Source organism: Equus asinus, chromosome 10 (assembly GCF_041296235.1).
Source record: "Equus asinus isolate D_3611 breed Donkey chromosome 10, EquAss-T2T_v2, whole genome shotgun sequence".
Taxonomy (NCBI): domain Eukaryota; kingdom Metazoa; phylum Chordata; class Mammalia; order Perissodactyla; family Equidae; genus Equus; species Equus asinus.
Genome location: NC_091799.1, coordinates 75,878,596 through 76,142,267, shown reverse-complemented (window position 1 = coordinate 76,142,267; position 263,672 = coordinate 75,878,596). Strand labels below are relative to the sequence as shown.

The following is a 263,672-nucleotide window of genomic DNA, read 5'->3' as shown; positions in this document are numbered from 1 at the left end:
ACTTTTTCTAAAGATTTCAATGCACAGAATTGATCACATTCCATAGTTTACGGAACTATATCATCATTGGTCTGTGTAAGGTCTTCTTTTACCCTTTCTTCACTATTTCACCCCAAGATCTGGTTTCATTTCTTTTCCCAGATTAGTTACAAGTGTTAATGTATTTGATGATTGTCCTTACATAGGCTTACTTAGATATATGTGTATCCTTCAAAAATACAAAGTCTAATTTTCCACGTGTATTTTGGTAACTTACATAAGTGGTATTTTGCTAAAAGTTTTATTTGATTTCTTGCTTTCTTCATTTAACATTATGCTTCTGAGCCTTACTCAGTGTAAATCTACTGCAGCATGCACATTCGGTGTTATCAATGGTATTTTACTTATCCACTCTTATTGTCCACTTTTATTGCCTTCAACTCCCTGCAACTCTAAACACAATATACTCTTTCCTTGTGAACCTGTGAGAAAATTCCTAAAGACTTCCAGGTTGCTTTTAGAAAAATTATACACGTCTATACTCTTACCAGCAGCCTGCAAGGGCTTCTCATTAGTGAGTTCTTACTAGCATTTGTTGTTAGCCAACCTACTGATGTTATATCTGATGTATGTAAAGTGGTATCTCCTGGTCATTTAATCAGCAGGTCTCTGATCAATAGTGCACTTCAGCATCTCTGTATTCTTGCCAGACATTCTGTTTTCCTATCTGTGAATTAACAATTCACATTTTCTGTCTATTTTTCTATTGTGCTTCTTTACTGACTTTTGTTAACTGATTTTCAGGTGTGCCCTATACATTCCAGGTGTTGATGCCTTGTAAGTGTTGGATTTTGCAGATTTCTTCTCTCAGTCTGACACCTATGTATTATTTTTACCTATGGTGTCTTTGATCGAAGAGAAAAATCTTAATTTTAATGTAATCAAATTTGTCTATTTTCCCTTGATAGTTTTTGCTTTGGATAGTTTTTTCTTTTGCTTAAGAAATTACTTTGTTTAAAAAATCTGAAGTCACAGATACGTTCCTAAGTTTTCTTCAGTTAGTATTATAGTTTTATATTTCAAAAGTAGTTCTTTAATCCTCTGCATTTATACTGTATTTTTATAAATGATGTGAGGTAGAATAAAGTAAATGAAACTAAAACCAAAAAACTTATTCAATAGATGCATAAAAACATTTAGTAAAACTCAACACTTACTCAAGATAAAAAATTTCTTCAAATTAGGAACAGAAAATAATTTTCTTAATCTGACAGAGTATCTCCAAAAAACTTGTAGCTTACATCAGAGTTAACAGGAAAATATTGAATCTTTTCTTCATTAGATCAGAAAAGAGATAAGGATGCCTATTATCACCACTTTTATTCAATACTGTGCTGGAGTTCCTATCCAGTGACACAAGGAAAGAAAAGAGATAAAAGGCATGACATTGAAAAGAAAGTAAAGAAAATGATATTACTTGTAGACAACATGATTGTGTATGTGGAAAATTCAGAATAATCTATAGACACGTATTAAAAGTAATAATTTAGTAAAATTACTTGATACAAGTTTATTACAGAAAAAAATGTTTTCATATACCAGCAAAACCAAATAGAACATTTAATCTGGAACATTTCATATAGCAATGGTCAATCATCTTCTTTATATCTAATGATAATTATGCTTCTATGAAGGGTTCGCAATACAGTTTGAGATTGGCTAATATAGATTTTATGCTAAGGTGAAACAGAACAAAATAGTGCAACAGAAAAAAGACAACTATAGGGATCAGGAATGTGGACACCTACATTTTACCCTTGATTCTGTAATAACCAGCTACATAATCGTCAGCAAGTCGCTTTACTTTGTGGAAACTCTTTCCTCTGGTAAAATAACTATGTTTCACAATTTTTTTCAAAACAGTAGAAAACTTCTTTTAAAAATATCAATTATATTCTCAGTTTGGAAAACAGCTAAAAAAATATTTCTTAGCTGAAATTTTCACCATGCAGTGGAGAATGATTATCTCAGCGAGTCTAAATATTCTTCGAAGCACAGCTGGGAAACCACTATTCTAAGGTAACACATTTTAACATGCATGGTAGCTACTTATCCACAACCTGAGTAAGTCAGGAGTCTCACTTACAGTTTCTTTTCTTTCTCCTGTACTATATGAAGAATTTAGAGACTAGAATTTCAGGCTAAGAAGGAAAGTCGAGTGGTGTGCCACAGACCAGCGCTGAAGACCCTTTGGGGTTGGGTCAGCAGTTTTACGCTTGAGTATCTGAGAAAATAAGTAGAAAAAATATTTGGTGACTGGGCAAGAAAAAACATTCCATTTAAGCATGTTCACTTCTTTTTTCTAGTTGGTTATCTGAGGTCCTAAAATTAAATACATTTTTCCTAAAGTCATTGTGTTTGCAGCTAAGGGCAAATGCTAGAAGACAACCTAGAGAGATGAAAGTCAGGAGCCAATAGGATGAGCCTACACAGGGTTTTTTGTTTGTTTTTAGTGAGGAAGGTTGGCTCTGAGCTAACATCTGTTGCCAATCTTCCCCTATTTTTTTTCTCCCCAAAGCCTATGCACATTATGTACATTCTGGTTGTATGTCATTCTAGTCCTGCCATGTGGGACGGTGCCACAGCATGGCCTGATGAGCAGGGCTAAGTCCACACCCAGGATCCAAACTGGCGAACCCCAGGCCACCATCGCAGAGCCTGCAAACTTAACCACTCGGCCGTGGGGCTGACCCCTTACCCAGGGTTGTTAAGCAATGTGGACTATGAGGAGCACAGAGGGTGAGAAAGTTGTGTGCCATGGCACGGCAAAAACAGGTAGAGAGAATTGAATGTGGCATGGAGGAATTCTGAGACGGAGAGCAACCGCCTATGACCCAAGTACTGGAACTGACCTAGAATCTTCTGAGAATCTAGCGTCTTTTCTGTGACGTATTTGGGTCCCCCATCTTGGGTCCTCATTAATGGTTAAATGACATATCCCACTCACGGTCATTTTCTGGAGCAGCCATTGAGGAAAATGTAGCCTGATGCTGTTACAGGCTCTTAACATCAGCCCTGATCTCAGTTCCCCACATTGAACCCAGCGTATATGGGGTTAAAACTAAAACCCACCACCCCCTTTCCTGCTTCTCTAGCTCCACTCACATGTAAATACCTGTTTCTTTAAACTTGGACTCCTTGAGCTTTACAACCAAATGGGAGTTACAAATTGTTAAAAGCCCAGGTGGCCTGGAGTTGGAGGCAGACTAAAATTTAGCTAATCATGTGTCCTTGAAGTTTGCCAGGAAAACCACTGTCTCAAGAAGATCAAGGAGTGGGGGCTTCCCAGACCTCAACTCCTGGACTCCAGGCGCTTGAACCCGCCTCAAACAGGAAGACAAGACAATGGCGAAGGACGCCCACCTGCCATCCTCCTATCTCACCATCCCCGCCGCCTGGCTGCAAGCAGCCTCTCAAGGCCAAACGCAGGCTGGTGGGAAGGCACCGAGCTGCACAAGCTACATGTTCCCCCTCCGCTACCCAAAACCCCAAATAAAAATCCCTACCCATTCCTCATCAGGGAGCTAGAAATTTCTGAGGCATGAGCCCTTGCTTTGCTCCCTGTGCCTGGCATAGTAAAACCTTTCCTCTTCCACTCAAGACTCTGTTCTCGTTATTTGGATTGGCATCGTGTTCAGAGACCAAACTTTCGGTTACAATGCCTGTTTTGTAAATAAAGTTTTATTAGAATAAAATCACACAATGAATCATTGTCTGTGGCTACTTTTACAGCCGTCGAGTTGAGTAGTTGCAACAGAGACTGCATAGCCTGCAAAGCCTAAAATGTTTACTGTCTGGCCCTTTACAGAAAACATTTTCTGAACCCTGCAACCCCGAGGGAGAGATTTCTGGTCTGATCGTTACAACCACAGTGTCCAGTTGGTTTTGGGAAGTAGAAGTAGTCTTACATGGGACTGATGAATGGGTGATTGTTCCAGAGCTAGGAATCGAATGCTTGTGTGCAATTATGTTTAGGTCGGCCTCTGTGCAAGAATATGAGCGCTCTCTAAACAATATTTGGATGTGGGCTGCTGAGAAACAAAGTGTACTTCGAAGTTCACCAGCTGAACCGTTTAAGCAACCGAAGCCTTTTGAAGGTGTTGGCTGGTGACATGAAATACTGTTTCATGCAAAATGCTCCATATTTTCATAATGTAGAAAGTTGCTAGTGAGCTTAAGTGCAGACTGACCTGTAGAAAAGGCCTTTAATTATAAAGGAACAGAAGAGTGTAGGAGGAAATTAGAGCCAGGACATGAAAAGCTAAGATGGAGCAAGTATCATTTTTCCAGAAGGAGAAGATGTATTTTGTTAAAAATCTTTATTCCTCTCTTAATGATGATAGATTCACAGCCAAGTGGTATTTTTTGCCAAGAAAATGACTCCAAACATAAGATAATGAACAGTGGAGGCTGCTGACTATCTGAAGGATTTTTCATATGCTAAGTATTCACATGCCAACTTACCATTACAGCAAAAATACTCTAATACCTCATTAGAACCAAGGCTAATGACCCCGGTCTGTTTCACAAACCTTTTAGAGTGTACTTTGTCAGTCAGTGTATGAGCAGATAAAGTGAAATTGCAAATTGAATTATTTCACTTGGAGAATTATAGATTAAAACTCTCAAGAGGACGAAACAGAGGTTTGGACCTCAGGCTACCATGTTCTTTTTCTCTTTTCCTTTGCTACTAAAATTAGTAGAAAGGCTAAATTGACTACATTTAATTTCTTACCATCTACTCATTAACTTCACTCTTTTTCAGTCTGGGTTATAAATACAACCAGGCTACAAGAACTATTCTTTCAATGACCACTAGTACTCTCCTAATTGCCAAAATGAATGACCACTTCTCAATCCACATTTGGCTTCTTGGACACAGTACAAAACATGTTTTTCCTCTCTTTCCTCCTTCTGTGATTCTCTTCCTACTCCCATCTGGAATTCTATGCTCAGCCTCTTACCTTTCATCAGATGTTATATCTGCTTCCATGGCTTTATCCATCACCTTTGTGTTGATTGCTTCCTAGTCCACAAATCTGCATCCTAATGTTCACTAATAGTATCCAAATAGAAGACCATATCACAGTGATGGCATCCTCTCTCCCCCACTTCCTCTATTTTACTAGATGCTAAATCCTGTAGCTGTTGTCTCTGAAGAGCCTCTTGTCTGTGCACTTCCCATCTTTTCTGTCTCTTCACCATGCCTACAGCTGCAACTTCACTTCCAGACCCAACGAACTCACACCTTGAAGACTGCATCAGTGGCTCAACTGGTCTCTGAGCCTTAGGACTCCTTCTGTAATTCCTCCTAAACTACTCTGCCAGATTAGTCATTCCAGAGCTCACCTCCCAGCCCCACAACTCTACTCAAAATCTCAATGTTGTTCTTTTCAGAAGACCACTGAACTAGGAAAGAGCCCTAATATCTAATATCTGAAACCCAAGCCATTTGATCCTACATAACATCTGTAGATATTTTTTTCTCTCCTTCCTTTTGTATACTCCATCATCTAGCCAAATTGGATAACTTGTTATTCTTCAAAATGGCTACAATTTCTCCTGCCATTGTATTTCTTGAAACTTTTTCTTCTTCAATTTCAAATTCTGAAATAGTAGTGTATTGTATATCTGTTCTTCAAGGACCATTCCAATAAACACTTTCACCTTAAGATCAGGTAGTGTATGATTCCTCCATCCTTTAAGCTTACATAGTTCTTTTTACCTCTTATGTAGAACCTGATATTGCCAGATATGATGATTACTTGTATGTTGTATTATCACCTACTCTCTATTATTCCATTTAATATATTCAAAGTTCCTTAATGACAGGTCCTGAATAATATTCATATTTATAATTGATTAACTTAGAAGTAAAATAAATGTTGATTGAATTGGGTTGTCTATACACAATGAATTTGCAAGAAAATGGCTGAATTTTACTTTATGCCTTTACATACATGCCCTCAGGTAAAATTCCACTATGTAAGTTCTCACTCATTTGGCATAAGAGGCAATGATCTTTCCTGTAGCAATGTGCTCCAAGAACTGTTTTTATTTACGTATTTGCTGAATTGTTGAGTGATCCATAATGATGATAATAAATTGAATAAGCCCTTGGACGATTCTTTGGAATGAAAAGAAAATGAACCGCTATTTAGGCTCCTAGTCTAAAACTAGTGTAACATAGACATCTATGTAATAGAAATGTAATTTGAGATCTAAAAAAGCAAACCTCTGCAAATTCTTGCCTCTTCTAGGATTATAGAGAAACTTGGATTAGATTTTAATTCAGGGCCTTCTGGGAAAAGGCAACAAAGCTCATTGAAGTCAAATAGATCTTGCCAAACCTCTTGGGTCATCTTCCTAGTTTGCTTCTTGATCTCCAGTTGTCCCGTGCATCTTGACCACTGTTAACAAGGAAATTTTCTGTCTTATTCCATTTGGACTGCTGAAACAAAAATACCATAGGCTGAGTGGCTTATCAAAACAGAAATTTATTCCTTAAAGCTCTGAAGGCCGGAAAGTTCAAGATCAGGGTGCCGGCAGATTCAGTGTCTGATGAGAGCCCCCTTCCTGGTTCATAGGCGGCTATCTATTCTCTATAATCTCACACAGTGGAAGGGGCAAGAGTGTTCTCTGAGGTCTCTTTTACAAAGGCACTAATCCCATTCATGAGGGCTCCATTCTCATAACCTAATCACCTCCCAAAGGGACCAGCTCCAAATACCATCACCCTGGGGATTAGCTTACAACAAAAGAATTTTACGAGGACACAAACATTCAATCTACAGCATTTTCCTAAAGCTCCAATATGATGAAAATAACAATCTAACACTTGGGTAGCATTTTATGGCTTGCAAAGTCCTTTCTAAGTGCCATAGGAGCAATAGTCTCTATTCACCTATACTGATCAATCCATAAATATTCACTGAGCACCCATTACACACCAGACATTATGTTGAGACTTAAAGATAAAAAAAAAAATAAGTTTGGTTAGTTCTTTTAGGAACTTTAGTTAAAAGATAATGGTAGTTGGATAGAAAAAATGAATGTGAGAAGTACTGAAAATTATAAGAAATCTATCACAGGAATTATAACCTCCCTCGTGCATGCAGTTGCTTATTCTTTTGTCTATTAGGTCATATTCACTATAATTACTGCCATTAACGTTATCCAAAGGCTTTACTCATTCATTCAGCAAAAATTTACTGCAAGGCACTATTGTAGACACTGAAACAGTGAACAAAACCAAAAAACAATATTCTACCTTCACGGGATTTACAGTCTATTGAGCAGAGGAGAGAGAAAACAAGCAAAATAAATATGCGAATTATATAGGTTTTTAGAAGTATCTATTTAATATTTATTAAAATATTGTATCTTCTAAAAATGCAGGTCATTCTCTCTGCCTCTATTTTCTCCTGCCCCTGTGCTCTTTTGGAGAAAATCTATCCAGTCTTGTCTCAGAAAAGCTAATCCTATAGGACCTGTTGAGTTGGCTGCAGGTCTCATGATTCTGCGTCTTGGACAAGACAGATGCACCAGGATTGCATATGAGTCAGTTGAATTTCACGTGTTAAGGTTGGAGATTGGGACTCGGTGACGCTAGTTAGGCATAACAGGAAGTGTACTTAAGTCATATGCAAGGAGAAGCAGAGAAAGCCTTTCTGCAGAGAGAAAGAAGAACGAAGTGGGAACTTGAAGAAATGTGCCGAGAGAGTGTAAAGTAGTCCCTCATGAGGCCCAGCAACACTTTCTTCCCTTGAATCCTTAAGGTACACGATCGTCTTTTAATAAATTATATTTTCTTGCTTCTGATACTTTGAATATATTTTTGTTTCTTACAAACAAGTGATTTTTAACTAAGATATATTTTGTAATTTTCAAACAACTGCAATTTCAAATAGTTTCAAAAGAGATGTTCAGAGACTTTCCCAACTGTATGATATGGCACTGCTCAGTCAGAGTGAATTCAAGCCATGTATCCCGGCTGATGTCAGCCCTGAGCCCTGTCCACAGTTAAGTCAATGGTGCATATTGCCTGCTTTCCATGAGTTTCATACAACCACAGCAATTGTAGAAATTAACAAATTAGTTAAATATTTACTAAAAATGATTTACTCTACCTCCTAGGGTAGTGTGGAAAGAAGCAGCTAGAAATTGTGCTTCAAATCAGGACTGCTTCCTTGAGGTAGGGTCATCTAGGATCCATCTATAATATGGAAGGGAAGAGGCTGAGAAAGAAAGGCCAGCCAAAGTTCAGGTATGGCTGTTGAGAGAGCTTGGAGTGGGCTCTTTTGAACACTGTTTATCCTCTGGGTTGTGAGTAGCTAATAAATGAGGCACTGAAAGCAATGAAGGGATGTCCTTGAATATGAGGTCCTTGACATAGTTCTGACAAAGAGCTTTGAGGGGAAATTTTTATTCTGAATTCTGAGGCTGTGGAAAACTACTGAGAAGCAAATGATAGCAGCGATGTGGTCCTCTGGGCATAGAGAGATACCTGAAGCATGGAACAAAGGAAGAAACAAGTCCAGGTAAGAGATCACTGGGGTCTTGGTTAAGTTTGTGGCTGTGAGGCAAAGGAAAAAATGCTACGTCTGGAACTGTAAACAACTGCAAGTTTTAACAACAGTCTAAGAATAAAAGGCAGAGATAGAGCACGTCCTCTCTTGGAGACTTGGCTCACACAAATAAATACCAATTTTTTTCAAGTTCTTCAAGGCGGGAGTTGTTTCATGAGAGACTACAGGGCCTACCAAGCCCATTAACAGCGCATGTACAGCGTGTTTAGCCCAGCAGTGGAAGACAGCAGTTTCCAGTCACCCTGCTGCAAATTACTAGGTCTGTGGCCAAAGCAGAGAGGAAAATGAAAGAAATGGAACAAATTCAAGTGTTTAGGGAGGTCACTTTTTAAAATAACAAACTCTGATGAATAGTTGTATTTTTTATAAATGATGACAAGAGACAGCCTTACAGTGATGAAAACCTCACCTTCTGTTGACATGGGATAGGGTGTAATACAAGGACAATGAGTTTCCTGATTTCTTGACGTTTTCCAAACACTTGCAGACATGAGACTAATCATTTAGCTGTGTTTATTCTTTCTATGACCTGATAAAAATGTCACTTTTTCTTACCAAGGTATCAAAGCTCAGTCTTAAGAGAGTTGATAATGAACTCAAACTATTTCCCAGCCCACTCTCAATTTGAAAGTATTTTAAAGATTGGCACCTGAGCTAACAACTGTTGACAATCTTCTTTTTTTTTTTTCCGTCTTTTTCTCCCCAAGTCCCCCGAGTACATAGTTGTCTATTTTAGTTGTGGGTCCTTCTAGTTGTAGCATGTGGGGTGCTGCCTCAGCATGGCCTGATGAGCGATGCCGTGTCAGCACCCAGGATCCAAACCAGCAAAACCCTAGGCTGCCAAAGCGGCTTGTGCAAACTTAACCACTCAGCCATGGGGCCGGCCCCTGGAAGTATTTTAAAAAACCTGTTTTCCAGGCTCATTTTGGAAATATTCTTAGAGTGCTTCCCATAATTAGGGAATGGATTAAACTCTAAATATAATTGTGAATAAAACAAATATAATCCTTGTTCTCATCAGCTTACTTACAGTCTACTAGGTAAAACTGATGTTAAACAAACACACACAAAATGTATATAGTAAAGTAAGTCATATTTTTTAAATAGTAACTTTAAAATATATAATAAAATATGACAAGTTCCATAAAATAATAGAGTGCTATGAAAAAGTATAAAGGACATGGAAATTTACATTTGGAGGTCAGTAAAGGCGGGAGGACAAACATTTGAGCTAAGATTTATTAGATTAAAAAGGGTTTAGTAAGAAGAGTGGAGGGAGACAGATAAAGAATGAGTTATAGAATTATTTTCTTCAAGCTAGAAAGGACCTTGAAAGCTTATTGTGACTCCCCTCATTTTTTGGCTTTACTGTGGTATAATTGACAAATAAAATTTTAAGATATTTAAAGTGTACATCATGGTGATTTGATGGTACTATTGCAAAAGAATTCCCACCATCTAGATAATTAACACATCTATCACCTCATATATTTCTTTATTCTTTGGTGAGAACATTCCAGTTCTACTCTCCCAGTAAATTTCAAGTATGTAATACAGTGTTATCAACTATAGTCACCATATGTTACCTTAGATCCTCAGATCTCAGTCATCTTACAGCTGAAAGTTAGTACCCTTTTATCAAACTCTCTCTATTTCTCCCACCCCCCCACAGCCCTGGTAACCACTTTCTACTCTTTGTTTCTAAGAGTTTGCCTTTTTGTTTTGTTTTGTTTTTTTTTTTTACTATTCCACATATAAGTGACATTATGCAATATTTGTCTTTCTCTGTCTGGCTTCTTTCACTTGCATAATGCCTTCAGAGTTCATCTATGTTGTCACAAATGGCAAGATTTCCTTCTTTCTCATGACTGAGTAATGTTCCATTGTGTGTATATATATGTGCCACATCATCTTTATCCATTCATCTGTTGATGGACAGGTTGTTTCCATATGTTGGAATATCATGAATGATGTTGCAATGCAAATGGGAGTGCAGATATCTCCTGGATATCCTGTTTTCATTTCCCTTTTATATACATACCCAGAAGTGAGATTGCTGGATAGTATGGTAGTTCTATTTTTAATTTTTTGAGGAAGCTCCACACTGTGTTCCATAGTGGCTGCACCAGTTTGCAGTCCCACCAACAGTGCACAAGGGTTCCCTTTCTCCACATGCTCCCCACATTTATCTCTTTTTGGCAGTAGCTGTTCTAACCAGTGTGAGGTGATGTCTCATTGTGGTTTTGCTTGCGTTTCCCTGATGATTAATGATGTTGAGCACCTTTTCATGTACCTGTTGGCCATTTGTACAGCCATTTTTATGCAGGCAAGGTGTTACTAATAAAGGAGAATCTAAGGCCCTGGGTAACTTTAGTGATTAGCCAAGTTAATGCAACAAATAAATGGTAAAAAGAGAATTAGAGGTCTTTTGCTCTCTAGTGGAACTTGTTTTACTTTGTTCTTTATTATCTTTCAGTATCCCCATGGCCACCCCAAATCATTCTGTTACATCTGTTTCCCTTTAATAAACTTACTAATGTTTTATGTGTAATCAGAAAAAAAGTTCTTTGTATAAATTAGACTAAACAAAGACCAAGGATCTGATAAGCATTCTTGGCAGTTTAATTTTAATATTTTGTTAAAACATTTTCTTTATTTTATTAAAGTAACCTATTTATATACCTAAAAAAACAGAAACAAAAGTCTTCAGGCAGCAAACCAAACTTCATCCTTTCCCACTTCTTCAGCCTTCTGTCCAGTACCAGTCATGTTCACATTAGAGCTGCTTTTCTTCTCTTTTAATCTCTGTATTTCTCAGTACTAGTATACTGTATAAGAGTTTATTGAAAAAGTCAAACTCCAAATAACTGCATTTATCCTGATCCCAGGCCTTTATGCTGTAGTTTTCATGTAAACGCCACAATACACTGTTATAATTTTTGCTTTAAACTATACATGCACAACAGGGATGGCATTGCCCTCAAGAAGATGAAAATTGGTTGTGGTTAGGGGCGGTGAAAAATTCCTAGGTATTACAGTAGTCTGTGACACTGTAAAGCTTAACCCTATCCAACAGAATCTTATTCCTTAGAATTTAATTTCTCTTTTTGGGTTTTCCTGGGTGTCACAAGAGCAGCACTGACATTGAATTCATGGAAGATACACAAAATGTATACAAGATCAATGTGAAAAAACTGTGGTGAGTAGATGGCTTCTTTTCTTTGATTGTTTGTTCTATCTTGAGCATATGGCAAGAAGCGGCCCACTCGCGTCTATTGATTACCATTGGCTGCCTTGTAGATGTTGTTTATGCTTGATCCTCAGTGTTTTTGTGTGTGACTTGGGTTTTCAGAATTAAATAAAAATTGTTTATATCTTATTATTCAATTCTATAAAGGCTATTCAACCCATCACATCAAGTGCTGAAAAGAAAAAAAATGATGATATCCAAATGAACATCTAGCAGTTATTTAAAAATTATACGTTCTTATGTCTGGCCCCATGGCCTAGTGGTTAAGTTGGGCATGCTCTGTTTTGGCAGCCTGAATTTTGTTCCCAGGTGCAGACCTATACCACTTGTTGTCAGCCATGCTGTGGCTGTGACCCACATACAAAATAGACGAAGATTGGCACAGATGTTAGATCAGGGCGAATCTTCCTCAAGCAAAAAGAGGAAGATTGGCAACAGATGTTAGCTCAGGGCAAAATTTCCTCAGGAAAAAAAAAATTATTTTCCCATATCAAGGAAAAATGAAAGGAGCCAAGAACATACAATGGAGAAAGGAAAGTCTCTTCAATAAATAGTGTTGGGAAAACTGGACAGCCTCATGCAAAAGATTGAAAGTAGACCATTATCTTACACCATACACAAAAATTAACTTAAAATGGAATTAAAGACTTGACTGTAAGATCCAAAATCATGAAACCCCTTGATGAAAACAAGGCAGTACACTCTTTGACATGGGTCTTAGGAGTAAATTTTCAAATACCATGTCTATTCAGGCAAGGGAAACAGAAGAAAAAATAAACAAATGGGACTACATCAGACTAAAAAACTTCTACATGGCAAAGGAAACCATCAACAAAACAAAAAGACAATTCATCAAATGGGAGAGAATATTTGCAAATCATATATCTGACAAGGGGTTAATTTCCAAAATATATAAAGAACTTACATATCTCAACAACAAAAAAATGAGCAACCTCATCAAAAAATGGGCAGAAGATCTGAATAGACATTTCTCCAAAAAAGATACACGGATTGCCAACAGGCACATGAAAAGATGTTCAACATCACTAATTATTGGGGAAACGCAAATCAAAACTGCAGTGAGATATTACCTCACATTTGTCAGAATGGCTATAATTAACAAGATAAGAAATAACAAATGTTGGATAGGATGTGGAGAAAAGGGAACTCTGATACAGGGCTAGCAAGAATGCAAACTAGTGCAGACACTATGGAAAACAGTATGGAGATTCCTCAAAAAATTAAAAATAGAAATACCATATGATCTAGCTATTCTACTACTAGATATTTATCCAAAGAACATGAAGTCAGTAACTCTAAAAGATTTGTGCACCCGTATGTTCATTGTAGCATTATTCACAGTAGCCAAGTAACCCAAGTGCCCATCAATGGATGAATGGATAAAGAAGATGTGGTATATATATATATATATATATATATATATACAACGGAATACTACTCAGCCATAAAAAAGGACAAAATTGTGCCATTTGTGATGACATCGATGGACCTTGAGGGTATCATGCTAAGTCAAATAATTTGAGAGAGAAAGACAAATACCATATGATTTCACTCATATGTGGAAGATAAATAAACACCTAGATAAGGAGAACAGATTGGTGGTTACCAGAGGGGAAAAGGGTGGAGGTAGGGTGAAACAGGTAAAGGGGCCCAGATGTATGGTGATGAATAGAAACTACACTATTGGTGGTGTTGGGGAAGTGGGAGAATCCCACCCCCTCTTTTCCTTAAGGTTCTTATGGCTGGTCAAATAATTAAAAAGGCAGATTAGCAGGAGAAAATAAAACAAAGTTTAATAGCATGTATACATGGAAGAAACTCAGGAGAAACTGAGTAACTCAGCCAACTGGCCGAGGCTGCCTGTTTAAGCATCTTCAGCTACAGACAAGGAGGATGTTTGGGGTAGTGATTTGGAGCTTTAAAGGGGAGGAAGGCAATTCACATGGAAATGGAAAAGCCAATGTTTGGTAAATACAACTTTGATAAGAGCGGGCTTAGCAAGGATCCTCCCAGTCTCCCGGATACCGACAGTTATCTATGGTGATGGCCTGTCCTGGGGACAGGTCTTTATTTTAAATTTCTTCTAGGAAGTTAGGGGGGAAAGGTCAAATGTTCTTCCTGAGTCTGAGCCTTTATGGTCTTCATCTCAAAATAATCCGCTTACCAGAGTGGTGCATCTTGGGGCAGCCTGCCCTGAATCCCATCAGTGGTAAATATGATGCAGTCTATACAGAAACCAAAATATAATAATGTATACCTGAAATTTACACAATGCTTTAAGCCAACATGACTGCAATAAAATAATTTTAAAAAATTTAGTCATTCTGAACACTGCATTAAACAAAACGAATAAACTTTATATTTTTTATTTTTATATATAAAACAGAAATACAACATATAAACAAGTATACAATATATCTTAGGTATTAAAATTTTATTGGGGGGGTAGTGAGTAATTAGGAAAAAAATCTAAAAAGGCTCCTAGGGGATGATAATGAAAAAAAGTTGGGAAACTGATTTAAACTGTTAGATGTATTTTAAAGAAATTAAGTGGAAAAATTAGTTTATTTTTATGTATATCCACATATTTATCATTTCTGCTGTTCTTCATTCCATCTGTATGATCTGCTTTCCCAAGCCTGGGATCTCCTGCTCAAGGAAGATGGGGAGGGGGTTGTTTATCTTGGTGCCTCCAAGTCCTTTATCTCCACAGGGATCTGCGGGTGAAAAGTGACTTCTCTCTGATATTCACCTCTGTGTGCCCTTTAGTATTGCTTCCTCTGCCCCAAGTCATGTACCATTCTTCCATCTGCTTTCTAGTTTCCAAAAGGTGTTGAAATATTATGTCTACTGAGATCTCCTCTATTCTCCTTGTCCTTCTGGTTTTACAACATTTTATTTCTTTCATGTTCTAATGAGAGATTGATGAAATAAGTCTATATGGCCAATTGTATGTTCAATAGAAATTCATGTAGCCTTTTAAATGGGAATAAATTTAACCTCTTAACAACATTCATTGAACCAGACAGTTTCTCTATTCTCCTCCCCCATCTTAAGAAACTTTAACATGCATAAGTTCTTTTGAATTTCTATTGTCAATTAAACTTTCCAATCTGTTTTGATCACAGATATAAAGAATACAATTTACAAGAATGTGAAGGAAAGATTTGCATTCAGCCTAAAACTGAACCTGCCTCAGGTACGATTGTAATAAACAACGCTTTGGTTTTTATGGTTTCTCCTATAGGTGACATTTAGGGATGAACAGGCCTTGTTACCTCGCTGGGTACTGGAGGGCTATATGTCAGAGGAGGCAGGAAAACAAAGAGAGCAGGAGAATCAGTCAGAAAACTGTGATGATTTCATTATTCTACAAGGACTAGATGATTGAATGAAACTCTGCCTGAGACAGCAGAAAGCTCTGATCTGCTGCTTTTTGTTAGGACTCTGGCCCACTTCCGTCATATTTCAGAAAATTCCTTAAAAGGAAAAGTGGCAGAGAATTTATCTTACCATCATGAATTTTCCTCTTGGATTTCTTGGTTTGCTACAGTAGTTCTCGCCTTGGTTATTCTCTTTTTAATTTTAGCCTTTAGAATTGCTTTTCTAGGGGGTTTGGTCTGATAGGAAGCATCTGTTAGAGAAAGAATCAAAAGTCAAACACACATAGTTTCTGACTGGTAAAGTAGAGACTGTGTTTTGTGGAATTTTGGAAAGTGAGAAAAGTAAAAAGAAAAATTAAAACATCACCCAACATCTTCACCTGATTATTTCCTAATGATCTTTCTCTTTTCAGCCTCAATTAACTTCTTCAGAGTCTAATAAGCCCTCATTTATATTAAATTAGATGCTATTGCTGGCATTTTGGTTTTTTGTTTACAGTTTTCACAATGTGTTATTATATATTTCTTAGATTATTATTTGTCTCCTTCATTAGATTGTTAGTTCCAGTGTGGCAAAGATTATGTCTGTTCCTCTCTGTAAACACAGAGTCTATCACGGCCTAGAATATAGAAGGTATTTGATATTTATAAAATGTACTTTTCTACCAGTATTTCTTCTTTATTCAATTAATATTCTAGTATGTGTATAATATTTATCTGCATTTTAATCCTCATTTTTTAAATTCATTTGACAACATATTATAAAAACTTATCCATATGAAGATTTTCTTCTACTACTAGCTTAGTCACCAATTATTTGACCTTGGGAATATCAAATAACATGTTTAGGGCTCAGTTTCCTCCTCTGTAAAATAGGGTAATGGTCATTGCTGTAATAACTCATTCTGGTAGGTATCAAAACTAAATGAGACCACTGATCTGCAAGGATATTGTGGCATAAAAGATATTGGACATGAAATTGTTAAACAGTGATGCCTTAAACTGTCATTACCATTGTTGCTTGATGGATGGTCTATAAAAAGTGTAGTTGGGCTATACGATGTGAGAGATCCATGTTTAATTCAGATCTCTAAGGAAGGTGTAACTTTTTATTGACATCACAGATGAGGAAGCTCTTCACACATAGAATATTTACATCATGGCAGAGGGAGGAGTGTCACAGAGCAATTGGGTAAGAAAACAACATAAAGCTAAAACAAGATGCAGCTATTCTTATTACAGAAAAGTAGGCAATTAGCTTTTTGTAGAGCACTTTAGAGGGAGGCAAACACATCTGCAAATGTAATAAACGCTCAGTTGCTTCTAAGTAAGTGCATGAGCAAAAAGAAATAATTGCAGTTATTAATAAGGGATGAGAAGGAAAAAGAGCTCTCCTGTCCTCAAAGATTTGAAAGAAGAGGACTGTGAGACAAACAGCAAAACCCACGTGAGAGCAGGTCATTTTTTCTAGCTATGCTGGATTATCATCAGGCGATATGAGCACCTCATCTGTGTATACATTTACAGTTTAGCTAATTCTTTTATTAAATTGAGTTCTTATTCTCTTTTGGTTTAATACGCATATGGCGGTATTATCACTATCGAATATTGCTTCAATAATTTCTGCAAATATTTATGTTTCCTTAATAAATCTCTGAGATTAAATTAAGACCTTCAAGTATTGCTATATATGATATCTGGATGGATAGACTTTGTTTAACCATAGAGTCAAGACTTGGTAGCCAGAGCTTGCAAAACTGGGTGAATAGTGTCACTTATGGAATGCTTTCCCACAAGGATCATTCTTCCCAGAAGAACTTCACATTATCTCTTTTGAAGCATAAAAGTAGAACACTATAACCGCAAGCTACCAATATTGACACCCTCCATAGTAACTAGATTTTTGTCTCCATAGTAGAAATTCTACTTACCCATAATGTTCAGGGAAAAATTCTAGCATTTCCCATGAGTGAAACTTTGTTATTCTAAGTTTCTTTTGCTTGGAAAATGTTGCATATTTTGGGGAACTAGAATCCTTTCCTCAGAGAATTTGCCAATAAATGTATTTCCCAAATGCTCGTTCTCTTAAATTCTATCTGGCGAAGTGGCCATTTAATCAACAGATGAGAAAATGGAGATCCAGTCTAGAGTTTAATTGGAGTAGGACTGAGTATAGGAGCTGGAAAAAACTGAAATATTCATTAGTCTGTGGTTTCTCCAATTTTATAAGTGATTATCAGTGACTAATGAAGCAATCTCCTACCTCCTCCGTATCATTTGTGGAAACAGAAGTGCAGAGACTGTTCTGCTCTGAGATTGCTGGATTAAGGTGATTCCATTTGTTGAAGATGCCAAGGGAACACAATTACTCATGTTCATTAATTACTAGGTTCAATCAAATCAGCTTTATATTGAAAACTAAGAAAGTTATGAAGAACAAGGAATGCCAAGGTGGTAAAATATGGAAGCACATTTGCATTTGTGAATTATTCAGAACTTAAGATTGACAATTTATTGCTACTCGTGGCTATAATAACTCCTCACTAATGGAACCCTATTAATTGGAGTTTGAGATGATTTGGAGTCTTGGCTGAGATTTGTCCTTTTATTCATTATGAAGATGGGGTTTGAAAAGCAAGTTAGTAGTCAAGCAATGAGTATACTTTTGTAAAGCCAGGTTCTCTGCTGCCCTTCTTTATTAGATGCTGCGACAAGCAGCATGTGTTTCCTAATGGGTATTATCGTAAAGCCTTAAAAGACCAGATGGAAAGACTGGTTCAAGATGAATACCAGCTGTGGATGCTTAGTAACTAGGTAAGACAAAGCACATCACAATGACAAGCAGCATGGTGCGAAATGACAATCTGTGGATCAGTGGCCCCATCCCACCACCTCTATGAGTATTTGCATGGATGTTGAAATGGAGAAGGTAGAATAGAAACCCTACAACAGGGCAAAAACAATTTTGATAGAAAGTTTAAGTTTTGAGATGACTGAATATTTACCTTGAACAATAATATAATTGGAAAGATTTAGATGTTTTTCTTCAATCATGGAATTAAGGTCAGGAAGGCAAGAAGAACTCAGAAAATAAAATTACATTTTGAGGTACATCTGAGTTCTGGAAAGTGAATTTTTTCAATTCCTCTATAGCCAGCACACACTTGTAAGGAGAATGTTTCCTTATTTAAGAGAAGAAGCTTTTCAAAATTCTCTCTATAAGTTATTACTTATTTAAAACAATAATTTATAAATTATGTTTCATCCCAAAATAGATTTTTAGCCAAGATTTTCCTTTAAATTTCTGTCTCATGTTTGCAAAAGCCTTGAGAAATCCCATGTTTAAGCTTTCAGTTACCCCCAGAGGAGCGTGTCTAAATCTGAACTTGCTATTCTGCTTCTTTATCCCACCAACAGATCCCACAACTAATTGTTCCATATCTAATAGTGGTGTCACAATCGTTCCAGTTCTTCTGACTTATGACTTTGCTGTAACCATTTGTTTCTTCCTCTCCTTAAATCTGTGTGCCCAGTCAGTCAACAGGCCCTTTCAATTCTGTCTTCATGGTGTCTCTTACATCTCCTTATTCCTTCTAATTCCTTCTGTCTTAATAAGCCAGGTCCCTTTCGCCTCATGTTTAAATACCTATGGTAGCCTCCTAGCTGATCTCTCTACCTTCTGCCTCTGCTCTTCATCTTTCTAAAAATAATGTTGGTGTTATCTTCTTAGTAGCCTTCGTTCATAATATCTTAATCCACAATGGCTCTCTGTTAGCTCTATCACTGAGTCTAAATGCTCAGCTTGGCAGTCACCATCAACCAGTTGGTGGTTTTTAAGAGAGTATCATAAGTTTTTCATACTACAAACTGTATGTATTGGCAAGCAACTTGCCTTTCTGTTCTATTCACCAACTACCTACTTGTTGGCTCATTTCTCTATTCTTCTCTGCCCTTCTCCTAAAATTTCCTCATCTCCACTCATGAGAAAAGCCTGTATTCTCTCAGCTAATATCTATCTCTTCCCCTAACTTTCCTGACCTCTTCAACCCACAGGAAGAAGTTGTAGCTCAGAATATCTATAACATTACAATCTGCAGCATACAAAATGTCATATGATTAGACATTTTTTTGCTCTGTCCATTATTTATCTCATATTTAAAAGCAGATTTTAAAGAACTTGAGAACAAAGTTTAGATTTCCTTCTTTTATATTCTCCATAACACTTAGCATAATCTTGGGCATATATGGTGATATTTTAAAAAATGTATTTGAAAAGCTAATTACAATAATTAATTAATTAACATTAAACAAATCTTATCGCCCTGTTTATTGCTCAATACATTTGAGGACTAAAATTTTATTCCTTTAAGGATATGTCATTTAGTGAAGCCAGTCTAAATTGAGACGTTTACATGAAAATGGAATTTTTCAGAAGAAAAATCTTAAAACATAATGTGCTACGGATTAGCACTAAGTTTATTTTTGTGATTCTGTTTTAGTCAATATGCTTGATTTTATCATAGGAAAATAAAACTACTGACCCATCACCAACCCATTGACCATCCATTCAGTTATTTTGCCATGCAGGATTGAGTATTGACTGGTTTAGTCATTCACTTATTCAGGCAATGTAAATCAGACACTTGTTTTGTGTCAAGCATGGGTCTAGGACCTAGGTATGCGGCAATGTAGATACAATCCTTTCTTTCACAAAGTTTAGAATCTCTCAAAAAGATAAACAGTAATGAAAAAAATTACAATACTATGGAGGCAGCGGAGCAGTGTGGGTAGGAGAGCTAGTTGTGGAGTTAGGCTCCTTGAGTTTGATAGTGGACTGGCTCAAGGGATTCTAAATGTGTGATACCGACAAGTTTCTTCCCCTTACCAAACCTCATTTTCTTCTTTAAACTTGGAATTAATTTTGTCCTCATGAGAATCAAATAAAACAAATATAAATTGCTAGAACATACAAGCCATCTAAAGTACTGACAGTTAATATGTATAGATAAGTTTGGAATTTTATTATAATAACAATGATTAACAGTGTAATGAAGGAGAAATTCAGGACGGCAGTGCAAGGGCAGAGAGTCTAGGATCAGGAAGGTTTCCCCTAGGAAGTGAGAAAAGGAGTGGCCTAGAAACTAAATGTTGGGATAGGAGGTTGAGTTAATCCACAGAGGAAGTAGAATTTTACAAGATGGGCAAGAGTTATGATCTGGAAGAAGGTAGGAGGCGAGGAGTGCAGACAAAGGAGAACACCAAGCTTTATTTCCCACCTTCTGGTAAATTTGGCGAGTACCAGCTACTACTGGGGAAAGGTCAGGAGAGAGCCTAGTTTTATTAAGGACAGCAGATCAAGAAAGCATCAAGGCCAGAAGAGGGCTTGCTTAAAGAGGAACATATTTTACCTACAACATACGAAGGACTAATCTTGAGTGTGATGTCAATGAGTGATGGAGCAGGAAGTGGCTCAGGCTTCAGGCAAACAACTAGACTAAGTGTCACTAAAAAAAATATATGGATTGGATGGTTTTTGTGTTGACACATCTTATGATTTATGAGTACATTGTTTTTCTCTTATTTTGTAGCATTACAAATAACTGTTCACTTAGCAATCCATTATGCTAAAAAGTTCTTGTCCTTGGCCTTTTTAAGCTTGTATAGTGCTTGATAATGATGCATCATGTTTTTTAAGTAGAATTTTTTGAATTTAGTTGCTTTATATATATATTTTAAAGTTCTTTTTGATTTATAAAGCTCTTTCAGGAACAATGGGACTAGTTACTGAATTAGACTGTTATTATTTAGTCTATCTCCTCTCTAGAATGTGGGTGTAGCAATAGCTATGAGTGGCCTACCATATCCTCTTAGCTCACCTCTCATACACCAAAGCCTGCTTCATGAAGTCTCTGCTACTCTCTCCCTGAGGGCTATTTAATGACCCTGAGAAGGCTCTTAGCCCATACAAACGACTAGCCAGAAATGCAAAGAGTTAATGCTGCTGGAGTAGCCCTCAACTTTGGACAGTTAGGGAGTTGGTGGAAAGATACTCTCACTTTTTCTCACCATAGGTGAAATAACTCAGAGATGTACCACATTCTCTTCTACAGATCCGCAGTGGAATCAAGCCCCATTTCCCCACCCTGCTAACTAAGGTGACAATCATGTAGTTACCAAGGGCAGAGAACCTTGATTACTCCATTCACAGCGCCTCCAGAATTATTTTAATCATTATCTGATGGATCAGAGATTATCACCGTGTATTTTAGCTCAGTGTGAAGGTTAAGATCTTCCCTTTAGTAAGGAAATCATAACATAGTGTTGGGATAGACTTTAATCAACTTGATAATATCAAATCTTCAAGAATTTTGGACTGAATAGTAGCGCAATCCAGAAAGAAAGATACATAAGAAGCAAACAGTGACTAGTCCTGTCATGGGTTTATGTGATTTCTGCTACTGTGGGTCTCAGTGAGAGCATCTTAGTCTCCTAGATAATTTTACAAATGAGTAGATAGGTATAGAAAGATTACATCTCTTCAGTTTTTACAGGAAATTGGGGAAGACCTAGAGTTTCGGTACACAAATGTTCACGTTTGTCCCCTGGTTATCCCTATGCTTTGAAAGGCCAACCAGAAATTATCTTTAACAAAGGATCAATATCTTCAGATGGCACCAAAGGGTCCACTTTTATCATTTCATACCCTTGGTAGAAGAGAAGTTGCACTCTTTTGGCTGCAAGGAACTGAAATAATGGCTTCCTTAAAGGAAATTGTATATAGTGGGACAAGAGTGTCTCATGGAATCAATGGCAGCCATGAAACCAGTGTACGTCTCCACTTCTCCTTGCTATCACGGGCATTCTTATACCTCCACTGACTGGCTTTCTCTGTGTGTAGACTATGAAGGGGAAGATAGCATTCCACAACTGAATATACATGCTACAAGTCTATCAAAGGTAAAGACAAATTGGCAGTCCCAGTTTTCCAGAGGAGAGACTCTGATTGGCCAGCTTGGTCAGGAGTTCATTCATGGTCCAATGGGGGATTGCATTACTGTAAAAAGCCCATCATTACAGATTAGTATCTGCAGAGAAAACAGTTCCCAAAGAAGGGAAAAATCATTGTGAAAAGGTATCTAAGCATCTACAAGTTGAGATGTGTTAACAGAAAGGGAGGGGAGGTGTTACATTAACAATTTGAAAAGTTACTATCATGATGTTGCTGTGCAGTAAAAACAAATAATCTGTTAAATGTGATTTAGGCTTAAGAATCTTAGATATCTGCAGGCCTCAGATTGGGCTACATTATACAGACTGCTAAGCTTCTCTCAACTCTCACCCCTTCAGTAACTGAAATCGGAGGGCCCCACTGCTGATAAAATTTTGTGGTTTGGCACCAGCTAATCTGTGTATCATACACTTGGTTTTTTTCAATCTTGGATTGAAATCCAAGATTTTTCAATCTTGGACATAAATTCTCTGGCATAAAGCTTGTCTGGTTTTATGCTAAGATGTCATACCTCTAGAGACATCAATAGTCTCACCAACTGCAGCATATTCCATACCAATCTTCCTTTTTCTTGAGGTTCTATATCTATGAGCTGTTATAAGAGAGGCTGAAGGCCAACCAATTCCTTGATAAAATGGAGCAGGTTTTACAAATAGGTAAAGGAACAATTGCCTCATGATATAATATCAGTGGGAGGTACCAACTCTCACTGCCCAGCAAGTTCACCTTGGCTTTTTTTGTTGTCTCTCTGAGCTAGGCTTTCTGCCATTTAAATCAAGGCTTTAACATTTGCTATACTATAAATATTACACAGGGTAATGCTTCAAACTTTTAGTGGTTATTATACTTTCATATGAATGAAGTATCTGAGAGAAGTCTTCTTTAAGTGTAAGGCAGAGTTATCAGCAAGAAAATAAAAGCCACTAGTATAGAATGTCCACAAACAGTTACCACCACCTCTACTCACCCATCTGCAACTGCTCAGCCTCCCATGCTATTGACAGTTTTAACCGTCTATTCTCCCATCTAAGGCCAACATGTCTACTGGATCCCATCCGTTCTTGCTGGTTCAGGAAGATTTCACTGACGTATCTCCCGTCTCTTTTGTTAATGATCAAATTCTCTCTCTCTGTCTGATGATTTTCTTCAACATGCATGCATGCTGTCATTTCCCCCATCTTAAACCCAAACATGAAACAAAAATAAAACAAATTGGTAACCCTATTTCAGCCTCCAGCTACTCTCCCATTTCTCTGCTTATATCTTCAGCAAAACTTGGTCATCTTTTTTATGCCACTCTTTCTTTTTTTATTATTTAATCTCCTCTTTTTCTTTGACAGATATGATTTTTTAAAAAGAAACAAGCTAATACTATCAGCATAAAAACTTTTTAATCAAATTTAAAACTTCATATGAGAAAACATTTTTACATAAGTGTTAATATTTTTTCTATAAAACATTATGTTTCTACCAAATCATAAAGCTTGATATGACTTTCAGGGAAAAAACACCGAAGAAAAACACCAAGGGATGTTCCTCACAAGTGAAAAATTAAATTGCTTTAATTCCCCTGATCACTCTATAATAACATATTTGTGATTATTATATCTTGATTATATCAAGATTATATTAAATCTTGATTTAAAGTTCTTATTAATGTATTATGAAAAAAGAAAGATAAAGCAAATTTGAAAAAATATTATTTTTGTCTTGCCTTATGAGTTTAAAAATCCAGAAAAGACCTAAAAAGTCAAATTTTGTAAATTTCTTTGTTCTACATGCAATTGAGAAGAAGGATTTTGACCCTTATGCAATTGTCTTTAGATTCGGGTCTTTGCATTGTAGTAGTTTTATTTTATTTAATACTGTTATTAACTAAAATATGAGGCAATCACATTTAAATGAAAACGGGGAGGTTAGTTAATATTATAGGAAAAGCTTCAGACTGAAAGGTGGATCAGCCCCTTTCTAAATGTTAGACCTGGGGCCCCAGCTGTAGGGGATGAAGGGTGATTCCCCTACCCTCTAGGTTCTTCTGGCTGGAGTTAAAGAATTAAATTGACATGAGACCGTATGACAGGAGAAAACCAAACAAACTTAACAGCATGCATACATGGGAGAAACCCAGGAAAACTGAGTAACTCACCAACATGGCCAAAGTCACCACCTTAAGAACTGTCTTCAGCTAAAGACAAAGGAGGATGTTGGGGATAGTGGTTTGGGACTTCAAAGAGGAGGAAAGCAATTCACATGGAGATGGAAAAGCAAATATCTGGTAAATAAATGTTTGCCATGCCTTGCAGAGACAAGGGGACATGGAGAGGACTTTGATCAAAGGGGCCCTGCTAGGTTTCTCTCTGCCTACCACTCCTCGTTTATATCATACTCTGGTTATCTATGTTCATAGCTCCTTCCTGGAACAGGCCTTTTATCTTAAGTTCTTTTAGGCAGTTAGGGGGAAGTTCAAAGTTTCTTTCTGAGTCTTTTGTTCTTAAAAATAATCAAGCCAAAGAGAGACATTTTAGGGTGGCAAATTCTTATCCCTCACACGGTCACTTACATGCTTCAATGCTCTAGTTTGGGGATAATACCACCAAACCTAGATGGTTGTTGTGAGGATTATTTAAGATAATGTCAAAGAGGTTTTTTTAACATAAAACTGAAGTGTAATTCAACGAACTGTAATGTAATAGCCTAAACTCAGTCCAGAGTCAAATAACGTTTTTTATTGAATTGTCTACTTCACTCTCCAGCAATAACTCAAAAAGTTGAGAACAGAGAAACACACAACTAAAACTCAACCTCACCATAGAAGATTACAAAAACGTGTCACAAGAAAGATTACAAAAATTACAAAGATTACAAAGATTACAAAAAAGCTTGCAAGAGGGCCCGGCCCCCTGGCCCAATTTGTGCACACCGCTTCAGCGGCCCAAGGTTTTGCCAGTTTGGATCCTGGGCGTGGACCTAGCACCACTCATCAAGATGCTGAGGCGGCATCCCACATGGCACAACCCGAAGGACCTACAACTAGAATATACAACTATGTACTGGGAGGCTTTGGGGAGAAGAAGAAGAAGAAGAAAAAAGATTGGCATTAGCTCAGGTGCCAAAAAAAAGCAAGCTTGCAAGGGATCCATTTTATTTGACAGGTCTTAAAGCTAGAGACTTGTTGAATGAAAGTAACCATGTCTATACATATGCAATGAGATTAACCAAGATGTTCATGGGTTTTAGTTCAGCAATAAAGAACTGGACTCTGGGTCACTATCACAGATGAGAAATTACATCTTGAAAGCTTTAAAAAAAAGAATGTCATAAATTGGTGTTGCCTTTAGGGGATATTTCTCTAATGGACTGGAAAAAATTACTTACTCAACTTAAAAATCACTAAATCAAACATTTAATGAAATTTTAAAAAAGATATGAATCCAGCCTTTGTTCTTTTTAATGGAGAAAACAAAAGATAAAAATGTTTACTTGGCCAAGGTTGAACTAAATGCATGGCTTATTTTACCCTCCGTTCTTTGGTCCATGTATGGGTTTTCTAGAGTCTCTTATGTTTATTCCATCATCAATGTAAATGATGTCTGTCTGGGTTCTTAAGAGGGATAACTTTAATTTTAAATCCTATTTTTCAGGTCTAATGCTATTAAACCTCCACAGTTGTCCCAATTTTGAGCACTTGAGATTACAAGAAATTTTTTTCTGAGATTATAGCACTATTTTCCTATGATAAGATTTAAATAGTTTCTGGCACTTTACCACCTCAAATAAAACCAGAAAACCCCTTGGCACAACCATTGAGAATTTAAATTACCAATTGCTTACAGTGGGCATTAGCTACAATTTTAGGAAGAAGAGATTTCTGTTTCCTAATTAGTTCATTTTATTGGCTTAAAGTTGCACTGCAAAAAAAAAAAAAAAAAAAAAAAAAGAAGAGCAAAGAAAAAGACTATCCATTCTAATGGATAGTTTGCTAACATATCCCATATGTCATACCCACTAAGAATAGGGACGCCATCAGTTCACAACAGGGGTGCTGCTGGCGTTATAATGTGAGTGACAGTTCTTCATTAAGCCAGACCTTCTTGTACATACTGAGGGTTATTCAGCATCTCTGGCCTATACTCACTCAATGCCTGGGGCAGTCCCCAGTCATTATGACAACCAAAAACCTCCTCCACACATTTTCAAATATCCTCCAGGCAGCAAAGCATCCCCAGCTGGAAACCTAAACCTCAAAGGAGGAAGAACTAACTTTTCTTTAATGTATCTGTTTATTAGCCACTTACAGATAATGATTTCTAGGTTATTCACAAGTTCTAGCCAAACTTTCCTATAGTTTAATTTCTTTTCAAAAATAATTGAGGCTAACATTTTGTTTTCCTTCCACTATAAGCTTAATACAAGCTCTAATACTCAAATGTCTCAAATTCTCAGTTTGGGCAAATGGAGTGGTTTCCAAGTTGAAAACTGAGCTGGCATACACACAAAACAGCTTTGTGACTGTTACGTAACTTGCTGCAGGAAAAGATAAGTTGCAAATACTTAGGAAACCGAGTTTCAAAAACATAACATCAAACTTCTTAATTAGTACTTTCAGATTCTCCTTTTCAGTAAATTCAGAATTGTTCAGTAAAACAAAACAAACAAAACCCCCACAACATCTCTCATCTTAAACACCAGTCTTAAAGATGAACAATATGAATAAGGAGAAACAGAATGAATAAATGAAAATAACGAGTTAGATTTGACAAGATTGCACTTCAATTAGTGACGACAAGACACTCCACAAAGGTTTGCCTTCCAAATGTGTAAATCAAATCGCCATTCACCTCACATAGACTTTGTCCCCTAGTACTCATATTATAAAAGACACTGTGTATTAATGCACTATAAAACATAGTCTATAAAACTTAATTACTGCCTTAGCCAACTTTCATCTAAAAATCTTTTTTTTCAAACCAGCCATTCGAAGAAACACAAACCTCACATGCATGCCCATCAACAAAAGAAAGAGAGTAATAAAAAAAGTGGAAAACTTACCATTTACCTATGACTTGGAATACCAGCAGATAATTCAGCACAACAGCCAAACCCAGAGTAACTAATTTCATATTTCATGTAATGGGCTCTCAGCAGGAATCTCAGTAGATACTCTACCAGATTGTTTAGGTCAGAAACATTTCTCTTCAAAAGCATTCTAGTTTTTAAGACGAGTTTCAGAATAAAGTTTAATAAGTATTAAGTTGAAAATAAAATTAAGAGAGACTCGAATATATTTTAGGGAAAAATTTCTATATACTCTAAATCTGATTTAAAATGTCTATATTTTTGTTTTCTTTTTAAAAGAAATAGAAGCACAAATATGTTGTTCTGTGTTTTGCTCCCACCATTTTTTTAAACAATTACAAATTTTTTTAAAGGATTGGACAAGATGCTTTCCTCTTTTTTTTTTTTTTTGGTGAGGAAGATTGGCCCTGAGCTAACATCTGTTGTCAATCTTCCTGTTTTTTTTTTCTCTCCAAAGCCCCAGTACATAGTTGTATATTGTTGTTGTAAGTCCTTCTAATTCTTCTATGTGGGACGTTGGCTCAGAATGGCTTAATGAGCAGAGCGTAGGTCTGCACCCAGGATCTGAACAGGCCAACCCTGGGCAGCCAAAGCAAAGCTCTCGAACTTAACTACTGGGCCACTGGGCTGGCCTCCAAACAATTACAAATTAAACATGAAATAACTTTCTACTTCAGTTTTTAAAATTCATGAATTCAGGAAAAGAACATTGGAGGTGTATCTAAACATTTAAAATCTATCTCACAATTAAACTTTTTAAGTGGTGAAACTTTTAAAATTGTTTAATGGTCACTTATCAATACAAAAGATTTTAACATTTTTTATTGAATTTTTAAGGAGATTTTTTAATAACGATATCACTACAGCAGAGGTGGTGGTTTTTCCTGCCTTCAAATTCTCTTTCTGACAGGCTTTGGGAATGTATAAAAATTGAACAAAAAACATTCCGTTGAGTTAAATATACTAAATGCTGTAATAAGCAAGACACATTCTTTCTGGGCGAGAAAAACTGCTGACAAAAAAAAAAAAAATCCTGTCAATATATGATAAGTGAGCAAGCAAATTCTTTCTCTTCGTTTTCTTTCTTTCTCTTTTTTCTCTCTGTCTTTTCCTCCCTCCTTTTCCTTCCTTCCTTCTTTTGTCCTTGCTTCCTTTCAAAATCCACTTTTCCTAAAGTATGTTTCACAAAACTGGAATTGAAGAAATAAGGTGGGCAGGGAGGAGGGGAAAGTTACAAACCAAAAACAAAGAAGGATAAAATTGTAGCATGCCGACAATTTACAAAGTTCATGGTCATACTCCAAGATGGTAGAAGCTGCTGGAAGTTCTGTAACTTAAAATGGAGCAGGAGGGGCAGGCCCGGTTGCGCAGTAGTTAAGTGTGTACGTTCCGCTTTGGCAGCCTGGGGTTTGCTGGTTCAGGTCCCGGGTGTGGACACGGCACAGCCATGCTGTGGTAGGCATCTCATATATAAAGTAAAGGAAGATGGGCATGAATGTTAGCTGAGGGCCAGGCTTCCTCAGCAAAGAGGAGGATTGGCAGCAGATGTTAGCTGAGGGCTAATCTTCCTCAAAAAAAAAAAAAAAAAAGAACAAGAGACCGTGTGCTGGTAATTTATACATCAATAGTCCCACTGTTTCGTTTGAAAAGGATGAATCCAAACTTCAGATAGGTTGGCTGCAAGATGTTTGCTGTTTAAAGATCATTTGACTTTTTAAAAAGTCAAAATACAAATTTCAAATGATATCTCTGAACAATATTTACTCCTTTCAAGGTCGCTTGATTTCCTCAAAATTCACATTCATCAAAGGTGAGCTTCACTTGAGTTTTGCCTTTGGCGCTATTTTACCTTCTCTCCTCTCACCCTCATCCTGCCCAGCTTTCCTACAGGTCCCAGCCTCCTGGACTTCTCAGTTATTTCTCTCTGAACACTGCCTAGGCACTCAGACTTTGTGGGATAACCCCTGAAGGTATAGTGTCCTTACTTTTACAACTTACAAAGATCTAAATTTCCAAGAAATCTTTCTTAATATCCTACTCTATCAAAAAATCTTGCCTCTCTTTATGGTTTTGGATTCAAGCTACCTAATCTATTTTTTTTTTTTTAGGAAGATTATCCCTGAGCTAACATCTCTGGCATCTTCCTCTATTTCGTATGTGGGTTGCCACCACAGCAATGGCTGACAAGTGGTGTTGGTCCATGCCCAGGATCCAAACGCGTGAACCCGGGCCACTGAAGCAGAGTGTGCAGGAACTTAATGGCTATGCCATGAGGCTGGCCCCAAGCTACCTAATTTTAAACAAACTTGCTAAAGAGCTCTTTGGGGATCAGCGTGTCCCCCTTTCAGGTAATAGTCCTGTGTTTTAACAGAGGTCACTTGGAGCCATAACACAAATACAACCAGGAATCCCCTCTCCTAATATCATGGCACAAATACATGCCTTTGGTCTCAACAAGGACCAACAGAGACAATATACATGGTTTTATTATCCATCCCCATCACTGGAAACAGCATGAAACACCTGCGTTTTCTGATGTATGCTTGGGAACTTGTGGTGTAGGGGCTTAGCAAAAGCATTCATAGCAACAAAAGGCAGACTATTAATTTTCCTTTCATAACATGAACCAGAATCGAGTCATGGGAAGCCAATTTTGAATCTGAGGCAGATAGTGTTTTCTATATTCTGCTATTATTTTTCTCTCCAGCATGTGCTCAATGAAGATAAGTCCTGTGAATAATTATCTGACTTCATAAAACCATTAGGCCAGGTTCCAAAGAGGTACCACAGCTGTGCTAGGGACCAGATAATAGAGACAGAACAATGCTTAGGGCTTTTCACATCATCCATCTCTGCCATGAATAGTGCAGTGGAGAGAAGTTAGGATCCAAAGGGGAGGGGTCCCAACTTCCCAGGGTAGGCTATGAGACGCCAGGGGAATGGGAGCCAGTAAGTAAAGTCATCTAGGAAAAGAGTCAAGAGAACTGTTCTATCTCCTAAAACCTGGAGATTAGGATGGTTCTTTCAGTTTCTCCCTAAGTGGAAGGAATGCAACTAAGATGTTCCAGTTGACTTTAGCTTCTAAGGTAAATTCAAAGTGCAGGATGAGCTCAATGATCCAGGAGCACATACTCTGAATTCTCTCTCCGGAAGTAATCATGGTAGGTTAAACCAAACCAATCCTTACAACCTGTGTAATTCTCTCCTAGAAAGGGCTAGGAGTTGGCTAATGTGCTGCTGCCTATATTGCCTCCTCTGATCAAACTGCAGTGTTTTGTTTATTTAATTAATGGCTTTCTTCCCATTAGACTTGCTGCCACCACCAAATGGAGATTTCTCAGCCTGCCAGAGGGATGAATCTGGCCTCTGTTTGTCTCAAGGACTGGTCTTTTGCTTTTTCTCTCTAATTTTTTAAAAGCTGTCTTAAAGACACGACTTCAGGCTACATTAGAAGCAGAGGAAAATATCAGCAAATCCCATTGAGAAGAGTAAATGAACGGCATCAGGGGTTTGTGCCCAAAGCTCAGTTTTAATCCAACTGCATTTCCGTTTGGGAGTTAGAATCAGGCTATTTTTTGAAAGATCTAGGTCTTTTCTTCATTTTTAGGTCAAAAGAGATAAGCTTACTCACTGGGAGTCTATTTTTGAAATGAACTAAAGACTTCCTATCCAACTCAAAATACAGGTAGAGTTAGGCTACATCTATATAACATCAATACATATAGAGAATAAGAGTGAAATATTCACTCTTTCTCTCAGATGATTGGTTTGTATGATATTAAACACATGTGGTGCCTAAATATTGTCCTGCCTTAGAATAGATTTGTAGTAGTACTTGGGAAAAAAAAACATGAGACAGGCCACAGTAAGATAAGAGTTATATATTTAGAGAGAAGAGTGAACGAGTGATGAAGAAGACTTAGACAGGGAGATTTGATGGGTCTTTTGTGGCTAAATGATAAGAAATAGCAAAAAGACCAATGCATCACTACTGAGCATAATTATGTTCACCACTGCTGTGAGGAGTGGCTGTCTCCCACTGGTTTCTGCTCTGGTTTATAGTGTATTCACACAAGTCTTGACTGAAGTTAAAGGAAGATCTAGTTTGCACAAATATTCATCCTTAAAATATAATGTCAACAATTCCTTAATTTGGGAAATTTTGAGGAAACCATCTGCGGGCAGAAAACAACGGCTCAAAGAATTTCCATAGTGAACCATTTTGATATCAACAAAAAAAATCATTGAGGCAAAAAGGGAAGCCTCGTCCCTGTTGTCTTACTTTCATTAAGGCAGATGGAATATTTACCTATCATCCAGGGCAGATCTGGAAAGACCATTGAACCACTTGAAAAGAAATGTCTTTGTGAACGAGAGGGCAGGAGAGATTTCAAAAGCTTTTCTCTGATGTATAGCAAAATCTAGCATTTCTTTTGGGAGGAGAAGAGCTTTAATTGCATTTTGCATTCATCCAAAATGAGAATATAATGTTGTGAGGATGCTCCAGCAAGGCTCTTTCATTTAGACACGGGCACTGCCTGGCAATCAGAAAGCTGGACTCTGGTTTCAGCTCTGGTGACTGTCTATGGGACCTTAGACCTTAGAAAAGGCCACTAACCCCCTGGCTTCAGCATTCACATCTATAAAATGTAGAGATTGGCTCTAAGATCCTTTAGACTGCCAAAATTCTGGAGATTTATGTTTCTCTCTGACAGCTAAGAGAAAGAAAAGATGCTCATAGAAACCATGTCTCTAGTACATTTCTTGTTGGGTATGAGTAATAAAAATTTAGGATAATACTGTGGTTTCAGTAATGAAGAATTTTTGTATTTGTGAACAACTGTGTTTTCTGAGCTCACTCCAATTAGGAATTATAGCGCAGATGGAAATAGGATGTGTAACTGTATGTCTTAGTGTGTATATAGTTATGGTCTTCCTCCATGGCTGAAGAAGTATGTATCAACTGATCACTATACAATTTCCACAGGTTGTGAAGCAAAGAGATGAAAACTTTCTTCACCAAAACATCACAAGAATTCTGGAGATGGTAAACAAAATGCAATAAAACTGACAGGGCTCTGCCATTTAACACTTCAGTGGGCAAAGAGATGCTAGAACAAAATGTCTTTCTAGGCAAGCATGTCTGTGAAGTATGGAACTTGTTGGCCTGGCCCGCCTCTGCCAGGAATAAGCTGAGTGAGGTGAGATAAGTCCCTGAGTCTCTCTGTGTCCCAGTTTCCTCGTCTGTAGAAGAACGGACTGGAGTGGATGCATTCCTAATCACTTTCAGGCCTAGAGTCTTAGCACTGTAAGAAGAGATTAAAATGAAGTCAACTACAAATTAAGAATGTAAACAAATCGTACAGATGCATATTTCAAATTCTTAAGAGAATAAGTTCTTCAAAGACATTCATTTACATATAAATTATTTATAAGTTAATTAAAACTCATATAGAGTCACAAAACTTTAGACATAAAAGAGAACTTGGCGATCAGTACTAACTGTTGTAAAACTGTATCACACTTCTTTACCAGTGTGCCCCTTGCCTTGTGTGTTCTTTGAGGACATAAATAGTCTTGTGTTTCTTTGTATCATCAGTAAAGATATAGAGTAGAGACTAAGTAAAGATTAATTAAGTAAATTTTGCAGAGAAAGAAACAGAAACCCTGAAAAGGTCTGCTAAGCTGCCCGAAGTCACACAGGTGGCCAGAGTGGAGCTCCTGCCTCTTCTGAGACTGAACCCAGGGAGGGCTAGTTCTTCTTTAAGGCCAAATTGAGAGAGCTTTTCCAAAAAAGCATTACCAGCAATGGCATCTATTTCCCCAAAACAGGCCTTCCAGGGAGTTTAAGGCAGGCCAAATAAAACTGAGCAGAGAGTAAGGTACAAAATAAATATTCAATAACTATGCATTGATTGATTTAAAGCTGAGTCAAATTACATTGTCTTCTTAAAAGTAATAAAGTTGTATTTCTGTGGTAGCTTTCCCCAAGATGGCTGCCTTTATTTCTTCTCTGCCTGTATCACCTGCCATTTCCCTGTGAAAGGATGAAGTCTGTTCCTCCACCCCTTTGAATCTAGCCCAGTCTGTCACTGCTTTGGCCAACAGAGTACAGCAAGAGTAACACCACATCAGTTCTGGTCCTCATCTTTAGGAGGATAGCAGCTTTTGCCCTGGTTTCTTGGAGGCTGGAGCCATCATATATAAAGTCCAGCTTCACAGCTGACAAGGCCCTGAGACTACATGGAGAGGGAGAGGAGCCCAGCTGAGCCCCATCTTCCTGTCATCCCAGGCACCAGGCATATAAGAAAACCTTCTTGAACTGTCCAGAACAGCTCAGCTTCTTGCTAAATATCACAAAGTAACCACAGTCAATGACACATGGAGCAAAAGAACCACACAGTTAAATCTTACTTGAATTTGTGGCAGGTAAAATCTTGCGATATAATAAAAAATTGTTGTTTCAGGCCACTTAATCTTGGAGTAGTTTATTTTCAGCAATAAATAACTGAAATAATTCCTTGTTTAAAAAGTACATAACTCTACGTTTATAATCCTACATTTTCCATAAATGAAACTCTTTTCTTATGTCCTACTCTTATCCCAGATTAATACAAGTTAGAGAGATTTAATAGCGCTGACCAATTTCAAGCTTAGCTATGTTAAGAATTTGCCCAGGATGGCAACATTAGGAAAAGCTACAGCTAAATTTACTTTGTAGAAAATAAGTTCATTTTAATGAGATTCATGGTATATAAGCTACAGTATCAATTTCTTTCCCCATAAATGTAGCTCTACCTTTTTTATAGAGAAGTCAATTGAAGCAGTAAAAATTTGCCCAGTACAGGTGTATGTGTTTGGGAAAAAGCATCCAGAGAGAATGACTGTCATTTGTAGGCTGAGTACTATCATTTCCTTTCTTCATCTTTTATTAATTCTTTATTTACCACTCCCATTTTTCACTTCAAACATCTCATTCATTTATGTATGGATTCTTTCAGAAAATTTTTATTGAATCCTTACTGCATTCCTAACATAGTCCTAAGCATTGGTGAAGAAATTATGTTGGCTAAGAGGTAGACATGTCCTTCAAGGGGCATGCATTCTATTAGGGAAGACAAGTGTATTAATAAATAGGGCCCTTAGGGTATAGTAATTACTAAAATGGAAGTACAAAGGAGAACGGGAACTTGGAGATGAGCAACAGTGCCTACAGAAGTAGGGAAAGTTATTCCAGAGAAGGTGAAGTTGGATCTTAAAATGATAAATTTTGCAGACAAAGAAATGGTAAAGGACATTTCAGGCAGAGGGAATGACTTCTGCAAAGGCATGAAAAAGTAAGACAAAAATGGCAAAACTTCCATTGTGAGTGTAGCAAAGGATTGATGGGAGAAGGCAGGGGACTAACAGAGTGAAAACTCTTATGCCATGAACTTACAATCAATTGCTCTTTGCCCACTGCTCCCTGAGGGGCCTACTGAGGGAGTAGCATCCCACCAACATCCACAACCGATTAGACGGGAAGTGGCTACCTGGCCCAAAGTCAGTCCATCTTTTGGCTTGACTGTGACCAAGCAGATTCTCTATCTCAGATACTTGCCTTAAGAGATAGGGTGAGTGACTATAGCTGATGATATGGTATTGCACACTGGATCAAATAGTCACGTAGACATGGGGTCAGCTCTGACCTCATGGCAAGCCAGAGCCACTAGCAAGTTAATGCTAGCAGCAACAGAAATACTGTAGGCCTTGCAGAGTCTGTGGATAAGAAAATGGAGCTGTCATGCTGAGAGAGGCAGAAATGAAGCAGCGTGCAATCAGAGTGAAAGTGAGAGTGAGAGAGATGTAGACGGAGACTCAGGAAAAGAACCACTGGGAGAAGATTATTTCTGAGAGAACGGTGTGGGATCAGACAATTAGGCCAAATGTAGAGACATCAGCCAGATGAGGATTTTGTTTTGTCCATTGGGTTTGACAATTATTACAGACCTCAGAAAGAATGTAGTCTCAGGGAACACGTGGCCAGACTCTAGACACTATTATTAGGAGTTCTGAGTCTACAGGAGTGTCTGTGAAATAAGGCAAATGAAATACTATGGGTACTGATGATGTATTCTGTCAACTGGGGAGGCCATGGGAAATGGCTGCAAGGATAAAGGGATTCAAAACATGTTCAAAGGGCCACCCATCTCAAAGTCTGTTACAGTGGCATGATCTTCCCTTTTCTCCACTCAATTTCTCCTAATTCGAGAAGGAATTGAGCTCTGCATTCTTCTGATCTGTTGTCTTCTCTTTTCTTAATGATCACAACTAACCTGGTAATATTCCATTGACTTTGCCTACGTATAACTCAGCTAGTTCCCACGTTAGTATGACTACTGCTCATATATTGAAAGATTGGATGCAGTACCTCAGAAAACTTTACCTTTCAAAGAAACTTGTGTAGCCGGGGGCCATGGAGAGATGGAGTGGAGCAAGCTAGGTTTTGCGTTGTAGTTTTTCTACCGCTGGGATCCTCAGTGTGGCTATGCTCCATGTAGGCTGTAGCCACAAATCTAGTAGAACAAATGCCCAAAACATAAGGCTTATTTTCTTGTACTAGCACAGCAGTTGATGCTTTATCCACAGCAGTCCTTGGTTTCTCTTTTATCCTGTGATATTGTTTCCCAAGAAAGAGCAAGAAGAGTGGGTGTGACAAGTAGTTTATAGGAGCATCAGTTACCTGTAAGAAGCTCCATAAGCCATTTGAGAACTGCTGCTTGTTGTAATATCACATTCCCATTGGTTCTCCTCAAAGGATCTAAGACCTAAAATCTTTCAGGAAGACAGCTCTTGCTTTTAGAACGACAGTAGAAATCTTTACTTATTTTCCGCTCCAATTTTGAAGGAAAAATGAGATAAAAATGAATGATGACCAAAGGAAGCAAGAAACCCAACAACAAAAGAAGAGTCCTCTGAGAAAGCTCAGCAGTAAGTTCTATTGGTTTGTTTATTACTGACTGAGATGTAAAGGGAGTTAAAACAATGGAGCTGCCTTCTCTGGTTAACCTATTAGCCAAATACGTCAAGTCTGACTGTCTTTTGCTAACCACCAGGGTGCACCACACACACACACACTGTTCCAAACTTCTAACAAGATCAGCGTTTGCTAGACCTTACTTATTGGGCTCAAGTCACCTTTGAAAAGAATACTGGGGGAGTTGGACCTCTGAGTCACTGTTTATCATAGCACAATTCTCAAATCCTCTGGAATTTTTTGCTACATCCATAGCCTTGTCTGCTACAACATGTACTTTCAATGCAAATCAACTCATATGCAACTGGTAATTAGAGGAATGAGGTCAACATAACACAGAAGGCAAGTTGGAGCAAATGCAATTTTTCCCAGTGTGTTCACTGTTTGAAGCGATCAAAAGTAAACTTTTTCACAGTTAAATACAACAAAACTTTAATATCTGAAAAGCTTTGAAAAAAAAGAAGCTTAAAAGTCTCTAAATGTCTTCCTTTCGAGCAAGCAAGTGGCTAGTTTAGTGGCCTTCAGACACGCTCTACTACCCATTATGCTAAACTCCCCAGGGAAACTGTAAATGCAGATTAAGAACCTGGACAGACATTTTCACGTGTGAATACAAGATGATAGCAATAAAAACAGAACAAACTTCAGAATCATATTTTTATTTTGGATGTAAATGTCCTTTATTAAAGTGACTCTTCTTGAAAATCTACATCTCCCCGGGGGAAACTTGAGTTCTAGCATTTGAGACATCAAAGGGTGGACTGATTCACATTTTCAGGACAAAGGCCAGTGGAGATTTAACTCTGCTAGTATCTTTAGGATTCTTAGTGTTTTTCTTAGTGCCCTCAAACTATAAACCTTCTGCACAGCAAAGGAAACCATCAACAAAATGAAAAGACAACCTAACAAGTGGGTGAAGATATTTGCAAACCATAAATCTGACAAGGGGTTAATGTCCAAAATATATAAAGAACTCCTACATCTCAACAACAAAAAAAGTAACAACCCAATTGAAAAATGGGCAAAAGAGCTAAATGGACATTTTTCCAAAGAAGATATATATGGATGGTCAACAGGCACATGAAAAGATGTTCATCACTAATTATTAGGGAAATGCAAATCAAAACTACAATGAGATATCACCTCATGCCTGTCAGAATGGCTATAATTAACAGGACAAGAAATAACAAATGTTGGAAAGGATGTGGAAAGAAGGGAACCCTACACTGCTGGTGGGAATGCAAACTGGTGCAGCCACTATGGAAAACAGTATAGAGATTCCTCAAAAACTTAAGAATAGAACTACCATATGATCCAGTTAGTCCACTGTTGGGTATTTATCCAAAGAACATGAAAACACAAATGCATAAAGATACATGCACCCCTCTGTTCATTGCAGCATTATTTACAATAGCCAAGACTTGGAAACAACCTAAGCGCTCATCAAGAGAAGAATGGGTAAAGAAGATGTGGTATATATACACAATGAAATACTACTCAGCTGTCAAAAAAGATCAATCTTGCCATTTGCGACAACATGGATGGACCTTGAGGGTATTATGGTAAGTGAAACAAGTCAGATGGAAAAAGTCCAATACTGCATGATCTCACTCATAAGTAGAAGATAAAAACAACAACAAGAACAAACAAATGCATAGATACAGAGATTAGATGGGTGGTTACCAGAGGGGAAGTGGGGAGGCAGGAGAGTGAAAGAGGGATAGGGCACACATATATGCTGATGGATGGTAATTAGTCTTTGGGTGGTGAACATGATGTATTCTACACAGAAATTGAAATATAATGATGTACACGTGAAATTTATGTAATGCTATAAACCAATAAATCTCAGTAATTAAATTAATTAAGTAATTAAGTAAAAGTGCCATAGGTTTTGAGGGATCTGCTCCCAGCTCTATTTTTTCCCATGCACACTCTTATGTTTAGTGTGTGATTTTGCAAAAAGTGAAGAATGAGTACATATAGTGGTATGGCAGAAACACCTGTAACTAGTATTTTTCTTGGACAACATTTGAATAGGACTTACGAAATGCCAGATATTTTTCTAGAGATTTTATATACATCATCTCATTTAATTCTCACAACTTTCTGAGATTGGTTGTATTACTATCCCATCTTTACAAACGAGGAAACTGAGATCTAGAGAGAATAAATGGAGAGCAGGAGAAAAAGCGCTTTGAGCGGATACACACCTGGATGGGGGGCAGGGGAGGATCCTATTCTTTAAGTTATACCAGTGGCAGGGCCATCCTCAAAGGTGAGTTTGCTGGGAAATACGGTTCTGTTAGAATGAGGCTCTCATGTAGAAGATAGCGTGTAACTTCACTTGATGAAAACTGGCTTTCGAGATTTGCCACATGTGTTTATATGCATAACCAATTTTGCTTTTAACTCAGTGAGGCACATATTGTTCATTTCAAGCTTTTAATCAAGCTGTCAATAGATATTCCATATAAAGCAATGCTGTGTGCAATGGACTATAGCTATTGCACAGGTTCATATCACTAAAACTGGTTATTCTGGTCACTTGGAGTTGATTAACTGCAACTTCCCATTTGTTTCCTCCCTTCCTCCCTCCCTCCTTCCCTCTATTCCTCCCTCCCTCACTCCCTTCCTTCCTTCCTTCTTTCCTTCTTCCCTCCCTCCCTTCCTTCCTCTCCTTTTCCAGATTGGATTAGCTACTGAGATTAGTTCAGCACAATATCAAGCCAGGCGTGGCAAATGGAGCCCCCATCAACCTCTCGTATACCAGCTTCTAAAAGGCTCAGTTGCTTACTTCTCTACACATGAAATTGCTGCCAATAGAGGAATTCTTTCAGAAATTGATTTAATGGGAGTACATGAAATTTTAACGGTAAATAGGCATTGTGTGCGCTGCCTAAGGCACGGGCTTCAGGTGCTAGCAGAATGCAGTGGGCGATAATATCCTCAGCTGCCTTTCTGTGCATCTGAAGATTAGTAAACACCATTCTTGTTTTCATAATGAGTTCATAATGCAACCAAGTACTACAGGAGCCTGCTGCATCACCTGCTAATTGTATTCTGGGGCTCTGGAAGGAGAACATTTCATCATTGAATTAGCATTTTATTTGAAATTTCACAATGAGGAGAGAATGTCTAAAAATGGAGAAAATAGTGCCTGTAAATTTAAAGGAAAGAAGAATGTGACATTGCCTTTATAGTCCTCCTTTCCATTCTCTTGTAACAGAAATACTCTTCTGGTTTTTTTTCAAATTTTCTTTTCAGTGCCAAGTTCTTGAGGCTTAGTTATAGTTCCTCTTTTGAGAACAAATTGGGATTTTAAAGCATTCCAGTAGGCGCAGATCAGTGCTTAGCAAAGTGTGGGCTAAGGACAACGCCTATCAGGATCACCTGAAGTGCCTGTTAAAAAAATGTGAATTCTTGGACATAAAACCTATTTACTGAATTAGAATATTTGGACACAAGGTTCTAGGTCTCTACATTTTTAACAAGGTCCCTAGGGCTTTTACACATGCTGAAGTTCAAGGCGTGTAAAATTTATATCACTGATTTAGAAAATTCAGAGAATTCACAGTACGTGTAGGTCTTCTAGCCAGGCCAAACAGCCCTTGATCGATTGATTACTATAGATCCCAAAGTTTTCTCTGACACTTTGGACGGGTTTTGTTTCTTCATCCAAATTGAGTCAAGAGAATCAAATAATCTACTTGGTCAGTTGAAAACTGAGGACCAAGTCAATAAATCAAAATCCAATTGTATAACTAATCTCAGAAGTCTTATTTGACTGAAAAGTGACATTGAAAACACCTCATACACAAAGTTTGCCAAGATAGTCAAATTGATTTAAGAGCGCGGAAACAGCCTTAAAACAACCACCGCCGTCAAGATCTTAGATATGTTTAGGTTTAGCCTAGAAGTCTTCAGTTGCAGAGATTGATACACGCAGGTGCCTCAGGACCTCTGTGTTGCTAAATCTGGGAGACTCTTTTCAGTACCTAACTTGCTTGACTTCTCAGCGCTCATTTGACATTGTTGAATACTCCCTCCTTTTTGCAATAGTCTCTTCCCTTAGCTTCTGTGATTCCACACTGTATAAGTGAAGATAATGCTTCTGCTTCAGTAAACTCCCAAATTTTGGTGGCTTAACACAAAAGAAGTTTATTTCTCACTCATGTAAAGTCCAATAGTGTTTTCCCTCAGGAGATGAGAAAGGTTTCTGTCTTCCTCTGGGGGTTAACACTGAGCCACTAGATGAAGAAGAGAGAGATCATTAGGGAAGATCTTTCCGCATCAGCTTTGAAAGTGGCCTTCATCACTTTTCCTCCCATTCTACTAGTTAGAGCTCAATCACACAGCAACACGGAACTTCCTGGGAGGCTGGGAAAAACAGTCTAAAAAGAAAAGGAAGCAGATTGGTGCTCAGACAACAATCTCTGCCAAACAAACTCTCCTCGCTTTCTTCCTACCTCTGTTCGTGCTCTTTCTCAGATGCATTGGTGACTGTATTTGCTACCCAAGCCTAGAACATTGATTTTCCTCATGGCTCTGTTCCACGTCTGCTACTCTTTTTGGTCTCCAAACTTTCCCTGGTCAATATCATTCTTTCGCATGATATAATGTACATTTCTAGCCAAGAAGCCCCTGAAGAAAAGTCAGATTGCTGCTGAAACTCTACCCCTCAACGTCTCAAAGGAACCTTAACCTCAAATGTGCAAAAGTGAACTCGTCAGCCCCACCCTGACTCTTCTCTCCTTCCAGCCTTCCCTGACAGTAAATGGCACTAATCTCCACCAAACTGTCCAAGTCAGACTTGGGAGTGCTCCCTGACTCCCCAACCCTTCCCCTCATCATCTAATCAATCATTGGGTACTCATGTTTCTCATTGCCAAAAACCTCTTAAATTTTATCATTTCTCTCCATCTCCATCTCTAATATCTGAGTAAAGTCCATCCTCATCTCTTTCCTCCCTCCTTTCTGGTTTCTACCCACAGTCTTGCTGCCCCCAATTTACTCTCTGCATTGCCACCAAAGTCATTTTTATAAAATTAAACTATAGTCATATCTTCTCTGCTTTAAAACTTTCAGTGGCTTCCCGATGACATCACAATAAACTCCAAGCCCTTTAACAGTTTGCAGTGTCCTGCATGATTTAGCCCTTTTCTCCCCCCTGACTTCTAACTTCTTCCCACTCACTATTTCTCTTGAACTATTTTCTCTAGGTTATTTTCTAAAGTATAGCATTCTTTCTTTTTTATCTGGACCTTTGCATATGCTGTTCTCTTTACTTAGGACACTTTTCCCTGACCTCTTTGAAAGCCTAAATTCAACTCATTTTTCAGCTCTCAGCTTAAATATCACTTCCTTTTGGAGATCTATAGAAACTCCCTTAGTTTCGATTAGAAGCCCTGCTTATGCTCCTGTGAAATGTTGGACTTCATTGTATTTTCTTGGTTGAAATGTTTATCTACTCAACTATTCTACAGTTTCTGTGAAAGCAATAGCTGTATCTGTTGTACCTTCTACTGTATCTCCAAGGTGTTTAGTGGGCCCACAGAAATTTGTTGGTGAATGAATAAAGTTATTAATGAGAAACTCAACCCGATACTATGATATTTTTGCATGTTCCAGGATACAAATGACTACTTATATGTCACAGTTAAATTCTCTGTGAAACAATTTTCCAGAAGTCTAACTTCCGATGGCTTCTTGACATAGTACCTCCGGGTGCCTTCTCTGATGGGAAGAACAGGACTGCTCTTTGTTCACACGCACTTGTTCATTTCCATTATGATCAAACTCCTCAACGAACTCTGGCAAAGCCAAGGAATGATTTCCCTAACACCTCCCAGAGGAACACGATAAAGGCAATCAGAGAGACATCTGTGCATTGTTTATACCTCCATTAGCCTTTTCTGAGTTGTAAATTACTTGGCAACAGCTGGGCAAGAGAGAAGGGAGAGCTAGTCTATTTGAACAAGGAGACACGAACTTAACGACCAATTCAGTGCTTTCAAGTTTTATCACCTACAAAGTTATAGAATTTTTTATTACTTAGAGTTGGTAATTATAATACAAATCAGGAGACATCAATATTTTGAGCACATGCATAAAGCTACTAAAGACAGTTCTAAAAATATGGATCAACTTTGGAAAACTTAAATGGAAAAACAGTGCAACCTGTGTGGATGCTGATCCATGACACTCTGATCCTCCTCTAGCACTGAAAGACTTATCCCCCTACCTTTGTCTGCCCTCTTTCAGGATTGCCTTGACTGAAGAGAGCCAACCTCGCCCAATGTCACAACCCTTTCCCAGGGCTGATTTCTCCACTGACTGGCTGATTTGCGGAAGTGGTGGCCTGGGCCTATTGACCCAACTTGAAACAACTCTTAAGGACTTCCTGCTAAATGTGGAGTTTCCAGTGTCTGGCTGAGGCCTTGATTTGAAAGCATCATAGCCCCAATTCTCCCTCTATCCAATACTGATTCTTTCTCTGTCCCCACTGTTGATCCCAGGAACACTCCTCAATAAACTTCCTACATGTAAATCTCCATCTCAGATTCCGTGACATGAGCCCTCTATAATAGACTGGAAATTTAGTCTCAGATACAAAATTGCTTACTCTGTTGTCCACTGACTTCTGGATGGTATATTTGGGAGATTAAATATGATTTGTTCAATGAGAGTGGCAAGGGAGTAAGACTGAATTTGGGGGTGGAGGTGGGAACTGGAACATGAAACAGAGGACAGACTGACTCCTAGAAGCTTTAACTTGAGGTTGGCAGAATTATTGAAACTTCCTAGGTGGCCTGTGAGTTTTGCTCTGAGAAGAAACCTCTGACCTCTAAAGAGTTTTTTGCTGTTCCTATAATTTTTCTTTTCCTTTTTTTTCTGCTTTTTCTCCCCAAATCCCCCCAGTACATAGTTGCATATTTTTAGTTGTGGGTCCTTCGAGTTGTGGCATGTGGGATGCCGCCTCGGCGTGGCCTGATGAGTGGTGTCATGTCCACGCCCAGATTCAAACTGGCGAAACCCTGGGCTGCTGAAGCGGAGTGTGCAAACTTAACCACTCGGCCACGGGGCTGGCCTCTATAATTTTGTTTTTATGCTTTGCCTTATACTGCAAGTTTATGGTTCTTATTTAAGTTTACTGTTTACTGTTATGCAGTTTACTGTTATCTATCATTCAAGATTTTTTTAGAGTAGAATCTGGATATTATATCGTGTTATTCTTGTAGAGACTCTAGCTTGGTATCTTAGATGTCCTAATAGCTTAATATTAATTGTTATTGGATGAAGCTCCTTAAAAATAGATATCTACCTAGTCATGCTTTAGTTATTTTTCCTCAGCCTGGCCCTTCCATATATAACCTTTTTTTTGGCACCCAATCTGATTTTAAGATGTCATCAAAACTACTTTTCAAGGCAGGTTAAATATAATGACTTCTCTTTTATCTATACTTCTTAATATACTGGCGTATCCGAACATAACAATTCCCATTATAACATAAAATTGATTCCAGTTGAAGTTGAGAACTTCGTATGTTCCAGTAGCTGGGTAAGATGCTCTACAGGCAGTCTTGAAATACTTTCTGGATTTTGAAAAAATATCTGCATAATGTATTTTTTGTTATTTATTGTATTTTATTGTGTTTAAATTCCTTGGAAGTTGGCAGTCCAATTGAGGACTCATTAGACTAATTTTTCTTAATTAGAAAAATTGATTAATAACAAAAAATCATGCCAGAGAGGCGCCATGTGACAAGATGGCAGGTGCATTGTGGAGTCAGTTTTTAGGGCCTGGGTGCTCAGTGACGAGACCAGGTCTTATGGGAGATAACCACTCACCCCAGCCTCCTGAATCTTCTTTGACATCTTAATTAGCATGCTGTGTTTTCACTGCTGTCAGAACTACTTTTAATCTATCAGTGAAGGAGGGAGTTAGTTCCCCACTCATTCAAAGAGAGGGGAGCAGTCAAAAACCAAGAACCACATCAAACTAAGAAAGAAGAATATAATTAAACAAACACAAGTGGCCTGGAGAGGAGAATGTAGAGGGGGATTGTAAATCTTCGAGTGAAAGAATAGATGAAGTGTGAGTAGGAGGAGATCTCTTTTTCTGTGAAGAAGAGGAAACTGGCAAGAGGGTCTGAAACTAGAAACTTGTTTCATTTGGACATTTATTGAGTCCCCATTATATGAATTTATGTTACTGTCCTATTGCGCCTTCCCTATAAGAGTGAACAGTGAGGACCAACAGATACCAACATGACATCACTACCCCAAGGCAAGTATTGACCAAAGGAGTGGAGAGAGGGGGCCAATACAATTCTGGAAACTCTGTCCAGGAGAAGTTAAGCCATTTCTCTCTCTGAGGTTTTAAAAGGTTATTTCAGGATATTTCTTAGGGAAAAAAAAAGTACCCTCCCATTCCTCTATGGTTACGTTTTGCAAATAATCTGCTTAAGAAAATCTTTGTGTTTAAGTAGGAGATTGCCTGAAGGAAATATAACTTCCTTCTCCTATTGACAGCAGGTTGACCAGAATCATGTACTGTGAGCACAGCTTTATCTGCTCACCAAAGAGATGGAGGTCAGAACTGTGTTCTACTGAGAATAAGGCTTCTATTTTCTGCATTTATTGATATAATGTGGGGAAAATCACTCCACACTTCTCTCCAATGTATTTATACCTATAGCAAGTCCCTAAGGGTCTGAGAAGTTTCCACAGTCTCAGACGAAGCAAGAGAACAGGTAGGGGAGGGGCAGGAGGCGTGTCTACATGAGGTCACTGATTTCATGACACTGGCACCTCAGACCAGAGGCAGAGGTGCAACTGTGGAGTTTTTATAGGTCTGTTTTCCATCTGTTCTTTCTAATTAAGAAAAGTATTTTATTAATTAAAAAAGTATTTTGTTAATTAGAAAAGAGGGAAAATTTTCTTAATTAGAAAGGAAGGGAGACAGTGGCTGTTAGCAGATTAGTTTTTTCTTTTTGAGACTGTGCCTTATAAATAATTGTTTTCCATATGTAGGAGTCAGTACTGACAGAGGACAGAGGATTTGTGTGCACACAGACCTGGATTTGGATCCTGGCTCTGCCACTTACTAGCTGTTATCAAAAAAAATTCATTATCCGACATCAATTAATTCAGTACCTGTAAATTGCCATGTCTTGGGTTTCTGAGTTCTGTGTATACAAAGGAAGCAACAGCATAAGAACTGTATTTACCATCTGAATTGATTTTGTAAATATATATAGGTCTTGTTTGGTTTTTATTTGTTGGTGAGCAGAGAGAGAATGGCCTTCAGCTAAGGGAGACGGAGTAGTTTTAGGATTCAAATCTCAGTGATTTAAGTGACAGTTCCCTTTTCCTGTTTTATTCCTTGCTAAAATGCAATGTCATCTAATCAGCAGATCATACTAAATCCTGAGATTATATATTTTTAAAAATACTTTTCAGGAAGTTTATAAAGATATGCAACAGGACTATTGAAATGGAGGTAAACTACCAGAAGATGCAAGAATAGGTCAGGCTGAGGAAGGTGGGGAGGAATGGAAGTTGTTATACCAGCAGCCTTGGGCAAGAGTCATTATTGTCAACAACCACTAAATTTAAATCTGTTCTTCATGGTAGACAAGGTCAAAAAAGCAAAGGCAGTGAGATATGAAGTAAACGTATGAGGGAAGAACTAGTCTTTCCTGGCACTGAACTCCACAAGAAACTTAAACATAATACATGTCCTTATATAGGAGACAGGTGGTTAGATTTGCTGCATAAAACAGGAAAACCCCAAATACAAATGGTTTAAACAAATTAGCAGCTCTTTCTGTCTCACATAAAAGAAGGTCAGACATAGGGAATCCCAAGCTTGTTCAGAGAATCTGCATAGTGTCCCCCAGGACCCAGGACCTGTTTTCCACTCCATCATCCTCAAGATTTGTGGTTTCCATCCTCAAAATATCTTTTGGTCCAAGGTGGCGCCTGGAGCTTTAGCCACCACCTCTGAGTTTCAGGCTGTCAGCAAGAAGGAGTGAGCCCCAAAGTTATTTGTCTCTGCTCATTTAAGAAAACTTTCCAGAAGTCTCACACAACATTTCTGCATCTGTTTTATTGGCTAGAATTTAGTCACATGCCACATCATGTAAGGATGTAGAGTTGGCTGGGAAAAGTAGTCTTTTTCTGGGTGGTAATGTACACCATTAAAAATATTTGCTGGGCAACTGGTAGGCTCTGTCACAGATAGGGAATAACAAAACGGACAATGTCTTCAATGACCATTTTACAGAAAATTCAAATATGGATTTTATAGAAATGTGTCATCAGAGACAAGGGAACAAAATCCTACTACCACAAAATATTGGTACACGTCCATCACCTTAGCCTGGGTCTCCAGGCTTTCTCCAAGAGAAGTAAATGCTGAAGCTCCAGAGAAATAGCTACATGTTTACAGGGCTGGTCCCATGGCTGAGTGGTTAAGTTCGAGCACTCTGCTTTGGTTGTCCAGGGTTTCGCCGGTTCGGATCCCTGGTGCAGACATGGCGCCACACATCAAGCCATGTTGAGGTGGCATCCCACATAGTGCTTAGTTGATGAATCATACCCCTGAGTTAGAACTCTTTACGCCACACCCCACTGTTCTACACTGTGCTTACTAACCTCTTCAGACCAGGGATTGGCAAAAAGTTGTAGTAAGATAGTTTGAAGGTCCTATGATTTGAAGAAAGATGTGAGATGCTTGGGTATCTGGTGGGAGCCTAGGGAGGAGGGATGCCTTACTCCTATATCTTCCGTGCCTTGTAATCTAACAATAAGCAATATCTCTTGATGGGGCAACTGGCAAGCAGATGAGATTATGGTAGGAGGAGAATGCTGGCTTCAGGACACATTCTTCTGGGAAGACGAGGGTCTCTGAGGAGGTCACTGCCCAGTGAGTGTATTTCCCCTGCCTTTAGACAGAAAGCTGGAGGCAAAGGAACATCCTAAGGAAGGCATTGAAGGAATTCTCACTCCTCTTGGTGCTCAGAGCTTCCTTGTACTGAGCTTCCTTCTCAGTACAAAGAGGAAAATGACGACCAATACTCCACAATTTCTGGGTTTCTTGGGTGTGGCAAGAGGATAAGGAACTCAGCTGAGAAGGAGCTACTCACAGGCCATTTGTGACACTTTCTTCAGATTTCGCATCTCCGGAAAGGAGATAATACTGATGGTATATTGACCTCAGAGGTGCTATTGGAAACCACTGTTTAATGATGGATGTCACTGTTATCATTATTACGACTGTGAGCTCCCTCTAGAAATTGCCTTGCAAGAGGTAGAAAGAGCATGATTTGAGGAACCTGACTAGATGTGAATCCAGCCCTAATATTTTTTCTTGACAACCTTAGACAAGTTATTCAAACTATCTGAGCCTGTCTTCTCTGTGTATCTCTTTTTGTATGTGACCTGCTGCCACAGCATGATCACTGACAGACGAGCAGTGTAGGTCTGTGCCTGGGAAATGAACCCAGGCCACCAAAGTGGAACACGCCGGACTTAACCTCTAGGCCACCAGGGCTGACTTGACTCCCTGTCTTGTTCTTGTCATTCCTCAAACATACTGTGTTGACCCTGTGGTTGGACTTAGACTTTTCCCTTACTTTCCACATACAGGCAAACTAATGCAACTCTCCCCCCAAATTAATCAACAAAAATAAACATACTTCCATACAAGGTAATTTTGTGTGAGTAGAAGTCTTTCTCGAAATATATGAGTACAGATGTACATCACATACATTTGAACAAATTCAAACTAAACTGTAGAGATCATTGGGATGAAAAGTCCTTTAGCCACCATACCACTGGGGCCATTTTCTTGGCAGCTTCATTCTCATTTCTACTCCCTCTAATCCCTTCTCAGTCCCATACAACTTTGCTGGTTTCTCTGTTCTCAAAATATAGAGTAATGTGGGGCTGGCCCTGTGGCATAGTGGTTAAGTTCAGCATGCTCTGCTTCAGTGGCCCAGGTTCATGGGTTCGGATCCTGGGCATGGACCTGCACCACTTGCCAGCCATGCTGTGGCAGTGACCCACATACAAGAGGAGGAGGATTGGCACAGATGTTGGCTCAGGGCTAATCTTCTTCAAGCAAAAAAAGAGGAAGACTGACAATGATGTTAGCTCAGGGCTAATCTTACTCAGCAAAAAAAATATATATACATAAAGTAGTGAAACCTTCTTTGGCCCTTATTCCCAAAGTTATCTTTGCATATTCAAGTTCCACTGGACTGCACAGGTGGATGGCAGATACGACTGCATGTAGCAGGTTTTGTAGATATCATACGAACAGCAGACTACCTTTGGCCCATGACTTGTTTTTAGGATTGTAGCAGTGAAAGTGAGAGCCCTTGTGAGGATAAAATGAGATGATGAATGAATGTAAAAGGCAACTCACAGAATCTGGAAGTAAGTACATGGTAGTGCTAGCAGTCATTTAGTAAGTGTTAAGTATTAGAGTAACAATCTTCATTGATACTCCTTTTCTCATTGAGAAAAATGTGGAACATTTCTATTCTTCTGGTGCAGGAAAGCTTTAACTTGAATATAGAGGCCTCTAGAATCTGAATTTGGGGAATAAGCCTAAGTCAGGGGTGATGGCCAGCTAGATCTCAAGATACATTTGTACTTGGGGTGATTTCATGGAAATTCTGGGCTGCCATTTCTGTTACCATAATTCACTAGTGGAATGTAGCAGGTAACCATTCAAGAGTCAAGCAGGTGAGCCCTGAACACTAATTCATAATTCATACCAATTAACTAATTCATCAACAAGGAAAAGCAACAACTATCTTTTAAAATATCAAACGTCTGGCTAAGCTGATTAATGATCATTTACTCTGAGCTACACAACCCAAATAAACAATAAAAATGTACAACCAACCAATGTCTTGGAAATCTCTACTCCTTTTGTATCTTCATTTCTGCCCCGCACACTCCTTCCTTTTACTCCCTTTGTTAATTTCCTCCCTTAACCTGCCCTACTTTTTCCCCCTATCTTCCACCGTTTTATTTTTCTGCCTCTTTAGATCCCTTGCTTTAATTGATCACGATTTGAGATCCACACTAGTTCACTTTTCCTTCAAACTTATTACACATATTTAATAAAGAACTATTTTCACTTTCTAAAGTAGATAGAATATTTTCCTCTGTGGAAAAAGCAAACCCTCTTAAGTTATTTTTTACGGTCAGTTGATTGTTCTTTTAAGGATGCTACCAGTCCTTAAGGAAATGGCTTATTCGTACCGGCATCAATGTTTCTCCTCCAGGCTGTATGTTACCACCTCCCTGTAGTTTCTCAACTCTAGTTTCTCTAATTATTTAACAACCATTTCTTAAAGACTTACTATCTGTCAAACATTGAGGCAGATGCTGTGGATTAAATAAGATTTAGTTCCTATTCCTGAGGAGCACAAACTATATTTGGAGAGACAAGACATAAAAATACACAATACGTAATTTAAGTAAGAGTCCAAGACATTCTATATAAACTTCTTATTGAAGGTCTTTTAAGAGATTTAAAAATCAAATATACCAGACCTGGTTTAGTGATATAATTATATTGTCCTTACTTTCCTGGCAGCAGACTAAATTCTAATAAAAGAATGCCCTTTTAAAGGAAAGCAACAAGTATATTCATTTTCTTTTAGAATGAGATCTGAAAAGGTGATACATTCATGAATTCTATTAAGCAGCAATATTTTCTTTTTTTTTGAGGATTATTACAATAAATTTTACTCCATTTTCTAGATTCACTATCTCTGGCACTCACTCAAAATAGGGTATTATTTAAAAGAAAGTCACTTCTTTCCTGAAATAAATGACTAATATTTCATTTAAAATGTCATTTTAGATGTAATAGTTAAGTCCCTGGACTCAGTTAGCAAAGGCAGCAGTATTCTCTATAAAAGGAACTTCAGGTAGAAAAAAGAAGCTACTTTTCTTTTTTTAATGGGGGAAAGAAAAAAATACTTTCTTAGGTTACCCACTGGTTGTCTGGGATGGAGAATAAATTATGTGGCCTCCGGAAGTCCTTAACCAGGAAGAGAGAGCATCCTTCCTTGCTGACATCTTGGAGACAGGTGAGAGAGGCTGATCTCCTTCACCCTCAAGACAATGTGTGTTTTTATGTCATCTTTGCACCTGAGAGGCTCATGGAACTGTGGCTTCACCTGAGAGAACCAGGTAAGGATAGATAACATTTTATATGTTCTTCATATATGCACTTGGATTTTAACTTACTTCTTAAGAACAATTGTTTCTATATGGTGGGCAGGGGCCACCATATAGGTTAGGAGGAATCAGTGTTCATATGCCACGTCCAGGTTCTTAAAAATATTGTTCCCCTGCTTAGTTAACAAAGACAGCTTCTCAGAGTCTTGGACTACCTTGGGCAAGAGGAGAGAAGGGCTGGGGGTAGGGATGTGGGAAATGGGAAGCTGGAGATTGTAGGCATGTAAGATGTTGAGAACGATGGTACAGAAAAAGGAAATGGAATGAGGAAGAGAATGCTGGCCTGGCCAGGAAGAGGAAACGCAATTTGAGGACCTCTGGTTTAGAGGAGAGCTAGATCAGTGAAGGGGCTTGGAACCAAGTGTGAACATTCTGCCTAGTGGGGCCGAGAAGTTTCTAATCTCAAGCATACCTGGATACATAACTGTGTGTATGTGTGTTTAAATAGGTAATATATACACATTTCAGATGTTTAAAAGGATCACAAAGACATAGAGTGAAAATGTTCCTACAATCACGACCTCTAAGCTACCCAGTTTCTAATTCTGGAGGCAACTGATGTTACCATTCCTTGTGTATCCTTCCAGAGATATTTGATGCATTTATAATGTGATTATATTTATTCTCTTCCATTGTCAATATGGAGGAAGGGTTTTTGAGTCTTCTGTGTTGACGGTTTTGCTTATCAATTAAGCCATCTGAAATTTACTGTCTCCTCTGTAATAAAAGACAAGCTTGGAGCCACTACAATTGGCTAGAATGTCAAAAAGAAAATGGAGAAATAATTTACTGAAGATAAAGCAATACATGCAATTATTTTGCTGAGAGCCACTGCTAGAAATCTGTATTTGTTTGTAGTGTGGAATGTATAAGGGCACTGAGCCCTGCCTCATGTTATCAAAGAGGCATAACTGAATCCGAGGACAGACGCTGAATGGCCTTGTGACCTAAGCAAAGGAGGAGTATCCTTTGGAGCTATGTTGATTATATTTAGGTACGTTTTTCAAAAATTATTGTATAATATTCATTTTTAAAACTTCAGGAACTTAATTTCAAAGTCGTATCCAGAAAGAAAAAATGAATAGTCTTTGCCCTGTTGAGTTCTTGTTATCTATGGCTATGGTTTAATCTCTTCCCACCTAAATTCCAACTTCTCTAAGCCAGAACTGTGCTTTATTTTTCCTTGCATTTCTTACCTAGCCTAGTGTTTAGAATCCGGTAGATGCTCTATAAATACATGCTGAAAGGATTCCTCTAAAAATAAATCAACCAACCCATCAAACAATATGTAGTTTAATTTCTGTAGTTTCCAATGATGAGTATTTCCATTTGAGCTTTAATGAAAGCAGAAAAAAAGGCATAACAGTCTAGCTTTTAATACTACTTTGTAACAACATTTCATGAAATACAAGGTGCAATTCTCATGCCAGTTTTGCCAGATTAAGATGTTAAGGAAGAAAAATTCATGAGCCTTGAAATTCTTTTTTGAGTTGCTCTACCCTCACTTTCCAAAAGGGCACAATGAACATCTGTGTGTGTCTGGAAGAAAATTACAAAATAAGAGATTAATTAAGCATTCAATTGACATTTTTAAATACAAATTTTAGTGCTATAGATGTGGTGAAAACAGTCATTTCACATGTGTTAGATTGGGGGGGGTTAGATTTTATTGATTAGTTTACTGAAAAGCTGGCTCAGTCTGAACAATTAGAATATCAAGCGAAGAACACAGGCTTTTACATATGAAACAAGATTTGGAAGAATTGTCCATTAAGTATTATGATTGCCTCAAAAAAATTAATAATAACATGCTTTGCACAGCTTTGTTATCAGGAGCCTTTACATTTGACATTCCAGAAGCAAAGAAAGCAAATGGCTTGAAAAGTTGAAAAGCCAATTCATCATGATGTCTGACATTTGGAAGCTGATATTATCGTCTGCAATTTAAAATTCAGAATTTATAAAGTGCAGTTATGTAATACAGCCCAGCAAATGAAGGGGCTCCTGAAATGTCTGGACTTCTCTGGGAAAACAGCATAGAGTCAAAAAAAAGCTGATGGTTTTGAAGTTGAATGTTTACTCCTCCCCATCTCACCCCCAAAATTCATAAAATAATGAGTTTCTACATTCTGCTACAAACAAATCGGTATGTACAAGAAACTGATTTTATGTAGGGGGATTTAAAAATCTACTATATGACCCTTGCCATCATGGTTAAGAGACTTTTCTTGAATGTATATCATGTGATGTTTGTTGATCATTTGTTTGTTTTATTTCTAGTCAAAATATGAAAGCTCATGAAAATATATTCAAAGCTACTCTGGGGATTCTGTTGGGAATACCAGTAATGGTTGTGCTGCGGCTGTGTGCTTGTGCATATGGTTTTCTAATCCAGAGAGTCCTACCTGGCAACATCAGGGGGTATTGTCAGTAACATCTGCATCAGGATATATCCACTTGGAGACACTGGAAGCCATAGCCTCAAAAGTCACTGAAGGTGAGTCCTGGGGCTCAGATAACCTCCTGGGCCCTGAATCTGATCATCCACTTTCCTTTTCAACAAGGGAATCAGCATGAAGATGGAGAAAAGGACATCAACTGTTTTACGCTCACTCCTTTCCTTGTCTGGCATTGGCAATCTTGCTGCTGTCCTAAGGACTGTTTTGCTCTGTGTACTGTGCTCAGCTTTCTTGCAGTTACTCTCAGATCAGCAAAGCAAAATATTCCCTTTCTTCCTTCCTTACAAATACTTCCAGAAAAAGCACCCAGTGATTTGTACAATTGACGACTGCAACCATTGCTCCAGGGCAGTTGGAGAAAAACTCACATTCTCTCTAACATAACCCAGAAGAGCCTGTTCGTCTACCTTACGGCAGAGGAACGCGTTTCATTGCTGCTCTGTGATCTAATTCAGAGGAGAGATAGCTGCTGCATTTTCAATTGATATATAAAAATAGCTGGTTGCACTAGACACCATCTGACGTCAATGGAATCATTGAAAAGCAGCGACCGGTCTTCAGAAAGTCTCCGTGGAAGCTAGTGCAGCTCAACGTGCAGATACTTAAGCCGTATCATTTTTTCTTTTGACAGACAGCCATTTTTCCTGTTGTAAGGTAATTTTCATCAATCATTTAGCCAATATGTGGTCAAAGCTCAAATTCTTCCCACTGCACCATGGGGCATAGTCCTGTGTAAAAGGTCAGTCACATTGGAGAATGGTTCATATCCGGTGGAGATGGTGGGAATGGACAGTTGAGGACCTTTTTAGACTCCTAAATAAACTTGAGCCCACAGATTAGCTCTTATTGTGTTGGTTTCCAACCACAGGCATTCGTGCTGAAACTTCTAGAGGTGATTGATGCAGGAAGCCACTAGACAGTAACCGATATGGTGCCAAGGCCCACTTACAAATTCCTTCCAAGAGATGGAGCTCATATTAGGAACTATATATGAATATCAAAATGCCAGAAGGGGTCAGGCTCAGGAGTTTCCCACATCTGCTCTCCTGTAAAAAGTTCTGCTGCCCTTCCCTCCAATATGGAGTCCTTGCCCCATTCCTCCACTATCAAGCTGAATTCTACCCATCCTGCAAATGACCCTGAAGTCTTGCTCAACTACTGTGGCTTCATGTTATCTTTCCCCTTCCTAATCAAACTGCTCCAGCCCATGGACATTGCCCTAGTGCAGATCTTCATCAAATTCTTTCTCTCTCTTTCACAAAAGAATTCTCTCTTGACCCCCATTTACCATATCTCCACCCATCTTTCACCTTACCCTGGTGTAATCCTTTCTAAAATACCAATCTGATATGTTAGCCCCTTGCTTGACAACCATCCATGTCTCCCTCTGTGAGAGCTCCCCAACCTGCATGCCTTTTAACCAGGCCAGCTCATCCATGTCCTAGCCAGGGGCCAATTAAACAAATATTTCTTTATCCAGGCCTTGGGACCCTTGATTTTACTCATCCTTGTTTTTTGTTATCCACTCATTCCTGCAACTTTCCTTGTGAAACTCTTGACTTCATCTTTAGTACTTACCCCTTACACTTAACAGACTTGGCTTTCTTAATGTTGAGCTGTTGTGTTCTTTTTTTGAACATGATTTGTAATAGTCCTATGAGTACTCAGAGAACCATTCTGTTGAGGCAGTATCCAGACCTAAGTCTCATGCTGAAATATGGCTCACTTCCCTCTTGGGAATAGATCAGATACTCTCTCATTACCTGCAGGCACAGTACACAAAACCCTAATCCACCATTCCAAACTTTTCTACCAATTCCCACCATATGCCTGTGTATCAGCCACTGAGCCCAGCATGATCTTTCATTCTTTTGTCGTGCTATGTCTTATATTTGTAAAATCCTTCCACTATTTTTCATTTGGCACATTCATCCTTTGATATCAAACTCAAACATCATTACCCTCAACAAATTTAATTGATCCTGTCTACATATTCCCATGGAAAATGCATATTTATTTCTAGTACTTTGTGTTTGATGTTCATCTGTTTCTTTTCCCTAAAACTTGACTTTCCATAATGAAACTAATATTTTATTCATTTCTGTACCTTAATATATAGATACAACACAGAGTCTGTCAAATGATGGTTCCTCAACAAATGTTTGTTAATTGAAAAAATAGCCTACACCATATGTTTGAGCACATCTTGATTTTTTTATTGGTACTGTTTGATAATTAAATAGTTTTCATTTATGCATCATTGCCTTTGGTTAATCATAAACATGATGTATAACAAGTATTTAAAAAATACTCTATATACCACCTAGGTTGGTGTTGAGAATTTATACTTGATGAACTATGTTCTCTTTCTTTCTACTAGCCTCGGGTTTCTGTTTAATCTATATTGTGAAATTTTCATCTATGAATATGTCCTTTCATACTTAAAAGTTTAGCTTTTACCATCTCTTAGAGCAGTGTTGTGTTCACATCTTTATTCCCATTTATTGATGGCTCAAATCCCATCCCAGTAGAACTGAAACATAAGGAAGCCACTTAGATGATGGAGGATTAAGTTTGGTTAGGTCAGTTAATTTGAGGGCCTACATGAGTGGAGAATACTTGTCACAATGGATATCCATTAATGGTATCTCCTTTGGCCACGTCTGTGTCCTGCTGTCATCATTTACTACAACCTTAATAATTGAGAGGGAGCCTTGTTTAAATCCAGGTTCTGTTCCTATATAGATCTTGAGATGTTCACCTTGCTCTTCAGTTTGTATCTTCAGCCAGTTTACCCAGCTGCCTGCTCAAGAGCTCCCCCCATCACACACTATCTAAAATTTATTATGCCCAAAGTTTGAAGCGCTACTCCATCTCTCCAAATGTGTGCATCTTGGAATCTCTTCCATTTCTATAGTTCGTACAATAATTTCTTGATTCTTCTCAAGTTAGAAACATGGGAGTAATCTTGGATTCCATTCCTTCCTGACCCCCATATTGAGTCAAACACTAAATCTTGTGTTTTCAAACCCACCCACTTTTCTCCACCTTCACTACCTTTATTCTAGTCCAAACTATCATCATCTCTTTCCTGAATTCTTGCAAAATATTTCTATTTGTTGCTTCCAATGTATTCTCCATATCACATTTAAGGAAATCTTTTAACAAACAAATATGATTACTTTCCTCTCTTGCTTAAATCCTTTAATGGCATCAGATTGACTTTAAAATACAGTCCAGAATGCTTCTCACAGTGCACAAGACTTTGTAAAACTGCTTTAACTCCATCACAAGCTCTTCCCTCCCCAAGCTTCATGAGCCTCACTAGAATTCTTTCTGATAACTGAGCATTCCATGCTTCCACTTAATGCTGTTCCCTATGCTCTCTCAGAATCTTCTTTCCTCTTTACCCAGCCAACACCTACTTATCCTTTAGAACCCAATGAAGCACCACTTCTTCTAGGAACCTGTTTTGACCCCGAGATTAAGTCAGGCAGTTCTTTTGTATGTATGCTCACTCACAACTCCTTACTTTCACTTCATATATAACACATTTGTGATCATGTAATTATTTGTGTGATAATTGGTTTTAGCTTTCCCTGCTATAATGTAAGTTTTTCCAGGAAGATAAGTGTATTTATATCTGGTTCACTTTTGTATCTATAGGATATAGGAAAGTACCTAGAAAATAAGGGTGTTCAATCAAAATATTAATTCAATTAATGAATGAATGTCTCTTCTTTATTTATTCAATAAATAGTTCAGCTATTTATTGAGATTCTGAATTTTTAATTTTGGCTTGGGTGTACGATTGACATCTCTATGGCTAAACTGATGAAAACAGGTGAAACATTAGACTACACATTATTCTTTTTGGCAAAATTGCCTTCCTTGTAACTGCTTTGGTAAGAAACTCTTCACACTTGAAAACAGCATGTACAAGAAGACAGTAAGCTCAATCGAGGGCTCTTCAAGGTAAGAAGAGGTCTTACGGTTCTGAACTTGTATTAGTTAATTGCCTAGGTCGGCACATCATGGGCGAGTCAGACCTTGTCCTTTTGTTTAAGCCCTTCAATAAATATGTGTTTATATCTTGTTGGGCAGACACAGGTTGTAGCTGGTCACTGAGAGCCACCACTAAGAAGCTGTCAATGGAAAATGCAGAGCAATAAAATCAGATCAATAAGGATGACTAAGAGTAATTGCAGAAAGAGGTGACATAGTTAAACTTCATATTGTCTGGCCTGTTTCAGGCCACTTGGAGTGTGTTTTTGGCTCAAATATATTTCTTGTAACCATGTTGTTATTGGTAACTATTTCAGGGCTCTTGGGAGTAGAATAGACTTTCCTCTTCCTTTCTTATACCTTCTATTTTAGTGCAAAGAACATGAACTATGTAGACAGGCAGTCTTGGGCTGAAATCCTCCTTACAAATTTTGCAATGCTTTGAACACATCCTTTGAGAGGGCCTGCTTCTCTCCTTCATGGCTGTCAAGGTTAAAATAAATAACATGTACGAAATACTTGACAGATAATAGAAGCTGGATAATTGTTAGTTTTCTCTTCCCACACACCATCCCTTGATTTTCCCTTTCTTTCTTCTTTCTTACTCTGACTTTTTTTCTTTGTCTTCCTGGCCAGCTCTTCCGGGGTATTGGCTGGCTAGAATATTGACTTGCAGATTCTCCAGAATTCTATAACTTAGGGAAATGTAAGCCTTCCTTAAGTACAATAGTAACTAGTGAAAAATTCTACTTCTCTAGTTTTACCAATGAAGTGTCTATTTCCATTGATTGAGGAGTTTAGAATCTTTCTTCAGTATGCTATATGTCCACAGTTAAGCAATTTCTAGTTGGATATTGTGAGCTTAGATTAGTTGAGTTCATCTAGAATCTTATTAGGTTAGTATAATGGTATAATTGTTGTAGAGAGGGAGGTAAATGGCAGAGAGAAAGATGGGCAATTATAATGTAGCCTAGTAAAAACTCATGAGACCTATAGTAAAAGGACACAGGTAAAAATCGTCCTTTGCTCATTAGCCATGTAAACTCGAATAGGCCTTTTAATATCTTTAAAACTCAGTTCCTTTATTTATAAAATTGGATGCTTTTTTGATAAGCTTTCTGTGAGTATTAAATGAAATAATGCATGCATAAAGTTTATTTTAAGACAGCACTTTAAATGTTGTAATTTGTTTTTTCATAAGAGAAGGCAAAGAGTAGTTTGCAATTCAGAAGGCCTTTTTTTGCACATACGAAAGAGGGACTGGAACTATGTATCTGGGAAAGAATATAATAAAGGATAGCCACACGGAAGTAGAGAGAGAGGAAGGAGGTCAACATTTGTTCAATTCTTAGAATTTCCAGGGGCACAGAAATTCTAACTCATACTTCTCCGGTAGATGCCCCAGAGGCAAGGAAGAAAACTTTGGATTCATCTTGCAACATTGAAATATCCAGAATCCCCTGGATGCCTACCAGGGCAAATTGGTTCAGCTTTTTCTCAGGCAGGCATTGCAAGCAAGAAAAGCTCTGCCTACCCCTCATCCACAGAACTAATCTGATGTCTATTGGACCACAGATTGGACATGAAGATGGATGAGTTGTTGCTCAAAAAATTTTAAGTGATAGAAACGGAACCCACTCTTAGCCCATCCCAAGTGGCCCATGGAAAATAGAGGAATTGACTGGGCAGAGTTGTTTACCTCACCAGGTTCTGCTCACTCTGATACCTCTCTTTGAATTCTTCTATTCTGGTTGCCATTCAGCACTGGTGGTTAGGGTAGGTGAGACCAGAGTAGAAGTCTTAGAATGAAAGAAACATAGAATTCTTAAACAGAAAAGATGATAGATGACTATTTTGTGCCCTCTCCTCTTTCTTCTTACCTTCAGTATCTACTCTCTCATCCTTACTCTCAGCTGATGAATTTGCTTTCAGTTTCACTGAGTACACTGGAGCAATCACAGGAGAAGGCCCACAAGTTCCCACACCATGTCTACCCACTGACCAGCACCTGCACCCTTATGTTCTGCCTTCCCTCTTGCTACTGAAGATGAAGTGTCTATGTTCCTAGTAAGGACAGCCTCTTCAATTGTCCATCAGAGTCCATTCTCCTCACACTCTCATGGATGTTGCCCCAGTAATTCTCCTCTCCTGCAGCATCAATTTCCCCTCCTACTGGATTATTCTCATTATCTATTTATAAGCTATTATGTTACCAATCTCAATAAGATTTCTACCTCAAGGCTTGTACATTTTCTTTTCCTTTTGTGTCTTGGCTTGAGCTATCCAGAAACAGAGGCATAGAGCTTGTGTGATAATCAGGGAGTCGAATCCCAGGGCCAAGAAGAGAGATGCAGGAAGGAGAGAGTATCAATGCAAAGACACGTTGAGCTGGCTGCCATTTAGTGCAATTAGTTGTTCAATTCATAGGACTGCACTTTGAGCAGCAGTGTTCCTGGGGAATATAAAGGGAGAAGAATTTATCCACAGGATCCTCTCTTGCGTTAGCTGAAGTTTCCCTCCATGGGCATTAATTCCCCTGCACTTCCAATTGTCTCATGTATGGGTCTAGGGGCCCAAGAGTCTACTGCACTATCAACAGGAAGCCGCGGGGCAGAAGAAAGGAGTTAAATCAGTCCGAGTCCACACAGAACTGGAACAAGACACAGACGAGGCCAAGAGGCTCTCAGAGATGTGTGAGATGTCTGATAAACTCTGTCTGGAGTGTTCTCCTCCAGATGTTGGTATGGTTCACTTTGCTACCTTCTCAGTGAGCCTTTTCCTCAACTTCCCATTTAAACTTGTAGTCACCGACTACATTATTTCCCTGCTTTATTTTTCCCATACCACATTCTAACATACCATAAAATTCCTTATTTGTTTTTGTTTATTGTCAGTCTTCTTCACAAGACTTTAACCTCTAGGACAGCTGTGATTTTTGTCTGCTTAGTAGACTTTCAATAACTATTTGGTGAATGGTCAATAAAAATTCTTGAAACTGGTGCTGTGAGTTTTCACAATATGCTTGAATTTAGTATATGGGACATTCAAACAAATGTGTTTATTAGAATGTGTTTATTCGGTCATGTGTTTCGTCTGTTTATCTTGTCAAACAATCAAGTATTTTAAGCATTAAAAGACAGGGTAGAGTATTTCCTAGGTGGGTCCTAAAGCAAATTAAAGAATGAGAAGATTCATAAATGTCCACTGACCAACAGGATATATGTTTGCATGCTTCTTTATTCTTCCAAGATGCCTTTTAATAATTTCCTTCATTGATCCGTTCCATTAAATCTCTGTGGACATAATCGTGAGGATTGGTGACAAGCTCATTTTTCGTTCCTCCCTCCCCAAGACATTAACAGTAAGTCTCTGTGAGTCAGGCAGTGATAGCAGAAGGCTTGTGAACACGAGGTTCTGAGGAAAATAGAATATGGAAACAAGAAGATGAAGCGGGAAAAGTGATTAAGGTTAGTTCCTATAAGCATACATGATAAGCATCCTAAGTTATGATGTATGTTATTTAAAAATAATCATAATTGATCTGCTTTATCTAGTCTAACTCTGCAAGAAGCAGTAGCGTTCTTTGCCATTATAGTGGAAGGGAGGGGGAACTGAGTAGTCGGTAGCAATGGTACAACCATTTTTTCACTTTTTTCTTATCATTAGTATTTTTTTCTTCAGGGGGCTTTATAGGGGTCTGATGAGTCATTGATCCACACACGCTGCATCTACATCCCAGTTTAGCCATTTATTAGTTTGCATGTACTTGGAAAAATTACTAAACGTAAAGTCTTGGTTTCTTTAAATAAAGAAAATAGGGGGCCGGCCCCGTGGCGCAACGGTGAAGTTTGCATGTTCCGCTTCTCGGTGGCTGCAGGTTCGCTGGTTTGGATCCCGGGTGCAGACATGGCACCTCTTGGCAAGCCATGCTGTGGTAGGCATCCCACATATAAAGTAGAGGAAGATGGGCACGGATGTTAGCTCAGGGCCGACTTCCTCAGCAAAAAGAGGAGGACTGGCAGTAGTTAGCTCAGGGTTAATCTTCCTCAAAAAAAGAAAGAAAGAAAGAAAGAAAATGAAGATGATAATACTTCAACTCCAAAGTAAATATTTCACAATTAAATAAAACAATATAAAGAAAGTACTAGTACATAAAAGATTTTTGATACAGGCTAGATCCTCCTAATGTTAATGTTTATCAAGAAATAACAAAGTAGTGAGAGTAAAAAAAGCATGAGGTGAGAAATAATAATTTAAAGAAGATATAATACTAATTAGAGCTTTAAATAAAAATAATTCTGTGTAATGATGATTTCAATTTTATTCATATTAAAGATAAAAAGCACTGTAATAGGCCAACCATTGAAGGACTCTACCATGAAGTGTTACTCAGATAGAACACATCAGATATGGATGTATTTGGCCTCCAGTTTTATAGCGATACTTTAGCACTTGTATAGTTTAGAGGAACTCTCTTTTCTCCATTGAAGTTAGTTAACAGTGTATAATATCTCGTTAAGCAATGAGAGTCCACTAAAAGTTAGCAGTCTAGAATATTTCATTAAGAAATCGAGAGATAATTAAATTCAGTTCTCAAGCTAAGGAAATTGATATCTGGATATGCCACTCATCAATTTACAGCTTCAAATCTGCACTCCATTGCCTGCCTTGTGAAAATATAGATAGGCCCTTTAAAGAGATTTCCTTTGTTAGCTGGCGCATGCTAAGCTTTAGGAGTGGAGGAAGTTGGAGGGGAACTGGAGGAAGAAAGTGTTATTTTCTTCTCAGCCCCTGTTTGTACCTCTTGCCAGGCTTCTGCAACATGATTCTTCTAGTGCTGGCTCCTGCAGTGCTTGGCTTCTCCAGTGCCCAGCTCTTACAGTGCATGGAGCCCAGAAGCCAGCAGTTTCCCCCAGGAACCCTTGGGAAGGCTCTGCAATGGAGACTCTCTGGTGGGGCACATGCTGTTCCACGGTTTCCCCTGCATCCACTTGTGCCACATGCAAGGAGTTCTGAGGCATGACAGCTCCCTCTGGATGGCTATCTCCAGAGGGCAGATTGCCATCAAGGCCCAACGGCACAGCATCTCAGCAACTCCCCAGTGAGATATGGATCTCAGCCTTGGGAACAGCTCTCTTTTGGATGCTCTATCTCAGCCCTAGGGGGTAGATCCTGCTCCTTGTTTCTGCGATTCCGATATTCTTTAGAGTTCTAGTTCTCCACACTTTATGCTACTCAAGACTCGATTACTTCAATCTCCTGTTACAGTTAATAATTACTTATAGTAAATTTTCCCTGTTCAAATTAGTGCTGGTTTCTATCTCCTCGTTTGATCCTGATGGATACACTAAAATTTATTATTATTTATATGAGAGTGTGAGACAACAAACCTATTCTATCAGGGTGTCATTCTGTAAACATGTTAACACAGGGCTCATTCTATTGTATCTCTTGAAGTGCAACATTTCAAAAATAGTAAATAAAAAAGTTTAAAAGGATATTGATCGTGTAGTCATTCTATTGAGAAGAAATCTACAGAGACAAGTAATGGGGGAGATATTGTAGGAAAAAGACACACCGTTTGAGCAGAGTACGCCAGAATATTATTTTTTAAATTTACGCAACAGTGTGAGAATGTTGCGTCTGGTGTCCAGGTCTTGTATTTCTTTGTTTATATTGTCAGTATATAAGAAAAAAAATGTTCCAGATGGATTTTTACAAACTCGGAATTTGAATTTTATTTTACACTCTTTTGATTTAAACTAAATTCACTGAACAACTAACCTACTAAGGGGGAATCTATCAAAAGAAGGAAGGATAATATGTTGATATTATTTTTTAACATGCTGTGGCTATTCCAGCATTTCTTTGAGATGTGTGCCAGTTGGTAGTGGGTTGAATAGTGTCCACCAGAATCTGAGAATATGACCTAGTTTGGAAACAAGGTCTTTGCAGAAGTAATTAGTTAATATGAAGTCATATTGGATTAAGGTAGGCCCTAAAGCCAATGAGTAGTTTCCTTGTATGAAAAGGAGAGGACACAGAGATAAAATTGAGGAGAAAGCAACATGAAGATGGAGGCAGAGATCGGAGTGTTTCATCCAAAAGTCAAAGAATGCAAGAATTTCCTTCAACCACCAGAAGCTAGGAGCCTCCAAAAATCACCAATGAACCCTGCCAACACATTGGTTTCAGACTTCCAGCGTCCAGAACTGTGAGAGAATAAATTTGTGTTGTTTTAAGCCACCCAGTTTGTGATAGCAGCTCTAGGAAACTAACACAGAGCTAGTGCACTAGGTACTGGGAATTCACTGGTAAATAAGACAAAAGTCATTCATGTCCCCATGGGCTGCTAATCATCTTTGGATATTTCCAGAGTTGATTTAAAAAAATATTTTTATGCAATATTTTTTATTTGGAAGGCCTTTTTCCTTTTGCAGTATCCTAAGAAATTGCAGCTGCTGAAATGGCAGCCAAAATTTGGAAATGTGGCCTTGTGGGGAGCTCATTCGATGAGGCACCTAATAAGTTTGCAATTCAATTATTAATAAGTAGTTTTTAAGAGAAAATCCTGTTGAGTCCCTAAACAGTAACACACACACACACACACACACACACACCCCTATGTGTACACACACTCCACTCTACTTCATCCATTTCCTTAATTCAGAAATGCTTTATCTCAGGAATCAGCTAGATTTTTTTCAGTCAATGATTTCAACAGTGACCCCAAGAATTGAGCTGATGACTTCTGGATCCCTTGTGATTAGCATTGATTAGGGAAAAATGATTTGGCGCTACCAAGGCTATAATTTTCTCTCATTATGGAACCGTTAATTTGACTACATTACCATCTTCCTCTGGAAATGGTCTCTCAGAATTGCCTGTCTCTTCTCCCACAGTAAGAATCCTAGCCCACATCTTATTCAGACTAAACAGAGTACCTAACATCCTCCCATATATTATACATCTTAGGGATTTTCCTTTCTCCCCTTTATCTACAAACAGTTGGCTTTATTTTTATATTCTTTGAGGTGTTTTAGAATATTGTGCCTTTTGAATGAAGACTTACTTTATTATGTGAATGGCTTCAGGGATACAGATTTTTAAAGTTTTCAATTCTGACATCTTAATTACTTCTGGAATGTGAGTAATACTTTAAAACACATTGTTTCCCAGATGATAAGAACCTAACATTGAAAAAAATATTAATTGAAAACATGACTCCAGGGGGCCAGCCCTTTGACCTAGCAGTTAAGTTAGGTGTGCTCCACTTTGGCAGCCTGGGTTTGTGGGTTTGGATCCCAGGCTTGGACCTACACCACTCATCAGCCATGCTGTGGCAGTGACCCACATATAAAGTATGGGAAGACTGGCACAGACGTTAGCTCAGGGCTGATCTTCCTCAGCAAAAATAAAAAAGGACTCCAGGCAAAGTTTACATGGAAATTTTCTCCAATATTTTTGCAAATTTTCTGTAAGTTTGAAATTATTTAAAAGTAAAAAAAAAAGACTTCAAAACATATCTGTTTAATGTTTATTTTTCCTTTCTAATTTCCCTTGGGGTTCAGAATTGAAGTCAAAGTAATCAAGGTCAACCTGATGACTAAATAAAGGCAGTGCCCCCTCCACGACATGATTTCAGAGGCGCTGGGAGAGCCTTTGGAGAGGACATCTGTATTTGTGCCTAACTAGAGTAGCTTCTAACATATTCTAGTAGCAGAGCTTTGATTTTCCTTGTAAATCACCGCTTCTCCGTTCTCAGCCCATCCTCATGTGCGCAGTGCTTGACTGGAAAAGTGACTTCAGGCCCAACTCAGACCAGTGAGACACAATTCTGTTTCTTGATTGAAACTATTGGGAAAAATACATATTCTTTGGTCATCTTGACTCAGTGTGGAAAAACCATACTTAAATAGAGTTAATGCAGAGGGAAGTAAAACTGAGAGATGGAGAAAAATCAAGCCCTGCTGATATTGTGTGAGATCCTAGTTATCCCCAAAGCTGCTGCTTTTTCAGTTTCAATTAGCCTGAAAAGTCTCTCCTCTTTTTTTCTTTCTTTTTTTTTTTTTTTTTGGCTTAGATTAATTTGAATTGGATTTCTCTCAGTTATAAATAGAGAAAGTAAAAATTAGCTTGGACTGAGAAAGGAAAATCTGCCTGGCCATTCATCAGGCTGGAACAACAGACTCAGATCCAGCCAGCTCTGCAAACTTAACAGGAAACACTCTTTCTCCCAAGGACACACTTCAGCTCTAAAGTGTCATGATAACCCCCTCCTTGAGTGACCATGGCTATTTGAAATTCTATCAGTAAGAATGAACAGCCCACTCTTGCACGCAGGATCTAAGTCACTTTGACACAGGAAAGCAGCTTCAATTCACAACCTGGGAGCAGAGCTTCAAATAAAGGGGTTTCTGCACACAACATTCCACAGCTGTCTTAACTTGCTAGGGCCACAGGAAATGGGACCCTGGGTCTTCTTTGCAGTCCACACTCTTGGTGCTGAGAGGGGACCAGTGACTATGTGAACAGCGTGGTGGCTGTCACTGAAATTAATTTCTGTCCTGAGCCCAAAGATGAGAGAGAGAGAGGGACAGAAAGAGAGAGCTGTATCTAAGTGTTGAATGAGATTTTCACTCCTAATCTCGGGTAGTTATCGGGACACAAGAGCCCCTCTATTAAAATGCAACATAAAGGGAGGAGAAACATTTCCTTACCTAGCTTCGCTTGGCCACAGACCATTCACCTCTTTGACATTTGAAGATTTGCCTTTGCAGTGATGCTCAACAGAGGATAGCAGTGCTCCTGGGCAGACTGCTGCGTCTGGTGGAGAAGGAGCAAAGACTGGACCAAAGTGAGCAGCAAGATGGGAAAGCAGCATCAGGCAGCAGCCAGAGGCCATGTAATTTTTTATTAAGCACACAGGAAACATCTTCTGGGGACTCACGAAAGTGTAAGGGAGGGGACAGTCTTCCCAAAGGGTGTGTGAGCAGAGGCCTTGTGTGGAAGCGAGAGTCTGTGGAATTCTAACGTCTTCATGCCACCCCACTTGTATCTACGAGCAGATGAGGAATGGAAAATCTAACAAAAGATTTTGTTGAAGCTCAAAATGTAATTCTTCCTGCACCCTTTCTCAGCTCCTTTTAAATAAATGCCTCATAAGCCAAGTTCCCCTGGGTAAATATTCTTCGCAAAGATTTACTGTTGACATTACAGCTAAGAGACAGCGTCTTTCTGCACTTGGAGAGAATGCCATGCAGTGTATTTCCCCCTAAATCTCCCATTATCTGTATTTCTCCAAGGAATTCAGGAGATGGAGGATACTGCCTCGTACTTTTTGAACCCTTGTTGCACCTGAAAGTGCTCAGCATGTGCATGACATTTATCAAACACTTGTCCACCATTCAGTTGGGTCACAACTAGTCACAATTCCATTTCATTGTTTCCAAACATGTTTTAATAACTGCCATTTCCTGGGGATATAGAAATAGCTAAGATGTACCTCTTACCTTCAAAGCTTAAATCAAAGATGAATAATCTTATAGTCCAATGAGGAAAGGATTATTGGTTCTAAATTAATATTTTCTGCCTTTTCCCCATGCCAAAACTGAAACCAGTCTGCAGGCACATTTTTTTCCCCCCAAAATAAAAGAGCACAATTTAATAATAGCTGAGCAGTTGTGTTGAGGCAAAAGATTTTTTCTTAATTATTTCTCGGTAAAACCCCAGGAGGTCAAGCTTACATGTTCCTATGAGGAAAAAAGTGGGAGGGGAGGATAAGCATTCTGCCGAAGAGTGCTTCAGGAACAGCATTGGCATTCTCCACCATCCTCCCCTCCCTGGTGCCTGGGGCACTACCTCCCACTTTCTGGAATTTATTGTGTTTTAATGTGGTTGACCTTTGCCTAATAGCTCCAGCCGTTTCCAGGAATATTTCTATCCACAGGACTAAAGGACAAATATGGTAGAAGGTGCCTAGTTGCACTTAGGTTCACTTCTTGCCACTTAATTCCAGCGTGGCCATCATTATGGCTCATTACTAAAGATGTGTATTGAACTACATGTTGAGAGCCAATATTGAAACCTTCCATCATGCCACAGTATTACTTTCCACTTAAAAAGAAATATTTCCTCCAATTCCAGATGACGCTTTTGCTCCTTTGATCTAAGAAGAGTCCCCATTTTTGCACTACATAAAGGTGGCACTTCTTTACTTTACGGAGTCTGCTTCACTTTATGAGGTCAGCCTCTCCTGTCAAGAAAAAGCAGTTTCATCTGAAGCCCTGGAGGTGAGGGGAGGAAGGCAAGGGAAGGAGCCTCTGCTTTTACTGGTTTAGAGTCAGGTAGAATGTGGCTGCCAAGCTTGTACACAGCGTCCTGCACACGGTGACAGGGAACGTGGCAGGGAGAGGGAGGGAATCCACTCTTGGTTATATGGGGCTGTGACCAACCTACCGCCCGTTATACTTGCTGTAGAAATTGTCCTTTTCTTCTTAGGCTTTCAGCAATAACTGTGTTCAAACAGTTTTACTATCTGGGAATATTACTTTGAAAAGGTCATTGAGAATAAATTGATGTTTGTTTGTTTGGAGGACAAACTGGTGCCACCTGTTAGCTCTAGTGAGAAACTACCAAAGTTGTACTCATCCATTTTCCTAAGGAACATCTTAGAAATGTTTTGTCGTGCTTAGCAGGGAGCCTGCTATATAAAAGGCTTTTGGCAAATGTTTGCTGAATAACTGAATAAACGAGTAATGGCTCTGATGAAACTACAGCAGTGTTATGTCAAGGACAGAGATATGACGATGTAGAGTATTATTTGCAGATATGCAATTTTTCATAAGTGTAGAAATCCTCACAGCTTTATAAAGAGAAATCTAATGTCATAAACTTCCTAGTTTATGTAACAAGCAGAGCTTTTTGGGACACTTAGGTCCAAGTTCAACCCCAAAGATGATCTTGGACTACATTCTTTTGTTGGATTGTCTTTATAATACTATTACAATGCTTAAATTTTGTCTTAAGGCTGATTTGAACCCCATCATGTAGGATTTATTTGGTGAAATACAGAGGCAATTTCATTTCTGAAACAGTGTTTCATGCATTGGGCATAGTAGAGATTCAGCAAAAGTAGATTTTCTTCATCCTAAGCTTTTGACCTCAAGATGGTATTTTACAATATTAATATACTCTATTAACATAATAGCACTATATTGAAATTGGCCTTCTTTGTGGTATATAAGAAGCTAAAATATCAGACTTTGGAGATACCTAATTTTGATGTAATGGTAGCACTCATGGCATTATCTTTATTGGTGGAGAATATCTTCTTTCACAGAGGAGATCCTAATATGATGATTCATATTTTTAAAAAAGAATTATATTTTCTGATGCCCTGAGTCATGTCCTATTTAAGAGATCCACTTTTGGGCTTCTAATGAAGCACTGATGAATTTGAAATAAAAGAATAAAGATAACTGGTACCAGGACTTTATTAGGCATTTCACTGGATACAAAGAAACTTTTTTTACGTTAAGAACACAATCTTATCAAAAAAATTCACATTTGCTAAACAGAACTGTAGGCATGTATTTTATTTACACCACATTTATTAAAGTATCAATGACCAGATCCTAAAAAGAGAAGGCACAGGTCTGTCTCCCTCTGGTGAATTTCCGGTGTCTTAATGAAGGAAATGTCACCAGCTCTGCAAATTCCCATCCTTTAGAAATGAAGCAAATCAACACAAATGTGTGCAATCAGGGACCATGAGATGGAAGTGTTACATTAAGGGATGTGGATTTTCTTATCACTTATAGGAATTTCGAGAGAGGAGGTAGGCACCAAAAGTGTTCCATAACTCAGTCCACATTCAGACTACGTCAAGGATTCACTGTTGAAAACGACAGTATTTGAAAACTCTATTTAGGAATTCTGACACGGTTCTGCTCTCCAAAAACTGTTCTAGAAACTGGTCTCAGATCTCACTGTTACTCTGGGGTGTCCTGGGTTTCCAATTCCTCAGAAAAAGTGCTGGTTTTTATAATTTGCTTTGGCAAGTCTGTCTGTCAGGTGCTAGCTTCATTGTCAGGGTCCATATGCTGTCCCCTGTCTGCTGCCCAACTGCCACCCAACCCCTTGAGGAGGTACTGACAGGGCTGTGTCGACACCTCAGACTCTTCTCTCTTCTGGTGGTCAAGAAAGTTCCTTTTTATGTAAATTTTCTGCAATTCCATAGATGGCCAGTTCTAATTGGATAAAAATAATTTGTGGTAAGGTGTTAATGAGGGGAGTAATGGATTCTTTTGTTACTTCTCTGAAAGAAAAAGAAATTGAATTTTAAAGGAGGTCCTGGTACTGAGTTCGAAGGTGCTTCCACTTTCTAGGGGCGTTTTTAACATGTAGGTGTGTTTTTGGTCGTCTCAATTCCTAGGAAATGTTATTTAAGGGATTAACGGGCGAGACTCTTGACTTCGCAACAGGCCGGTGAAGGGAAATTTTGAAGGTGGTGGTGTTAATCTTATAGAGGTACTTGCTTGACTGTTCCATCTACACTTCAGTTGGCCCTTCATAAAGCATCTGTGGGACTTAGCGTGGACCAACATTTTCCTTCAAGAAGGGTATTAGGACTATAGATTTCTATGAGGTATCTTAACATAGATTATGGAAAGAGGTAAGATCTCACCCCTTATAGGTAGCCCAGCTGAAAAGAGAGAGGCAGGATGGGTAGGGTTGACAGATTAGAAAAAAATACAGGACACACCCAGTTAAATTCGAATTTCAGATAAACAGTAAATAATTTTTTGGTATAAGTCTGTCTCATGAAATATTTGGGAAGTACTTATACTAAAAGATATTCATTGATTACCTGAAATTCCAATTTCATGGAGCATCCTGTGTTTCACCTGGCAACCTTAAGTATAGAAAAAAAATAATTGAGGATAGAGAAAGAGGGGAAATAAGAAGATTGATTAATATTCCATAACCAGATGCCAGGCCCAAGGAAGATTCCAGAGTTTTGCTTCGAGCATGACAACCTGTGCACACTCTCAAATTAGTCATGAGTTTTCTATAGCTGGATTCCATGGAAGCAGATAACAAAAGTTTGAAAGAGTGTTGCACGCTTAGTTTTTGAGAAGGGAACCAGATTGGGACCACCTAATCTTGATGGGTCTTTAGTGACTCTTACAGAGCCAAGGCAGTTCATGTTGCTTGAGAAGATGCAACTTTCAAAGAGTAATGGTTTGGAGAAACAATCTTTCATGGAAAACTTATCCTTACAAGCAAAATAGGTTCCATGTTTGGAAGAACAGCTTTAGAAATACGCTGCTTCTGTTGCTGATGGAAATGAATGTGAATTTAGTCTCTGGATGATAATGAAGTTAATGAATTAACTGACATTTGGAACTTTTGAGAAGCATCAGATGCTCCACAGCTGGACTATTTGTTCATAGGAACTCAGATAAATCCTTAAGCACATTCCTCATATGACTTTTTTAAAGCTCATCATTAACGAAAACATAATTTCTCTTTAAATTTTAATCCCAAATTGCAGCAACAACAAAAAATGGCAATGAATTAAGGCTGGTCATAATGTGCCCTTTTTCTTTAGGATAAGTTTGATTTTTGATAGCATACAGTATGCTAACCGACACACACGCCACACGGAAGCACATAGTTTTGACTCATACAAGTACACATGCAGAACTGATGCCTGCAAAATAGTGTCATGAATGAGATAAAAATGACACAATTTTCAACAGATTCAATCAACACGTTTTACAAATTCTACCGAATATTTTATCGTTGTCATAGGGAAAACAAACAATTTAGAGCATCATTTAAAACTGAATGTAACACAGGAGCCACCAATAAGTTATGGCGAATATAGCATTTACACCATTGTGTCACAGAAATCTAGTTGAAAAGACTAAAGTGCTGTAAAATAAAACACTTTTAAAACCTTGTATAGCATATCCTGAGGGACACTGTGCATTATTTTCTGCTAGCAATTCAAAATGCGAGCACTCTACCTATGGAGCTCTCATTTGGATGAGCAACCAAAGGTTAGAAAATTGTGTCATCGAAACTGTAAAACTGTAGAACTGAAAAACTCAGGAAACATTTCCTGAGACTTTCAATTTCCAGTCTGGAATCCTAACAGGGGAGAACCTGAACAGGGAAACTTGGCTAAAATATGTCAGAACCTCAATGAAATAAAAACAACTTTAAGTGAAGATGCGTATTTGCTTGTAATTTATGTTCAAATCCATCTTCAATTCTCCAGCTTGAAGTGTAATTGACAATGTAGTTAGACCATTACTGCTAGGTGTTTCTTACTTATGATGGTTTCATTTTTCATTGGTTTTCTGGGGGGTTTTCTTCTCTTAAATATTTAAATATTTGAATTACGTTTATGTGTACTAATGTAGGAGATATTGATTGTAAGAGTTAAAATGACAATAGAATCAGATTGATTGCTTAGAGTGCAGTTTCAACTTGAATAATGTGTATGTGTGTGAGATGTGCATGCTGCGTGTGTGTGTATATGTGTGTGTGTTTGCATGTGTGTACATACGCAGGCACATGCATGCAAACACTTCATGCTCTAATACATTCATAGTAGGTGGCCCTCCATGAAAAGTGACTTATCCCAGTATGGCTGAAAGTGAATGTTGAGGTCATCATATAGAATATCCTAAGGCTTTTAAAAGATGCCTCCTCATTCTCTGCATTCACATGATTGTGTTGTAATAAGGGAGACATAAATGATAATGGCAGGAGTCTTCACCATATTAGTCCTTCAAAATTGCAGACAGGAAAGGAAACCAAGAAATGATACTCTTTGCATATTTTCCCTCCTTCAACCCACTTCTTTGATTTCCTGCTGTAGATTGGGTAAAAGTTAGATTTTGTTTCTGTTTTTTGCCTTACAAGACTTGTTGTGTAAAGTCTTGAGAAACAAGCAAAAGAAAAAGTGCACCAAGATGTGTCTCCTACCATCTTGGGGCCTATGTGTAGCCCTTGTGCTCCTGGCTTTCTGGAAAGACAATGCCCAGCTAAGACAAAGGAGCATAGGCTCAGGGTAAGCTCTGATTGCATATCACAGTCCTCACCCCCATCGCTTTATGTAAAGTCCACAGCCTGCTCCCTAAGTGTGCTTCAGGGCAGGGCCAATGGACAGGAGACAGCCGATGGCACCTTCTCTTCATTCGTCTTTCAAAGGAATCCCTCTTAGTGAACTCTCCCTCCAGCTGGAGGACCCATGGTTCACTTCCGCCTGATCCCTCCTCTAGAAATTAAGGCAAATCCATTTACTCTCAGTGCCTGCTACATAGGTACTGCATGTCCACATGAAAACCACAACATTGGCTCAAAAGTATCTTCTGTCAGCAAGGTTTCTATGTGCATATAATTAACAGCAATTAAAAGCTTTCTCCAGTTAAGAAACTGCACAATTAGTCTAATGCTTCAGCGTGTTTGTTTTTTCCAGCACCCAAATGACAAGGCTAATTCTAAGCAAATATTATAAGAAAGCATCTAAGTTCAAGAAAATACAACATAGTTACCTCTATATTTAATTCACTTTTCATTAATATGTTCAACGATCTGTTGTCTGTCATATTTATAAGTTAAATCCTTGTATCACTGCAAGTGTGCTTGGCTAAAGATCCTCCTGAAGGATGAATAATGAATAGTCAGAGAGATAATCTGCCCAAAAAGCAAATTTACAGGACATAAATTTCAATAATCCATAGTCTTTTAAAAAGGATTCATATTCAATGGCACATAAAGAGCACAGGAAAGAGATAGAAAGACAAGAAAATTGCAAGAGGAGAGAAAGCAGAAAGAAACCTATACTTGTAAATAATTAATTCCAAAGCTACAGTATTTTTACAAAAATATTTTGGTCAGCTACTCTACTTTCAAAGGTCTTATAACTCTTTTTTATACATTGTTAAGAGTTTCAGTCTTAAAATTAAATTGTTTAATATTATCAATGTTTTTACTTGAAAAGAAGAATTGTGACTGTGTTTGTCCAGGTCTGTATGTGGTTGTGTGTATTTGTGTCTGTCTGCCTGCAGGAGTGGGCATACATTGGTATATTGTGTGTGGCGAGACATCTACACACAACTGGAATGTAGAACATATCTTTTGCATGTGTGTGCAAGATACTTGATCTACCAAGCATACCTATACAAGTTCCATAAACATTCTCTTCAGTATAAACAATTTCTATCCTCTCCCTGCAGTTGCTAATAAACACTATTTTCTGATAATGAGTATTATAATCCTGTAATCAACTCTGATTATTTATAATCTTGACATACATAATCTTGGAATCAACTCCGTTACCGAGGTCTAAGAAATCAAATCACATGTCTTACATTTAAATTAATTAAAAGCTGAGGCCATGCTTTTATTTCTCTATGGCCCCACTTTACACGGACTGTATTTTCTCAGGAAACTATTAAGGTGTGATTATTTCTAAACATGAAGATAAAATAATTCATAATTGTAGGAATTTCAGCAAATTTTGTAGATTTTTTTAAGTGCCTCAGAATATTCCTGTGAGGCATGTAGATAAGGGTTATTGTGCTCTTTTAAGATTATTTCAGAGTTGTTTAATATCACAAAGGTGACAAGGAGGAAGCAATGCTCAAAGTTGTGTTATCATTTTTCTTCCCTGTAGACCTGGGCTGTCAAATCTTGGCCAAAAAACTTCCTGTGACACTTTTGCCCTGCCTAAATCTCGACCCTAGTGTAGGATGGAACCCAGAAGTGATGAGTCAGTGCTGATTTTCAGTAAATCTGCCCAAATCACATGTATTTAAGAATCTCCTAAAGATTCACGGATCCTTGAGATTTTATGGACATAATTTCAAAAAGATTGCTCTAACTCTTTCTGCCACCCTTCCTCCTTCCTCAACTTCAAGTAAAAAACTAGAATCAAAGCTTCTTGAAATATGTTCCTCAAAATCTGAGATTTTGAATTACATATTAGGAAATTCCACTTTGGTAGGAAAGCTTGCACAATCTTTCATTGCTTTCTCTTCTGCTTTTCTTTTAATCAGGAAAATTGTTAGGAGAGCTTTTCTAAGAGTTCTTTTCAGATTTTTCTGATTTTAACACATGTGATAATTACTCATTTACTGAGCATTTTCAGGGTAACATTATTTCAGAGATTCCTGAATTAAAATGGCATCTATCCCCCCCGCCCCCGCCATTTTTCACTATGGAGTTGGCACTAATAGTTCTTCAAAAGAAATTTTTACTCTATATTTATAGCTGCCTTAAATAGAAATACCACGAAATACTATTATTTTCATATAACACAAAAATCACTGATTATAGCCTCCAATATTACTGATGCAGGGAAACTGATTTGATGCGTATTTTCTATGACCAAAAGTTAGCAATGATTACCCAATTGCGGATGACTACAGACTATTATACCAAGTCCCACAAAACAGATAAATTTCAGTACAACAATGAAATACATGTTATGTTGGGCATTCAATTGTTTTGAGTCCCATACAGCATCTGATTAAAAAGAGCGAGCGAGAGAGGGAACGGAAAGTTCAGGTTAGAGGGTAAAGACAGTAGAGGAGTCCTAGGTTGAAATCAGAAACGCAATCAACAAAACACTCATCAGTTATATGTTACAAAGACTAATTTTGGAAAACAAAATTCACCAGTCTTTTTTTATACCTAACACTAGAAGTAGAGTTTACTCATCAAATGGGAAATGAAGTATTTATACTAATGCAGACTATGATAACAATCACTGAAGAAATGGTTTCCCCTTTTTCCCACCCACTACAAGCCCTAATACCCTCAGAGACTCAGTGGAATAGGAAAATCAGAGTGTTTATAGATAATATGCCTAATACGATGAGTCTTCTTTGTCTTATTCATGAACACTCCAAATGGTGCTATCAAGTGTTGGCTTCTCCTTCATCAAAGACATAGTTGAGCTTTATGACGGTGCTGATGAAATCACCAAGTTCTACAAAATCAGCAGTGACAATATTGATGCCACTCTCTCCTGGCTTCTGTGTGCGGACCCACTGCATCATGGCAGGAAGAGCCCTGAGAAAGGAAAGAAAAAGAGAAGTCACAGAAGGTAAGATATTATTTTTCAAGCTCAGGCTTCCCATTAGTTTTCCACCTTACTAAAATAAATGTCCCAATTATAGGTACAGAATGGAGAAAAAAACGCTAAACGGACAATGGTAAATTCTTAACCTCTGAAGAGATGTTGCAGGAGAAATATTCACTATATTGGTCTATAACGGACTCTGCAGCTTTGGAGATCTCAGATGCTATGAGAGTTCATAGTGAAGCTTCTCCACTAAGAAAACAACATCCTTGCACTTATATTCTGGTTTAGCACGATACAATTGCAAAACTTGCAAAGCTATGGGGCGGTAAGATCATAGATGAATACAGGCACTTAGCCAACATTTATTATGAACCCACTATTTTCAGGAAATGTACTAGATATTGTAAATAGACATAACAGCAAAAATCCCTGTATTCAAAGAGTTCACCATTTGGTGGCGGGCAGGTGGACAAGAAGAAAATTTTAATATAGTACAACCATGGCTCATCCCTTTAAACACGTTTACTTAGCACCTTTTATATCCCAGTCACCATTAAATGCACTTGGAAAACTTGAGAGAGCAAAACAGATAAAAATATCCACCCTTGTGGAGCTTACACTCAAGGAAGGAGAGACAGACATTAAATAATAATCATAAGTAAATGATATCATTTGAAAAGAGGGAATAAGTGCTATAAAAATGGAGCAAAATAAGGAGGATAAGGAGGGTACGGGTGGAGAGGAGTGGTGCAAATTGCAACTTATAGGGTGGTTTCATTGATAAGGGTACATTTGTGCAAAGGTTTGAGGGAGACAAGGAAGTGAGTCATGTGGATATCTGGGGAAAGCATTTCAGCTACTGCCAGGACCCTAAAGGGGTAGCATGCCTAAGCTTGGAAAAAGAAAGGGGAGGGTAGTAAGAGATGAAGTGAGAGGGATAATGAGGAAAGAGGGGAAGATCCTATAGAGCATTATAAGGGCTTTGAGCTTTAGTCCGAGTGAAATGGGGAGTATTTGGAAGATCTTGAGAAGAAGTGTGGTGTGATCCAACTTTCATTACAACAGATGATTCATTACCATGAGAGCACAGAGGAGAGTCACTTAGCCTAGCCTGTGAAGTCAAGAAAAAGTTATCAGAAGAATGCTCCCTGAATGTTGAGGGATTAGGAAGGTTTAGCTGAGTAAAGGTGGGACTGGAGGATGGAGGATGTGTAATGCATTTTCAGGCAGAGGAAATAGCATTTCTTCATTCATTGACAGAAGTATGGTGTGTGTTTGTGAGTAGGGGATGCAAACAGACAGATACAGGTGACGTTAATAATGATGCAGTATCCTGTGACAGCACATTGGAGTGAAATCAACTATGACTCAAGAGGGCAGGAAAGGAGGTTTCCACGAGAAAGAGATAAACAAACTGAGGCCTGAGAGATGATATTGTAATAACAAAGAAAGTGTGAGGGAACACATGTGGACATTCAATTCCTGGATGAAATGGAGAAGGAAGGAAAAGAGAGACAGAAGGGGAGAGAGGAAAGAGAATGATGCAGTTAAGAATCTCAAAGAAGTTATATCAAAAAATTTAAGGAAATCTTAAAAATGTTGGAGAGATAAGAAGGAAACAGGTGATAGAAGGCCTTCAGAAATGTAGAACAACTGAGAGCTGTTGACAAGGAAAGAATATAATTGGATCTGTGATTTGGAGAGATTAATTTGCCTTCAGGGCAGACAAGTGAATGGGAGAGAGCTAGACTCGAGGCAGGAATAGTAACTGGGGAGCTGTGGAAATAATCCAGGCCAGAGATGGTGGTAGCTTACATGGCAGTAGCAGCAACAGATGTATTTAAGGAAGTGAGTTGATAAAATGTCATCTGATTAGTATGGGATTGGGACAATGCCCCGTACTTCATAGGGTTTCCATGGCCAATATTTTTGGAAGTGGGTGGTCAGGTCCTTCTTCCTAGTTTATCTTAGTCTGGAAGCTCTGACGAAACCTGTCCACCATGGGTGACCCTGCTGGTATTTAAAATACCAGTGACATAGCTTTCAACAACACAGCAACATGTAGCCACCACAGTATGACAACTGGCAGTTGGGTGGTGTGGTTCCCTGACCCGGAAGTGAACCAAGGCTGCAGCAGTAAGAACACCCAATCTTAACCACTAGACCACCAGGGCTGGCTTGGTAGTTAAGTACAAGTCTGACATTCAAGACACAGAGCTGGTCAAGAGCCATCACAGAGAGAAAATAGTAAGAGCTACGAGGGAAGATAAGATTACCTGGGGAGATTTGGTAGAGGAGGAGAGAGGAGAAGATTTAAAGATCAGCAGCATTTAACGGATAGGCAGAAAAGTTGATTCAATAAAAGAGAAAGAGAAGTAGGCATAGAAGTAGGAGGAAAATAGGGAGCATATAGCATCATAAAAATCAAGGAAAAAAGGGAGCCATGCTCTTTTGTGTCCATGAGGTTAAAGCACGGAATGTAGTACCTGTTCATGTCTCCAGATCTCAGAAAGTACAGTCTAAGCAAACCCAATCCATCCAGGAAAAACTGGGTCAACTGCCTTGGATGACATTAATCCTGTAGGTAATCCCTTAAAAATTCTGATGCATGCCTTTCAGCATATCCATTTTTCTGTTAGACATAGATAGAAGAGGATCCAATTGCTTCCAAAAGAGCGTAACATGGATCTAAAAGACCCAACGCCTTCTGAAAATAGACTGGCAGGTGGAGAAATTTGGCCCTCACAGCAACAGTTTCAGAAGAGAATTTTATCTTAAAATGAAAAATCTGGATCCTTAGAGCACAGACACAAGTGTGCTCAAGTTCATTAGAAAGACAGACGGGGCTGCAATGTGTGTGCAGCCACTCAGGTTTGAATTCCATTACTTTCTCTTCCGTACTTGCTAGAGCAGATGATATATCTCTGTTGTGAAGGCAGCATCACCTTGGCCTTCTAGAAAAGGCGGACACACTTTGGAAAGGGAATTACAACTAGTGCATTTCCTGGGAAGGATGGCTGTTCAACAGATATCTTCACCTTGAGAGGTGAGAGATTGGGTGCGTGAGAGGGATACTGATTCTGTATGAACCTGCTTCACTAGAAGCCAGGGGTACTAGGTCATGTGAGGATCCTGTGCAACCAAATTCCCATCTTAGAACCACGCGCATCACAGAAACAGCTCCTCAGCTGCCCTCTACGACTCTAAGATCAAAATTCCTGGGCCTGAATTTAGAACAATTAATTGTTATCCCCTTGGAAAGATGTTATCAAAACACAAGAGTGGTCTTCCTCTGTTTCTCTATAAAATCAATTGTTTTGAGGATTGATGAGACATTCTTTGGAATAACGTAATCTTCAGATGAAATAGGAGTGTTACATTTAAAATACCATTTCTCTGAGTCACGGGAACACTTTTATTTTTCTGTTCAGATATACATTCCTAAAGTCAATATGACAAAACAAGCAATAACGCCAAGTCAAATCTCAAATCATCCAACAGTCTTAAATAGAATTAGGTTAAACAAAAAGATTCAGTATATTGGATTAAAACTAGCAAATGCTACTGAAGTTAAAATAATTATTTACAGCAGCACTAGCATCCTTATTTCACTACCGCTTCCCTATGAAGCCTTTTAAAATATTTTTTTCCTACTCGCCCTTCTCCTCTATGGAATTTTAATACTACAGATCAGCTGTGTATCTGCTTATGTACTGTTTGTATATCTGTGCTGTATACATAAAAAGAGCCAATTTTTTATTTGCCCTCTCAAGAACCAATTTTTGCCCCCTTGGGGGCAACATGGACCTAAGAATGCATGATTTGCAGCTAATTGACAAGTTCCGATTATACTTAGTATTGGACGGATAATTACAGCTAATTGAAAAGCCTACTCTGGTGGTAATAATTGGCTCAACATAACAGTTTTCTTGGTATAAGATAAAGTGGTTAAAATCTGATTTTTCTGAAATCACCCATTCATTCATTCAACAAAGATGCATTGTGCACCTGTGGAGGACAGTGTTCTGGTTGTAGCTCCCCAGAGCCCTCCTGGGGTTCAGACCTTCCTCAGCAACTTGGAGATGTTGCCACAGTCTTGCCCCTACACTCCCTTTTGTGCCTTTTCTACACTACAGTCAGACAATCTTTCTCCCATCCGAGCGCATTATTCCACTGCATGAGCAATCGCACAGTCTTCTTTCACCTGCGAAACACACCCAGCTCCTTAGCAGTGTGGATGCATCCCTCGCACCATTTGCCACACACATCCCGCTTCACGCTTTTTTGTTGTTACTTCTTACTTGCTAATTTTTTCTCCAGTAATACTGAAATGCTTGTATTTTTCCCCAAACACACCCTGTGGTTTCATGCCTCGGCATTCTTTCAGGCCTTTCCTCTATGTAAAATATCATTCCTTCTTCCAGTACCCTTCTTGGTCTGACTAATTTTTGCTCACCCCTCAAGATTTGGCCCAGGCATTATCTCAATCTCTCCCACGCAAATCTGGGTAAAGATTTTTACTCCTTAGGCTTTATATTTACTCCTTTTATTTACTCCTTAGGCTTTATACTCCTTAAGCGTAGTTCTGTGGTTATACATTGCACATAGAATTGAAATTATTCATTTCCACGCCTATTTCTATCAGTGCCTGTGCTTTTTTTTTTTTTTTTTTTGGTGAGGAAGATTGGCCCTAAGCTAACATCTGTTGCCAATCTTCCTCTTTTTGCTTGAGGAAGATTGTTGCTGAGCTAACATCTGTGCCAATCTTCCTCCATTTTCCATGTGGGATGCCACCACAGCATGGCTTGATGAACAATGCATAGCTCTGCACCCAGGATCTGAACCCTTGGACCCCAGGCCACCAAAGCAGAGTGTGCAAACTTAACCGCTACACCACTGGGCTGGCCCTCCACACATTTTTTAGTAAACAAAAATCGTATCATAGTCAACAATATACCCCCTGTACCTATCACAATCCCTGGAACTCAAAAGGAAAACAACACATTTGTTGAACTCAAATGTTGAACTGGAAATCCTGGTCTCAGATTTCTCAAAGTCTAACAACCAAAATGGATGCGAACTAATCATGACAATATAACATGGTACAACAGTTGTGAGCATAGGATTTCATGGGAGCATAGCAGATGAAATAATTTATTTCATTTAGGAGAAATTAAGGAGAAATTTAAGGAACACATCACAAAACAGGTGACATTTGAGCTTGTCATGACTCTTTAGATAAAGAGGAAGGAAGACATTCCAAGAAAAGAGAACAGCACATGCAAAAGCATATGGACTGTATTGTAGATCTCCAGAACTTACTTATCTTGCATAACTGAAACTTTGTACCTTTTAACCATTACCTCTCCATTTCTCCCTCCCCCTCAGCCCTTGGAAACCACCATTCTATCCTCTGCTTCTCTGAGTGTGACTATTTTCAATTCCACATATAAGTGAGGTCATACAGTATTTGTCTTTCAGTGTCTGGCTTATTTCACTTAGCATAATGCCCTCCTAACAATACTGTACCATATGCCAAAATTTGCTAAGAGGGCGGATCTCATGTTAAGTGTTTTTATCACATACACATAAAAAATAATAAAGGAGGTGGAGGAAACTTTGGGAGGTGATGGATATGGTGGTGATGATGGTTTCACAGGTATATACTTATCCCCAAACTCATCCAGTTGTATATATTAAATATGTACAGCTTTTTACATGTCAATCATACCTCAATAAAGTGGTTAAAAAAAAAAGCATATGTGCCTGAAAGAGATGATGTGATTAGGAAGGACAAGGTGACCAGAGAGTAGGAGCCATGGAGGTGTGGGGACAGTAGGAGGACGGAGTGGAGGAGGGGAGGAACAGGAAGGTACTCTGAGGAAGATTGATGGGGCCTCCTTTGACAGCTTGTGGAGTCTGAGCATCACTCTAAATGCATTCCATAAAAGTCTACCATCTAGTGACACTGAAACTTGTATTCTCTTCACATATAAGTAAAGGGCTCATTGTCTCCTTTGGCAGCTCTGAGATTGCTATGAGGTCCAATAAAGTCTTCATTCATTCATTCATATTACTTCCACATTTATAGCTAAAAAGTTTCTAGTGGAAACCTGAATAATGTTCATTAATATTACGAAGGAAAATATTTCTTAGTGATCTTATATAATCTGAAGAGATTACTAAATCCCTTTTGAATTTGTATATTAATATTTTAGTATCTATTTATGGAATGGTCTTCTTTGTTCTAGAAAGATGTATTAAATACGGCAATGTTGTCTGATAAATGCTCCCCTTTTTCTTAATCGCTCTTTTTCATTAGATGTTAGATTTATAGTGTGTTTTTAGACTGTTTACTTGCAAGACCTCACTGACTACCAGGAGAATCATTTCGAGATAAATAAAAATTTAAATAAAAGCTTATCACTAGTGTCAAGTCTGGAGCCAAACTCTTTCTACCCAAGTCTCAGCATCAGCATTTCTTTAGAGCAAGTTAGTTAACAACACTCTAAAGTTCAGTTTCACCATCTATAATTTGGGCATGATAATGAGACTTAAAGTAGTTAGTGCATGTAAAGTGCTTAGAGGAGTGCCTAGCTCTAAGTGGTATTGTGTTGACTATCCACTGAGTGACAGCTGGCAATGCCCTGCTCCAAAGCCTACAGTCTCAAAGAAGGAAGGCAGCGGGGAATTCTGAGAGCAATACCCAGCCAGAATAGAGCTGTGATGTAAAAATGAGCCTGAGGGATTTCTTCCCAACTTCCACAGTTCCAGTCAAAGAGGAAAAGGAGGGGAGAATGTCCTGGTGCTGCAGGGCAAGACTGATATGAGGCTTTTTGTAAAGTATCCTTGGAAGGGCTTTGCTTCCTGGGCACATAGTTGTGGCAAACATCTGAGCATGCTTTTCCCATCATAGATTCTATATTAGGTTGGCAAAAGAGCAGGTCCAGAACCAACACTGGTCCATGAAGCCTCAAAGGCCTTCTCTGGATGTGGAACTCTCCTGAGGAAAGGCATCTTCAAACAGATGGCAGGCTTCTCAAAAGAGAAACAGGCAAGTCTACAGGAATCAGAAAACCCCCCACAAGGAAGCACCAGGAGGGGAGAGATGTGGAAGCCAGAGTCTTCTGATTTTGCTGGCTTTGAAGATTTAAAGGAAAAGATTTAGGAGTTAGAAGTGCTGAGTGCAGTAATCCTCAATGTGCTGACTTTGACTGATTAATTCATGTCAATCATCTGCTCAGAATGCTTTAATCACCTCTGAGTGCTTTGAGGTTACAGCTCAAATCCTTAACTGACCTATAGGGTCCTGAACAATGGCCATTAGCAGCTCCTCCTGTTTCATCTCCAGTCACTCTCCCCCTCACTGAATTCGAGGCACATCCTCAGTTGCTCATCTTGACCAGCCTAATTATCCTCAGGGAACTGTGTAAATGCTGTTTTGTTCTTGTTGTTGGCTTGCTTTTTGATTTTTCTTTACCAAGAATGGCTTATCTTCCCTGCCCCTTCACTTGGCCAACTTACTCATCTTTCAGGTGATACTCTAAATGTCGCTTTTTCAAAACACTAGTGAGAATGGTAATTGTATTGCGTTTGATCACTGTCTGTCTCCCCAACTAGCTTGCAATGTCTTTGAGGTCAAGGATCATTTTCCAACTATTGTATCCCCAGGGCTTAGCACTGTCTGGCATAGACTAAGTGCCCAATAAATATCTGTTGAACAAATGAACAGCTTCACTTTTAGAAACAAAAGATTTACTTTTAGAATAGAAGTATATACAATAACATAATTCATGAAAAGCCTGCTCTGTTTTCCTCACTGTGGCTACTGCCACAGATTTTATTTGTTGAATTCAATGCTATTTTTCTGAACAAAAGTGTTTTCTTTTTAAACTAATTAGAAGGATTTTTGTGTGTGTATGAGGAAGATTGTCCTTGAGCTAACAACTGTTGCCAATTCTCCTCTTTTTGCTTGAGAAAGATTGTCACTGAGCTACCATCTGTGCCAATCTTCCTCTATTTTATGTGGGAGGCTGCCACAACATGGCTTGATGAGAGATGCTAGGTCCGTGCCCAGGATCGGAAACTGCGAACCCTGGGCCATCAAAGTGGAGTGCACAAACTTAACCACAATGCACCCGGCTGGCCCCTAACTTGAAGGATTTTAATTTTTCTGTACTTGGCAAGTTTTACTTGCAAATGTTCAAATTGACCAGTCAATTTGTGAAATGCCTTTCCTTGCATTATGCATATTATACATGAGATTCTGTGTTAATGATAATGATCGCAGTGATCATCTTCATATTTATAAGAATAAGTTTATTGGTGGTTACCATAGGGGAAGTAGGGGGAGGGCTAAAGGGTGATTAGGCACATGTGTGGTGATGGACCATAATTAGTTTTTGGGTGGTGAACATGATGTAATCTACACAGAATTAGAAATATATTACGATGTACATCTGAAAGCTATATAATGTTATAATACAATGTTACTGCAATTAAAAAGAGGAATAAGTTTATTAAAATTAAACTTAATTCATAAGATTTCTTTAATTTATTTATTGTCAGTTTACTATTAATTTTAATTACTTATAATTTAATTAGATTTAAATTTATTAGGAATTCATGTCAAATTTATATTCAAGTGTGTGTGTATATGTAATAGTGCTACAACAAATGCATTTTATATATACTACTTCTCCAACTTCTCTGAACTGTTGTACTTTGTAGTTATGAGTGAACGATGTCGATAATAAGACACGCCTTTTAGTGAATTTCATCTGAATGCATTTAATTTCCAATGAAATGTTTCCTTTATTGAATGAAATAGAATCCCCAAAATCAATTCATTAATTTTTACAGAACTCTTTGATGCCCTTGGGGAGAAAGATTACTACGAAAATGTCAGAGCCTCCTTACTGCCTGTCCCAAACCCAACCTGTCCTGAGAGATAGAAGCTTAGTTGATCTGCAAAGTTTAAAATAATGATCACAGGTCTTTTATCCCATGAGCAACTGAGTCAGCCTGGAGCAAGTAATTAAAATCAAATCTGCCATCTTTTAAAATGCTATTTCTTGGGGTTGGCCTGGTTAAGTTCATACACTCCACTTCGGAAGCCCAGGGTTCGCAGGTTCGGATCCCGGGTGCAGACACAGTACCACTCATCAAGCCGTGCTGTGGCAGCATGCCACATAAAGGGGAGCAAGATTGGTACAGACGTTAGCTCAGCAACAGTCTTCCTCAAGCAAAAAGAGGAAGATTGACAAGAGATGTTAGCTCAGGGCCAATCTTCCTCACACACACACACAAAAATGTGATTTCCTGTAAATCTGGCTATTTCTGAAAACTTGGAAATTTCACTTGAAAATGTAAAGAAGAGAAAACCAAATGAAAAGAACTTCTTGCCCAAAAGATTGGCTTTTTATCAGTGATAAAAAGCAGGGCCTTTGCACCTGCAGGTTTAAACTCTGGAAAGGGCTTCAAAATAACCTCAGGTAGACAGACGGGTGTATCTCATAAATAGTAACTTCCATTAACACAGGGCTTATCATTTTTTCCAAACTTGTTTCTGTGCAGGAAACGGCATATCCCATTTATGTATGACAAAAATAGCTCATTTAAAAAAAATCCTTTTTCCCCTAAAATTGCACTCAGAGAAGGAATGAAGTCATATGAATTATGTGTAAAACAATGTCCTAACAAGCAACTCTGGAGATTGTGGAAGATCTGGGCTTTCCTGAATAGGAGACTAAAGTCTTCCCAAGTCTTCTTGTGACCTGCACTGTGTACATTCAGAACAAAATTACTGCAACCATTTAGGTGAAAAACAGAAAATAATGAAGGCACGAAGAAACGTATAGTCAATCTGCATTTTCCCATCGGTGGCTGTGGAAGGGAAAAATCCCTCTTTCCTTGACTTTCCCAGATTCTCTGCTTAAATTAAGTTCAAACTCCGTTTGTAGCTTGATAAAGACATCTATTCAATAAATAGTTATAAAGCACCTCCTATGTGCTACATATGCTGTGTGCTGAGGACATTATGGCGCTCAGAAACACACAGCCCTTCCTCTCTTGGTACATATGGTCCAGTAGGGGAGAGAGATTTATTAAAAACAAACAAACAAAAACTATCACATCAACCAGATTGGTGTTAAAAGAGAAATTTCAGTTCTGGTCCTGACTATAGTAATGTGTTTTATTTATAATCTTGCATAATTTATGTAAGTACAATGAGCCCCAATTTTCCCTAACTGTAAAATTAGGAATAATAACACTTGGAGGTAGACACAGCCACATACAACGTGATGATATTTATGAGAGTGTTATTCAAATGTAAGGTCTAGCTTGTTCATAATGACTTGGCCACAGTCATGAATGCAGACGTGTCCTGGGAGCCACAAGATAAAGACACAAGAGCTGCTGTCACACCAGGAATATTGGACACTGGGCCTGACCAACCTTCACCATCACCCTAACTATACTAGCTGCTCTAAATTTTCAAAGGGACACATTCCAAGTCCTTAGGGACTCCCAGGAGTTATCTCATCTCCGTCCCATGCCAGGGGGGTTGTTGGCTTAGTTTATTTTTGAGTTTGTTTAACAAAAAGCAATGCAGTCAAGTCAAAGCAAAAGATGCCATCCATTTCCTTTGATGATGGCAACAGCAGCCCTTTTTATTGTGGCATGGAAGAAAACCGTTAAAAATCCATTTTCATTTAAAATAAGATCATATAAACTACAAGAAGAATGGTGTTTAGAGTTCATAAAATGTACTGTGTCCTCAGGCTCATCCTGCGCTCCCAGCCAGTGTTTCAGGATAAGCCATAAACCCTGCCGGGAGACAGAATGAGAGCACGGTCAGCTCTCCGATGCGGGCCTCCTGCTGTTCAGGGATTATTCTGTCTGCTAATTTTCTGAGGGAGCAAAGGAAGGAAGAAAGCTTTGCAAATTCTAAACAAAAAGACTCTTCAGTATTTTAAGATTTAGATTGTCAGGAGGCAGACAATGGGTTTTCTTTCAAGGGCAGAGTCTCAGTATAATGAACCCGTCTATGTGGGATCAAGTGTTCTCACCCGTCTCCCCCTCAGTACGAACTGCCCCTCACTCGGTGCAAATACTCGGGGAATTTGGGTGCTCAAAGTTCAGAAGCAATCCACTTTATTCAGAGCATACAGTTTCTATTGCTGCCACTTGCCCTTCCTTTCTGTTCTCTGGAAAGATTTTTATTTGCTAAGAAAGAGCTGCTGCTGAACTTGTGCTGAAAGGAAATTTTACATTTCTGTTTTTGCTTGGAACAGACATCTCCAGGACTATCTAGGTTTATCTCTTGGCTCTCAATGTTTCCAACTTGGGAGTCCTGGACCTAGGAATATCAGAGGTGGCAACCTTGAAAGCAATGACAGAAATCAGTCCCCCATGAACTGCAGTCACACAAGTTAACTGAAATGTCATTTTATTTTTGGCAGAGCCATTTTATCAATTCAGTTTTTATTTCTTTTTGAAGATTGGCACCTGAGCTAACAACTGTTTCCAATCTTCTTTTTTTTTTCCTGCTTTTTCTCCCCAAAAGCCCCCAGTACATAGTTGTATATTTTAGTTGTGGCATGTGGGATGCCACCTCAACGTGGCCTGATGAGCAGTGCCATGTCCGCGCCCAGGATCCGAACTGGGGAAACCCTGGGTCGCCGAAGCAGAGCGAGCAAACTTAACCGCTCGGCCATGGGCTGGCTCGCAATTCAATTTTAACATTGCCTACCTATTGCTTATTGGAAGTTCTAGCTGAATTCTGTATGCCTTTAATTTTAACGAACGGGAAGTAAGTTATTACTTATATACATTTATTAAGAGGAGAAGGGCTCTGAGAGGGAAAGTGGTGTAAAAGGTCCTTGATGGTGAAATCCTGAGAACTGCCAGTCTCCATCACGGTCATATATTCCCTCAGACAGTCAACAAATGTTTACTGAGTACCTTTCATGTGGCAATTGTTGGGGAAGATACAGGAATGGATCAGACATGGTCCTTGCCTTAATTCTGGGACTAATTCCAGAATTACCTGAACTGCTACAAATAGAAATTGTTTAATTGCTTTGAATCACCTTGCATGGAAACATTGGAAGACGGAGATGTCCATGAAGCCTCTTTTGGCCTCATGAACTAACTCTTTCTTGGCATATTCTCCAATTTCAATGGAAATATTCCATGGACTCTTATAAATTCATGAGGCTAAATAAAAACTACGCTCCAAGGACTCATAAGTTAAGTGAGTATTTATCAAGTTTTAATGGACTGCCTATAATCGATACAGGGGCAGTTGAAAGAGCAAGAGTTTTAGAATCAGACAGAGCTTGATTTGAGTTACTAATAATATGTGACTTCAGGAAGGTTACTTAACCTCTCAGATGCTCATTTTCCTCATTGTAAAATGGGGATAATAACGGTGCCTAGTTCATAGGGTTTTTGCAAAATACAACAAAGCAATATAATATAGATGGGTGTTACAACATAGAGGTTAAGAGTGAGGACTTCAGAGCAGACTCTGGATTGAAATCCTGACACTCTCCTTCCTACTTGTGTTACTTTAGGCAAGTCACTTAACCTTTTCTAGCTTCAATTTCCCCACTCGTGAAAGAGAATAAAAAGCGATTAATGAGAAGATTAAATGGAATAACATGCATATAAAATTTAACACAATACCTGAGAGATGAGAACTCAAAATAAATGCTAGCAGCTACTCCATTTTTAGTGTTAAGGCTTAAAGTGCCTAGCACACAGTAGACTGTAAATAAATGTTACCTTCATTTTTCCTAGTTTTAGTTTACTTTAAGGCAAGCGATGGAAAAAGTTGCTCTATATATAAATGTGTAGTGACTGCTCAGATCCTCCCTTCCAGATTGAGGCACTCATTCTCCCAGCTATTAGAACTGTTGGTGGCTATCAGCTCTCGGCTGAGTTTCTGTCCAAGAATTGCCTTCAGCCAAAGACAGCCACCTCATTCAAGGTTACATACTCTCTCTGGGGACAACCTGCATCCAATGACTGATCTCTGGGGAGGAGTGTATAACGGCATTGGCTTCAAGGTAGGACAACTCTGAAAGTCCACCCCAGCTCCAGAGCTTCCTGTAGGCTTGGCTGAGGCCTTTCTTGTGACTGCATCACAGCTCAGCTTCTCCCTCCACCCAGTCCTCTTTCCTTCACCCTCCCATAGGCATTGATCCCAAGGAAATTCAGAATGAAACTTCCGCACACAAATCTGTGTCTTATGGTCTGCTTCTCGGGAAACCCAACCTACAACTCTCCAATCTGATGGCAGGAAATTGTATCATCAGTAGGTTCTTCTTCACCTCCAATAGGAACCTTTGGCAACCTTAATGAGATAGAGAAATTAAAACCACATTTTCATTTCCAAAATGCAAACAGGGTATGTGTAGGCTGATTTGAGAGTTGTTTTTTTTTTTTGGTGGGGGAGAGAGGATCACCTGAAAAAAACCGCATTTATGCTCAGTGCCATGCACTGTGTAGACTCATGTGGGTACCTTTACCTCCTCTGGGAAAGCAGAAAGGCCACATAAACTAGACTACTTAGAGACAGTGACCACATAGTCTTACCTCAGTCATCTGTTAGAATTTCCCTCTGGGTACCATTAAGCTATGAATAATGTATCAGGGGCTCAGAAAATCTAAACCTACTTCTAAAGAAAACATTTGTCGTGGTCACTCTAATGGGAGACTTTTCCAGTGCAAACTGCCAAGCAGAAGCTGTGGGGTATTTCTTACATCATCACAACCTTTTGTGTACAGTACTTTGTGCAACTCCAAGTCCCTGACACATTCTTTCAAAGATGAGTGTGGTTATAGCAGCCGAATCAGATGTTCAGTTATTAAAAAGCCAAATTCAGAAATTTCACATTCCTTAGAGAAAACGCTAACATGCAGAATGAAGCAAACAGAATTTAATTTGATCATAATATCCCAGGTGCTAATGTATTCACGTATCTGTGGGCCCATGTAATTATGCATAATTATCAGGGGTGATTTCTTTGGCCTTTTCCCCTTTAATCAGTGACAACTGCAGGTGCAAAGGGTAGATGAATATGTCATCTGTTCTGCAAGAGAATAATATTCATTATGCTGTTAATTCTATAATTTTCTCTCAACAGCGGTCTTACAAAGTCAGTCTTTTAATAGTACCAAAAGAGTTCAAACTTTTAAGTCAATTAGTCTGAAAAGACTGTTTTCCATTGTGTTATCTGTTGATTACATCTTTAGGAAATCATGTTCCCTGACACTTTTTAAATTGTCCACTTGAGCATTCTTTGACAACATGGAAAATTCCTAGGAACTTAATAACATGCAGTAAATATTGTCAAACAACATAGGTACCACATAGGTGTCTTATTTGTTATACATCCTCTCTCCTCCTTGCCACATTTAGGAAAGCGTGAGAGGATATCAGGTTTTTAAATGTCCTTAAGATGTTCATAAACAGTAAACATGTTCTCTATGAAAACGTTTCCTAAAGTGAGTTCCACAGAACAACGCTTCATGAGATATTGGAGATATTCCTAAGACAAATCAATATTCCTTTGGTCAAATACATTTAGGTAATGCTGAAGCCTCTTTGATGTCCATAATACACATTAAGCATATTATCATATTAAGGACATTGAGATGTTATTGAAGTAAGTACTGACTTCCCTGTTTTCAAACTGGTGTTTCCTAAACTTATTTGACCCAAGAACTGTCCCACAGCTATCAACATGCACACACACATACCCTTTTTATTCCTTCCTACAACGACTAAGGGACTCCTAGTGGATCTAATGTTCTACTGTTCTGGAATTATTGCACTACAGCATCCTCTTTAAGGGATCAACTCTGCCATATGTTTCAGGGACTTGAAATTCTCACAGTCTCCTGAGTGAGACCCTCCCATCTTTGGACTGCTCCCACTATTAGAAGGTTCTTTCTGACCACCTACTAGTCCTCCTTAGGTTTATCCAAAAAAAGTCTATTACTCTTCAACATGATATTCCGTTAAATACTTGAAAATAATTGGGACCCTCCTACTTCACCATCTGTATCACTCCTTCTCCATCTTAAAGATCCCCATTCCTTTCCTTAAAGAATTCAGTTTGGAACCTTCTCAGTGTCCTTGTCACTCTCTTCTGAACATTCCACTTTGCCTATATTTCCTCCAAAAGAAGAACCTGGAAAATAATGCAATTTTCTAACTTGGGTGTAGAGTTTAACAGAATATCTCCACCCTCATTCTGGGTACTATTGTTCTCGTACTACAATCAAAGATTATTTTGAGTATTTCTCTATTAATGCTTCCAAAGTCATTCCATCATCACATTTTTCCTGGAATTCTTTCACAGCTGCTTCTGAAGGAAGCAGGAAGGTATTAGGCAGTCCTGGTGGAAAGGAAGCCGCTCTACTTTTAGAAGAGTCAACACAAGCTTGCTACCTTACACACTCTTTTCCCTCTTCAGCTCGGGGAATCTGCTCTCTGCTGCCAAAGAAAATAGAAAGCATGCAGGAGCTAAGATTCCACCAGAACTGCAGAAAAGCCCTCAAGAGTGGTCTGAGGCTGGATAGTGGCTGGAAACTAAAGAATGGGAGCAGATGAGAAATATGGAAGTTTTGATCCTCCAAAAGATAGCTCCAGCTGGCCAGTAGCAATGGTATTGTCAGGGGATGTTAGCCATCCAGGTAAGTCTCCTCTGGGCTGTTTTAGAATTCAGAGGTCAACATCAGAAAAATTTGTACAGGTACAGAGAAATCTGTAAGTAATATAATTTTTTCAAAATTTGGAATCACACATGCATGTGAATAGTGGGCCATGTAAATTACCTGCCTGCCTGATTGAGTCTGCACTTAACGAATACAGAAGCAGAGTTTGGCAAGGTGACATGATGACAATAATGCTGCCCTTCCTCAGGGCTGGTACTCACTCTAGCTTTAATTAAGTCATTAATTAAATAGCTATTGATTCTAGGAGTCACTGAACATACCATGGGCTATATGAAAGAGGAGCATTTTTAGCAACTTGGTCTGATTGCATTTTAGGGAAGCATTTGAAAATGTGACCATTTGCTATACTTTTTCTTAATTAAAATCTGTCTTTACTTTAATCTATAATGCTATTGAAATGCCCCCCCAAAAGGTGAGATAAAACGCTTCCTCATGACAGACGAGTCCTGGGATATCTCAGGGGAGGTCTGCAGGATAAGTCTTTACAAGTTGTTCGAGGATTGATTCAGGCTGGAATAGGAGGTCAGACACTGGCATAGAGAAAGAAAGTCAGAGGAGCCTGCTGGTGGTGACATAAAGAGTTGTTCACAATTCTGAAAAGAGGCTCAGGGGTGTGTGTGTGCATGTGCCTGTGTGTTTTCTGGAATCTCAATGAACTTCCAAAGTTCTCTAGAGTCACACCTACAATTGTATTAACTGCATGTTTTTATACAGCGGCTGCTCTCCTCAATCTTTCCATCAGCAGCACCCCCCTGAGATAATGAACAAGCAGCTGTATTCAGGGAGTGAAGTGACCAGCGTGCGCCACAATCTACCTTCTACCAGTGCATTTGTCTACAACTGAATTTTGAGCTTGACTGAAGAGTGCCCCTGAAAACAGATAACATCAACAAAATTAAATAACTAATATCCTGAAATATCAAAACTATCCTAGAGGCAACAAAATATATTTTATATATAATTGATACAGCTCATCAATTAATCAAAAGTTGTAAAATAAAGTGAACGCCCAGGGTTCTCAGTTTCTCTGCTCTAGACCAGAAGTACAGTTATAGAAATCCCATGTTTCCTTCACCATGGTAGACTGGAAACTTTTCTTTCAAGGAACCTGAGTTCAACTTTGAAAAGGAATCCACAAGGGAAAGTCAGTGGTGAATTAGCAGCACCAGTGACAGGCCTTGGCGCTGACAAATGGAGTGGGCAGGCTGCTCATCAGCTTTACCAGGCCTGCCCCCTGGAGTGGCGAGGCCAAGAAAGAATCTTCTCCTAAGTTGTTATAATCTCTCCGACAGGGAACTGTTTCAGACGGACAGTGCTATTTTTCAAGTGAAAGAATTAATGAATACTTTTCAAATAAAAGTTGAAATCAGCAGGAAAGAGCCCAAAGAAGATGGCTGCTAATTTTGTTAGGAACTCATGTCCCACTGGAAGTCATTAAGTAGAATTCGTTTGAAAATATCTTCAAATGTATGGCTTTTTTAGCTACTAATAATAGAATGTATTTTATAACAGGTCTTATCCCTGGTATTTAGTTTCATTTTAGGAGATATAAAGGATTTGATATGAAGACAAATAAACAGCAACGTTCATTCATATCCTACTGAAGTAAAGATTTTAAATTAACGTTAAAGATGTTGCTGTTAAAATACTTGCCATTTTTGAATGCTGCTCATTACTATTTCTGATGCCAAATAAAGCAGGGTTCATAATGTTGATTTGCTTTCCCTAGCTACATTAGACTACTATCTCTAGTGGAATTGAGTGAAAAACAAAATCAGTAAGATTGACCTGAGAATTGCAAATCTAAACTTGCCTCTACTACTAACAGGCTACCCACGGAAGACGACACCATCGATATCACATTTCTACACTGCTACATTAATGTCCAGAATGGACAGCTTCCTTTCTGACTATGAGAAAGTAATTCTTGAAACCAAGACTGCAACCCTACTTGAACAATGTCTGCAAGTCACTGATTGTCTCTGTGCAATGTGCAGGATGGAAATATACCACTCTACCTCGTGGTTATTGGGACACTCAGATATTATCATCACTGTGAACATCCTTGAAAATTGCAAAGTGCCCTACAAATTTGTCGTTCCAATTAAATGAATTATTTGGAAGTATGTAAACTGGGAATCTTCCTGGCCCTCAGTTGAACTTTTCACTTGTAAATGGGTTGGATTGCCATTGGATTTTCAATATTTGCTCACCCAACCTCCCTTGGCTGTGTGTCATTCCTCTCACCTTATTAGAAGTCATAAAGGATGGTGGGGAAATAGTCAGGGTCATGGCAGAAAAGAGAGTTTCTATCACTCTTCCTTTCTACATTTCTTGGAATCTCTCCTATGTTGCTAGTCTCAAATAACTTGAATCTAAAATGAAGCTGGAGTCATGTAGTTACGATGTACCTAAAGGTTATAAACCGAGATTCCAGCATGCTGCTTCGAGACCAAATGATTCCACTAGGTTGCAAAGGAGCCCATTTTTAACCATGTTTTATTGCTAAAAATACAAGTCTACAGCTGTCTCTCAGTTGGACTTGCCACCATCCACAAGAAGGCTTTGTTCCAATCATTGTAATAAACGAAACTTGGTTATGGGGCTGAGGTGTAGTGTCTCCTGTCTTCTCATCTGTGTATTTAAGAATAAATCTGGGCAGCCAGGAAGGGATCTGCCCCTTTTGGAAATGAGCACAGCAGCAAGCAGATGTGATTTTAAAGTCACTGTCCCTCACAAAGTAATCTATATATCCTCTAATTGATCAAGCCATGGTAACATCAGCTCAAGCAGAGTATCCCACCTTGGGTTCCTTCTGGCTAGTGACACCATAGCTTTTGTTCAATCCTGTTAAAACAAATGCTACTGCATATCAGGCACTGTGCTAAGCAATGGAGGCATTGTTCTAGGTTTTGAAGAGTGAGATCAGAAGAGTATTTAAGATGAGACCTTAAGGTTTCTGGTTTAAACTAGAAAACCTGAACATATACTCAGGAAATGGCCTTAGTTTCACCATCTGTGCAGTAGTTAGATGTCATTGACTCTGTCCCCCAAACTCCTTAACAATGGTACGGAAAGTTTGGGCCCCAAAAAGCTTGAGCCAAAAGGCAGTTTGATGATTGAAATGAAGCCTCACAAACTATGTCTTATTGAACATAAAAAATAAGATGTTCAGAATGCTTTGTAAATTTAACAATGATGCTCTATTATCAGCTTCAGCATCTCATTCTCTAACTCTGTTTAATATATCAATAATCAGCAGCAACTGTTCTAAGAAAAATTTCAAAACAGAAGAAAAACTCCCAAGTGCAGCATAAAAATCAATGTAAATCAATAAAAAAGAAGGAGCTGATTCATTCCAAAGTTCAAACATAGAAGATTTTGTAATATATTTCGTTATTTCAATAATCGGATACCCTTGCTTTACATATAGAAAGACATGATCAATGATGCCCCCTTTTTTTTCATTTTACAAGAAGGATAATATCTGGACAAAAGTAAGAATAATGGTGGATGGCTGGATGGGTCCTAGAAGTCCTCACATTCTCCAAACTGGAAAATCGGCAGCTTCAAAAATCTATGCTTCCCGGATTGTGAATATAGACGGAGTATAGATTTTCTTTTCATCAGAAGCATGTGAAAGTTTACTACTAATTAACTCATTACCATCAACACACCTGTGACGTCAAAGCTGCTCCAACTTCACACAAGCTGTAGGATCTCAGAGTTAAACCCTGGCAGCTTATCTTTCCCGCCTTGGGTCCTTAGCCACTTACCTAGCTTTTATGAGTATGGGTACATGGAGACCGCTGCATATACCACAGTCATACAGGGAAATTGGACTAAAGATATTAAAAGCATTTTTTTCCCTTCAAATGGAGGGACTGTCCTTTATTACACTATCTGAAGGTTTTGCTTACTTGAAATCTAGTTGTTTTGCTTCAAGAATCTTTTACATAAACAGAAAAAAAAGACCCAAACCAAAGCCAAAACAGAATATCTCCAAGTAGCCAGTGAATATTTTGAAAATGAGTTACTGTCAGGCAAAAGGAAAATTAACTTTGTTTATGTGGAAAGGAAGTGCCTTGCTTTTGGCTAAAATAAATGGTCAATTCAGTTCTAAAGTCAAAATGTCTAACTCCCATAGGTGGTTCTATGTTGGACTACCAAAAAAATCACTAAACTCAGTGTGTAACTACATCCTGAGCAATGGATTGAAACAATTTAAAACCGTAACACATGTCTAGACAGAATATTTTTAGAAATAATGAAAATGCAATGTGCTTAAACTGGAGAAAATAAAGAATGACATCAGCTAATAGTGAATTCTGACATTTTTCTGATCTTAATGAAAATGTTTTCCAATGTCAAGTCACAGTCACATTAAAACATTTTTCCCTAAAGCCTAAGAATGTATTTGCTATACACAAGGCAAACATTTCCATGAATTGTGTTATTTACTTGCTTAAGCTGAATTGGATGATTCGTTTGTTTGAAAAGAAAAATTTTTCTTTACACCTCGGGCAGCTATTTCAATTTCAGATAAGTAATAAAAAACTGTATTGCTTTTTTACCATTTTGTACTTGCTCTAAGTTTTAAATGGCGTCTATGGTTCCCCATTTGCCATAACACATTACTTGGACTGAAGAAATAATCTTTCTAAATTGATGTTCTGAATTAACAGGCATGTTTAAAAGGAATGATTTCAGATGGACTTCTAAAACATGAATAATAAATTGATCATAAAGGGCAAGCATTAAGCTGGCATTTAGAATCATCTCCATGAAAACAGGATAGAAGAAGGCAAAAGATAGTCTGTCCAATATTCTATTGACATATTTGACCAAAAAATAAATGCAAAGTCAACCATCCAGAAATGCAACTCATTTTTAGAAAAAGTGGACTCAATAATTAACGTTTCAGATTTCTTCAGCTCTTACTCAAATAAAAAGTAGGACTTTTTATATTTTTCAGTTTCTTTTTCCACAGCAAAATGAAAATACGAACTCCAAATAATCAAATGATCAACTGCAGAAATATTTAAATCTAAAATGAAAAGCTATTCCCATTTTGTCACTTAAGGAAATCATTATTTTTGTTACAAGTTTTATACTCAGTATAACTCCTGTTAATTTTCTCTTATAACTTTATTTTGATCCATTTGTTTGCCTAGAAATTATTTTAGATGAGAAATATATAAATGCAACTGATGCCTGTGGCTCACATCAATTAACAGCAGATCATTTACATAAAGGAACTTGTTATTCATTACTAAAAATTAAAATTCCTAAGTTCCTATCAGCAAACTTTCTGCTCACACCTACAGCCTCTGTTGGATATCAGTCAGGAAATTCATGCAGAGTAAGCTACATTTTAAAAATCATAGGTCTCTTTTACTTCATATAACTAAAAATTATACTTGTGTTGCATTAAACTAATACATTCGTTCATTCATTCAATATATATGCATTGCCCACCTACTCTGGGCTCTAGACACTGGAGAGTTAATGGTGAATAAAATAAATTCATTCCCTTCTCTCACATAGCTCACAAATTTAGTGGTGGGGGTGTTTATGCAGGAATTAACAAGGTAATCATAAAAAGAAGAAGTTTGTATAATTACAAACTGTGGTGGAAGATATATATAGAAGTTAAATGGCTCTGTAAGAGTATTTAATAGGGCAAATTTGACCCAGTCAGAGTACTCAGGATACCAACGTGGGTATTTTCTTTTTCAGAGTCCAACTTGTATCTGATGAAGTAAGTCAAAATTAGATTTATCTTAAAGTAAAATTATCTCTGCAGATATGGATTTTCTTTGAGATTTCCCAAATTGTGTCTTTGGCTAGATTGAACTAGACAGGACAAAAGAATTTGAGAGCAAGAATGGGGCTCAGAGACCAGGTGGTCCCACCCTGTTATTGGATAGATATGGAAACTGAACTGGAGGAAGGGTGAGTAGCCTGCCCTGATGTTGTTTCCACTCAGTGGCAGAGATGAAATTGTAACCCCATTATGCTAAAATCCCATCCAGAGTGCATTCCTCTCATCCATACCACTCTGGGTCTGGTTTATCCATCATTATCTACTCTGAGGCACTAAGGCAATAACTGGAATACCAATGTGATAACAGAGCCTAGAGAACGAGAATATTCATGAAGTAACAATTGTTTTCTGAACACAATCTCTCATTCAGCTCAAGCCACTGGTGAAAGAAAAAAATAGCTACCCATACAACCAACTATCTTGGCAACTTTCCAATTACTTATTATGTTTCATCCTTTTCCCTAAATTGTGTGTGTATGTATATTCTCAGGTTTAAAGCCACTAACTTTTATAGATTTTTATTCGTTTCTCAAATCAAAACTGACATTAACTCACAGCCAATTCCATGTTTAGTTTTTGCCCTATACCTATTTGACTTTATCCCAATGGATATGTTTTTAATAGACTAACTTTTTAGAGAATTTTTAAGTTTATGGGAAAATTACACAGGAAGTACAGAGAGTTCCCATAGGTACTCTCTCTGCCATCTCCCCACATACACAGTTTCTCCTGTAGAGAAACCACTTGCGTGAGTGAGATTCATTTGTTACAATCAATGAACCAATATTGATCCATTGTTAACTGAAGTCCATAGTTTGCATTAGGATTCATTCTTTGCATGGTACAGTTCTATGGGTTTTGACAAATGCATAATGTCCTGAGTCCACCATTACAGTGTCATAGTTTCACTGCCCTAAAAATGCTCTGCGCTCCACCTATTCAATCCACCCTCCCTATCCCTAAACCCTTGGCAACCGTTCATCTTTTGCTGTCCCTATAGTTTTGTGTGTGTGTGTGTTAAAATATAAATTACATAACATTTACAATTTTAATCATTTTTAAGTGTACAATTCAGTGGGCATTAAGTGCATTCACATTGCTGTGCCACCATCACCACTATCCAACTGTCTCTATAGTTTTTCCTTTCCCAGAATGTTGTATTGCTGGAACTATACAATATGTAGCCTTTCCAGACTGGCTTCTTTCACTTATCAATATGCATTTAAGTTTCCTCCATGCTGTTTCATGGCTCATTTCTTTTTATCACTGAATAATATTTCCTTGTGTGGTTGTATGACGGTTTGTATGACAGTCTATTCATTCACCTATTGAAGGACATCTTGGTTGCTGCCAAGTTTTGGCAATTATGAACAAAGCTGCTATAAACATCCATGTGCAGGTTTTTGTGTGAACATAAGTTTTCAACTCACTTTGATAAATACCTGGGAGTGAGACTGCTGAATCATATGGTGAGATTAGATTTAGCTTTGTAAGAAACTGCTGGACCATCTTCCAAAATAGCTGTTCCATTTTGCATTCCCACCGGGAAAGGATGAGAGCTCCTATTGCTCCACATTTGGTGTCGTCAGTGTTTTGGATTTTAGCCATTCTAATATGTGTGTAGTGGTATCTCATTGTTTTAATAAGTGGATGCTTTAGAACTTTCCAAATTAAAATGTTGAAGAGAGGTCTCAGCACTGGAAAAAAATGCTTCACTTATTTAAATGATCCCTGGTCCATTATTGGCAAAGCTTGCCAACCAGTAGAGTTGGTCTGCTCTGGATATTTACTAGATCAGTTTCGTAGGTCTTTAGCAATCTTTCATTCCAAAGCAAAATGATTGATCTCTTCTTTGAACTCTTACAGCACCTTGTTCATATTTATCTTACTTGCTTATCACACTACACTATAACAATTTATTGTTAGGCCAGCCTTTCTCACTGGACTTTGAGGTCCTAAAGGCAGGAAGATTGATGTACTTGGGTCTGCATCCCTGTGCTGAGCACAGAGTCTATGTGTGGTGGTTATCAGCTTAGAATTGTTCCTGATAATGACAGATAGCACTGGAGGAAATGTGAGACAACTCACACTCGTCCTGGACTGCAGCTTCGCTAGCTTCTCTCTAACAGTTTTGCCCTGAGTTGCAGTTGTCCCAGGCTTTCCCTGTTCTAACACTAGACCAAGTGGCGGCACTATTACTCCAAGAACCACCAAGTAGGGGCAAGAAAGGAAAAACAAATAGTCCCCCAAAGGGGTAAGGAGTCCATTAAAAAGTGGAAGTTCCTGGCTTATCGCTCTTTCCCTTTTCTTCCCCACCTCTCCTGGTAGTGATGACACCAGAATCTCTCTTCCAGCCTTCACTCTTTCAGGTCTAGTGGGTAATCCTGCCAACACCACTCAGTGCTCCTCCAAAGCACTAAGCAAAAATGGTTCAGAGGAGATTTTTCAGAGAAGTTCTCTGGAAGCTCTAGTGGGTATTTGGTGAAACAAATATTTTTTCCAAATGATTATTTTTAACACTTCATGGGATTCTCTATTGTAAAGCGTTTCTCACTTGGTAAGGTAAGTTAATAGTATTAGCTTCATGTCCTAAATGGGTTAAGGGAGCAGCTGTTTGGGTGCTGCTTTCAAACCAAAGGCATGACTACTTGTGTGATATTATGATCTAATAGAGGATCCAACTGGACCCCAATGTACCATTATCTTAAAATACAGGCAGGAGGATGAAAAGAAGTAATCACAGTATAGCTGAGAAATCCTGTCAGGAATCGTTTTTTTGTATCTTTGTATCTGATGTCACAAGAATGAGAATGAGGATTTTGAGTTGATAAGGGAAACTGGAAAAAAATCCAGCCATTCCTGGTGGTCTTTTGCAATGTCAACATCTACTACTCTGGGTTAGCTAGTTAATTAACAGGACAACGTGGCTTTTGTGAGTATAATCACAAAGGGTCTTCCACCTTTGAAACAAGTTTATTTTTCCGAAAAATGCCATAACCCTTATATAAAATGCTGACTTAAAAATAGAGCAAATTACTGGCGGTTTTGGTTTGGTTTTTTTTTTTTTAGGTGCCGAGAGCATTGGGCCAGAGGTGATGTTGAATACATTAGGTGCTTGGCAGTCTCTCAAATGCAGGCTCATAAGTAAAAAGGCACTGGGAGAGATCAGGACCTGCAGTGGATCCACGAATGCTTGGCAAAGAAGAAGAGAGACTTTTAAACTGCCTCAGAGTGAGAGCAAGCCATTGCTTTCAGAGAAAGTCTAGAAATACTGAGCTCTGGAAAGTCTGCCAAGGGTAGTGAAAAGTAGGGATTACCACAGTCAAGTAATAATCAGACGTCCAAGTACTTGCTCCAATTATCCAGTAACTGGATCTGAAACATATAATTCAAAATCCCTGGATGATTGTAATGTGGTTTACTAATCGTTCCTACGATTTATAGACAATATCCATCAACAGATAATGACAGTTAGCGCAAAAGTATTAGAAAGATTCTACATACCAATATGTTACCAGTTCTGCATATGCAAGAAGACCCCTAATTCTATCCCATAGTCGTTTAAGCGGCCAGAAAATTGTTCCCATGTTTTTTCTTCTGTTTAAAAAGCAAAATTTATTTTTTAAAAAGATGGCTGGGCTTCTTAGAGGCTGTTAGGACACTCAACCTAACTTTAGGAACAAAGGAGCAATCAGAAGTTCAAAGTGTTATGTCTAGATGAAAAATGCCCTTTTGATAATCAAACAGCTCCAAAGGAGGGTTCATTCTCAGGGGAATAACTTCTCCCAAATTCAGAGATGTCCAGTCCTCTTGTTGGGAAAAGTGTATGGAGTGCTTTAACCTTTTGTTACACTCAATTCTGCACAGAGTGTGATAAAAGAACATTATCCCTGAGAAATCAACATTCCGTTAAACTGCAGCAACCAGGGCCCGGCCCACTTCACAGGGGTGTGGAGTTGGAGGTGAGAGGCTGTCAAAAGCATCCCACATTTTCCCTACATGAAGTGGTCCCAGGGTTTAAAGCTGTGGTTCTTGTACTTTGAAGATTTAAATGACACTTTAAAATGCTAGAATTTTTGGCTGCACACTTAAGACTCAAAAAAGCACAAACCAAGTGAGTAATTATTACCCCACAATCACATGCATCACAGGGTGTATAAATCACTTTACGATGACGGAAACTTGTCCCTTAGCACTGTGCTTATTTTAGTTCCTGCCCTGACTCTACCTATAAACTCCTAAGGCAAACTTCTGGAATGACCCAGTGAACAGGCAGGTTTTATTTTTTTCCTAGTGTTCTGCACCATTTTGTTGCAGAGAATTGTATGCAGCTCTACCCTCTGTTGCCCAGCCTGCTCAGTTGAGCTAATATCTGTCTGTAGATGACTCCACGATGGTTGAGGTTGATGAAGGCCCGACTCACCTCCCATGCCAGAAGTTTCCACCATCCCCTGTGTCACAAGATACCATAATCCTTACATAGCTCCCGCTTACTCAAGTTTTGAAGTAGTTCCGCATAGAACTAAGGTTCAAGACCCAGTAAAATGATATTACTAGGGCTCATTACACATTATGAGCACAAAATTACACATAATTTTCAAGATACTAAGGAGCTTGAAAAGTCAAATCATTCTCCTCTGGGCTGAGTCTCTGCTAAGTCTTTTCTTCTTCATGTAGGAAACATGAGGGGCAGTCTGTTCTCTGCTTGCTTTATTTTCACAACAAAGACTAAATAAATTCTACACATTGATCAAAATTTGACAGCTCAGTGTGCAGTTTTGCTACATGCTGGTTGAATACCCTTTCTTTAAAATACTCAAGGTCATTTCCACAGTGAGAATCCTGGAAACGACAGCGCTTGAAGCACACTATGCCTGGCTGAGGCTCTCCTCCACTCCCCTCTCTTTAAGAGCCCAATGCTCTCATTCTTTTAGTTTCTCCTCTCTGGTTAGTCGCTGAAAATGAATGAGGCATGTTGATTTCAGCCAGTTCTTCAGCAGATCCCATAAGAGAGGTACTGGGAGAGCTCTGTCTCCTACAGTTCCCACCACCCGATGACCCCACATCCACTGCACTCCCCATCTCTCTATGAGACTCTTCACTTCCCCTTTTTGCCTCGAATTTTTCATTTTCTCTACCTGAAGCTGTAAGAGCTGGGGAAAGAATCTTAGGACATTAGGTCCCATCTCCATTATGGAAAGGATACTATGAACTTTCATGGAATTCTATCTTTATTCTTAGGGTTTAGATACACTCCATTGGAAAGCCTGTCAAGGTGATGGAAAACTGGGTAACTAAAGGTAAATTTCATCTTTCTTAAGCCACGCTTAAAAGAACCCAGTAAGGGTGATCTGAGCCTATAACATGAATCAGAAAAATTAGGTGCAATTCTGTCCAAAGACAAGGTAGAGAAAATTTTCCTGAGCATCCATTCTAGAAGATTAGTATGAGAAGAGTCCCACAGAGATCTATGAACGAGCAATTATAGACGACACTATTTTCCCAAGAAAATTGCCTCTTCAGGTCTGATAAATATATTGCACAAACAAATCAAAATCTCTGGTTATTTAAATTCCTTTTTAAATCTTGTGTTTTTAACGTTGTAATTTGGGACTGGTAACTACTTTGACAACTTTATGCCTTTATGACCACCTTGAAATGAAAAGCTCTAGAAAAAATTGATTCTTGCTCTTACAGTGGCAAAATTCACCAAACCGTACGTTATAGTATTGCTTTTTGGCAAGGATTAGAAAAACTAAGTTAGGTGACAATGTGCTTCATAAGCTATCAAGGAACTCCCAATTCCCCAGAGCACGTACTTTTTTTGAGGCAAACTTGTTCTAACCTTTGGTTTTCTTGTATTTTTAAGAAAATAAAAAAATCAGGGCAGATATCCTGACTCACTAGCTTCCTCTGATATGTGCTTTCATTGGACCATACCCTTTCCCACTTAGCATTCCTATAGCTTGCCATTTCACATCAGCGTGACTTTATTAGTATCACACTAATATCTGCTCTCAGTGCAGCAGGAGCTTCAGGCTAGCAGGGGCTCTCTTTCCTTTCATCCATCATTGTGTTCCCAGAACATGGCAAAGGTCTGAGCACATGGTAGACTTCAGTATGTACAAGTGAAGTGAGGCTCCCACTCTGCTGCCTACTTGGGCTCCTTGCAGAACAGAGGGAGATCAGACATCATCTCAGTGATGAGACGAGACATAGAACAGAAAGGAGCCACTGGACTGGGGGCCCAGAGGCCTGGATTTTAGGACCAGCTCTGCTAAATAGCTCTTTGACTTGTGGCCCTCAGTTTTCATATATTTAAAATGAAGTTGCTATAAGGAGAGCAGTTAAGATCCCTTCCAGTTTTCAAATTCTAGAGTTCTCGTTGTTGCCAGTGTAGTAAACTGTTTATTTAGTTTTTCAATGAATAAGCAATGTAAATGATATTACTACTGCTCGTTACACATTAAGGACCAAATAGATCTTGGTCTTGAGATGTTAAGACCAGGCTGAATTAGTTTTCAATTAAATCATATCGCCCAACTTCCGTGCTTTACTTTGCTTCTTTGAAACATGAGAAATATGCTGTTTATTTTTTGAGAGAACATTTGAAAAAAGGAGGAAAATAATTGCAATGTTCTGACACAGTGAATATTAAATTTCATAGTGACTATTACATTTCAGAACTAGGTCACTTTTTCCCAATGTATCTATTGCAACATTAAGTTATATGGGCTTAATGAGGCCAGAAATGCCTGGTTCCAAGAATGGCCATATCCTGAGAATTTTAATCAGTGAACTTGGCTGGTGATAAGACCAGTGACAGTATGTACTATAGCCACAGACACACTCTTCTTATGCATATATGTATTTAAAATTATAAAATAAAGAACGGGTCTCCTTATCAATTGAAAGACTCAGCACACAAGGGACCCACCCATTGTCTGACCTCTGTTAAACTTCTGGTTAGTTACTTCATCTGGCCCTCTCCCACATGAACTAAGGTTCAAGACCCATGAAACACTTCGTACATCTCGAATAGGAACATTCTTGCCTATTAACTCCTACAACTTGCATGCAGTATTCCTTCTGCCTCAAGGGTTCTTTTTCCCCAGATTCATCTGGCAAATTCCTATTCATTATAATTCTCAGACCGAAAATCACTTTCTCTGTGAAGTTTTCCTGGAAATCTCTGGGTTTATGAGGGCAGAGACAGTATCTCATTTAAATTTAAAAGGACAACATCTAGCAAATGCTGGCACAAGTAGGTGCTCAAGATATTAATGAACAATAATTAGCCAAGTCTTAAATCTCTGCCTGTTTTGCTTAGTGTACTCGGCAAGAATAATGGTAGCAATCCATTGTACAAACTACCTTTCTCTATTTAGAATGCTGCACTAGTAAGTCTGAAATTTTTAAGACCCGGCTATCTTTGAGTTATTCAAGCTAAAATCAAACATACATATGAAGGATTCCTGACAGCTGAAGAATGCTTTGCTTAGAGAGTTTAAATGACAAACAGTTTTTTAACAGGTCATTCTTTTTTTAATTTTTTTTTTTGAGGAAGATTAGCCCTGAGCTAACATTTGCTATCAATCCTCCTCTTTTTTGCTGAGGAAGACTGGCCCTGAGCTAACATCCATGCCCATCTTCCTCTACTTTATATGTGGGACGCCTACCACAGCATGGCATGCCAAACGGTGTCATGTCTGCACCTGGGATCCGAACTGGCGAACCCCAGGCTGCCAAAGCAAAACATGTGAATTTAACCGCTGAGCCACCGGGCCGACCCCTGCAGGTCGTTCTTTTGGAGCTATGGATTCTTTTTTTTTCAGTTTCAGGGAATTTTCTAGGAGAATCCTAAATGAGCAAAGTTAATTTGAAAAAAGTTCCCTTGTGTCATCACCGGCTGTAGAATACTTCCTAGAATTGGACCTATTTGAAGAATTCTAAAAAGCAAGAAAATACGAAGATTTTCTCATATGATTTAAAGACAGTGCACATTATGGCTAAGAAGGCTTACTAGAGGCATTGAATAAGCCTCATGACACAGTGAACACTTGGGTAACTAAAACACAGCATGCTGGAAACTTCAGTCGAAACCAATATTTTGAGCACTCAGCTTTTAAGAGAAAGAGCCAAACACAAGAAAATGAACTCATCAGTAGTTTTATATAAGTAGGCTTTCCTAGATAGGGTCTGAGGTCAGTACACATCTGGTCCAGATGTATGACTGCCATTTCATTCATTCAATAAATATTTATTGAGCATCTGCTCTATGCCAGGCATTGTTCTAGGCACTGGGGACACAGAAGTGAGCAAAAGAGACAGAAAACCATACCTTTGTGAAGTTTCAATTTTATTGAAGGGATACATAATGAACAAATTATCGGGAAAATATAGAGTTCTGCTATGTGATGAAATCACTCACTAGGGAAGCAATTGTTCAGGATTCTTCTACTTCTGAGTTTGTTTTGACTGCAGACCTAGTCGTAGAGAGATTGGTGGAGGCACTTTTCCTCTGGGTCCAGCAGTACTGTATTTCTCTACTGTGAGCATTAATGGCTCTGAATTATCTACGTCATTGTCTCCTTCTTCACCAGAATTTGAACTTCTCCAGAGAAGATTTTTCTTTTATCTTTATATCTTCAGTGCTAGAAGATGCTCCCCTTCTTGAAATCTGCTTTGGTTTCTGGGAAGCCATACCCCTTGAGGTATTTTCTTCTGATCTTTTGTCCCTCCCCAGTTTTTTTGCAACCACTTTTCTCCTGCCCAAACCTAAAATGTTGGTGATTATCAGAGTTCTGTCCACTTCTTTTCGAATTTCCATCCCCTGTCTCAATGATCTCATTATTCCCACAGCTTTAATGCCCAGCTGTACGATGGTAACCTCCTCAAACACTTTTGCCACTCAGATCTCTCTCCAGAGCTCCAGACCCTTTAATCCAGGCTACGTTATAGTCATTAGGAGTTGGATGTCCTACCAACCTCTCAAAGTCCACATATTTGAAGCAAACTATCATCTTCCCTCCCTCCACCTGCTCTACGTCCAATGTTTCGAACCTCAGTGAATGGCGTCATGAGTGACTCAAGCCTGTTTTTATTTTGACTCCGCCAAACTCCTTTCTTCTCCTCTCCCTATAACAAGTCAGTTGCCCAACTTTTGTAGATTCTAGCTCACTAACATTTTTAGAATCTCTGTCCCCCTCTTTTAATTCCTCCTGCCACCATATTAGTTAGTCCGTCATCATGTGGTATCTAAATTATTACCACAGCCTCATTTAACAGCAAACATTTATGGACTACCTATTACATACCTAGACCTCAAGAAGCAAAAATAGACAAAGTCTCTGCTCCAGTGGGGACTTTGGTTTGGTCACTCCTATCTGGTCTCCCTGCCTATAGTATTGTCCCACTTGAACCCATTCCCACTACTCTAGAGAAAGTGATTTGTCTAAATCCAAATCTGACCATATTACTTCCCTGTATAAAACCCTTCAATTAGTTCCCAAGAAAACTCTCAAATTCCTTAGCATGAAACACAAGGAAGGTCCTTCCTAATGTGCACTGTTTTTCTTTCTCTAGACTTATCTCTTGCTTTAATCCCAAATGCTATGCTATAGCATAGAACCCCTTGCAATTTCCCTAATACACTCTCTGCTTTTTCTCACCTCTAGATAATAATTCCCAACAGAATACAGATAGACACACACCAAGCTTCTGACACACTAGCTGTGTCCATGTTTACTCCAAGACAAACCTCACTGTACTACCGTCTCTTCCCTCCCCTAACCCTGGCCTGACACCAGTTATGAGGCTACTAACAGTGTAGAAGCAGGCAGCCTCTTAGACCGATGACAGACAGAAAATACCCTCGGAGTTGTAGGCATGATATTTTAAAGCACACAGAGCTACAAAGAGCCATACAGCACCTGGAGCAATGCCTTTCCAACCAGAACAGGGATGATGCACTCTAGGACAATTTGTAGCTTGCACAATTATCTTTCTAGGCAATAAGGCACTTGTCTGAAATCCTAACAGCACAGTCTGCATCTGCTCCAACCTCCGTGCTCCTGCTTCAGCCTGAAGTCCCACCTTTTTTTGAACTCTTAACAGAGTCATGCCATGGACCGTCAGTGTCCATTTATACTCCATCCAAACTCTTCCCTTGCCACTCCTGGGCAGGGCCTCCATATCAGCTAGGAGAGCTGGATGACTGTGCCTAGGAATTTTTCTTTAATTGGTTTGACACACATTATACACATTTAAAGGAAAGGAGCATCTTTGCACTGTTTTCATTCACTAAATCATGACTTCCTCCGCATCCACACTGCCCTGGTCACAAGAATGGGTTACATGTAAGATCTGGAGAGTGGGCGTGGGGCAGTGTTGATCAGGCTGAAGTTTGGACTCAGACCGGTGAGGCTAATATTAGGAGAAGAAGAAAAGAACTTCTGCTGACTGTACCTCAGGGCTTATTTATTTTCCCACTAGTGTATCGTTTTCCTTTGGATATCAAATGGTTTCTTTTGGCTTAAAATTTTTAAATTATATGACATGATTGTCTGCAAATGCAGGCCACTTACCCTTACTACCTGATCACTTCTCCTCCAGAAAAACTGAGCATCTTGACGTCCCTGAGAAATTTACTACATTTATGGGCTTTACTACCAAGAGATGGCCTTGTGTTAGTGGAAAGAAGATTGGCCGTGATTACAGGAGATTTTGATCCAAGTGAAAATTAGCAAGTGCCTTTGGGAAAGTCATTTCAGGCGTGTGGATCTAAGAGCAAAGGCATCAGCCATTGCTGAGATGCTATTATTATTAACTGACTTTTGCGTCACATCTTTTAATTGTTCCTACATTAACATAAATGTTAAGCTTCTTATTATTGGGCATATCAACAATTCCCAAATTATGTGCATCCCTATTTGTTTTTTGTTTTTTTTTTTTTTAAAGATTTTATTGTTTCCTTTTTCTCCCCAAAGCCCCCCTGTACATAGTTGTATATTCTTTGTTGTGGGTCCTTCTAGTTGTGGCATGTGGGACGCTGCCTCAGCGGGGTTTGATGAGCAGTGCCACGTCCACGCCCAGGATTCGAACCAACAAAACACTGGGCCGCCTGCAGTGGAGGGCGCAAACTTAACCAGTTGGCCACGGGGCCAGCCCCTGTTTTTGTTTTTTTAAAATGTAAGCCACATATGTAATTTTTTTCTTTTCCTCCCTGAAGCCCCCGTACATAGTTGTATATCCTAGTTGTAGGTCCTTCTAGTTCTTCTATGTGGAGCACCACCTCAGCACGGCTTGATGAGCAGCGTGTAGGTCCACACCCAGGATCCGAATTGGCAAACCCCAGGCCACCAGAGCAGAGTGTGCAAACTTTACCACTATGCAACTGGGCTGGCCCCCATGGATCCTTGCTTTTGAAAATGAAAATCACTTTTTATTTTAATCTAGTTTACATATAACTCAGTTTACAGAGTATCATGTCTGAACAAACCTTTCTGCCATTAATGTATTCTGAAACATATGCTCTGAATCCTTACCAAACCTCCTGGGGATGTAACTCCAGAGATAAGAGGACTATTTCTCCCATCCCATCTCTCTGCTAATGAGGTTGAAGGGGGAAAGGCTCAGCAGGCCACGCCATCTGGAAGGTCATGTGGTGTTATTGCAAACTACATGGCAGACAGGGAGGGCCATATGGGGGTGTGGAAAACTCATACATCCCAGCGGCCCACCATTAACTCCTGGAATTAGTGGCACAATTACCCCAGTCACACCAAGTTGTCACCAAGGGTGATGGAGATCACAGAAGCAACTTAATGAGCCATTTTCAGTTTTACTATAACAACCATGTGTGTGCAGACACGCTTGACCTCACCCTGAGATGGGCATATGGTTACTCGCAACAGAATCTGCTGGGTTGGTTGCTGTATTTAAACAATGGAAACGAGATTAATGAGAACAACTTGTCTTCCTCAGGACAGTGCCTTGTCAACATCACTCAGTTAGCCCAACCTGTCAATAGATCCCCGAAAGGCAGAGATTTAAACTGTTCGTTGATTGTAGACAGTCTTTACTCCTTGGTATAAACCAACACAGATAGCAGAAAAATACTAGAGATCAAATTTTAGAAAGCAATATAATCAGTTCTTAAAACATGCAAGACTTGGTTTCTGTTTGGAAAACGTAACTCAAGTTCTTTTTTATTATCATCTATGGTATCTGACTTCCAAAACTACTTAGAAAATATTTAATAGCTATTATAAGCCATTTTAGGGGATATAAAACTGAAGAGGTGGTGGTCCTTGTCTTCAAAGAGCTCATGGTAGAGTCAATCAGTGGTTCTCAGACCTGGCCTGACACCAAATGAGAGCCAGGCCCACTGCCAAGTCTCTAGAGAGGGGGCTTGAACACGTGTAGGTTGTCAAGTCCCATTGGTAATTCTGACACACAGAATCACTGTAAGAGATTCAAACTTAGTTTTAAAAGGATTACAAGAAAATAAAAATAATGACAAACACAACAGAAATCTGTAATATTAGTGTTACAGAAAAGTAAAATCCCAAGATACCTGTTGCAAGACGGCCAAATAACACCCGACAATTAGTGTATGGAATTGTTATGTGTGCCCATATCTATTGAAAAATCCAAATCATAATAATAGGCTCTATTACAATAAGGTTCTATTTAGAGTAAACTTAATTAGTCTCAATAATGAAATCTCTTCCTAGGAAATTAGGTTCTTGAAGAGGATTATTTACTCTTTTAATTTAGCAGAGTACCAGTGAGTGCCCTTGCAAAACTGCTCTTAATAATGTAACGAAAGTCAACATTTACTGACCACTCACTATGGGCCAGGCACTCAGCTAAACATCCTGTGTGAGTATAACATTTATGCTTCACAGTAGCCTTATGAGACAGGTGTATTTTTATTTCCATTTTACAGAGGAGGAACTGAGGCTCAGAGTGTTTAAGGAACTTGCCTAAGATCACACAATGGCAAGTGGCAGAGTCAGGACAAGCCCAGCTCTGTGTCCAGAATGAATGCTCTGGGCTACTTAAACTATACTGGAAACATGAATGAGATGCTTAATGGAACGAACAAAAGAATCTATCTCACTCACTCTCAGGATGAAGAATAAATAAAGGGATGAAGAAATGAATGGATAGCTGCTTTGCCACTCTCTGCTGGAAGCTACATCTCAGGGCTTTCGGTTAATCTCTAGTTCTACACTTCACTACAGCTTTTTTTTTTTAATCCACATGATGCAAAAATAGTACAGTTAAAACGGATATTTCACTTGACTATTTTAATCTTGAACTAATTATCACAGTTGTGATCTACAAAGTCATGAATCACAAAGGCTCTCGCAGATGAAAGTTAAAAACTAGAGTGGAGGTGGCTGCTCTTTGAGTAAGCCACCAAACAGAATAGCACGCTTATTTTTATGTTAACGTATCAGTTAGTACACTGAAAGGAGATAACCTGAAAATTGGATTGCCTTTTCCTCTATCCCTGAAGCACTGAGAATTTAAAATATTATAGCTAGGAATCAACAACACTTCTCAGAAGCCGTTTTCACATGTTAGGGAAAGCTACTCTTCTGATAGGATTTTTAAGTTGTCATTTAAAATCCCTGAATTTGGAAGTAGATATAAATATTTTCTTCTCTTTCATTTTTCAGTTGTTAGCAAATATCTGATACTTTCATATTACTGCTTTGGGTTACATGTGAAAATAATCATATAATTTTGGAACTTAATCAAAGAAAACCCAAAAGTTGGAGTGATGTGTAGGGGGTAAAAAAAGAAACACAGACTCTGAAGTCAGACAGACATATGTTTGAATCTCAGCTCTGCCATACAGGCTGGGTGAGTCGGTTTACTTTGCTGAGCCTCATTTTTTCCACATATAAAATGGAAGTGAAAAGATCTACATCATTCAGTTGTTAGGAGGTCTAAAATGAGAACATATTTTATGTATCTATTGTAGTCATTCAAAACATATTTTTTCTCATTCCAATCCCTTCCTCTTACAATTGAGAATATTCAGGTCAGAAACTGACATCCTAAAAGTCATACAAACTTGAATCTAGGTTTATGGACGTCATTCATATTTTTTCCAATAATGCATTAATTTAAATAACAAAGGATTTATGAGTTAAGTTTTAAATATAGACATTTTCCTTCCCTTTTCACTGATTGCCATTTTCCTGGGATACAGCAATTTCTAGTCAACCAAGGCTACATGTAGCTCATTGTAACCCTGCATAGTCCAAGAAGAAGAAAGTCAGAATAATTCATTTAGTTTATGATTATTTAAAAAAGTTGTGTTTTTGCCGAGGAAGATTAGCCCTGAGCTAACACCTGTGCCAACCTTCCTCCATTTTACATATGGGTCACTGCCACAGCATAGCAGACGAGTGTTGTGGGTGCATACCTGGGATCCAAACCCACGAACCCGAGCTGCCAAAGCAGAGCATGCTGAGCTCAACCACCAAGCCATAAGGCCAGCCTCTGTGATCATTTTTTAATAATGAACTACCAGTACCAGGTCAGGTCTCTCAACAGTTAATGTTCATGAACATCTAGCTAGGCATTTCTTCCTATTTTGATAATGATTTAAATGAAATTAATGGTTAGTATTTAGATACTATGTGATTAGATTTCCCTTCGGAAACATTGTCAACCAATGTCAACATTGCCTTTAGTTGGGGCCAGCCCGCTGGGAGAGTGGTTAAGTTCATGCACTCCACTTTGACATCCTGGGGTTTGCTTGTTTGCATCCTGGGCGCGGACCTACACACCGCTCATCAAGCCATGCTGTGGTGGCATCCCACATAGAAGAAACTCAAATGACCTGCAACTAGGACATACAACTATGTATGAGGGCTTTGGGGAGAAAAAAAAAAAGAGGAAGATTGGCAACAGATGCTAGCTCAGGGCCAATCCTCTTCACCCAAAAGCATACCTTAAAAAATAAAAATAAAAAAAGGTTTAACTCTTTCCTTCAAAAAACAAAAAAGAGGGGCTGGCCCCATGGCAGAGCAGTTAAGTTCGCTCACTCTGCTTCGGTGGCCCAGGGTTTCACCTGTTTGGATCCTGGGTGTGGACATGGCACCGCTCATCAACCCATGCTGAGGTGGCATCCCACATGCCACAACTAGAAGGACCCACAATTAAAAATATACAACTATGTACCTGGGGCTTTTGGGAGAAAAAGGAAAAATAAACTCTTTAAAAAAGAAAACAAAAAAGAAATTGTCACTGTTACCATAGAATCAGAGTATTGATGCTGAAAGAGGGAACAAAGGCTGGTCAATGCCTTCACTTGACAAGATCAGGAAACAAAGGGCAGGCAAAATTAAGTGACTTCCTCCATCTTACACAGTTAGTTATCAAATGGCAGTGCTGGGTTGAGAAACCAGTAAATATTTGCTTCTAATTTATCTTAGCATTAACTACACTATGTTGAAATAAACTGTTCATGTATATGTCTCCCCATTAGAAAGTCACCCCCTTGAGGACCAGGGCCTGTGTCTTAGTCATTTTGAAGTGCAGGCACTTAGCACAGACTCGGTAAAAGTTCTGCAAATATCTATTGTTTGAGCCAAGTTACGTTAACAATAATCAACATATTTAAAGAAAGACATTTTTTTCAAGAATCAAGAATATTTTCTCTTACATTATCCTATTCTATGAGATATGACTCTAAAGTAGTGGGATTTTCTTTTTATAACAAACACCCCAGAATTTACAAGCTGAAAGTGAGCTGTCATTCAGACTTGTGACCTGTGGAGACAATTTCTCACTTACCCCATCAATGGTAGGATGACTCAAAACCTTTTTCTGACTCCTCTTTTGAAATTGCCTTCAGGGTATGTTCACGAGGCACAGAAGGAAAATCGATCTTATTATTGTTCCCCCTGGATTTCGACTTCCAGCAGCATTCGTCAGCTTTGCTCACCCACTGTATTTACTAAACTTGGCTCTGAGTGAATTCAAAAACCAATTCACCTTAAAAGGATAAAGATTTGCTGTCTACAAAAATTACTCTTAAAATTGCTTCAGCCTCACTTGGATGGAGGAGTAAATTCCCAAGGTGACTAATCCGAAGGCAGCAGACGCTGGAAATGTATAAATTTGGGCATATTCATTTGAACAAAATACAAGCCATATAACTAAAGATTTTATGTTTCCCGTATCCCTGGGCAGTTGGTATCATCTGTTTAACAAGGAAAGAAATTAAGTTCTAGGAAAAGTGACTGTCACAAGATCTTCTGTGCAGTGGCTGCTCTAGGCCAGTGGTTTTCAACTGGGGGAGTTTTCTTTCACATACACCCCTCCCCAGGTGGGGATAGTGGCAATGTCTGGAGACATTTTTGATTGTTGTAACTGCAGGAGAAGGTGCTACTGGAATCGTGTGGTAGAGGCCAGGGATGCTGCTGAACATTCTGCAATGCACAGGACAGTCCCCCACAACAAAGAATTAGCCTGTCCAAAATATCAATTATGCTGAGACTGAGAAACCCTGTTCTAGGCTGAGAATCCTAACTCCCAGTCTCTTTAGTAGCCTTCGTTGGTGTCAGTGTTAATATCCCTGTGTCCTCGTGTTTCCATAAGCAAAACTATGTGTTTTTTTCTTTGGTAATGAAAGAGTAATTTTTTCCCATGCTATCTTGCCACTTGAAAATCTCCCTTTGCTTTTGGCTCCTTTACCAAAGGGTCCTAAATGGTCGCGGAGGTTGCCTGGAGATACATTTGGCATCTTAAAAGTCTAATTGGCAGGAAAATTAAAGCAACTTAAAATGTGTATGCTCTTTAGGGAGATGCGCTATTCCCACTCTGTATTATTAGATCTCAGAGACAGCTGGGGCAAGAACAGCTGGGACTTCCTGTGCTATCGTTTTGCCAAGTTGCTATAAAATTGTCCCTTCTCTCTGCAAAACTGAGAAGGAAGAGAGGAAGAAACAGGGCAAAGGCCAACCACACTTGTCAAAAGGTTGCTTCTCAGTTGTCATTGAGAAGTACCAAAAGCGGCGCCCTGGTTGTCAAGTTAATTCAATAAGTGAAGGAATGTACTTCATTTGATATGTACTTGTGATAATAAAGGAATATATCTTGGCACATACACTGTGCAGGACAGGAAGTCAAGCCTAAAAAGCATATTTTTCCACCTCAAATTTTTAAAATAAAATATATAACATGTAGTTATCAAATTTTCTCAGGGGACTTGCTGAATTTTGTGGTCAAAAGGGAACCCTTTCACATAATGGTTTTATTTTCCCCTTTCTCATAAACAGCTGTCACTAGCACCAATAAGCACACAAAATGTTGGTGTCTAAGGCTGGGTCTTTCAAACCTCCACAGAACTCTCACTTGTTGGCCTGGTCTGAATCTTATGGTCTGGAAATGTTCCCAAAAGTAAGCATAATTTCCTACCTTAGAAAAGATGCTTTTTACCATTGTCAGTGGTTAATGATTAGGCAACCACATAAGCGGATCACATTTGCGCAGAGAAAATTGAGGCGCTCCTGATATTTGAGTGCAACGTTACAATGTTTTGAGGGAAGGCAAAGGGGAGGAAAGGTCAGTGTATTATTGTCCTGAGACATTGGAGAAGTCACTTGTGTCATCTTTCTTTCTTTGGAGCCCCTCTGGCATATAAAATCTATAAGTCAAAATGTTAGTACTTAGTGGCAAACTCTGTCTTATATCTGTAGGGGAGCAGAATTTGCCACCCCAAAATATGTCCCTTTGGCTTGAGGATTATTTTGGGCTGATTATTTTTGAAAACAAAAGACTGAGAGAAATTTTGACCTTCCCCCAAATGCCTAAAAGAATTTAAGATAGAAGGCCCCTTCCAGGAAGGCGCTATCACCATAGAGAACTATAGTATAAAATGAACTAGGTGTGGTAGACAGGGAGGAAACTAGCAAGGCGCCTTTGATCAAAGTCCTTCCCATGTCCCATTGTCTTTGCAAGGCATGGCAAACATTTGTTTACCAAGCATTTGCTTTTACATCTCCATGTGAATTGCCTTCCTCTCCTCTGAAGTTCCAAAATGCCACCTCCAACATCCTCTTTTGACTTTAGCTGAAGATGGTATTTAAGGTGGTGGCTTTGGCCATGTTGATGAGTTACTTAGTTTTCCTGGGTTTCTCCCATGTATATATGTTATTAAATTTGTTTGCTTTTCTCCTATTATTCTGTCTCATGTCAATTTAATTCTTACACCAGCCAGAAGAACCTAGAAGAGTAGAGGAAAATTTCTTCCCCTCCTGTAGCATTATACCATACCTCTCCTGTCCCCAGTCGATGCCCACTGCACAGTCTTATGTTCTTGTTGGTTGAGTGACTGGCTGACTGAAAAATTGAAGGATTCTTGTGCTGGGACTCTGGGAAAAACTACTTTGGTCCACTTTGAAAAAGAGAAATTAGAATTCTCTAAAGTGATAGCATAAATCACATCCTAGTCACCAAGTGGGTCATATTATTTTCTTCTCCTCTCCATCCTACCATATCTAAGTTCTGTCTGAAGTTTTTAGCAAGAGTTATAGAAAGACAAAAGCCCCAAAATATCACAAATATAAGCAATGTTGACAAAGAAAAAAAAAAACGAGTAAAATGCCAAAGAAATTCCTCAAGAAAAACACTACAGAAAATAAGAGGTCTAGAGCAAGTTAAAAGAATATAAGTGCACGTTCTACTACAATCATGAAACTAGGTGAGAAAGCACAACGTTGGCTATTTGAGCACTTTTTTCCCACTCTCAGTTGGAAGATAAGGACACATTGCACATGAAACTCTCCTGTCCTTCCTGAGTAGGAGTAAAGCAATATATTCTCACAGATCCTGAGGGAAGACCAGATTTTACTTATTTTCATTACTTCTCTCTCACTCCTTTCAAAACACACCCATACACATACGCACAAAAAACGTATATACATTTTCACTCTAAGGCTGGTTATGTAGTGCTAGTTGTAACAGAAAATTGTGGATCACTAAAACATCCTTTATTTGCACAGCCCATGTCATGAAGACATCAAAATGTCTGTGTTCATGGCATTAGGGAGCCTCTCAGTTTTGATCAGATATAAGAGTCCTTGGCTGTATCCTGTTTGGGGGCTACTTGGACATGTGGGTGAAGTCTAAGCACACAGTGGCAATGAATTGTGTGTGTATGCAAAGGTGTAAAATTCTCCTTCTGTCACATAAAACCATGTAGAAACGCGCATGGCAGCCTGCTCTATTTGTGAATGGCAATGAATCAAATTCATTAAATAACCTTTAACTCCTAACCAATGAATGTAAAACCAAGACAGGCTACTTTTTTAGCAATAGTTTCATCACATCTCCCACAAAACCATAATCAGTCTCTCTAACAGACTGAATTTAGACTGAACTATGCACTCATTCAAGTTTCCCTACAATCTATTCATTACAAGCTACTTATTACAAGTATTTTATTTGGAGAAGCAGGCAATCTAAATTAAACTCTTCAAAAATGAACAAAAACATCTGAAAAATGTACATTCCTGAATAACTTACATTATTTGTTTTCTTGACCGGTTCATTTTTGAACCTGAGCTAAGTCATATTGGCAGCAGCTTTTCTGTCAGCCTTTTCGTATTCAGATAAGCAGCAGCTACATGGTGAATTTACTCAGTTTTACATTGGCCAAATCTCACATACATTTCCAAAGGGCAGCCTGTGCTTTTAGCATCACTAATGAAATCACACATTACAGTCTCAATGACACATAGGGTTCCTTCAAGATAGGATGTCACAGCTCCAGAAACAACTTGTAAGCTTCTTTTCTTCTAACAGCTGAGGCCACAGGGAAATAAGTGATGAGGGGGTGGGAGGAGGAAATATTTTAAAGCAAAAAATTTAAGCTATACTTGTGATTTCTGCAAAAAAAAAAAAAAATCAATTATGACAAGCAAGTCTCTAGCTATTCTTGTCTAACTACTTTAGTACTTCAGAATAAGTTAATTAGCAATAGGCTATAATCCCAGACACACAGAGCAAGAGCCAGGAGGTTTGCGCTGTATACAATGAAGCCAAATATTAGTGTCTGTGGTCAATGCATATAGTATTTTCTTCTGGAATCCTCCACGGCCAGATATTCTGAGAAAATTTCATACTTCCAGCTTTTTTATTATTGTTATATCGAAAATATTATGAAAGAAAACATTTTATCAACTGAATGTGATAACTGAAAAGCTGACAAGTCATTGCCTAGGGTGGTGTCAGGAAGTTATTGTAGATTTATGTAATAATTTTGTTAGCGGGGTGCATACTTAAAGCAACTCCTCTCCTTTTTGTCCTTTGACAAAGAAGATTTGGTTTATATCACTTGACAAGAGATTTTCACATATTGAAGTATATGTGGTAACTATTCGAGGGCAAAACTGATTGTTTTGAACTGAAAAGCCTGATTTATGGCCTATCAAACTTACATTGTAAGTCTGCTTACCCATTAAAGTAAGAATGCATTCACTTAAGATAAGAATGCAGACTTCCCCTCCTACACCTTATTGGTAATGCTCATATTAGCCCCATTCAGGACATCAGGGTCATGTTGACCGGCTAATTTGCAACTGAGTACCTCTTTGAAACTTTTATGAAAGTGTATCCTGGGTGTGTTTAATGTATGCTCTTTGTTCTAAAAAGGTCCAACACTGTGCTGAAAACCATGCTTCTCTGGAACACTTTCTAAGCCCTTCCCGGGTTGTAACCCTTACTCGGGCTCCAGTGAAACTCCCTTTATTTCTCTTATCTATGGAATGGTTATTGGTTATTTTGTGTCAACACACCCTGAAATAAACATTCATACCTGCTGGAGTCACCCTTGATAATCAGTAGATCAGTCACCCAAGCTGTGTCTACTAAGGATGCCCAGCACAAACAAGCCTTCAGAGGCACCATTCAAACAAGGCCAAGAAAAGCATGCCTCCTGGCTGCCAAAAAGATGTTGAAAAAAAAGAAATAACAGGCCCCAAATGCAGTCATTTTGCCCCCACAACAGCAAAACCAAGATTTAATTACATTTCAGCCCCTCCCAGGAATGTGACTGCTGAAATTTCCCTCTTAGCACAGTAGTAATCTGCATGATAAAGCAGGACCATTCTGTTTCTTCCCCCAAAAGAAGATGCCCTGGCTTGAAACAATCCTTTCTTTTCTTTTGCTAATAGCTTCTGCCCCCCTCCCCCCCCCCCCCCCGCCCCCCTTCTCCCTATAAAATCCTTCCAGTTGTACAACTCCTTGGAGTATCTCTCTGGTTGCTAGAAGAGATGCTGCCCAATTTGTGAATCCCATAAAGCCAAGTAGATCTTCAAATTTACTCAGTGGAATTTTATTTTTTAACAAAGGGCAAGAAAACAATTTGGTTGAAAATATGGCAGTTGGCCATCTCACCTTCTGCTTCTTTGTGCCCTGAAAGAGTTGTGAAACCTTGAGAAGGAAGTTGGAATGTCCACAAATATTAAAGAATCAGCGATTCCCTTTATAAAATGCTGTGTTCTCACATTTCTTTCCCATCCCCAACCCCTTCAAGTCTCCACCACTTGGGATTCCTTATACTTGTCAATCAATTCCAACCCTTGCCCAATGAGATAGGCAGAAACTTAAGACCACAAAAGAACAGCGTCAAGTTGATTGTCAATATGGCTCAGTTTGAAGAGTTTGCATTTTTAGTAAAGTCCAGGGCTAGGGTATCACTAACTCTGATTTGCCTCATCAATATGGTGTGGGCTTCTACCTAGATACACCCTCAGTTGCTTCAATGAGAAAAAGAATCAGAAAGAAAAAGTACATGGAAAGCCTAATTTACACCAGAGGCTTTCAAACCAAATGGAAATAAGTGATATTTCTTCCTTCACATTGCACTGAAAAAGAGAAAAGAAATTAAAAACCAACCCCTGACATCTGGAAGCTGGCCTTACACTCACAACTAGGTCATGTTATTCTTCTCTTGGACATCAACAATCTCCCAGAATACCAACCTCAGACAAGGTTACTTGAGATCAGGAGAAAGTGAGATAAAAGAGGATACTTTGTAATTTTGTCTAACCACAAAAACAAGATCACCCACAAAATAACCAAATATCTATCTTTCTAGATTACAATGAATCACTATGACTTCTTTACCAATTATAGTTTAGCCTCACTCTAGCCCTATAACTGACTTATTGAGATACCCACTTGCAGAATTGTCCTTGCCTTCTGACAACATCCAATCTAGAAAGAACTTCTACTTCCTTGAATCTCCCTCCAAGTCATCCAAGCTGAGCCCCAAATCAATAAGAAAATCCTCTCCAACACCTTCTCACTGGGATATCCCACTGGTCCCCATCGTGTGTATTCTCTCTGGCTGCAATAAGTAATAAACTCAGTGTGTTCAACTGTATGTTTGTGTCTGGTGATTTGGCAATCACAGAACGCTTATGCCCTCTCTCCTCTCAGTTTGACATAAGTAGGTCTCTCCAGAGTGGGGCTTTTCCTCCTTGGATAAGTTTTCAGTGGAATGGACTTGTGCTCCAAGCCAGGAGCCCTGCCTGCAGAGGGCAGAAAGGGAAAGCTGTCCCCAAAGCCTCCTCTTCGGAGGGAGCTAAATATGGCCCGAGCTGTCCAGATCTGGTCCCTTTTACTTCTTGAATCAGATACCTCTTAGTTGCTCAATTACTGACAATTCACGTTACAGTTCATTTCAAATCCCAAACAAGCGTCCTTGTTCCCTCAGTTCCTGGCTGAAGTCCCCAAACTATTATGCCACAACCTGATTGACTAAACATCCCTGCTGCCTGGACACTCCATCTTTATTCCCTCCGCCCCGCATCAATTCACCTGCCCTCAGCTTTTCGTGAGTGCCAGCTAAATACTAGGCTAGTTCCTTTTCAAACATTAAACTCAATCTGCTCAGCAACTCCACGTAAGAAAACTGAGATCCAGAGAGATTCACTAAAGTGGGTGAACCTCTATCCTATGCCACACTTTTTAGAAAAGTATATGCATCCTCTCTCTCTCTCTCTCTCTCACACACACACACACACACACACACACACACAGAGACACACACAGACATACTCACCATGCACTGAATGGGTATCTGACTTCTCAGCAGCTTGGAATTCTCTCTAGTCTTTGACTTTCCTGACACGGTAATGAAAGGCACTTGCCTGTATTTGCCTGTACTTTAATCTTACAACATCAGCAGAACGAAGGAGAGAGAGAGCTTTTATGTGCACTCCTGTTTCAAAAATTCTTGGGTCAAAAGTTGTTAAAACAGAGAGAGCTACAGATAGCCCTCCCTCCTGCCATACCTCGGCAGGACTCAGGCCGAAATCACTCTTCTGTCACACAGCCTCATGGTTGAAGTTGTTATGGAATCTTCTTTTTTACTGTTCGACATCAGGGCTGGGGAAGCCATTGCATTGCAAAAGGCTGTAACATTAATAGGTTTTGGGGGAAAACACTGAGTCTGGAAGTTACCAAGGTCTCTTCCATGGGAATGTACTTTAGAGTCCAGAGGAACAAAGAGTCCCTCCCCACAATGATCTTAAGATTGAGCTGCATGACATGAGTGAGAGGATGCATGGAAGAGAATAGCAAAGGACCACTTTTTGGAAATCAGTGATGGGCAGATCTACCTTAGTGATAGAACAAGCAAATTTGGACTTAAGTCTGTCAGGGGCTGTGGGTAGAGAAGTTGTAACTTATATTTAAGGAAAAAACACCTCACCCTGGGGTAGAGAGAAGACTGATAAATCTTGGGATTGATGGTCTCTCTCCAGATTCCCTAAAACCAAGTTCAGGTATAGGTGGGGGTGGTTGAGGTACAGCTTGTCTGCAGAGAGCAGCAGAGCCAGTCAAAGTGAGGCTTTCCTGGAGCCTGTTAGAAATGAAAAACCTTGAGCTGCAGACTCATGAATCAGAAGCTCTGGGGATGGCGCCGCGGAATTAGCATTTTAACAAACTCTCTATAAGCACAGTCCAGTTTGCCAAGCCTTGGTCTGGGAAAAGAGTTGCTTTCTGGATCTTCCTTCTGATTTACAAGCCAGACTCCTCTTTCTAGTGGTTCTGAAGACTACTAGATTCTGAATTGATTTAGATTCTGAATTGAAAAGATCTGGATTCTGAATTGATCCAAGCACTGGCTCACAGTACCACCTGAACAAATTATTTATCCTTCTGACCTCAGTTTCTCAAATTGCAAATTGGGAATAACACCTGTTGAACAAATGAGGACTCCAATAAATATACGTTGAAGAAATGGATCTTATAATGAAAGTGTCTTATAAACAATGATTATGCTAATGCTGGTGTTGTGAGCTGGAGTGTGTCCCCATTGGATGGAAAAAATCATCTTTTGTGTTCATGAGGCAGAAAGAGACAGAGCCCAGGGAAGGTCACCTCTTCACAAAGTCTGTGGCTCATCCCCAGGCCCAACCTCTGACCCCTCCAGTCAAGGTTCCAGGCTGCCATGTTATGTTGTGCACTGTACAAACCGAGAGCCAGCTCGCCCTTCTATCGTGGTCCCTGCAGCTCGATATTCTCTGCCGCTCCCTCTTCTTCCTGTCCATCCTCTGTCTTCATCCCTCCCTGAGGTGTGGAGGACAGAATTCTGTCCAGAAGCCGGGAGACCAGAAGACCAGAATTTTAATCCCATCTTTGCTGCCAGTTAGCTCTGTGACCTTGGGTGATTGTTTAGCATTCCTCTGGCCTCAGTTTCCTTACTAAATGGAAAAGTTAAATGGGCACTAGGCACAAGGCAAGGAGGATTGAGCAAGGTCACCTCCAAGTTCCCTTCCTTTCTATCATTCAATAGCAATGCTTCCCTGGGGCCCCCATGCCAGCATTCTACTTGGGTTTGCTTTCTTGAGGCAGAGGCACACACTTCAGACCTGCTCTTCTTATAGTCTCGCCCACCTCACCTCCGCATACTTTACCTTCCCAAACCCCTAGACCCGACTGTGCCCTCCAAGATGATAGATAATCTATTACATGCACCCACTGCTAAGAAATGTGAATTTTACAGAATTTGTAGGAGTAAACATGGGACTTGGAGTCAAACAGACACAAATAATAATGCAGGCTTTGCTAAATTAATATGGGATTTTTGAGCAAGGTATTAGACATTTCCGAGGCTCAGTTTTCCTTCCTATTGGATCTGAAAACACCTACATTGCAAGGCTGAAGGGAGGATTAAACGGATGCAATTCGTATAAAGCACTTAACACAGTGCCTGGCACATAATGTGGGCTCACCAAAGGCAGTTGCCTTCTTTTTGCCACCTGGATAATATTGGCACTTATTAACAACCAGCCACATGCTGAAAATCCTGCCTTACCTTCAAGGCGATGACTATGATCAGGACAGTAACGGGCAGGGCAGCATTGAACTTACAGAGAGCACTTATAATACATCATTATTATCATCATCATTATTGTCATCTACATCGTTGGTCTGTGTAAACATTATCTCAATTAATTCAGCATCAATTTACTTGCAAAGATGCATTGCTCCTTAAACATTCTGACAGGTGGTCTAACTGAATTTTTTTTTTAACTAAAAAGACCTATAATTTAATAAACTTCCACAAATTAAGGAAAGACTTGACTCAAGTCACACACCTTCTTTTTAAGAATGTGCGAATTCCGTGGGGGTGAGGTGCAAAAGCTGGTGTTTGAAAAATAAATTAAAAATAGGTCTTTAAGAAAGAAAATCTGTGTCTTTTGGCAATGCTAAAATATAGCAAATGCATCTGCAGTATTTGGAACCAGTGGCCAGATTGAAAACTGTGGTACCTAAATCCAGGCTGGATTTAGTTTCCCTGAAAGCCACCCACACTTTCAAACACTGTTTTCTAAATGCATGTGCTCAGAGTTTTTTTGACCCAAATATTAGACATGATAAAAAAAAATAGAGAAACTAGTCAAAATCGGGATCTTAGAATTGTAGGATTTAAGAAATGGAAAGGATCTTGGAGATAATCTAATTCAAACTCCAAATTTTACTGCTGAAAATACTTAAGGCCCAGACAGGTGTTAATATGGCCCAGTGACTTCTCCTTTGGTGGCCAATGAGAGTCTCATTACATCTTTTGTAACCATGGGCCCATTTAGAGCCAATTCGAACAGACCTCATCTCTTATCAACAAAGAGATTAAGAATCGCCTTTCAGAAAATTCACAAAGTCAAGTAGCCAGAGCATGCACAAAAGAAGAAATTTTGACCTGAAATGACTGAGGAACCAAAGAGCCTCCTTCCCACGGAACCCAAGGACAGGAACTTGAAAGTCAGACTCTCATCAAAAGCAAGGCATCCTGCTTTCAGGAAGATCTGCTGTTAAAATTCCTTCCCTACCCCCTCAAAAATGCTTAGGACCCTATCATAAAAGTTTAGAACCTCATCACAAATGTTTAGAACCCTGTTGTAAATGTCTAAAACCTTACCATAAATGCTAGAAGCCCACCAATCACAACCTGTATCCCACCAGCATTTCTACTTGTCAGCCTGTTCTCCCTAACCTTTTAAACGTCACCCCAAATCCTGAATCGGGGCAACAGATCTCAGGGCACACGCCCTGTCTCCCTGCAGATTGATCTCGCGGAATAAAGCCGATTTCTCTCTCAAAAGCTGATGCTGTAATTAATTCGTTTTTTATTGATGTGCATCAGGCAAGAGAACCCCAATTTTGTGCAGTAACACTTTTGGTGTCAATATAGGACTTTCTGAATGAGTGACTTTGGCACAATAGCAAGAAGAAAATAAAAAAAGTCTTTTTCATGGCTTTTGTCACTTGGTGAGGAGAGAGAGGCAGTATGTTTGTGGGGAGTCAGTGTTCTTTGACTGACTTTTTCAAAGGTAAGCGAATGACCTTTGCCAGGCACTATCCAAGGGCTGAGAATGAACTTTTTTCCTATATGCCTCCTCCAGAAAGCTGGAATGTGTCAAAACAAAACAAAACCAACCTTCTGAGTTTCACATTAACATCATACTCAAATGCCAGCTTTGCAGGTGGTTTAAAAAGAGGTACTTCTGAGGTGGCCGCCCCCATGGCCGAGCGGTTAAGTTCACGTGCTCTGCTTCTGCGGCCCAGGGTTTCGCTGGTTCAGATCCTGGGCGCTAACATGGTACCGCTCATCAGGCCATGCTGAGGTGGTGTCCTACATGACACAACTAGAAAGACTCACAACTAAAAAATATATAACTGTGTACTGGGGGGATTTGGAGAGAAAAAACAGAAAAAAAAAAGAAGATTGGCAACAGTGGTTATCTCAGGTGCCAATCTTTTTTTTTTTCTTAAAAAAAAGATTTTATTTTTCCTCTTTCTCCCAAAGCCCCCTGGTACATAGTTGTATATTTTTAGTTGCGGGTCCTTCCAGTTGTGGCATGTGGGGTGCTGACTCAGCATAACTTGATGAGCGGTGCCATGTCCACACCCAGGATTTGAACGGCAAAACCCTGGGCCTCCGAAGCAGGGCGTGTGAACTTAACCACTTGGCCACCAGGCCAGCCCCATCAGGTGCCAATCTTTAAAAAAAAAAAAAGAAAGGAGGTACTTCTGAAACTAAACTCCATTCAAGGATGCTTAGAGCACAAGTATCCTGGCAAAATTCAGATATATTTGCAAATCATTTGCAAGTAATTTGCATAATTTGAGAGAAAAGAGGTTGATTCTACCTATAGGATCTTCATTTCTACTTTTTAAATTCTTTTTCCCCACTTTCCCCTTTCAATGATACAGGTCCTACTATTCCAGATAGATAAGCCAGAGGCAAGTAAGAAGTTCTGAATTAGAGTAGATGGCTGAGGAGAATTTTTCAAAATTAATCCCATGGGTTGTTAATAAGTGGAAAGAGAAAAAAAAACTAAGCACTTGAAAAACATTGGATTAGTTACATTTAAACAGGATTCTTCACTAAAATACTTGTCAGTGCCTTTTATATGCTAATATGCATTGCGAATCTTTTGAGAGGTGGTATTGAATTGTACGGATATACAATTCTCAGCATTTTTCTAACTTGTTTGATCTTCCATCCACAAATCTGACTTTAGTAACACTGTACTAGAACATAAGTAACCAAGAAGCAGTTCAACTTATAACTTCCAAACTGCGTGAAATTCCACGTGAGAGAAAAATGAAAGTCATTTATGCCTTGAGTAGAGTTTTCTTCTTGACTTCCCAAAGGCTATTCCCTACACGGGTAAAATCATGGTATGGTTCTTGGCCAAATGCAAAGCAGGCCTGTTATATGGAAATGCAGAGTCTTCCTAAGCACAGAACTACACAGCAAAAGCTAAAGCTGGAGGGGAAGACTCCTTTTGTGCCCAATATATAAATGTTAGAAATAAGGCTTCCTTCATTAAAGGTGTAGCAAGAATGAAGAGAATTGGAATTGGCTGGTTCCAGGGCCCCCCTTGCCCCTTCCTCACCTCTAGTGGGCCCTCAGGGATTCCTCAAAATCTGGGTGCTCTCTGGGGTAAATGTGAAAACAACACATCCTTATGTGTATATAACTCCCTCATTTTCACATATGTGAGAGGGGTGGTAAATTGTTATTTACTGGAACAATTAAATTTCATTAAATAAAGAGTCTTCTTGTTCTGACGAATACTTTGATGGGACTAGCCTAATGTAGGTTGGGGCAGGGAGAGAGATGAATAGTTTGGCATAATAATCTAGAGGAGAGTATAGAGTCTCCAAGGCAATATGGGGCCAGGGAAGACAAGAGATGAGAAAAGGACAAGGAGAAGGAGGTGGAGAGGATTCTCTCTGAGCATCTATGGCTGGAGTGAAAACTGGTATAGAAGATTTATAATTACAGACAAGTCGAAAATTCCATTTTAAATTATCTGAATTATTATCATCATAAAACCTCCCCTGTCTCTTCAGATCTTCAGTAAAGTCTAAAAACCATTGTGGAAATTGAATATGAAGTAGGTTTCATGTCTCAGGTTATAAAGATTGGGAATATGGACAGGCCACATGGGACAATCAAATCATAAAATGATGCAATCTAGAAGCAGCAAGGGCTCATACCATAAGAACGTAAGAAATCTAGACATTAGCAGAAATCTTAGGGAAGTCCTTGTACTTAGGGTGTAAAATGAAGGGTTTGGTATGCTGTTTTAATCTTAAAGAAAAGGGAAATCCCAGTTAATATCTGAATAACAGAAGGAAGTAATGATTTTGCATGGAGGAGCCAATGGCTTGTGGCTTCCATTGCCAAAAAATGCCAATAATCCCCAAATGAGTTGGCCTATATTCCTAATGATCAATTGGCCATATCTACTTAGATGCCTTACTAAGACTTTAAATTTAACATGGCCCTGATTGTATTTTCCCCACTTCTTCCCCAAGTCCCTGTGTCTTTGTTTTCTGCCTCTATATATGCCTCCATCACTCATTCTACTTCTCAAGAAGAATCTTTTTCCTCAACTCTTTTTTTCTATTCCCATCACGTAACTAAATAGTCACCGGATCATCCTAATTTTCGCTGTGGCATATGTCCCCTTCTAGGTTTTCTCACTTCCTCAGTTTAGCTGCATTACTTTGCCAAAACAGTTCTAAGCACCTCTTAACTGCTCACTCTCTCTGTTCCATCTATCCTCCATACTGTGCCAATTATCTATCTACAATGAGCATCTAGTCAAGTCATTCTACTGCAAAGATCATTTCCTGCCTCGCCATTGCTCACAGGATGAAGTTCCCTGTAGCCTGCCTAAAAGCCTTCTTGCAAGTGTGTTCCTGCCCCACCACAAGCCTCACCCCCAGCCAATCCCCACTCTATATGCTATGCTATAAGGACACCCATACTATTTTCACCTCCAGATCTTTCTTTTTCATTCTCTTGTCTTTCCCTACAAAAACCTTGAATCCAAGCAAATCATTCATGCTGTCTCCTTACTGTAATTCAAAATATCAATTAAGGGTAAAGGTAAAAGGGGGGCAGTCCAGTGGCGTAGTGGTTAAGTTTGCATGCTCTACTTCGACGGCCCAGGGTTTGCGGGTTCAGATCCCGGGTACAGACTGACACACTGCTTATCAAGCCATGCTGTGGCAGCATCCCACATACAAAATGGAGGAAGATTGGCACAGATGTTAGCTCAGGGCCAATCTTCCTCACCAAAAAAAAAAAAAGTTAAAGGTAAAAGGTCTGACAGGAATCGTGTTTTTTTCTTCAGACAATGTTTGCATTATTTAATACTTTAACTCAAAAGAACAAATAATATGTACAATTCTACCCATTGTATCACAATCGTGGGAAAGAGCTACAGAGATCCTTGGTGATTGCCCAAACTATACCTCACAAGGTAAGCACCACTCTACATGTATGACTGGGCTTCACCAATGGACTGCTCACTCTCTGGAGGGTGATCTTTGCTTATGGTATAGTGTAAAGGCATAGAATATGGCTTGAAAAGAACAGGGTTTGAGTCTTTGTTTCATCATTCATTATTCAAGTGGCCTTAGGCAAAACATTTCACTTCTCTCAACCGCAATTTTTATCTGTAAGACAATATCTACTTCCCTGGGTTGTCATGCAGATCAAATGGAATTGGGTATTTAAAAGACTCCACAGACAGTAGGGAATGTGCTTTGCAATCTATAAAGTGCTACACAAATGTGAAAAGCAGTGCTAAGAAAAGATAACTGGACACGGAGTCAAAATACACGGTACCATGGGTTGATCTGTGTCCTACAAAAGCTATGTTGAAGTCCTAATCCCCTGTACCTATAAGTGTGACCTTATTTGGAAATAGGGTGTTTACAGACATAGTTAAGTTAAGATAATATCTTTAGAGTGGTCCCTAATCCAGTATGGCTGGATTCTCTAAGAAGAGAAGACAGAGACGCATGGGGAGAAGGTCATGTGAAGATAGAGGCAGAGATTGGAGTGACACTTCTACAGGCCAAGGAACATCAAGGATTGCCAACCATCACCGGAAGCTAGGGATTCTAGAACCTGAAAGATTCTCCCTCAAAGCCCTCAGAAGGAATCAACCTTGCTAACAGTTTGATTTTAGACTTCTAGCCTCTGGAACCAATAGACAATAAATTTCTTTGATTTTAGGCTACCCAGATTGTGGCATTTTGTTATGGCAGCCTTGGGAAACTAATGCACGTGGGTACGAATTTTAGTTCCATCACTTACTAGCTCCATGAATTTGGGATACGTTACTTAAACTTTTCCCCTGATACCTTAAGGCCACTTACCTTTCTGTGATGGTTTCTCTGAGGCCACTGGCCACCCCTTTGACCACAGTGCTAGCTTTGGGGGTCAGCACCACCTGAGATATAAAAAACGAGCCCTTCTTTCTTCTCTCAGTGATAGATGCCTGAAGAAACTGGATCAGTTTTTCCGGGTCTGTGGTGTTGGCCCAGGGTGCTGGCATCATCTGCCCAGGCCAGAGAAAGGGCACTTCCAGAGCCACTGGACTGTGGTAGAAAACCAGCACTTGATAGTCCTTTTCCCACAGGTACTTTAGACTAACTTCCTGGGCAAAAATCGCTGGGCACATTTTATTTCCATAGATGTCTTTCAGCATTTGGACGAGTTTTTCATGATGATATTTCTGCATCCCATAAAAATGGTTGAAGTCCAAGAACACTACCTCCTTATGGTGATCTGTGAGGAAAGCATTGATCTCCTCAAGGCCTTCATTCACTTTGGCACTGAACAAACCATGAGCAAAGTAGAGTTCATTGTCGGGGTCTCTGGGCTTGGTGGAAATTCGAAGATCAAAATAACGTATCCCAGCTCCTAGCTGACCAGTAAAGTTCATTGTTTGAGTGGCTAGCCATTTCCGCATCAGCTTTTTGGCCACAGTTCCAAACACAGAGACAAAATTCTGGACTGTCTCTGGCTGCTCAGGCCCTACTGGCGAGGCTTCGTCAATGTAGAAGCTGAAGGAATCGTGAGATCCTAGAAGAATAACAAGGCATAATGTGGTTATATTTCAGTCCTTTGTCCTTCCCAACTTCTTTCCCTCTTGCAACATTCATATCTCTCCCTCAACCAAACCAAAGGAAATACTAAGCAATATTTACCTAGTTCATTCTCATGTCTAAGGAGAGTCCCTTTTTTTTTTTTTGAGGAAGATTAGCCCTGAGTTAACTACTGCCAGTCCTCCTCCTTTTTTGCTGAGGAAGCCTGGCCCTGAGCTAACATCCGTGCCCGTCTTCCTCTACTTTATACGTGGGACGCCTACCACAGCATGGTGTGCCAAGCAGTGCCATGTCCGCACCCGGGATCCGAACTGGAGAACCCTGGGCCGCCGAGAAGCAGCACATGCACACTTAACTACTCTGCCACTGGGCCGGCCCCAGGAGAGTCCTTTTTAAAACCCAGTACAGTACACAAAGCACTTCAACAGCTCAAATTAATTGTAAAATGATAAGAAAAATCCCTTCTGATGAATATTCTAAAATTCAAATGATCATCTACTTCTACAAACTAAGAATTTAATGCATTTATTAGGATTGGCTTTTCATGCCAGTGTCATAAGTGTTCATTCATTAAGTAGGATTTATGGGGACTCAGCAGTTCCCAAATACTTTGTCTACAATCTTGCCCTTTCCCTTTATTTTGGGTTGATTTTAAGCCTGAAGGCTTGTTTCATTGACTAAAGAAACCCTTTTCACAGGCAGATGACCAGTGAGTTGTTACCTCATACACTTGGGAAAGCGCAAGAGGTTACAAGAATAGAGAAAGGGAGAAATAAGGCAAGAGGCCAGGACAGTGCTGATATAGTTAACATCCTTCCTGACCCTGCATTTGGGCAACTGTCAGCTTAGATGAGGCCAAGCACTTTTTACCTCTTGAATAAAGAATTATTTGTTTTCTTGCAAGTTAACACAACTAACGGCATTTCAAAATTAACTCATAGACTATTTTCTTCACAGATGTTTCCTCTCAGCACTGAAAGCTCTCTTTGGAGTTGCCTTCCAAATTTAGAAGAATTTCTTCCTAGGAACAACAAGGACTACCTGTTTATTTGTTTATTTTTTGCAGTTACAAATATCAAAACTCCAGAAATAGAGTGATGAACTTGTGTATGATTTGCCTGTAAGTATGGAGTGCCATTTAAAAGATTATCAGACCCAATAAAAAAATTAATTCAACTTTTAATTCCTTTTTTGAAGTCTCCTTTAATTCTTGAGCACGACCTACCGAATAGGTAAAATTAGATAACGTATCATGGATTTTTCACCCATTAGAAAGGGCAGATGTCATCATTCCCCATCTGTTACTCAGGCTTCCTCGTTAGCCCCACTCCTGATCCGGTCCCTTGAGGCACATGTTTTTCTGGTTCTTTCACTCGACCAACCCAAAACACACATACATACGCATACCCCCTCTCTAAGTTTCTCACCCATCACCTCAGGGCTATATTTTAATTTATAAAAAGAAATATATATTTGGTCTTTGTCCCCATTTCTAGCACAGAGCTCCTAAAACCCTTGGAATTTCCTAGGTGATGAGAGTGAAAAAGGTGTCTTTTGTGCTGTTAATGAAGAGACTTTTGGACCCACCTAAGAATGGGGGCTGTTGCCAGCGGAGCTAATCATGTCATTAGAAGGTTGGGACTTTCAGTTCCATCCCCCTGACTCTGGGGAGGGGACAGGGGCTGGCGATTGAGTTCCACCACCAATGGCCAATGATTTAATCAGTCATGACTACGTAATGAAGCCTCTATAAAACCCAAAAGGACTTCAGAACTTCCGGGTTGGTGAACACATGGAGATTTGGGGAAGAGTGGTGCATTCAGAGAGCATGGAAGCTCCGGCCCTTTCCCCATTCCTTGCCCTGGGCATCTCCTCCATCTGGCTGTTCCTGAGTTACATCCTTTTATAATAAACCAGTAACCTAGTAACTGAAACGTTTCTCTGAGTTCTGTAAGCCTCTCTAGCAAATTAATTGAACCTCAAGAAGGGGTCGTGGGAACCTCTGATTTATAGCTGGTTGGTCAGAAGCACACATGATGACCTGGACTTGAGATTCGCATCTGAAGTGGTGGGGGAGGGGTTAGTCTTTAAGACTGAACCCTTAACCTGTGGGATCTGACGTTATCTCCAGGGAGATAGTGTCAGAATTGAGTTAAATTGTAGGACACACAGCTGGTCCAGAGACTTGTTTGGCTGTGTGGGGACATATCCACCTCCTATACACACAGACATCGGAATTGTAACCAGACCCATAGAGGAGCTATTTGAAGCAATTTTTTTTCAGTGATGCAATGTTTATCTTCGTCTATATTCCATATCTATGTCATAGATAATATATGTATCTATTTCTACATCTATTTATCTATGACTAGCATTAAACAGGCCATAGGAATCACAGGGTATGGATTTCAGACACCATAGTAGGCTGTTGAGAGAAAATATTTTGAAAACACTTTGATATCTTGCAAATCATAATCTTTAAGATTTGGAAGAGATAACTCCTCATAATTATTAGATTTTTTAAAACCGTGAAAGGTAACCCCAAAATACAGGAATGCCATGTTTAATCTAATCTGGAACTATCTGATCTATTTCTCTTTGGTAGATGGTATGGGAAGAAAATGTCAGCATTTTCCGAAGAAGCAAAACTGGCAGTTTGCATTTGGCATTGGCAAATGGTAATAGGGACTTAATTTGCTTAATATTGATTTATTAGTTGCTGTTCAGGTGACTGCTATATAAATGAAAAACCTAAACCAACTGTGCCGTGGCTCAAAATACAAGAGTGTTTTTAAAGAAAGAAATAAAAAGATGAGTTTAAGAAGAGTTATAATTGAATGATCTAGGATTAAGATAGGTAAAAATAAATGAATAAACCCTCAAAATAAGAGTCAACAAATTAATTTCCAGGCATGTGAAAGAAAGGCAGATGAAAGTAATTGGTTATTTCTGTAATCCAGTGGAAGATATGATTGGAAGCAAGCAGAGAGGGAATTCGATGTGACTAGATTTCTATTTCCAGAAATGAGTGGTTCTTCGTTTTCAACTTAATTTTAGTTTCATCATCCTATCAGGTGGTTATGTGGAAAATTTTACAAAAAGCCTAGGAAATTCATCACTTTTGAAAATTCTGTAAAAGGACATTGTAATTTCTGGATAAATTACTTGTTGACATTTAAGGAAAATCTAATATTAAGGTCAAAATAAGGTAAAGTTAAAAATAAAAACAAAAAACAGCTAACAGAAGGAGAAACCCTTAGTGTCCCCACCAATATTCGTTCTAAGCTGCATGACTCTGAGGAGCACGCGTAGCGCCTGGTGCAGAATGCCGCCCTGCGGGTGCTTCATACCGTAAATATTATTGAGAGAGGAGAATTATGCCATCACGTGACGCAAAACACTATCCATGCATTTTAAGAGAAAATATACAATCTAACGTTGGCCAAAAAAGGAATATTTCCATGACGTTTAATTTCATTTGGAATACTAGTTCCTCCCCAATTTCAACATATTCACTAATCCATTGTTTTCCATTTTTTTAACTTAAGAGAAAAATACAGTAGTATTTTAGACCTTTCAATAATTGAGAGGAAAAGTCTGTTCCAGCCCCGTGTCTTTGAAATCAGGGAGCCCAGCCCACGAGCAAGATAGTGCTAAGCATTATCTTGCTCTTGGCTACATCCAAACCTTTCTGCCAAATCTGGTCTGATATTTTGTGTCTACATTGACTCAGTATTTCTGGGCTCCTGACCTTGTATCCTTCCCTTGTCTACAGCCCCAAACTCATACGTTGGACCTGATACTTAATGTTCCTCCTCAGATTCTGAATTTAGCTTCTCAAGTTTGGGTTTCATTTGTCCTCTCAACTCAGACAAGAGCTGGTCACCCCCATTATGAACCTAGCCCAATCAAGCTCCTTTGCTCCGGCTCTGAGTAAGTGAGTGGAGGAGGCTACTTTCTCTCATTTCTTGGAAACAGTCGCTTTTATTAGTTTCTCTTCAGTCTGTTAAATCATTCGCTCATTGAGGCAGTAGGCCTACTTCTAAGATGGCCCCTAACAATCCCTGCCCTCTTGGCATTCACATTCCTCCCCTGAGTGAGGGCTCAATCTAGTGACTTGCTTCTATTGAATTAAATAACACAAACATGATGGGATACCACTTCTGAGGTTAGATTAAAAAAGATTGTGACTTCCATCTTGCTACTCCTCCCCTTGCTGGGTTTGATGAAGAGAACCACCATGTTGGAGAGGCCCATGTGGCAAAGAGTAGGGAGTGACCGTCAGCCAACAGCCAGCTAGGAACTGAGGCTTTCAGTCCAGTAGCCTTCAAGGAAGTGAATCTTGTCAACAACCCTGAGTAAGCTTGGAAGCAGTCCTGCCCCCATGGGATCTTTATTCCAGCCTTGTGAGAAACCCTGAAGCAGAGGACCTGGGTAAGCCTTGCCTAGATTCCTGACCCATAGAAACGGTGTGTTGTTTTAAGTGACTAAGTTTGGGGTAATTTACTACACAGCAATATTTAACTAATACAGACTATCAACTCTTTGAGGGTAATGAGGGGATTTGTTGTCTACATATTAGGTCCAACTGCCTAATACGAGAACTTGGAGTTTTAATGAAGAGAAATTAATTTAATTCAAAATTTTCATACGCATCTTTCTAGTCTTGAAAACTATGTATTAGGTAAGAGAAAAAAAATAAAAGAAGAAGAGTTGTTTAAAAAATCTTCTTGAATACACAAATGGAGTTACTCCATTCTGCCTACTGTTATGAATCAACTTAGATGTCATCTAATCAACTAGCATGAAACATCCATTTTATTAACTCAATAGTGTTACATGTGTGATCATCTTTTTTATGGTCTCTGGTAGTAGTGGACTTAGCTTCTCATCCTATTATTTGGTGTGATAGGAAGAATTCTAGGACGGCCCTCCAACTTTCACCCCCTGGTATAGATGCCCTGTATAATCCCCTCCCCTTGATTGTGGCGAATATAATGGGATGTCATTCTCATGATTATGTTGTATTATATGGAAAAGTTCATTTTTCCCAGATGTAATTGAGGTCCCTAGTCAATTGGCTTTGAGTTCACCAAAGAGAGATTCTCCTTAGTGGGTCTGACCTAAGCTGGAAGTCTCATAAAATAGAGACAATAAATAGCAACACATGTTCTGTTCATCCTGAGGAAGCAAAATGCAACATTATAGAGAGAGCCATGTGGTAGTTGAAGGGATTAATATCCCACCAAAGCAGGACAAAAACTACCTTAAGCTGAAAACATGTGAGCAATCAGCAGCCACAGAAAGAAACATTATCTAAATTTAAGCAGAGCCTCTGAAAATACAGCAGCCACTGACCTGTCTACTAGGGATTTTCTTGATTGGGAAGAAAACTGACCCTTAGCACCAGGATTCACACCAAGTGTGAATTCAGCTTCTCGTTAGAATCAAAAAACCCAAAAGAACCTTGCATACTCTCCCAGTGAAGACCCTGCCTTTGTTAAGTTTAGTATATAAGCCTTTCTTTCTGGTTATTCAGTGAGTTACTCCTCACAGAGCACTCCTGCCTGCACACAGTGCATGCATAAATAAACTGTCTTTTCTCCAGTTAATCTGTCTATTGTCAATTAATTTACAGTCTGCCAGTCACTCGATCCAGTTGGAAGAGGAAAAGTTTTCATCCCAACATAGTGAATAACAGGCAGCCTCTAGGAGCTGAGGGCCACAGTCCTACACCCCAAGGAACTAGATTCTGCCAACAATCCTCAAGCTTGCAAGAAGATCCTCAGCCTCAAATGAGATTACAGCCTTGGCCAACGCTTCGATTTCAGTCTGGCACAGTCTGCCCTTTAGAATAAAGAAAATTAGGCAATGCAGTGCACTGAAAACAGCATTGAAGGGAGTGTTAGGGGACTAGGCTCAAATTCAAGCTCTATTGCTAACTCACAGTTTAACACTGGAAGGTCATTGGATTGTTAGCCATTCTGGCTTTGAGTTTTCTAATTGATTTAAATTAAAATACTTTCCACACCTACTTCATAGGATTCCTAAAAAAAACAAACAAAACCATGTTCATGAAAGTTCCACAAAAGAACTATAAAACTTAAATTACTGTTATTTTCTTAGGGTGATATAGCTAGTCACAAAACATCTATTCACTTGAGGCTAAGAAAACATTACCAAGATAAATACACATCAGGAGAGCAGTGAAAGGTCATATGGAGGGAGGGTAGGAAGAGAAATGATTTAAGTTGCAGGATTTAGGTTTATAAATTGTTTTTTTCTTTTTCTCCCCAAAGCCCCCTGGTACATAGCTGTGTATTTTTAGTTGTGGGTCCTTCTAGTTGTGGCATGTGGGATGTCGCCTCAGCATGGCCTGATGAGCAGTGCCATGTCTGCACCCAGGATTCGAACTGGTGAAACCCTGGGCCACTGCAGTGGAGTGTGTGAACTTAACCACTCGGCCACGGGGCCAGCCCCTATAAATATTTTTTGAAAATGAGATTCTTATCCGTCATTTCTAAAAGATTTAGCAAATGTGTGACAATCAAAATTACCCCATTTCTTGTTGCTTTGAACAGCAAACTAAATATTTCCATTCTGCCATGTTAAGAAAATTGATCTGTGATGTATTCTAAGTACTAACTTTCTCCCATTCAGTATCTCTCCAGTATTATCTATAAAAGCTGTTTGGGATGAACTTCTGGTTGGTCTCTTGGTTTGGTCATAGATCCATTTCAAGTTCTACAAGATTATAGGCTTAATAAACATCAAAGAAAATCTATCAAGTCAATTTCACCTGTGAACCTTCAGAATGAAAAGACCCAGTGGACCAAGGGTTCACATGCCCACGTGTGCAATTTCAATATCCACATCCTGACCTTGGAATTCAGGCTCTGACTCTGTGCTCCACTCCTTGCCTCTGCAGAGCCCTGAGCTTGCTTGCAACAGCTTATGTAAGGCACATCGTGTTTCCCTCTCCTTGTTTGGTCTGTTGTTATTTGGCACAGTGCTGAGGTTTTGAAGATTATTGCTTTCTGATAACAGATTTCCTGCATATTTGATGCCTTGGTACCTTTTGTAATAATAGAGCCAACACCACAGGAGTGGAAAAGTACATGTACCTTCCATCTGAGAACCAAAAGAAGACTGCTGGGGGAGGAACTGAAAGAGTAGGTTTAGTTTTTGCGGCCCTTCTCTAGGTGGAGGGTAGGCAGTTGACACTATCTCCACTTTCCATGGGAGGACATGCAGTCCCAGAGGGAAGCTTACTCTCTTGTCCTCTCTTTGTGAAAGTCTGAATCCCAGTCTTCATTTATGACCCACGTGTATTCCTTCCTTTGTGGCAAAGCCTTTTTTCACTCCTCGTGGTCTTCCCTTTCCCTGAATCCACAGTTCTTCTGGTCTGCAAGCTCCCCTCATCAACCAGTAATTGTTATTAGATGTTGTTACTAACACTTGTCACGTTCATTGACTTTTTTTCTGTCTTTGTATCTTGCTCTCCTCCTGTAACTGTGCTCCCCTCCATTTATACATGCTTGATTTTGAGCCAGATTGTAAACTTCCTAAAAGGCAAATAATTTCCTATGCCTCCTACTGCACCCGGCTTTGTTAATATAAAAACATTTGATTCAAGTCCATGGATCAAAATTGTTCACATGGGATGTGCTACAAAAGTGAAATAACTATTTCTACTACTAATCATTTTTACAGCTTAGGCTATTATTCACCCTCTTCTTGTTTACCACTTCTTTTCAAATTTCTCAGAAAATTAGTCTTCACAGCTTGGCTTTCTCTCCCTAGCTGGTTCCATCTTTAACCACTGTAGTCAGACTATCACTATTACAACTCATATAAATCCTCTGTGAAATATCATTGATGATTACTAAAGAAGACCCAGCAGCCACTTCCATGCCCTCATTCCTAAGTTGTAGCACAGAGCTTGGTAGGCATTTTGTTAATGTTGTTGAATAAACAAATGAGTGAATCCTGCTCACCCTTTCTGGAACATTTGATACTGCTCTACTTCCTTCTGGAAATATTTTCCTCCTTGGCTTTTGATACATGACTCTTTCCTAGGTTTTCTGCTCTCTCTGTAATTGTCCCTTCTTGGTCTCCTTCGCTGTCTTTTGTTGCTCTTCCAGCTCCTAAATGAGGGTGTTAGCCAAAGCGCTAGTCAAGAATTCAACTTTCTCCCTGCTTTTTTTCTTGGGTGATCTCATCCATTTCTTTGGCCTCATGCCTTTGAAGCCTCATGCATCATAAATTGATACCATCTAAGTTGACCTGCATTCCAGACCCCCTGTCTGCCTACCAGGCAACTAAATTTCATTACTCCATGGAAACTTTAAACTTAAAATGTCCCAGATGGACCTTAGCATCTTCTCCTTCAAACCAGCTCCTTTTAATGTGCCCCCATCACACCTAATTGGCTCATAATTCTTCTTTCTCATCCTTGGGTTCAACTTCAATTCTTCTGCCCCTCAAATCACACATTTAATCAGACTTAAAGTCCCATGTGTTGACTTCCAAAACCTCTTGCAGATATGCCTTTTCTTTCCTGTTCCATTGTCAGTGGCCTGCTTTCCTGTTGGGACCATTGAAATAGCTTTCAGGTACTGTTCCCTTATCCCAGCTGCCACCATTCAACCCTCTACAGGGAATACCCTGCCTGGGCCTCTAGAATGGATTTAATCTTAGGGAAAGGATTTAATTGATTCTCACCCAATACACTGGCAGTCATCAACAAGTTCCTCTTGCTTTCTGGCCCATTTTCATTAACAGAAATTTTGACTTGGTAACTTATCTAGTATTCAACTCTTCTAAGACGATTATTTGCTCCTATTACCCCTTCCCATGCAGGAGACTGAAATCTCACCTCTAAATGCTAGACTGATCACTGGAACCTGGTTTTCTGCTGAGTCTGCCTGTCTGTTGGTATTCCTTCAATACTACTGACTCCAGAGTACAGTTCCACCCCCTGTTACCTTGTGCTAAATTCCTAAACACAATCTTTTGCGTGGTTCCTGGCCTTGAGAGGCTATCATCCTGATTGATGGCGTATGGGACTCTAACCTAAGCTCATGATCCTCTCTGCAGATGGATCTGTACTGCCCCATTCCTGGTAGTATTTCAAAGAAATAAAATCCACTTGATTTCTAACTGTGAGGGAGGAGAGAAAATACACAGATTATGAAAACAATGTTAATTCTCAAATCAATTTTACTTAGGTTGGAAGTCAACCAGTCAATCAGTTCTCACCAATTATAAATACTTTGCCCAATCTGACGGAAAATAAATCTAAAATTAATTACTTAGTTCTTAGCTGACAACCTACAGTTAATCTCACTCATTTTTGTTTACTCCATTGATTAAACAGATCAGTTATTTGGATTTTTTTGGAGACAAAGGCCAAACCTTGGAGAAAAAGGATCAGCCCTTGTTCCTGGCACATAAACTTGTCTCTATCCCCCAGCACATCATCAGGTCTTTGTGGATAATACAAGGCATTTCGTATCATCAGAGATGACACATAATATGTATCACAGACCAAAACACTTCTAGAAGCGAACAGATAATTAAAAACCACACACTTGTAATTTAATATGTATACTTCACTTGACATAATAAATGTATAGGAAATACATTTTCAAATATTAAATTAAACCCGACATATCTCGCAGAACACTGAGATTAATCCTTTTGTAAAGGAAAAATCAAAATACTCATGCTGTGATCTCTCTTTGGGTAAATCTGTCTCTTTCACATTGTGTAAAACCTTCTCCCTCAGCACATCTCAGAGACAGTAAGCTGAAGCCAAGGAGGCGGGTTTCCTTACTTAAGTCTTTTGATCCAGGATCCCAGATGCTAAATTTGAAAAGCCCTATTACATTGATGGCTCCCAGGAGTAGAGAAGCTCAATATTCATCACAATTTCTTTAAACTTGCTGGGTTCTTTCTTCAAACCAATAGATGAGCTGACAGTGAATAGTTTAGAGCAGCAGTGTTTCAGTCAAGGGGCAGAAAAAAGAGCCTGTGCCAACTGCCACCCTTGGAGAAACTCTTAAACCTCCTTTTCATGGGAATTTCTTTTTAAGTTCTATCCATAGGGATGCCAGAAAAATAATTAAAAGAGACACTAAGAAATAGAGAAGTCCTAAATTACTGTCAACTTCCCATAAACCAGCTCAGCCATTCATTCTCCCTTTCTACTGTGGCATCTGTCTGGACCTTTCTTCTCAGCAGAGTTAAACGGAATCACTCTCTGAGTTTCTGCTGTGCACAGTGCGCTGCAAAGCCAACAATAACAGCATCACAACCTTCTAAGCTAGGCAACACAGCCTTGGTGAGGACAGCTTCCAAAAAGGGAAGAATCTATATTCGAAATATAAAGATTTAAGAGGAAAATCAGTAGAGCAGCAGTATTTGTCAGGTAATTAGAAAGAGCAATGGGCCTATCTGCTTCCTTAGAGCAGTGGTGCTTACCCAGCGGTGATTTTGATCCAGGGGATATTTGACAACACGTGGAGACATTTTGTATTGTTACAACTGAAGGGGGCTGCCACTGGCATCTAGTAGGTAGAGAGCCAGGGATGCTGCTGAACATCCTACAATGCACCAGACTGTTCCCACAACGAAGAATCAACAGGCCCAAGATGTCAGTAGTAACAAGGTTGAGAAAGCCTACTCCAGTGGAAACCATACAAACAGATAAAGTAATTTCCAGAGGGAGAAACCAAACACTCTGAATTGCCCCCTTCCTCCTATTACATAATACACACATCTTCCCACATGTCTAACTCAACTCTCACATGCGTCTCATTGTGCCATTCTACTTTGAAGCTGTTCTGAATACTTACAGCAACTGAAAACTACCACACATGAGGAATTGCTTTTGAGTTTGTTTGAAACCCAACAGAATATGTGGTTTTGGCACTGACTTCTACTAATCTCTTGATTTTTACTTCAAAGTTTCTGTCAACTGTTCTGACAAGTTCTCAAGATCATCAGTAAATCAGGATAAAACTAAACCATGCACATAGGTACTTTGTATTCATTGATCTCTGTCTCTACTCCAGAAGCTTCTGCGTGGTATGAGTTTTGTGGGGACAAGATTTATGTTGCTCTTATTTAATTTATTAAATAAATTGAGCACCTATTGCATGCAAGACACTGTGACAAGAGTTCTGCGTGTGGTTGAGAAGAAGTAGGGGGTTGGGCAGATAAAAATAACAGCACTTATAAAGTAAGGAAAGGGAAGGTGGGTTCTTTCCATCAAGTATTTCTGATGCCTCATCTCCTGCTCTGTGTTATTAAGCATTCAGTAGACATTTATTGAGTATCTGCTATATGCCATGCATTGAGTGAGGGATATGAAAATAAAACAGTATACAAGACTCATCTGGGCTCTGTCCTTGTGGAGTTGATATTGTAATGAGGAGAAATAGGCAAGGAAAAACCACCATTATCATAAAGCATGATAAATGCTATAATAAACTATGTCATACCTTTTGATCAAACAGTGGTTCAGTCCTGAGCTCAACATGATCTTCTAGAGGTAATGAATCACCAAAACTAAAGGGTGAGAACAAAAGCCCAAACACACGCCATCCTTAAGGCTATCCTTTTCCAATGTTAATGGGCATATGGACCACTTGAGGATCTTGTTAAAATCTAATTAAGTTGGTCTGGGATTCGGCATGAGATCCTGCATTTCTAACAAGCTCCCAGGCTCAAGGCTGTTGTTTCAAGGGTCACACTTTGAATAGCAAGGTATTAAGGTAATATTGGCATCTTCTTGCTCATTGACTACCTGTTACAACTGCCTTCTCTTCTCAGTTTCCTGTTCTTCCCCACTCCCAGTCACTTTATCTTCACACACACACACACATTGATACACACACTTCTGTTTGTATAATTTCCAAGTTTGGGGAGATGTCATAATGCCTGTGTTGTGGGTTATTGATTGAATATTTTGCTGTGTCACAAAGAAGAAAGTCTGAACTGATCTTTCTTTTTATTTATTAATAAAATATTTATGAATCATTTTTATAATAAAACATTTATTTTGATAAATTTTCTGAGGTCACTTACTTATATACTCTGGAAGTCAATCTTCACATCTTAATTAACAAGCCAAACACAAGTCTCTGGCCATAAGAACAAGGCAGTAGTAAGCTTCATTTCTCTTAACCTTGAGGCCACCAAGCTGCTCTGTCTTTCAAATGTCTGTACTTCCAGATTCATCAGGACCATTCTACCAAATCCAGTGAGTCAGGGAGAAGAATGAATCAAGGATGACTAAATAAGAAAGATGGGAGGTGGTATCCATGAAAGAAATGTGGCAAGATTAGGGAGAAAAATGGCATATTTTGTCAACAATGTTGGCTTTGGCTATTTTAGCAAAGCCTAGAGAGGAACTCAAATGGGACATGTCTGTTGGCAAATAATCTGGGAAAGAACCAGAAGAAAACCATGTTCCAGTGCTGGCCCCGGGGCTGAGTGGCTAATTTTGTGCGCCCCACTTGGGAGACCTGGGGTTTTGCCAGCTCGGATCCCAGGTGTGGACATGGCACCGCTCATCAGGCCATGTTGAGGCGGTGTCCCACATAGCACAACCAGCAGGACTACAACTACAATATACAACTATGCACCGGAGGGCATTGCGGAGAAAAAGAAGAAGGGAAAAAAAAAGATTGGCAACAGATGATAGCTCAGGTGCCAATCTTTTTTTTTTTTTTAAAGATTTTATTTTTTCCTTTTTCTCCCCAAAGCCGCCCGGTACATAGTTGTGTATTCTTCGTTGTGGGTTCTTCTAGTTGTGGCATGTGGGACGCTGCCTCAGCGTGGTCTGATGAGCAGTGCCATGTCTGCGCCCAGGATTCGAAATGACGAAACACTGGGCCGCCTGCAGCGGAGCGCGCGAACTTAACCACTCGGCCACGGGGCCAGCCCCTCTCAGGTGCCAATCTTAAAAAAACAAAAACAAAAACACCATGTTCCTCCTGGCATTCTGCTCTGCCTCAACTACCAAAGGGCCTGCACAGCTCGAGAAGGACAAGACAGTCTGGACCTAAGAGAGAGATGTGCTTTATCTAAGAGGAAACATAAGAAAATCTGCACAGCAGACTCTCTGTTTCTTCCCCTATTCGCTGCCTCTAAAGATGCTCCATAAAATTGAAGGAAATTGGACTCCAGGAGCCTTTAGTAGTGTGTAGCCCAGGGTCCTATGGCCACTGAAGATGGGTCACTCTTCCTTTGCTGGCTGGACCTCAGCTATACCAGGTTTCTTTCTGCTTATTGAATACACTAAACTCATTCCAACTTAGCCCTTGTGCTGGCTATTCCCACTGCCTGCCATGCTCTGCCCCTGGTTGTTTGCGTGGCCAGCCCCTTTTCCTTCAGGTCGCAGCTTAAGTGTCATCCTCTTTAATAAATCTTCCTGTATCTTAAGTATCTAACTCACCCCAGCTTCCCCTGCTGCCTGTCAGTCTCTATCACGTGATCGAGTTTCATTTTTTTCATAGTATTTATCACTAGCTTTGAGTTTCATGTTCTATGATTGCTTATTTGCTTATTGTCTGACTCCCCTCACTGGCATTTAAATTCCACGAGAATGAGAATCTAATCTGTCTTGTTCACTACTGTGTCCCCAGCAAAAGGCACAGAAATTGGCACATAAAAGATGCTCAATAAATATTTGTTGTATGAAATAATACCTTTCCTTGTTTCTAAACTTCAAGATCCTAATCTGTAAATGGGACTGACAATGCTCTCTACATATAAAAATGATAAAATAAAATAAGTGATAAGCACTAAACATGGATCACAGAAAATGCTCATGAATATTAGCTTTTAGTATGACTATTAATTATTATTTCTTCGTTATTAACTCTGAACACTAAGTGCCTGGCGCATATGAGGTTCTCACGAAATATTGTCTGAATGAATGAATGAAAATTGCTCCAAAAGGATTCAAACACCTATGGTTGCCATAAGTTCTTAGAACTACTAAGTAAAAATATTGCTACAGCATCCAGGGGTGCTTTAGATAGATAAATGCATTTTAAAGACTTCCCCCTTTGTCTGTGGACCATGAGTTCCCTCTCCTGTACCAGGTGCAGCAATGCTAAGCCCCACCAGGTCTGGAGGGCTCTGCTCCTTAGGCCCAGGCCATTCCAGATTCTTACAAGTGGAGGTTCTCCTCCTGATAGCCAGAGCCAGAACCACAGCTTTCCCTCAACCCAGGCCACCTGTAGGCGGTCCAAGTGTAGGGCAGCTTACTCTAGGACCACCTCTTCCCCAGTAGTCCTATCCTTGTGACAGGTACCTAAAACTGAGCATCAACAGCAGACATTGAAGGAACAGCAAAAAAAGATTCCATGTCATATCAGGTAACATACATCAAAAGGGAAAGGAAAAGAAGCTGGGAAGAGATACTGGTGCCAAACAGTCAGTCCAGTCTTGCCCTTTCCTCTTTAGGAGCTAATTGTTCAAGAGGTTGGTGTCTTTTTAATGCCACTGCCTTCCCTGGTTTCTCCACTAGAACCCCCCTGTAGCTGCAGACTCCAGACCTTGGGGCAGCCTTGAATACCTGTATGTACAGGAGCAGCTCGGGTTAGCTGGGCAGACAGCATGAATGGCCTGGGGAAAGCGAGGTGAAAGCTTAGATAAAACTGAATCCACATCACTAAAATCAACTCTTCTGAAAGAAAAAAAAAATCTCTGTTGTGTTTTCCCTCTAAGAAAACAAATATGAAACATGGCAAACAAACAGTCCAATTATTATATTCTCTTAGGTTTGAGAGCCAGAAGGCCTCTGAAGCCTGTTTAGCTTTGTTCTTGCATGTCTGGCACTATTGGTTTTCCTTTTATGAATAATGAAAATCTGAAATAACACAACATTACCCTTAATCATGTTTGCGCTACAGAAAGAATATCTCCTTGAAATATAAGCCTTTGATTCTAGGATGCCCTCACAAGACACCACTTCTTGCCAAGAGCTGGATCTTTTTTTATGAAAGAAATGTTTGAGGCATGGGGATAGTTTATTCCTTTGGTCTTCCTTCCAATCTCCCTTTTTCTTCCTCCAGCCTTGGGATTTGAGATCTAGATATGGAGAGAACAGCATACCTCTCTTGTTTTCCAAACTCACAGCAGAACTAGGATAACAAACGATACCTAATGGTCCACACATACAGACTGGTTTCTAAAAACTAGAACATAAGTACCACTATTGGACCTGAGAAGATTCTGAATAGCAATACCTTAATGCTACATGACATTTTGCCCTATAAATCCAAGAAAACACACATATTACATGCCATATAAACATTCCCAAAACACTCACCCCAAAGCACATATTTGTTATAAAGCATTATTTCTTATAATGGCATTGGTCACACTTTATATATAGTCATACAATGCATAACAACGTTTCAGCTAACAACAAACTGTATATATGATGGTGGTCTCATAAAATTAGTATCATAAAGCCTAGAAGTATAGTAGGCTATACCATCTAGGTTTGTGTAAGTACTGTAGGAGAGGAAGATATTTTCCTCTGTCCTCCTAGGTCCTTCTGGCTGGTCTAAGAATTAAATTGACATGAGACAGACTAACAGGAGAAAAACAAACAAAAGTTTAATAGCAAGTATACAGGGAAAAAACCCTGAATAACTGAGTAACTCGACAAAATGGCCAAAGCTTTCACCTTAAATACCATCCTCAGCTAAAGACAAAAGAAGACATTGCTAGTAAGGAAGTCAGGGGCTTCAAAGGGAAGGAAGGCAATTCACAGGTAGGCACAAAGGAGCAAACCTTTGAAAAACAAGTGTTTAGCCACACAGAAACAGAACACAGAGGGGAGCCCAACACACAAGCTTTTCTAAGTTCCTCCCTGTCTACCACCTAGTTCATGTTATGCTGAGGTGATAGCTTGCTTCCTGAGACAGTTTTAATCTGAATTCTTTTAGGTGGTTAAGAGGGAGGTAACAAGAAAAACTTTCTGAGTCTTTGTTTCTTAAAAATAATCAGCCTAAAATAATCCTCATGTTAAAGAGACACATTTTGGGGTGGCAATTTTGTTCTCCTTTGATATAGTCTATGATGTTCACATGAAAAAATCACCTAACGATGCATTTCTCAAAACCTATCCTTGTCATTAAGCGATGCGTGACTGTATAGTATTTATCTTAGTTTCAAATGGAAAACCCATGACTCTACATTGTACCTAAAATGATAATGGGCGTAGCTGTTTGGGAAATGAAAAAATTATGCAATGACACTCAAATGTATTAATTGAACACTAATTTAGTGTTCAACACTATTTAATGAGCACCTAGTATGTGTCCTATACCAGGCTAGTCGTGGATATAAAGGAAGATTGCAAAGAAAATTTTGGGAACAATGATACGAACAGTCTCATTCAGGGACTGGTGGTCTTATAACAACTTCACCCCACCGTCTCTTCCACACCCAAGCATATATATGTTGTTTTTATTGGCTACAAAGCAAACGTGATAACATTAAGTGAAAGTTGAAAAATAAACAAGTTATGCAATTTTCCTACCCTAAGAGAGCTATCCTAGAGAAAACTACGCATTTACCCAAATATCCTTTTAGTATGTGTCCATATGCATTCATATTTTACATAGTTTGATCAGTGTGTACTAAACACATTGGACTATATCATCAATGTTTTTCCATAGTATTACATAGTCTTCAGACGTTGTTTAAATGATTGCAATATATTGTGTATGCTAATACATACTTTAACAATTCCCCTATTGGTATGTATTTCTGAGTTTCCTCTCATAAATTATACTAAGGGGAACCTCTTCCATTTTTTTTTTTTTTACAGTAAATTCTCAGAAACTCAGTAGTCCCACTTTTTGGGACAGACCGTCCTCCTCCTCTTCTTTACCACTACTCCTTGTATCCTCACAGAGCTGTGTAACTACTTTAAGAGGAGTAAAGGACACTACAATCTGGCTGTGGAAGTCATGGGTGTTGTGAGCAGGAAAATTATGGTGGCAACATGCTCTTTTTCCGTGCAATGCTTATAATGACCCTGTTCCAATCACACACCTTCTTCAATCTGCCCACCCCAGGACAGAGGCATTTCTTGATTCAGCCTTGATGCCTTACTTCTCTCTTTCCTCATTTATCTTCTTTTTGCTGATCTTTACTTCTTGTGTCTAGTCACTCAAGAGCATACCTCAAAGATTCCCCCAATACCAAAAGGCTTTGATATAAATTTAGACTTGGAGGCACACTATCTAGAGCCCACACAGAAACAAACACATCTCAAATAATTATTTTACTTCTTAAGGAAATTCCTTTTTTTTTGAAAAGTCTTTTTATTGTACCAGACTGTGTGAATTGTCTTCCAGTAGGAATTGCTCAGATTTGGTTTAAATTGTAGTCAAATATGCACTCCATGTTCTTACTCACTTTTTATCTCTTTGGGAAAAAGGAAGTAATGAGAGGTGGGATGATCTCCCATGACAATCAGTGATTTTCTAGTGATCCCAGGTTGAGATGAAAACAAAACAAAACACAAAGCAATCATAATAAACCGTGCCATTTATGGTATTACACTTATTCAAGTTTATGTTTGATCTGGGAATTAACGCCACACTACACAAGATTCAAATAATTAAAAAACAACTCCCTAGTTAAAAGTTATTTATTTTATACAAGCCAAGCAAATACTTTGCAAGTGAATGAGCCCAAGATTAGATTATGAAAGTCACAAATTCTGTGCAGCATAAGGAAGGGATTGCTGTGAACTGGCTCAATTTCAGTGTCAGGACAGGCAAAACAAGAGGAAATATTGAACTTGGACGGGGCAATTCAAATCAAATCAGCAAATACATATTGAACACCTGCAATGTGAAAGGAAACGTGCTACACACCAGGAGAGAAGTAAAACTAAAGAGAATCTCCAGTTCCAATAAACTCAAATGCATGTTTTTAAAAGAATGTTCCCTGCCTTCAAGGAACTTTAAATGAAAGGTTCTAGAGAAGACTGCCAAAGAGACGATCACTTCCCTTTTCATTATTTATTTGTAACTGTCAGTGTACTTGCATTGCAGCAGATTTGGGTTAGCTGAATTAGCTCCTTGGCTGTAAAAGTTTTTCTATTTTTATAATTAGTTTAGGCAACAGTCATCTTGCCTGCGAGGGAGGAGAAGGGTTTTCAAACTTTCACTATGAGTAGTCTTTGAGTCTGAGTTTCTTGTTTCTGCACTTTACAATATGATAAACTAGATTTTTTAAAAGTCTTTTACTACAAGAGAAATACATGAAAATATAGTTTTTAAATGTTTTATTTAAAAAATGCACAATTGAGCTAGTAATAATATGAAGAAAATCTCCAATGGTTAAAACCAAACCAAAGAGCAGATGAAGTCCAGGAAACTAAGCCAGCCCTGAAGCCTTGGATGCCATGAGGACATTTACTGATATAAAAACCTAGGGCTCTGGGCTTTACAGAAACACAGGAGAAAGGTGTGGGCCTGAGCAAGCAGTGTTCACATAAAGCTAAGACCCTCAGAGGGCAATACTGTGCCCTGTACTCTCACTGAAAGTGGGGCTTCCCCACTCAAGGGGAGTTGGCAAAGCAATTCGTCCATCTTGGCCTTGGCTCTAGATTGGGGTGGGTAGGGGGAGAGAGGGATTACCTTTGGTGGAAAAAAAGAAGTATCCAATTGGGGAAGGATAGACTATGGACTTCAGTTATATTGAGAATATTTGATTTCTTAACCTGTTTGGTGGATAGGAGGGTGATTATTATATTATGCTTATATTAGTGTATACATCTTTAATATCTCTGAATCAAAGGAAAAACACAAAAGTAGCCTACAGCAAATAAAAGATAGAATTATTTTCAGATTAAAAAGCACTTAAGGTAAGTTAATTAATGCCAATTAAGATTAGAACTCCAGCCTCTCAACTCCAAATCTTTTGCTTTTTCTACACTTTTTTAAAAAAGAATATTTCGATTCAAGAAATCCTAGAAGTTTTATATTTTCTTGTGGGATGTGGCTGAGTCCAGTCTCTAGTAAATCATTTCCAGGAGGGCTTGTCTAAGATTAACCAATGTTGTTTGGGCTCTCTGGAAGAGCTCCAAGACAGGTTTTCTGCTTGGTACAGCCTTGAATACAACATTCATCCTGGATCTAGATTAGAAAATCCACTAACAAATGGTTCTTTGGTGTTGGGATAGAATTTATTGGCAGATCCATACGTTTCCTTTGACCATTCATTTCACACTGACTTGCCCCATTTCTGAACTCTTAGAGCCCTTATTATACATCCTAATCGCTTAGATACTTAGTTCTATTCTGCATTTCACAGGTGTATAGATTATCTCTTCAAAGAGACCTGAAGCTCCCAAAGAAGATCCAAAATCTCTCAAAGAAAAGATTTATTTTGCAGACCCTATATTGCCAACCAAATTTAGAGCTAGGACAGATGTTATCTGCTTTAAATCTCTCATACTACATATGAGGTAACTAGTCCTACGAAGTGACTTGCCCAAAATCACACAATGTATCTGAGTATCAACAGAAAACAGAAGGCACAATGCAATTAGGATAATTCAAGGAGAGTTTATTTATAATGAGACCATGTGGATGGGATGTAGAGAAAGCACAAATTACAGTGTAGTGTCTAAAGGTTAATCACAGTTGAAGAATTGTTACCCCTCCTAGGCAGCAATGGACAAGGATAAGGAGTGTTTTCAGAAATAGTAGGAGTTGGGTATAATGATAGTTGCCTTGAGAGGAATAAGGACCTTCAGTGAAGGGGCTCAGCCATCCCAAATCTAGCTCAGAGAGGGGTCTGGAGCAATAAATAACCTGACATTACTTTCCTACATCCTCTTGAGGTACCTCTGTTGTACTGAGGTCAAAACTACTTGTAAGCTTAAGAACACAGGAGCCCATTAATGAGTTCTATTAGTCAGCCTCTGGAGCCAAGGGCAAGGTGACAGAGGTGGAAAGATCTGGAGGGAAAAAAGCAATATCTAGGACTTATAGCTTTGTTTGTAATAGAGCTCTCCTAACTCTAAGTCCGCTATCAATCATGACATGATTCTTCTTGTCTTGCTGAAAATGCCTAATGCACTGAGTTGGGTTCAACCAAATTGAATGAAAACTCCCCAACAAGAAGGAGCCTCTGGACATGTAATGCTGAGTCAGGGCTCAGTGAGGGCAGGTCTCAGACCATCTCTGACTTTCAGAACTAGAGTCAGATCCAAGAGCTGTACTCAGAAGCAGATGGGAAGCCAGTGTAGTGCCCAGGGCCAAGTAAGTGGAATGTTCCAAACCAGATCCATTCAGCATCCTCTTTTGCTAAACAGTGACACAACCCAGCATACGGCAGGCCGGACACTGTGTGAAGGGTGGGACCATAGCCAAAGACAGATCTGGTCTGGTTTGAAAGAGACATGCTAGTTTTCAGAATTTGAGAGTTAACTCTGTGAAGTATCTTTCCATGTGAGAAGAGGCCTGGCAGAGTGAAAAAGTTCAGGAACCACTGGTGTCCTTTTGCCCACACCTAAGACCCCTGCCTCAGTCAGACGTGGAACTGAACTCCAGAAGGCAGGAGTAGATGCACATATCTTGTGGACTTGAAGGCAGCTGTCCTAAACCTCCACCACAGCGGAGTCCTAGAGATAACAATTCATCCAATATAAACAAAAGACGCTTCCCAGGACCAGTCATGAGACTGGGAACCCTGAATGCACGGACAAGAGCAATAATGGCAACATTTCAGGATGAAATAGTAGATGTCTACTAGACCTCTCTTTACTTCTCAAATATGCAGTTAACACTAATGGTGCCCATTATTCCTTTGTAGACATACCTCGCTGGTCTATTACAGTAATCAAGTGAAAAAGTAAAATAGCACTCTGTAAGTTGTAGAGCTCTCTATACCTGACAATTGTTCTTTTACCTATTGTGGGCTGCCTAAGGGTCCCAAGAGGGAATGCCCATTTCTATCCCTTAGGATGGCCACTATCCTGGAAGATGGTTCTATTGCTGATGCCTGCATTACAAAGAGAATTTTCCCACCGCAGTTGGGTAGATAAGGTGAGGGAGCACTTCTTCAGCCCCCGCTGAATTCCTGGGTCAGGTTCTTCCTTCCCACCCCAGGAACTAAGAGCTGAAAGCAGATGATGACACTTGGCTCAATACCAAGAGAGGGGCTCTGAGCGCTGTTTTGTCACACTGTGAAAAAGTACTCCCATGCCTCTTGTTCTACCTAGCAAGGCAAGAAGACAGAGCTGGTGACCAAAGAATCAACAGAAGGAGGGCCATCAGGCCTTGGAGAAATCCTTGGAGAAATCCTAAAAATCCTGGAACAGAAAAACACATTAATATTAACGACTGTCTGATTAGCAGCTAATTGTTGCAAATGAGTTTACCGGCCTTTTCCCTGACAGTTAGGAGACTGCTGCCGTCACAAAGCTGTCAAGCCATGGCACAGATCTGTACTGTGCGAATTTGTGATGACTGGACTTCTCCAAGGAGCCCTCGGATACCTGGGTAAGGTGACCATGGATCTCCGGGGAGGGTGGCCAGAGAAACTTGCCTACAGTGGAGCCTGATCTGGTGCACATGTCAGAGTGGCTGAACTGGCAGAGCTTGTTTTTGGAGTTTAGGATGTATGGGATAAAGAAGAAAAATACCACGTTTCATCTCACGGCTTACTAACACTTCGGAATTATCTACGTATTGGTTTTCAGAAATCAAATGGCATATTAAGGTGTCTGAACTTAAGACTATCAAACAAACGGACAACAAATGTAATTGCCTCTTCATTATTGGAGAGAAAAATTTGTCTGGGATGGCTCAGGATAGTCTTTTCAAACGGCAATATTGGCACATGACAGTGTAGTATTCTAGAAGTCAATGCATAAGCATGGCATATATTTCTGGAACATCAATTTAACTTGATTTTTTTTAGGAGGAAGAGATTGCTTTCATATCACACACACGCACACTAAGGAGAAGAGCACAAAATTCGCTTTTGTTTTTAAGATAAAACATACGGCCTCAAAGACTTTTTCCCTTGTAGTAAACTACTTTGAACATGACACAGGCTCGCATGCCCCCTGTTTGGGGGCTGCTGTTCATATACAGCCATTACAAGTACTTGGGTGGAAAATTCCAAACAATTCTGGTGATGTACAGCCCTATGAAAAGCAGAGGGACAGGCAGTGGGAGGAGCCCCTAGGGTCTTTTACAAACCTGGAAGCTGAAGACACAGACTATATAAGGTTAAATTAATTTTTTTGGTAATCTTTACTTAATATTTAACATGTGGTTGGCAATATCCTAGACACCGAACCAAACGTAAAGCTGAACACTACATCACCTCACTCATAAGTCCTCCAGTTTATGAATTAAACCAGATTGAGGGGTTCCTAAAGGGGAAATGATATCTTCTTGTTTCCCTCTCTTCTTCCTGCACACCTCCCCACCCCCGCCCCACATCTGCCACCCTGGCTTCCAACTGAAAACACATTCACTCATTGACTATCTGAACCATTTGTTATTCCAACAGTGACATGGAATTGGTCATCACTTTTTGAAAGAATTTGACCCCCAAATATTTTATCATTTCCTATGATTCACAATGAAATAATGAACCATTACACCCCATAGGGTCACATTGTTCGTCATAAAAGTCACCTTGTAAGTGGAGAGCAGTAGAGACAGAGAGAGGCCAAGGCTGAGCTGCAAGCAACAGAAAGTTCTAGGTTCTGCCATCTTGGAGGAGTGACTGAGCGGTAGCCCTTGACTGACAGACAGTGGGTCTTATATTATGTTATTATTAGTTCCTTCTTCTCTCTGTGTGTAGATTTGAAACGTAAAAGTTGGAATCTTGGGGCTGGCCCCGTGGCCGAGTGGTTAAGTTCGCGCGCTCCGCTGCAGGCGGCCCAATGTTTCATTGGTTCGAATCCTGGGCGCGGACATGGCACTGCTCATCAAACCACGCTGAGGCAGCGTCCCACATGCCACAACTAGAAGGACCCACAACGAAGAATATACAACGAAGAATATACAACGATGTACCGGGGGGCTTTGGGGAGAAAAAGGGAAAAAATAAAAAATCTTTAAAAAAAAAAAAAAGTTGGAATCTTGGGAGGAGTGGGGTTGAAAAGTAATTGCTTGAGGGAAAACGCCCTCCGCTGGGGTTTCAAGAGAAGAGAAAATAGGAAAATGCAGCCAGCAGCAAGAGTCCATCTCTTCCCAATTCTGCTCAAGATCTGACAGCCACATGTGTCCCTCAAATCAGATAAACTTCCCTCCCGTCAGGTTTCATCATAATAAAAAGGACCTCACAAAAAAATGAGGACCAGTGTCCTATACAATGCACTCATTATTTATAGTAATTTCCTGGAATATTAGAATCAAAGAGGTAGGGGGAGATTTAAGAGGTTTCGTAGGACATGCTATTTTCTTTCCAATAGAAGGCAACATATATGGCAAGTCAGACAAATCTCGATGACGCCAAGACACAGTTGGAGTCATGGAAAAATGGTAGCTAACATTTCACTCTCTGTTTACCATAAGGCAACTTAAAAATTTCTGAGACTGAACCCCCAGAAATCTAGGGCAAAATCCTCTTATTTCTAGAATAATATAATCCTATTGTCCACTAAATCATTCCACATCAATGGTCATGCTGGAAAGAGTAACATCAGTTCTAGAATTAGATTGCCCAGTTCCACTATTTCTTAGCTACGTGACAACAAGTGAAATGACGTAATCTCTTTGTGCCTCAGTTCCCTTAGCTGTGAAATGGGGAACAGCATAGACTAACCCCACTCAATGGGCTGTTGTGAGAATTAAATGAGGTAATGCATGTACAGCACTTAGTACAATGCTTAAGCGCCAAAGAATTAACTATTATGATTATGATTATGATTATTGTCAGAAAATTAGTTCCCTGAGCTTCCTTAGCAAGCTCCTTTAGTAGCTAAATAATTCCATGTTAGAGGTAAATGGTACTTCCTTTTCTCTCTTTCCCTTAATTACGAATCTCCTTTTTTTATTTTAATTATTCTGTGTCAAATGTGTTGTTGCTACCATACGCTCAAATCTTTTAAAAAAGCATGTGGGGTATAAGCTATAAATCAAAACAAAGACCATAATTGTACCATACTGAATATTTCATGTATGAGTTTTTTTTTGTTTTTTTTCTGAGGAAGATTCGCCCTGAGCTAACATCTGTGCCAATCTTCCTCCATTTTGTATGGGAGATGCCACCACAGTGTGGCTTGGTGAGCAGTGTGTAGGTCTGTGCCCCAGATCCAAACCCATGAGCCCCGAGCTACCCATGTGTATGCATGAACTTAACTACTACGCCAATGGACCAGTCCCTCGAATTTTCAAATTTTCTAATATATTCATACAATGCTCTGAATTTCACCTAAGGACCATTTTAGCTTCATTATACAAATTTTAATATCTACTTTTAATATCCATTACTTTTTCTTCAATCTAGGAAATATTTTAATTTTTTAATTCCCTAATTTTTAAAAATTTTTTTTTCTGTATTTTTGTTATTTATTTATTTTTTTGCACTGTAAATAAGAACTTGGTATGTATCGTCTTGGTATTTGTTGAGACATGCTATGTGACCTAACATGGTTAATATTTAAACATATTCCAAAAGTGCTTGAAACAAATGAGGAATTTTTAATTTTGGGGAGCACAATTCTATATACCCATTATACTGTTTTTTTGTTGTCTTATCAAATCATACATACCTTTAGTAATTTTTTAACTGCGTGATCTAGCATGCAATATGAGAATTATGCTAAAAATATTCCTCAACTAAAATTGTAGATTTAGTTATTGAAGTACAATAACCTTATACTGTACATATTCTGAGGCTATTTTGTTAGGTGTAGGCAGATTTAGGGCTGTTTGAGCTTCTTGGTGAGTTGTTCTTTTAATCATTGTACAGTACCTATCATTCTCTCATAATAATGCTTTTTGCCTTACAGTCTAATTTGTGTGATATTAACATAGCTACATCAACTTTCTTTTATTAATATTTACTTAGTATATCTTTTCCTTCCCTTTACTTTCAACTTTTCTGTGTTCTTATGTCCCAGGTCTGTCTCTTGTGAAGACCATAAAAGCAGAATTCTTTGAAACTGTCTCCTAAGAGTCTTTTTTTTTTAATACACTTTATTTTTTAGAGAAGTTTTAGAGTCATGGAAAAATTGAGCGTAAGGTACAGAGATTTCCCATTATCCCTACTCTCACACATGCAGAGCCTCCCCCATTATCAACGTCCCCTACCAGAGGGGTGCATTTGTTACAACTGATGCACTTAGATTGGCGCATCCTTATCACTCCAAGTCCGTAGTTTACATTAAGGTTCGCTCTTGGTGTATACATTCTACAGATTTGGACAAACGTATAAAAATGTGTGTTCATCACTATGGTATCATACAGAATGGTTCCACTGCCCTACACTCCTCTGTGCTCTGCCTACTCATCTCTTCCTCCATCCTAACCCCTTTGGGCAACCACTGCTCATCTTATTGTCACCATAGTTTTGACTTTTCCAGAATGCCATACAGTTGGAATCATGTATGTAGCCTTTTCACATCGGATTCTTTCAGTTAGTAATATGCATCTAAGCTTCCTCCATGTCTTTTTATGGCTTGATAGCTCATTTCTTTACAGGGCTGAATAATATTCCACTGTCTGGATGTACCACAGCTTATTCATCCATTCACCTGAGGGACATCTTGTTTGCTTCCAAGTTTGGGCAATTATGAACAAAGCTGCTACAAACATTCACGTGCAGGTTTTTGTGTGAACATAAGTTTTCACTTTCTTTGTGTAAATACCAAAGAGGACAATTGCTAGATCATACGAGGAGTATTTTTAGTTTTGTAAGAAACTGCCAGACTGTCTTCCAAAGTGGCTGTACCATTTTGCATTCCCACAACCCGTGAATGAGAGCTCCTCTTGCTCTGCATCTTCACCAGCAATTAGTGTTGTCCATGGTCTGAATTTTGGCCATTCTAATAGATGTGCAGTGTATCTCATTGTTGTTTTAATTTGCATTTCCCTGATGATATATGATGTGGAGCATCTTTTCACATGCTTACTTGCCATTTGTATATCTCTTTGGTGAGGTGTCTGTTAAGGTCTTTGACCCATTTTTTTGATCAGTTGTTTCTTAATTGTCTTTTAATTTGTTTATATTCATTGTATCAATAAATTGGGACTTATTCTTACCATGTTATTTGTGTCTTCTATTTGCCATACTTTTTCTATCATTTTTGCCACTTTTTGCAGTTCTACTTTTCTGTCTTGTTATTTTCTGCCTTCTTTTGTATTGATCAAGTTTATTTCATTTCTCTTTTCCTTCTACTGGTTTGGAAGGTATACATTCTATTTCATTTATCCTTCAAAATTTAACAAACACACTATTTGACAAGCTAACATTAATGTTTCTATCCTTCTCTTGAAAAATATAATATTAGAAAACTGATTATCCCTTCCCTTGCAATGTTACTATTTTCTAGAATTTTAGTTCTACCTTGCTTTTAATCCTCTGCCCATATTAATTAGAATTGTTATTAAGTTTTGCATTTAATGTTAATTTAGATTTACATATGTATTTGTTAATTTCTTTGCACACCATTACTTCTTGCATCCCATTCCTTCTTAAAGTTTCCTTCTTTTTAAGGTAATTCATTTGATGAGGGTCATTGAGTAATCTTTTCTCTCAGTTTTTGTTTTTCTGGTCTTTATTTTGTTCTCATTTAAATAATAATTTATTTGAATAGAGAATTCTAGAATGACTAGTACTGGTTATCAGTATTTTCCCTCTTTTCTGATTACTAATGATTTTATTGTAATTCTGCTAATTGATTTTATTCTTTGTAACATATCAATCTTTCCTCTCTTGTTGCTATTAGGACCTTTGTCTTTGTTTTGCAATTTCACTACAATATGTTCATATGTAGATTTATTTTTTGTTTTCCTGCTCAAGACCCATAGGGTTTTTCAAAAGGAGCATTCATCTTGATAATCAAATCTGGAAAATTCTCAGCCATGATTTCTTTGAATATTGCCCATCCTATTCTATTTCTCTCAGAAATCCTCTTAGCTTTACTTTGGATTTTCCTATTCTGTCCTCCATGACTCTTACCCTATCATTCATATTTTCATTTCTTTCTCTCAGTGTTTTACTCTTGTTAATTTTCTCAGCTCTGTTTTCTAGTAAATTAAATTTCTTCAGCTGTGTATAATCTGATATTTACCCAGCATATTTTGTTTTAAATTCAGTGAAGAATCTTCTATATATAGAAGTCTTATTTGTTATATTTTTCATATTTCTCTTATTCTTTTAAATGACACCTTAGTCTGTCCTTTTGGCTTCTAAATCTTAGTTTAATCCCTTCAATAATTTTAGCTATACTTATGAGAATGTCTCTTTCAGACAATTTGTCTCAAGTTTTGTGGTTGCTAATCCTTCAGCCAGCCTTACAAATTAATTATCTGCTGCCTCATGTTTATACTAGATAATTTCCAGGTGTGCTTTGGGGCTTTTTATTGGGAGGTCATTTTAAGCAAGTATTGTTTTTCCTAAGGGAATCTTAACTCCTTCTCCTAGGAGAGTCTGAGTAGTTGAAGTGCTGCACCCAAACAGTTTGGCATTTTCTTCCTCCATTCACCCCACGAGTATCATCCACATGGGAACAACTTTTTTGGTACTTTCTCAGCCTAGGCTTTGAAGTACTACTTAGGTAGGATAAATTCGGGCTCCAACCCCACTAAAGACAACTGAAAACTTTTCTTTTTTTTTTTTTTAGATTGGCCCTGAGCTAACATCTGTTGTCAATCTTCCTCTTTTTTTTTTCTCTCCAAAGCCCCAGTACGTAGTTGTATATCCTAGTTGTTAAGTCCTTCTAGTTCTTCTATGTGGGACACCCCCTCAGCATGGCTTGATGAGCTGTGTGTAGGTCCACACCCAGGATCCGAACCCACAAACCCTGGTCCACTGAAGTGGAGTGTTGAACTTAACCACTTGGCCATGGGGCCAGCCCTCAGAAACTCTTTTTTTTAATCTACTCAAAACCAGAAAAGACAGAGGGGAAGGTGGGCATCTGCAGGCCAAGGAGAGAGGCCTCAGAAGAACCAAATCTGCTGACACTTTAACTTTGGACTTGCAGTCTCAAGAACAGTAAAAAAAATATATTTTTGTTGTTTAAGCCATTCATTAAGACAGCCCTAGTAAAATAACACAGTGTTTTAGCTCAAAAGCCTCCATCCTAGTCTACTCTGGTATTTTTTCAGAAATTGTTTAACTTTTAAAATCAATCCCCTCATTCTCCCTACTTTCAACCCATAACATTTAGTGCATTTTTCTACACAAGGAAAATTTTCTTAGAAAGCTTCCCATGCTATTAAAAGACAGTTGGTGAGGAAAAGTAGTTTTAAAAAATCGGTATCACAGTAAGATAAATGGGATGGGGTAAAACAATTGAAAATTGCAATTTCAAAGGCTCCCTGAGTTCAGATTATTTCCAGAGAGTGGAATAGGCAGACTATGGACTGACTTGGGACAGCTGGAGGAGAGCATTTCTTCCTTGGGGAAGTACTGAATTATTCCAGCTTCCTAGAAAGTCTCCCTATATCTATATTACTCAGATTGTACCCAAGCAACCCAAACTTTGGAAGCACTCAACCTTCAAAGGGGAAATTACTCATTCTGTCTATCACATTAGGCACGCTGTCAATCACCAAAACAAAAATACAATATTACCTAGCTAAATACAATATTAACAATGAAAACTTATACCATTCAAAGAAGCCATTGGATCTGTGGTCTGTCTTCTGCTAGAAATTGCTTAGGAAAGACCAAGCAATCTTTTAATGAAGTTAAAAGTGGATTAGACTGGAAACTAAGTGGAATAGGACAAAGAAGACACTGCTAGTGGAGTGGGGAGAATGGACACATTTAGTATCTGGAGATAATCTGTAGGGGGGCGCATAGAGGAACAGAGGAGGAAAAGAGAGGAGGAGAGAGAGAGAGCTAAGGATGTCACCCTGTGTTACCTTAGCAACAACCTGGTCAAACTGAATTGCAAAGATTGGCTAAAGAAGAGTGTGTGTCAAATGATTTAGGAAAAATTTTGTGGATTGTATCTTATGGGACTGGGATTTCTATGTCGCTGAATTTGGGTTCCAAATCATCTTGAACATCAATGTATTAACATGATTTCAAATAATAAAAGGAGGAGCTGTTGGGTTTATTGGGAGTAAATGTTGTGAAGGTGGGGGTGCTTTGGGAAATAAATGCCCCTGAAAAAGAGAAAGAAGGAAATATGATAAGGAAGGAGGATGAAAAAAAGAAAAAGAAATGAGCAAGAAGAGAGTTCAGATCTGAGACTTTTCTGCCAGAGATAATATCTCTTCACATCCAAATTGATCCAAAAACCCATAAAAGTCATTTGAGGAGTCAGATAAGTTACAATTTTAACTTATGTTTAATGTTCTTATTCGGCACAAATTAATTACAAGTATCACAATGTTGGAAAAATATTCAACTTTTCATGAACATTGATGCCTCCAGAAACACTGTTTTGCATATCAGAAGAAAGCAATGCCAAAGATGGGCCTAATGCCAGGTTGGCAAGGAATCTCCCAGTGATCCTGCTAAAGTAAGAGAGCAAACACTAGGACCAGGCTGCCTGAGTTTAAATCCTAGCTTTGCCACTTGCTAGCTGTGCAACCTTGAGCAAGTTACATAACCTCTCTGTGCCTTAGCTGTCTCAGGAAAAATAATAGTACTTACATCATAAAATTGTTGTGAATTAAATGAGTTAATATTTCTAAAGCAATTTTAACCATTCTTTGCATATAGCAGATGCTATATAAATGTTTGCCAATGAAGTAAATACATACATTTAATGAATTTGCTTTCCATGAGAGAGGAATGAACCCAAGAAAGGTTTGCTGAATTGAAGCAAATCAAACAGTTACTTGGAACTCTGGCAGGATTAGATTATAAAACCAAAATAGTGAAATTGTAAAGAATTGGCCTGTCTGTAGTTTTCAAGGTTAAATATGGAAACAGCACTAATTCAATTTACTGAAAATAGCTGCAGCTTGAAGCAGCAAAAATTTCCACATCTTGCTCTGATAACGGGGCTTAATGAGGCAGGAATATTTAGGAAGGACACAAAATTCTTCACGAGCCTTGTTGGACTTTCGCTGCCTCGCTGCTCAAGACTTCCCTATCCAAAATTAACTTGACCAGCCTGCAAGAGAATTCTCAGACCTGGGTGTGCGGCGTACCAAAGGAAAGGCTCATTTGTTTAGTGTCCTTTCCTCCTTTTCCCCAGGACACCTTCCAGAGGACCAGAGTGGTATAATCTGGAGCTCGCATAATTTGAAGATATAAATTTCCCAAAAGCTTTGGGAGAGGGAATGAAATATTTAAATTATAAAATCATCCTTAAAAGCATATCGTTAAGTATAAAGAAAATAGAAACGTTACAATGAAAGATGGAGGAAATTTTGGCACCTCAGAGCTCTGTCCCTCCAGCCCATCATCTTCCCATCTGCAGCTTATCCAAGCTGGCTCTGGGAACGATTTCCCCCAGCTTTGGCTGGCCAATTGCTTGTCCTCGAATGAGTATTTGACCAAATTGTCTGCACTTGGAAATATGTGAGAAAGGAGCTCTCTACTGAGGAGCTTGTTACCCGACGGGCAAGAGTCACTTCACAGATGCACAAAACAGCAGAATTAGAGAAGATCTGTGCCAATTCTCGGGGCTGGAAATCATTAATCTGTATCCATGTAGGGATTTTTCTCTCTCACTGATGATGTTTTGAATTCCAAGCACCAGATTTTGGGTTATTACTCAAAATTTTATTTAATTGAAGAACGGTCATAGATCGAACCACTGTCCTCTTCTCTGGTTTGAACAAGAATGAGAAAAATAGTTATTTCTGCATACTCCTCTGTAAATACGAGAGACTGTGGTAAGAGTTTGCAAAGGTAAAAACTACACTGAGTATACAAAATTCTTGACATTTATTTTCATTTTTTAAACTGCTTTATTAAGGTATGAGTGACATACAAAAAGCTATATATATTTACTGTACACAACTTGATGAGTTTGGAAATTAGTATATTTTCATGAAACCATCACCACAATCTATGCAATAAACATATCTCTAAAATCTTTGATATTTAGACTTACAAATTCTTATGCATCACTTGGTGGTGCCTTTTGTATTAGGTTACAGATTTATTCTTGCAACAATCACTTTTTAAAATTTTTTTATCTAATTACTGTCATTGAGGTCATATTGGTTTATAACATTGTGTAAATTTCAGATATACATTATAGATCAGTTTCTGTATAGACTGCATCATGCTCACTACCTATAGTCTAGTTTTTATCCATCACCATCCATATGTGCCCCTTTACCCCTTTAGCCCTCTCCCTATTCCCTTCTTTTCTGGTAACCATGACTATGTTCTCCTTATCGATGCAACACAATCACTTTTGTAATAAATTTATCCTAAATTTTCTTGTCAAGGTAGATAATTTTATAAAGAGGTTCTAGAAATTACACAACATGAATTGGGAGGGAAATATTCATAAGATATTACATTAAACGCCCGGGTGCCTGTCTGCATAGTTCACCTTTCTATTCTTCACTCAAAAAGAAAACTAGCAGAACAAAATCCAATCATCATTTTTGTTTGATTGTTTTCAGACTAAATGTGGAGTATATCGCATTAAAACCCACAGAGGGAGGTCTCATTGACCTGGCTGTCTTGCTGAGCCATTACTTACAAATCTCTAACACAGACAAGGTTTTTGATGGTGAGAAGCAGATTTCAGAGTTCAGATGACACTGATTTTAGAAATTTAGGAGGGGGATGGTAATGTGATTCCCTCCAATTTCCAGCCACCCTCCTACAATTGGTCCATGATGGATGCTAGGCCCATGAGATTTGTTGTATATGGAAGAGCCCAAGGCAGCCACATGGGATCTTGAGCAAGACGAGCAAGAGGGAGAAGCCAGTTAGGGGTGAGAAGAGAATGGAGGAGACAGAAAGATGAAGCAGAGGTGAGAGGTCCCTGTGTCTGGGAGACAAGAGGGACTGCTCCCATCTGCCCAGTGTCCACCCACAAGGACGCAACTTTCCCTGGTTTCCTGCCTTTGGATGCTGTGAAATTGTTTAAATTGCCTTTACAATCCAGAGCAGATTAAGGCTTTTAGAGGCCCCCAGCCTGAATAATATTACAAGGCCTCTCCCTACTATGTAATTAAAAGTAAAATTTGTAATGCAAAAATTGCAATTCTCATATTGGTGCTAAAAGTAGAGGAGTTTCTTTCTAAATGTTCCCCTTGTGAAATTTGGGTAAGTTTGTCATAGCTGAAAAACTCTTTTTTGGGGGGTCTACGATTGCTTTTCTGGTGTCCAGCATGGGTTTATTCAAAAGATAAAGGAAAGTAAGAAGGGAAGAGAAGATGAGGGGAGAGGAGAGAAGGGAATGAGAGGAGACTAGGGGAGGGGAAAGGAGGGGGGGAGGGGAGGGGAAGGGAAGGCAGGGGAAGATATCCTGAATCGAGGTTTATTCCCTATTTATGTGATAAGGTTTTAAAAATTTCAGTGATAAATTGCATGCCATTTTTTCAATGTCTACTCCTTCAGAAATTACTTTCAAATTGTCCCTTCCAAACACAACCTGCCGGAGGAAAGCAAGTAAGACAGCCAGGTTCCATGAGCGAAGGGACGTGTTTGTGACCCCTGAGCACTGAGCAGAATTTGCCCCAGTCAGTTCGTAATAGCAATTTTCTGAGTGAATAAATAGGAGCAAGAAGATTCTGTTTATCGTAAATTAATAATGTAACTAGCAGATGAAAACAAAAAAAATGTAGTCAACCAGTTGTTCTGCCTTTTTGTTTTGACCTTTTTACAGGTTGAATTGACTGAGGCAGCCTTTCTTTTCCCACGAAAGAACATAAGAGGCTGCCTACTCTGTCCACATCTTACTTTGTCTTGCCCATAATTTTCTTTTAACCCAGAACCATTTTCTTACATCTCAAGGAACTTGGCTTTATTTTCCAGGTCCCAAAGCAGCGAGCTGGTGCTGATGATGAGCACACCTGAAGCTCCGTTCAATTAGCCTTGCAGAACACAGCCCACTCCGTTCATCAGCCTCACGGCCCATCTCTCTCCACCACATGAAGGAGGAGCTCAGAGGTAACATCCATGGCACCAGCCTGCCTTCCTTGCCTTTGTGGCTACTCCTCTCCTGGTCTGACCAGGATGAGAATTTGGACTCTCCTACTTACTAACCAGGTAACCTTGGGCAAATATTTGGTTCTCTGAGCCTCAGAGTCCATACTCTAAATGAAAGTAATCACACGAAACTCATCGTCCTGTTTGAGGATTATGTGATAATAAATCCTAATGCTCATAACCTGGAATATGGCTAGTGTTTGTGAAGTGGTACTTATCTCTTTCCCTTCCGCCTCTTTTTCCACCTATTAAGTAGCTAGGTAGTGCTAAAGAGGAAGCAAGAAACACGGACCAACATTGGCTCCTCAAAACCTTCCTATTATCAAGTGTCCCACTCAGTCATTGCCGGAACACCCCTTTCCTCCACCTCAAGATAGAGGGAGCTAGACCAGTTTCTCAGTGACGTCTGAGAGCAATTTTATAGATTTTTCCATGTTTGCTCGGGCACGGGAGAAATGAGACCTGAGCTCCTGGTGCTGAAGTGTTTCTTCTATTACTGATTCACCAAGATGACTGCAGAAATCAGCAAATAAAATGCTCATCCGGAGAACGATTAAAGTGGTGTGAATGCAGCCTTTCTCAGTTGATCTAATCAGCACTCTCAGAGTAGGGAGAGAAAATTGCTGTAATATCAAGCAATATGTTAAAATCTCGTGAAGCAATTCTTTAATAAACAGAAACAAAAACATAAAATGACACTTCTCCCTTCAGGTGATCAGACTTTTCCCCCCTCCTCTAATCTCCTTCTGTTAAAAGCCTCGGGATGGGAAGGGAAAAAGAATGGGTCACTCCTGTAGCTGTGATGTGATTTGATCTGACTGGAGCCCACGGAATGGAGTGTTTCAGCTCGAGTGGTGCAGACATTGCAAACACATTCAGCAGCAGTACCAGAGCCCTTCACTCCTCTCCCTCTGCACAGGCAAACAACAGGAGATGCTCACACAGCCACTGAAGAAACAGGTGAAGAGGAGAAGAGGTGCAAACTTCCGGTCATAAAATAAATAAGAAGTCACGGGGATGTACTGTTTAGCATAGGAAATATAGTCAGCAATATTGTAATAACTCTGTATGATGATAGATGGCTACTAGTCTTATCAGGGTGACCACTTTGTAATGTAAATAACGTCCAATCACTATGTTGTACACCTGAAACTAACACAATACTGTATGTTAATATTCTTCAATAAAAAATTATAATAATATAAAACTAAATAAGAAAAATCTTGGGGACTACTTGCCCAAAGCTGTGAATTCTCGTGGATCTTTTTTTTGTTGTTGCTGGGAGAGTTTCACCCTGAACTAACATCTGTTGCCACCACAGTGTGGCTACTGACAGATGGGTGGTGTGGTTCCATGCCCAGGAACCAAACCCTGGCCACTGAAGCGGAGCAGACAAAACTTTAACCACCAGGCCACCAGGGTTGGCCCTTCTTGCGGTTCTTCTACATGTCTTTGCTTATCTTTATTTGCCCTTGTAATGCTACCCAAGTTGCTATATCACAAAGCACCCCAGGTTTGATGTCTCTGTGTGATTTTGGGCAAGTCACTTGACCTCTCACTCATTTATTAATTAATTCAATGGATATTTATTGAGTATTTTCTATGTGCCAGACACTGTACTCGGTGCTGGGAATATGATGATGAGTAAAAGAAGACCCAGACCTCCTCCTCACTGAGTAATGAAGAGATGGGTGTTGACAATCTATAGTTGCAATTGGGACAATGGCTAATAATAGAAGGGTCTGGCCTAGTGAAGGAGATGAGGGAGCCCAGCTTGGTGACCAGATTGCAGCCTGGGTTTTATTCTCCACTCACTTCCTCAGTCCCATGCCTTATGCAGGGTACAAGGAGCAGAGAGGCCGTGTATCCAATCCTGTGATATGAAATCTTGTAAAAGCAGAATAAGAACACAAGCGATGGTGTGATTTCCAAGGCACCAAGAGTCTGAGTTTTCCAGGGGTGAATCTTGGAATGGGCCTTGAAACATAGAATTTTGGTGGGTGGAGATAATATGATAAAAGGGGAAGAAGCAGGTATTATATAGAAAAGTAGGAAAGCTATTATCAAGCACCTGGGTGAAAGTGAGCCTGGAGAGAGTAGGGGCAGGAGGAATTGTCTCTAGAAGATTCCTGGGGTTGTGCCTGGAGCTGGTGTTAGTAGGTATGCAGAAGACTAGGAGAAGGTAGGTAGGATTAGAATTGGTAAACAGGGAAGGAAAGAGGTCTAATGTTTTGTTTTTCTAAATGAAAATAGCTTCATAGCTTTTTCCTCTTAATTTTAATGGTAGTACACATTCATTATAAAACATTTCCAGCAATAGAAAAAGTATATGAAGAAACCAAAATTCATATAATGCCGCTCTTGAAAGAATTGTCTATTGGCATTTTGGCAAATAGGATTTCAGATATTTTTCTTTGCATACAGACGTGCATCCACATGTATAAACAAAGACACATATGATTTTAAATGCTATCATACTGAGAATATTATTGCAGAAACTGCCTTTATCATTTTTTTTGATATGCCCTGGGTATTTCTCCAATTCAGCAAGTATACAACTTTGTCATCATTTTCATGAAGGTGGTGGATGCCACCGTAAGGTTGCACTGTAATTTATAGGACTAGTGCCATGTTACTGGACATTATTTTCCAAGATTTGACTATTATAAGTAACCTTCTGTTAAACATCCTTAGACAAGCCAGAGTATGCAAACAAATGTCAACCAGCCTTTGAAACCCAAGATTAGTGTCTGGTTGTACCATCTGATAGTTGAGGTTTACTGGATACCACTCAAATGGACACTGGTCAGCTGTGGTGTGCAAGCAGAGGAATGTAGTGGAAAGAGCGCTGGGCTGGATGGCAAAGATCTTGAAAACTCAAAATCTCAGCTCTTGCCTGAGAAACTTAGAAAAGTCACCTGGCCTCTCTGAATTGAATTTTCTCAATGCAAATGAGGCGGGGGGCGGGGTGGGTAGAGGATGAGCATGTGCTGGAGGGGAAGACACTTTAGATTAGATAGCACTTCCCAAAACACTAATTCTGAGCACAGTTAATAGGTATTCCTTGGTATACATAATGGATCTGTTGCAAAATAAGTTTCAAAACACTGGATAAAGTTTGGAAAATAAGATTTATGGAGACTAGTTAAAGGAGCAGAGTTTCTTACTCAGAATTTAGCAGAGAAAGGAGACTCTCTTTCTCCCATGAAGAAACAGGAATGACCATTCAGCATCACACTACACAGAGCCCTTTGTGGCCTCATGGTCTTTGAAGTCACTCTACGCTACCTGCTGGATGGTGTCTCTGCGTCTGACAGCCTGACCTACCCTGTGGATACCAATTAATAATAACACATTTGTTGGGGGTGAGAGGTTCTTGATGTACTCTCTGAGGAAGGGGCAGATATTGAAAGAGAAGTTGGAATGATGTTCAGGAAGTATACTCCAGGTAAGATGTGCTGGCATGTACTTGGATTAATTAGGTATCCATTCTTACTGAATGCCTGATAGATATTTTGAATATTACAACAGGTTAGACTCATAAATGTCAATCCTAAAAGCTACCTTAGCAATTATCTAGGACAGCATTTCCTAAGACATGTATCACTGAGCATCATCCCTGTCAAATGCCCTCTAATATGAGGCAATGTAGCATTGTTTAAGAGAACAGGATCTATTATAAAACTGAATTGGGTTTCAAATCCTGGCTTCATCTCTTACCAGCTGTGTGATCATTTGCAAGTTACGTAATATCTGTAAGCGTTGGTTGACTCATCTCCAACCTGAGACTTGGTTAAATAGTTCAATTACACAGACAAGTTCAGAGTTTGCTTCTTAATTTGTTCAATAAACATCAGCTATTACTACTGCTGAATTATTTGAGAGGATCTTATCAGGCATCTCTTTGTAGCAGTCTTAGCAGGCATTCTACTAAGAAATTCCAGCAGCAGAAGTTTGTGACTCTCACCACTACCTACCATGACAAGCAGCCATGAAATCGCTCAGTTGAATACTACCCCCACTTGCTAAGCACTTACTGAGCAGGTGCGCAGCCAGAGGGCTTAAAGGGCCAAATTCAGGGCTTGCAGAAAGGACAAAACAACTTCACATTTCTGTGAACCATACTGGATAAAAGACATAAATCTACTTCAGGATAGATTTTTCAAAGCCAAACAAAGTATTGAAAACCAAAATAATTTATCTGCAGAATTCAACTGAAGTTCAATGAATTTATTTCATGGATTCTGTACTTTGGGATATGTAGTAAAGTCAAAGAAAAAGTACGAACTTAAAAGAAAGTGTCCCCTTAATTCTTTCTGAAAACTCTTTTATTTAAGCATCATATGGGCAAGCTTTGTTATAGAATTTCATGAGGTTAGGAGGGGGGGTGATAGAAAATCTGACCTTCTGACTGAAAATGACCCATTTTCTCTTTAAAAACCTTCTGTAGTTTTCTCTTTTAGCTTTGATTTAATAAACTCACCCTAGCAGGAGTTTAAATATACAATTAAATCAGAAGACATCACCCCTGTCTTTGTGGAGCTTATAACCTAAATACAGTGACAAGACAACATACATGAAACTAACAGAAATATGAAATACTGAGACATCAGGCCCACTGGAAAGGGCTGTGAGCCAGTCAGATAGAGACTTGCTATAATAACTTTCATTCTATTAAGTGTTGTTAAACACTTAGCAAATAAAACAAACACTATAAATAAATAAATGCATAAAAGAAGGCAATTTCAGAAAATAAGTATTAAAGAAGACAGTCTAGTAATAGCAACTGGGGACAGTGGGAAGTGGTTGGGGAAAGCCTTCTGGCAGAGGTGACATTTGAGGAGACGGTGGAATGATGAAAAGGAAGCAGCAATGTGAGCCGCTCAGGGGGCTCCATTCCAGACCCACGACACAGCACATTCACCAACTTTAAAGTTGCAAAGAGCTTGGTGAATTCTAAAAATAGAAAGAAGCCAATGTGGCAGAATTCAACTGATGCAAGAATGGAGGGGGTGGGGTGAAGAAGGGTCACAGGTCACATGATGTCATGTCTGGTAGATACTGGCAAAAAGTTTGGATTTCATTCAAGTGTTAGGGCCACTGTTGGAGAGATTGGATCAGAAAAGTTGAGTGATCGAATTTTTCAAAAGACTTCTTTGGTATTGGGGGAGATGATTATGAGGAGCAGGGAGCGGAAGAAGGGAGATTAACTGTTGTCCATCAATGCATGATAAATACTGCTAGCCATTCACCCAAACCCAGTTTTTCCTTCTTCCTGGACACAAAGCCATCGGACATTTCCCAATTCTCTTGTTGGCATGTGTAATGTTTATCATTGGAACGTGCAGAAGGTAATTTGTTTGTTTGGGAAGAAATCCCCAGCCCCGGGCTTTGGTTTGTTCTGCCTTAAGTTGGCTGGAAAGGTTATCACTAGGTGAATCATTACTGAGTCCCTGAATGACTGTGTGGAACAAAGTTGCTGGAACACTCGCATTAGATTTTTAAGTGAGAAGGAAATAAAATTCCTCATTTTTAAGTCAAAGTATTGTTGGGATGCTTATTTCAACAGCTAACCATTTTACCTTAATTAATGCACAGGCAATGAAAGCAGCTTACTAACATATGTGAAAGGCTCTCCATTAGGAATACCCAAGGTTGTTGACTTGGGCAGAGTCCTTTGGACATTATTATTTAGTACTGAACCTCTGATTAGAAAAGCAACTTTACAAGCTATTTATATCACCTGAAATCAGAGCGTAAAAAATGTAAGTGATCAGCTAAATGTTTTTCTCCTTGGAAAAGTACCAAAGAAAGCAAAGCTTTGTATGTGTTCCTATAACTATAAAAGCACATTTATCAAGGTAAATTTCTAAGCAAACGAAAACAGCATCATTGGTGATTTATAGTGCTGCTCAGGGATATTTCCTGTTACACTATTTCCATAGAAAGGAGACAAGGCTGCTCTCTGGGTGTCCTGTATCTCCTGGGAGACATCCAGAGTGCATTTAAATTTCTTGCATGGGTCATGAATGGAAAATTTGTCCATAAAAAATAAAAGGTAGCTGAGAAGAAACTGACAGAAGGTTATTTTCATTCCTCTTGTAGCAAAACTTGAGAGTTGCCTATTTATATCCATTCTTCCAGTCCAACTTAGTACAAGAACCTTGATTTTTAGGTGAATACATGAATGGGCCAAATAAAAACCTACATTTCCCAGACACCCCAGCTAGGAGAAGCCATATGAAAAGTTCCATTCAATGAGATATAAGCTAAAGCATTTGAGACCTTCAGGAAGTCTCCTGAAAAGAAGTTTGCCCATTGAAGAGTTCCCTTCTTCTTCTCTGCTGTCTGAAATGCAGGTGTAATACCGGACCAGTAACTGATCTTAAGGATAGATGCTGAGTAGGGATGCCAAGGCACGAAGACAGGTTCCTGGGTCCCCAAAAGCATCACCAAGCTACCATTTCAGCCCTGTACTAACTTTCTCCAAATTTCCTTCAAGTGAGAAGGGAAAAAAAATTCATCTTGTTTAAGCTACTATTGTTTGGACTTTTTTTCTGTTATATGCAGTGAAACTCATATTCCTAAATTGACAGTCTTCCATATATTTAAACCTAATTTCTAAAACCTTCAATGTCTCAAGTTTCCACTGACTTGTATGATGGTCCCTCGTCAAGTACTAGATTCTCCAGAGATACAAGAGAACCGTATAACATGGTCTCTCTTTATATATTCACTGAGGCTACTTGGGCAGACAGAGTTTAGAGAACAAAGAGTGAAAAATAACAATAACTAGTGTTAAATTCAGTAGAAGTGACCGTGACTTTGAAGTGGAGAGGAGAAGTCAGCTGGGGCAGGTATAGAAGGGGAAGGATTCATAGACAGGTAGGACATGGGCTTGGCTTGTGATGGTCATTTATAAAGAGCCGTAGAGGACAGTGATTACGTCTATGGATTCAGGAGCCAGACCACCTGGGTTCAGGCCCTAACTCCACTACTTACTAGCTATGTGACCTTGAGCATATTACATAATCTCTCAAGCTGCAGTTTTCTAACCCATAAAATAGAGGAAATAATATCTACCTTATAGAGTTATTGTAACAATTTTATTAGTCAATATATATAAATACATAGAGGAATGTGCGGCATACAGTACGTGCTCTATAGGTGTTAACTGTTCTGATTCTGATTCTGATTTGGACCCTTTTTCTCGGAACATCACTCTCTTCATTTTGGGAACGTGTTCATCCTTCATAGTAATCATGATACTCCTCTCCCCCACCACCTCACAGGCGAATAAGAGGGCCCAAGTTAGGCCAAAGAATATCTCACCCCCTGGCCACTTTGATTATTTCAAGAAGTAGACATGAGACCTAACCTAAGACAGGCAGGATGTTCTCTAGAATTTTTAGAACAGGCTGGGAAGGAGGGATTCTTCTCTTTTAGGGAGACTGGAAAGAGATGGACCTAGAAACGATGGGTCTAAATTCAGAGAGGAAACTGGCTTAAGAGGAAAAAGGCAATAGTCCTGAGCAAGTAGGGCCCTATACTTTGGAATGCCTTCTTTAACATGTTTAAGTCCTCTCTGGTATCTGGGACCAGCTGGGTCTGGGACTGTCACCTGGGTGAGCCCTGAGCCCAGATGAGGACCCCCTCGTTTCTTCCCTTTGGGGTGCTCTCAGGCCCACTATCCCTGCACATAGGGTTGACCAGATGCTCTGAAGAAGTCCAGGATTTGTGCCTATATGGTCACCCCAAGGGTCAATGCCCAAGCCCTGGTTTCATGCTCCTTCTGTGCAGTGTGGTATTTCTTTCACAGGATAGCACAAGATTGGGCTGTCGGAATGGGATGTCTAGTGGTGACCCTGGCAGCCAATACATAGGGAGATGCAGAGGGAAAAAACAGAAGCAGTTCTAGTGGTATTCCAGGCCCATGGAAGCAGAGCTGCCTGGTTATTGCAGCCCTTCCTTTATTTTTGTGAACCACCCAGACATCTTGCCAGTAAATCTTGTCCACTTGTCTATTCATTCATTCATTTTTGCGGGATTTTGCTTAAAATAGTTCAAGCCAAGCTTTTGGTACCTGAAAAGATGACAGACCCAAAAAATAATAGTCTTGAAAAAAGTTACAGTGAAAGGGAGTAGGTACCTGGCAAGAAGGAACAGCATTAGCCAAGACACAGAAGAGAATTAGCTTAGAAAACTCGCTTATGCAATGTCAATGTCATCACTCACCAAACGAGATGCAACTCTAGCAGAAACAAGGCATTCTTTCTGCCACTATTTGTAAGATCATTATTTCTCACAGAGAAAAATACAAATGCATCAGAAGCCATCAGTTCTGCTCTGATTTTAACTCTTCTCTTCATTCTCATGGGAAGTCCGTTTCTCTTTTCATGGCCAAGAGAAGTTTCTTACCTGAGATAGCTTCTCGAAGCATTCTCATGGGGAAATCTCTCTCCAGGGAGGAGTACTATGTGGATCCAAGAGACTTTTTCACAGCATCCCCATTTGCCCACATGTGCCACCACCTCACTATGTAGAGTTACATATTCTGGACCTCAGCATGCACTGTTAAGGTCGTTTCTTGATTCCTTTGTCTCTCTGCATGTCTTACGTATCACCTGGAGGAGAAGTTCAGGCCAAGTTTTGGAGATAATCTCAATTTTGCCAAATGAACATGAGGGATCATCTCACCTCCATATATTTCAGGTTCCCTGCCCATAAATGAAAATAGTAATACAGTCTATGCTATAAATGCAGAGATATGGAGTGTCACCACACATAGGATACAGACACTTGATTTGATCACCCTGACCAAGCAGAAAAAGTGTTTAAATTTACGTGAGGTCTAATTTTTGTGGAAGTATCAGTGTCTGGTTGAAATTACTCTTTTTAAAAACTCCTATTGTGTTTGTAAAAGCAAAATTTAGATTTTCAGTTACAGATCATTTTAGATTCTCCCTAAATCAATTCAATTATTGATGTCCATTAAAGAACATTATGCAGATCAGCAAAGGACTCCAGAGTCTTATTTAGATGATCATATTGAAATTTTAATCATCCATGATGATTTTTCTTTTCTATGGAAAGAAAATAATTACTCTGAAAAAGAGCAAAGCTTTCATGTGCCAGGATAACAGTGAATTTGACTGTTCATATGTACTGGCACGCTGTATGACTCAGCAGACAATCTCCCACAAAGAGTTCTTCCAGTGCCAAAGAAGTTCTTTAGGATGTTCTGGTTTGTTGGTGCATCTCATCCCTTTATGTATCACTATAATTTATTATTATTAAAATAATAATAAACATGCATGAGGACTAGGCTACTGTCTACCTGCGAAATCATCATGTTTCTAAGTCAGTTTTCTCGTCTGTAAGTGGAAGAAAAATAAAAGTCAATATTGTGAGGATTAAATGAGATAATGAATGTGTAAACCATACATAATACATCATTGAGGTTTTATAGTATGCCTGAGCACAGAGTAACACTGAGAAGTAACACTTTTCTAACAACCAAAGATAATTAAACTAAGGAAACAAACAAATTGTGTTGCAGGGGCAAAACAATGCCTAAGGGGGTTTCCACCCACCACAAAGGAGAAAACTTTAGTCTTCTTTCCCCATCTCATTAGTGGCCCCTGAATCCCCTTTCCTCACACAAACATCTCAAATCCAAATTTATTACTCTTGTCTTTCTTGTCCCTCCTTCTCCCACCTTCTCTATCTATACTTTCCAATGTGACTCAACCAATTTGTCATGGTTTGCTTTAGTCTTTCCCTTCCCCCTTTACTCCAACCTACACAAGTCCCAAAAATGAAGACAGCAAAGACAGAATTCTCCTTAACATGAGGAGAAATAGACGTAAAAGAGATCCAGGGAGCCCTCCTACATCAATATTTGTTTGGTAATTTAGATAGGTGATGATAGATAGATAGATAGACAGATAGATAGATAGATAGATAAATAGATAAAATCAGTCATTATAGGACCTGAGACTTGGTAAGCATTAAAAATATTGTTGTTGTGGTTCTTTCAGAGAGGCACAGCACGGAGGGTGGAAACACTGGGCCAATCTTTTGCAAGAATACTGAGAAGTTCAGCAGTCTGAGTGAAGAAATCTGAACTGAGTCTTCCCTTTAAGGAAACTTGGAATGTGTTCATAAAACAAAATAATTGCCTTTTTTGACAAGCATTTCAGGGCAGTCTGGGTGAAGTACAGACAGACCAGACTTAGGTATAAATACTAGAACAGCCTGTGATTGTGCTAAAAAATAACAAATTCATCTGAGAATCCATGTACACTATTCTACACCATTCAGCTTTTTTTTCTTTTAACCCTATTCTGTCTTGGTACTTTCCCCGAGCTATTTTGTTGGTAAAAGTTTGGAATCTCCTGTTTTTCTACTTCAATTACTGTAGGCATTCTTTTAAATGGGAAAATTAGTGAAGTGCAAATCAGTCTGTGGATACATTTCCTTCTCAGGTTTTATTACTCATCTCGAGGCCAGTATCTTTAAATTTCACTCTATAATTGGTGATCTTAATTAGAAGTGAACATGGTGACAACCATATTTCTCACATAACAGTCATTTGGTTATTTGTTAGGTGTATACAAAATTATGTCCCCTAGTCTCACCATGGGTATCTCCCTCAGGTGAGAGTTTTTTCATACATGTTCCCAACAGCCCTCCAGCCTTCTTGGGAGTACCAATATTGTAACTGTTCTGTCTGAGGATAACAAAATTAGGAATGCCAGCACTTCAGGTGCCAGGAGAAACAGATGGAGCCACATTTTGGGTTGGGGTTAGAGGGACTCCTTCAGCGCTTCTCAGATAGCATTAGCCAATCTCTCCCACCTGGGCAGTCATATCAAACTTGTCTGCCAAGAACAGCCTGTTTCCCTGTAATTGAACTAAATTCCACCTGCTGAAATATAAGCCCAATTCTTCTTATTTTGTCCTCATTACTTAAACAAACGGTTCAGGTCCTATAATACCGGTTAAGCTGCAATACATGCCGGAAGGTTAACAATACATGAATTAATAAAAGAGGACACATTTTAAGCAGCAATTTCATAGCCACAGATAATGATATTAATAAAAATGAATAATCACATGACCAATTCCATTTTAAATAGGTACCCTAGGCTGAAGCCCATTAACTGTTTGTGCATCGAACCCAACAGACACAAACAAATTACTCACAGCAAAGCGATGCCAAAGTTACTTTATTAGCACCTGGTAGGTTTTTGATTATGGAAGCATATAGTAAATTCTATATAAGGGTTTGCTATTAGTATGGGTATTAATTTTGACACTAGAATTAGTAAAGTACTTTTGGGTATTACATTTTAAAAAAGAAAAAGGGAGAGAGGGAAGTAATAATTGGTTCATATCCTCAAAGTGAAAGGAAGAGAAAGAGCTTATCTAATAAGCTTTTGTCACATAGAGAGCTAGTAACAAAGTGTAATTATGTGACATGCTGTCCCTGGACATAGCTCTAGAAAAAATTCTCCGTTGATGAGAATCTAGGTCCATGCCCTGAAGAGAAACCTGCGTCTTTATATTAATGTGTGAGTCAACAAGGGGCAAGGTCAGTTTTGATTTGTGACTTTGAAAATCCTGCCAACTGAACTCACAACAAGGCTGGTTTATTGCATTGTGGGGAGTAATTCCTGGTGACAGACTATTTTCAAGTACGACTTTATTTATGTCCAATGTTCAGTGTCTCTCATTAAGGAAGGGCACATAAATCAGATTGTCCTGACTCCCAACGCGGAAGTTATACTGATTGGACATCCTTATCGTGCACCTTTCAACCAGTAAGTCAAAGGAAAGCTAGTACCACACCTCACACGCATGACAGAATTTCAACAAGTGAGTTGTTCAGCAGGTAAAGAATTATTAAATTCTTCAAGACTCTTTCTATGTGAATATGGCAATGATGCCACCAATTCTCACCAGGAAGCGAGGCTGGAATTCAATGAGGAGAGACTTCCTTGAGTCCTTCTCCGAAACTGTGGCAGAGTCTTCTTTAAGGAAAGGATCAATGAAATAATGTCTCCAAAAACAAAATACAAGACAAAGTATATTTTGGGGGAGACTGAGGAAGGTGAAACTATTATTCAGAATAATCCGAGAATAGTGTATGGGTGCGTGCGGTGGGGGGACAGAGGGCGAGTTCCATGGGTTAGTTCCTTCCCACCAATGAATTACCACATACAAACTATTTTAAGGTCTCCTTGGCTTTGGAGGATGGATTAGCCAATCACATTCATACCAAAGCAATTAACCAGTAATGCAAAGTATGGCTTCTATCCAGCTGGCTGTTCGTTCTGAAATTGATTAGACTGTGATCTGACTCAACTAGTCAATTCCAAAAAATAGCTTCATAGTGTTTCATACTGGCAAACAGTCTGTGTAAAAATCCCCATGGAATGAATAAGTGCTAGTTTCAACTGAACAAGCTTTCTAATTTTGAAGCCTGTCTTCCAGATAAATGCTAGATTAACAATATAATAGCTTTATTCTGAACCTAGCTGAGGCTACACCTAGGGGCACTCTAATAATTGTTCAATACTTGCAAAAGCTATTAATGTTCATAAATAACTTCCACCTACATTCCCCCCATGCCAAAAGCTCTTATGTGATGGCTGTATGTCTGGGGGTGGAGGTCAGAAAAACTCATGAAGGTTGGTTTGGAAAATGGGCAGGAGAATGGTTCTATTAACCTTCACTGCTTGTAAAACTCTTAACCAGTTCCTGGTTCATGTCTGATTATGAATCAGTTTGGTTGTGTTAATAGTGCTGTTGCCCTTCTCACTGCTAAGCATTAATAAGTTACCAGAAAGGTAGACTGGGGAAGATGTGGTCATTAGCCAGGGTTAAAGACTCAGTGGTAATTGAAGTGAACAGAGAAAAAAGAATTTGAAAGAAAAAAGACAAGGCCAAAATATTTAAAAAGCTAAGGCCAAGCATCTTGTCAATTTCTCTTTCCTTGGGAGGTGTTAGATTTTCATGTCATATTATTTCCAGGATCCTAAATCCTGCTGGATTAAGAGAGGGAAGGAGGGAGTAAAGAGGAAGGCAGGGAGAGTGACAGAGCCAGTACACTTCTAGACCTTATTTGATAACAACATATTGGAATGAAGATGCAACTCCATGGAATATGCAACTGAATTGCCTCTTCATCTAAGCCACATGGGTGAGCCCCAGGGGTTGTTGCATTTAACTGCCAAGAAGAGAACGGGAAAAACAACTTGAAATGGCCCAAAGAACAGACCAGCAGGAGGAGACCATAAAATCTGTCTCTCTTTGCAAATGGACCTGATAATAAGTCAGCATAAAGCTACAATTTCTTGTATCTACTTAGGTAAGGCTGACAAATAAAACTAGCATAAACCTGCAACCTGGGAGGCAAACTGTTATCTCATTAAGGCAAAGCCCATTAACTTGCCATCATCATGTGGCTGCACACTGTGCTGTGAATAAATTAAAGGTGGATTCAAAAGCATTCTGGCTTTTGCTGGTTGACATGCAATATAATGGTACAAACACCACTAATCATTCACACACCAAAACTGGGGGGATAAAGAAGAAGGAAAGAAGGAAGCCTACCCTCAGACCCTGGTGCAATGACAGCCTCATAACAGCTTTGAAAATACCATAAAGAGTTGGAACATCAACTCTACAGATCATATTTCCCTGGATCTCCAGAACAAAAACAGACATCAAAGGCTGCGTGAAATCAATGCATCTGACGAGGTGCTCTTGACTGGCACCTGGAGCCCATTTGTCCCATCACTCTTGGAGCCTGCAGAGCTGATCCAAGCTAGGAACCCTGTTGACCTCAATGAACTGAGAAGGATGAAAAAGCCACCCGCCCTTGTGGAGGAGAGGTCTGGGGCCGAGCTTAGGGCAGATTTACTTTGTCTAGAGTCTTCTAACTTCCCACATCCCAAACTGGCCACTAGCCAATACTTTAGTCCTTCGAAAAATGCCTTGAGAGTTGGTGCCAATTAGGTTTTCCAAAACTAAGAAAATGGATAGAATCAGAGAGTGAGATAAATTTGTAAGACCTCTCACGTTGTGAAACCACACAGGACTGGTATATGGGTTCAGTGTAGCCTGCCTTAAATCTTTCTGGAAAAGTTAGTGAATAACTAGATAAACACATAATTTGGCTAAAACCAAACTCAAGTTTTCCTTAATTTTCCTAATTTCTCAATCATCCAAGTTCTGAGTCATCCTTGTCTCCTTTCTCTTCATCTTCTTTTCCCCAGGTAACAAAACCCAGTGTATGCCTTTTCCAGGACTCTTTCCATATACATGTCTTCCCCTCTGAACTCTCACGGTATATATTGTCTCTATTTTTGTGTTTAGAATCCTTGCATTTAGAAGCCATTGGTGAGCACAGGAATGGGTGCCAAGAGGATACAGGCAGAACACCAATAATGTCTGCTACACCATGTATCTTAAAGCATAATTATAACCCTCACCAGAGAAATGGTATTAACACCAAATATTTAATAATTTTAACTCTAGAGAGGATGTCAATGGCATTGTTTGGAGGAGTATGCAAGAGAGTAGCAATATAGTAAATATGTCTACATACAGAAATAGTAGCCTGAAAACAAACTAAGACAAAAGAAAGTGACTCTGTTCTATGGAAGTCCATTCTTTCTTCCATCTTCAAAGTTGCCCTTGATTTTAGCTTGATTTCCCCAGGATCAAGATGTTGAGGAGCTTGGTGAAGGTAGGAATAAAGGACAGGCTTGAGAAGATGCCGTATAAAAGACTGATGCAAGGAAAGAAAAAACCTGCTGATTTTCTTACAAGTTGCAATTGATAGGAAATTAACATTTATAGAATCTTAGGTATAAAAGCTTCAAACCAAGTGGTAGTTATGTTATCTCTAGACAATCTTCTATACTTCATTTTTCAAAAGTCTCTAAGATAAAAGAACACAGAATTTTGATTAATAAGTTTCAATTGACAGAGAATTAAAATTTAACCTTCAATTCATTAATAGTTTAAAGATGAAGTTCCCTGGGCACTGCCTGACAAAGGTGGCTGTCAGGAGAGCTGCTGGCAGTTTACACATACTTTACAAGACTAACACTGATAGAAGCAGGTTGAACATTTCCTGCAAAGACACACCTGACTTCAGGTCTCTCCAGAAGCAAATCATCTAATTTACTGTTTTTCCATTTAATTCTCATCTTTCCAAGAACGCTTTACCCATTAAGACTTTCTATAGAAGTTCCTTACCAGTGGCACATTTTCTAAATGCAGGACTTCTGAATCCTTGGGCTGACTCTGATTCCATGAGGAATGTAGAGAGGGGCAGCATCAACTCATTCTCTCCTCTCTGTTCAAGGGATTCCCCAGATGAATAGAGAGAAGAGGGCCAATAGGAAGAGGAAAAAGAAGGAGAGGCATTGCAGCATAGATGGTGGGGAGGATGGAAGCAGAAAAATGGAGGGAGAGGATAGGAGGTCGACTAACAACGCTGGAGGTGGAGCCTCTGCTGCCTCTATGCCAAATTCACAAGATCCTGGAGTGCACCTCTGTGTCCTCCTCATCAACTCTGGTCTGGAGGAGGCCTCCAAGGCTGGAGCAGGTTCTCCTTGTGGACACTTCAAATGCAATAAATGGAATCTGGGAAAACAATGTTTTTTTGGTACCTGTTGAACAAAGAGTTTTACACTAGAGGAGACTTCATAAGATATTGAAGACTCAAGGGTTCCAAACACTCAAGGCATCCTGAGACATCTCAGTTAAAAGCAGAAATATACATCTGAATTTGTTTTATTATTTATCGGCTCCTGAGATGCACATGTAGAATATTTTGTCAGCCCGCGATTTCCTTAATAGAGGAAATGTATAGAATATTTGCCATATGATGATCTCTGGGGAATGTTATAGAAGATCTCTGCTTGAAGAGGGAAATGGTGGGATTGTATTTACAATTCAATTTGATAGACATTCATGTGCCTCTTATTGCAAAAGTAAGAACAAAATTGTCACTAATGTCAACAAGGTCACAGTCTAGCAGAAAAGATGGGTATACACCACTGTGATAATAAAGGTAGTATGCCCCGAACACTTATGTAGGGAGCAAAAAGCACTGCCTTGCCAAGAACATTTGAGAGAAACACCTCAGAAGAGGAATAGAGTGATTATTTTGCTGGGTAGATCTGGGCTCTGTTTATTTTCCATTGGGTGTCAACCCCTAATCTTTGTTATCTGTACGGGACCAGACAAACTCACCTAATGAAAGACATCAGAGGGAGACTGTCCTGAGAACTGGCTCTGCATAGGGTTTTTCCTTTTTTCACATTTGTCACTTTATCCTAGAGCTTTCAGATAGCAATTTTCTTTAAACAATATAATCAACTGATTCACTGAACAGTAAGATAAAATATTTTTTGTTGGTTTGGAGGTTTCCCAAGTCCTGCCTGACACTTGGAGTATAATATTTACCCAGTTCTCAGATGAAGACAATTTTGTGGCTATGCTGAGAAACAGTGATATTTTGATTGCCACACTGTCAGCCAAGTCTTGCTTTCCTCTCACAAGGATTACGTTCCTTATTGAAATAGAACAAATACCCCAAGGTACTGGTACTGGAACGAGGAGTCGGATGGGGAAAGCAGACTGAGCTGCCCTCATTTTGGCTCTCCAGTGTGTCCTTCCCTTGGGGTTCTCTTCTTCCCAGTTTTGCCGATGTTGTCTCCTGTCAAATCGCTTGTCAGAGTTTGGACTAGATCACCTTCCTTTGGTTCTAGTTAGTACTGTACCATCAGGATTTCGAAAATGCAGAACCTTACTAAATACTAAGGAAAAGTAAAAGGGAAATTATTTAAGAAAAATCCATTTACCTAAAATGAAGCTGTTACATTTTCACCAAATTTAGAAGGCATGTTTGAAGTGGTCTAAACTTTATAAATAGAGGCTATAAGGCTTTCATCCAGGGCAGCACCTAAAATGAGTAGGCGATAACCTCCCAGAGCAGGTGAAACCTAGTCCAAGAGACCTGTGGAACTGCTGACAAGGAGACAGGCCGCAGATTACAGAGCAAACAGAACAAACATCAACAAAAATAGTGCCAAACATGACCTCCAAGGGAAAAATCTCAAACAGACACACAAGGCTGTGAGACACACCCGAGCTGCTCCCCACGCGGAGCATCTCTGTATAGTCTACTTCAAGGTCACTGTGGGCAGAGACATATTTATTCAAACAATGGCTAATGATTTTCTTGAGCAATCCTGGCCAACTCAGCTAGTACCAGAAATTTAAAAGCATTTGCACTTAAAGAAACACACTTCTGAGGCTCCCACAGCTAACTCCAGTCTCAAAAGCCTGTGCCATTCCATTTTCTGCCAGAGAGTCTATCAATATTCTTCTGCCAAAGAACTGATACAAGTGTCAGACTCTTGGCTGGATGTTTTGCTACTATGCTCACTATTTTCTATTCCCTACCACACGGGAACTGGTTTCCTAGACATCTTTCTTCTTTCATAGGCCTGTCCCCTCATTCAGCCACTCACTGGGAATTTGTCCACTTCATTTTGTGCCTGTTGTATGGTATAAGCATAGACAGATATGGGTTCAAATCCTGGTTCAACGACTCGTTAGGACTACTTATCTTGAATGGATTTTTAAAACTTTCTTAATACTTTTGCCTCATCTGTAAAATGGGGCTAAAAAGTATTTTGCAGGGTTGTCTTGAGAAATAAATGAGTTACTTATGTTTTATAGAGAAGCTACCATAGCACCCAGCATGTGATAGGTGCTAAATATATTTCCTCAACAGAACACAGAAACTTTCTCGGCACAGAGTTATATAACCCCAGACTCTAATCCTTGGACAGGAGAATAAGTATAGAAAATTTTCATCTCAGGTACTTTTCCCCAGAGAGGTCCAGCCACTGCATTGACCAGAGTCACTCAGCTAGTCCCTGGTATTCTGGAGACCAACATCCCATTTTCCTGACTTTGCTCTATGTGCTGATGCTGGCAATGAGAAAACTCAGTTATGCAGGGCTATGGTTCACTTATGTGTCCTTTTTAGATTTTATCCAAAACAACGATCATGACGTTTAGGCTTCTATGTTTCCATATTCCCAACACCTACCTCTGCACAAGTTATTTCCACTGACAAGAAAAAAATGTCTTCATTGGCATGGGTTTGGACCTCCCAGACATCTGCTAAATAACACAGAAGAACACGTCATAATACCAGCATTCCTTTGAAAGCTAGAAACAGAGCACAAATTACTGGGTTAAATAATATCCTTCCCAAAATTCATATATACCCAGAACCTCAGAATGTGACCTTATTTGAAAATAGGGTGCTTGCAGATGTAAACTGTTAAGTTAAGATGACATCACACTGGATTAGGGTGGACCTAAATCCAATGACTGGTGTCCTTATAAGAAGACCATGTGAAGACACAGACACACACGAAGGGAAGAGGTTCATGTGATGATGGAGGCAGAGATTGGAGTGATGTGTCTACAAGCCAAGGAACACCAAGGATTGCCAACAACCACGAGAGCCTAGGAAAGAGATATGGAACATATTGTCCCTCAGAGTGTCCAGAAGGAATCAAACTTGCCAACACCTTTATTTCTGACTTCCAGCCTCCAGAACTGAGGGAGAATAAATTTCTGTTGTTTTAAGCCACCCAGTTTATGGTAATTTTTGTTACAGCAGCCCTAGTAAATTAATACACAAAATCCTTTAGTTCTTTATTTTTCCATTGACTTGACTTTCTCTTTTCCCAATCTCAACAGCCTAAACCATTGATTTGCATTTTGAATATGACTGACAAGTGTAAGCGACATCAGAGAAAGATGCCCAGTCCAGCTCTCCCAGAAGGACAATGAGATCAGGTGTCAGGTAGAGAAAAGGGACACACCTTAACCACAGAGACAATGGCTGAACAGTATTGGAGAATCCGAAAGCTGAAGAGAAAGGAAATACAAATCCGATGGGAAGAGGACATGAGAAGGAGAAAAGTTAGGTGTAAAGCCATGTGGAGTGAAGTGCAGGAACATAGACTCCAGAAAAATAAAACTAAGTACAAAAAGACATAATCCTGCAATGTGAGGGTTCAACGCATGAATTCTGAAAATAGACAATGCCTCTTTTTAAATATCTGCTCATATTTTTAGAATATTTGTTTCTACCAGATTCTCAAAAGCCTTTTGGACCTTATCAACTCTGTTATAAGCCTAAGAGGAGATTTCAGGAACCTATATTGCTCCTATCACATTTTCAAGTATGACAATGCAGGTCCTGGGAGAAAGAGAAACTCATAAGGTTATTGTCCCATATCATCATTTTATTAAAAATAATGCATGTGAAAATTTGTTGCAAAATGTAAAAAATATAAGATATTACTACTGCTACTGCCCAGTCCATTATTCCTAGATAACAAGGCAGTATGGCACGTGGAGTCTAAAGCCAGGGAAATAGAGAATCAAATCCTCCTGTATACTTACTAAGCTATGTAGAATGGGATGAATGGGACTGGTAAATGCTGAGGGACAGTGCCTCAATTTTATATGGGATAGACAGGGTAGGCTCATAATGAAAGTGATATTTGAGCAGAGATCTGAAGGAAGTGTGGATTTATCCATGTAGATAGATAATAAGCAGTTTATTACTCTCAATAATTCTGGAATTCTCCTGGCATCCTAGATTCTGTCTAGTTCTGTGAAAGCTGCCTGAATCCTGTTTATGATCTTTGTACAACCACATAGCAAACAAAAATTGAGCTATCCACCATACTTCATTAAAACCTATTGTTCCAAAAAATTCTCTGTGTTTCTAAGTATGAAATAGGTATATGCAGTGGCTGATTCTTTTTGTAAAGCAGGTACGTTCAGGATGGAAATATCTTTACAAGGATGAACAAAAAATAAAATGGCCATTCATGTTGAAAAAAAGGAATTCAAGTTCTCAAACGCTGGAGTTACTCCTTTTATTAAGGAAGATCACTTTGCTATTGTCTTCTTGCTCTTGTTAGAGTGGATGGTGCATTATGAGAACGCATTAGCACTAATAGGCAAATGCGCCTACCCAGCACACATGAACCAATGGGACATAAGAGCTTTCTGCAAAAATATATTTGGGGAATGCTTTTGCCATCTCAGAAACACGAACAAAAGTCAAGCCAATGTAAACACTTGAAATATGTAATTCACTTTCACTGGTTAACTAACCTAAGGGCCTATTGACATTCACATGACCTGGTATCCACCTTTGTCCTCCCACAAGACAGCCACTGGAAAGTGAATGGCATGAAGTTCTGTCTGAGAACATGATGCTTTCTTTTTTAAATGATAAGAAAATTAAGTACAGCTATGACAATAGCCTACTAAAAATAGAGGGAGATATTTATATATTTAAATGACTGTGGTAGACATAGTCAGCTATCTACATGAAGCTCATGTACCTTGGAGGTGACAAGTCACTAAGAGAAACAGATACCAGGGTTTAGTCTTGGTCAGGGGTTGCTCATTCTCCTCTCAGATGACTGGAACCCAGGAGCGCATTCTCCAGCATGACCTGCTCCTGAGGAACCTGTACTTACGACCACTGCCTCAGATATAACACTTGCAGGACATTCATACTCAGGCTGGCTGTGTTCAAGTGACCTTTACTGTCAGAAAAGTATGACTATATTCAAAATGGTGCGCTTTCAAGTGTTTCACATAAACTCCTTTTGCTTATTTTCATTTAATAAAACTCCCATGGGGGAGGCGAGAATTCTAAATATCTAAAACTAATAGCAACAAATGTTGGAGAGGTTGCGGAGAAAAAGGAACCCTCATACACTGCTGGTGGGAATGCAAACTGGTGCAGCCACTATGGAAAACAGTATGGAGATTCCTCAAAAAATTAAAAATAGAACTACCATACGATCCAGCCATCCCACTACTGGGTATTTATCCAAAGAGCTTGAAGTCAGCAATCCCAAAAGTCCTATGCACCCCAATGTTTATTGCAGCACTGTTTACAATAGCCAAGAAGTGGAAGCAACCTAAGTGTCCAGCAACAGACGAATGGATAAAGAAGATGTGGTACATATATACAATGGAATACTACTCAGCTGCAAAACAGAACAAAATCATTCCATTTGCAATAACATGGATGGACCTTGAGAGAATTATGTTAAGTGAAATAAGCCAGTGAGAGAAAGATAATCTGTGTATGACTCCACTCATATGAGGAATTTAAAATTATAGACTAAGAACAGTTTAGTGGATACCAGGGGAAAGGTGGGGTGAGGGGTGGGCACAAAGGGTGAAGTGGTGCACCTACAACATGACTGACAAACATTAATGTACAATTGAAATTTCACAAGATTGTAACCTATCAATAACTCAATAAAAAAATTAAAAAAAAATTTAAAAAAAAACTCCCATGGGACTAGGTCTCCTGGGAGGTGCATGAAAGCTCATAATATATCAGGTCACCCATTGGGACAGGACAATGAAGGAGAAGAGCCCCAAGGAAATGCAAGAAGCCTGGCTCTTCCCCATCCTCTGTAGACAATTGTGTCTCAGCTCACTCTTCCCCCTAAAAAATGACGTTCTGCAGTTCTAAGAAAGAAAACAGTTCAAAAGCCACAGAAATATAGTACTGTTTGTGGATGGATGCAAAGAAAAACTGTGTAGATATGAATGGAAAGAACCAATAGGAGCAGTGAGTTTAACTTAGGGAAGTATCAACCATCATTATACACAATGTGTCTGAGACAATAATGACTTTAAACAGGAGAGAAGAAATCTGAATTGTCACTGGAATGATGTTTCACCAGCATGCATAAATTGCTTTTCCTTCTCCCTCTCCCCATTCTAGATAATGTCCATGGTGGTAAAAAGTAGCTAGGTCAGAGGTGAGAGGGTAGCAGGTAGTCAGTGCAATATTTTAGAAAACATATTAAGATAAGACCCAAATAGATGAAGCTTTAGGGATTTCGTATTTAGAGAACTGAATATAGAAGGAATAAAGGACACAGTGAATAGCCAGAAAATCCCCAGTGGAAATGAAAGGTTAGAAACTGAAACTGAAAAGTTGAAAACAGAACCAGAAGTCATGAAAATATAATTGTGAGGAGTAACAGAGAAGGAGAAATGTGACCAGGATGAATAAGAAATATAAACATTCATTTACCTTGAAGAGTGAAAGTTTATCAATGACAAGGAAAGTTGGGGTAAATATAGGATGTTGAATAATTGTCATTCAATAAACATTAGTTAAATGTCAATCCTGTGCCAGGCACTGGGGTAAGCGTTGGGAACAAGTGGTGGACAAAACAAACGGTGGATTTAAAGCAAATGGCCCAGGAAGAGGGTCGAGTCATTTCACAGTAATGCTGAATTCCCTGGAAATCTGAATGCTTTTGTTTGAACAGGGAGGCCAGAGAAAGCTAAAGCAGGAAGAATGGGCTGAAATGAAAAACAAGGGTTCCAAGGAAAAACGTTCAAAGACATCTATGTAAATTGCATTCATTTCTGAAGCTATGTACACATTTAACAGGGAACGTTCCCTATCAGATCCTGTAAAATAATTTACACAAACATTGGTTAGTGTTATGCAAACATATGCAACATATGCTACATTTTAGCTGTACATTGTCAAATAAAAAGGACATATTTTTTTAGTTTCTGTTGCTACAACTTATTTCCTTATCAAAAGCATCTTTTGTTTAGACAGTTCTATAGAGCATTGCTTGATCTTTTTTCTTCCTTTCTTATCTATTTTTTATAAAAAACATAATTCCCTTAAATGCCAAGTACTTTTTCAAATGACTAAATAGAAAAATAGTAAAGTTATTGATTAAACATTCTCTTCTCTTTCTGAGTCTCTTCACTTGGGTTCAAGGCTGTAAAGACAAATATAGCTTTAAAGGACAAATGGCAAAAATATGTTTTCAGCCACTTTTGTGTTTGAACAGGTTAGGAGGATTTCATGTCTTGATTCTTCCAAATATAAATGGCATTCAGACTAGACGAAAGGAAAAAAATAGTCTCTAAGATTTCAGAAATGCTATGAAAAATCACCCACATCAATGTGGCAGAGCAGTTTGCTTGAAAGCCCTTCAACTAGATTTCATTGCTATAAATGGAGGTTAGAAATCAATCAATACAACAAGGCACCAAAAAATAAGGCCAAGATGAATAAATCCTGTTAGTCCAGCTTAATCTCGATAATTTTAAATGAATGGTAAACTCATTTGAATGAATGGGATATGTCTAAATAGCATCACACTACTCAAGTCCCTTTAGCACGCCAATGCCAAGTTAATATTCCTAAAATACCACATTTGTAAGGTCAATAAGAAAATTTCACAGTCCTGGCTTCAAGATTGCCAACTGGTTAGCTGGATTTATCTCTTATTGCTTCCTAACACATTCCACGCCATTCCATCAGCAACACCTCTTTACAATTTCTCAGTCTACCATTATGTTCTTTTTCTGCCAACGTCTTCAGTCAGCATTCTCAATCTACAGGTCAGGTTCTGACCTCTTCTTACCAACTTCTTTTGTGCTGAATTTAAGGCCTACCTCCATCAAGCATACAAACAAGTGACAAAGATTGTCTGAGCATCTATTCTGTGCCTATGATTGGGCTAAGGTGTCATGGAGAAGAAGGGAAGAAGAAATGATTAGATACATAAACACAAACCTTGCAAGGAGCTAATGCTGAAGGTCAAGAAATAGCTTCAAGAAACAATCGTAGGTCAAGGTTGTATGTAACAAAGAGCTTAACTATGCAATGCAGAGAGAAAAGAAACTACAGTTAGAAGGCTGAATTAAGCGAGATTTTCCAACAAAGATATGTGTGTGTAAAATATAACATAATGGTCCCCAGTCTTCTCTAAAAGGTGATTTGATGGATGCTTTCTCTTCTCATTTGTGTCGTAAACCTTTCAGAGATGGGAAAATTTCATTTTTGGTGCTCCAGTGCCTGACACTGTGGTGACCACACTGTTAGTTCTCAATAACGTTGGCTAATTTTAATACACCTCACCTTTGCTCCTGCGGAATTGTACTTAAACTTTTCAAAATGTGGGTAAATAGAAGTACTCAGGTGCACAGGTAATACAAATGTGGTCCTCATCTTCTGCTAGCATATATGTTGCTACAGACTGAAGGTGTCCCCCCAAATTCCTATGTTGAAAACTAACCCCCAGTGTGATGGCATTTGGAGGTGGGGCTCTAGGGAAGTGACTAGATCACAAGGGTAGAGCCCTCCTGAATGAGAAATAGTGCCCTTGAAAAAGAGGCCCCACAGAGCTCCCTTGCCCTCTGCCATGTGAGGACACAGTGAACAAATGGCTGTCTATGGACCAGGGAGCAGGTTCTCACCAGACACCAAATCTGCCAATACCTTGACCTTGGGCTTAGCCTCCAGGACTGTGAGAAATAAATTTCTGTTGTTTACAAGCCACCCAGTCTATGATATTTTGTTATAACAGCCCTAATCGACTAAGACAAGTGCATCATCAGATTTACTTTTTTTTCTTTAAGTTGAAGAACCTTTGGGGTGAAAGCTGTCGAATCCTAGCATGGAAATTCCAGGGTTTATTGCAGCTCATCAGCATTTAGAACAGAGTGCCTGGCACATTGACAAAAACCAAGCAGCCTATTTCACTGCCATGTAGTCTGAGTAACCAAAAAATTAAATGTTTTCATACAAATAATTTTACCTAGTGAATACTCATTATCCTGTAAGAATTAAAAGATTCATTGCTCTATTTATGACAAATTTATGTATTTATAAAATGAAATTTCATTTGGAATCTTTGATAATTACATTTCATGTTTTATCATTAACAAATGGCTTGCGGTCTACAGTCTGTAAGTAATTTACAATTCTTGTTTATGAATGTGTAAAGTCATTGGAACTGTTCTGTGATTGTTTAGGAACTGTCAGTGTTTTTCTTCTTGCTATTGTTGTCATTGCCTAAATATTTTGTCTTTGATAAAGGGATGATAACAAGTTCTGGCTTCAAAATTTGGTATGAGGTTAATTTTTTATATTTTATCAGTCAATGCATTCAGAATATTCTCAGTAGTGTCAAATCTTTGTAATCTAACAATTGGCTTGTTATTATCTGGAAGGACCAAAATTTATCTGGGCTATATCTAGAGAATGAAATGGGTAATCAAATTGTATAACACATTTTGGTATTATATTGGCTTATTGGTAAATAAACTAAAGCACAATATTCCTTCTAGATATTGGAACAGACTCTTCTGTATAATCCATATGTTGACTCAACAGACAAAACCAAAAGGGGTGCGTTAACATGTTACACATCGAGAACGAAGGGGACAGGATTCTAAGTTAGAGAAGGCTACACAGACAGTGTAACAGATGACTCAAATAATTTCCTTTTTTTTTTTTTGGTATCTTAGAAAAGATCAGGAAATTATCTCTCCTCCCTCAAAAATCTGTAAAAGGGGAGAAGGAATAACGTGAGTTTTTGAAGTAATAACTCCTCACTAAGTTACTGCAATCTGTTTCACGTACGCTTGAGCATTTAGTTTTCTCTCCTCCATAAAGTGTGTTGCAGAACTGTGGTGGTTTCTTCCTTTCTAAGACACTGGGGTATAGAAACATTTTTCATCACTGCCTCACTTGTTAACCAACACTGATATTTCTACTTTTAGCATTATTTTTACAATAGTTCAGAGGTGTTGATCATCTTTCAAGTGATTAAGTGATCAGACAATCGAGGGAGAGAAAAGGATGGCATACCAGTCACAGTGGTTGCCTGGATGTTGGAGAAGGAAGCAGCTTATTCTGCTCCCAAATCACAGCAGCAGACCAATTCAGTGTCCTTGTCGGAACCCACTTGGGTTCCACACCAACAGATCAGCCTATCACAGGGACAACTCTTCAGAAACTGAGTTGCGATAATTTAGTACCATATTTCTGTTGCCTATTAACAGATCCAATTTTATTTCAGGTATCATATCCACTGAAGAAGTTTGTTGTTAGTGCTCTCAAGTCAATTCTGATTCTTAGTGCCAGTGTGCAGCAGAACAGAACGCTGCCTGGTCTCTTTGCGCCATCCTCTCACCTTCTGACACTGTAACAGACAATGCTACGCCACTATTCATAGGGTTTTCATGGCCAATTTTTTCCAAAGTGGGTGGCCATGTCCTTCTTCCTAGTCTGTCTAGGCTAGAAGCTCTGCTGAAACCTGTCCACCATAGGTGACTCTGCTGGTATTGAAATACTGGTGGCATAGCTTTCAGCATCACAGCAACACACAGCCACCACAGTATGAGAACCGACAGATGGGAGACGTGGTTCCCTGATAGGAAACGAACCTGGGCCACAGTGTTGAGAGCGCTGAACCTTAACTGCTAGATCACCAACTGAAAAAGTAGGTGCCTCCTCTGCAATAACTCTGTACTATCCACAAACCTGAGAAACTAACTGTACTAAAACCACACCCAGTAGCCTGAGAGAGTTTCAGGGTCCCATGTGTACTCAGCTCTTTGGCAGGACATTTAGCCCAGGCAGTAGCTGTCACACCCCTACAAAAGACATGCCCAGTAACAAGAGTCACCATGTTCAGAAAAGTCCAAAGCTATGATGTCTACATCGGGTATATAGAGTTACTCCTAATCAAGATCCAGTTTTGAAATCCAAGGTCATTTTAACATAAGCAATTTTGCCTAAAAATATGGGTGACATTTTGCTCTGGGGGGACAGCAGGGGAAATGGGGTAGGAGCAGAAGGGCAGTTTTGAACCTACCTGTAATGTCAATGGAGATGGCATGTTGGCAGTTGGGTAGTCTTGGAACTCAGATGAAAGATCTGGACTAGAAATACAAATTTGGGAGTTATTTGCATATAGGTGGTGTTCAATGATCTCATCTAGAGTGAGAAAATGGAATGAGAAAAGAAGAGGATCAAGGAAACAGCATAAATCTAATATTTAGAAATCTGATAGTGGAGAAGGGCTGAGGAGGAGTGGCCAAGAGGTAGGAGAGAAATCCAGGAGAGTGCCATGTGTCACAAGCCTGTAGAATAAAGTGTCTTCTTAAAGAAAGAGGATGTGCTCAACTTTGTGAAATGATGCTGAGATGATGACTATGGAGTATCCATTGGCTTTGCCAGCTTAAAGCTATTGGTGAATTAGAATGAGAATTTTTAATAGAATGTTGAGGGTAGCAGCCTGATTGATTTCAGTAGGAAAATAAATGGAAAGTAAGAAACTGGAAACAGCATGTGTAGAACTTTGAGCAAGCTTGTCTTGAGGAACATTTATATACTGTGTACTTTATAACCAATTGTATAAAACAACAGTGGTCTCACCTAAAAACCAGCCCCACCTCAAAAAGAATTTGTCATATTGTACTTCCTTCTGCTGGCAAAAGATTCACATTTCTGGTCTTTGTCTTAGTGTTTGCTTTCCATCTCTAATCCAAGTTTGCAACTTCTTAGGGATCTTCCCAGACTTTGCTATCTGGGTGCAAAGGCTCCATGTTCTCCCCAGAGTGAAATTACCACAACACAAGGCTTGTATTCCTGACCATGACAGGTGTCCCTATACTGATGCTGAGCTATTATCTTCAAGCCTCTGTATTGTGCCTTGGCATGAACCACTATTAGGCTTGGTTTTCCTTCTTTTCTACCAATCAAAGCATTCACTTTCAGGGCTACCCTTCCTCTTTGAATATTTGTCCCCTCAAAGACAATTAGGCTTCCTAAATTCTTAGGAATTCAACAAAATCAGTGACAACACTTTTTAATGTAAATATTTTATTGGGAATTATGCCACAGGCATCGCTCTAGACACTTTCGGTCAGGTTCTTGCTGACCACCTTGACTACCATAAGTGTGCTGTCCAATGGCACTCACAGACCAGTCCAACATCATGCCCAGGACTGACTGCAAAATGATCATTATTCCATCTTTCTAGTCTGACTGAATCCCTCACTCTGCACTGACTGTGTTTACTTATTGGTCAGCTTCAATCTGAAGAGCTCTGTGGTCTATAGTTTTAGGAGTTTTGAGGTCCAGTTATTGAGTTCCCACAGTTTTGGTTGAGCTCAATTACCTATTGGTTAAAGATATTCTAAGATTATACTCTCATGAAATAAATATCGAGTTAGTTGCAAATTTTTTTGACTGTGCACCTATATCAGTCAAAAAAAATTTCCTTATGTGTACTGCTTTGTATATTGTGAACAGTACAATGCATATGATAAACAAGGAGATGAGATGAGATAAAATAAATATGGGTAAAAATTATATTTACTTCCAGTCTCCTCTTTCAAAAGTTACTCCTTTCGCTTCCCCTGGTCATTGTTTATCTTCCTCACTACTCAAAAGGTGTTTCTAATGTGAAGAGCTATGTCTTATGTTCTGGGGAATTCTTAGTCATTATCTCTTTAAACATTGTCTGACTACCCTTCTCTGTACTTTTTCCTTTCCGAATCTGCAGCACATATATGTTGGACTTTTGGAATCTTCTATATCTCCTAACTCTTTCATATTTTCCATTTCTTTTTTTTTTTTTTTTTTTTTAAAGATTTTATTTTTTCCTTTTTCTCCCCAAAGCCCCCGGTACATAGTTGTATATTCTTCGTTGTGGGTCCTTCTAGTTGTGGCATGTGGGACGCTGCCTCAGCGTGGTCTGATGAGCAGTGCCATGTCCGCGCCCAGGATTCGAACCAACGAAACACTGGGCCGCCTGCAGCGGAGCGCGCGAACTTAACCACTCGGCCACGGGGCCAGCCCCCATATTTTCCATTTCTATATCTTTGTGCTGTATTCTTCTGGCTCATTATTCTCTCCTCAGCTGTTTCTAGGCTTCTATTCAATGTATGTAATTGCATTTTCTTTTTATTTCAAAAATTATTTTACTAAGTTCTAAGAATTCTAATGGTAATTTTCAATAAATCTTCTTTTTTCATTATCACTTGTTCTTGTTTTATATCCACTATACTTTCTTTGGTGTTCCCATTTTGTTCTTTATCTTTTAAAGGACATGAAACTATTTTAAAATATCTTCAGATTATTCAATGATTCTTATTTTGGGGAATGTAGATTCCTAAACTTGCTAAATTCTTTGCATGTTTTTTATTGTATTGACGTCTTCAGGTACTCAGGGATATCATCTTCTGTGTAAATCCGTAGTAGTTTCATGGAGGTCCCAGCATTGATAGTGTAGTGCTCACCACTCGGGCTCTGTTAAGGAAATTCAACTTAAGAACACCATTTTATGTTCCTATACTGTAGTTCCTACTTACCCGATGGGTTCTTGTCTTTTTTTTCTTTTTCAAGCATTTCTATTTGTGGTCTCCAAAGACTTCCCTTTCTTACTATTTGGAATATTTATGTGTTTTCTTAATTTTTGTAAATATTTACCCAGTATTTTTTTATGAGTTTGGAGCAGATGGGAGAGAATTCAGCCTGTACTCAATTCTCAATTCACTCTCTTGAATTAGAAGCCTTGTCCTTGGTCTTTGTCTCAGGCTTCCTTTCAACCCAATAATCAACTAACTGGAGGATTAAAAGAAAAAATTGAGGTCGAGTAGGGAAGTGACTCAGAGTCTCTTTAGAGATATCCAACCACTGCATATTCTAAAATGATGCTCTAAGCAGGCATGGGGACCAGAGAGCATGTGTCTGTGGTCTGAAAACCAGACTGACCGCTATGAACATCTATTCTTAGCTTTGCTCTTGACTTTTGAAATAGCCTGGGGTAAAAGCTGCTGTCTCAGCTCCCTTATTGATGCTCCTTACTAACCTCAAAAGACCTTTCCCCTCAATTCAATTTGAAAATATACCTCTGCTATGAAATTAGCTGAGTTTTTAAGCCCCAAATTTCCCTAAACCATGGAAACGATATCTTGAATAAGAAAAAAAACCTACCCAGTTAAGTCTTTTCTTCCTTTTCTCCCCTTATCCTTCTGTAGACACAAAAGGAACCCTGTTTCTTTCATCTTTCTCCTTAGATCTCATTAACTAATACTTTAAAAAGTATTGCTCTCTTTCATGTCCTCTTTTTCTAATCTCCTAAAGTGTTGTAGTCTCCAAATAGAATTAAAATTCTAATAAGAATCTGACCTTAAAATACTATACAAATGTTTAATAAAAACAGATTTAAGAATCATAAAATTGTTTTTAAAGATTTCATTGAAGAATTTTTTCAAATAGGTAAGAAAATTGAGCACCAGACAGAAAAAGCACAAGTAAAAATGCTTATAAAGTTAATAATTGAGTCTAATAATGTGGGAAGAAATATCACAGGACTACAAAAAATGCATCATAGCTACATTTTTATAAAGCAGCAATAATTATTTTTTTAAACTTAATGAAATAATGAGCGAGAAAAAAATTAGAGTGTATTTTCATCTGCGCCATACTTACATATCATTTTGCTAGGAAAATGTTCTTTCTGTGTGATAACATATGCTGTTTTCATTACTTTTCTTAGTGGTGTGAGTCATACATTCATCTACTGTATTCTTTCACCCTAATGAAAGGTCTTAGCCACCAACAGAACTTATCCACATGCTATCTTCTCAAACACCTTGCTTCTCTTTGGTGAGATGGAGAATGAGAATGGTGGGACCAAAAGTGATAATGGGCTGATAAGAGCTAGTTGAGAAAGAACTCAACAAAGCCTTCTTTGCCATGATCCAAACCAGCATCTCTGTCCGATGACTTTGTTAGCCAAGGCATCATTTAAAAATACATGATGTAGAATGAATTTGGGAAAGACAGCAGATTAAATATGTGTGTTTATCTCTTCATTCCCTTCCTAAACTAAAAAAAAGAGAGAGAGAGATTTAAAAATTACAAGAATAATGAGAATGTAAAAGGAAACAAAGAGACATCAACAAATATCTGGAAGATAAAAAGTGGATGAACAAATAAATTCTAAATGACTTAGAAGAGCAGGGGAAGCTGAAACCTAAGGGCACGATGAGGAGGATACTGATGAAAAGAAAGATAATCATTCCACAGAATCCTGAAAAAGTGTAGGATTTAGAAGCACCAGAAGATGCAATAAGGAGATACGCTGAAAATGAGGGAAGCAATAGTCAAAAGTCTGTGAATCAGAGCAGCTAGACTCACAGGTCTCTTCCTCCATCCTGTACAACTGGGCAAGGATTCTTCCCCCAAACTGGAAGGAGAACAAAGGTTTTTTCTGGAGAAATTGATCCAGGAGGAGCATGTGTATGGTGGAAATTGAAAGTGGGCAAATGCCACTCAACAGTAGAAATCCCAGCTCTCTTATTGGCCTGGTTCCACTAATGCTAGGAGCCTAAACAGGCAAAAGACTAGAATATTCTTTTCTGGATAACCTGAAGAGCTTCTGAGGAGAAAAACAAAAATACTTCTACCAAACAACCTGGGGAGGTGTCTACCTCAGTGAACAGACACAGTTACCATCTGCTTACCTCAGAGTGAATCCTAAGAGTTGATAAACTGCATCCCCAAGCCCCCTCCAACACACACACACATCATCATCATCATCATCACCACCATCTTCATTATTATCATTGAATTTTCCATAAACTTTTATCTGGTCTCACTCTTAAATATGAGTGGACAACCCAGGATAACCAGGTATTTGAATGAAGCCTCCAGCATGAAAGAGAGAGACAAAAAACAAAGGAGAAAAGGGATCTCTAAGGAAACAGACTAATAGGATTTTTATAAATAAATAAATAAACAAAAAGAATGGAAGGAACTCAGCAAAGAAGCAATAAAGAAATATTTCTGAGAGCTAAAAACGTAAGTTTATAGATTGAAAGGACCACCAATTACCCAGCAAAATAAATGAATGAAAGGAAATAATTATCAGAGTTCAAAACAATAGAGAGAAACAGGAGTGCCTAAGAGTTTGCAGAGGTTATTTACAAACAGGTCATACACATAAAAGATGATGCCTCCTAAATTCTCAGGTAAAATGATTTTCAAGAGAAAATTCTATATCTAGCCAATATATCAATCAACCATGAGCATAAAACAATATTTTCTGTCACATAAGATCTCAAAATTTTACCTCCTATATATCCTTTCACATGTAATGAAGACATATCTTCAGAACACGAGGCAGTATATTAAAATGAATAAGTCACAGATCCTGGAATCAGAATCCTGGGTTTGAATATTGACTCTTTCACATTCTAGTGTGTGCCATTAAGAAAACTATTGAACTACTATGTGCCTCAATTTCCTCATCGGTAAAATGGAGATAATAATGGTACCCATCTCATAGGCATATTAGGATTCAGTAAACAGTGCCTGGCACATAATAAAAGCTAATTAGTATCATCATTGTCTTTATTAGATTATGGAAGATACAGACTTAGTATACAGCATATAGGAAATTCTACACAGGATTAGAAAAGGTAAGTCCAGATGACAGCGGCACATCAGATTACAGAGCAATCCATACTGGAACAGGAGCTTGGAGGCCTCAGGAGTCAGGTGTCCAGGGAAAAATGGATCTGAGGCTCTATTTGGAACTGCAAGCATTTGGAAAAATTATAATAAGCAAGTTACAAATCTTTCTGAGCATTCAGAACATAATAGCCATAAGCATAAAGAAAATTTTGGGGGCTGGCCCGGTGGCGTAGCGGTTGAGTTCGCACATTCCGCTGCAGTGGCCTGGGGTTTGCAGCTTCAGATCCCGGGTGCAGACATGGCATTGCTTGGCAAGCCATGCTGTGGTAGGTGTCCCACATATAAAGTAGAGGAAGATAGGCACGGATGTTAGCTCAGGGCCAGACTTCCTCAGCAAAAAGAGGAGGGTTTGCAGCAGTTAGCTCAGGGCTAATCTTCCTCAAAAAAATGAAAACAATTTTTAAAAATGAGATCTTTAAGGGGCCAGTCCTGTGGCCAAGTGATTAAGTTGGTCTGCTCTGCTTTGGCGGCCCAGGGTTTCACCGGTTAGAATCCTAGGCACAGACATGGCACTGCTCATCAGGCTATGTTGAGGCGGCGTCCCACATCCCACAACCAGAGGCACTCACAACTAGAATATACAACTGTGTACTGGGGCGGGGGGAGGGGGGGGCGGGGGGGGGGCACTTTGTGGAGAAAAAGAAGAAAAGAAAAAAAAAGATTGGCAACAGTTGTTAGCTCAGGTGCAAATCTTAAAAAAAAAATGAGATCTTTGACTTTAGAAAAAAAACTGTATGAAATATAATCATAATGCATTACTTGGCTTAGTAGTGAAGAATAGTTACCTAGCTATAGAAATATGAACACCAACTAAATAATTTAACCAAAAATGGTAATATAATTATAAGAAAAGGATGATAAAGGGTGGAGGTAGGACACAATAGGAGTCAGTAAGAGAGCTAAATCCTCAGGCACTATACCAAGAAGTCAATAGATGGTGCCTAAAATTGACAAATCAATAAGTATCAGTATAAGACTACTATTTAGAGATATGGAGGTAAATATCAAAAGACACAGCTAAAAGGAAGATAAGAGCGGTTTTCTCTGTAGGAAGGGACTAGATGAAGGCAGGAGACTTCTGCTTTCAATATAAGCCTTTTTGTACTAATTATTTTTTAACTACCACTTTGTTTACAAATTGTTTATAATAAAACAATAAAGTAAAAATTAAAAACAGTAACTAAAGGGAATCATGGCATATAAAAATGTGTTCACCCATTCAGACATTATCGATCCCCTACCATATGCCAGACAAGCTACATCCTGTGTTAAAATGCATAAATGGTTCTAAGCTTAAGAAGCTCACAAACTAGCAAGGGAATTCAACAGCAAATTCTTAACAGGAGAAAGTTTGATAAATGTGACAATAGGAATATGGACAAAGTAATGTGGAGAACAGGTTACGAATCTGTTTGCTCTTCCCAGGCAGGTGAATTTTTGAAAACAACATTTTAAATAGATAATACACAAACATTATAAAAGTCAAAAGTTGTAAAATAGTATATATGGTGAAATTTAAATCTCCCTCTCATCTCCTGTCTCCAACAAATTTTCACCTCTGAAGAGACTGTGATCGTTACCAATTACTATGTATCCTTCCAAAGATGTTCTATGCATTTTGAGCATGAATATAAATATATATTCATATATAAGCATTAGAAGTATACTTGCATACGAATGATTGCATATAATACAGATTTCTGTATGATAGTTTTTCACTTAAAATACTGTGAAGACCATTCCATATTGGACATATAGAGCTGTCTTCATATTTTTTTAAGTACTGCCATAGTATTATATTGTACCATAAATAAAACAGATCCCAACTGACCAACTGATAGATATTTAGGTTGTTTCCAATGTTTTACTACTGCAAACAATGCTGAAACATCTTAATACACATATCACGTTGCAAATGTCAAGTACATCAGTAGGATACATTCCTAGAAGTGGACTTTCTACGTAAAAGCAAGTTTCATAGTGTGTTCATACTGAGAGTGACAGTTAACCTAATGTCAGATTTTAATTGGATAGCTTAAGTGGACACCTGCAACAAACCCATATAGATTTTAATAAAATGAGCAATCCAGTCTTGAGTCTAGTTGAATCAACAAAAGTAGGAACATTTTGTTAAGCCCATCTTTGAAGGTATCTGAAAACCCCTCTGACTTCACTAATCAAAGTTACGATGTTGAGATTGAGCGTCAACTTTCCCACTGGATTTGATCTCTCATTTATAACCCAGGTTAAATACCAATATGATTGTTTATCGGATCTAAAGATGATCTTTCCTATTACTACATGCAGAAATACTTGTTAGCAAAACCAAAATGTAGTTTATTTGTTTACACGCAAGGGCATTTCTCTTTCATATTGCTTTACTTTTTGCCCTCTCTATACACCTGGGTTTTAAGGATTATTACATCTCCTTCCCTCCTCTCTTGAAAACCAAAACTCCAAGCCCCTGGCCCCATCCCAGAACAATGCCACTGCATTAAAATCTGGATCTCAGGGCAGCCCCATGGTCGAGTGGTTAAGTTCACGTGCCCCGCTTTGGTGGCCCAGGGTTTCTGCGGCCCAGGGTTTCGCTGGTTCAGATCCTAGGTGCAGACATGGCATCACTCATCAAGCCATGCTGAGGCCACATCCCACATAGTACAACCAGAGGCACTCACAACTCGAATATACAACTATGTAGTCGGGGGCTTTGGGGGGAAGAAGAAGAAGAAGAAGAAGAAGAAGAAGAAGAAAGGAAGATTGGCAACAGTTGTTAGCTCAGGTGCCAATGTTAAAAAAAATATATCTGGATCTATTTCCCACTTAAAATCTAAGTTGCTAAATGTAATGAGTTCACAACTTAAAGTTTCAAATTGAATGATATACTTAAGTAGGCCTATGGCATAAAGAATACCCTATCTGGTTACAAAAAGCTTTATTGTTGAGGCAGTTTGTTTCCTAATTCTCCAAACTGCCATTCCATACATTTCAGGACAGGCAGGTAGTTCTGGAAGCATCAATAGCTGCATCCAATCTGCCCTGCCTGGTTTTGGACCATTTGGTAAGAAGACTATGGCCTAAGAATTGGGTAATCCATTCTTTCTCTTCGTTATCTAATTCAATACCATTTTTCTCTTGACTTAAGATTTCCTGGTCTGCAAAACTCAGGAAGAGATTTAAGGTGATGAAGAAGCATATAAACTATATTAAATTGTACATGATAGAGTTGGAAATGGCTGCATTATTGAGTTTTCACCCAAGTGGATTTCTTTTAAAGTCCTTGAATAGTTAAAGCAGGCTCTTAAAAAGAAAATAATTTAACAATCTAGACCATAATTTCTATATAACAAAATAAACGAAATCTCATCCCAGAATAAGCAGGTCATGTTGCTCTATTTCAGAGACTGACATTGCAGTGGCTTGAGGCCCTGCTTTCTAAGAAGTGATGATGGTTTAGAGGTTATGGTTCTGTCAGAAAAGCACTGGATTATTAGAGAGTTGATGATCTTTAGCCTGGTATCAATTCCTCAACACTCAGGAGATTCATTAGCTAACCAAAAAAGGAAAAAATGCTCATTATAGATACTAACATCGTTACATACAGATACGTTCAACATAGATACATCTCCGTTATAGAAGGATAATTGTTTAATTATCTGTAAAGAAAAGAATAATAATTTTTTGGCTTTCTTTTTTTTGTTTGCTTGAGGAAGATTGTCCTTAAGCTAACATCTGTGCCAATCTTCCCCTCTTTTGCATATGGGACACCGCCACAGCATGGTTTGATGAGCAGTGTGTAGGTCCACGCCCGGGATTTGAATCTGTGAACCTCAGGCCTCCGAAGCAGAGTGCACGAACTTAACCACTATGCCACAGGGCCAGCCCCTATTTTGCTTTCTTTTAAGAACAAATGTTTTAAGAAAAAACTCACGTTTGATTCAAATATCAGCATCAATATTATGGGTAATGCAAAATAATAAATATAATTATAAACTTCCCTATCTCCTTAACAATTTATATGATACCTTATGAAGGTTTATTTTTGAACGTTTTACTCTCTAAAGCATTTTTATTGTCTGAAAAAATCTGCACATGAAGGAAAATATTCTGGATGACAGGGGAAACTCTGCCTAGTATTAAGCATTAGCATCTAAATTAGCCATGGAGTGGAAAATGCATTGGTGGGTAATTGAAGATTAACAGTATCTCAAAAGGGGAACTCTGACATCTTAGGCCTTTAATGAATCAATTTACAATCACTGGGACTTCCATAGCACAAAACAAAGTAATCACTTGCTCCTTCATACAAATTGATAGTACATTTATCATCCTTACTTGATGCCAATTGTGAGTAATACAATGACTGAACCAGTAGTAGATCCATTCCGTATTAAGGGTTGTTGGTGAAAAGAAAGGCACACAGTGGAACAGTCCACAGAAGTGACCCGATCAGTTACTATGAGATGTGATTTGGATGTTCCCTCCACTCCCTCAGGGGAAACTTATAAGAAAAAGTCCCTTCTTCTTTGTTAATTTCAAATAAATCTGCAAACCTTCAGGAGTCCATGAGCATGAGTATCCTCCACTATCACAGGAATTCTGAACATCAGGATAACATTGCCCCTTGTGTGGGAACTTCTAAGTATCTGTTAGCCGATAAGGCATAGTACTCAAGATATTACTGGGAAGGTCATATTCTTAATTGCTGCAGCGTGATAGGTGAAATTAATGACACTTTCTCATGTGGTTCTATGAGTGTGTAATGATTCATAACACACAAATATATCCACAAAAGAATGTGCCATATCTGCAATCCTGTGAGACTTTCTCTTTATGCCTCCTTGCCTCCTTGATAATCAGCTGAGAGTGAAATGTGTAGTTTTGTGGTCTCATTCTCTGCCAAGTATTGTTTAAGCACAACACATTATCTCATTTAATCCTTACCACTTTGGGAGAGTGTGTAGATAAGAGTCAACCTAACAGGCCTGAGTGCTGTCCTTTGAAAGGTCTGCTTACCAGTTTCACTCTTGGCTGGCATCTAGGACCTTGGATTTCAGGAGGGTTCCCACCGTTCCCAGAATTGAAAGAGTGACTCACTGTGCCTAAACTATATGTGCAGACAATATGGTTTATGTTGAATACGTGTTTTCCAACTGGGTGTCTGGAGTTTGATACAGGCCAGGCAGAGGACACCTACATGATCAGCCCCCAGTAAATAACCTAGGTGTTGAATCTCTAATGTGCTTCTCTGGTTGGCAACATCCCACACGTGTTGTCACCACTCGGTGCTGAGAGAATTAAGCACGTCCTGCGTGACTCCACTGGGAGAGGATGGTGGGAAGCTTGTGCCTGGTTTTCCTAGAGTTTGCCCCATGGCCTTTTCCCCCTCCCAATTTCGGTTTGTATCCTTTCGCTGGAGTAAATCGCAGCTGTGGGTATGACCATAGGCTGAGACCTGGGATTCCTCCTAGTGAATCATTGAACCTGGGGTTGGTCTGGGGAACCTGACCCGGAGAGTAAATATTCTTATTATCCACATTACACAGAGGAGAAAACTGAAGCACAGAACGGTTAAGGAAATCCCAAATTTCTAATCAAGGATTTAGTAAAGGTGAAAAATTATTCTGGGGGACATAACAGTGCTTAACACCCAATCTTCCACTGCTTTTGAGATGGTTACTGAATGCAGTTTCTACAGATTTCCCTGTCCTATCAGTATTCAGTGACTATGCTTCTCCCATTTCCTGCTACTATAAGTAGATAGATAGATAGATAGATAGATAGACAGATAGACAGATAGATAGATAGATAAAAAACATACACATATGTATACATATGTACTGCTGGACACTAGACCAGTGGTCAGTAAACTACAGACCACAGAACAATTTAGCCCACCACCTGTTTTTCTACAGCTTGCATGCTATGGCTTCATATTTTTAAATGGTTAAAAAACAAAAAAGGCAAAAGAAGAATAATATTTGTGACATTAAAATTTTGAGAAATTCAAATTTGAATGTCCCTATATATTTTCTTGGAACATATTCATGCCCATTAATTTACATATTTCTGTGGCTGCTTTCATGTTACGTGGCAGAGCTGAGTGTTCGCAACAGACACCAGAGGGCCCTGAAAGCCCTTTATAGAAAAATTTGAGACCCCCTCCTCTAGACCCTTTATCTTCAAGGTCTTCCTCTCGTAGCCAACCTTATGCCACTTTTACTGTTCTCACCTCTCACATATCATTTTTCTAGGCCTGTTATCCTGAGAAAACACCCTCAAACTCCTAAAAGCCGGAGCCCATGTTTTATATTTCTGGTCCTGTGAACTTAGAGAAAAATCAATTATTTTCTCTGGGCTTCAGTTTCTTCATCTGAAAAATGGGAATAATATTATTATATTTACAGTAAAATTATAAAAATTAAATGAAATAATACAGATAAAAATCATTTAGTTCAAAGTAAGAACTCAAGAAATGGTACTTGCTACTAAGAGTAGCTGCATTTCCTATAATGTCCAATGATCCTTTTATCTCTTCATACAGTACAGAGCTTACTGTAGATGATCAATAAAAAAACTACATACTTGTGCCTGGTCCCTTGGCTGAGTGGTTAAAGTTCCACGTGTTCCACTTTGGTGGCCCAGGTTTGTGGGTTCAGATCCCAGGCATGGACCTACTCTACTCACCAGCCATGCTGTGGCGGTGTCCCACATACAAAAAAATGGAGGAAGCTCAGGGCCAATCTTCCTCAAACAAAAAAAAGAGGAGAATTGACAACAGATGTGGGCTCAGGGCAAATCTTCCTCAGCATAAAAAACCCCCCAAAACCCCAACATACTTTATTCGCATGGCACTATAGAAAGTAACAAGGATCTCACTGGGCAGTTGAGAGAATTTGGGCCAATTTATTACCTTTTCTCAGTTTCAGCATCCTTGTTGTTAATAGGTCTGTGACCTCACCTGGTTCTCTTTGAAGGGCACATCATAGAATTAGGTGCCTCTTTTTTCAGATCCTTGCTCTGAAGTGGTACTCAGGATCAAGATGTCTCTTCCATGATCCCTAAAATCCACCTCCTTTGTACCCAAGTAACTTCCAAACTCTGGATTTCTCAGCATTGTAGCTTGCTCCAGAAAAACTCATCTAGGCATTAGCAGTAATTTTGAAGAGGCTGTCCTATATCTCAGTGCAATTTCCTAATTATCCACTACAGACTAGCCTCTGCTTTTATCAGATTGTAACTGACCTAATTCGTAAAGACTCCAGTGAAAAGAGTCTCATTAAAGGCCTTCATCTCTTTAGCAGCCTCTCTTTTCTCCCCTAAATGATCTAGGTCAGGATGGCCTAATATAACCAGTTGGAAAAATTACAAAGTCACTCGAGAACCTTCTGAAGGGAGTTTGCAAGGAGTGAGTCTCTAAGGATCGGTGACAGACATGTACTGGCTAGGAGTGTGGTTGAAGGGGTCACAGAACTTTAAGAAATATCTGACAAAGTATAGCACTGGGTAATGACTACTCCACCCTCCCCTACAGAAAAGTTTTAAGAATCTCTAGTCACTGTACTTTAGATTGATAATACCTATAATGCAGGGGACATTTTCTTGACCATTGTGCTTCATGCAAAAACAGGTATAATGAAATAATTCTCAATAATAGAATCACTCAATCAATATTTATTAAGCCTACTATGTGCCAAACACTACAGCCATGGAGGCTGTATCAGTTAGGGATTCTCACAATAATGCTGCATAACAAACAACTTCAAAGTCTCAGTGGCATACAACAATGAACCATCACTTCTTGTTTACAATTTGAAGTGGCTGAGAAGACTTGACTTCAGGCGGCACAGCTTGTGTGGCTCTCCTCCACATCTCTCCCATCCTCCTCTTGGGACCCAGGGAAGCTACTCTCACAACAATGGCAGAAATGCAAGAGGGAGATCTCTCTAAGGCTTAGGCTCAGAACTGGCATACTGCACCTTCTGTCTTATTCTCAGCAAGTCATGTGGCCAATTCCAAAGTCAAGGGGGAGGGAAGTATCCTCTGCTCATAATGAGGCTAGGCCAAGTGGATGCAGGAGAGGTGGAGAATTGGGGTCAATATTTCAATCTACTATAGAGCCATAGGATAAAACAGCCTCCAGGATCTAGGGATCATCTAGTCCAAGCCTCAAATTTTAAAGACAAGAACTCTAAGTACCAGAAAAGTTAAATAACAACTAGCCAGAGGAAACCATTTTTAGTACCATAATGAATCACACATACCACGACCTCCCCTCTAAAGGAACAGGAGTTTAGAAAGATTGAGTGAAATCACCCAGCATAAACAACGCTTGGCTGTTAGGCTTTGTTGACAGGTTATGGAGCTGAGACAAGCCCAGAAGGCAACTGGAGAAAGTTTAAATAGGAGGCAAGAAAAGAAAGCCAAGATAGAGGCGGTATCCTGGTGTCCAACTGGATAGCAGGCTCGATCATGGGAATGACAATTCAAGGCATAACTTAAGTCTTTTGGAGGATTATAGGGAAAGACAAAACTCAAGTCCTATAGAAACCTGAGTAGAGAGTGTTTGAGGGGAGAAAATTCCTTCCTGACTTCTGACGTCCCTAGCATCCCTGCCTACTTCCGCAGTCCTTCCCAGCAGGCTGCAAGAATATCTTTCTTGCGTTTAGCCTGTCTACCTCGGTAGACATCCTGCCCTGCCAGAGAACGTGTTACACTTCCCTCACTGCCAGGCGGTAACAATCAGAGTCCCTAAATGTAAGCCAGCCTAACTTTAGGATTCTGTATCAAGAAGCCTATTTGCTTATGAATATAAGCCACTTTTCCCAAAAATATCTCAAATTAATTAGAAATAGAGTGCTATTTTTAGCCTTTCCCCTCCCTTTAAAATTACAACATAGGGCGTGGAGCCTAAGCTCAGGGCACAATGCTGTACCTTGTGTAAAAAGTTAGAGTGAGACCACCAGTTGGACTAACAATCTAATCCAAAGCCTCTTTTTCACTGAGAAATTAATGCCCAGGGAAATGAAGCTGAATTAATGTTAAGCAATAAGCTATGGGGAGAGATATTCCCATTGCCCAGAGACGGTCTTGGATGACATACCTGGATCTGGGTACACTACAAGGTGAAGTCTGAGTTGTCCCAGTCCAAAGACCAAGGACTGCAGTGACACGGGATTCCCTAGACTTACTGCTGTTCTAGTATGACGTCTCATTCGACAGTTCTTCTCACCATGTAATGGTTTACATCTTACCTTAGAATTGTTCCCGAAGCATAGGTGCCAGGATGTTTCTGTCTCAGCTCCAGCCGAAGTTCTGTCTCATTCTCTTCTAGCTCTCATCCACTGCTCTATCTCATCTCCAAATACAACGTCTTGTGTCAAACAACTGACAGTTCCTTGAATGTGCCGTATTACTTGACACCTTGATGCTTTTTGCACATATTGACCCTACTGCCTGGAATTGCCCTGAGCCTCCTCTTCTGCCAAGAAAACTAATTCTTTGAGACTCAACCTTAGTATTACTTTTAATGGTAAATCTTCCCTGTCTACTCCCCCTACTGCTTATACATTGCAGAGAAGCTAGGAAGATCTCTACTTTGGTTTGGATCATGCTGTATTCTCAGCACTTTTTAACATGTGTGCTTCCTCCAGGAAACTGTGAACAACTTGAGGGTAGAGGCCATCTTATTCATTTTTTTTGTGGGCATAGAACCTAGCAGTGTCTAATAAGTTCTGTAAGGTAAATCATCATTGAATGAATGAAAGACAAGGAGGAAGGGAGGGAGAGAAGGAGGATATACTGATTTCCTGCTATTAATCCTCAGTGAAGTAGCTTCTCCATTTTAGGAGAAGGAAGTCTTTTCCATTTTGGTTTTGGTTTTTATGAAGTTTCTAATGTAGATAATTTTTCTTGTTTTATTTTGCAGAGAACTATTTTTCTTTCTGTTATCAAGTATGAGAGGCAAGTGGAAATAGAAGACAAAGCCAAAGGGTTCAGAAACCAATAGACATTGGATGGAAACATGGACCCAAAACACAAGTGGGAATGAAGAAAAAGAACCAGGGTCCAAGATAAATGTCTCGATCAGGGTTGGAGTGTGAGGTGCCTGGTATTTGCTGGGTAGTTTGGCTTGCCTAGAAGGCTAGGAGTCAGAGAAGACAATTTGCTGAAATGCTGCAGGAGTAAGGGTAATCCTTCAAAAGTCAGAGGATAAAGATGAGACCATTGAGAAGTTTTCTTAGGAGGACTTACGTATATCATGGCTAAAGATTGATATTTAATAATACACTGATTATTACATCCCCTTTCCATGTGGTCATGTTATTTATTGGTATTTATTTATTCTGAGTGAAATTATTGGCTATTATTAAAGCCATTTGTACCAAAATATATTATTTATTTTGTTTTTTTGACAGGTGCACAAAGGCTTATATTTGCATTTTATACCTGAGATCTAGACTCACTCAATATTTCCACACACTAACCTAAAACTGAGCTTAGGGACTGACACAGATACATAATAAGCATCTATAAGAATTCATGAATTTCCAAAATATTTTCTGCTATGGATATCATCAATGTTTGGTCCATTATCAGAATATTAATCACATATAATTAATATCTAGATTAAGAAATCTTAATTCCAACAACTATAGTATCTTACTTATCTAGAAGTCACCACTCCCATGATCTTAATTATCTAAAGACACTATCAATAACATTTTCAGTTATAACATTAAAAGTATATAAAATAAAAAGACTTTTTAGTGTTCAAATAGATGTGATAAAATTTATATCCTAAAGATGATGAACTTTACTTAATTAAACATCCCTCAGAGCCTATTTACTTCTGTACTAAGCCTAATTATAATCAACTTAGCTAAATCCCTCTTCAGCTAGAAGAAAATAAACAGTCAAAATAAAGAGGTGTAAATAAGTAGGGAAAATTTTATGTAGGCAGGCACACTAACAGTACAAAGAAATGGCAGCCAGAGGTGAGGGATCAAAACTATAACAGATTCCCTAAACAAGTAAACAAAGAATTACCATCTGACCTAGTAATTTCACTTCTGGGAATATACCCAATAGAAGTGAAAGCAGGGACTCGAACAGATCTCTGTACACTCACGTTCATAGCAGCATTCGTCACAATAGCCAAAAGGTGGAAGCAACACAAGTGTCTATTAACTAATGAATGGATAAATGAAATGTGGTATATACATAATACAATGCAATATTATTCCATCTTAAAAAGGAAATAAATTGTGATAATGCCACAACATGGATGAATCTTAAAAATATTATGCCAAGAAATAAGCCAGTCACAAGAGCACAAATATTATATGAGCCCACTTATATGAGGTACCCAGAGTAGTCAAATGCATAGAAACCGAAAGAAAAATGGTAGCTGCTAGGGAATGGAGGGAGGGAGGAGTAGGGAGTCAGTGTTGATTAACAGGCTTGAAGAAGATGAAAAAGTCCTGGAGATGAGTGGTGATGATGGTTGCAAAACAATGTGAATGTACTTAATGCTACAGAACTATACACTTGAGAATGATTAAAATAGTAAACTTTATACTGTGTATATTTTACCACAATAGAAATAAAAATAAAACTGCAACAATCAAACACAAAAACTTAAAAACATAGATATTGATCCGGTGAGTGTATGCACAAACAGCTGTGCACATACCAATAGATTCTCCCAATTATCTCTGTATGATATACAGTTCAATGATTGATGCTGATAATAATAATGATGATAATCATAAAAATGATTAAATTATATTGGCCCTTAGTATTCTGCTAAAAAATAAAAACAGAGAAAAAGGATGGTCTTCTTTTAAAAAATCTTGTCTAAAATAGTTCAAATTAATCATAGTGTCATCCTTCAAGGGGCAAATTCTATAATTTAAAAAAATGACTCCATTACAAACAAATGTTAGCCAATGTTTGCCAAAGTATCCAACATACTGTCTAGACAATAGAAAGTAATCATCCAATGTTAGTTCCATTTTCTACTTTTTTTTTAATGGAGAAAAAAATTCTGGTAAAATTTATTTCTTTCATCTAATTTTCTATTAGAGTATTGTCTTAAAGTTTGGGAAAGTGCGTTTGTTTTGACTGCCAGCAAATGTCACAAAGATCCAAGCCATTTTAGAGATGGGCACTAAAGCTTTGTCATATTCCATTCTGAATGCTGGTGAAAAAGATCCCTTTCACCAGGAAGAAAAATGATTTTTTGTCCAAACATTAGCCAAGAAAAATCCCCTGAAAGCAATATTCTGAGAAAGGTTCTAAATTCTTGATAGAAAAGCAATCAAAGTCAAAATGCCATCTCCCAGGTTTGAGGACCAAGGCATCATCCATCGAGAGGCTCTGTGAGCTTTGCCACACGGTAATGTCCTTTTGAATATAACATTGGGATTTAGAGTCCCACTTACACCCTGGTGAGGCTGATGCAGCTGCACTGAACATTTTTCTCATTTATAACGTTTGCTTTATTCTCGTTGGATAGAAAACAGTATGATGATATTTTGCAACCAAGTGTAGGCTGTAAAGAAAAACTACAATTTGGGATTGAAGGCATAAAGCAAACTTTTAATCTCACTCTTGATGAATTTAAGTACCATTAGATTTGGTGCTTTTCTTGTTTAAGCATTTAATAAAATATCTAGGTCCATTTTTAAAGTTATAACATAATGGAAAAGTAAGTTAAAACATTAGCATGCATGAATACCGACTGTTTCTAAAAGGGCTCAAAGAAATATGCACTTAATTACTTAAAATCAGAACAACACAGAAATATATCACTTATAATTATCAATGAAGAGAGTCCTGGAGAAATAAGAAAGACTGCTACTCAAAATCTAGGAGTTTTATTCAGGATATAAGATCTAATTTTTTTAAAAAAGCTGAAACTTGACAGCTCTCCATCCCATAGCCTAGTATTTCTGTGAGCCCAAGTATCTAATCTCTCTATTTGCACATTTGTAAAATGGGAATAATATTGGCTGTACAGCGGTGTTATAAGGATTAGAGTTAATACCTGTAAGTGACTCTCAGAAGGCAGGCCTTTGGTAAATGGTATTGTATTTGATGTTACTGTGATCTCTTCCTGTGAACGTACTCCTCGAGTACTTTAAGCTGGATCTCCCAGAACTATACTTCTGCGTCAGGAAGAGCTTTCCAGCCTACTGAAGAGGAGTCAGATTATTCTTTTGGAATCACACACATGGAGCAGACTCAACAATTGTCTTTCCATCATCTCTGAAAGAACTCCCTTCAGACTTCTAAGGCGCAGGGCGGCCCTAAAACTCAGCGAGCGCTCTCCAACTAGATCAATAGCTTCTAAAAGGGCCAGGAAAAAGGAGAAACTTTCTTTCGATATTACCCTGGTCAGGGTCTGATGCTAAGGATGCAGGTAAATGAAGAGCGCAATATGATTGCAAGCAACTGTCACGGGGCCTGGGCCTGGGAAGAACCTGTAAAAGAAACTAAGGCCATGTGTAGAATAAGGTTAAAGAAGGGAGGGAGGCGGGGCTGGCCCCGTGGCCGAGTGGTTAAGCTCGCGCGCTCCGCTGCAGGCAGCCCAGGGTTTCGTTGGTTCGTAATCCTGGGCGTGGACATGGCACTGCTCATCAAACCACGCTGAGGCAGCGTCCCACATGCCGCAACTAGAAGGACCCACAACGAAGAATATACAACTATGTACCGGGGGCTTTGGGGAGAAAAAGGAAAAAATAAAATCTTTAAAAAAAAAAAAAGAAGGGAGGGAGGCTTCTGGTACGCACATTTCAGCCACCGCCTCCCTCCTCCCACCTTCCAGCATGAAGATCAGGGAGTGAGTCCACAGAAACATCCCTGTGAAAGATGAAAAGGTCAAGCTTTCATCTAGATATTTGTGACTATCTAAAAGAAAGACTGGAATTTTCACTATTTAGTTGGTTATTGAAAGCCCAAGCCACGAGTGCTTATGGGGAGCATATGACAGACTCTCAACCATTGTACCCATATTCCAAATTTTAATGTGAAAATGAAAAATGAAGTCCTCCAAGAGGACTTGCTATGACCTGGAGCTCAGAGATTTCCATAAAAATCAACATGACTCCTCTGATTTAGGTGTATTCTTCCAAAGGCTCTTTCTGTGTAGTTGTTTATGAACTCTTTTCTACTACTAGAATGGAATTGCCGAATCTGGTTTGTTTACCTCCATTTCCAGCCTCTAGAACAGCCTGGAACATATTTAGTGTTTAGTATGTAATTTCTGAATGGATGAATCTTGATCTCGTCCAAGTTGTAATATGGTGCCACTGCCTCCCTCCAAGAAGAGAAATTGTCCTTGGAAGGTGACTCTGGGCAATGTGAATCCTAACATGTTTACACACCCAGGAAGATATTTCCAATATAAGGAATTTGAAAGCTTCCCATATATTATTTCACTAATCCTTACCAGCAGGATACTTAAGAGGACAAAGTACATTAGCCTGATATCACACTAAAGAAACAGAGGCCCGAGAAGGTAATGCGATTTGGCCATCTTCAATCAGTGAAATCAAGAATGAAAGAAGAATGAAATAAGAAGAGGGAAAAACAAGATTATTAGCCTTGTAGCCAGGAGCAAAGCTAGAGAAAATGCCCTTTTTTGGTGTTAGAGCCTCAAAGAATTACAAACACTGCAGAAAACTGCAAAGCGAACCTATGGGTAATTATGTTAAAACCTGTAAAAGTTGACCTGACTGGGCAAGTGGTTTTTTTTTCCAATTGTGGTAAAAAAAGAAAAAAGAAAAGCTCACCTTCTTAACTACTTTGAAGTTTACTGTTCAATAGTGTTAAGTATATTCACATTGTTGTGCAACAGCTGGCCAGAACTTTTTCATCTTGCAAACTGAAACTCTATTCACATTAAACAACTCTCCAGTCCCCCTCTCCCCTCCCCCTACTTTCTACTCTGATTCTATGAGTTTGACTATTCTAGATACTGCATACAAGTAGAATCATGCAGTGTTTGCCTTTTTGTGACTGGCTTATTTCACTTACTATAATGTTCTCAAGGTTCATCCATTGGACAAGTTCATTTTAAGATCAGTTTCTACATGTATCATTTAAACCATAAACGATCTCAATTAAAGGGAATCTGATACTATCCTATCAAAAAAAGCCACAAATCTCAAATACTGGGGATCAAAAGAGAACTTGGAAAGTAAGTACAAAGTTTATAGCAGATGAGCACAATCAGAGAACAAGAACCCCAGTCACTTGAGAGATCAGGTGAAACAAACAACGAGTCGGTTTTGCATTATCAATGGGATTAAGCAGGAAGGAATACTAGATTGGGCGCCAAATGACCTGAGTTCCAGCTCTGGCTCTTCACTCAACTGAAGGAGTGAGAGTTAGCAACTTACCAAGTGTCTCTGAGCCTTGGGTCCCCACCTTTCTTAAAAGATCGTTGAAACACAAATAAGATAAAATATATACTATATTTTTGTAATATTTAAAGTGTTTTATAGGTGAAAGAGAAAATTATTTTAAAAGTAACTTGAAAATGCTATTGTTTAATAGGTACAGCTTCCAGTTTTGCAAGATGGAAAATTTTCTGTGGATGGACGGCAGTGATGGTTGTACAACGACGTGAATGTATTTCAAGCCACTGAACTGTACACTTAAAAAGGGATAAAATGGTAAATCCAGTGTTATGTATATTTTACCATAATTTTTAAAAAACAAGTTATTAAAAAAATATATAGGGGCCGACCCTGTGGCCAAGTTGTTGAAGTTCCATGCATTCTGCTTCAGCAGCCCGAGTTCATGTGTTCGGATCCTGGAAGCAGATGTATGCCACGAATCAGCCATACTATGAAAGGCATCCCACATACAACATAGAGGAAGACTGGCACGGATGTTAGCTCAGGGCTAATCTTCCTCAAGCAAAAAAGAAAATTATATATATATATATATATAAAACAACACTAAATCTTGAAAAATGATTGCTTTATTAGATTACACATTTTGGAAGTAGATAGTCATACTATTTTCCTATTTAAATTAATAGTCATGTGTATTTAGATTTTAAATTGCCATTTTTTGCCCTCCTCTATCCAAAATACTTTTAGCATCACGAACACACACAAAATTAAACATTCTAATTTTACTGATCCTTGTGTTATCAAACATATATTGTAAATATGCATTAGCATAGAATCCCTCTCCTTTTGAGAAAGGAATTATTGATATTGCCATCTAATAGGTGGGGAAATAAACACAAAGATGTTGAGTGACTTGCCCCACCCTAGATGTCCAAATTGTCGGTTATTACTAAAAAACGTAATGTCCATTTTAACATGTGCATTGAGGGGGCTGGTAGGTTAGTTCTATATATATAAATTCCAATGCTTAATCAGATTGACTTGATAAATGCTTGATACCAATAAAATGTATGATTTAAGATCCTAAAACACACACACACATACAGACACTACAGTATTCTAAAATATTTACATGCACATTCATTGAACAATTGAGACCAAAGTAGGTGAGCCATCTGTAAGTTACTGCCTCCATGAGTCACACACCTTTATTTTTTAGCAACTTTTTGCAAAGTGTTTGTTCTTACATTTCTAGGCTTTAAGTCCGGAAGTTTTTTCTCACTCCAATCTTTTGTTTTATCAACAATTTACCAACCAAGTACTGCTGCCAAATACTGTAGTCCACCCCATTAAATTGTTTAAATGGCCCTTCAATGAACTGTCCATTAACATAATGAAATGTCTGAAGAGGAAACTGGCTTTAAGGAGAAAAACATTCTTGGAAAAATTTTAAACTCAGGGTTGTTGTTTTCCCCTTCAAGAACTTTGCTCAAAATCAGGGCCTTAGGGTCATTTGGGCATCTTCAGGAAAGGCCCAGGGGATCCCAATCTGTGTGTGGTAATGGAATGATCGCAGTGGACAGTCTGCACATCTTCCATCACAGGAGGGCAGTCTCAATACTCACATTGACACAAGAGAAAAATAAGTTCTATCTACTGATATGCCAAAATATTGTTCTTAATCTAATAGCTTTGGAAATAATATTCATGTCCTAAATTAAAATGGGCTTTGTTCCTGCTGTATTCAATTTTCAGTCCATATCCCGCCTTCTAGAAGAGATTGCTAAGTTTTTCTAGGCAATTAAACAATAAGTAAAACATTCTAAAAAACAATACAGGTAAAAGATAAAAAATATGCCATAGATGGAGGACAGGTAAGGTAGAAGTAGTGACTGGTGAAAAGATTGGATTTATTCAGTCTGTCAAGGTAACTGTAACTTTGTTAACTCATAGGTTAACAAAGGTAACTTTGTATAACTCATAAAATTCATTGAGAACTTACGAGGTGTCAGGCACTATGCTAAATGTTTCACACAGATTATTCCATTAATTCACACAACAATCATATGAATGTGGGTACTATTCCTGCCCCGTTTTCATACAAGAAATTGAAGTTGAAGTAACATACCCAAAATCACACAGCTTCTTAGAATCAGAAAAGGCCTGAGAGGTCATTTGGGTCAACCGCTGTGTCAGTGCAGATGTTCAGAAGATGACCATCCAGCCTCTCTTTACACACTTCTAGGGAGGGTGAGTTCACTACTTAAAAATCACATTGATAAAAGGTTCTTGCCGTCTTTTTCAGTTTGCCCAAAGCTTCATCCTTTTAAATTCTATTTTTTGGTTGCTTTAATTTAGAACTCCAGAGATCTCTCCTACATGTGTGTGAAGAGAAGTGACTATATTCCCATGCAATTTGGCTTCCAGAAACTTCAGTCAATGACTTGGTAAATCTCCAATTCCACCTACAATCCCCAACCCCTTACTCCCCCAACACATGGCAGCTTTCCAGAGTCTCTCTGAAAGTCTGAAGCCCAGAACTGAGCACCAGGCTGCAGATGGTTCTGCCCAGCACAAGGTCAGTCAGGCTAGCACCCTCCTTGTTCTATGAACTGTATCCGGCGATGCAGCCCAGATGTACATTTACTGCCACGTCATACTACTGAGTTATAGTCAGCTTCCAGTTGGCTATGTGCCCCAGGTCTTTTTCTCACAAATCGTAAAGTCAGGTTTCTATCAACTTGCTCTTACATATTTTATATTTCATTTTTTTTCAGTTCAACTCTTGTTAAGGCTTATTGGAATAGTTTCAACTAATCTTCAGGTTTACAAATCATTTAAAAATTTAGGCTTTCTGCCCAGTAGTGTAGTGATTAAGTTCACGCACTCCACTTTAGTGGCTCCAGGTTCATGGGTTTGGATCCCGGGCAATGGTCCACACACCACTCATCAGGCCATGTTGTGGCAGTGACCCACATACAAAATAGAGGAAGATTAGCACAGATGTTAGCTCAGGGACAATCTTCCTCAAGCAAAAAGAGGAAGATTGGCAACAGGTGTTAGCTCAGGGCCAATCTTCCTCACCTAATATATCCATCAGCCTTGTAACAACTGGGAGTTTTCTCATAAATCACAATGAGAGAGAACTCAGCCAGGCACAAGGTATTCTGGGACTGAGTGGGAAGAATAATACAGAATTCTTCTCATCCTAGGATATAGGTATAGTCTGGGGCTGAAGTACTTCATCTTAGAGAGAAAAGTCTAGTTATCTAAGGTGGTCTCCAAAGCTCAGACTCGGACAAGGAAACTTCATACAAGGAAGTCCAATCTGGCTGAATTTTCCCTGTGTTTCTAGGAATTTTACTTGCAGATCTGCTATTATCTTGTCCATATATTGGACTGTGTTCCCTCTGCTGAACCAGAACTATTGCTGGTCACTGTCCTCTCTGGATATGGATATTCTCCCTGTCACTTGTCACTGTGTTTCCTAGCCAATATCCTCTCCACCAGTGGGAAGATCCAGTCCACTCTCTGGGCTACTCACATCTGCCCCTCCCACAACAGCTCATCTTCTAGAACCAGCTGCATCACAGAAGCTGAGCTCTGGACACAGCAAGGCAACTGTTGAAATAGCCCTCTTCACAGTCCCTTGTCTATAACTGGACTGGTTCTGGAGCGTAGGGCACGGCTGGACCTGAAAAGGGAAGAGAGAAAAGTCGAGAGGCTTTAACTGAGAGGAGTCAAGGAAAAAGGAAATTAGAGAGGCAGAGAACCAGGTAAGCCCTGCCAGGGACCCTGTTAGCAAAATAAATGAGGTTAACTAGGCATGACGGAATAATAAAAAGAGCTACATTTATTGACCCCTTACTCTGTGACAGGTATACTATATATATTATCCGATTGAATCCTCACAACAAAGGATATGAATTTGGGACTGTCATTATCTCCATTTTAGAGCTGAGGAAATTGTAACTCAGAGAATTTTTAGAGCCTCCCATGACTCAGCTGGTAACTAGCAGAGCCGTGGTTTGAACCAAGTTTGTCCACAACATCAACCGCTATGCAGTTTTACAGCTTTAACACCAAAGACCCAGTGGAGTTAAGTGACTTGCCCAAGACTTGGTTGCAGATCCAAGACTGCAGTTGGGGTTTCATGTATCCCAGGCAGCTCACTTTGCACAATATAAGGTGCTCCCTTAACCAGCATGTAGGTTAGCATCACTTCCTTGTTTTAATTAGTCACAAATCACTCATGTATTACCCTATACAGTTGCTGGGATCCATTTTTGCTCTTTTAGAAATTGTGACATTTACGTATCTTTATGCCTCAGTTTTCACAATCTCTGGAAACAACTGTTTGGTTCTGTAATATTTTATCAGGTTTTTTTTTCGTCTTAGTACGTGGAGATATATATTACCTCGGCACAAAAGCTTTACACATTCGAAAACATTTTTTCTTACTATTTTCTCACTTTTCTTCTAAAGATTATTCATCTTGATTGAAAATCACCAATAAAATATGAATCGGTAGCCTAGTGTACAGCAGCCACTGTTCGGCGCTTTACGTGGATCCTCATTTAATCCTTACAACCACCTAAGCAGCATTCTTCCTATGAAGTCCTCCTGACAACCTCTGAAGTACTATTATTATCCCCACTTTTTAATTGACGAAACTGAAGCACAGAGAGGTTAAGTAATTTTCCTGAAGTCACAGAGCTAATAACTGCAAAGCCAGGCTTCGAACCCAGGTATTTGAAACTAGAGCCTACATTTTAAAATTACATCTCCTCTGTATAAATTAGGTAGTGCTTATTTTTTTTCTTACCATCTGTTAATTTCACACTATCTGTCACAAGCCATGATCTAGCCTGTCCTTGTACCACTTCTAGCTCCAAGCATAGCGAAGAGAGATCTTGGTATGTTTTCATTGTTTTAGTCTAGGCCGTTTCTTGACTTTAGCCATGTTGACACATTTCTGCAATTAAATGCCAGCTCTTACATCTTTTGTACAGGCATTTTAAATCTATTATATTGGTTTCTTAGGTGGATCCTCTTTTTTTGCCTTGTGGCTATCATGTATACTTTCGTTGTATTTCAGTAGAATTTCCCATATTCCTTAACAGAGGCTAACAAATAATAAAAGCATTATTCAAAATAATTGTGGGGGTGAGCATGATTACTATATTTTCATTAAATACATTACTATATAGGTCATACTTGAATTACCATCTTACAGATAATTAGAATACAAAACTTAAAAACCAAAGCAGTACTAAAAATAGCATAGTTTTTTCTCCTGAAGGCACAGTCCAATCTGATATTTCTTCAAAGTCGTTATCATCATCAATAATCATTAAGTGTATAAACGTAGAAATTACAAGAAAATTGCTTGAACGTGTAGTGCCGTAATGGCTGAAAACTGCCATATAAAACAAATTTCTATTTCACCTTTTCAATTGTCATGTGACTCATTCAAAAAACATTGGGCCCAGTATAATCTTTATTAAAGTTCATTGAGATCATCCCTTTGCTGAAATGAGCCTGTTTTTGTTAAAGAACTTGAAAAATAAAGCTGACTTGAATACTTCCTTGGGGTTGCCTTGTTTTCAAATGAACAGAACAGAAGCAAGGTCAGAGTCCCTCTACACTGGTTTGTCATTTGTTATTTGTCCACTATTATTTACCACACATTGACCATAGGCCAGACATATTCTGGGCATCAGAAAAGATTCAGACAAGGTCCAGTCCTCAAGGAGCTTATACTCTATTCAGTTGACAGATAATAAACATACAAATAAATAAAGCAACCAATTGTTGCTACTCAAGCACTATGAAAACGGTAAACCAAGCAATTGTTTAAAGAATGTTAAGGATGGAAGTAAACTGCATTGGCTAGCATGGTTGGGGAATATCTCCTGAGGAGAAGGCATCATATTGAAGGCCAGAAAGAAAAGAAGGCAGACTGGTAATGATCTGGAGGAGGATTCCAAGAAAATCTCTAAAACAAGAAAAAATCTGGAGGGTATGGAGAAGGAATGGCTAGAATAAGTGAGTGAGGAAAGGTAGAAGGAGCTGAGGTCAGAAAGACAGACAGGGGCCAGTAATTTTAGTAAGTAAATGCAGAGGGTTTACAATAAGTGAATGATGTACCCGATTTATACTTTTGAACGACACTCTATGTAGAAGGACAAAAATGAGGGCAGAGAAATTGGTTAGGAGGCCTTCAGAGGAATTCATGTGGGAGATAACAGCAACTAGATTAGGATTGTAATAGTGGAAATAGTGAGAAATGAAAGGATTTGGGATACATTTTGGAGAAAGAGCCAACAGGATTTACAGATATGATGGTTTAGAGTTTCAGGGGGAAAAAAAGAAATAAAGAATTGCTCCAAACTTTTGGGCTTGAGAAACTGATAGATAGTGATGCAAAATGCTTAGATGGGGAAAACTTGATTAAGAACAAACTTGGTAATGGATGGTGAACTCAGTAGTTCTTTCTGGGTCATGTTAAGCTTGAGATTTCTATAAGTCATTCAAATGAAAATCATGGGAAGGTATTGAGAGGATCATATGATTTTCATCCTTCATTCTATTAATATGGTGTATCACATTTATTGATTTGTGTACGTTGAGCCATCTTTATATTTCAGGGATAAAACCCACTTGGTCATGGTGCATGATCCTTTTAATCTGCTGTTGAAACAAGAGACTCATTTTAGATTGAAGAACACATATAGGCTGAAAATGAAAGAATGGAAAAAGATATTCCATGCAAATAGTAACCGCCAGAGAGCAGGGGTAGCCATACTTATATCAGACAAAATAAACTTTAAGTCATAAACTGTCACAAGAGACCAAAAAGGACATTATATCACTACAAAAGTGTCAATTCACAAGGAAGATACACAAATTATAAAGATATATGCGTCCAATATGAGAATACCTAAATATATGAAGCAAATACTGACAAAACTGAAGGGAGAAATAGACAGCAACACAATAATAATAGGAGATTTCAATATTCCACTTTCAATAATGGATAGGACATCCAAACAGAAGATCAATTAAGGAAAGAGAAGACTTGAACAACACTATAGACCAAATATAGCTAGCAGACATATACAGAACATTCCATCCAACCACAGCAGAACACACATTGTTATCAAGCACATATGCAACATTCTCCAGGATAGATCACGTTAGGTCACAAAATGAGTCTCAACAGATTTAAAAGACTGAAATCATACCAGGTGTCTTTTCTGACCACAATGGAATGAAACTAGAAATCAATAGGAGAAGAAAATGGTAAAATTCTCAAATATGTGGAAATTAAACAATATACTTTTTAATAACCAATTGGTCAAATAAGAAATCAAAAGGGAAATTAGAAAATATCTTGAGACAAAGGGAAATGAAAACACCACATACCAAAACCAATGGAATGCATCAAAAGCATTACTAAGACTGAAGTTTATAGCAATAAACGCCTGCATTAAAAAAGAAGAAAAACCTCAAACAACCTAATTCTATACCACAAGGAACTAGAAATAGAAGAAGAAATTAAGCCCAAAGTTAGTAAAAGGAAGGAAATAATAAAGATTACAGAGGAAATAAATGAAATTGAGAGTAGAAAAACAATGGAAAAAATCAACAAAACTGAGAGTTGGTTTTTTGAAAAGACAAACAAAATTGACAAAACTTTAGCAAGTCTAAGAAAAAAAGAGAAGACAAATAAAGGAAATCTGAAATGAAAAAGGAGACATTACAACTGAGGCCATAGAAATAAAAAGGATTAAAAGAGAGTACTATAAACAATTATATGCCAATAAACTGTATAACTGAGAATAAGTTCCTAGAAACACACAGCCTACCAAGACTGAATCCTGAAGAAATAGAAAATCTGAACAGATCTACAACTAATAAGGAGATTTGAATCTGTAATCAAAAACCTCTGAACACAGAAAACCCCAGGACCACAGGTGGGTTCACTGCTGAATTCCACCAAACATTTAAAGAATTACTGCCAATCTTTCTTAAACCCTTACAAAAAAATTAAAGATGAGGGAATACTTCCAAACTCATTTTGTGAGGCCAGCATTACTCTGATATAAAAGCCAGACAAACACACTACAAGAAAAGAAAACTACAGGTCAATATCCCTGATGAATATAAATGCAAAACTCCTCAACAAAATACTAGCAAACCAAATTCAACAACACTTTAAAAGGATGATACATCATGACCATGTGAGATTTAACCCAAGAGTGCAAGGATGGTTCGACATACAAGGATCAATCAATGTAATACATCACATCAACAGAATGATGGATAAAAATCACATGATCATCTTAGTAGACGCAGTAAAAGCACTTGACAAAATTCAACATTCTTTCATGATAAAAACATTCAACAAACTGGTAATAGAAGGAAATTATCTTAACATAAAAAAGGTCATATATGAAATACCCACAGCTAACATCATATCTAAAGGTAAAAGCTTTTCTTCTAAGATCAGGAACAAAGCAAGTATGCCCACTCTTATCACTTCTAATCAACACAATACTGGAAATCTAGGCAGAGCAATTAAGCAAGAAAAAGAAGTAAAAGACATCCAAATAGGAAAGAAAGAACTGAAATTATCTGTGTTCACAGATGACATGATCTTATATGTAGAAAACTCTAAAGATTACGCTCACACACACACAAGAATTGTTAGAACAAATGCATTTAGTAAAGTTACAGAATACAAAATCAATATACAAAAATCAGTCTCATTTCTATACACTAAAAATAAACAATCCAAAAGGGAAATTGAGAAAACAATCCCATATATAATAGCATCAAAAAGAATAAAATACTTCAGAATAACCTTAACCAAGGAGGTGAAATACTTCTACTCATAAAACTGCAAAAGATTTGTGAAAGAAATTAAAGAAGATTCAAACAAATGGAAAGACATCCCATGTTCATGGATGGAAGACTTAATACTGTTAAAATGCCCAAAGTGACCTACAGATTCAATGCAATCCCCATCAAAATCCCAATGGTGCTTTTATACAGAAAGAGAAAAAACAATACCACAACTCATATAGAACCATAAAGGACCCCAAATAGTTAAAACAAGTCTTGAGAAAGAAGAACAAAGCTGCAGACCTCATACTTTGCGTTTCAAAACATGTTACAAAACTACTGTAATCAAAACAGTATGGTACTAGCATGAAGGCAAATATATACACCAATGGAAGAAAATGGAGATCCCAGAAATAAACCCACACATACACAGTCAACCAATCTTTGACAAGGGTGCCAAGAAAACATAATGATGAAAGGATAGTCTCTTCAACAAATGTATTGGGAAAATCGAATGCATGCAAAAGAATGAAAAAGAATGAAACTGGACCCTTATCTTACACCATACATAAAAATCAGCTCTAATTGAATTAAAGATTTAAACTTAAGACCTGAAAATGTAAAACTTCTAGCAGAAAACATGGGGAAAAAGTTCTGGACATTGGTCTTGGCAATAATTTCTTGGATATGACACCAAAAGCACAGACTACAACAACAAAACAATAGAAGAAGTGGAAATACATCAAACTGAAAAACTTCTGCATGGCAAAGGAAATAATCAATAGAATGAAAGCAAAACCTATGAAATGGGAGAAAATATTTGAAAACCATATATTTGTAAGAAATTAATTTCCAAAATAATGAACTCTTACAACCAAATAGCAAAATACCAAATAACTCAATTTAAAAAAAAGGCAAAAGATGAGGGGGGCCGACCCTGTGGCCGAGTGGTTAAGTTCGTGCGCTCCACTGCAGGCGGCCCAGTGTTTCGTTGGTTCGAATCCTGGGCGCGGACATGGCACCACTCATCCAGCCACACTGAGGCAGCGTCCCACATGCCACAACTAGAAGGACCCACAACTCAGAATATACAACTATGTACTGGGGGTCTTTGGGGAGAAAAAAGAATAAAATAAAATCTTTAAAAAAAAAAAAAAGGCAAAAGATGTTGCTCCAAAAAAGACACAAAAATGGCTGACAGGTAGATGAAAAGATGCTCTACATCACTAATCAGGGAAATTAACATCAAAACCACAATGAGATATCACTCCAAACCTGTTAGGATACTCATTTTTAAAAAAACAAAACCCAAAATCAGAAAATAACAAGTGTTGGTGAAGATGTGAAGAAATTGGAACTCTTGTTCACTGTTGGTGGTAAAATGGTGCAGCTGCTATGGAAAACAATATGGCAGTTCTTCAAGAAATTAAGAGAACTACTATATGATCCAGCAATCCCATTTCTAGGTATTTATCCAAAAGAACTTAAATAAGGATATCAAAGACACATTAGCACTCCTGCGTTCATTGCACCATTATTCACAATAGCCAAGATATAGAAACAATCTAAATGTCCATCAACAAATGACTAGATAAACAAAATGTGGTGTGTGCCTACGATGGAATACTATTCAGCCATGAAAAAAGGAAATCCTGCCATATGCTACAATGTAAATGAACCCTGAGGACATTATACAAAGTGAAGTAATCCAGTCACAGGACAAATGCTATATTATTAGACTTATATGAGATATCTAAAGCAGTCAAATACATCAAAGCAGAAAGTAGAATGGTGGTTGCCAGGGGCTTGTGGGAAGGGGAAAAGATGAGTTGCTGTTTAAGGGGTATAAAGTTTCAATCATGCAAGATGAAAAAGTTCCAGAGATCTGCTGCACACCATTGTGCTTATAGCTAACAATACTGTACACCCCAAAAATTGTTAAGAGGCTAAATCTCATGTTACGTGGGTTTTTTTTTTTTACCACAATAAAGAATGCCATAAGAAGCCAAAGGAAAAACATGTTTCCAAGAAAAGGGGTGTGATCAACTCCATCAAATGATGCTGAACATTCAAATAAAATGACACAGAATTAACTTTTAGCTTTGGCAAAATACAGGTCATTGGCAACCTTGATAAAAACAATTTTAGTGCAGTGGTGGGGAAATAATGAGGTTGGCATGGGCTCAGGAGAGAAAGGGAAATAACAACCTGAAGACAGAGGGGATATTTTTACAAATATCAGAGAAACAGTGCAGTGGATAGAGAGGTACGTGTGGAGTCAAAGGGAGCTTTTCTTTTTCCTAAGAGTGGTAATATTAACAAATGTTTGTGCACTAACTAGCATGATTCAGCACAGGTAGAGAAAAATAATGATGTAGGAGAGAGAGCGGATACATTTAGGGGTAAACTTTGAGGAGATTTGAGTGGATGGGATTCAGACACAAGTAGAGAAGCAGGTAGGAGCAGGTCCAGGACTTCTAAAGAAAATGCAGAATATGCAGAAATAGATGCAGTGGGTTGGTGGGTTAATGGAGGGAAACTGAGGAAGTTCTTTTCTGTTTGCGTCTATTTTTGTTCTATAAAATAAGAGGTGAAGTCCTAAGTTTAGAGCAAGGTGGGAAGGAGGTGTTGATTTAAGGAGCAAGAAGAAGTATGAAATTGTCATTTAAGAGAATAGGAAAATGAATACACTAGGGACGTGCAGTAAGAGTCACGGTCAGAAATTTCCAGTGGGCTGGGGCATCCAGGCTGTGCAATTTTTCTCCAGCAATGTTTAGCCATTGAAGTTTTCTGGGATCGAATAGGCAAAAAATTGAGATTAATTGTGTTGGGGTTTTTCCAGGCAAGCAGAACAGGAAAGAGTGAGCCAAAGGAATTAAGGATATTTTCAAGAGTAAGACTCTAATGCTGGACCCAAGGAATTTGAACTAATACGAAGACAAATGAAAACATGAGGGGGGTGATAAAGACTGAGCCCAACTTCACAGTTCTGCAGCCTTCCCTTCGAGCAACTTTCAAGGCAGGATCTTTACATCCCCCTGATCACTTTTTTTTTTTTTTCTGAGAAAAGCCCAGAACAGGTCAAGGCAAGAGGGTGTTTAGAGCTAACTCTGTGCTAAGGCAGCCTTGGTCCTCCTCCTCACATACTTCCTCCTCCTTCTCCTCCATACACGGCAACAGCGAAGCATGGCCTGAGACACACATTGAGGCAAGTTCCCATTTGCCCATCAGAACTCCTTCATGTGCACCTTCTCTTCAGCACCCAACAAGCCAACGGGACCCGCAGGAAAGCTTAGCAGGCAACCAAGATTGCCGTTCATCATAGTCTACTTTCCTTCATGAAATAAAAATTCCTCAAGTGAATCAAGCAACACAACCATCATTTATAATGTTGACTAAGGATAAACACGGCTGCTTTATAAAAATTAATTCACAGGAAGAATTCTTCTATGTGAGACATCATATTAGCTGGCATTTAGATAAAGAGGTATATGAGCTGTCCACTCCCAGGATCTGTAATGAAGCAGAGGATCACATAACAAGAGCACATCTAACACATCACGGGCCATCTGTTTCAGTACCTGATCTCCGGAGGTGACTAATCCTGGCTGCTTCTCAAGAATGTTTAACCATCTCCTCCTGCCCCTCTTCCTGACCCATCTTCCTCTCTTAACAGAGCATAATAAAAGCATATGGTGCTGTAGAAAGCTTCTGGAAGAAGAATTCCATCTGCACCATGGTCAATTTCTCTCACTTTTCCCTGCCTTCTGGTACATACGATTTAGACACTTTTCTGGTCCCCCATCTTCGGAGATTACTCCTAACCCTACCCAGAGAAGGAGAGATAAGAGAATGTATAAGCTTCTTGAGGATATCAAATCCCATGATTGTGTCTAGAAGTTCCTTGAGTGCCCATCAAAGTGACATGTCCTCTTGTTTCAAACAACTAATGCTTATGGGTTAGAAGCATCCTTGTTGGTAGTAATGGGTGCAATTTCCAGATTAATAGAGCTGACCCCTTTAACCAACAATAATTAAAATATGTGCATACATGTGCATGTGTGTGAAATTTAGCCTTTCCTTGAAGGCTCAGTGAACATCAATTACTCTACTAATGTGCTTTAAAATAATGGAGATATTAGCAATTACTTTAGGTATGTCAGATGTACATTGTCCCACGCTGCTCACTGGGAACAGTACATACTCCAACTGTATCCCTACTATGGACCTCCCTGGAAGAATGATTAATTAGGTAGCACCCACCAGAGATCTACTTGTAGGAAAAATCAAGAAGCTTCTTGGGAAGAAAGTTATCTTAAGAGAAATCAGTACACACTATGCAGGCACACACACACTCATGTGCACGTGCATACATACACACAGAGAGTGAGCCAACATTGAGAATGATGCAGAGTACAGAATAAAATCTATCCCACATATTGTCCTCTGCCCAGCCCTCATAAACTCATACCTGAGTCCCAGGGCAAGAGGGCAACAAAAGAATCAATACAAATTCAAAGAGCTCTTTTGTTGACATCCATACCAGGCAAAATGAGTGAAAAGTTCTGGCAGGGCTGGCATCCATGGCTTCGGCAGCAATGGCAGAAGTAGAAGTCAGTAGAAGTTGGCATCAGCAGCTTGCACAGCGGGGGAACGGGCTCTGGGAGCCTTTGACTATAGTGGAATCTAGGGTGCTTGTTACACATTAACATCCTCAATGTTGGGCCTCTGCAGACAGCACAGGCCCTAGTGGGACTGCCAGCAGCAGTGGTGTTTTAGGCATTAAACTAGGGAAGTACAGTTTCTCTATATGTCAAAGCAGTAAAAGTGACAACTCTCCAAAGTTTCCCCAAAACAGGAAAGAAGGAAAATGGCAGATGCCATGTGGTAGCCCCCAAATTGGCTGATAAACCATACAGAAGAATTTGTCCAGAGATTTACACAACTACTTGGAAGCACATCAAGGCGGTACTTGGAAGGAGTCAAAAGTGACAATCAACATGACTCTGATTTTACTTTCAGGCTGGCAGGGTTTAGGGACACTACCTTTCGGGTCCCTGTGTCTTCATTTGTTAGTCTTCCCTCATGAATATTCCCCGTTGTTATTGCTGATGTATGGCACTCAGCAGTCTCGTTCCTCTTTGTAATTTACTCTTTCTATTCTGATTGAGTGGGGTTAGAATTAAATAAGAGAAAACAAGCTCTGAGTAAGGATATGAGAAATTTTCATATGAATAAAGTATGTGAATATTAACATAAACATTGTGGTATCCATTTTAGCAATTTGAGGGGTTTTTAAATTTTAACTATTTTAGAACACTGATTATCCCAAATTAATAAAAGTCAAACAAGTGAGTTATAACCACATTTATGCATGTTTCTATTCCATGTAAACCATGCTTCAAATAAATGAGGCATGGTTTGCAAATATAAACAAGATTGATCATTTTCTTTCCATAAAAAATCAATTTACTGTTTACCTTAGTTTTTGGTGGCTTTCTGATGCTGATTATTACTATATTTTGCATTGATGATGTCACTATCACTCAAGAGCAATATTGAAAAGTTCTAGCTTATAGATGAGTTGAATGAATCTGCAACACATAAATATAACAAAAGTAGCTGAAGCTATAACACAACAAAGAATGAGATTAAATGGACAAAGAACTAACACAGGGATGTTTCCTAGATTGTCATAAGTGCCCACCAGCATCACCAGATGGGCTGACTTTAAGTGCTGTTGATGGCTGATATCAATGAGCAGCAGGACTTTAAGGAAAGGAGGGGAAAGGTTTTACATTTATCACAGTGACCTAATTTGAACACTTAAGTAGCAATTAAATACATTTATCGCTCAAGATGCATGATGAACTGCAATGTCACTTATCAGAAATGTTCCCAGCCTGGGCCATTAGCCTTGACTCAGATATGGGGTTCTGGCTCTAAGCCTGATTGTAAATTTGAACACTCGTGGATAGACTGCATGATTGAATAGAAAGAGCTTAGTCAAAGATGTATATTCAAATTTGGCTCTGCCACTTACATCAAGATCCCCTTAGAGATGCTCTAAAACAATGTTTTTCAAACTTTAAATGTGTACATAAATCACCTGTGGATCTTGTTAAACTGCAGATTGCGATTAAATTGGTCTGAGGGGTGGGGTCTGAGATGTTGCATTTCTACCAAGCTTCCATGCATGTCAACGCTGCTGGTCCCTGGACCAACTTTGAATAGCAAGGTTTTAGAAGATTATTGATAGGACATGTGAAAAGCACACGTGTACATGAGAAAACACTTTGTAAACTGTAAAATGGCATAAGTATCACTTGATATTAATTAGTAATAGTTGGGGATTCAGTACAACTCATCAGGAAAAAGTTCTAGCAGAATAAGTTATGTTCCAGATATTCTTCAATTTTTTCTTTTTAGCAAAATCAAAAACAAAACTGGGACTTGGAAAGGCAACACAAGAAATATCCTAAACAATTCTATTGCTTTTTGAGTGCTTTGAAAGATTAACTTTCGTATAACCATCTGACTAAAACGATGAAACATCCCCTGCTTTTCAAAAGAAATTTGTATAGTTAGAGCTAGTCACAGATTTGTCCTTAGATTGTTTCATCCCAATTGAAATAGGAATAGTAAGTCACAAGAAAAAGGAAGAAGACGGTTGGCTCCAGGAACACTGGCAACAAGAAGAAGAGATCACTGTGAGGGAAGAAATTAAAAACTAAGAAAAGCAGACACAAGAACACAAAAATCAGAACTGTATAAACATCTAGTTTAACTTAGGAAACTGTTCTTTTTTCACTGGTGTTGGCATTTTCCGGAAGAAATGAACAAAATCGACAGGTATAATTATTGATTTCTAAAACATTTCTGTGTTCTTATCTAAAGTACAATCAATTCCTGTTCAAGCATTAGTTTGCAAACTGGCCCCCGTACACAGAGGGCAAGGAGAAACGGAAGAAAGAAGCAGACCACTGCAGACTGGAAGGGAGCAGTTTTAATAAGCAAGAGAACTCACATCCAAGGCTCGTCTTGGGCGGCCACAAGATGAGTAGATCTCTGCACCCACCCGCCAGAATCTTAAACGTTTGTATAGAGATCTTAATGGGGTTCAGGCACATATACCATCCAGATGGTCTCAACAAAACATTTCTCTCTCAAGGCTGTCTCCTTGAAACCAGCTCTGGCTGTGGGAACAGTGGTCAAATCGTACATTCCAAGGACAGGGGCAGGGTTAAGGGGTCTCCTATTGCCCAGGTCCAGCTCTCAGGTCAACCTGCGGTCACATCCTCTCACTGATCTCCTCCAACATCAAGGAAAGACGCACTGTGTCTGAGGTTCTAGTCTCACAATATTTTGGCCCATCTTTTGTTATTGCATGGTCAGTTTGCTGTATTATGTAAAGAAGACTTTCATCACATATCAGAAAATGCATAGCAGACCCCTCCCATGGGGAAAAAAAAAATCCCTTCCTGATTCTTTGGATTTTGGACAGAATGACTCCCTGTCATAGATCCAGATCACCAACACCTTACCCAGATCAAGCAACAGCTTGCTCGTTCCCACGATGGATCTCTTTACAACGGTTCTGGAGGCACCACGATTATAGAGTTAGAACTCTGCCTCAAAGCAGCCAGAAATTCATCAGACTCACCTCACCTGAATTTTATACTTTGTCTTCCTGTTTCCATCCCTGTTAGTCCTCTCTGACCTGCTTGTGGTGAGAGAAGGTATCATTCAAAATCCAAAATGCCAGGATATTGTTAAACAAGCATGTATGAATGAAAACTCAGTTTGGTGTCATCAGAGATAGGAAGAAATAACAGACGAAACTGAAATCTGAGTAGCTGTCAACGTGTTCCAACATTCCTTTGAAAAATAAATGAAAAGTAAAACTACTAATACCAATCACTAAATTAATTCCTAAGGCCAGTCAATACCAAATCATGAAGCCATTTAAATGCAAAACAGCCACTGAGAGATTTGGTTCTGTAAGCATTCGAGACGCAGACACTTGAGAAATGTTTCGAGATGCCAGAACCGTGCTCATGGTGGGGAATATCACACACCTGCACTAGCCCTGGGTAATCTGGGTCAGCTGCCCCAAGTGGGTGGCCTCATAATTAGACAGCTCTTCACTCTCCAGTTGCTTCACCTAAGAAAACCTGAAGCTTTGAGGATGACTGAGCAGCAGTTCCCTTCCACAGAAACACTTGTGTGGTGCATCAGGAGTGGTTTTAAATGGTGGAGATAATTACTTAATTCAAGCTGTAGCAACTGGCCAAGTAAACATGTAGCAGCCAGGAAGCTATTAGCATGATTTTAAGGCAATTATTCCATTAGTGTTTAATAGTCTCCAATTAGTCTTCTCTGACTATCGAAGTTTGAATGTCTTTTTTCCACCCCAAATTCTCACAATTGAGTAATGCAGAAAGATACCAAACTCATTTTAAAACCTGGATTTATATATATGGATCTACCAAACCAACTTTACAGGATCATGGGGGAATTCAAGGATGGAGACTTGGAGAAATATGTTTTTTTTTTTTTTTCTCAGAAGTACAGGGGGTAGGAATGGAGGCTTTGCAGGGGTTTTTTACTTTACTAAGAGGGATTGGGAACACAGTGGAAATTCCCACCGCATCCAATGCCATTATCTTTATGTCTCTAAGATTACCAGAATATCTAAGTCTCTGACCTCAGGTTTCACTTTGTGCCATGGGGAGAAAAGAAAAAGTTCCCTGTTCCTGCTTATGCCCAGTTCCTCGGCCCCCCACCCTGGTTAGTACTTGTTGCAACTGAATCATCCAGATATGAACTCCAAAGCATTTCCCTCCAAAATTCCTAGGAGGTCTTCCCTAAGGACCACTTTAGGGGTCAGATCACTAACCTAATAGTAGGTTATTTGCCTTCACTGAGCTGCGATGTTGACGTCTGTGAAATGGAGTTTAGTGTACCAGCACTGCCTGCTTCCCAAGGTTTGGGGAAGGATTATGTGATCTGGTGTACATACTAGGGCTTTGCAAAGCGAAGTAATACAGAAATGTAAGATAGATCCAGACATGGTATCATTCCATCCCTCAGAACTAGCAATGTGAATTTAGGCTTTTAATCTCTCTGTGTCCCTGGAGAGCCACCTGTCAGAAAGCTGGCGTCAGAGTCCTCGCCCTTCTTACCTTCTCTGTGTACAGAAATGCTCAGGTGAGACCATGTGAAAGTAACTGTCTAAAAACCAAATAAAAACAAAGAAAGAAACGAGGATAAGAACGCCTGTGGAAATGAGAGTGGAATTTTGCCAACAAAGTTGTGTACTTTCTACTATCTCCTTCAAAAGAGCAATCCCCAGGCTCACCCAGGTAGCAGGGTACATGCAGAGTGGAGAAGCTGCGGTGTTTTCCTTAGAGATAGCTGGGCTCTTGGGAAGCTACCTCTTGATGATGGGTAAAAGGAGACAATCCTTTCCGTTCTGGGGTTGGCGCTCAGCGTGGCCTGTGCCTATCACAGCCTCCAAACATCCGCTTGACTAACAGCCATTGATTTGAGTTGCTAATCAATTCTAGCGCTGCTGGTTTGAGCCTCTTGGGATATTTAGGAGTACCCCTCTTTTCCATTTTTTTCTTTTCTCTATGTTTTCTCCCAGTGACTGAGAGAGGGCACTGAATGGGGCAGAGCAAGAGGAGGTAGACCAGAAGGATGAACTTGATAACTGGGCTTGGCTCAGGGAAGGGGATGGACCACCTGTGGGTAATTTGCCCTCTAGCTGGGTCCTGGAAGGATCAGTTGTCTGCACCCTCAGCCCAAGTGAAAAGTCAAATTGGTAACAAAGTATGGCTGTGTCCCCAGCTGTCACCATGGTACACTGTCCTGAAACGACTGTCTGCTCTGCACACCTGAGCTAGGGGCTGCTGCCCCAGAAACCTGCCCAGTCCTCTGGTCCAAGTCGCACGCACCATGCTGCAGCCTCTGGATCCCTTCCTTGCTTTGCCCAGGATTCCTTCCTTCTAGGCTGTCTGGACACCGCGCAATCGCCGGTCCCTATGGTTTGCCTGTGAATCCCATCCCTCAGCCGCTGCTCACGCAAGGTCCCCTACCCGGCTTCTGTCCCAAGCAGCAAACGCACAGTCTACAGGGTTTGCTTTTCTGACCCGGGCGCTATACGTTGCTAACAGCACTTGGACCAGAATCCAGAAGGTGGCCACCCGACCAGGCCCTCGGGATGCACGCAGCCCAGGACGCGGCGCCCTTCGCCCCTCGCCCCCTGCAGCTCCCAGTCAAGGGCAGCGATCATGCCGTCGCCGGTCCCTGAACTTTCATCACTCTTCGGGAAGCGCTTTGTCTCTTTAAAGGAGACTGGAGACGAATGTCAATGACTCGAGTAGGTTCTAGCGGAGAAATCTACCAAATCCGCTCTATTCTGTGACAGGATGGAGTCCGAGGTCCACCAGCCGAGCCCTTAGGACGCCAGCTCGCGCTCACCTCGCTCTGTCTTCCCACAGACCCAGAAATCGCCCCCACCCCCTGAGTCTGCGGGGAAAACCGTGGGAGGGGGACGCGAAGCGCATCCTACAGCTGAGCCTTTCCCCTAACCCAGCCCTCTCACACAGCCTGCTTCCAAAGCCCAGCGCAAAAGCAGTCACCTTGACTCCAAGCGCCACGGTCCCCAGAGGTTTGGAAAAGGCGAGGAGGCCCGGGGCTCCCAGGCACGCGCTCGCCTGGCCCGAGACCCACCCCTGGAGATGAGTTTCCCTCCCTCGGGCATCGGGGCAAGTTACCACTTAGTGGCAAATAAAGCAGGGCGGGGCAGGTGGAGCGGGCGCCAAGCGCCCCGTCGGCAGCCTCAGCGCGCCTACCTGGGATGGCTAAATTGGTGAGGGGGATGCTGTGGATGCTCTCCGGCAGAGTTGCCATCCAGTCGGCGAATTTCAGCTCATTCTTCCCCTGAGACGAGGCCATGGTGCTGGTCTGCGTGCCGCGCGCAGGTCACCGCACTCCTTGGGCAGGCTGGCAGGTTGCTGCCGCTAATCCAATGTTTGCTCCAGCCCCGCTAGAGTTTACACTCCGCTCTGCGCCACACCCACAGGATGGCGCAGACACATGCTAATTTTAATAATTATTCAAAACACCCCATGCTCCCTTCGTGCCTCCGCCAGACTCCGCCGGAGCTTTTGTTCCTGACGTCCGCGTTCGGCTTTCTCCTCTCTCCCCTCCCTCCCCGACTCCCTCCTCCCGTCTTATCCCTCCTATGCGTCTCTGCCTTTTCTCGCCATTCTGCAGCTCTCCTTGGCTTATCGTTATTCTTTTTTTTTTTAAAAAACTTGGTTTACCCAGCTGCTTTGCCTATGGTCTTGCTCAGCCCTTTGATGTGACTTCCTGGTCTTGTTTGTAAAAAAAAGACAGTCTTGTGGTTGGACCTAAAATCCTAGTAGACTTCGGGATTCTATCGTCTCCTGGGGAGCTGACTCTCATACTGGCTTTCAGGACTTTCCATTCTTACCAGAGAGCTTTCCTTTTTGTAAGCTACAACAGGTTATGGCTTTCCTCAGCTGGAGCCCACAGCCCTGCTTATAACAAAATGGTGGTCTTTATTCACCACTTTGCCTAATTTTTGGAGTAGTTGACAAGTGTGCTGTCATGAAAAGGCAGTAAATTCTAGGTGGTTCCTACTTAATCCCTAGTATCCTGTTTCAGACATTTCAAGGTAAAGAAGCACTTCAACTCCTTCATTTCCCCGATCATGAGAAATCTATGTTATTTCTAGGGATAAAGCTGCCTATGTCCTCTCTCTGTCGTTCTCATGACACTCAGGAGCAGGCAGAAGCCTGATGCTAGAGGAAAATCATCAGATTTCTCAGTGACATGCTGTAATTATTGCCAGTCGCATTTGGTGGAATTTATTTGGCACCATTCGAAATGATCTTTGTGACTGTCTGAATTTTCATTCCTTGGCAGACTAGAGAGATGTACCTTTCTCAAGAGAAATCACTCATTGAGCCTCCAAAGAGCTGTCTTGGTCCACCTGCTCTCATATGAGAAAGAGGAGAGAAATCAAGTCTTACAAATTTGGTAAGTCCAGGGATGGCCTGAGTAGGAATAAGTAATGGACTGAAAATGTGGTGGGTCTTTGCAACCCAGAGAAAGTAGATGCAGTAAAGGTACCTCTGGTCTTTGATCCAGTGGTGTGTAAATCCTTTTCCTAAAGTAAATGCCATTAGGTTGGGGAAATGAAAACCAAGGTAGGAGAGAGACCTGTAAAACATGGGAATGGCCATTTTATTTCAGTAAATCATATAGAATTAAAAACACCCAAAACTTGCTTATTGTACAGGGATGCAAAGCCCAAAGAATATTCACTCTAAATGAGGACCATTGTGGGAAAGATGGAGAGAGGAGACGTAATGCCTTAGCCTTGTGATCAAGTTTTCCATTCTCCCATAGACTAACTTCATAGCTTCGAGAGGGTATGGTAGTGTTATCTTTAAGAATGAGAAAGAGATGTACTGGGACTTTTTTTCCCAAGGTGAATCTTAGTATTCTTACTAGCATGGTAGAACCCACATATACTTTTGATGAGAGTGAGAATTTAGCTCACTATAGGATTCTTGGTCAAGAGATCTACAAACATCACACTTCTGGCTAATGTTGGTGCTCTAGACATCACTGCAGGGCAATGCGGAGAGCTCAACTCTGGGAATCAGCTGCTCTGGCTATGAGTAGTTTGGGTGAGTCTTCTAGTCTCTGTCAGTCCTAGTTGTCTCTATATAAAATGGCAATAATAATTCAGAGATTTGTGGTGAAGCTTCCAGGAAACAGTGTATATGAAAGAGCTTTGCTATTAGCAAGGCATCATGTGAAATGTGAGAGTTAAGTTTATTAACACAACAACATATGTGTATTTCCCTCTCTTTGCCTTTTTTTCATTTTTTTTTGGCCGAGGAAAATTTGCCCTGACCTAACATCTGTTGCCAATCCTCCTCTTTTTTTTTTTTTTTGTATGTGGGACACCTCCACAGCATAGTGGATGAGAGGAGCAGGTCTGTGCCAGGATTCGAACTGCAAACCCAGGCGCAGAAGCAGAGTGTGGGGAACTTTAACCACTCACCATGGGGCTGGGCCCTCTTTGCCTTCTCAGTCATTATAAAATATTCATATTCAAGAGGATGAAATAATTACTGAATCTTGATAACATTTTTTAATACGATACACTTTAAAAACATCTCCTTCAAGTGTGTTGAACTTATGTGTCTCTAAAAGGTTACAAAGCATTTTTAAAAAATGAAACCACTCTAAATGTTGAGCAAAGCTGCCCTATAAAGAATCATATACTGTGTCTTTGGTAAAGTAGATGAACAACCCCTCCCCTGTTTTACCTGTTTTGAATGTCAGAATTTTTAATGTATTGGTTTTGCATAAAACTTTACATTTCTCTGCATGCAATCCACTAGAGAAGACAGGGCTGGAAGTCAATAGTTCTGAATTTCTTTCCTGAATATAAAAAATAATCATTTAGGCAATTTTATCCCCAGTTTCCCCATCTTTCTATTATCAGCTCTGCCACCAATTACTAAATGATATTAGGAAAATCACATAATTTCTATGGGCTTCAGCTTTCCCACTATTAATTAGTATTAGTCAGGGTTTTCCAGAGAAACAGAACCAGTATGTATGTGTGTGTATAGACGAGAGAGAGAGAGAGAGAGAGAGATGTTAAGGAATTGGCTCCCGTGATTGTGAGAGCTGGCAAATCTGAAAGGCAAGGCCAGCAGGCTGGCAACTCAGTAGGATTTCTATGTTGCAGTCTTGAAGAACAATTTTTCTTGTTCAAGAAACCTCAGTCTTTGTTCTTAAGGCCTTCAACTGATTGGATGAGGCCCACCCACATTATAGAAAGTAATCTGCTTTACTCAAAGTCAAATAATTGTATATGCTAATCATATCCATGAATACCTTCACAGCAACATCTGCAATAGTGTTTGGCCAAACTACTGGGCATCAGAGCCTAGCCTAGTTGATACATAAGATTAACCATCACGCCCACTGGCAAACTAAACTAGAAGTTGTTACTAACCTCTAGGGTCCCTTTTGACTCTATTATTCTATAATTCTGTTTCCTTTGTGATTCTTTCTCATACATTTATCTGCTGGAGATAGGAAGAGGAGGAATGTAAATAGGTACCTTAGTTTTTTCACTCCATCCAGACAGCTCAAGGTGTGGATCAACATGTTTACCACTACAACAGAGATGAGAAAACACTAATGGTTTTTAAGTGTGATATCAATAGTAGCCAACCTTAAAAAACAAACAAACAAATAAACAAAAACAACTCTTTTAAGAATAAATGGAAAGGGGGCTGGCCCCGTGGCTGAGTGGTTAAGTTTTCATACTCTGCTTTGGTGGCCTGGGGATTGCAGATTCTGATCCTGGGCACAGATCTACACACTGCTCATCAAGCCCTGCTGTGGTGGCATCCGACATAGAAGAACTAGAATGACCTACAACCAGATATACAGCTATATACTGGGGCTTTATGGAGAAAAAAAAAAAGAGGAAGATTGGCAACAGATGGTAGCTCAGGGCCAATCTTCCTCAACAACAACAACAAAAAGGCATAATTAAAAAAAAAAAAAGAACCAGCATGATAAATCATTTAAAAAAAAGAAATAGAGACAAATGACTTATTGCAGTGGTTTTATATAATCCTCAGCTGTCCATCAAAACCCCACTATGCACAGTTTATAAACATTGCTACTCATTTGGAACGTTTCCTGACTTCATATCCTCCTCCACCCTTAAAAATACATGGCTCTTTGCTATGCATTTTTTCAAATAAATTGATTTTGAATTATGTTCTGAAAAACAAGGATTCTTATAGGTCAAAAAACATTAGCACACATTTCAGCTGAACAATATTTTAAAAAGGAACTCTGTTTAAAACAATTAAGCTGAATCATTAAAAAAAACCCACAATGTTCAGAAATATACATTTACAGAGTCAAACTTAAAAAAATCGTATCCCAAAAGGCAATAAAGAACCTTTGTACAATTATCTATTAATAATAAATGCATTTTTACCATTCTCTACAACCTCTACCTAGATATTTCATCCAAAGAACTTGACAGTATTTAAGTATAAAAATACTTTTTGTACTTAAATTCAAGATAGGAAAAATTGATAACCCCCACTTTTCTCCAGCACGTGCACCCTGCAGAGTTTTCAATCTTACCTCTCCTCTCTTTCCCTACATCTACGCCTTATCTGCCAGCCAAAAATAAGCTAATCAATACCCAATGAACATAATCTAGTGCTTGGTATCACAGGCTGTGGGATCCAAAGGCTTGGATTCAAATCCAGGTTTTCCCAATTAGTTACTATATGTTTCTTGGTTTCTTTAAGTGAAGTATAGAGAATAATTATTTCTTTCTGGGCATGAGAAAATGGAAGGTTCTAGGAAGCTTAAATGAAGTGAAGAATTTAAAGTTTACTGAACAGAGTGGAAGCTCAGTAAACTAGTTGATTGTTATGCTTCTTGGAACCATGGCTTTGTCCGTGCTATTAATGCCACATGACACGCACATGCATGCTTTCATCTGTCCAAATTCTTTCCATTCGAACCAACTCATCTCTGCAACTTCCCTTACTATTCATAAGTAGAAGCAATCTTTCCTTTTGCTGCACATCCACTGAAGTTTGTTTATACCAATCTTGTAGGTGTTTCTAACTCCCCAGCTGGCCTTAAAGCAATATGTGGACAGAGGTGGTATTATCTGATACCCTATAATGCCTCTCACAGTGCCTAAGACAGAATAAGGGCTCATTATAATCATTCATTTGCTCACTTATTTCATAAATATTTATTGAATGTCTATTATGTGCTCTACTCTAGAGAAACACGATAGAGCAGCAAGTGCCTGAATGGACTGAGTTCGTGTTTCAAGCAGAAAGTGGCAAATGATAGCTTAATGGCTGACTAACAAATGCTTTGGCTGTATCTCTCACCTCAACGTCAAAAACCCTCCTTTAGCATGCCTATTTTTTAGCACTTCACTAAGTAGCATAAGACATAACTTGAAAATATATTTTGAAAGAAAAATTGGTTCAGAATTGTTTTGCCTCTTTATACCATCTCCCCTAAGTCTTCCCAGCCCTTTTGCTATCTTGGTAAAGTCAGTGATGACACTTGGAAACAACTGATGTACTTATCTAGATTTCCAGGGGTCACTACTGGCATTATGCTTGATTTCTCAGAGCATGGCAAATGGGAAGGAAGAGGAAGACTGCTTTAGGATCATGTGCAGAATCAGAAAAATCCTGAAACTGTCTTACTCATCATTGCTAAAAAAATTATGACCATAGTTACACCAATGCTCATTGAAGTATTGTTCACAATTGCTACAAGGTGGAAACAACCCAAACATCCATCGACAGATGAATAGATAAATAAAATGTGGTATAATCATACAAGAGAATATTATTCAGCCTTAAATAGAAATGCAATTCAGCTACAACATGGATGAATTTTGAAGACATTACGCTAAGTGAAATAAACCAGACACAAAAGGACAAATATTGTCCTTATTAGGTACCTAAAATAGTCAAATTTGTAAAGAACAGTGTTATTAGGGGATGAGGAGTGGAGAAGGGGGATTCACTGTTTAATGGGCAGAGAGTTTTAGTTTAACTCATGAAAAAGTTCTGGAGATGGATAGATAGTGGTGATAGTTGCAGAACAATGAAAATGCACTTAATGCTACTGCTCTATACACTTGCAAAAGTAAAGGAAGAAAGTGCCAAAGCAGGACGGCGTGTGAACCTCAAGAAAACAGAAATCATGACTACAGAAGAACTACACAACTTTAACATAGACAATGAAGACATTGAAATTGTTAAAAATTTTGTTCACCTTGGCTCAGTCATCAATTTAAATGGAGACTGCATCCAAGAAATTAAGAGAAGACTTAGTCTTGGAAGGACGGCAATGAAAGGATTAAGAAAGACCATCAAGGGGCCAGCCCGGTGGTGCAGCGGTTAAGTCTGCACTTTCTGCTTTGGTAGCCTGGGGTTTGTCTGTTCAGATCCTGGGTGTGGACATGGCACCACTTGTCAAGCCATGCTGTGGTAAGCGTCCCCCATATAAAGTAGAGGAAGATGGGCACGCATGTTAGCTCAGGGCCAGTCTTCCTCAGCAAAAAGAGGAGGATTGGCGGCAGATGTTAGCTCAGGGCTAATCTTGCTCAAAAAAAGAAAAAGACTGTCAAGTGTATGGAAGTATCACTAGAGACCAAGGCCAAGATTATCCACATCCTTGTATTTCCACTTACTATGTACAAGTGTGAATGCTGGAGAGTGAAGAGGACTGATAAGAAAAAAATGGATTCATTTGCAATATGGTATTGGAGGAGAGCTCTATGTATACCCTGGGCTGCCAGAAAGATGAACAAGTAGGTTCTAGAGCAAATTAAGCTTGAACTATCACTGGAGGCAAAAATAAAACTGAGGCTGTTCTACTTTGGGCACTTTATGAGAAGGCAGGATTCTTTGGAAAGGACAATAATGTTGGGAAAAGTAGAAGGCAGCAGGAAAAGAGGAAGATCAAATATGAGGTGGATTGACTCCATAAAGAAATCCATAGGCATGAGTCTGCAGGAGCTGAGCAGAGCTGTTGAGGACAGGACATTGTGGACATCACTTACTCATAGTGTCACCAGGAGCTGGAGCCAACTTGATGGCAATATTTTATCACAATAAAAAGACAAACAAACTAATGACCATTGACACTGCTAGACTGAAGAAACATATTTGTTTTGTCAATTATAAAATTCCCATCATAACCATTTAATAATAGTTTATACTCCAGCCAATGACTGCCAGGAACACACCTGAAATTATACAAATTGGATTTATTACCTTTTGCAGCAAAGGAGAATGCACATCATGGGAACCCTGGGACGTCTCAGTAAGAGGGTGTTATAAAGAACTTATTACGAATTTGCTCATAGGTTAGGTGATTTGGAGGAAGGTTTAGAAGGTGGAGTTTTGCTCTGATTTGGATGCTTTCAGGAAGTGGTGTGGGGGCTAATTCAATGAGTATCTTGATAAAGCTTAACCTGAAAGAGGAGAGATTAGACTAAGGTTAGAGTTGTAGTAAGAAAAGAAGTAGGAGTCACTCATTAGAGTGGGGGATGTTGGATCATTTTTGTGTCATGAACAATATTAATGTTTTCTCTGTTTTCATATATGATCACAGAGGGCTCATGTTCTTTTGTTTTTATTTATCAAGGTCACAGAATGACCTTGTCTGATGTTGATGTTCCGTGAATGTGTTGATGTTCAACAGGTGAACATCAAGGCCTGACTTATAGTACCAGCAGAACTCCCAGATGTCAGGGACTATTTTTCTCTTTGTCACCAATAAGTAGAAGGACACAGCCCAATATAATTTATCTGAGGGTCTAAGAGTGCTAGTCTAGTACTAGCAGACCTTTGTCAATGATAGATGTCATTGGGAACGTTGATATGTATTCCCCACCAAGAAGATTTTCACTTACACTTTATGTACAAACAGATTGATGCAATAAAGCAAATTATATGCGTCCATGTGCAAGCTCATGAGTGTTCTTGCACAAGCATGCCCTGCAAAACCTTTTGTATCTTTCTGCCATTCTCGAATACTTCCTCAGCTACACAGAAGCAAAGACAATTCCTGCTGCAGGGTGTCTCTTAAAATTTGCATTTCTTTCCAGTCTCTTGTTGCAAACCCCAAAGGCAATCATCTATATCTAGGGCTGTCTGACAGGCATGGATAATGCTGTGGGACACCACTCACACCTTAGAGCAAGAGATTTTGAGAAGAAAAGTCAAATAATGAGCTTTCAGTTTAGTCCTAGTCCGAGAACTGCAGAGCAGCTCTGGAAGAGTGTGTCAGAAATCTGGGCAGGATGTGAGAGGCAGAACAGGTGCCTGGCTGTTCAGGGAGCTCTGAGTAATGCTCAACACTGGGAAACAAAGAAGAATTAGAGACAATGACGATTTGTGCTTGTTCATTTTTCTGACTACCAGACTAGCATCATTTAAGAGCACATCTTTGCCTAATAAAGGTTACTTTAAAGATTGGACAGTCATCTTCATTCAGTACTAAACCTTTCTTTACAGCTCTATGCAATCCCTCACCCTTAAGTGTGAAATTTTTCCTTTTGTTTTCATCATATAAAGAAACAATTTGAAGATTGAAGCTACTCTTTCTCATGCTTAGCTCAATGGCTCAAATGTAACCATGCATTAAAGAAATGTTACTGTAACCCCTTTATTTGAAAAAGTTAATTCCACATCATTTATAGTGTCTTGAGCTTTAAAAATCAACATTGTAATATTTGGCCACACCACTCTTTTCAAAGAGATTATAAAGGGGAGGGTAGGATGGGTGAAAGCAAAGTGGAATGCATTTAAATTTTTTCTTCATTCCAGAAGAAAGTTATCTGTAAATTATTTAGATTTTCAAAAACATCATAAAGATATAAGAAAATGTTCACATCCTCCATTTGTCTTAGCAAATGCATAAATTTGGAGGATCTTGAATCCAAGTCATAATTACAGATGCTCAGAGTAGCTGTCCACAACTCTAGTGCTGAACATGAACAGATTCATAATTTGCTCTAGGCATGTGTTTATCATGGCCAGCTATTGTAACCCTGTGACTATACTGTCCTGGTGGTAAATACCAAACTTGTTTTGTGGTTTACAGCCACAGCTTGGTTTCTGACTTGTTTTTTTTTAAACATTTTATCATGGGGGCTGGCCCCGTGATTGAGAGGTTAAGTTTGCACACTTCACTTCGCTGGCCCAGGGTTTCACCAGTTCGGATCTTGTGTGTGGACCTAGCACTGCTCGTTAGGCCATGCTGAAGTGGCATCTCACATAGCAGAACTAGAAGGACCTGCAACTAGTATATACAACTATGTACTGGGATGGGGGTGGGGGGGGCTTTGGGGAGAAGAAGAAGAAAAGATTGGCAACAGATAGTAGCTCAGGTGCCAATCTTTAAATAAATAAATAAATAAATAAAACATTTTATCACAAAATATTTCACACACTTGCAAAAGTGGAGAGAACAGTTAATTAACCTCCACACACTCATCACCCAGCCTCAATAATTAGCAGCTCATGGCCAATTTCTATTTCTTTTTACACACTTCTCTACCATATTGGATTATTTTGAAATAAATTCCATATATGATAACATCTCATCCATAATGTTTCAATATATTAAGTTGGTTATTTAATTTAGTCAAGCAGTCACTTTAGATTTTAAAAATCACCAATGATTTAATGAACTGACTGAGATTTTTCTGACTACACTGATTAGTAACCTGGATACAATATAAATGTGATGCTTTCAGTTCTCTTATTTAACTCAGTTGTCTGTAGGGAAATACACACTACTTGGCGATGTTATATGTCCCTACAGACAATTTGTAGGAAAATTTTTAAAAAATAAAATTAAAACTTTAGAACTATAGAGTACTCTAAATTCAAAGTAACTACACCCACTGGATCTGCAATTACTATGGGCAAACACTGTTGAAAAGATAAGCAATTTCCATGAATCTATGTGTGTCGTAATCATTGCATTTATTCTTTATAGTCTAAAGCCTTTCTCTTTTAAAATGATTTGTTTGTGTATTTTTTACCAAAATGTTAGTCTGTTTTTTAAAAAAAGCAGAAGAAAATGCATGCATGTCTGATAAAAAATCGAACCTAAGATCTATGGCTCATTTTATCCACTACACATCAAGTAACCCATGTGACTACTAAGTTATTTTATTATGTATCACATTTATGTAAGACATAGTATTTTTAACTTTCCCATATAGGCAATAATATAATTTTACTTAATTACTGAATATAGCTTGAAAATAACATTTGACAAAAATACTAAGAATACATTTGCAAGTGTCTCTGCAAATACTTATAAAGACCATTTTACAGTTATAGAGAAACAACATATTTAAAAGACATAGGAATGCATTCTATCTAATGATTATATAATATTTGTACTGAATACTAAATGGCTATATTTGGAATCAGAGTGTCTTTGAAAGCTGACATAAAGAGCTTGTAAATAAACTTGCTTTTTAATGCTCTGCAGAAAGTGTTAAAAAAATTTATATAACATCCAACAAAAACAAATTATTATTAATACAAGATGGCTAAGGAGTAGCTTTCCCAGCCCCAACAAAGATAATTTTGGCCCTAGAAGAGATAAATGTCAAAATCTATAATAAATCAGTTACCAACTGACAAAAAGGTCCAAGAGGAGACTGCAAATGCCTAAATGTCTTATTTCCCTGTCTGCGTGATTCTAGTTTGTGAAGCACATGGAAGAAAATAGGAACTGAGAAGATATAACACGAGAGGACACCCACACACAAATATCATTGTGCGGTGAGGAAGTTATGGAACTTCCTTTCTAAAACAGAAAAATTAGTAATCATAAGTGTGCAACCTCCAAATTAATAGGTTTGGCAGAAAATCCACGCAGTTAGGGCTCTGAAAAATGACACACTTCTCAAAGTGAATAATGCTGGTTTCTAGACACAAAGGGGCACAAGACTAATCTTGATTTTGCATGGAAATTCAAAAATGCAATACTTAAAGTTATGGTTAAGTAATATGGCCACCTGCAGGCTGTTAAGTAACAAAGGAAGAATGTCCCAGTATGTACTGGCTAATAACAGGGAAGTAATTTTCTGTTTAAAATAATTTATCGCAAGAAAATTATAACCCAGCATTATCATATACTTTGTGTAATTATAAAACTTGAATTCTTCATACATGACAATTGTTGGTATAATTTTCCACAAAGATATTACTCATTATACCTCATTATTAACTTTGATTAGTGAGATTGAAAAAGAATACATCTATTATGATTATTCATACTGCTCTTATTTTCTTTCACAAGCTTTGAAAAAGCTGAGATGTGGCTCTTGGCTTATATCTAAGAGACACAGGGTCTGGAAAATCCAGCATTTGCAAAGAATGGGTTTGAACTGACTGCAGTTCATTACAACGGCTCTGAAGGGAATTGGGAGGCATTCACTTAGTTAAAAACAATTTTAAAATAAACTATACAAAATAGTTGTTGGAAACAATAATAAGGTTTTGTAAAGTAAGCACATTTCCACAAGCATGTGTTTAAAGATGTGATTTGATGGTGGGATGTTTGCTGAAGTTAATAGTTATAGGAGCAATTAAAATATATTGTAACAAATTTGGAAATTATGTGGACAGATTTCTTGTGAAGCAAATATTGGCAAGTCAGCCAGCAAGTAATATGATGCAAGGATTTCAGACCAACAAAGAATAATTTTAAGCCTCTCCCACTGATAACTATTAAACATGTTGAGATTAGCCTGTGGACAAGTCTGTGTAATCTGTCCTACTAGCAATGGACAGAGAAGGAGAAGAAACCCAGAAACCATCATAGAACGAAAGTAGGGGAACAAGAAGAGAAACTAGAACACAAGTTAGATGAAAAACATGGCAAAGGGTAAAAAGGAATGACCATGAAATAAATCACGAACTTTTCTTTTTTTTTTACCATTCTCTGCAATAAAAAGAAAAACTGAAATTTGGAAGTTATTCAGTTAATACAATTACTGTAGAAAATTTGACCAATTAATTTGGATCAAGATACCAAGTTTGGCACCTCTAGCTCTTATTTATTTGACAACACTAATTAGCTTGTTCCTCTTCACTTCACTTTCTATTGTGTAGTTATGCCTAAAACCACCCTCGCACAAAACATACAGAGGAAAATGGGGTGATTCATTCAATTATTCAGATGTTTTGCCTGTATCATTAAGGCCTCAGTTTTTTCTTTTTTTTTTTTTCTTGGTGAGGAAGATGAGTCTGAGCTAACATCTGTTGCCAATCTTCCTCTTTTTGCTCGAGGAAGATTGCCCGTGAGTTAACATCCATTCCAATCTTCCTCTATTTTGTATGTGGGATGCCACCACAGCACGGCTTGATGAGTGGTGTGTAGGTCTGTGCCCCAGATCTGAATCTGTGAACCCCGGGCCACCAAAGCGGAGCATGCAAACTTAACCACTATGCCACTGGGCTGGCCCCTGAACTTCTTCATTTTTTGTTTAGATATTTTGGCAGTATATATCATTCCAACAGATGTTAGACCCAAGTAGCAAATTTTTGTTTAATCCCCAGAGATATATACCAGGATAAAAGAAGGTGGAAAATAACATCTTAAGAATAATTTTAAACATTTTTTAAAACAGTGTCAGAAAATATAGCTTCATCTGACTTAATTAAAAGAGAAATTATTCAGCCATATTTCACTCAGTGATCCAGACTCTCAAACACATATTACCAGAAAGTCACTACCAGGGAAGAAGGCAGGCACACTAATAATATTAGGTACAGTTAGTGAGTCCTTAGTACACACTATAGGCACTAGGGTGAGCCACACATTATGCATATAATTCTGTTATTACCTTACATGGAGATTAAGATGCATTAACCCATTAGTGCCCAAGGGCCTCTCTCAGTCTTGAACTTTCAGTTGAGTCATCAAAGAAATGCAAATGTCCCCATGATTAAATATAAATCTACTCAAATTTATTTGCCATTTGGCTCACTGTAGCCTGTAGCCATGTTCCACATGTTTCTTTTGCTGATGTATTAAGTATCCTCAAACCTTCTCTCTACAACCGTAACATTTTTATAGCCCTTAATATATGTTTTTCCAATATTTTCACTTTTCCCATGCTCACTATCCTCTGATATGAAGAGGAAGAGTGTGTGGGAGTCTGGGCATAGCACTAAAGTTGCCAGTTAGAACTTTGCCCATAGTTTTAAATCATAAATCTGGTTTATAAACTTAAAATTAATTTATAGGTGGGTTTTGCTCCTTGATTTGATTCCTTCTTTGGTCTTCCTTTCAATCCAGGTCTCTTTAAGTTTGGTATTATTCCTCTAGAATTTAAACTTCAAGGATAGTCCTTGTCCTTACCTCTACATTTTCAAATCAAAATTAATTTTTTCCCGTAGAACCTCTCCTTTTTTTTCTAACTAGCATACATTGAGAATCTTTTATACTGCACCATAATTCAGACTGTTCAGATCATTTCTATGATGGGTCAACATATTAGACAATTGTATAACTAATCTCATCATAAGAGCTCATTAAAGTCTCAGTAAACAAGCCTTTCTTACAGTATCAGAAAATTCTGTGATAACCCCGAGGCTCTGTGCCTTGAGGAGGACGATGCAGGAGAAGGGTGGGCACTGACTCAAGGGAGCAGCAAGTGGAAAAGAATCTACACACTTGAAGCTACAATACATTCTCTGGAGTCCTTACTACCAGCACTAGACTTCAGATTGGAACACAGTAATATGATCTACCTTTGACTCTAAACACACACACTCACACACACACACACACACACACCCCATTTCAGTTTTTCCTTTTGTGCTTTATTTTTCTCTTTAAATTGCCGTTGTTCATTTTAACCCCACTTCAGACATATGGTACTCTTCAGTGTGACTTGCTCCAGGTCCTCAACTCTTCCCACGCACTCCCAAGGTGTCCTCTTTTTAATGCATATGTGCTTGATTGTTTTGACTTCTGATAGATTTATATCACACCACCTCCTCCCAGTGTCTCAATGACCTTAAAGAGCTACATAGGCCATTGAAGTTTAGCAGGAAGTGGGGCAGAAGGGATGGAGGTGAGGATCTGGACATTTAAAAAATAATGATATTAAGTCCATTAAGAGAAGTGCACTCCTAGACAAACATCATTCCTATCTGATGAATAACCTCTTCAAAGGTGGGTGGGGAGCTTTAGCAGGGGCTCTGGGTTGCTAATTAATGTCAATATAACAGGCAGATTTAAACATGATTAAGATCACATTTCCATGATTGAAACATTATTATTTTATGTCGAGCCCATTTATCTCTGGCAAGAGTGTAATCTAAAGGATGTTCAAACATGTAATAAATGAGGTCATAAATTGTGAGTGTGGCTTCACTATGGCACATATCTAGAAATTCAAATGGGTATTTTCTTTAGGCAGCTTATTTGAAGACAATAAGACTATGTAGCTTATAAATCTCTTGCATGCATGTGCATACATGTGTGCTTGTGAAATTTTATTAAGATGACTGAGATGGACTACTAAACCACTAGTATTAAAAATTACATAGGTATTAAATTTGGCCAAACTACGTCAGTTTTATGCATAGTTTTAACTTTAAGCTGGATTAAGACTTTCTAATAATCCTGTATTGCATTCCTTAAAATGATTTTTCTGTTTCAAAATAATCAAAACCAGTGTGAATGTCTTTGAGAGTTCGGCTGCTCCACAATAAGAAGAAAATTTTGACCTTATAATCCTGTGAAATGATTCTGTTGGGAAGATGGACTCGCCTTTCTATGCCATAATGTTTCCTGTGAAAGAACCAGCATCAGACAGCCTTGAGATAACTTCTCTTCCTTCACAGTTATTCCTATCCTTTTCTTCTAAGGCTGTTATCACTGTAACTTTGTAGCCATTTGTTGGGGGAGTTGAATAACTGATCATAGTGCAAGTGTATCAAGAAAACAAAAATATACTAGATATTTCAACCAGGAGATTTTAATGTAGAGAATGGGTTAAACAGATGTTGGTGAACTGAAAAATCTAAAAATGTACACTATTGTAATTATTGCAAGAAGCTGCCATCATCTCTAGTTGGAGAAACAGAAAATAATTTGAAGTTACTAGAACTGAGATGCTTGGAGCAGTGGCTCTGATGAGTGAAGACGCAGACCTTTGAATATCCATTGTCCAGCTTATGTGAGTACCTCTAAGGGTGATGAGACTGATTCTGGAAGTGTGGCCATTCTGGGAATGTGGCATAAAGCTGGGATCTGCTCCATCTGCTGCTGCCACTGAGGACAAATGCGGGGTAAAGCTATTAAAAGCATCAAGCTAAACAGAAAGAATTAAGTCCCTTCTTCCTCTTCCTGCCTTCTAGTATCCTTTAATGCCTCCTATTGGCATAACCTAAGAGAGAACCAGCTACTAAAGCAGAAATATATTTTGCCGAGACCCATTATTTCAAATCAGAAATATAGAAAAGTACGTTTCTCACCAAGGAGCAACAGCTTAGCAACTGGCATGTGTGGTAGACGGGATTATGGCTCCCGCAAAGTTATCCACATCCTAATCCCTGAAACCTTTGTATGTATTACCTTACATAGCAAAAGGGACTTTGCAGATGTGAATATGTTAGGGATCTTGAGATGGGAGATTATCCTCAATTACCTGGGTGGGCCCAATGGAATTATAAGGGTCCTTACAAGAGGAAGGCAAGAGGGCAGGAGGATCAGAGTCAGAGAAGGAAATGGGAAGGAGGAGAAGCAGAGGAGAGAGAGAGAGAAAGAGAGATTTAAAGGTGTTATACTGCTGGCTTTGAAGATGGAGGAAGGGGCTGCAAGCCAAGGAATGCAGGCAGTTTCTCTAGAAGCTGGGAAGGCAAGGAAACAGACTTTCTCTTAGAACCTCCTGAAGGAATGTAGATCTGCCAGTACCTTGGTCTTAGTCCCATAAGTCTCATTTCGGGCTTCTGACCTCCTCCTCTTGTTGTTTTAAGCCAGTAAGTTTGTGGTAATTTGTTACAGCAGTGATAGGAAACTAATACAGCATAGTATCAAATGATAACATTTTGAAGGTAGAAAATTAAACAACCCTCCCCCCGAAGCCAAGGAAAAATACCGAGCAGACACTTCTCCAAAAGAAATATATAAACAGCAAAAAATACATGAAAAGGGGTTTATCATTCTTAGTCATCACAGAAATACAAATTAAAGCCAAAATGAGATATCAGCCACACTGAATAGAATGTCTATGCTTCAAAAAGATGACAATATCAAGTCTCAGCAAGGATGTGGAATCATTACAACTCTCATACGTTTCTAATAAATGTGTAAAATAATACAGCTTTTTGTGAAACTATTTGGTAGCTTCCTACAAGGTTAAACATGTGCTTTACCTATTACTCACTCTGGGGCATACCCCCAAATAATGAGGTATATTACCACAAAGAGAATTACACAAGTAGGTTCATAACAACTTTACGCATAGCATCCCTGTTACAGGTTGAATTGTGTCCTCCAAAAGAGATATGTTGACAACCTAACCCCTAGTACCTTGAATATGACCTTACTTGGAAACAGAGTCTCTACAAAGATAGTCTAGTTAAAATGAGGTCATTTTAGTAGGCCCTAATCAATATGGCTGGTGTCTCTATAAAAGAAAATTTGGGCATAGAGACAGACGCACACAGAGTGAAGACACACAGGGAGAAGACAACCGTGTGCTGAAAGTGGTGATGTATTTACAAGCCAAGGATTGCCTACAAACACCAGAAGCTAGAAAAGGCAAGGAAGGATTCTCCCAGAGGGCCAGCAGAGAGAACATGGCCCTTCTGACACCTTGATTTCAGACTTCTGGCCCCAGAGACAAATTTCTGTTGTTTTAAGCCATCAAATTTGTTGTGCATTGTTACGGCAGCCCTAGGAAAGTAATACAATTTCAAAACTAAAACAAGCCAACTGTCCATCAAGAGGAGGATGAATAAATACATCATAGTCTACTTATCCAATGGAATATCACTCATCAATAAAAATGAACAAATTAAAGTTTGATCTAACCACAGGGATGACTCTCAAAAATTTTATGCTGTGAGAAAAAAAAACAGAAACAAAAGAGCACATACTGTATCATTCCCTTCATAGAAATATAGTAGATGGCAAAAAAGCCCTTTTACACCTCCCATACCCCTGCCCTTGGCAATGTTTTCTCCCACCTTCGATCAAGAGTGGTAAATTATTCATCTCCTTTAATCTGTGCTGGAATGTGACTTTTGTCAATACAATGCAATGGAAATGATGATGGGCCAGTTCTGAGATCAGATCACGCACATACCCACTCGCTCTTCGAACCTGATGCAGACGCCATGTGAACAAGCCTGAGATAGTCTGCTAGAGGATGAGAGACCATGTGAAGTAGAGATACAATGTCAGAGCTAAAGCTGTGCTAGAGCTGCAGACTTAACAGCTGATCACAGATGCTTGAGTGAGTCGTTCTGAAAGCAGAACCATACAAATGAACACAGCACAAATTGCTGATCCGTTAATAAATAGTTGCTTTAAGTTCTGAGGTTGTTTTTATGAAACAGCAGTTAACTAATGGTGTCAGGGAGCAAGCAAAACTAAAATATGGTGATAATCAGAACAGACATTACCCTGGTTGGGGATTAACTGTAAAAGGTCATGAGGGAACTTTCTGAGATAATGGGAATTTTCTGTATCTTGATTTGGATGATGGGTATACCTGTGTCAAAATGTTGTATACATTTGCCAAAACTTACCAAACAGTGCACTGAAGATCTATGCATTTCACGGTATGCAAATTATTCCTTAATATAAAGATAGAGGAGACATTGGATGTCTTCTTTCCAAGTCTATTCATTTATTCACTTTACAAATAAGGACTTCAGAGGAATCAAGTGACTCACTCAAGGTCACAAATTAAATAGAGACAGTCCTGGGACTGGAATCAAGAGCTCAGTTTCCTGACTTCTAGTCCAGAACTCTGTGTTATGTTCTTCGTTCTGGCTAATATTTTCCGATCTTATCTTTGTCAAAATACTTCCATACATTCTAAAGATACATGGTATCAAATATCTTAGGCTTACAAGTCTAGCAAAGGCAGTTAATCCTGTGAAATGATTTTTAATAGGTAAAAAAAAAAAGCCTAATCCTTAGTTTAGTAACTAAAGAATTGTTGAATTTTCTCTCCACTTGGTCACATCACTACCAGAGACCTTGGAGTACAGCAGCAATTCTGATAGAAGCCAGCTATATGGATGCTGAATAGAAGCTCACTAATTGTAACTTTAACATGTATTGTATCCAAAGGAAATAAAATCGCTATCTAAAGGGATATCTGCGTTTTCATGTTCATTGCAGCGTTAGTCACAGTTGAGGATGGATGTTGATAGATAAATGGCCCAGCTTCCTATCCTTCAGAGAGATAATTCTGAGGCTCACTCTTCTGTGGTTGCCCACCACCAGTAGCCAGCTCAATAATGTGCCTTTTCTTTTGTTTTTCCTCCTTCCCTCCCTCTCTTCCCTTGCTTCATCACTCTACTTCCAGGAGTCAGCTCCCAAATAAACTCTGCACCCAAGTTCCTGTTTCAGATTCAGCTTGCAGGGGAACCCAAAACTACACCAGACAATATTAGGAATACCTACTTCATAGGATTTCTCAGCGGGCTAGCAATCAGCATGGAGTTGTCAGAATAAAGCCTGCAGTTGGCCTGCTGGTTTTTTGTAGGAAGAGTGTCAGAAAGTAAAGTGGGCAGCTGGTGGTAAAATGCCTGGCTCCTCAAACTGTTTCCACCACCATCCATCATATTACCTAAAATTCCTCTCCTGAGATCCATTGCTTAGGAATAATCTGTCTGTTTAACACAATTATGGTCAAAAGGAGCATGCTTTACATTTACATTTCAGCAGTCTCTGGTCTCAAGGAGGGGAAACTTCTCAAAATCCATTCTTGCATGTCATGGATATTTCTGCAGAACTGCTCTGTTTAAACCACTGAGAATTTTATTTGAGCTTTAGGTTAGCCAGGATCACTGGAACTGTAGGTACCTTCATAGCTTCTCAAAGTGTGATTTTGGTCCCAAAAGGAAGAATCCGACTAAATAATGCATGAGGTCCTGATTTAGCATTTCTCAACATTTGCCAATATCACTTTATAAAAAGAGGACAGTGTTTCACCGGCCTCTGCTCATGGAATTGTCCATCTCTTTCCTTTAATTATGTAAGTTCTGTACCTCAGCATGGTGTCCCATCCTTTCTTTCATTGTACAGTTGTCCCAGGCAAGCACATTTCTCTAGAGTAGTTTCTTGTATATACAAAGAGGCAAATACAGTGAACTTTCTTTCACACATCCAAATTCTGTTACAGACTAGTAAAAGCCAGTTGGAAGACATCTCTCACGTCTATTCATGGGTCCATACAATCTAGGGCGATAAATGACTTCCTTCTATACAGTGTTTGACCCAAGTCCCCACCTACAGGCATGGTCTGCTGAGGTCTGAGGGATATATCCCACTTTCCAAAGTACCTCTGATCCCATTGTTTAAAAGTTTCCCGTTTATCATTGGGTGTGAATTATCTCAGCTAGTTGTTTGAAAGAAAATGAGATTTTAAACCAATTCACATCAAGTTTGAATGACATTCATGTAAATCACTCAGGAACATTTGAATTAAAAAAAAGAAAGAAAGCTAACCTATCTTCAGGAAATAAAGGAATTCAGAGGACAAAGGCACAAATAGTTGCAGAATTTCCCTTTTCCTAGGAAAATGGCCTAACGCTACACTTGTGAACTCCACAATCTCAAAACGCTTAGAGTTTAGAAAGATTTATTGTTTTCTCGCATTGGAGGGGATAATGATTAAGCATGCGAGTTCTGGAACCAGTTTGCTTAGATTCAAATTCCTGATTCATCATTTATGAGTTCTACGACTTTGGCAATGTATTTAACATTTTTTTTGTTTGTTTTGCTTTCCTACCTACAAAATGGATGATATCAAGTGGTTGATAATAGAAACTACTTCACTAGGTAGGTGTGAAGATGAAATTAGTTAATACATGTAAAGGTCTTTGAATTGTACCAGGCATATAGTGAATACATAATATGCCAGCTTTCCCGTACTTGAAGTGTCCTCAGAGCATGGGCCTCACCAGTCTCACTCCATCATTTCCCAGTACCTGGAGCTTAAGTTCTGATTTTGAAGGAAGAGCCAGAGAGACTCTCATGCCAGAGCCTGCCTTTCCTGCCTTCCAGTTAAGCATAGGCTTAAATGCCTTTGAGTGTTTGTTTACCCAAAGCAGATGGAAACCATTATAAGACTTGTGATGCTCTGAGATGCAGGAAATTTCCTGGTGATTAAGATATATTTTATGGAATTACCAGTTATTTACTGTAACATGACGGCTGGCGCTTTTTATTAATCAAAACTCTTTAGTTCTTTGAGAGTTACTGTGGTACTTTCTAGGAAACTTATAAAAAGCAAAAATATTCCTAATTATGTACATATATATGGAGGTACAAAATTGACTCATTTTATATAAGCCAAAACAAAAAGCTTGAACAAAAATTAGACTGGGGAAGAACTTGTGTTAGACAGTAGTGCCCTTGGACTAGATTTAATGTATAGCCTAGATCTAGTACGTATTCCAAATTATTATAATATAAGGAGATGATTTATTGAATACCTATCATTCTCAAGTTGCCTGCCATGTACTTACTACCTTATTTTTTACAGTAACTTCTTCTTGGACTTCAGATGTCAAAAACTAAAGGTTGATGAAACTTCATGAGAAAGAATGAAGTATGGAAAAGTGTGGTCTGGTTTGGAATAATTGACATTTGTCTAATAAATCTAGGCAATGGGCTTTAAGCTCCACCAGTCATTATCAATATTTTGGAACATATTGCACTGCACCTAGATAAACAAAATTTAAAGTGGTCGCTTCAAAACTTTCCATTAAATAGAGCTGATTCTCTTCTTGCATCCCATATTTCTCGTTTCCACATTCTTCTTCTCAAACAGAAGTTTTATATTATTCTGTTTTTACAAAAGGAAGGAGAAGATGAGGCTAGCAAAGTCTGTTGAGATTCAATTAAATGCTAGGCTAAGAAATTTACTTTTAGTTAAAGAACTAGTCATTAAATACTGGAAGTTTCTCACTATAGTTCTACTCTGATTTGGATATTATAGTAGATAGCTGTAAAGTTGGATTTTAGGTACAGACTTCTGAGTAGTGAATAATGTTCTTATTCTTTTAAAAACATGCTTACTCTACTAACAATTTCTCCTTTTGTAATCAGTCAGAGCTTTAACTCAAGACAATTTAGAAAATAACACTTTCCACTCTCCTTTCCAAACACAGGTAGGACAAAGCTTAGAGAAAATTATATAGACATTGTCCATTAAGTGCTCAGTAAATATTGTCAACTAACACCTCTTTTTACATTTCTATTACTTCCTCTAAGAAGTTTGAGTTCAATGGAATTTTTTTGAGAGAGTTCTGCCCACTAAACTCAGCAGCGTTGTTCCCCACAGCTGAGAGAGCAGGGACATGCCCACAATCCCCTGAGTTCTGCAGCTTGTGTGGGCTGATTCTTGAGCAAACTCTAGAATAGAGTCAGTTCTTATGGAGAAGAGAGAAAACAGTCATGTGATGACCTTGGACTTTGAAAATAAAAATGTGCCTGTGTAGGAGTGGGAGGAATGCAAGAGAAGTAAAAAAAATTCCATTGAATAAATACTAATTGAAGGGTAGAGTGATTTGTCAGTGGTCTGTGTCTTTAAAGGAGATGGCGTTTCCTGTTGTTCGCCCTATATTTCTTTGAGCCAAGGCAGTAAAAAGAGAAAGAGACACTCTTTAGATTCCTCCACCCAAAGAAAACAAAGGAAGGAATCTTGCTACATTTTCCTGTTCTGCCTCTTCCTTCTCCTTCCCCGACCACTGAGGTCCTAAGTGAAGCCCTTGCTGAACACTGGGCCAGTGTTCACTATCTAGTATGGACCATTTGGAGTCTGAGAGAGAATGGGCTTTATCGTATTTACTTAGGTCTCCTTTAATGTTTTAAATGAGTTTTATAATTATCAATATAAATATTATATTCACAAAGCAACAACAGGAGGCTCTACCCTGTGGAGTGAATTAAATACCTGTAAATTAACTTAGCTCATCTGCCAAGGCTGCAAAACCTCACGACTTAAATCTGTGCTTTAATTACAAACAGACTGAGTTTGAATTCCTTTGAGTTTTACTTTTTATTATAAATCTCCCTATCTCCTTTTTCTTCTGCTATCCAAAGGAGAGCTATAATTTTTCATTTCATCATTTTTATCATTTCACTTTATCTCGGATCTCATGGAAATATTTAAGTCATGTGTGGTTCCAAGAAGGAGAAAAATAACACACGATATTAAATCTGGTTTTCAGAAAAATTTACTGCATTTTTAATGGACAACGGACTGTGCCTCTTTAGTACTTTTAGCACTTTATTAAGTATTGTGCAGTATGCTTTTCTTTGAATTCTCAGCATGTCGCTGCAGCTTCAGGAAACAAGTGCAGACCCCACAGCAGCCATCCTTTAAAAGAGAATTTTTATTGACTAACATTCAATCCAGACAAGTGTTCCCAGCATGTTAAAATACAATGATGCTTGCTATATACACAGTTGAATGATGCCATAAGGAGCAAATTTTCACTTGTCCCATTAATCATCTCTTCTTTCTCCATGAGGTTTCAGTCTGGAATAGCTTGCCTATTGATAAAATTAGCCATCCTTACTTTATGGTTAAGTTGCAGCCAGAAGCATAGAATTGTGGAATTAAACATTTCTACAAGTACTGTACAGTTCTGTAAATTCTGTTCTCTAAAAAATTTCTACTGAAAATCAGAACAGTATTCATACAGGGGAGAAAAATCTCACATTGGGCTAAGTCAAAAATTATTTACGAAGGAGGGTTTCTGTTGCTGTCAAAGAAAAATACTTTTTTTTTTAATAACCATGGAGCTGGAGTGTAGTCCAGCAGTTCCTAGGTCCATCTACATAGGTTGGGGTATTCTGTAGCTGTATATCTCCATGTCTCGGCAGTGTGTACCCCAGAAGAATGATAAGAGTTGAGGAATCTGACAGACATGATTTCAATACTAAGGAAATTATTTACGTCCCTGAATCTCAATTTCCCAACCTGTAAATTTAGGACGAATAATGCCCAAATATACCCACATTTGGTATATACACACATATCACAACTTCTGTTTCTTGTGTCATGGTCTGTCCACACATTTTAGATAATTGTAAAAACACAAAATTGTAAAACATAGATGATATAGGATTTTGGGGGATGATGGAACTATTCTATGTCTTGATTTGGGTAGTGGTTATATATTTGCATGTGTTAGCCCAAATTTGCAGAACCAAACACTAAAAATGAGGAATTTTGCTGAATGTAAAATATACCTCAATAAAACAATGGAGAAAAATAACATGGTTAGTGTAAGAAATAGTGATAGTTCATGAACTACATTTTTAACCACTTCAGATGCTGAATGAACTTACAGAGAACTTAATTTTTTTTTTAATTAACTTCCTTCTTACGGTTAAGCCCTATATTTTACTCTTTATAAAAATATTAGGGCCACTTCTCAGGTGTTTGAGACGGCAGCTATGATTTTGTCTCCCTTCTCTAATGATTTAATAAAAGTTTGTCTGAAACTCTCTAAACCTAAAGCAAAACGTGTAGCTTTATCTTTTTGTACAAGCGCCCTACTTTCCTCATGATTGTCTATTAATTTGGAGAAATATAACAAGATCTCCACAGGGTCCATGTTCCTTGTCTGACCTACCTCATAGGATGGTGATGAACATCTCTTGTACAAACGTCAATAATTGCAAAGTTTTGTGCCAAAATGAGATAGAAAGAGAAAAAGACATTTGCTAGTTCAAGCTTGCAAATTTAAGAGCTTAAAAGTAACAGATTCCATTTATGAAAGTCCAGCCTCACCAACTATAGAAACTGGAGTCTGCAACTAAAACGTGAGTTCTAGTCCCAACTCCTTCACTTACTGAGCGACTTTGAATGGACCTTCAATGGATGTGATACCTATTTGGGGGGAATTTATGAAGACCAAATAAAACAATGTGTACAGAAGCGTGTTGAAATTGTGAGGTCTCATAAGACAATGTTAGTAGGTTTGAATATGTGCTGGGCAAAGAGCTACCAGTTACAATGCTCTGTAGCTCCTGCAGTGCCTCATCCCTGAAAACCACTTTTTCACTTGATTTTGAAAGCAATCTATGAGATTTCAACTGGTCAGTTATGTGACCACAGATACTAATGTGCCATCCCTTACAGCTTGAGATGAATAAGAGGCTCAGATGGCCACCATCAAACAGGGCTATTATTTTAGTCATTACAGTTTAGGACACCAAAGCCTAGAAGTTTACAATGTTCTTGGTTCAGCTCGGCCTCTGGGCCAGCATCCACACTGAGCAAGCTTAGGGCAACAGAAAGCAATGATATAGACAGAGCTCTTTGGCCGTTGATTTCATCCATTTTACACAGCAAAGTTTGAGAACATGATATGAAATCCAAACACCAGGTTTAAAATACTCTTTCTGTTCCTGAACAAATTCTTCCATCAAAATGGATTACAAATAGTTTTCCAACATCCTAAAAAAAGATTATTTACTGGTAGTCTATTGACTATGCCTAAAAATCCCTCATCAAAAAGAAGGTCTGCACAGAATGGAATTGCATTTTTTGTGGATAATGGACAAAAAGCAAAGGTCTTGTGTCAGGCCATGCCAGAGGCATCCTCCAGGGGTCTGCTGGTGAGAAAAGGAAGGCTAAACGCCAAGTTGCCTTCTGGTTGCTACAGGCTACTGGACTGCAGAGACTTCAGCTGGGTGCCTGAGGCTGCTTAGTTCTCTGTCCTCTTTGAGGTGTTAATACCTGTTTGGTACGAGCTGAGCCTTCCACAGGAGCTGAAGGGCTGTTAGCTCTGAAGCCTGCAGCTCAGGGGATTAGCTGACCTCTAGTGCACCTAAATCCTGCACAGACCTCAGCGTATGCTGCCTGATGTTCCCCCCCAGGATGCTGTACCCTGGTGGTCTGCCTGTCTCTGAAAGGTGTGAGAATTTGGGACTTATGTTCTTCCATCTGTCGGCTTATCTTTATTATTTTATCCTATTTGGTTATGGTCTTTTACTGATGCTTTTTACTTTCACTAAACTCTAATTTTTAGCTTCACCTCCTTTTGAAATGAAGTATAACGTACATCCCGTAAAGTACATAGAATGTGCCAATCTTGACCATATAGCTGAATGTGTTTCTACATATGTATAGGCTTGTGTAACCACCACTGAATCAAGGCATAGAGTACCAGGAGCACTGGAGGAACTTCTCTCATGGCTCCTCCCAATAACTATACTCTCCCGAGATAAACACTGTTCTGACTACTGTTACAAATAAATTGGTTTTACCTGTTACGAATCTCTTGTAAATAAAATCACAACTATGCACTCTTTTTTTGTCTGGTTTCTTAGAGCACAATTATTTTGATATTCTTGTATGTTGTTGATCAGTAGTTGATTCTTTTTTATTGCCTATATCAGTCCATTGTGTGAATGCACCATGGTTTTTAATCCATTCTCTTGTTGATAGACATTTTGATATTTTGTGTTTTTAGCTATGATGGATAGTAATTCCATTAACATTCTTGTAGAAGTTTTGGTGAACAAATGTCGACATTTCTATTTTTTATATAACTAAGGGTAAAATTCTCGAATTATCGGTATGCAGGTTTAGTAGATACTGTCAGTTTTCCAAATCATTTTATATCAATACTCTCACCAAAAGTGTATGGGAATAAGAGTTGACACTGTAAATCACTTAATTTTTTCCCATTTTAGTGGATGTAAAGTGTTATTTTATTGTGGTTTTAATTTGCATTTTCTTTATGCTTAATAAGATTCATTGGATTTTGGTATGCTTATTGGTTATTTGGATATCCCATTTTATGAAATGCCTAAAATTAAAAAAAAATTACATGGTTTATTTTATATTAATTTGCATGAACTCTTTACATATTCAGGATACTAGTCCTTTGGCAGATATATAAATTACAGATATCTTCTCCCAGTATATGGCTTGGATTTTCATTCTCATAACAATTGATATCTTTTGTTTTGAGGAAGATTAGCCCTGAGCTAACATCTGCTGCCAATACTCCTCTTTTGACTGAGGACGATTGGCCCTGAGCTAACATCTGTGCCCATCTTCCTCTATTTTATACATGTGGGACAGCTGCCACAGCATGGCTTGACACACAGTGCCTAGGTCCTCACCCAGAATCTGAACCGGCGAACCAGGGGCCACCGGACCATGCGAACTTAGCTGTGCCACCAGGCTCACCCCAACAATTCATATCTTTTGATGAATCAACAGTCATCATTTTATTCAAGTCTGGTTTATTAGGTTTTTTTATGATGAGTGCTTTACATATCTTATTTAAGAAATCTATTCCTACGCTAAGGTCATAAAGACATCTTCTTTTCTTGAAGCTTTATTTTTCTGCCTTTCACATATAGATCTATACTCCATCTCGAATTAATTTTATTGTATGCTGTAATGTAGGAGGCAAGATTCATTTTTTCCATATGAATATTTAATGCTATATCACAATAAACGAAAAGACCACCCTTCCTTCCAGTGAACTGCAGTGACACCTTTGTAATAAATGGAGAGACTCTATATGTGTGGGTCTATTTCTAGACTCTTAATTCTGTCCAATTAACCTGTTTGTCTCTCCTTGTATAACACCACACTGTCTTAATTACTGGAGCTTTATAGTAAGTCTTGAAACCTGGTTGTGTAAGCCCTCCAGCTTTGTTCTTCTCCAATATTACCTAAGCTATTATCAGTCCTTTAATTTCCATATAAATTTTAGAATCAGCTTGTCAATTTCCACATGCAAACCTTCTAGAATTTTGATAGGGCTCATTTTGAATTTATAGATCAATTTTGGGACATTACATCTTAAAAATATTGAGTCTTTCACAAACTTGATATATCTCTCCATTTTCTTAAGTTTTCTTCAATTTCTTTAAGCAAAATTTTGTACTTTTAATTATATTTTACACATCTTTTGTTAAGTTTAATCCATAGGTACATGGTGTTTAGGTGCTATTTTAAATGATATTGTTTTTCTAATTTTCTTTTGGTCTGATACATAGAAATAAAGTAGTTTTTCTATATTGATTTTCCATCCTGCAAATTTGCTAGATTACTTATTAATTCTAGTAGTTTATAACTTCTTTTGGATTTCTTATGTAATTATGTCATTTGTAAATAAAGGCAATTTAACTTATTTCATTCTTTAATACTTTTACAACTTTCTTCTTTTCCTTCTACTGACTGGAACCTTCAAAACTATGTTGAATAGACGTAACAGTGGACACTCACAAACTTAAGGGAAAAGCGTTCCCAAACTTATGGAAAAGGGACGCAGAGAATAGTAGATTATGTATAGATTGTAATTATTTCTGTTTCTCATAACCACAGTGACCGAAACTAGGCTGTTACAAGAAGAGTTAGGTTTTCAGAAAATTTCTTTGAAACTAGTCCAATAGCCCCTAGACCAGCTAGTGTGTCCATTTCATTATTTTACACCATGCATCTTTAACTCCATCTTCCCACCATCCCCTTCAAGTCATTCAACTTTCATTCAACAATTATTGACTGGGGATGGAGTAGTGACCATCTCAAGTCTCTGCTCTCATAGAATTCATGTTCCAGCTGAGGAGAGAGACAATAAATAACCTTACAAAAATTATAAAATGCAATGAGAATGTTGCAACGTGTGCCATAAAGAAAGATAAAGGAGAAGGCATCTGAGTAGAGAGAACTAAGCAAAGTGAGAAGGATGCCACACAACCTTGGGGAGTGGATTTCCTGCAGAGGGCACAGTAAAGATCTCATACTCTTTTTCTAAAATAACTAGTTTTGAAGAGGAATACTTTTTCCGCAATTTCAAAGAATCTAGTTATTTTCTTAACCACTGTGCAAGCCAAGGAAGATAATGCATTTTCTTTCCCATCATCCAGAATGGCAAAGGTCAGATTCTGACAAGTCTAATGGCCAGAGAGCTTCCTTAAGCAGCTAGTGCACAATCTCAAGGACCGTACTGTCTTTAAGCCCTGTAATGATGTAACAAAAAATTTTAATTAAAACATGCCTCATTTGGTGACAGCCAAGCTCCTTGCTCAGATTGCCAGCCAAATCTCAGATCCAATCAAGTTCCTGGTTCATTTACAGGTGGATGTTTTCCTTAGCTGTGTAGTTTTAAATTCATAGCTATCTGATAGCCAACTCCGCCTTGGTAGGGGGAAAATTGAACACTGAGCTGGATAACTATTTGCCATGATGTGAAATAAGAGAGATGAAAGTAATGCTGGAGAATCAGAATTCATGATACCAGGCCTTAAAGAGGAAGATAATTAAAAATAGGGAGGCATAGTTTCCAGGAGGGTGTAATTGTCACGTCATGGACTCTGGTCAACTCATGCATATGGTAAAAGCTTTTCAAGGAACTTGCAAAGAAACAGCATTAGTAAGGCAATAGTAATAAGGTTAACTCCTGGAATAAATTTTCCTCTCCTTTACATGATGCTTTGACATTTGTAGGGCTGTCTCTCTATCTTCTCTAGAAAATCAGGGGGAATTTTCTACCTCAAAGTTCTCAAGTGTCTCAGTGATAGACTCTAGAAAAATGGGTGGATTTGCCTAATGAAGGAATGGCTGAAAAGCACTTTGAAAATTCCATCATCAAAGGAGCTATTTAAGTGAGAGGATCATTAGATTATGTATTTATAGTCAAGTAAGATGAAAAGGATAATGATGGGAAGTTAATCAGGAAGGCTGTGAATGAATCCTTTTCCAGAATAATACTTACTGTCAACAAGCACATTCAGATCATTGCCTGAAAGGAGATTCTGAGCAGCTCTACAGCAGCGAGCTGAGTCTCTCTCACTAGATGTTCTTTCACAATACATTAAAAGAAATCTCACCTACAGGTACTAATTGCACTGGGAGACATCACAATAATGGGTACCATTTTCTGAGGACTGAGCTAAGTATTTTCCATGTGTATTTCATTTATAACCCACAACAACACTCAGGCAGGTATTATTGCTGGGAAATTTAAGGTTAGTAGCTAAGGACCATCCACAGCTATTGAGTCTTGGTGCCAGAATTCACATCCAGCTCTGTCTAACTCCATAGTCTATTCCCTCAAATATTGCGCTATCCTGTCCTAAGGGCCCTCACTTTATTTTTCGGTTCCTTACTTTTTTCTCCTCCTAACATTTTCTATTTATATTCAAAGACCAGGGATAAGGTTTAGGACATCTCCTGGGTGATGGACATTTCTTTTTTGTCATTCTAAATGCTCTAAAGCATTCTAGAGAATGCTTTGTACATTGTGTATCGCTTTTCTAACATGTTTAGCTTCACCAATAACACAATTTTTACAAAGATAATATATTTTTCTTTGGGGCATAGTGTTATTGAGACACCTTGAGTGCTGTGAAAAAAATTAAAAGCTATTAAAACTAACAGTATGAGAAAAAATAAAGACAAGTAAATTTTGGACAAGATATTTTCATAACTGTCAGGAATTCTCTATGGTATTTGTCCTTCTATGTCCAACCAATCCATCAGCATTTTCTTCATCTAATCTGCAGGCACTTGCCTAACCCCTTTCACCACTCCGTCTGGGCACACTGTCAGCATTAGACGGGAGTTCATATGGATAACTTTCTCTGTGGTAGCACCACAATCTGTATAGTCTCCAAATTCTACCAAATCCAAAATTACTCTTTTGGCTATCCTTAGATGGGAGCTAGAACTTCCACTTCTTGTTTTGTTTTTTTTTTTAAAGATTTTATTTTTTTTTTCCTTTTTCTCCCCAAAGCACCCCCGTACATGGTTGTATATTCTTCATTGTGGGTCCTTCTAGTTGTGGTATGTGGGACACTGCCTCAGCATGGTTTGACGAGCAGTGCCATGTCTGCACCCAGGATTCGAACCAACGAAACACTGGGCCGCTTGCAGCGGAGTGCGCGAACTTGACCACTCGGCCACGGGGCCAGCCCCTTCCACTTCTTGTTTTGAGTTCAGTTCTTATTTTCATGAGATTAATTTGCAGGTTCACCCATGAAGCATTAAGACCAATCAGTCAATCTTCCTTCCTTCCTTCCTCCCCTCCTTCCTTTCTCGCTCATTCCCTCCCTCCCTCTCTTTTAAATTGAAGTATAGTTGACATACAACAGCCTATTTGTTTCAGGTGTGCATCATAGTGATTCAATATTTGTATATACTACAAAATAATCACCACAGTAAGTCTAGTTACCATCTGTCACCATACAAGCTTATTACAATATTACTGACTAAAATCAGCCTTTAGGCAGAAGTCAGATTGGATAGAACCCAGCAGAGAACAGAGCAATGTGGAACAGAGAGCCAGAACTGGTGTGTCCACCCAGCAGCTCACGTTACAGTGTTGGGGAGAGAGAGAATAAACACAACGAATAGGTAGAATATGTAGTATATCAGATGGTACGATACATGCTGTATTAGTTTGCTAGAGCTGCCATAATGATGTGCCACAAACTTGGTGGCTTGAAACAACAGAAATTTATTCTCTCACAGTCTGGAAGCTAGAAGTCCAAAATCAAAGTATTAGCAAGTCCGTGCTCCATCTGGAGCTCAGGATAGAATCATTCCTTGCCTCTTCCTACCTTCTGGTGGTGGGCATCAATACTTGATGCTTCTTGGCTCGCAGCTACCTCACGCCAATCTCTGCCTCTGTCATCACATACCATTATCCCTGGGTGTCTCTGTCTTCCCATGGTGTTTTCCTCTTCTCATAAAGAAACAAATCATATTGAGTTAGGATTCACTCTAATGATCTTGCCTTAAGCTGATTAAGGCTACAGAGACACATTTCCAAATGCAATCACATTCACAGGTATTGGGGGTTAGGACTTTCACTATATCCTTTTGGGGACACAACTCAACCCATAACAGGCGCTATGAGAAAAAGTAAGCAGAGAAACTCAATATGATGTGTGTGTAGGGGCAATGGGGGTCAGACGCAGTATTAAATAGAGTAGCCAAAAGAAATCACATAGAAAAGGAGATATTTGCACAAAGATCTGAAGATGAGGGAGCCAGCTAGTGAATGGTTGGACAAGAGCAAATGCAAAGGTTCTGTGGAATGTACCAGGCATGTTCAAAGAACAGCAAGGAGGCCAGCATGGCTGAAGCAGAGTGAACAAGGGGTGAAGCAGTAGGAGATGAGTTCTGGGAAGTAACAGGGGAGCCAGACTGTAAAGACTTCGGCTTTTATTCCAAATGAGATACGAAGCCCTTGGAAGATTTTGGTCAGAAGATAACACGATGTAACACATCTTAACAGGAACTTCCTGGCCACTGTTGAAAATAGACCATAGGGGAGCAGGATGGAAGCAGGGATCCAGCTTAAAAGGCTATGGAAATAATCCTGGTGAGAGATGATGGTGGTTTGACAGTGGAGATGGTGAGAAGTGGTGATTTTCTGGATATTTTTTAAAGGTAAAGCTAACAAGATTTGCTGTAGATTAGTTGTGGGGTATGAAAGAAGGAGAAGAGTCGATGATAATACAAGATTTTTGGCTAGACTGACAAAAAGAAATCAATTACAGATGTATAGAATATGAAAATAGATGGTACTAGAGGGAAAATCAAGAGACCATTGAACATACTATGTTTTAGATTTCTTTTTGATACCCAAGTAGTTTTGATACCATGTCCAGTGGGAAGTTGACTATACAAGTCTGCACATGCAAGAATAAAACCCCCTGCTCCACATCTCACCTTGGAAGATGCTGCTGCAAAATTAGCCCATGTCGTAGTACGAGCAGGAACCTGAGCAAAAGGCTAAGTGGCCTGTTTGGGAAAAGATCCCAGAGGAAAAGCAGAGGAATCATTGTGTTTTCTCATGATGCAAGTTAAGAGTTTATTCATTTATTCAATAAATAGATGTTTATTACATAGTTTGGCAGTTTTTAGAACTATATATTACATGCACTTCCAAAGGGTGAGAGGCCAAATTTACAGACCTAACATAAAAGATCTTGCTATCTTATTAGAATAAGACCTCATAGATAAGAGAGATGATCTAGCCAGAAGACAGAAGCAGACTAGCCCAGATTTCATGGAAGGAGAAAGTGTGGTTCTTCAATAGGTGGTGACAGGAGGCTAACCTTTATTCTTTCCAAGGAAGAGGGCTACCACGGGCTCTGGAAAGAAGAATCCACAAAGCACCCATAACAGGCCCCATGTGGGACCGGTGCTCAGTTTGGGACAGAGCATAGAGTGTTCTCTCCAGCTTTGCTTGGGGAACAGCTCTCTTGACAAGAGGAAATGCACCTACGAATGCATGCTCTCTAGGAAGAGCAATTGCTCCCAGGCCATCTATAGCACTGATGATCACACACCTCATTCTGTGAAGAAATGAGGCTAGAAGCAAATGTGTGTAGGTCTGAGAGGTGGAGCTGAAAATCAAGCAATTACCCCAGAAAAAAACTTCAGTGAGTTTGCAGCTGTTTCTCCGTACTTTTATTGTTTCCCTCCCAGGCTGATGATCTAGGACACCCCAGTGGAAAGGCATCATGAGTGTGAGGTCCCGAGTTGGGGTCCAAAGGTATTTTCAACCATTATCAATGATCTCTTGATTGTTCCTTTTCTCTCCTTTCAACCTCAAGTCCTATACCAGAGACACAAGGATGTCATTCAGGGTGGACACTTACCTCCTCTAGGACAGATTCCGGGTTGTTAAGAGATGCTATGAAGCTTCAAGTGACTTTGAAAAATGTAAAATGTTATACAGACTTTAGTTAACTTCTCCATGTCACAGCTTAATGAAAAGTTTCTACTTCCCCTTTAAAGTAATCGTGGAATCAATAAGTCTATTAAAAGTGCACTAATCATTTTGCAGAGGAGGAATAGGAGGGCAAACTGGTTAGCCATTTGCTCAAAGTCTCACATTTTGTTACCTGTGGAAATAGGGGGAGAATCCAAGTCTGTCTTGCCTTCTTGGCTACGTCTTCATACACTTCTCAATATTTCACTGTAAGTATCATGGCTGCCAATATCTCCAATCTTTGTTTTACTTACAGCATCAACTTATAGCTCTGAAAGGGGCTTTAATGGTCATTTCGCTCCAGGCTAATTACAACCAAACCTTGTTACTATCTTAAAAGTCTTTCTAGACACTCTGAGAGAAACGTAGCCTGGTATCATGGAAGGACCACACGTTTCAAAGTCAGGCACCTGCCTGTGAATCCAGGCAGTCACTTGCTAACTCTGTGACTTAGAGCAATTGACTAAGCTTTGAGGAGCCTCAGTTTCCTCATCTTTAAATGAAGATAATAATACTTATACCAAAGACTTTTTTTAATGATTAATTGTGATGCTGTATTTAAAGGGTGTAATAAACCCAGAATAACTGATAACTGCTGAATAATAACGATTATTATTATTTTCAAAGAAAAGCTGCAAAATAAACTGGCATTCAAGTTGACAAAGAGGTAAGGTGCAGTTATGCACTGCAAGGTAAAAACAAAATCTGAAAAACAAAAACCCTGCATACAAATGGATACGTTAATATGATAGGGAATGTGTTACCAGAGGCCACTGTGACTATAACAATTGGGAGAACCAGGGATGATACCCAGCCTGGAACCTTTTCATATCTTATTTTGATGAGTATCTTTAGCATGCAGTATCAAGAATTCTGAAGATTTATCATTAATAAGTTAGAAGAAGGTGAGGAGAAGGAAGAGGGAAGAGACAGAGGAATTCCAGAAGGTGGTGGAATATATACAGTATGTACAAATATAAGTGCCCCTCAGAACTACTTGTGCATAAGGAAGCCTTTTGACATTGAAGATGCACACTGTCTTGGCAGTGTTCCTAAAATCGCCCACGGGTCTTCTCATTCCCACAGGAAAAAATGTCCAAAACTCAGTGCTCCTGTGGGGAGGAGAGTCTTAGTGGGACAGTAAGAGGATTCTAGAGAACATTCAGACCAGGCACCCCCCCCCCCCCCCCCCGTGTCCAACAGTCCCATCCCCATCCCACCTATGGGAAAGCTGAAACAAAGGAGGACTTCC

At 39.0% G+C, this 263,672-nt stretch overlaps 1 protein-coding gene and 1 long non-coding RNA gene across 2 annotated transcripts; one reads left to right on the top strand and one right to left on the bottom strand.

Annotated features, from left to right (window-relative positions):
• Window positions 1-8,402: 8,402 nt before the first annotated feature.
• Window positions 8,403-42,942, top strand: LOC139046428 (uncharacterized). Its single transcript, XR_011506488.1, has 3 exons — window positions 8,403-8,579; window positions 15,027-15,097; window positions 42,647-42,942. It is a non-coding gene; the product is annotated as an uncharacterized lncRNA (long non-coding RNA).
• A 25,635-nt stretch (window positions 42,943-68,577) lies between these two features.
• On the bottom strand, window positions 68,578-230,007 carry PLCXD3 (phosphatidylinositol specific phospholipase C X domain containing 3). Its single transcript, XM_014867421.3, has 3 exons — window positions 229,646-230,007; window positions 128,040-128,748; window positions 68,578-75,213 (listed from the first exon to the last, which is right to left on the bottom strand). Exons 1-3 carry the CDS (start codon window positions 229,746-229,748, stop codon window positions 75,060-75,062), a joined length of 966 nt encoding a protein of 321 aa, XP_014722907.1. The 5' UTR covers window positions 229,749-230,007; the 3' UTR covers window positions 68,578-75,059.
• Window positions 230,008-263,672: the final 33,665 nt, after the last annotated feature.

What these genes read in the sequence shown, in the direction of transcription:
- PLCXD3 (XM_014867421.3), bottom strand. Translation starts at nt 229,748, where the DNA reads ATGGCCTCGTCTCAGGGGAAGAATGAGCTGAAATTCGCCGACTGGATG. An exon ending in CACCAATTTAGCCATCCCAG is followed by an intron (nt 128,749 to 229,645) that starts GTAGGCGCGCTG and finishes TTATTCTTCTAG; the next exon opens with GATCTCACGATTCCTTCAGC. An exon ending in AGAGAAACCATCACAGAAAG is followed by an intron (nt 75,214 to 128,039) that starts GTAAGTGGCCTT and finishes TTCCTTTCTCAG; the next exon opens with GGCTCTTCCTGCCATGATGC.